Consider the following 286,743-nt stretch of genomic DNA (forward strand, 5'->3'; position numbering starts at 1 on the left):
GCTTCCAGGTGTGCTCTTCTAATCTCCCTGGTGTCTGGCTGCGCATAATCAGCGGCCAGATGATTTGCCTCAGCCTCCCACCCCGCCATAAAGGTCTCACCCTTACTCTCACAGAGATTGTGGAGAATACAGCAAGCTGCAATAACATAGGGGACATTGGTTTGGCTGAGGTCTGAGCGAGTCAGTAATGTGCGCCAGCGCGCCTTTAAATGGCCAAATGCATATTCCACCACCATTCTGCACTTGCTCAGCCTGTAATTTAACAGATCTTGACCACTGTCCAGGCTGCCTGTGTATGGCTTCATGAGCCATGGCATCAAGGGGTAGGCTGGGTCCCCCAGGATAACGACAGGCATTTCAACATCCCCAACTGTTAATTTCTGGTCTGGGAAGTAATTCCCTTGCTGCAGCCGTTTAAACAGAGTAGTGCTTCTGAAGACGTGAGTGTCATGAACCCTTCCCGGCCATCCCACATGGATGTTGGTGAAACGTCCCTTGTGATCCACCAGTGCTTGCAGCACCATTGAAAACTACCCCTTGTGGTTTATGTACTGGGTGCCCTGGTGCTCCGGTGCCAAGATAGGGATATGGGTTCCATCTATCGCCCCCCCCCCCAGTTAGGGAATCCCATTGCAGCAAAGCCATCCACTATGGCCTGCACGTTTCCCAGAGTCACAACCTTTTGTAGCAGCAGCTTAGTGATTGCTTTGGCTACTTGCATCACAGCAGCCCCCACAGTAGATTTTCCAACTCCAAATTGATTCCCAACTGACCGGTAGCTGTCTGGCATTGCAAGCTTCCAGAGGGCTATCGCCACTTGCTTCTCAACTGTGAGGGCTGCTCTCATCTTGGTATTATGGCATTTCAGGGCAGGGGCAAGCAAGTCACAAAGTTCCATGACAGTGCCCTTACGCATGCGAAAGTTTCGCAGCCACTGGGAATCGTCCCACACCTGCAACACAATGCGGTCCCACCAGTCAGTGCTTGTTTCCCAGGCCCAAAATCGGCGTTCAATGGATAGAATCTGCCCCATTACCATCAGGATCTCCAAAGCGCAGGGGCCCGCAGTTTGAGAGAATTCTGTGTCTACGTCCTCATCACTGTCATCGCCGCTGCCGTATCCGCCTCCTCCTCGCCTTGGTTTGAAGGTCCTGGTTCACCATATACTGCACGAGAGTGCGTGAGGTGTTTAAAACATCCACAATTGCGGTATTGAGCTGAGCAGGGTCCATGCTTGCTGTGTTATGGCGTCTGCACAGTTCACCAAGCAAAAAAGGCGCAAAACGGTTGTCTGCTGCTTTCAGGGAGGGAGGGGTGAGGCTGTACCCAGAACCACCCGCGACAATGATTTTTGCCCCATCAGGCACTGGGATCTCAACCCGGAAATTCCAAGGGGCGGGGGAGGCTGCGGGAACTATGGGATAGCTACCCACAGTGCAACGCTCCAGAAATCGACGCTAGCCTCGGACCGTGGACGCACACCACCGATTTAATGTGTTTAGTGTGGCCGCGCACACTCGATTTTATACAATCTGTTTTGCTAAACCGGTTTATGTAAAATCGGAATAATCCCGTAGTGTAGATGTACCCCCAGACACATATTTGGGAAATCAGTGGTTATTCCCAATTGCTTTATTGTTTCTGCTCCAATCAAATGTTCTCTCCCTTCAATGGCACACTTTTCCTGAACTGCATGTGCACAAAACTAGGGAGGTAATATTTTAACATTATCTTTCTGTTTATCCCCTGATATTCCCTGCATTTGCACTGACTGTAACTGGTATGCATTACACATCTTTTACTATTGGAATCCCTGCCCCCATAGCTAATAAAAAATTGACAAGCCCATCTCCGACTCCAGTGCTTATATGGGGCCATCTCCAAACATCTACAGTCATGGGTTGTTGGAAAATACACTCCAAGTCCTGGGGAGGGCTGTCCTATGGCATTTGTTTGTTGGTGCTGGGGTCATTTAATACCACCCTCTGAGGCTCTGTTTTCTTATCTTTATTTCCACTGTCCCTGCTAATCCTACATGCTTGCAGCTGTGCCTGTAAATTATCAATCTAGCCTTTCAGAGCTCTACTCTCCTGTATCAACTGCCCCATTGGCGTCCATTCACCATTTCTTCCTACTCCTCTGCCTCTACTCATTCCCCAACCTCTAACCCCAGCCTTGGGGAGAGGATCCATGTTTTCCACTGCTCTAGCTGTGTTCGCAGCTCATTTACTCGAGTTCCCCCTTGCTGCCTCCCACCTGCTTCTATTTTCCCCACACAGAGGCATGTCTGCCTTCATGCTCATACCTTGCTTTCATCCATTTCACTAAGAGCAATGTCTGTAATACAGCATCTTTTAAAGTTTCTTGTTCTAATTTCCCTTCCCTCAATGTATATTTGAATTCTCTCAGCTAATTGTGCGGAAGCCTCCCCAGGCCGCCTTGCAATTTTTGCAGCCATGCTTGAAGATAATGTAAAGTGCTGTTGTCACCCATCTAATCATCTAAGCAACATTATCACCAAATCTAACAGCGTAGGTGCTTCTGGATCCAATAATGTCCAAAGTAATGGCTTCTCTGCTATAGAAATACCTACTGCTTGCAGAATTGTGAACATTGATGTAGCCACACCAAAAACCTCATTAAAATTTCCTGGTGGGTGGGGGACCTACAGCTCCCACCAGAGCAGTTAGCCCATTAATTCGTAATGTATCAATTCTAGGTGTTAACGCACTGACTCTAGAGTTGTTAGTTTGAGGCTTCTCCCATGATTAAGGCTAAGATTTTGTTCCAGATATTTTTAGTAAACATCACAGACAGGTCACAGCTTCTGTGAATTTTATTTTTTTGCTCATGACCTGTCCGTGACATTAACTAAAAATATCCAGGACAAAATGGGATCTATGAGTCCCCACACCACCTGAAATGGTGAACAGCTGAGCAGAGGCTAGGAACTGCAAGGTATCCCTGCTGCCTGAAGCTCTGGGGGTCCCCCTGCTGCCTCTGGGGGCCAGGAGCTATCAGGTGCCCCCACCTCCAGTGTCAGCAGGAGCTGCCAGGTACCCCTGCTGCAAGCAGCTCTGGGGGCCCCCCACTGCCCATGGGGGCTGTGGGGTGCCCTCACCTGTGGTATCAGCTGGGAGCTGTGGGGTACCCCCACTGCCTGCAGCTCCAAGGGCCCACAGTGGCTAGGAGCTTGGTGGTTCCCCCACAGCCAGGAGCTGTGGGGTGCCCCTGCCACTTGTGGGGGCTAGGAGCCACAGGGTACCCCTGCTGCTCACAGCTCTGGGGGCCTGTGAGCTCAAGGGTTCCCTCACGGGGGCTGGGAGCTCTGGGGATTCTCCACAGCCTGCGGCAGCCAGGAGCTCAGGGCTACCCTAGCACCCACGGTGGCCAGAATCTGTGGGGTTCCTGCCACCTGCGGCAGCTTGGAGCTCCGGGGCCCACTAGAGGTGGCAGGGCTACAGCAGCTCCCTGCCCCCACAGGCAACAGGGGACCCTGCAGTTCCCAACCACAGACTGAAGTCAGAGGTCACTGGAAGTCACGGATTCCATCACTTAACCGTAGCCTTACCCGTGATCAGTTCACAGCCCATGTTGTCTAATGAAACCTGTTAACCATTGTGTTTCTTTACCTATTCAATCTCCACTCTTTGGAAAGACCCATCTGAGTGTTCTTCCGCCCCCTCTCCATTTGCTTCTCCCATTCTAAGAGGTACCACTGTCTCAGTTTACGTTTTGCCAAGACCTGGTTCTTATCATAAGGTGATGGTGCAGTAGCCCCTGCCCAGGATTGTTAGACAGGGGTTGGTCTAGGTCATTCCACATGTCCCCATTGCACCACCCACTCCATCAATCCCATGTTCCAATTTTTAATTTTGCTAAAGCCACCTTCTCCCATTTCTGTCCCTACATACCAGGTGCTATGAAAGTACCTGCAGTTTGTTCTTGCCCTCCTATATTTATGCTGGGAGATGGCACTTTTTTGCAGATTTTCTATTGCGGTTCCCAGATTCTTATGCTTGAGCAAATGAAACAGGAAAATATCATGCATCTGAATTGCCTGATGCCCTGGCGTTCCAGTCCCTGACAGCTTGGGTTACTTCTTCTCATTTTGGTTCTGTTACTTGTCGCATCAATTTTGTGGCATGTTCTCTTAGCCATCTCACACCCATGGCAATAGTTTTCAATATTCTACACTTTTTAGGCTACTGTCCCTACCATAGCCTTATGTATTCCAGTCCACCTTTCCCCACTTTCTTTTTTAAACTCCTAGGGCCTGTCTTCACTTGTTACCCAGCAGGTCTATTCCTCATCAAACGCTGTGGGGATTTGAAGGGACAGGTAAGCAGGTTCCCTAACTCAGAGTTTGTCATGTTAGATGGCAAGTCCTACAGTGGACAACTCACCCTGACCAAATCAGCAGTCAGGGTCAGCCAGTGCTCAGTTTGTGTGTGCATTGTCCCAGCTCTGCGCAGAGAGCTAGTACAGCAGACCTCCATAATATTACCCAGAAAGACCAGACTCCGATTGGTGGCAAAGGCCCTCGGCCAGGTTTATTTCCCTTAAGACACAGCATTAGCACCCTGGCTCTATGGTTACATGTATGCTATGAGTGCCCAGTGACATGGGCTCAGCTCAGTCAGCAGCAGGATTTTCTATTGCCCCCCCCTATAATTTCTCCTTTTATACACTGATACAATCAAATTACGTATTACAATCCCGTCATGGTTAGTTACCAACCCTACACCTTGTTCGTGCTGGTTTGAACAAGACATCTCCATCCATCATTTTAGCCTCCTCTTTGTCCTACTTGGGGTTAGTGTTTCTCTGTACAATCTCCTAGGATTGTGTTTATTCCATAACTATGTTGTGGTGTACCTGTACTAGCCTTCTGGAATGTGTTTACATTAATACCCTGTACCTAAAACTTCTTCGGAATGCCTGTGTTTTAGCAATACTAGCTCTGCTTTGCCTCGTTCATTTACCAGACAGTGAACGTGTAAGCAAGCATCTGCTTTTTAAGAGAATGAATTTCGCTCATAGCTTTTTTTTGTTGACTTTGGTTTAGGCCTCACACCAGGCCCTGTGCTCCAGGCTCTCTCTCCGATACAAAGGCTAGCAGCATTGGGGGAGGGAGCCCTTAACTAAATCCATCTACCCTCATTTTTGTTCTCCATCTTCCTTTCCTTTGGCCCAGAAAGCAAATGCCCTCATAGGTAGCAACTAAATGAGAAGCAGGAAATGTGGAAGGCACATTTAATCCTCTGGGAGCAGGCACTTAAGGAGCGACTGAGCAGCTGTGGTGTCTTGAAGAGGGTACATAGGGAAATCCCAACTCCTTATCAATAAGGCAAAACGATGAGATGAGAACTCAAGACTGAGGGAAGAATTAAAAAGGAAAGACAAGAAAGGAGGTGGGGGTGAGTATCACAAAAGTATTTGGTACAAGTGTGATTGCACATTCCCCCTCCTGGCCCACTGATCACAAGGAGGGCATGTCCCTGCGGTCCTGATTACAGACATTTATCAAGACACTGAAGTAATCAAACCCTAAAGGAAATCACAGCTCTTCTGGCAGCAGTTAGGGCAACAGATGTGGGAGGTATCCTCTTCATATCACATAGGGAGTATCCAGTACAGCCACCCCAGCTGCCACCCCGCCATCTGCATGCTCAATTGCCTTGGTTCGCAAGAGGTGACCAACGTGCTTATTCACCACAATGTCCTTCCCCTGCCTGCAATGAAAGGCTAAAGTGAGCAGCTGCAAAATTTAAAGCTTTATGCAATGTGTGGCATTTCTACTGATCCTAGATCTGGAGAATTCTAACCTGGTCCCCCTCTGCCACAGCCCTGGGCAATAGGACATGTGTAAAACACTTTGGGCTTCTCTTCTGTTGACAGATTTGTATTACTGTAGCACCTAGGAGCTGTAGTCCTGGGCCAGAATTCCACAGTGGTAGGAAATGCACAAACAAAAAAGATAGACCCTGCCCCCAAAAGATTAGACGTGCGCCTGTTTCAGGAGGAGTACATCTACCTAGGGAACAATGTAATAATAGCACTGTCATATCCATTATCCCTGGTCACAGCCCAAGAAAGAGCTATACTGGCAAATTAAATTCAGGAAATTCATTAGACTTTGTGCCTTCAACGCATGGCAGGGAAATAAGAGGCAACCAGGCCTGCCTACCTGCCTGAGATTAGGGCAGGCTGGCTGCGAGAGGGGAAAGAAAAACATTGTTAAGTTAAAATAGTTTTAAAACTAAGAAGTTTCCTATGGCACTAGCTCCATTTTTCAATTTTAAAAGAAGTTTCTCTTGCCCCAGGTATGTTGACTACTGTTTGCATTGGGCTTGTACAAAGGCTAGTCAATTTCTCATCAATTGCACTTTAGTTCTTCCTGACTAGCATATGCTGCAGTATTTGGCTATAAGTATTGCTGGGGAGAATATATATATATATATATATATATATATATATATATATATACATATATATTATATGTATATAATGGGTTTCTATTTTGAAATCATGGCAACATTTCTAGGGACCCTGGAGGGGTTGTTTTTGTCTATACACAAAAAGAAGAGGAAAGTCAAAGCATCAGCTGATGTAGTATCAAAATACATAGTACAGGGAAAACTGTACTGTAAGCAGTATTGCTCAGTATCATAGTCCATTCAGTGAAAACCTCTGGCCTGGAATGTATTTGAGGCTGCTGCACAACTCAGCACCACAGGGCACACAGAGACCTTGCAATATTAATCTTTTTCTCTGTGGCCCCAGGCTCATGAAATTCCTGCAGGGCCTAAGATCCTGAAGATGACACCCTTGGAAATCAAGTTTCTAATCTTTTTTTTTTTTTTTTTTTTTACTTCAGGCTGTTTATGTTCCAGTCTGCTGGCATGAATTCTAGTTGTATTCTGGTATGGTCTGGCACTAGCTGGGAGTGCAAGTGTGCCAACGGTTGGTGTCTGTGTGACATGCACAGAAAGCTACTGACAGAGGTGATGTTGGAAGACTTGTATTTCTGTTATGAACTCACGTTCACCCACTTGTCTGGCTGGTGCGGCTCCATTGTAATGCCTGCTGCTCAGAACTGTTTTAATTTACCAAAGCTGAGGGGATGGCAGAGACGGGACACGGCAATATTGCAAAGAAAGCCAACTTCTCACCTGACGTAGACGCCAAAGACCCCCAACTCAGAGACACATTCTGATATTTTCAGGGGACTGTGAGCCCTGAGCAAGTAATTCATCGATGTCTGAGGTGTGATCTTATCCATTAGGATATAGGAGGCCCTCTCAGGGCTGTCTTTAATCTTCTCCAGAAGTTGCTTGAGCTCTTCCCCATAGAGATTGTTCCCTGGTAACATACAATCATACATTTCAACAATTCCCCACAGCAGAAGCCATTAGATCCAGTTGCATTAGGTGGCCCTGAAGAAACCCCAAATGGTGCAAATGTGAACACCCACCCATTAAGCAACATGGATGGATGCAATCACCACCCCCTGGAGACTGCACTGGCTCTCCATGGAATTCTAGATTCAATTCTATGAGCCTGGTTTCCACTAGTCTAGGTCCTGAGATTCCTCAGTGATCGCCCACCCCAACAACTGCAATCAGCAGCACTAGCAATAAGGGGATTGCACAGGGGCTGGCCCATGGCTGCATAACAGCCTGCAGGTTTGAAAGACAGGTTAAAAAGACATCTCTCCATGTTCAAGGGACAGGAAAGAGAAGGAAAACCAAAGCTGACCAGTCAACATAGGATGTTGGATGCTTGTACTACGTGGGCAAGAATAGAAGGGAGAGGGCGTAAGATAAAGTAAACTTGCTGGGTGAGATTTTGTGCTATGCCTCCAAGAGGTGCAACACAACTCACAGCCAACAGAAGGGGGCTAAAATGGCTTTAAGCCACTTTTGTGTCCTAATGCCACAGTTGGTAAGAGGAAAGCCGAAGTATTACATACACCAAATATGGCGTTATAAGGCACCTTGCCTGTTCCATGTATCTTACAAGCACTGCAATGAAAATACAAAACAAATATCCTAGAGAAGTGCAAAGGCCTGATCCTCCAGACAGGCTGCTGGGCTCTGTAGCTTACAAATCACATAGCAAGGAAGTTGAATACCTCCGCCTTCCCGCTGAGGCTTTAGGACATATCGTTCTGGATCAGCAATGGCCATTGCAACCACCTTAGCACCTTCTTCGTCCTAGTGGGAGACAGAAATAGCAATAACAAAATCCCTGCAATATTCCTGTCCTTGTTTCTATCTCCAAAAAGCAGCCAGTTCATTCTGTACTCCAAAATTGAGCAGAAATACCACACTCCACCAAATTCACTGGAGAGGCCAGAAAAAAAAAAAAAAAGACTTGAAGTCTTAAATTTGGCACTGTGTTTAAGAGAGGGTTTGTTAAATGCTTTTTTTGACTACTCTCCTAGTGTACTGTAGTTTTTAACTGAAAGGTCACACAATCAAATGAAAGCAGGTGTGAACTAAGTAGGAGACAGAAGTGTTGACTTATGCACCACACAGATGAGACTACTTACCATATCCAGGGAATAGAGGCCAGTAAATGTCGCTCTTATCCGAGCAACTGCCTCAGCCTGGCTGGGCAGTAATCTCTCCACGACTCCTGGCTGGCTCAGCTCCTGCTGAACTTTTTTGGTCCCAACAAGTTGGGTAGCAATGTCAGGACACTTGACTGCTTTGGACCTTTCAATCAACAACCGTGCCTCCCAGTTCTAAGAGGGAGATATAGCAAAAGTCACTTGAATTAATCTAGGTTCCCTGATCCCCCACATGTATTCCACTTCCTATAGTTAAACATTCTCATGCAGCCCCAGCGGGGAGGAAAGGGGCACACGGAAGGCATGCAGACCCGAATCCGTGGGGGTCCCTTGCTACTGCTGGAAGAAGCACTAGCAAATGAGCCATAGGTCAGCCTGGATATTCTCCACTGGATTGGCACAGACAGACAGCTCAGCACTGGTGGTGATGATTAAGTTCTACGCTCTGGTGCTAGTCTGAAAGTACCTTATTGCCTAAAGCCTCTTAAATAAGGATAAAAATCCATTTCAGACCATGTACTTTTCCAACATGGTCCTAATGCAATACTCCAGGTCAGACATTATCTCTAGTCAGAGGGTTAGCCCTATTCATTACTAGTGAATGTTTCCCCTTCAGCTTTGTAAAAGCACTGAACTGCTTCTATAAAACATGACAACAATGTGCAGTAGAAAATTCTTTTGAGAAGAAATCTGTTCACACGCCCCAGATATTCTCCAACTCAGCACTATCTGAATGCCAGGGGTACACTGAAGAAGCTCAGATAATTAAGGGATTTAATTTACAGACCTGAGGGACGAATGACCCCGTTCAGAGTAACTGCACTTGGTGTTTGCTTTTTAAATAAAAGCAGTCAGTACCCACCTGTTTGTTATAGTTCTCTGGCATGTAACCTTCTCTGTAATACACCACTGCAACCTCTTGGCCTTCCCTAGAATAAAAACCATCATATCAATCCATCCTCCTCTAGCCCTCAGGCTGTAACAGGGATGGCTTTCCCCCCATGTCTCAAAGCTAACATCTAGGAAGAACAATACACATATAAACAGCTCTGCGGGTAATGATTAGCTAGTGGGACAAGCAACAGATTATGGAGCCAGCTGTGTACAGCACGCATGCAAGGCTTTTCACAGAAGAGTAGCTAGAAGCCTCTGGTTATGCATCAGAAATGGAGCATTCAGAACATACAATCAGACAATCTCCTTCTAGAGCAACAGTTATTCAGCTTTTTAAAAGCACCTCCTGTCCCAGTGCACAGATCATCTCCCCTCCTATTTGTTGTTGCATAACATCCCTGTGGCAACTAAAAAAAACTGCTTCTATGGAGAAGTGATGGTAGGAAAGTTCTGATGTATTTTTAACTGCATTTAATACCACCAGCCTTCTACTCTTGATCACAGTAAAAGCTAATTGCACTTTGGGTGAAATCTTGGCTCTGTTGAAATTAATGGCAAGCTCCCATTGAAGTCAATGGGGCCAAGATTTCATCCACTGTCTCCTTGACATCCCCTCACACCCTTGCCAGTGCTCTTCTGCTACTAGTTCCCCTTCTCAGCTCTCCTGCACATACTTCTCTGCTGGCTGCTTCCCTTCTCTAGTGAAAATTCATATATTTTAAAACCAGAAGTGACCATTATACTGACCTCCTGTGTAATTCAGGCCAAAGAACCTCACCCCGCAAACTTTGCATCAAGCCCAAACGCCACACCAACTGCCTTGTCCTCCTCTCCCTCCACTACCCCTGGATATACGGTTTGGTTTTCTTCTCTCCAGGACAATCCTCTCCCACCAGTGGCTCTGGTTGATAGCTCTGGCTCCATCTGCTGCTCTGCAGAAGTGGTCCAGGGTAGATGCATCAAGACTGTCCTCTTTGTTTCTATGGACACCCAGATTTTTCTTTGCAATGAAGAGCCTGGATGCGACACCACCAGCTGGAAGAATGAGGCAGCACTATGTGACCTGCCTTCTCTCTGCAGAGGACTAGCTAACACTCCATAGACCACAGTTTGAGAACTACTGTCTTAAAATACTGGGAGTTGTTCTTCACAAATCACTGGAAGAGCAGTTTGCCCTAGATTTGCATGAAGTCTCAGATATGAACAACTTTGATATCCTGATAATGAAGGTGATCTTGGTATATCCACTCTCCAGTTCAGCAGCTACCACAAGACCAAGCTCTGGCTTCACCAATTCTGTACGTGATCAGTGAGTAACAGCCGGAGAAACTAGTTATTACCAGGAATGATTTAAAGGGATTCAGTCAATAAGAAAGGAGGAATTCCTGGAGGAAGTGTACACATCGTTTGATATACCTCTGATTAAAAAGTCGGGGTGGGGAGAACATAACCATAGAAACATCAAACTGACCTGTGTCAGGACTCCAGGAGACTGAAGAGCAGAAATAGTGAGACTTTCTCCAACTAATGAACAAGTTGGAGGTTATAAAAACTGAGTACAGTAAGGAAACAGTGCTTCCTATGGTGGCACAAATAACTATGAAATAAAGTTCTCCCAGTAAACATATGTTCCCATGAGAAACGTGTCTCACTGCCGGTCAGCAGAAGAGTCTTCTTTGAGGCACCCTCTAGAACAGTGTTTCTCAATGACTGGTCTGTGGACCGGCGCCAGTCCCTAAGATCTCTCTGACACACTTTAAGAAGGCAGTAAGCCAGTCCCTGGTACCAAAAAGCTTGAGAAACACTGCTCTATAACAGCTACGCTGTTTTTGTACATACACACACACGAAACAGGCCATCCTGCTGGGTCCTCAGGGCTGTGGTTCAGAAGAGGGAATTTATGCCTCCATGTGATATTGGATTAATTTTATATACGCAAAAAAAAACGCAGAAACATTTCTAAAACTATTTCAGTTCCGGTGAATCCAGAAATAGCAAGCTCTGGATTTCTTATTGAAGAGGATAAAAATGTAAAACCTACTAACTCTCAAAAGAGAGGGATATGCCACCAATTTGGATTGAAAGTTGCCATTTACTGAGTGTGATGTAAAAAGAATGTCTCAGACCCACCTCTGCCACTCTGGGGTCACATCTGTGCCTAATGCCTGTTTAAGAACACAGCAGAATGTTGTGGCAGGGCCTTGGCAAGTACTTACATGTACAGTCTCCTGTCATTATCTAAAGATGCCTTTTCAAACACATCTTCAAACTGCCTCCGGATCACCCGGATATTCCTTTAAGAGAGGAGTGAGTCACTGAACTTGGCAAAGAGACAGATATCTGCAAGTGAAATCATGAGTGGAATTTTCCTCTAGGACTCTAAAGCCATTGGGGATGTAAAGGGTAAGGTTTGCTGGCTTCTCTTTCCTTCTTTCCAAGGTAATTTAACTCTTAACAGATTTTCCTCAGCACCCAGAGGTCTTAAATACTGGTGAGGAGGCAAGGTAAGACCGTGATGGGCAAACTTTTTGGCCCGAGGGCCGCATCTGGGTGGGGAAATTAAATGCAGGGACATGAATGTAGGCCTGGGGCAGGGGATTGGGTTGCGGGAGGGAATGCGGGGTGTGGGAGGGGGTGCAGTGTGCAGGAAGGGGCTCAGGGCATGGGGAGTGCAAGTGCAGCAAGGGGCTCAGTGCAGAGGAGGGGTGCAGGGTGTATGAGGAGGCTCAGGGCGGGGGGGGTGCAAGTGCAGCAAGGGGCTCAAGGCAGGGGGTTGGGGTGCAGGGTGCAGCAAGGGGTTGGGGTACGGGGTGCAGGAGGGTTTGGGGTGCAGGCTCCAGCCCGGCACCGCTTACCTGGAGCAGCTCTGGGGTGGCAGCAGCACGCACTGTGGCCAGTGCAGGCACCCTACCTACCTGCCCTGTCCCCGCTCCGGGAAGCGGCCGGCACCACATCCCTGCAGCCCCTGGGGGGTGGGGGCACGGGGGAGAGTAGAGGGCTCTATGCATTGCCCTCGCTTGTGGGTACCTCCCCCAAAGCTCCCATTGGCCACGGTTCCCCGTTCCCGGCCAATGGGAGCTTCAGGGAGGTACCCACAGGCAAGGGCAGTGTGTGGAGTCCTTTGCACCCCCCTTCCCCAGGGGTCACAGGGATGTGGTGCCAGCTGCTTCTGGGAGCGGCGCAGGGCCCATGAAGCCACAGGAGAGGAAATCCCGTGGGCTAGATCCAAAGCCCACCCCTGGTCTAAGAGCATGTCTACTGTCCAAACTGAAATGCTAAGTAACCCTAACACAAGTGATTAAAAGCATACTGGATTTTTAAATGCTCAGTTTTAATAATCTAAGGTAATACTAGGAAGACATGAAAGGTTTTTTTTTTTTTTTTTTAAATGAGTTGTGATCTGGGTCCTTGTAAAGTGGAATTAAACAAATTATTTCATCCTAAAACAATAAACAGTTACCTGGTCCACAGCTCATTTTCTACGCAGCGTTGGTCAAAAATATTCCTTTGGGTGTCTGCAACCAGGACCATCACCACAGCCCTGAAACATACACCCCAAAAACTGCATCAGAGCCTGAAACACACCCCACATAGAACTATGGACCGCTAGCTAAAGATTTCATCTTTTACATTCACTTTGGTGGTGTGTTGCTTGCAAGGCTTTCCAACTGATGTTCTTTGCTAGTTCCTAGTCCACTTCCAAAGGGCAGTGCCAGGTGCCATGTTACTAAAAAGCAGCTCTGGGCAGGAGCACAAGGGGAAGAAGTAGGAGGATTCAAGAATGGTTACAAAAAGTCTTCTAGCAGTACAAGCCTTCCATGCCTTTTAGGGAGCACCTGTGGGCAGCTGGATACACTGAAAGCTCATGCTCCAAAACGTCTGTTAGTCTATAAAGTGCCACAGGATTCTTTGCTGTAATTTTACAGAAAACAGTGTTTGGCCAATCCAGTAACTTTGTGCTCTGAAGAACAGAGATCCTCCTTCCCTGGGATGGTAGGGGAATGTGAGCTCTACAGAGTTAAACGAAGTGCTGTATGCATTAAATAGACCCCTTTTAAAAGGTGCCGTTTGAGAAATAAACACGTACTCATCCTGACATCTTCCCACAGGCTACTCCTCCCTTACCTGGCTGAACCATAGAGTTCCCAAGCTTTCGCAATGCCCAAGGCAATCCCTTTGCATGGATTATTGTCCAGTAACTTCAAGGCTTCCTTGGACTTCCCCAAAACATTCAATATGTGCCTGTGACATAAGAGAAATCACAAAATCACATGGTAATCCCAGCTGACCTAGGATTTGTAAAAAAAAAAAAAAAAAAGATGATCAGAGAGTTTGTTGATATTAAGAGGTTACGACAGGGTGTATACAGTACAAGAGAGACAGAGCATGCAGACTGATGGTTTGCTGAAACCTCCTCACTAGCTAAGCAATGAAGTATCCTGGTCTGGCCTTTGTTTCAAAGGGGTTCCCTTACCGATGCACAGCGGTGGTTCTTGAAGTAAGGCCTCCGAAGCTGGCAGCAATGGTGTTTATTTCGATTTGCTTCAGTGCTGGAGTGCCATCTGCGCCATGGTCAATCATATAATCAGAGCGATTTATTCCTAAGAATACTGACTGAATGAGAGGGAAAATAAAATGCAAAATATAGCACACTGTCATTCCTCCACACCTCTGACCAGCATAGTGAGGCCCTTCACTTACCACAGGCCACTTTGACAAGTTCACTTAAAAACCCTCCTTTTTTAGGGCTGGATCCTGCAATCTTCACTCTGGTAAAATAACCACCGGTGTCAAGTGGAGTTTTGGCAGAGTAAAGACTGTATGTTGGGTCCTTAGCCTATTTCCTACATTTATTTGGACAGACATCATCAGAAGCCCATATTTCCCTCTTCCATATACATCTCAGGGCAAGAAAAGGTAACTGATATAACTGTGTTACAAAAACGAGTCCGGTGGCACCTTAAAGACTAACAGATTTATTTGGGCATAAAAACCCCACTTCTTCAGATGCATGGAGTGAACATTACAGATGCAGGCATTATTATACTGACCCATGAAGAGAAGGGAGTTACCTCACAAGTGGAGAGCCAGTGCTGACAGGGCCAATTCAATCAGGGTGAATGTAGTCCGCTCCCAACAATTGAGGAGGAGGTGTCAATTCCAGGAGGGAAAGTTGCTTTTGTAGTGAGCCAGCCACTCCCAGTCCCTATTCAAGCCCAAATTAATGGTGTTAAATTTGCAAATGAATTTTAGTTCTGCAGTTTCTCTTTGAAATCTATTTCTGAAGTTTTTTTTGTTCAAGTATGGAGACTTTTAAATCTGTTATAGAATGTCCAGGAAGACTGAAGTGTTCTCCTTCTGGCTTTTGTATGTTACCATTCCTGATGTCCGATTTGTGTCCATTTATTTTTTTACGTAGAGACTGTTTGGTTTGGCCAATGTACATGGCAGAGGGGCATTGCTGGCACATGATGGCATATATCACACTAGTAGATGTGCAGGTGAATGAGTTCCTGATGGTGCAGTTGATATGGTTGGGTCCTCTGATGGTGTTGGATATGGGGACAGAGTAGGCAACATGGTTTGTTACAGGCAGTGATGAGCTGCTAAAATCTTAACAACCGATTCCCTATAAAAAGTTCTGATTTAAGGGATGTGCCACAGCATGTATTTTTTGTACCAATAGGGTTACCATACGTCAGTATTTTCCTGGGAGGAATTTTTAATAACTGAAAAGCGATTTAAGAACTAGAAAGCCTGACATGTCCAGGAAAATACAGATGTATGTTAACCCTACCTAAAGTTCTTTTTTAAAAAGATGGGGCTGAACTAGAAATGAGCTCCTTTTCACATGTGTGGGTCCCCGCCACTCCCTTGGGGTGTGCTAGGGTGACCAGATGTCCCAATTTTATAGGGACAGTCTCAATTTTTGGGTCTTTTTCTTATATAGGCTCCTATTACCCCTCACCCCCGTCCCGATTTTTCACACTTGCTGTCTGGTCACCCTAGGGTGTGCACGTGTGGGTCCCAGCTGCTCCCTGCCCCCCCTCATTGAAACAGGTGTGCAGGGTTACTGCCCTGAGAACTGCAGGGCACTAGTGGACATGGGGCTGGCTGCAGACAGGGGCGTGGGGCAGGGCAAGCTGGAGGCAGGGAGTGTGACACGGGATGACTGCAACAGGGGCTGGCTGTGGGCAGGTGGTGAAGACAGGGGCTGGCTGCGGGTGACTGCGGGCAGGGGGTGGCTGCGGGCAGGGAAGGCGGAGTGGTGGTGTAATCACACGGGGAGAGCGGCTGGAAGCAGCCCGAGCAGCAGGACGCAGGTAGGGACTCACCAGGCAGCAGCAGGAGCCCCAGGACTAGAGGTCCAAGGAGCAGCAGCAACAGGCCCAGGAGGCAGCCCACATGGCTCCCGCAGCACAGCGCAGCGCTCCCCAGTGGCCGGGAGGAGAAATTACAGGCTTCCCAGCCAGAGCCCATCAAAGCTTCCCTTGCAGGGAAGCCAGTTAACAAGCGGTTCTAAAACCGCTACTAAATTTAACAACCGGTTCATGCGAACCGGCTCCAGCTCACCCCTGGTTACAGGGATTGGTTCCTGGGTTAAGAACATAAGAAAGGCCGTACCGGGTCAGACCAAAGGTCCATCTAGCCCAGTATCTGTCTACCGACAGTGGCCAATGCCAGGTGCCCCTGAGGGAGTGAACCTAACAGGCAATGATCAAATGATCTCTCTCCTGCCATCCATCTCCATCCTCTGACGAACAGAGGCTAGGGACACCATTCTTACCCATCCTGGCTAATAGCCATTTATGGACTTAGCCACCATGAATTTATCCAGTCCCCTTTTAAACATTGTTATAGTCCTAGCCTTCACAACCTCCTCAGGTAAGGAGTTCCACAAGTTGACTGTGCGCTGCGTGAAGAAGAACTTCCTTTTATTTGTTTTAAACCTGCTGCCTATTAATTTCATTTGGTGACCCCTAGTTCTTGTATTATGGGAATAAGTAAATAACTTTTCCTTATCCACTTTCTCAACATCACTCATGATTTTATATACCTCTATCATGTCCCCTTAGTCTTCTCTTTTCCAAACTGAAGAGTCCTAGCCTCTTTAATCTTTCCTCATATGGGACCCTCTCTAAACCCCTAATCATTTTAGTTGCTCTTTCTGAACCTTTTCTAGTGCTAGAATATCTTTTTTGAGGTGAGGAGACCACATCTGTACACAGTATTCGAGATGTGGGCGTACCATGGATTTATATAAGGGCAATAATATATTCTCAGTCTTATTCTCTATCCCCTTTTAATGATTCCTAACATCCTGTTTGCTTTTTGACCGCTTCTGCACACTGCGTGGACATCTTCAGAGAACTATCCATGATAACTCCAAGATCTTTTTTCCTGACTCATTGTAGCTAAATTAGCCCCCATCATGTTGTATGTATAGTTGGGGTTATTTTTTCCAATGTGCATTACTTTACATTTATCCACATTAAATTTCATTTGCCATTTTGTTGCCCAATCACTTAGTTTTGTGAGATCTTTTTGTAGTTCTTCACAATCTGCTTTGGTCTTAACTATCTTGAGTAGTTTAGTATCATCTGCAAACTTTGCCACCTCACTGTTTACCCTTTCTCCAGATCATTTATGAATAAATTGAATAGGATTGGTCCTAGGACTGACCCTTGGGGAACACCACTAGTTACCCCTCTCCATTCTGAGAATTTACCATTAATTCCTACCCTTTGTTCCCTGTCCTTTAACCAGTTCTCAATCCATGAAAGGACCTTTCCTTTTATCCCATGACAGCTTAATTTACGTAAGAGCCTTTGGTGAGGGACCTTGTCAAAGGCTTTCTGGAAATCTAAGTACACTATGTCCACCGGATCCCCCTTGTCCACATGTTTGTTGACCCCTTCAAAGAACTCTAATAGATTAGTAAGACACGATTTCCCTTTACAGAAACCATGTTGACTATTGCTCAAGAGTTTATGTTTTTCTATGTGTCTGACAATTTTATTCTTTACTATTGTTTCAACTAATTTGCCCGGTACCGACGTTAGACTTACCGGTCTGTAATTGCCGGGATCACCCCTAGAGCCCTTTTTAAATATTGGCATTACATTAGCTAACTTCCAGTCATTGGGTACCGAAGCCGATTTAAAGGACAGGTTACAAACCTTAGTTAATAGTTCCGCACTTAGTGTTTCTGTGGTGTGGTGTGTAGTTGCTGGTGAGTATTTGCTTCAGTTTGGGGGGCTGTCTGTATGCGAGGACTGGCCTGCCTCCCAAGGTCTGTGAGAGTGAGGGATTGTTTTCGAGGATAAGTTGTAGATCACTGATGATATTCTGGAGAGGTTTTAGCTGGGGGCTGTATGTGATGGCCAGTGGTGTTCTGTTGTTTTCCTTGTTGGGCCTGTCCTGTAGTAGGTGACTTCTGGGTACCCGTCTCACTCTGTCAATCTGTTTCCTCACTTCCCCAGGTGAGTATTGTAGTTTTAATAATGCTTGATAAAGATCTTGTAGATGTTTGTGTCGGTCTGAAGGATTGGAGCAAATCTGGTTGCATCTTAGAGCTTGGCTGTGGACAATGGATCGTGTGACGTGTCCTGGATGGAAGCTGGAGACATGTAGGTAAGTATAGCGGTCAGTAGGTTTCCAGTATAGGGTGGTGTTTATGTGACTATCACTTATTTGCACTGTAGTGTCCAGGAAGTGGATCTCTTGTGTGGACTGGTCTAGGCTGAGGTTGATGGTGGGGTGGAAATTGTTGAAATCCAGGTGGAATTCTTCAGGGGCCTCCTTCCCATAGGTCCATATGATGAAGATGTCATCAATGTAGTGCAAGTAGAGGAGGGGCGCTATGAGATGAAAGCTGAGGAAGGGTTGTTCTAAGTCAGCCATAAAAATGTTGGCATACTGTGGGGCCATGCGGGTACCCATAGCAGTGCCACTGACTTGAAGGTATAAGTTGTCCCCAAATCTGAAATGGTTGTGGGTGAGGACAAAGTCACAAAGCTCAGCCACCAGGTGTGCCGTGGCCTCATCAGGGATACAGTTCTTGACAGCTTGTAGTCCATCCTCATGTGGAATATTGGTGTAAAGAGCTTTTACAGCCATGGTGGCCAGGATGGTGTTTTCAGGAAGATCACCAACGCATTGGCGTTTCCTCAGGAAGTTGGTGGTTTCTCAAAGATAGCTAGGAGTGCTGGTAGCGTAGGGTCTAAGGAGAGAGTCCAAATAGCCAGATAATCCTGCTGTAAGTGTGCCAATGCTTGAGATAATCGAGCATCCAGGGTTTCCAGGTTTATGGATCTTGGGTAGCAGACAGAATACCCCTGGTCGGGGCTCTGGGGGTGTGTCCATGTAGATTTGTTCCTGTGCTATAGCAGGGAGTTTCTTGAGCAGATGGTGTAGTTTCTTTTGGTACTCCTCTGTGGGATAGGAAGACAGTGCCCTGTAGAATGTGGTGTTGAAGAGTTGCCTGGCAGCCTGCTGTTCATAATCCGACCTGTTTGTTATGACTACAGCACCTCCTTCGTCAACCCCCTTGATTACAATGAACAGGTCAGATTATGAACAGGAGGCTGCCAGGCAACTCTCCAACACCACATTCTACCCAGAAATCACCTACTACAGGACAGGCCCAACAGGGATCCAAAGCCCACCCCTGGTTGGATCCAAAGGGAGTGGGAGTGGCTGGCTCACTACAAAAGCAACTTTCCTTCTGGAATCGACACCTCCTCAATTATTGGGAGTGGACTATATTCACCCTGATTGAATTGGCCCTGTCAATACTGGTTCTCCACTTGTGAGGTAACTCCCTTCTCTTCATGGGTCAGTATAATAATGCCTGCATCTGTAATGTTCACTCCATGCATCTGAAGAAGTGGTTTTTTTACCCACGAAAGCTTATGCCCAAATAAATAGTCTGCAGAAGAGAAGAATGAGGGGGGATTTGATAGCTGCTTTCAACTACCTGAAAGGGGGTTCCAAAGAGGATGGATCTAGACTGTTCTCAGTGGTAGAAGATGACAGAACAAGGAGTAACGGTCTCAAGTTGCAGAGGGGGAGGTTTAGGTTGGATATTAGGAAAAACTTTTTCACTAGTAGGGTGGTGAAGCACTGGAATGGGTTACCTAGGGAGGTGGTGGAATCTCCTTCCTTAGAGGTTTTTAAGGTCAGGCTTGACAAAGCCCTGGCTGGGATGATTTAGTTGGGTTTGGTCCTGCTTTGAGCAGGGGGTTGGACTAGATGACCTCCTGAGGTCCCTTCCAACCCTGAGATTCTATGATTCTATGAAATCTGTTAGTCTTTAAGGTGCCACCGGACTCCTTGTTGTTTTTGTGGATACCGACTAACACAACTATCCCTGATATATGGTATAAAAGAAACTTAACATCACAGGAAAGCCCTTAAGTGCTACTTCTGACACAGCTACACTGAACTGGAACCCACCAAAATGCTCTTTTCAGACTTTCAGAAAACAACATTACAAGTGTGTATAATCATGGTCCTCTTTCACACAAGTTTAGACAGTTTCCAGCAATACCCACCAAGAATACTTAGCGGCATGATTGCTGAATGGTCTCATAAAATGGGACAAGTTACTCTTTATGATATCTTGGCCAGTTACACCATAATCTAGAGAGTAATCCTATATATCCTCCTCCTGACTGAACAATTCGAAACCAACCTGTGGGAGAGATCTTTCAAATAACCAAAAAAACCCCAAACTTCCATTATGAAAGAAAGGAGGGTGGCAGCTAATGGGGGGAGAGGACTTCCTGTGGAATACCTGAGCAAACCCTTCTTTCAGAACTTGCTTGTAGATTTTAAAGAGATGAGCTGTGAAATCATCCACTTTGATGGTGCTAGAGAAAAAGAAAGAGTATACCAATCAATTTACATGGTGGAAGCTACAGGATACACTCCCCAGCACAATGCACAGGGGTGTGGTCAGACCATGCTCTTGAGCATTAGTAAGAGCTGCACAAGCTAAAGCCTCACCTAGGGCATTTACAATGTACCCTTGAGCATAAGGCAAGAGTTTCAAGTGGTCAGATAACCCTTAACCCGCCACACACAGCAGTAGGGACCCTAGTAAAAAGCTTCTCTGTGAAGAAGGTTCAGAGACTCAAAGTTAAAGGTCAGAAGGGACCATCATGATCATCTAGTTGGACCTCCTGCACATCGCAAGCCACAGAACCTCATCCACCCACTCTAGTAATAGACCCCTAACCTCTGGCTGAGTTACTGAAGTCCTCAAATCATGATTTAAAGATGTCTAGTAACAGAGAATCCATCATTTACACTACTTTAAACCTGCAAGTGACCCAGACCCCATGCTGCAGAGGCTCGCTCTCCCTCTGCAGCTGCCTTTGTGAATCTCTGTGAAGGAAGAGAGAAGACAAACAGAAGATAGAGAAAAGCAGCAAAGATATAGACCAAAAGTCTCCCCACTCCCATGGGGGTCTGGTATAATAATTCACAGTGCAAATTACAGGGGCCACCACCAAATTCACCTTTCGGTAGTTTACTGGCTGGACATGCTGCACATCACTGTACTCACTGCTGTATAACCCTTCTAGAAAGGGCCCATATATGTTCTACTCCAAACAACAGGATTATTTACTAGCAATAAAAAGAATGAGGAGTACTTGTGGCACCTTAGAGACTAACAAATTTTATTTGGGCATAAGCTTTCATGGGCTAAAACCCACTTCATCGATACTTGCAGTGGAAAATACAGTCGGAAGGTATATATACACAGAGAACATGAAAAAATGGGTGTTGCCTTGCCAACTATAAACACGACTCATCAATTAAGGAGGGCTATTTTCAGCAGGAGAAAAAAACCTCCTCCTTTTTGCTGATACAGACTAACATGGCTACCACTCTGAAACCTGTTACTAGCAATAAGTTGTTTACATGACACAGGCACAGTGAGGCAAGAGAAGCCCTTCCCATACCCCATTTTCCCATATAGATCGGTCTTTTTTGGAAGGCCCACAGAGACCCCAAAACCTTAATGAAAACAGCTAAAAAACCCATTAAATTTGAAGAAGAATGTAGAATCTAATGCACCTAACTACTTATGGACTACTGGCAACCATTTTATGAAAACTAATGTGGTGAGGAAAATGAGAGATTAGTTCTGTGATCAGTCTGGCAGACAGAGAGAGTAACCTGTAGCAGAAGTGGTGTATTTATACCCTTTGTCTGTAACCTGAAGAACTTGAGGGTCATCCATAAACTATCAGGAGAGAGACTGAGGGCCGCAACTCAAGAAGTAACAGCAAAAATGGACTAAGAGTAAGAGCAATAGAAGCTTTACATTTAAAATATGTGTTTAGTTAACATATACAGTACAATAAATACCTAGCAAGAGCGCGTTCCAGGAATTCCGCGTTCTGGCTAATAGTATCCACAAGTAGGTTAAAATCTTGCTGAACAGCATAGGCTTGTTCAAAGATGGTGCTTGGTACTACAGATGGGAGCAATGTAAAGGGAGCATAATTCACCACCTGCAGATAAGGGTCCAACAATGGAAAAGTCAGTCATTTCCCTCACACTTCCTTTCCCTAATGGACTGGGCTGAAGCCCTCTGAAAGCGTGGCCCAGACAGTCCCAATTTAAATTAAGTTAGTCCCAATTTAAAACAGACATAGTCTAGACTAGATCCTTACTTCATTTGTCCTTGACCAGACTTTCCCTCACAGGTTGCATGGCCTGAACTCTAGCATGTCTAGTTTTGAGCGTTTCACTTTACAAAATTTAATATAATGGAATTTGGGTTGGGAGACCTCAGGAGCAACTCCATAGTTACAATTGTGTTGAACTTTTCATTTAAAGGAGTATAATCTCGGTTTCCACTTTAATGATAGAATGTAGTCTCCAGATTTACAAGTACTGTTCAGAGAACGAATTAATTTTATAGTATATCCAGTTCTGAAATTTATCCCTGAGGGTATCATTATTTTTGACTCACTTTAGCTACTCAACTCCGGTCACTGCAAATTCCAAACTCCGTACACCTCTTCACTAGGACCACATCTCAGGCATAAGCCACTTTGGGCACAAGCCACTTTGAAAACAGCAATTTTATACAAAAGTTATTCTCCTTGTTTTTCATAACCTTTTGTGCACGCCAAGAGAAGCCAAGGCCTCTCTCAGAAGCCAATGTGTATGTCTGCTCTGCAACACTGCCTCCCTACTCCTCAGCATCAAATCCCTAGGCCAGGGGTGAGCAAATTACAGCCCACAGACTGCATCCGGCCCTCAAGCTCCTGCTGAGGAGCAGGGTCTGGGGCCTGCCCCGCTCCGGTGCTTCAGCCGAGGAGCAGGGTCGGGGGCTGCTCCATGCAGCTCCCAGAAGCAGCAGCATGGCCCCCCTCTGGCTCCAATGTGTAGGGGAAGCCAGGGGGCTCTGCTCCACATGCTGCCACCACCCCAAGCGCTGTCCCCACAGCTCCCACTGGCCGGGAACCACAGCCAAAGGGAGCTTCCAGGGTGGTGCCTGCAGATGGGGCAGCACACAGCAGAGCCGCCCAGCTGCATAGGAGCCAGAGTGGGGGCATGTCGATGCTTCCAGGAGCCACTTGAGGTAAGCGCCAACCAGAGCCTGCACGCTAAGCCCCAACCCCAATTTCGTGAGCACTCATAGCCTGCCATACAATTTTTATACCCAGATGCGGCCCTCACTCCAGAAAGTTTGCCCACTTCTGCCCTAGGCGGATGCTGATCTTAGAGATACTGACTGGACAGCAGAGCCAGCATCAGAACACAAAGATACATGGCAGAGACATACTCCACAGCATCACTGTCAGTCATCTCTTCCGTCTTCCTGCAGCCTGCCCATGGAGATGCCAGACAACTAGCCAGTCTTCAGCCAATACACAGTCCCTCTCTCTCTCTCGCATGCTGCTGGTGGACCTGATTAGGTCCACCAGCAGCAACCTGGTCTGATAGACCTTGCTTATAACACAAGAGTTCCCCTCTGGCAAGTTACAGGAGGTTCACCAAAGGGAGAAGTTTCCTCTCAAGCAGAGCTGGTATCCCTGCGAAGTCCAGGCCATTTCAGGTGACACCATCCTCGTCTCCTTGTTCAGGTATGGTGGTAGCTGAAGGTTCTTCAAAAGCAGAACCTCCCACTGACAAACTTCCTGGGATTCACCAGAGATGAACTCTGCTCAGATATTGGGAGCATGTCCATCACACCAGGACTGTCCCTGGGGAGAGTGAACACACAGCATGGACATCCAGTGCTCAGCCACCATATCCAAACTTCATGTTTTCTCATGTACAAATAAAACAGATTTTCATAATGCAGGTAGATCTCCCAGTAGAATATCTTAGTCTGACCACAGTTGGTATTATGGAGTGTGGTGGAAGCTTACTCTGCTATTGTCTCAACTCTGCTTAGTCTCCTGTGGAGCTGTGCAGTTATTGCAAAATATTGCATGTTTCATGACGACTCAACAAACAAGCCACATCACCTGCAACCATCTCCTTCCCAAGACCTTGTCCTATGGGGCAGAAATCTTGCTGAGTCATTTGATCCTTTTCCAAGAATGCATTATTTCTATGTGAGAACATGGAGTAGTTAAATAAGCTGAGCTTACATTCGATGAACTGGGTTCCTCTTTGGTCCTCATCAGAACTCCTTCAAGCAATGCTGCATCCACAGCGATTGCAGCTACCTCTGGAATGAGCTGCTCATTGTGCAAAACATCTTCCCATATGGTCAGGTGGGCAGTCATTTCAAATGCTAAAGACAGAAAAAAAGTCACTCACAAGACAGGGCAAGGGACCAGAGTCCAGTGCTCTTTACTTGTACATGGCCTAATCTTTCTTGCTTAGTAGGTGACGGTGGTGGGGTGCGAAGGTGGTTGTTTCATTTTAAATTAGACCAGATGGAACTGTAGTTTTCTTCTAGCTTTAGCAAGTTACCTTCTGTACTGAATTCTGGTCTGGAAATCAGAGGTGATATACACAGGGTTGCTGCACAGGCTCTTAGCATGATATGGGCCTTACTCAGCATTTCTCACACTAACTTCCCTGGGAGATTAGTCGAAATGCCAAACAGGTCCTCAGACCAGGCACTGTAACTATATTCCTGGGGCTTTTGACCCAACTAATTGCCCTATCATCACCTATTAAACATAATAGATGCATATTTTGATGGAAAGGTATTGCCAGAAATATAAAAACTGTCCTTGACCAGACTTTGTGGGGAGAAGTAGTAAAGCAGATACTCGTGTTTTCATGACCCTTAGAAAACAGATGCAGCAGAGAGGTCAAGGACTGACCCAACTCTCCTATCTGCACTATTGATTAGTACCTTGTTTGTGACCATCCAGAACATGGTTAGGACAAAGTTACTAACCACATGGCTATCCCCTTTTTACCCTGCTTATGAACAGGGCTGTAACACAAGTATCAGACATAACAAATTGGTGAGAGCCTATCATAACTGCCAAGCTACATCAGTGTAACTTGCTCTCAGCAGCAACAGTCTGGGAGAGGTACGAGAATGCACCAAGAACCACATTTTTGCACCACAGAGGTATGGTTGAGCAAGGAAATATCATGCAGTGTTGATGCACTGAAATATGTTAGTGCTGTAACTATGTCAAATGAGTGACACACCATTTCTAATTATGTGAAATGGTCCTACACACTGTACAGAAGTGGTCCCTCCAGGGCAGGGTTGAGGCCTACTGATGAGGCAGCATGTATGTAGGAAACTTGCATCATCACCGCTCAGGTTGTACTCTCTCTTCAGATAAACAGACTTCCCCATGGCACAGATCGTGACTTCTTTATGTGCCTTACAAAGCATTGTTCACATTTATTACAGCACTCTATACATGTAACAGAAGTGTCAATGGAGCCTTTCAAGGCACAATGTCACCTGGAGACATGTCATGTTAGAGCTTGTCTACACTGGCACTTTACAGCACTGCAACTTTCTCACTCAGGGCTGTGAAAAAACACCCCCCTGAGCGCAGCAAGTTTCAGCGCTGTAAAGCACCAGTGTAGACAGTGCACCAGTGCTGGGAGCAATGCCTCTCATGGAGGTGGTGGGTTTTTTTGTTGAAAGAGTGCTGGGCGAGAGCTCTCCCGGAGTTCTGCCACGACTACACAAGCCACAGCGCTTTAACGTTGCCAGTGTAGACTAGCCCTTAGGACTGCACAAGGCTACAATAGCTATACAGACACCTGCTTTAGAAAGGAGTCAGTCACTTAACCGGGCAAGTTGAAACAGAGGTCAGGATTTATGGTATGAGTTTCTCAGCAAGGCACACGAAGCCCAATGAAGTGCTTCTCCTTGGCCAAAGGACACCACACCCTGGACGTGTGCCATTTTGTTTATAAAGTAGTTGATAAACAATAAGCCATTTAAAATATACCAGTTAAGTTCATGACCTATTAAGCCAAGCAAGCCAGTCCTCCTGGGACAAAGGAAAAGCCCCCCAGGGCAGCTGCATGGACGTAGCAGCCCAACCGGAGCCCACCTTACCCACAAAGCTCAAAGCCAGCACCAGCGCCAGGCTTCCTCAGCTCTCCCGCCCTAAGCGGGTCGCAGCCGTTCCGGCCTCCAGGCCCGCACGGCCACGCCTGGCGCTGAGCGGGGCCCGGGGAGCTCCACGGCCAAGGGAGCGTGGGACCCGCTTTCGCTCCTGCCGGCCCCGGGCGTGCTGGGGCCACCCGCCCGGTCCGCAGCATGGCCGCGGCAGCGAGGCTCTGGGCCGGGCTGTGATTACCCCGGGTCACGCTGCGCGCTCCCCCGCCTGCCAGACCCCCGAGCCCGGCCGCTGTGAGGGCCCGAGGAGCGAACGGACCGGGGGGGGGGGGCAGAGTTCGGGACGCGGCCCAGCCGTGCGGGAACCCTCACCTGGGGCGGGCACCCGGGAGCGGGGGAAGGAGAACTGCCCCCCCCGAGAAGCGACAAGCCCCAGTACCTGGCTCGCGGCACCTGCCAGCTGCGCGTGCGAAGGGAAACGCGCTCCGCTCCGCTCAACCTTTGATAGGCCACGCCTGTCTCAGCGCCCAGAACGGCCCCGAGCGCCAGCCTTCTCCCATGATTGGCAGGAGAGTGAGTCTATCACCGTGAGGTAACGAGGAGGGGCGAGCTCCCCAGTGAGGGCTGGACTCTGGAACAGCTACAGAAGGAATCAATCGTAAGCGGAATGTCCCGCCTCCCTCCCCTGCGTACTCAGCCGCTCAGTGCGCCTGCGCCGGGCTCCCAACACATCGGCCGAGTAGCAGGGCGCGGAGCCGGGGTGGCTTCGTGCGCTGATCCGCTCGCGCCAGGCTGCAGCCCCCAGCCGGTGGGCGCCGGCCTCGCCCGGGGGCCTCGGGCCCTGGCGAGGCACATCGTTAAACACCCTGCCCGGTGCCTGCTGAGGCAGCGTCGCCCCCAATGCCCGGCCCTATGCGAGTTGCTGGAGGGCACCTTGGGAGCAGAGCCACTCCAAGCCTGTTTACTTGTACAAAGTGAGCAATGGTGGTAGTGGTGGGAATTTTAACTCTACAGGGAAGTTACAATATGTGAAGATATGCAGTACACAAACCCCTTAAAGCTTACATCAAAGAGAAAAAGATTCTCCACAAACTTTGTTGTTTGTCAAGGAAATCAAAACAATATAAAATTCCCAAAAGCCACAAATGCTGGACAGAATTCTGTGATGCTGGCAGCAAAAGCCAGGAGATATTAATTGTTTTGGCACCTATTGGATGCCTTTTCTAGTTTAGATGATGTGCCACCAATACTCTGACAGGGCCTGCTTTCAGAAATACACAAGAAAGTCGACTTTGACACGTCAGAGTTGTGAACCCGGGAAAGAAAACAGAAAATCTGATTAGACAGCATCATATTCACCTGCTTCCAGAGTACGCATGTCCTCCAGTAATTGGTCCTGTTGCATTGTTTGCTTGATAAAACACACAACACAAGAACCTTAATAAAATAGAAACACTGGAGAGAGCAACCAATCTCGGGGAGGCAGCACTTCAAAGAGGAGATGATGATATGTTGTGCAGAATACCTGTGGAAGACTTGATTGCTAAGGATGCAATTTATCTCTCAACATGCCTTTCTTCCTACTTGATTAAAACGAATCTTAAAGCAAAACCATCTAGTTACACTTCAACAATACAGTCATCTTATGACACTGCATTTCAATCAATTGATTGAATAAATGTATATAAGATCATTAACCAGCAAGAAGGCTCTTCTCCTAGCCAAGCTGCTACAAAGTTTATTAGAGAATATTTAAAAATAAACAATATAAAGTGTTTGAAGCGTCAGTTATTGTGTCATTGGGGGTAACATACAGGTTGTAGGGGGATGTTAGCGTTTTGGTATTGGACGGCATATACATATACACAGTCTGTCATGTCCCCAATGCGGGGTATACGGTGGGTGAGTTCAAGGTACAGCCAACAAGCAGTGAGGGTACATCACTCATACAAACAGGTTATGGGTAGTCGTGGGCATGAATAAATGAGTGGACTGGGTAATGATGATAGGATGACCCTCACAGGGCAGAGTTCAGTTTGGTTGGTTCAGGGCTCAGGGGATAAAGTCCAACAGGGGAAGTTTACAGGTCTCTTCCCCCTTGTGGGTGCGCGAAGTCACGCCGGCTTACTCTTGGTATTGACGGTGGCCGGTGACGTGCTCTGTGTAAATGTCTCTGGACCACCGAATAGCGTCCGAGACCATTAGGCATCTCATGAGCCGCGCGTAGCGACGGCCCACCCCACAGGTCCGCAGCACGCGTTCATTAAGGGGGTCCCATGCGCCCAAGGCCCCAACGATCAGAGCGTCGGTGTAGACCTCGTAGCCCTTTGCTCGCAGGGTGTCAGCCAGGGGAGCGTACTTTTCGAGTTTGCGGGCTCGGGCTTGGCGGAAGGCCATGGTCCTGTTCTCGAACGGGATCGTCACGTCGACGAGGATGATCTTTTTCCGGTCCTCATCCATGATGACAATGTCTGGGCGCAGCAGGCTGTCGGTTCCGGGGATGGCGCGATTGACAGCGATCTCTCCCAGGTACGGGGCGATGGCCTTCACCAGGCGGTCCTGGACGGCGTTGTGGCGCAGCTGCCAGGCTCTGCCGTGGGGCCTGCAGCTGCACAGGACGTGGGGCAAGGTCTCCATGGCGTACCCACGCATGGCATACCCACACAAGCTCTACTTATCCCTCAGATGTAGAAACTGCAAGCAATTCCAACAGCAAGATTAGAAAAAAACATTCTGGTTCTGCAATTTCATTCCATGCACAGCACAAACTAGGCAAATCTACCTTTGTTCCATAAAGTGCAATAACATTACCGGTAGCTGATGCTATCCAAGCTATTAGTAATCTGAAGCAGGAACTTAAGTCATCTAAATGTTTGATCAATGTTCTTCTGGTGAGCAAGCCTGATGAACAGCTTTGTGGTTTTGTATAATGCCACTTCAATCCTTTAGTTTGAAATAGTCAAAATGAAAGCCCCAGAATATTATCAAAAGCCTGGTGATTGTAGTTCAGAGAAGTCATCTACTTTTGTGTCCCAGTTGGTGCACGAGTTTCTTTGTCCATTTGCTAATGGATAAAAATGCATATAATTCAGCCAGAAATCTTTCAGAAGACATTCAAATAAGATGCTCTCAATTCCTGAGAACATAGGGTTTAACAGTTCCAAAATTAACACACCACTGCACATAAACCTTGCTGCACAGCTACACCATGAGACTGGGGCTACACCTTCACTGATTTTATCAATTATGTTGAACTGAGGCAATTCATCACTAGTGCTTCAAAAACTGAAGTAGAAAGACTCCAGGGAGATGTGTTCATTCCGAATGGAATTATACCACTACATGCAGATGGAAATCTCAACCATGAAGGAGATAATATAATCAACATAGAGACCTTGATTGAAATAATATATTTCATGCAATGGATAGAGTGGTATTTCAAGAACAGTTTCCAGATACACCTCTACCTCGATATAACACTGTCCTCGGGAGCCACGTTATAGGTGAAACCGCGTTATATTGAACTTGCTTTGATCCACCGGAGTGCGCAGCCCCGCCCCCCCCAGGGCACTGCTTTACCGCGTTATATCCGAATTTGTGTTATATCGGATTGCGTTATATCACGGTAGAGGTGTAGTCCAGCATCACAAGAAATATCACTAAAGTGTGGGGAAAAAATGTCACTCTACCCAGGCAGATTCTCTTTTGCAGTGTTTGAAAAAACAAAGAAAGTCCAGTGCCAATTCACCATGAAAAATACTTGAGAAAATCAACTGTAGTCAGAACAATCTTCCCTGCACAGAACTGTGTATATACCAAGAGAATAAAGAATGTGGCAACCCATGATGATGATGACTTGAAATGTCACCAGTGCTATTACATTTCAGTGATGTCTGTATGCATTTTTTATTAGATTTTATTTGTACCCTTTAGATCAGGGGTCGGCAGCCTTTCAGAAGTGGTGTGCCAAGTCTTCATTTATTCACTCTAATTTAAGGTTTCATGTGCCAGTAATACATTTTAACATTTTTAGAAGGTGTCTTTCTATAAATCTATAATATATAACTAAACTATTGTTGTATGTAACATAAATAAGGTTTTTAAAATGTTTAAGAAGCTTCACTTAAATTTAAATTAAAATGCAGAGCCCCCCGGATCTGTGGCCAGAACCCAGGCAGTGTTAGTGCCACTGAAAATCAGCTCACATGCCACCTTCAGCATGCACGCCATAGGTTGCCTACCCCTGCTTTAGATTGTTGTTGTGATGCTTTGAGGTCAAAAGAAATCCAAATTTATGTCTTGAAATAATACATAGTCATTAAACTAACAGAAACTAATGCAAATATTTCAAAGTGGTCATTTTAATGTGTTGATAGTGTCATTATTTATCCCTGTTTTTTATGGTAAGAGCACCACTTGACAGCTCCACATCATACCTCATCTTCAAGTATACACAATAAGCTCTAGAATTATGTATGATGAGTGTGTATGTAGAGAGGTTACATTAAGCTGACTAAATCAGCAATGTCTGTTGCTCCTTTACATCACATGAGAAAGCTGGAGTCTATTTTGCCTCAGACATCAACAGAATTAAGTTCTGCTTGCAGCATTTTAGTGGTTGGTGGCGTAGGACCAGAAGTGTTCCAGGGGGAACTTGTGTCATTGGCATGAGCGGTAGATCAGTTTTTAATTTGCAGATTCAGCACTTTGGAAATGGAATCAGCGAGTCAAACCTGGAGCACTAAGATGCCTATTGTGAAGTCACTAGCCATATTCTGCATCAAATTCAGGTTTGGTGCATGTGTTCACAACTCCCAGTGAAGTCCAGTAGCAGTCAGTGAAGTTAATGGGAGGTATACCCATTTACTTCAGGCCCAAAAACCAGAAAAAGGCTCTCTTACTCCACAATAAGCATGTCCACACAAGGAGTTATTTCAGAATAGCTGGAGTGCTTTAAATTCACACCCTACCTCACTCTGGCTAGAATAATTTCCCAGGTAGACAAGTCCTGCACCTTGCTAGTCCCTAAGTGCCAGTAGGGGCGGGAAGGCACTCCGCAGGGCTTCACACTCCCCTTCCTTCACCTTCCCGGGCAGTTAAACTGCAGACACCCCCACGGAGGAGGAGGGAAGCTCCGTCTGATGCTATCAGCTCTCTCTTCTGAGTTGCTCATTCGGCCCTTTGCTACCTGCCCACCTCAGGCGGTTTTGCCCTGTCTGAGAGCTGGCGCGGTCCCTGGGCACATCGCACATGGGGATGGGGGTGCCGCTTGCGGGGAGGTCTCTTGGGCAAGGCGCTGACTTGGGAGGCTGGTACCCGTGGAGGGGCCCCGCTGGGGGATGAGCACCCAAGGGAGAGGAGAGGTCCCAGGCGGAGGGGCTGGAACCGGGGGGCGCGGTACCACTACCTGATACGGAGAGTCCCCGGGCGCTGCACGGGCAGAGTCAGTACCGGGGGGTGGGGGGCTGACGTCGGAACTCCATCACAGTGCCGTGTGACGTCACCCCGCTGCGCTATGAGGCATGCTTACGTCACGCAAATCCCCTCGGAGACCCGGAAGCGGCGGGCGCATGGGCAGCAGAGGCCATGAGCCGCAGGAGGGGCGGAGCCTGCGGGTGAGAGGGGTGGAGACCGACCCCGGGGGGCAGGCAGGGGTTGGAGGCAGCGCTCCCCTTAGGGCTGGTGGGGGTTGGGGTGCACAGGGGGCAGCTCTCCCCATGGGGCTGGCAGGGCTTGGGGTACACAGGGGGCAGCTCTCCCTATGGGGCTGGCAGGGCTTGGGGTGCACAGGGGCAGCTCTCCCCATGGGGCTGGCAGGGTTTGGGGTACACAGGGGGCAGCTCTCTCTATGGGGCTGGCAGGGTTTGGGGTACACAGGGGGCAGCTCTCCCTATGGGGCTGGCAGGGTTTGGGGTACACAGGGGGCAGCTCTCCCTATGGGGCTGGCAGGGTTTGGGGTACACAGGGGGCAGCTCTCCCCATGGGGCTGGCAGGGTTTGGGGTGCACAGGGGGCAGCTCTCCCCATGGGGCTGGCAGGGTTTGGGGTGCACAGGGGGCAGCTCTTCCTATGGAGCTGGCAGGATTTGGGGGGCACAGGGGGCAGCTCTGCCTATGGAGCTGGCAGGATTTGGGGGGCACAGGGGGCAGCTCTCCCAGTGGGGCTGGTGGGGTTGGGGATGCATAGGGGGCAGCTTTCCCCATGGGGCAGGAGGAGCCCTGGGTGATGTTCCCTCTCCTACATGAGATGGGCAGGGTATGGCAGGGGTGAGAGTGGGCAGCTCCTCTCCCACAGGGAAGGCAAGTACATGGGGTCAGCCTCCTTCCCATGGGCTGGGTGGAGCCAGAGAGCAACGGGAGCAGCAGCTTGCTGCCATGGTGTTCGATTGGGGTGAGGGTGCAATGCCTGAGACAAGCGGGGGTGTGGGGGACAGCATTTGTATTTTTGATTACTCTGTTCTTAACGGTTTAGTTTAGGTTGGGAGTCCCTAAGCAGTGGAGAGAGCTCCTGCGTGAAATCAAAGGAGTTATGCCAGCCCTGAATTTGGACCATTTGGTTTCCTTCTAGAAAACTGCTCCTAATTACAGGTCACGCTGGGAATCTCTCTCCTGTCCCTGCCTGCTTGTTCAAAATGCTGCAGAGGTGTAAATATCAGAGTGGGAGGAAACTGCTCCCGCTTCCTTAGGGGGCAGTGAGGAGCCTTTTATAGTTATTTGAGTTGTCACCAGTGATACAGAGCCTGTTCCTGCAAGGTGCTGACTGCCCTCGATTTCCATTGACCTCAGCAGGATTTGACCTCAGAGGGCTGGGCTAATGGTTATGTGCCCATGGCCAAATAGGGCAGCTGCAATCGCGCTTTGTTGTGTCACCAGTTCAGAACTTGCTCCTTGTTTTTCAGTAAAATTCACATAACAGACCTTACAAACCCCTTGTCCTCAAGAGTCTACCCTGTTGCCTAGGAACTTGCAGACATCCCCACAGTGTTGTGAGAGGGACCACGTATCTCATTTGTTCTTTTCAACTTCTCAGGTCCCGGCCCACCTCTTTCTCTGGAAGAGTGAAGTTAAGGCTATTCAAACCCCCTTTTGGCTATCGCGATAGATTCACTGAAACAGGCATCATACTCTGACATATTTCCATTTATGTGAAATTGTTGATCTGTTTATACCATATACACAAGAAAATGCATCCTAGGCAAACCTCTCCATGGTTCCTGGGAAGTCTAAAGACCAAAGGCCAAATTCTCTGCTGATGGAGCTCCACTTTGACCACAGCTGACCTTTGTCAGTGATGGGTGCAGCTGAATGGGAGCTGAAGACTCTTCAGCTTAAACAAAGACCAACCATGTTCAGCACCACTTTAGAAAGGCTAACCTGGCTTTAGCCTCAGTTACTGAAATGGTGCTGAATGCAATTTGTTCATGGCTACGTGCACAGTTAAGCTGTGTTTCGTATCCATAAACTTGTTACAGTGTAGACAAGACTCAAGAGGGCCCAGACATTAAGGGAATTTTCTTTCTTATCTGCAGGTTGCAAGTTCAATGCTTTCTCTCTTGGGTCGGTCATTCATGGCACTTGGCTTCCACTGACTTTGTTTCTTTTTATGCCACTGCTAACATCATTTTAACTGTGGCAGCAATGTCAGGAGCTTTAGTGCAGATGGGCCACCAGCATTTTTAACACCCGTCAGCTGGATCTACTGTAAGCAGGGTTATGTGTAATGGTGTTAATATGCCACTGGTGCTGTCTACATGAGGACTTCCAACGTTGCTACCACTGGTGGAACAGAACACATAGCACTGGAGGGATATTTTTGGAAAATTTCTCTAGTTTAGATAGGGCCTCTGTGAAACTCATTTCTGTACGAAATAATAAAAAACCCACCCTTTTTATTTCCAAGAGCTAATTCATTTCAATCTGCTTAGTTCTTAGAGGGGAAAAAATTATAGTTAAAAAGTTGGAAGAAAATGTCAGTAGCAGAAAGAAAGAAACAAATAAATGAGCCCTCCTGAAAGTTTTCATTGCCACTACTTGAAAGTGGGGGATGGGATCCCCTTGACAAACACAAATGACATTAAGCAGTTGAATGAGGATAGAGACAATGCTTAAAATGTGTGTGTGGGGGATAACCCACAAGGGGTTGCAGGCAGGGTGGCCTCTCGCATATTCCCCAAATGCCAGACATTCTGGTACTTCCAGTGGGCCTGTTCCCACCTGTGTGACCCACCTTGCTGGCATAACCTTGCATGCATGGTGCATGGGAGGTCATGCCATGTTGGGGGTGGGGAGGGGGGGCATTTTGAAGAGCATGCTGCCCTGCCTCCGCATGTGTGTGTGCAAGGTCCTGTTGTTTGGGGCAGAGTGGCACACTGTCAACTATGGTGTTGCCTGTCTGATATGGACAAAACCACATCTGGATTTGCCTCAGTATTGGATGGGGGACAGGCAGTACAAAAGCAGGACTGTCTGGTTTAAAAGTGGATGAGTGGCCTGCCTAGTTGCAGGCCAGGCAAAAAAATTACTTTTTAATTGTGCCAGGTTGCCGAGGCACACATTTTAAGCACTGGTTTACCAAAGCTGCTGCTCCCAGATTAGAATAGACCCCTCCAGTTTTTCAGAATGAATATAGATTAATTCTCTCATTTGAGTCTTATTCTTTCACTTAGCTTGAAATGGGAACTGCTGGTGCTTCACTAGATGGCAGAAAAACTAGATGACCAGATCTTTTATGTTTCCATCTCTATGTAAAACTATATAGTTATGTAGTAGCCTGTGAATCCTCTGCCAGATTTCTGCATTTCTTGCAACCTGGTGGTGATAGTGGTGTTATTTTTCTTCTTTTGCCAACAATAAAAGGACCCTGGCTCTTTAGGGCAGACATCTTGGGTTGTGTTTGTACAGCGCAGTGGGGTCCTGGTCCACTACCACTACCAAAATACAAATTAACAATCACAATAATATCACTAGGGCTCTGAAAACCTACTATAAAAAGACACAGAGCCATACTCTTTATGAAAGAGGTGCCCTGAGGGTTCCATCTCTCTTTATCTTTCCAAATAATCGTAGAAACCCTATTGAATACATTGTGAGGAGTGGATGAATTAGTCAGGAATCTTATATAATTATTTTTTAAATCTCTACAAAGGGCAGATTTTTTTTTATCAGTGGCATCGACTTCCCTGTTCCAAGGAGTTATTTTTTCAAAGCCTCTTCTTATATGTTTATATTTTAGGTGCTATGTCCAACGAGAACTCAGCGTGGTGTGATGTTGCAAATGAATCTGATTTTTATTCTTGTTCCTGGGAAGCAAGCTTTTCACACAGCCATTGTAGCTGCAAAGGTAAAATGAAAGTCAGGCTACAAAACCTTGTCTAACCTTTCAGCAGTGTTTTGGGTTGAAGAATAAATAGTGAATTATTAAAGAAATTAATATGAAATTAATTCTCTCTGGTGAGTTTGTTGCTGATACTTTATAGCAAGGATTCTCAAACTTCATTGCACCACGACCCCCTTCTGACAACAAAAATGACTGTGTGACCCCTAGAGGGGGGACTGAAGCCTGAGCCCTGCCGCCCCAGGAGAAGGGGCCAAAAAGTGTGCCCCGGTGGAGGGAGGAGGGGGTCGGCAAAGCCGAAGCCCAAGGGCTTCAGCCCCAGGCAGGGGTAACCTGAGCCCCGCCACCCAGGGCTGAAGTCCTTGGGCTTTGGCCCGAGCACTGAGGCTTGGGCTTCGGTCCTGGACCCCAGCAAGTCTAATCCAGCTCTCGTGACCCCATTAAAACGGGGTCATGACCCACTTTGGGGTCCCGACCCACAGTTTGAGAACTGTTGCTTTATAGTAATATATCTTCTCATTCGTTAATATTGTGAGTGATAATGATTCCTTGTGATATATTTTGTAAGTGTTCTATTGTAAAGAATTATTTTTAGTTGAAAATAACTTCTAAGTGTTTCCGCTCTAGATTTAACTGGCTCTGACAGTGAAAGTGATCTTCATCTTTACACTGATACAAAGGATCAGTACCATTCACTGGGAGAAGAGAGGGAAAGAAGCAAAACAACCAATGACTTGACAGAAGGTCTTCTGGTCTCAGGAAACAATCAAACCAACAGAAAAAATAACGGCAGAGACTATCTTTTACTACAAGGAAAAAAATCACAACATTCTAGGAGTAGCCAAAAAGAAAAGGCACCAAAATCCATACCACCTTCTACATTTAACAGAAGTCAAACAATTGATCACCCATCTGCAAGTTGTTCAGCGCGAGTGCTTCAATCAAGGTCTGCCTTATCATCTCGAAAGGATTTATTTTCCAAAAGTGAACCCCCCCAGCTCTTCAGTACTGAGCAACCAATACAGGAGCCAGCTGTTTTCACAATTAAGAAAGCCTACATAGTTAATAAGCTACATCAAAAGCACCCGTCAGCTGATTCTCCTCCAATCTCAAAGTGCAATAAAGCTGTGCAGGCTTCTTTTGCTTGTAGAGGGGAAGACCCTGGTGAATGTATTGTTTGTGAATGTTCAAAACGATCACTGTTAAAGGAACAGAGAAACAGAAAACTGGACAAGAAGAAAGTTGCTGTGTTTCATAACACTGAAAGTATTGCCAATCAAGATTTATCTTCTGGTGAACTGGTGAATGGACATTTACATTGTCCTTTGGAAGCAGTGACTGATATACCTGTCAAACCACAGACCTCCAAGCATTGGTGTTTGCCCATTAGTTCATCAACTCTTGTTATATCTCTAGCATTGGAAGCAGCTTACTCAGTTCCAACTGTTTCATTAGCAGGAGCCGAAACAAAATATAGTAGTTCTTCAAAGGTTAGGAAAGTTAGAGGCGATGCAAGTAAACCTGTCTTAGCTTTCAAACTTAGAGAACCTGAGCTTAACCAATATTTTAATAAGTTGCGTATTTCTATAGTTCCAAATCCTGCGCACTTAGATACTGACACTCGAAAGCAAGCTATTCCGTTTACTGGGCAGGTAGGACTCCAACAAGTCTCAGATCCTGAAGCCAATCAGCCTCTGGAAACACAGACTGATTCTTCTGATTCTGACATTCCTGGAGCTCAGATAGAACAAACATCTTCTATATTTAACCCCCCCTCTGCCAAGCAGTTCTTTGTGTCCTCTGAAGATACACAGGATACAGTTTGGCCTTCTACCTCTTACAGGGTTCAAAAATTTCCCTACAGAAAAGGGATATCCATTAAAGAACCCGTTGAAGAGCAGAAACATCAATTAAAAGTCTGCAGATCCATAAGACATCCTATTGTGTCTACCAAACCCAAAGAAGCTCAAAGAGATCTAAGATTTATAAACAAACCCTACATCTCTTCCAACCTTGACAACACAAAGACTTTGGATATTGAGCCTTTTAAGCAAAAATCTGGTCACTACAAAACTGTGAAAGAAACAGAAACAAGTAAATTGAATAGCGTGCCTTTTTCAGAAGCTCTTAAGTGTCACTGCGGTCCTCTGTCTAACTTGAGTGTCAACCTACATCCAAAGCGGAGATATTCTGGCACTGAGAAATCCCTAAGCATTAACAGAAAACCATCCAAAAAAGGTGGGGTAACACGTAGACTTTCTGCACAGTCTCTGCTAAGTGATAGAGACAGTACTGAGGAGACCCAGTACATCTCTCCTGCCAAAAGAAAAAAGGATTTGAAGATGCAGAGCATTCTGAACTTTTGTTTTGGGTGGCCAGGGGCACAAAAGAGGTCACCATGTAAAGGGGAGATCTTGTCCACTGCAGATGATCCAGAAACAAAAGAGGAAGGTCTTTTGAGCCCACCTTTACCAGCTGAGAGGAGAAGTCTGACTGCCCCATTTCTCCAAGATGAAAGAGAGAGTCAGAGTCTCGCAGATGGGACATTTCATCCTGAAGACAATTTGAACACCTTGGATTCTCCTTATACTGGGAATATCAGTAATTTAGTACAGCCACCAGAGCAGAGGAGTATGTTTCAGGTCAATAATAATATACCATTGGAGAAATTGGACTCTGAGTCTGCCCCAGTTCCTTCTGGAGACTCCATTCTGAAGAAGCTCATGTTTTGCAGATGTGGACAGATGCCACAACATGGACTCTTCCCTACTGGAGATATTTTCCAGTCAGTTACTAAGGAAAGCATAAGCAGCTCTGCTATTGGTATGGGACCCTGCAAACTGGAGCCAGCAAGGGAGTACTGCCATAGAGAAATACCAGATAACATGAATGAAACATACTGGTACAGTAACCAATCTGTATTTCCAACTCATTCATCTTTGGAAAACATACGCAAGCAAGAAGCCACAAGAGGGCAGTTCACTAACACACAGTCTTACTTTGAGAACAGTGTTCCAGCAAAGACGGTGACAAATGAACTCCTAAAAGAAGGGAAGCGAATGGAAATGGGTGAAAGCGGGAATATCAGAAGCGATATGGAAGCTGCCGCCATGCAGCAAATTTGTGCACATGGCATCTATGCTGCAACACCTTCTGAGGATGGTGGGAGAGAGAAAACACTACCGGAGTATTCCATATATCACCCCAACTATTGCCCATCCTGCCAGCCTGCTGCTACCCAAAAACTTGGCAGATCAAGTGACTATTATAACTGCTTCAAGTCAAAGCAGAAAGAACCCGAGAGTTACTTGAGCATACAGAGAGGGTTTACAGTTGATCCTTGCCTGGGGAATAGGAGCCAATGCAAATGTTCTCAAGAAATCCCTCTTCCCTACATGGAACAAAGTATCATGTATGAGGAAAATAGAGCTACACTTCCAAAGAGAAATGACCCAGACCTAATTCAGGTTTGTAACAACTCAAAATAGTTATGTTAACACATGCAAACGTTCAGTGGGATTACATTAAAGATTTTGTTCAGTGCCCCCAAAAGTCATAGCATTCCCGCAATACATGCATCCTGCAGTATGTCTGAAGAACTATAGATGTTAGAAATGGAAAAGCCTTATTCTGCTCCAGCCCCAGCAGGGTAGTGTTATTCTTATAATGCATTTTCAAGTGCATTGTCCAAGCTGATTTTAAAGGTCCCAGCCAGTGAGGCTTCCATCAAAACTGCATTCGCCGGTATAAAAGGTCTCATTTCTCTTGCTCGTCAGATTCAATTTATCTTTGCAGTCTGTCTCTTTGGTGTTTATATCCTTCAGATACTTGTCATGTTCCTTCCTTCATTGCTATTTAGCCTACACTCTTTGTAAGTCAATCCTTGAGACCCCAGCTCCTTTTGCTTGGTGTTCTTCAAATTCCCTGCATTGTTTCTGGGCCTGAGGTGAACTGAATGCAGTGGGAAGTGTCTGTCACCTCCTGTCTGCTGGGGCAGGCGGCTGCATCAGGTAGCACAGCTCAAAGAGTGGGCAGCTCTGGCAAGGCGGGGAAGGGGGTACAATGATTCAGCTTCCCTCCTCCCCCCGATGCGCCCTGCCCCCCTGACAGCCCCCCAGCAGCCTCCATTGCCAGGGAGCCTGTAGAGTTCCTATTGGAGACTAAAGCTCTGTGTGAACTCTGCCTTCCTGTGGGGTGAATGCCCTCTAGCATATAGTGAGCTCCCTTGGGCAGGGAGGTGCAGTTTACACTTCTGTGTGCTAGCAGGAGTGAATCCTGATTAATGCAGCCATAGCTTGCATTTCCTAGCTTTGAGCAGGGAATGTCTCTCACTGTGGGTCTGGACGGTGTCCATCCCCATCCCCATGGCATCTTGGTTGGAGTGTTTAAGCTCCACCATAACATAAATAATAATAAGTACTCTTAAACTCTCTCCCATTATGCGCATGCATTTATAATACATTCTTTGATTACATGCAGGTTCTCAAGTAATACAAGGTAACACTTGTTTGTACAACCTTAGACATAACATTTATCTATCCATTTCATTAAAATGTTCCTTTGCTCTGTCACATGGTATTTCAGTAAAAGATGGAAATCTGGAAATGATTCAATTTCAGTTCAGTCAATAATTCTCAAAATGACATACTGTTAAATGCAGTGTTGTAGCCATATTGATCCCAGTATATGAGAGAGACAAGTAGGTGAGGGAGTATCTTTTATTGGACCAACCTTGTCTCTCTCATAATGTTAAACATTTGCAGCAAAGAACGTTTGCTGCAGTGTGAAAATAATGTTTGAACTGCATTAATACAATTTTGTAACAATCTGTATTGAGAATGGAACATAACTAAAAAGTTGCCTCAAAAAGAACTTCTTCTAAAAGGGAATATTGGGAAGTGAAAACTAAATAACAAGCTGTAGGCATACTTTTGTAGAAAGCAGTTTCTGAGCTAATGCAGCGTTAACCTCGTGATTGTGTGTAAAGAAAAAATTGCTTCTTCCTCTTTTATTTGTTCAGATTTATATTTACACCACACAAAAAAGCCTGCGTGCCAAGATCTGAACACCCTGGGCAAATCCTTAGAAATACCTTGAATAAAATAACTAGACTCCAGAAATCACCTGCAGATAACCTCAGCCCAGCAGCAACAGAAATAGAGCAAAGATTTCATCATCACTAGGGCTTCCCTCTGAGCATTTATTTCCCAACCTCACCCACCTCCATACACTGTGATAGGTGCTAAATGGAACCAACACGTTACAGTACTTACGATGCACTTCTCATAGGGCATTTCTGAGATGAAAAAGTGAGACTCACTGAACCCATCGCAACATCTGACTGAAATGAATGTAACTGTTAGAACACTTGAACACGACTGTGGTTAACAACCTGCAATGTATGTGTAATATTCGGGAAAAACTTGAGAAGGGGATTGTAAATAAAGATGGGTTTGTAAAGCACATGCTCATGGGGCAGAGCTACTGTGCATTTCTTCTGTCCCCTTAATGTAGTTCTTTGAATGGAACTTATAAAGCTTACTTGGGCCTCAGATCCCATGGAAACAGTACAAATATAAATTATTATTGCATTAAATACAGTAAACTATCAACCTGATATTAAGTTTTTCTGTAGCATCTACCCCAGGAGGTAACTCCTGGAATTTCCTGATCTGAGTGCTTGATTTTGCAATCTTAACCTTGAATTAACAATACATATTTTTGCACTGAATATATGTATAATATATGCAATGTGTGTACAGAGATACCATCAATTAAACTATATTCCATTCAAAAAGCTATGTTAAAAGAATTGTGAGGCTGCAAAATGCAGCACTCAAGAAAGAATCAGGGAGAGTTAGTCTTGCATGCATACCCTTAACTCTGCCCCCTCGTGCTTATGCTTCACAGCACAGACTCAGATTATCCGGTGTGCCAAGTTCTGATGTGGAGGGAAGGTGCAGTCAGCTATGGCACTCTGATTCTCAGGGCAGTTCTGGGGCTGCTCTGATCTTACCAGCTGGCAATAGTTCCCAAGAGACTGTATGCTAGCTGGGATAGCAGGAGCACAGCAAGCTCTAACCATTCCCTGATATGACTCCTAGGCTATGGCCAAATGACTTTCAGTAGAACTTTGGTACTTTTGATAATGTTACGCTACATTGCCAGTCTCATCCACTGTACATGCTGCCCACTGTGTCCACTAAGGGCTCAGATGTTCTTTCAGTTACAGTGGTGCAATTTTGCACGTAGGCCATATTTACATCATGGGAATTGCAAATTGCAAAAATTGGCCTGCAAACTAATTCGGGTAAACCCAAAATTCTTCTGGTCACTGATGTGGAACACTCTGGGTTGTGGGCCTCTAGCATCTTAGTGGGCAACCACCCAGTTGATATTGCCAGTGATTTCACCTACCTCAACTCTGTTGTCGATAACATGAGGGGCATCGAGAAAGAACATGAAGTCCGCATTGCACAAGCGAAATCAGTAATGGGGGAGTCTCGTAAAAAATGTCTTTCTCAAACCGAACACCTAGATTGGTAGAGAGATGAAGCTGAGTATATATACTGCTCAGTGGTCAGTGTTCTGCGCTAGGAGACTGAAACCTGGCCTATCGCTGTCAAGATTGAAAAGAAGTTGGATACCATTGAGATGAAACATCTCAGCATGATCAAAACCATCAAATGGTACAAATTCAAGTCAAACAAAGAGCTCTGCTTCCTAACTAAATAGGTCCCTTTCCCTGAAATGGGCACCCAGTGCTCTCTAAGGTGGTATGATCATCTGCTCCAGTGCCTACCTACTTTCCTGGGAGAATCATCTTTGACTTTGAGCCAGTGAAAAGACCCCCTAAGAGATTTAAAACACAACGACTGGACGGCATCAAGACTCCTATCCCTTGCAGGCATTCTACCTGTAACGCGCCAGATTTGGCTCTGGACAGAGCACCATGGAGGCTCATAACGCGTTCGGTGACTTCTACTCTGTCTAACCAAGAACTAGCCAATTACAAACAGAATTTGGGCCTCGTTCTCCATTGCCCTGTGCCCGTGGAGTCACCTACACCAGCATAAAGTGGGTGTAAAATACTTCATTCTGATCTGGGAGTACTTTACACCCACTTTGCACTGGAGTTAGTAGCTACACATGGCACAAGGCAGGATAAGAGAGAATCTGCCCTCCCCACTTCACCCCACCTCCACCCAGACTCACTACATATCCCAGCGTCATCCTCTGCACAATATCCAACTTGTGCACTGAATGAAGCCAGAGTCCTGTGGACAAACTAGCCAGGGTCATGTAATTAAAGATTTTTTTCATAACACATACGCACAAGGGGAAGAGTTAAGGTGGTGCTACGGCCACGGTGTAGATTTATATTTTCAGTGGCAATCTGATCCAAAATGCTACATTGATACTTGTGAGATACTCGTCTCTAGCACATTCCTGCATCTCACCTAGTGTTGTCTGGCTCTGTGGCTTTTATGCTGATTCTGAGGCCGGGTCTACACTACAGACCTATATCAGTATAACTGTGTCGCTCAGGGATGTGAAATCCATGCCCCGAGTGACATAGTTATACTGACCTAATCCCCCTATGTAAACAGCACTATGCCAACAGCAGAGCTTCTCCCATCAACGTAGCTACCACCTCTCAGGGAGATGGATTGACTGTGCTGATGGGAGAAGCTCTCCCATTGGCATAATAGCGTCTTCACTGAAAGTGCTACAGGTGCAGCTGCACTGGTGCTGTAGTGCTGTACGTGAAGACAAACCCGGAGTAAAAGGCAGCAGTTCTACCCACCAACTGCAACGAGGTTTCACCCAACCTCAACAACAGTGTCTTCTTCCATTTAGCAGCGTTTGGGAGCTGGACACTTATCTGCTGAAAGATTTTCCCTCCTGGCCCTTTCCCTGCCCTCTCTGTTCACTAGTGATACTCAGCAAACAAGCAAAAGGACTGTTCAAAATGTAAAGCTTAAAGTGTAATTCACTGACAAACCAGACCCGAGTATGAACAGCACAGCAATCCTCTGCCTTCCCCTGACAGGGCAGGCCCCTTGCCGAGAGTAGCGAGGCAGAGTTTTTCTATTCCCGCTAACTCTGTTTCTTTGCTTTAGGATTTTTTTCAAAACCATTGTGGCTGGAAAAGACCAGAGGAACGAGCAGGCTGCCTGGGAAGGCAAAGCTCAGTGTGGCCTGCCGGTGGGAGGGGCGCTGAGTGAAAACAAGAAGCAAGAGCTCAAAATGGCGGAAGTGATCATTTATGCCTAAGAACCTGGGCCTGTTAAATAGAGACTCTCCAATAAAGTGCACAGCAAAGCTGATTATTCTGAGGTGAGGCAGCGAAGTGTGATGGACCGAACATGAGAGGATGAAGCCCATCGATACTGATACATGAAAAACAACGGTTCCCAGCCTCCAAATCAGATGTGCATTATTAACCTATGTAAAATCCTATCCCACTACGGGTCCCCTCGTTCTCCCTTCCCTTTGCTATGCTCACTCATCGGGGCTTGTTTTAATTAGATTGTAAACTCCCTGGGGCAGTGACTGTGGTTGAACAGCAGCTCACACAGTGGGGCGTGGGGTGCTACAGCTGTACACAGAGCAAAGGGGCTGGGAACTGCAGGGTTCTGATCTGATCTGATCTGAGCTCAGGCTCCCTGTGTGCCTCAGGAATGACGCTAGGGGCCAGGTCTAGCCCCTGTGTGGATGTGCAGAGAGGGAAAGGCCCACCTCAGCCCCCTTTGTACTGCCTGTACAAGGGCCAAGCACGATAGCACTCTCCTTCCTGTAATGTGGGGAGGGGACAAGGCCACGGTGCATTGGCCAGCAAGGGCAGCAGGGCACCTCAGGTATCTTTCTGTGCCTCAGTTTCCTTACCCATAAAATTGAGCTAGGCCCTCACTGGCCTGGGAAATAAGATATTCCCAGCCCAGGAGAAGCTGAGCGTGCAGCTTCTGCAGTGCTCGTACTGCTGCCTGAGGAGTGAGGGGCTCCTGCCTCCCAGGCTGTGGACACCAGGCTGCACCATCTGGGGAGCAAGGGGCTCTCAGCCCACGCATGGCTCAGCTGCTGCAGCACTCCCAGCTCCTGCTGGCCAGGAAGTGGCACACCATTTTTCACATCTGCATAGTCAAGTGAGCACCCATTCAGATGTAGTCCCACTCCCTGGGTAATGGCTGGTTAGCTAAGTGCCCACCTCTGACAGCAGGATGGAGGGGAAGCCCCTCAGTCAGCCCCTCACTCCCCCTAGGCACAGGGGCCCAGGCCAATGCAGTGGCAGGGCATTTGGTATGGCAAGGAGGTCCTTGCTCAGCTCCATGGCCAGCAGGATTGGGAGTGCGCAGCGGCAGCAGGCTCAGCGCCTGGCATGGTGGGGAGCACCTTGCCAGCTCCATCACTCTCTGAGCGGGCACTGGGGAGATGTGGCTTTTGGCGACAAGACTGTTTGATTTTCGTCGAGGCCCCCAGGGACCTGGGGGCAGGAAGAATTCAATGTTAAAGTTAGGGATGTAAAGTGTTAACCAGTAAGCATTAGTCTTACTGGTTAACCCACCTTAACCGTTAACCCCCAGGCCGGCCAGCTGGCCGGCCCCAGCAGCCCCATGCCGGCCAGCCCACCGACCCCAGCGGCCGCGCTCCAGCTGGAGTGGCCCCAGCCATGCTGACTGGAGCAGCCACTGCCGCAGCCATGCTGGCCAATTAACCGTTTAAATGAAATATTTTAAATCGTTCAAACAGTTAACTTTTTAAACGGTATTTACATCCCTAGTTAAAGTCACTGTTATTAACACACAAGGGTGTCCAGTCCTGTTGTAGGCACCGACTGGTATCTGGGGCATGCAGAGGGAGGAATGTTTTGAAATCTGATGATCATTTCTGTTAGCTTCTGGCCTGTATGTTCCGATCATCAGGTGAAGCATCTGTTAGCCCAGGGGTAGGCAACCTATGGCACGCGTGATTTTCAGTGGTACTCACACTGCCTGGGTCCTGGCCACCAGTGCGGGGGGCTCTGCATTTTAATTTAATTTTAAATGAAGCTTCTTAAACATTTTAAAAACCTTATTTACTTTACATACAACAGTAGTTTAGTTATATATTATAGACTTATAGAAAGAGGTCTTCTAAAAATGTTAAAATGTATTACCGGCACGCCAAACCTTAAATTAGAGCGAATAAATGAAGACTTGGCACACCACTTCTGAAAGGTTGCCGACCCCTGTGTTAGCCTGTCAACCCCAGAGAAGTGGTAGGGTAAGCTCATTATGTGGCCATGAACTCTGCTCCCACTAGATGGCAGCGCACGATGCCAGTATTTCATTAGCAATACACTAGTCCAGGGGAACCGGCTGACTGGACTGGAAATGTGACCTGGAGACTTCATTGCTGAATTACTGGTTCAATGCTGCCCATGTCAGCAGTAACCACAGTTTGTTAAGATGAGAGGGAAGGCCCTTTCATGGATTGGTAACTGGTTAAAAGATAGGAAACAAAAGGTAGGAATAAATGGTCAGTTTTCAGAATAGAGAGAGGTAAATAGTGGTGTCCCCCAGGGGTCTGTACTGGGACCAGTCCTATTCAACATATTCATAAATGATCTAGGGAAAGGGGTAAACAGTGAGGTGGCAAAATTTGCAGATGATACAAAACTACTCAGGATAGTTAAGTCCCAAGCAGACTGTGAAGAGCTACAAAAGGCTCTCACAAAACTGCGTGACTTGGCAACAAAATGGCAGATGAAATTCAGTGTTGATAAATGCAAAGTAATGTACATTGGAAAACATAATCCCAACTATACATATAAAATGATGGGGTCTAAATTAGCTGTTACCACTCAAGAAAGAGATCTTGGCATCATTGTGGATAGTTCTCTGAAAACATCCATTCAATGTGCAGTGGCAGTCAAAAAAGTGAACAGAATGTTGGGAATCATTAAGAAAGGGATAGATAATAAGACAGAAAATATCATATTGCCTCTATATAAATCCATGGTATGCCCACATCTTGAATACTGCATGCAGATGTGGTCGCCCCATCTCAAAAAAAGATATATTGGAATTGGAAAAGTTCAGAAAAGGACAAACAAAACTTATTAGGGGTATGGAATGGCTTCCATATGAGGAGAGATTAATAAGACTGGGACTTTTCAGCTTGGAAAAGAGACTGGCGGGGACCTGACAGAGGTCTATAAAATCATGACTGGTGTGGAGAAAGTAAATAAGGACGTGTTATTTACTCCTTCTCATAACACAAGAACTAGGGGTCACCAAATGAAATTAATAGGTAGCAGGTTTAAAACAAACAAAAGTATGTTTTTCTTCACACACCACATAGTCAACCTGTGGAACTCCTTGCCAGAGGATGTTGTGAAGGCCAAGACTATAACAGGGTTCAAAAAAGAACTAGATAAATTCATGGAGGATAGGTCCATCAGTGGCTAATAGCCAGGATGGGCAGGGATGGTATCCCTAGCCTCTGTTTGCCAGAAGCTGGGAATGGGCGACAGGGGATGGATCACTTGATAATTTCCTGTTCTGTTCATTCCCTCTGGGACACCTGGGATTGGCCACTGTCGGAAGACAGGATACTGGGCTAAACGGACTTCTGGTCTGACCCAATATGACCGCTCTTATGTTACTAGCATGAGTGTATGGTGGGCCACTGTCCCACTGGTCTTCCTGCAGCTCGGTGCAAAGTATTCAGTACCAGGTCTGTGATTTAATTACGAGTGAGGCTCCTATCTGGACTTATGTTTTGGAGAGCTGGGGTCTGGGTCTGGCATCGCTGTCTCCAGCTCTTAGGTCTGGTGTGAACATGTGCTTTTTATGTCTGTCCTTGGGACAAGCAGTGCCCATCCCCAACACACAATTCACGTGTGCATGTCCCCTGGGTGTGTGTCTGGGGACAGGGTGAGTTAGGCATCATACTGCTGTACAGGCCGATTCCCTGGCCCCAGGCCCCTGTCTGAGTTGAGTACTAATCTGGGCTGCTCTGGAACTCCCTGGGCTCATAATCCTGGGCACCGTCGCCATCCATGCTGAAAATGGCTCCGGTGAGTCAGCCTGGGATAGTCCGCCTGTCCTTGTGGGGCACTCATCAGGATGTTATTTCCAGGCTGAGGCTGGAAGCAGTGGAGGTGATGATCACATGCTGATCACTGCCTCCTGCAGCCTGAAGTCAGGGCTTGCCCTTTCCAAGAGGGCAGGCCTTTTTCACTGACCCACCCTCAGAGGCTGACATGCCATCACGCCTCAGAGCTCTCAGCAGGAGAACGCTCTGCTGATGGCTCACGCAGCCCCTGTCATTACGTTTGTCTGTCTGGGAGCACGTGTGTCTCCCCTCACCCTATCCTCACCTTAGTGCCCTGGTGACCTGCAAACAAAGCGGTTAGCAAGGGAAGGAAGCGCAGGTGGCAGCCGTTCCACTAGCAGGCAGACACGGGGCTTGATGGCCACGGCCCGCTGTGGTGGTCATGCTGGAGCCTGAGAGATGTTTATATTCTCTGCCAAAACCTAGAGCAGTGATGGTGTTTCCCACGGTGGGCAGCCTGGCAAATCCCCGGTCTCCGGCTCAGATACAGAGTCCAGTATAACTCACCAGGGGAAATCCTCTGCTAGATTTGGTTTGTATACTGTAATCCAGTAGTTCTCAACCAGGGGTACGTGCACTCCTGGGGGTACGCAGAGATGTTCCAGGGGATACATCCATTCATCCAGATATTTGCCTAGTTTTACAACAGAACAGGCTACAGAAAAAACACCAGCAAAGTCAGTACAAACTAAAATTTCATACAGACAATGACTTGTTTATATTGTTCTATGTACTATACACTGAAATGTAAGTGCAATATTTATATATGATGTAAATGAGGAAGTGAGCGATGTTTCAGTAATAGTGCGCTGGGACATTTTTGTATTTTTAGGTCTGATTTTGTAAGCAAGTTGTTTCTAAGTGAGGTGAAACTTGGGGGTACACAAGACAAATCAGACTCCAGAAAGGGGTACGGTAGTCTGGAAAGGTTGAGAGCCACTGCTGTAATCTTGTTCAGAGCGGTTTGGCTGGCTGTGCTGAAGCAAGTGCTCCTTGAGAGGGACTAAACACACTCTCCTCTCTGGCTGGTTCAGCCACGTGCTGGCATTTCTGAGGAACTTGTGGTTTACAGCTATTGGATGCATCACTTCCCCTTGGGGCTGGTGATAACTGGCTGGGGAGCAGGGCAGGGCCCAGCAGGGAAGTCAGGGATGACAAAAACACCCGAGTTGTTACCTCCTTTAGGAAAGGGAGGAGAGCCTGGCGGGGGTAGAACAACACATGGGTGTACTGGCCTTCGGTGATGTGCGCTGTATGGGCACTGGGACCTAACATAGCATCTGGCGCATGCTCTAGGCATGGGATCCTTCAACAAGCGCAGAGAAGGGAGGATCAGGGTGCTAGAAATGGAAGATGGGGCACCTTGGAGAAAGGCTAGCAGGGACTGATGGAGAGATCCAGCTGAGGGTCCAGGGCTGTGTTTTCGTCCTCACCATCATACTGGGTCTTAGTGCAAAGGAAGGGCCAGAGGAGTCCCATCATTTTGAATGTCATTTGTGCTTTACTAGTAATGCCATGGTTGCAAGGAGGAGCTTGGAGGGTGGGGCAGGAGGGCTGAGGGGAGACGCAGCAACGTGCAAAGACAGCAAGCAGAGGTGCTGCTTCTCATGAGTTCGTGAGGGCAGAGAGAGCGGCTGTCTGAGCTGATCCGTGTGAACGGTATGCTTAGTGCAGTGCACGGGCCTCTCACCACCTGGTGTGGGAAGGGGAGGTGCTGCCAGGGGTGGCTTTAAGCTCCCTTGACTGCCAGCAGCTGAGCTGGCACCTCTGCTGAGCAACCAGTGTAGCCCCTGGCACAAGCGGAGGCAGCTACCACCCAGGAAGCAGCCTTGCCTGATGAAACGAGCCTCTCTGCTTTCCACCTCCTGTGATGGGGAATGACAGCATTCATGCCCGTGCTCTGGCAGGGCGCTGGGCCACTCAGAGCCGGGATCTGCCACGCACCCTCAGTGCAAGCGACCATTCCCCTGAGAGGAGCGCTGCAGAGCAAGGGCCACAGACCCCCTTCCACTTCCCCACGTGGGCCCGGCCTCCCCCATCACGTTTGCTTCTTTCTCTGTAACCAGTGCGCCCTGCAGCCTCAATCCAGCATCCTGCCTGCTGCTGGCTTCCTGATGGGCCTTGTCGGCCAGCATGAATGCTGTGTAGCGCAGCGAGGGGTTCCACAGGACTCAGCCTGCCCTCTCTCATGCTAAACGTGGAGTCCGGCTGTGAGGCCCTCTCGGTATCTTTGTTCTTGACTTTCAGTGGGCTTGTAACTCATGCCGTACTAGTGCTGGGGGAGGCAGGAGAGGTTGAGCAGGGGAAGCAGCCAAGTGCTGTCACTCCAGCCAGACGTGTCCGTTCCAGCGGGCAGGTAAGACCCACACCGGAGTCCATCGAGGCAGTTCCAGTGGCTCTCTCCAGGGGCTGCAGAAATGCTGCTCAGAGCTAGGCAATGATAAATCTGAGCACAAGGTTGGCTGTCGGCAACACCAAGCCTTTCCTCCCCAAGTGGGGGCCTTTCCACCTGCCCTCAGAGCCCGGAGCCTCGCTGGCTGTTTGGAAGACAGTTCACTAAAGGGGGATATTGGCCCCAAACAGCTCCTCTCTGTGGAGAAAGCGCCTAATCTGTGTAATCTCCATGGAGGCTGGCTAGACGGAGAGGCTCTATATAGTTATGGCTCTATCGTCACTACAGTGATATGGTGACCCCGGCCATGTCAAAGGCCCCAGGAGTGAGCAGAGCAGACAGAGATCCCACGTGGTATAGAAAGCTAACAAGCAGCTTAACCCCCCAGGTTTGGTGCCCAGCATTGCCTGGCGTGTTTCCCTGAGTTTGGGCAGGGACAGGCCTTGCATAGAGCAGGGGACACTTACTGGAGTGGACAGAACCGTCCAGCTTGCTTAGGTGTTTTCTTAAATAAGAAAAATGCTCCCTGATTGGGGGCCCTTGTCCAGGGTGAAGAGAATCCTGGCCAGACACACCAAGCCTACAGCAATGGCACGTCCTTGTCCTGGCTTTGCAACTCTGGTGCTGTGTCCCGGGAAGTGGAGGGACTTATAAACCCAGGCACAGTCCCTGCCCTTGTACTCCTCATGGAAAGCAGCGAGGATCCAATCCACCCTTGATGTGCGGGGGGAGGAGAGCAGCAGTGGTTAGCTCTCCCGCTGTCTCTCTGCCCTCCAGACTCCACGCAGGGGTCCGGGCCCCTTCCAGACGGACAAAGCTGACAAAGGATCAAAAACCTCCATGGTGTGGAAGATCCCAACCACTGCACAGAGGTCACTAGTAGGGAGCAGCATGAGGTGCGGGGCTACTCTGGGGGCCTAGCCGGTCTCTTGGAGGAAGGTCAGTGTGTGGCCCCAGGGAGGATTTTAGTGGGCACCGTCATGTGATACAAATGATTCTTTGTACCCACCAATCCTGGGCAACCAATACCCAAACATTTCCAATGCAGGAGGCTGCTCTTGGGCAAAGGCCATTGTAACAACAGGGCAATTCCCTGCAGGACCCTTGACAAACCTGACTGACTGATGTGTAAGGATGTCTGGAATCCATTGTATTAAATGCAAAGTTCACATACTATTGTGGGATTGGCTGTAACTTCCCTAGAGAGGACTTGGCCACTGTAAACCCAGGGAATGTGTGAGCTTCAAAGAACTATTTTAAATGATGTGCCAGACAAGAGGGAACTTTTGGGATAAACAAAGTTAGGTAAGTTTCCTAGGAAATAGCTGGGGAAGGTGAATGCATAACTCCACCTTGGGACCCTTTGGGAGTTGCGCCCTGAGCAGAGAGCCATTGTCTGCTGATTGCCTGTTCCTGGAACCTGTCCATGAGGACAAGATGAAAGGCCCAAGCTATGTAGAGGGGAAAAATGAACCCCCGTTCCTGATTGTTCTTGTTCTGAGCTAAAGCTGTGATTGACTAGTAACCACCGACAACCACCTGTGTGGGGTGTGCAGGACTGATCACCAGCCAGAACCCAAGGTTGCAGTCGGGGGGTGACCGCTGGAAAGCTTTCTAGCATGCATGTAGGTTCTTGTATTGTTTTAATGTGGTTTCTCTGTGATGCTGTCACCTTAAGAATAACTGTGCTAGCTTAGGAAGGCCTATGTGATGACTTGTAACTGGGCAGTTTCTCTGTTCACAGCCTCTGAAGAGTGAGCAAAGTGCAGATGCTGGCTTTTAAGCCATCTGGCTTGCTGAGGATATCACAGTGCAGGCAGGGAACTGCGCAGCCTGGGACCATCCCGCTCAGGAGGGAGAGAGACGTGGCTCTCCACCCAGGAGAGGTGACAGCTGTGAGCCGGGAACCTAGAAGTGGGGGCCCTCATGTACCACAGAGGGGGAATATAGGTACAGTTGTCTGAGCTGTGACTGGTGTGACGCTTCCCGGGGTACCCAGGGCTGAGAGGCACCTCGCTACCTCCCACCCTAGCATGAGGAAGTCTTGTCTGTGCCTGCCAGGGGTCAGCTCCCCAACTCCATCAGCCACAGCAACACAAGGGCTGCCCCCAAGACCCTGCAGGTCTCGCTGTCACTCTGTGGCTCAGTAACTGGCACACCCCAACCCTCGACCCCTCCAAACTTCTCCCTGCAGTGCCCAGCTCCTAGGTCACTGGACACACAGCATTCACAGATTCGCTGCTTCCAAAGAAGCAGATCCACCCCAGCTTGCCAGTTCCACCTCAGGTCACCGCTCCACTTAACTCACAGCACTGAGATACGTTTATAGTCAGACAAAATAGAAGTGTGTTCAACAAAGGCCAGAGAGTCAAGTGAGAGCAAGTTGAAATATTGGAAACGAATGGCTACATATGAAATAAAGCCATACCAGGCATTCTAGAGCCTAGACTTGATTAACAAGATACTCTCATGTCTTCTAGAGTATTGCTCACCTAAAGTCCTTGCAGTGCTTTTGAGCCAGGCTGGCTGTGACCCACCTTTCATGAGACAAGCCCACTGTCAGTTTGCCTCCTGGGTGAGGAATCAGTGTATCTCTGTACTTCAAGATATACCGGACCAATCCTTTGCCTTTATTCAGACACAGGCCATCCCCATGCTGCTTGTTTAGTTCTGTAACTTTCCTCGCTTGTAGATTAAGCAGTCTCTCAGTGTGCAAACAGGCACACAGTGTGAGGCAGACAGTATCCAATACACAAGTGGCCAGCCAAGAAGATAGGTGTCTGTTACTGCCTACCCGAAAGTACAGCTCCGAGGTGTGTCACCTCCTGGTGACCTGCCTTGACTCCAAGGCTTTAAGAACATAATTTTCAGTGTAGATCCATAACTCCTGCAATATGATCCATACAGACACCCCATAGTGATGATGCCAAGCGGGGGACACTGGCTCTCGGTAGAGACCTCATATGCCATCCTTTGGTGAACCGTTATGCATCTACCCAACCCAGGCGATCCCTGTAAAACCCTATGCTCCACCTGTGCCCTATGCCACTCCATTCCATCTCCTCCATCGCTCTCCTTGACCCAGATATCCCATTTCCCTCCACTCCACACTTCTGTGATCCCCCTCTGCAGTAGCCCTCCCCCAGTAGCCCTCTGCAGTAGCCCTCCTCTCACACTGACTATGGTCACTGCCTTCCTATGGCCTCCCCTAATCCCAGCTCACCAGGCTCCATGGCGTGCAGAATGCTGCTCCCCCTCTGCACACGGGCTGGTCTGAAAGCGGGACCCTTCCCCTCACTGCTATACTCAGACAGGCCCTTGGTTCCCCATTCGTTTTATGCCCTCCATGTGCACCGGACCGGACAGGAAAGGTCCTTTATCCTGTAACCATTCTCCTGAGCCGCTCAGGTCACCTCTTATCTTTGCTTTTACCATTCCACTAATGAGCCTTTATCTAAGAGACTCGTGTGGGCTGCACCAGTGCTGAGTCTGAATGAAACTGCTAGTGACTTACCAGTCACATTTCTCAATGGCGCAATATGACCTGCACACTTCTCCCAGCAGGGAGGAGTCGGACACCACTTGGCTGGTGTCTAAAGCAACTCCAACAACCTGAGCCAGTGCACAGCAAAGCCACCGCAGGAGCCTGGCTTAGGGAGGGTTTACTCCTGCGAGGAGCTGTGACTTTCTTTTATTTACACAGTTATGCTGCATATTACTCCACAAGGGCAGAGAAGTGGCTGAAGCTAAAATTCCTGTGTGCATGGTGCTGAGCAGCCTCTACTCCCACTGGTATCAGTGGGAATGAAGGACACTGAGCACCTGGCAGGATTGGGCCCCCAGGCTCATAAAGTGGGATTTCCAAAGCATTTGTCATTGGCCTGTGAGGTCAGCAAGTCTGTTACCAGTAGCTGGGTTTTGAGTAACAGTTATAGTAGGCAGGACACAGCCCACGGGTTACCAGCAGTGCTGGATGCCAGATGCCCACCCATCTAACCGGGTAACCATTAACTGAGCCCTGGGTCCCCTTCTCTGCACCCTGTGGCTCCGTGTTCAGTTGTACAGCCTGGCCCAGCGGTAGGCTCGGAGGGAAGGAGTCAGTCTCTATTTGAAGGGGGGTTGATAATGCTGATCTTGTTTCCCTTCTTTCCCCTGAAGTTTGCTCCAACAGGAGCTCTAAAACCCAGCCACACTCCCCACGGATTGGTTCCAGCCCAGCTTCCAAAGGCCGCTGCAGGCGAGATTCCAAATGGAGTTAGAAATAAAATCATCCCACAATCAGCTTTGTGATGGCCAGCTGGAATGGGCAGCACACAGGGCCCTGCTGCCTGCCAGGGCAAATGTCCCATGTGCTAACGAGTCAACTTCAACCCCCTCTCCTGCTGAAAACGCTTTCCCTGCTCTGGTTACAAGTGACCCCTAGATCCTCGTAACATGATTACAGGCACAACCCACACTCTTTCTTCCCCTTTGCTTCCTCTGCCCTCTGGGATCAGTTCATGATTCCCCTTGTGCCAGCAGCGCCCTGCGCTTCTAGCCGGCTCTGCACCCACTGATTCCCTGCATGAGCCCTTGCACGGCGGCATTGCTGGGTAAGGCAGGGGCGTTCTGCCATGGGGCGGGGGGTGGCCACTGCTGGTGCTAGGCCTTTCTGGCCAGGGTGGAAAAAATCCCCCCAGCCTTCTCCCTCCCCTGGTGGCCGAGCAAAAAGAAAAAAAAATCCCAAACCAACAAACCAAAAAGCCAGCTGGCCAGTCAGCAGTATGGCACCCCTGGGAGTTTGCATCCAGGGCAACCATCCTGTTCCCTCCAAGGCCCTACCCCTGCTCACTCCTCTCCCCTGCCCTCCGTCACTCACTGCCCCCTCTCCCGTGACTCACCTGCTACCTGCAGAGCCGGGCTGGGAGGAGCTGACATGGAGCCTGCCCAATCAGGGCCCAGCAGGGTGAGTCGATCCGCATAGTGATGGGCCAGGGCCGAGGCAATTGGGGCACGGTGGGGGTCGGTCCTTGTAGTGAGGGGCTGGGGCAATCGGGGCACAGCATGGGCACCTACTCTTGGAGCTGGTCCGGAAGCCAGGCACTGCTCTCTGTCAAGCATCAGCCGCTCAGCAGAGAGAAGCTCCATCCTGCGACTCCAGCCGCAGCTGCTCAGTGGTGGAAGCCGGTTACTTTAGTGTCCGGTCAGTTGTGCTGACTGGATGCTACCAGGCTCCCTTTTTGACTGGATGTTCTGGTTGAAAACCGGACACCTGGTAACCCTAGGTGCACAGTCAGTCTCCCTGTCCCCCTGTAGAATCAGCCAGGGCCTGAGGCTCCTCATGTGCATACACGTGAGGGGGCTGGGCTCAGTCAGTCCCTTCCGCTGTGTACGGTCAATGTGCACACAGCAACAGAGGACACCCAATGAGCTTTAACAGACAGGAACACGCGGCTGGGAAAGCACAAATTGTCAGGGGGCTCTGGGGAGGGTGGAGCACCTGAAACAACTCAGCTCGTAGTTGGACATTGCCTAGATTTCACACCCCTCTGCCCCCCACAGGCTGTGGCACAGCCCGATTGGTCCCAACGTGTAGCAGCTTATGATCTTCCACGTTTATCACTCACACCACATCGGTGCATTATTGTTATTAGTGATCTGCATGCCAGTGACACCTAGCGACCCGTAGTGAGATCAGGGCCCCATTGAGCTAAGCTCCGTACAGACGAGTAGGAAGAGCCAATCCACTTAATAATCTTTCCAAATGATGTTTGTACCATTAGCTAACTATTGTAAAGTGCTTTGGATAAAAGCACAATATAAAAATAACCTTAATAATAATAATAAACGTTTTTTTGTTCTACAAATAAAAGCACAATTCATATTTTAATATCAGGAGTCTTACCTTTCTAATGCGATGGATGTGCCCTCTCTCCCCCGACGCGGCAGCCCCTGAGCTGGGGCTGGGAAGGAGGGAGGTCTCTCCCTTTGTCCCCTGCCATGGCAGGCCCCGAGCTAGGGCTGGGGAGCAAGGCCGTCTCTCCCCAGCAGCTGCAGCCCTGGAGCTGGGGAAAGTCGCCTCTTTCTCTGGCCACCGCAGCCCTGCACGTCTCAAATTCCCTCCACGCCCTCTTCTCACCCCACTGCCCTCTCCCACCTACCCGCTACTCCCCCCAAAGCCACCACCTCATCTTACATGTGCGTCTCCTCCAGGGTCCAGGCACCTAATTAGGCCCTTCATTCTCTCGTGTGCGGCCACCCTGTCGTGTACCTTAGAGGGAACTATCCGTGGACCACCTGAATGAAGCTCGTGGACCACAGTTTGAGAATCTCTGGCATTGAACCCAGCTGGCCTCATCCCTAGTCTGGTGTTGTAGCCACAGGACCTATAGCTGCCTCTCCTTGCCCCCCGAAAAACAGCATCTAGCCTGCACACTTAGCGCAGTCTCCTTCCTAGGGCCAGGCTCCAGCTCCCTCCAGCTTCTCTGTGTGTGCAGTGCCCAATGCCCCTGCTACCCACCTGCAGTTTGCCTTGCGTGTGTGCAGTTTGTCAGTTCTTGGTCTCTGGGCCTGAATTTTTACCCAGTCCCAGAGCTGCTGAGTGTGTGAATGAAAAAGAACCAGTGGTCCCCACATCACGCCTTGTCTTAATGAACGTCGCTAAGGCTTGGGCTGAGTGCCAGAGCTAGAGTATATCGATGGGGACAGATATATAAATATAGGGCAGCACCCTGCATGGAGGTGTGTGTAAAGATTCACCCATGGGTGCAACATCTCTATTGGCTCCCGGATGGGCAGGGCGTGAGCTGGGGGCTGCGGGAATCTCTGAAGGTCCCATGGGAGCCAAGTAATTGTACAGTCACAGCTCGGCAGCCTCCCCAAGGAGGAATGAGTGATTTACACTCTGTCCCCAGGGGCGACCCATTGTTTCCTGATGACAGTAGCCACCATTGGGGCAATTCACCTAGCAGGGAGGTGCGATGCTCCCTGGCAATCAGGGGCAGCTCCAGACCCCAGCACCCAAGCGGGTGCTTGGGGTGGCATGCCGCAGGGGGCGCTTTGCCGGTCGCCGGGAGGGCGGCAGGTGGCTCCAATGGACCTCCTGCAGGCGTGCCTGCGGAGGGTCTGCTGGTCCCGCGCTGCTTCGGTGGAGCCACGGGACCAGTGGACCCTCCGCAGGCACGCCTGCGGGAGGTCCACCGAAGCCGTGGGACAGGCGACTGGCAGAGCGCCCCCTGCGGCATGCCGCCATGCTTGGGGTGGCGAAATGGCTAGAGCCACCCCTGCTGGCAATAAGGTCTTCTTGAATCTGTGAGCTGCTGCAACTTCCCTGAAGGAAAGTGAGAGCGGGCAGCAGCTGCTGCATGAGGGGAGCTGGTGCAGCATTGCTCATGGGGGGAGCCAGCTCTTGCTGGGCCTCCAGCCTGACCCCTGGTTCAATGATGCAGAGAGGCAGTAATGGAGGTTGTGGGCTCATGGGAAGTGAACCTCCTGGGTTTGCCTGTTAGATTGTCTGCGATGAGCTGCTCCCAGTCCCATCACGCCCTCGCCCAGACAGATATGCCCCTGTCTCAGCCACAGGGACAGTTGCAGTGGCGGTGTAGCCATTCTGGTCCCAGAATATTGGAGAGACAAGATGGGGAGATCATATCTTTTATTGGACCAGCTTCTTCAGACCTGCAGAAAAGCTGTATGTGGCTCGAGAGCTAGTCTCTCTCCTCAACAGAAGTTGGTCCAGCAAAAGACACCACCTTCCCCACTTTGTCTCTCTGGAGAGATTGTCAGACAGAAAAATAATTCTTTGCAAAACTGGCTCTCTGGCTTGACCTGCCAGCTAGGACTCTGGAGCCAGAGAGGCTTTGTTGGCTGGAGCGCTGCCTACGCCGGCAACCTCTGGATGGGGTAACGGCCTCTTGGGGGTTGGCAGAAGTCCCAGGTTCAAGGAGTTATTTGCTCCCCCTTTGGGTTCTCAGCTGGGCCCTTCCATGTCTCCCTCCTTATTTCCTTAGTTCTGTGCCCCATGCTCCTCCTTGGGTTCACCTCTGGAACCGGTAACCTGCCCCAGGCACTCGCCCAGCAGAGACGCACTGAGCACTCTCCCTCTCTCCCCACCCCCTGAACGAGTGCAGCTTTTCACTAAACTCCAGGGGCTTGCTGACAACTTGCTGGGCTGAGGAGGCCAGAACTGCCAGCAATATCCCACCCTGGTTCCTACCGAGGGGCTCTGAGATGTGATGCCTTTTTGTGGCTGCAGCCCCTCCAGCGTGCTGGCCTCGCACATCAGGCTCCTTGCTAGGACACTTATTACGCCTAGGTTTGCTAGCAGGAGCGTAAAGCTGCTCGTGGAGAGCCCCCGCCTCCACTTTCACCACTAACATCCTCTGCTCGCAGTACTGCTAAAGATCCCAGAATCGGGCCTCTTTGCACCCCTTTGGCAGGGCAAGTGCCCTCTGTGCCCTCTCGACATCCCCTTTCCACTCCCGGAATGATGTAAAGGGCCCTCAGCATCAGTGAGAATCAGGCCTCCAATGTAATGGTGACCTGCAAAGGGTACAAAGCACTGGCGCAGGGCCCTGGTTTGCTGTGGCTTGGCAGAGAAGGGGGGTGGTGGTTAAGGGATCTGTTCCTGTTATTTTTTATTTTAGAACTATCAGGACTATCCTGACACCCTCCCATAGCTTTGCTGGAGGAGTCTTTGGAAGGAGCTTTCCTAGCCCTCCATTGAAGGGGGCGGGGGGTATGACTGAGTCTTTCACAAAGCGCTTTTCTCCCCGGCGTTTGTCAGGAATTAGAATTAAGGAACAAGTAGCAAGTTTTAAACTGTGTAACCCAGGCCATCACTTATGTCTCCTCCCAATTCATCACTTTCACCTCCTTGCTGCTTGTGATGTCACAGTTCCATCAGATTTCCATTCCCCCGAGAGTCTGCCAGAAAAACAGGGGTGCTCAGCCCTGAATGTATTGTAAGGACGAGGCAGAGCCCTCCACCCAACTTTGTATCTTAAAACCCCTCCCTTCCAGCCTTCTCTCTCCACCCAGTGTAGTAAGAGAGGGCCCCATCCGTTCTCCCCCGCGGTAAGCACCTTTAACACATGCAAAGCCTATCTGAACTGCCCCCGGCCTATGTTTTATCGAAATGGAAAGGCAGCTTTTGTACCGAAAACTCCTGCTTTCCCTTTTTGTCCCCCTACCCCGGGGACTGAAACTATTTGCACTGTAATCCTGGGCTGCTGGGAGGGATCTGCTAATGAACCCAGCCCCTAATCTCCATTACACCCGCAGCGGGCTGCAGAATAGCTCAGGGAAGGTTAAATGATAAACAAATATGGCAGACATGGTAAGTATTTGGCATGTATCTGCAACAAAAGATGAACAACAGCAACTGTGACATTATCTTTATTCACTAAAAATAGCGTCCGGCAAAGTGTTAAAAAAAGCACATTGTGCTGGTTAACCTCTCCCCTGTCTGTTAAAGAGCCTTCAAAGCCAGGCTGTGTGGCACTAGGATGCAGCGTCCCCTTTCAAGGGCCGCCAAGTGCTCAAACAATGGAAGTTCAATACAGTGTCCGCAACAATAGGGAAGGAATGAGTAGCTGTCACATGACCCTGCTTGTCTTAAACACCGCAGCCTGATGTGTTCCTGTGAGCTTTGCCGCGTTCACCTGCCGCACACAAACGGCTACCCCGCAGCACATATAGATAACCCCACCGACAACACACACACCCCAGAAATGCCCCCGACACTGATCACACACACACAGCACAACAATATGAGCAAATAATTCCCCAAAGACACTGCCAAGCTCTGCAAAGGCATCTGACGCAGGAGCTGACAGGTGTCTCTTGCTGGGCTATGCTCCTGATTCCTTCTTTCAAACAGTGACACGCACACGGCAGAGGATGCATTCCCCAGCCAAAACACCCAATAAAGGAAAATGCGTATACGGGCAAAAAGAATCAACCCCTGCTTATTCACCCTGCTGCAGGGGATAGATCCTGGCAACAGCCATTTCTCTGAGGGTTCAGCTAACACTGTTATATTATTGTATATTAAAGCAGAAGATATTTGGGCCTCTATGGATTTGGTAATAAATTCATTAGACTGATCCCATAACTGATGACATCATGTTTGACTCCAGCTAAATAAAGCCAAAACAATTGTGCTATTTTTGCAGGAGAGGTTTCATATCAATCCACAGGGAGCCGGATCTTTGAGTGGCCAGTAATGCAAAAGACAAACAAAAGCTCCTGCCATTCTGAACTCTCCTTTGTGTAAATACCAGCTTGATCGAGGGCATGAAAAGAAACCTATTGTCTCTAAGCTGCATTTCAATGTGAAATGTTCTTGTAAGGCCAGCAATCTTAAACCCCCAATGCATGTGCCTATTGTTTGAAGTGCAGGACAACAATTGGAGGGTGCTCTAATGAGCTAAAGATAGAACGGCAGCTGGTGCTGTCCATTTCCCAGTAACTGAGAATAAAACAATGCCCAAGTATTGTCTGCATTACTGGAGCAATGACATTGGAAACTCTGCCAATGGAGCAGCTAAAAGATCAATGAAACCTGAGTTATTTATAAACGGGTCAGGTCATTTCTTCCCCAAAGTAATTTTATTTCCTTAGCCTTTTCCATCAGGCCTCTTCTGTGATATTAAGAGGCAGTGAGCACTGTGGCAAAGTATAAATAGAATGGAGAGGGAGAGAGAGAAAATGGGATTCTGACCAAACACAGAAAGCGTCTTTGCAAACCACACTCTTGTTCACTGCCTTGTCACTTCCTGATACAGTCCAAGGAAGCTCCTGGCTACCTGCATTCCCACTGCAGGATGTAGCTGGCCATCGGAAATGTGGGCTTTCAGGAGTCTCCCCTAGTCTCTCCCATGCAGCATGATCATGAGCACGGGGGTGCGGTCACACAGTGGTCAAGTGAGGTTCTAATCAAAGGTCAGAAAGAGAACAAATAAACTGCCAGACTCCCAAAGGAGTGTGGCCCCTAAGGAGTGACAATGCAGAGTGTGCTGTGCTGTCAATGGAGCGTGGCTGCCCACAGTCCTGGGCACCGATTCTCCTCTCATTTACACCAGTGAAACTTCAGAGAGTTACTCCTGACTGACACCAGCTCTCCTGGCTGTAATGATGTAGTCAAGGAAGAGCAATGAAACCCTCATCCCAGCTGTTCACCTCCGTGATTCCGACCTGCAGGTTTCACCCAGCAGCTGAGGGCCGGGGGCGTTATCTCTGAGTCACAGTGACTGCTGCAGTCTTGACCCACAGAACAGTGGCTTCAGGTGTTCTCATTAACAACGGCATCTGGATAGCGGGGACCACGGCCCCCTGTCCCACAAGCCAGGGGACTGGTGAAACCCAGTGCCATGCCAAGACCTGATCCCATCTGAGCAGAAGGGAAAGGGCAAGCAAAAGGCCAGGCCACCATTGCCTAAATGCAATCCTGCGTGCGTCACTATTTCATGTACACCGATCCCAAGCGCTCAGCGAAGCCTGGCATGAGCGGGGGGGGAGGGCAGCAGCTGTGTCATTTGTGCCCATATGAGACTATGCATGCAAAGCGGCCCAGAGAGGCCATACTATGCAAACGTGTCCAGTGCGGGGGCATGTCCTAGAATGGGTGATCTCCCACAAGGGGCAGGACCACTATGCTCGAGCAGGCGGGAGTCAGGCATTACCTGCAGGCTATCTGCAGTGTGGGAAATGCCAAGGAGTCTTCTCAGCCTTCACTGCTGGAGACATTCCCCAGAGTGAGAACAGGAACAATGAAATAACTCAGGGTTCGCAAAGGTGCCCCAGACACCAAATGGAGCTGTGAGATACCAGACAGACGTGCCTGGGCACCACGACATATTGACTGCAGCGCCTGTGTCAGGGCCGGCTTTCCTCCCTCTCAGCCAGGACTGGGCTTGTGCCTAGCATGGCCCCAGTGCGGGAAGAGCTAACGCTAGACCTTTGCTCCCTGTCTCTGGCTGGCTATGCTGACGTGAGTTAGGGATCCCTAGGAACTAGCCAGCACCCCCTTCAATGCAGCAGGTTCTGCTCCCTTGCCTGGTGTGAGCTATTGCCATTTTCTGAGTGTCACAGAATGGCAGAGAAGCAGGGCTGGATGGGACCTTGACAAGTCATCAAGGCCAGCCCCTGCACTGAGGCAGGACCAAATAGACCCAGACCATCCCTGGCAGGTATTTGTCAATGTTCTTAAAGACCTCAGGTGTGGGTATTCCACAGCCCCCCTTGGGAGCCTGTTCCAGAGCTTAACTACCCCGAGAGTTAGAAAGTTTTTCCTAATATCTCACCTCAATCTCCCTTGCTGCAGATTACGCCCATTACTTCCTGTCCCGCTGTCAGTGGATGCAGGAGCACAGTTCTCTTTCTCACAGGCCCTACCAGAGCGCTGGGGCATGCAGGTTGGGAGTGGAGACTCAGGGCCAAGAAATGTAAATCCCTGCGCTGGGCAGAGGAAATAAAGCACAAAGCTAAGCAGCTGTGCCCAGCCCAGCCCAGCCTTGACCTGGATTGTGTCTCTTTCTGACTTCTCCATGGAGCTAAGTCCAAGAACCGCCGCAGGGGAGTTCAAGTTGGGAGGGCACCAGGGTGGATCTCCCTGAAGGAACGGTCTCCAGTGGGGAAGTGTGTGAGAACCAGTGAGCGCCATCTGTATTTTGGGGAGCTGCAGGGTGCTGGGTCACTGGGGCTGGTGTGTTTGAGTGGCTCGAGCAGAGAAGAAGATGAGATACGAGAAAGAACAGAAAAGGAATGCTGCCCACATGGTTGTGTGCAGTCAGAGAGGGAAGGCCTGGCCGTGAGGAGGGGAGCGCCAGTTCCCTCACAGGTCCCCACAGTGCAGAGGAGACAATGCAATCTCTTTGGAACACAACTGATGCAAGAGCAGAAAAAGGCAGCAAGCCACAGCTGTGATGAAGTCCTAACTACGGACTGGAGGCAGCCGTGGTCTAGGCCTCAGGCATGTGTGGAGACCTGGGTGCTAATCTGAGCTCTGCCACTGCCTCTGTGTGTGACATGCTTCAGCGTCTCCATCTCTATTATGGGGATAGCACTGTTTAAGAAGCTATTACTAGGTGAGATTAATTTGCCCCAAGATCCTGAAGCAGCAACACCAGGTCATATTATCAAGTCCACGTAGCAGCCCCCAGGCCCACTCCTGGGGGAACCGACTGTGTCTCCCACAGACAGGCAAACTGGATCCAAGGGCTTGGGCTCAGCCTGATCGCATATGCTGCATGGGAGCATCTCTGAGCCCTTATCCCAGAGCTGGCTTGAGACTGCTGACACTCTGGAATGGCCAGATGCAGCTGGGAGGACTCCCTGCTCTGGAGCCCGTGTCTTGCCCGGACACTCATCGAATAACACACATGACATGGCCTAGGCCAGGCGGCTGCAGCTCTAGGCATGGCCCTTGGATGCACCCCACCTCCTGCCTCCTCATTCAGCACAAGCCCCCATCTCTTTGTATTCTTACCTGCCCACTCCCACCCAGGTCTGGGCACTTCCTGGGGCACTGGTGCTGCAGGCAAACACAAAGGCAGGATACTGAGTCAGGAAACCAAGGGCCAATAAGCAGGATCAACCGTGGGGGTAGGGTCAGCCGATCCCAAGAGCCCCATTGAAGTAGCTTTTTGGGGGTGATGTCACAACTGGCTCAACCAGGGGGCTGTTTAACCAGAGCAGGGGCTGTGGCTGAACAAAGACTACCTCTGTGCCCTGCTCGGCAGCCCCGCATTGGCATTGCATGCATGATAATCTACAACAACTGTATGTTTTACATGGATGACACCCGGCTGCACTCCTGGAATCTGACACGGGCTGCTATTCAAAATAACTCTGGAGAATGGAGACCTTAGAATAACTGCGGGTCTTCAGAACAACAGTAGCCCCAGCCGCAAGTGTCTGCAGCACAGGCCTTAATTATACTGTCCAGACAGGAGTTTAAGGTGCTTAGCTGCCGTTCCCCAATGAGCGAGTGAGGCGCGTTAGCAGCTCGCTTTCATTCTGTATCAGGTTCCTAAAATAAAGTTGATTGACCCCTAGCCTGAACTTCCCAATCTCCCCCGATCCCTGGTGTCTAGCCCAGATGCAAGGCTTTTCTCCCCATCTAGTCTACTTGAATTAAACACTGTGTGGAAAGGAGAATTCCTTTAGCTCAGTTTAGAGTCCACTGAGAAAATCACACGGGCTAGAGCTGGACTATGACCTGAGCATCACTGGTTCTGGCCAAAGACTGAGATTAGACCTGCTGCACTGTGGGTAGCTGTCCTAGAAGCAGGACAAGAGTCTCTTCAAACAAGAGACTTGTTTGCATGGCCCAGAATCTCTTTAGTAAATAGACACCATCAGCTTGGAATATCATCAGTTATTTAGAAACTGACTCGCACCTGCCTTCGAGTCCCCTGCTGAGCTTTGGGGTTTCACAAGCACAGTCCTGTATTTTTAAAATGTTTCCTGCCCCCTGCGCTGTGTGACTGCCCCGCCCAAAACTCACCCCAGGAGAGTCTGCCTGGGTGTAGGGGAAGCAGTGACACTGACCATACACCCAGTGCTGACCAAAGCACAGAGTAGCTGGAAAAAACAGAGTAATATAGTGTCTTCCCTCATCTCTCTGAGCTATAGCGCCAGATCCTCCGCAGGTGTGATTCAAAGCAGCTCCATTTCAGTCATCTTGTAACAAACATTTCAGACAAATGTGATTTTTAAATTCAGTTTAACTTCACAATTTCATTACCTTGGGAAAATGTCTCATGAAACCAACATTTGGCAAACTCCCCCTCCCCCCAAAGATTTCACAAACCCCAAACATGCCTGGCTTCCCCTGCCCAATAGTCACTTTCTGGGATGCGTAGTTTAGCTGTGTTTAATGTCTCACAGAATTTCTCTTCCATGTGTCCTAGGACATTTTCAAGGGCCTCGGTTTTACAGTGGAGGCTCATTTGTGCACCTACATTTATATGTGCAATTAGCATGTTGATGTGTGCAAACTTTGTGCATGTGCAATCACAAGGACTGCATGTGTAAATGAAGGCATGCACGTGAGTACACAAAAAATGCACACGGACCTTGGGCTTCTCTTCTTTTAAAAACCCAGCCCTTACTGCGAGGCCCTCTGGGCCTATGGGGACTAGCGCCGGGCATGTTTCTGGACTTCATGCTTGAACTGCTTCGTGCCTGACAGTAAAATTAACTATTTAATGAAACAACCCCTCATTCTATTTAGCCAGGGTCTGGAGGTGAGGGTGCTGCTCATGCACTCAGTGCTGTTGTCATGGGAACACCAAGGGCAAGAACAACTTGGGTTTATTCCGCACTCTTCGTAGCACCTAGGGGCCCCACTTAGGATCTGGGCCCCATTGTCCTGGCTCTTATTCAAGCATGATACCCAAGCTATACAGCAAGACAGTTCCTGTCCTCAAGAGCTTACACTTGAATTGATGTAGCACTTCTCCCATCCCTGCACCCCACCCAGCCATCATGAAGCTTTAGAAAGTTAACCCATGAATATACATACAATATATGGATCTCTTCTCTCGTGACCGAAATGCAGCCACCTCTGGGGTGAGAAGTGGCAGCTGATTAACAGCACACACCACCACCACCTCACACCAGCCAGGATAAGAAAGAAAGGCAATTGCATTCTGCCAGAGTTTGACCTGGGCAGGACTCCAAGGGTAGCACCCCCACAACACTTCTCTGGGAAGTGCCATAAGATTTGTAATGACCACAGGTGATCTTCAATTTTACATTTCACCTCTGACAGCATATGTCCCTTTGGCCTCATGCTGGGGCATTGAACGCCACATCTCAGAGGGCCAGGACCTCATTCCAAGTTCTCAGCACTGTTTCCTACAGCACCAGCTGGCTGGCATCAAAGGACTGTCCCTACCTAACCTTGCTTGGTTTGGGAACACTGATGGTCTCAGAGTCCATGCTGGTGGGCCTGACCGTCCTGCACACAAATCCACTTTTCATTCTCTTATAATCAAGAGCTTGGGGCCGATTCTTCTCTCACTCTGTCGTAAATCAGGCGTAACTCTGTTGATGTCAATGGAGTGACACCAGCTGAGAAGATCCAAGCCCCTTATCTCTTACTTTCCCTCTGCCCCAGTTCCCATGGTCAGAAGGGGCAGGGACTATGCAAGGTGTATGAACGGAGCAGCCCCTGGAACTGGCTGCATTCCAGGCACTGGCACCTGTCATGCTGCGTTCCTGGAAGGCGGGATTGTGTTTAGGTGCGCATGGGTTTCCTAGAAACCACTGGCCAAGGTTTTGGGGGGCATTTGGGTTTTTTTTTTTTGCAAGAATCCCACCTCCATTAGCTGTGTCATGATTCAGCTGGCTTGTTGTCAGCCTGGCGCAGCGTTGGGGAGGTAGTGCAGGAATATGTCACCCCAGCCTTGTCTCCCTTGAAGTAGGCACTCTTACTAAATGGAAATATGCCTGAAATAGCCCCGCTGCAGATTGGGTCTATCTAATCAGCAGCCTTAGCACTTGCTCGCAGCACATTTCATGGCAGCTGATAGCAGCAACATGTTAAGTGTGGCGCTCTTCAGAGAACTGCCGGATGCTTACAGTCATTCTCCTTCCTGCCGCTAATCAGAGATGTCTAATAGGAACTATTTCTCCAGCAGGGATTCGGGGAGCTAGCACTGGCTCAAGGATGCCCTGGGGATTTCACAGGAGAGGTCATTCTTATTCCCATCAAATGTCAAAGTCCCTCAGACACTAACTCTCCCAGAGGGATCGAAACCTATTTCGGGGCATGTGGCAACTGAGCTGATGGGAAAACATCTTGTTGAGCAGGGGCCTGTCTGGTCTCCTGGCCACTGCCCAGTGAAGCGCTAACTGAGGCTGGCCTCTTGTGGGAGGAGAGGATTGTGGGCCTGGTCATGTTCTGGAAGGAGAGGCCTGTTTGCTCCTCGGGGAGAGGGGCGGGGGGAAATAGCCCTGTACCATCCCAGTCACTCTACTTCCATCATCATGTACCACAGGCTTAAGCCAGGTGCCAAGCAGCTCCTGGGGGAGGGAAGGCCTGTCAGCCAAGATGTAGGGACACCAGACCCTCTGAGGAGAGCCAGGAGAGGTGAGTGACAAGCAACTATTGTCTCTGGACAGGCTGCTCATCCCAGGGACAAGCCACAATATCACAAGTTCCTCTCCCTCCAGACCTGGAAGCAACGGGCCGGATTCCCCTCTGCATTGCCCCAGTGTCACTCCACTGCTTTCAGTGACATCGCACCAGCATGAAATGAGAATGCTGCAACGTCAGCTGCTTCTGTCCCTTCTGACAGGTGGATAGAAAACTGGCTAGATGGTCGGGCTCAACGGGTAGTGATCAATGGTTCCATGTCTAGTTGGCAGCCGGTATCAAGTGGAGTGCTCCAAGGGTCGGTTTTATTCAATATCTTCATTAACGATCTGGAGGATGGTGTGGACTGCACCCTTAGCAAATTTGCAGATGACACTAAACTGGGAGGAGTGGTTGATACGCTGGAGGGTAGGGATAGGATACAGAGGGACCTAGACAAATTAGAGGATTGGGCCAAAAGGAATATGATGAGGTTCAACAAGGACAAGTGCAGAGTCCTGCACTTAGGACGGAAGAATCCCATGCACTGTTACAGACTAGGGACCGAATGGCTGGGCAGCAGTTCTGCAGAAAAGGATCTAGGGGTTACGGTGGACGAAAAGCTGAATATGAGTCAACAGTGTGCCCTTGTTGCCAAGAAGGCTAATGGCATTTTGGGTTGTATAAGTAGGGGCATTTCCAGCAGATCGAGGGATGTGATCATTCCCCTCTACTCAGCACTGGTGAGGCCTCATTTGGAGTACTGTGTCCAGTTTTGGGCCCCACACTACAAGAAGGATGTGGATAAATTGGAGAGAGTCCAGCGGAGGGCAACAAAAATGATTAGGGGGCTGGAGCACATGACTTATGAGGAGAGGCTGAAGGAACTGGGATTGTTTAGTCTGCAGAAGAGAAGAATGAGGGGGGATTTGATAGCTGCTTTCAACTACCTGAAAGGGGGTTCCAAAGAGGATGGATCTAGACTGTTCTCAGTGGTAGAAGATGACAGAACAAGGAGTAATGGTCTCAAGTTGCAGAGGGGGAGGTTTAGGTTGGACATTAAGAAAAACTTTTTCACTAGTAGGGTGGTGAAGAACTGGAATGGGTTACCTAGGGAGGTGGTGGAATCTCCTTCCTTAGAGGTTTTTAAGGTCAGGCTTGACAAAGCCCTGGCTGGGATGATTTAGTTGGGTTTGGTCCTGCTTTGAGCAGAGGGTTGGACTAGATGACCTCCTGAGGTCCCTTCCAACCCTGAGATTCTATGATTCTATGACTCCTGCTTCAGCTCTCCCCCCACACAGCCTCGGTGGCAGACCCCTACAAGCCCTCACCCTCCGTGAGCTGCAGGTCAGGCCCTTGATTTTTTAACAAATTGATTTTCACCCTGGAGAGGGAAGAACATTAACTGATGATTGGCTAAAGCAAAGCTTCTGTGCTTCAGACCATGCAAAGTGACTAATAATTAATCTCTCGCTCTTTTCATAGACTTCAAGCAGGGGAAACTGAGGCACGGAAAAACAAAGTAACTTGCCAAGGTCACTCAACACAAGAGTGGCAGGTCTCCTGACGCCTAGCGCCAAACACTAGCCAGTTGGTCACACTGCCTACCTAGAAAGAGGGCTGGACACTCTCCCAGCCAAACCCAGAACGCTGAAGCCACTCTTGGCTAGGGAAGGTAGATTCTTCTTGGTGTGAGCAAACTCTCAAGTGAACAGATTATTTTAGGTTCCATCGCAGACACCTGGAAGGTAAAAATACCCAGGAAACTAAGGCCATGACTTTTTTTCCACCCCCACTGGGTATATTCTGGTACCAGCAGAGGCCATATATGTATTAGAAAAGCCACTAGTGGTAAAGTCCAGCAAGTGGAAATGGTTATCGTTACTAGACCTGCCCATGCCCCCAGTCTGTCCTGCTTTCCAGCGGGGCTGAGATCCCAGGGTGCAGAACCTGAAGGCTTGGCAATACTCGACTCAAAGCCCCAGTCATAACAGAAGGTGTAAACGAGGAAGCAAATATTTCCCAAAGGTTCAGCGGTAATGCTGCCTATGCCACGGGGACATTGGGAGTACAACCAAAGCCAGCACAGGAGGAAAATAGCATGGAAGAGCTGCAGGATATGTGTGTGAGAGAGAGACAGAAAGACAGGGGCTGGAGGCACTATGTGGGGAACGAGAGCGACAGCATAAGAAAAAGTGATAAGAAAAGAATCTCACACTGAAGGGTCTGAGTTGCATTTTCTTTGTGTCCGATTATTAGAGTGCCTTCTGGAGTCTTAGACAGGAGTGTTCGGAGAAGGGGGAGAGAGCTGATAAATGTGTGGTCTATAGATTAATTTAAAAAAAAGTCAGTTTCAGTGTGCCCCTTAGCAAAGACTACAATGGAGGGAAACCAAGAGGAACAGGTCACCTCTGGGATCAAACACCCCATCATATCCAGGCAAGTTATGGGCCTGCTGCCACCAGATGTACTCCCCTGAGTAGCTCTCTGAGGGGGGTCCACTGGGTGGCCGCAGTGAGTTCTGCAGTGCATTCAGTGGCAATTCAGCCTTACTCCAGTGAGTCCTGGCCTTGGGTTGGGCAAAGTCTGGGCACGGCCTCTGCCACACACACTCGTAGCCATAAACTCTGGGTTAAAAGAGGTCTGAGTGGGCAGCTGTGCTGGCATTTGCTGCTTTGGAGGCTGCTGCTGTTTGTTGTGCATGTATCTGGGTCAGGACCCATGTGCTCATGGACACACGTGGGTAAAAATATCTTGGTATCAGGCATGAAGTGAAGCTGCTTTGCAAACAATGCCCATCCTCTGACTTGCCAGAAGATGTGTCTGAGTGACAGATGGTGAACAGCAGCCACTGCAGCAGCTGGATTCGCACCCCTGAGTTTTTGTGACTGGAGCTGGATTACAAAGGGTGCTGCTCTTCAGGGCTGGCTTTAGGAAGTGCAGGGCCTAATTTGAATACCCGGCGGCGGTCTGGGTCTTCGGCGGCACTTCAGCGGTGGGGGGTCCTTCACTTGCTCCGCGGCACTGAAGGACTCCTCGCCGCCGAAATGCCACAAAGATCCAGACCGCCGCCGGGTGAGTAAAAAAAAATTTAAACATTAAAAAGGCGCCTAAGGCACGGGTCCCGATTCCGGGGAATCGGGAGAATCAGCCTAAAGCCAGCCCTGCTGCTCTTTGGCACATGACAGTGTCCATGGGCCACCATGGCTATTGCAGAAGGGCCTGGCTTTCGAGGAGCAGGTACGTTTCTCATGTGCTAGTATACACTGGTGGAAACACACCTGTTTTGGCTTCCTTCTTAACCCGCCCAGCCCCCTGAAATGCTAAAGGCTGCCCTGCTGCCAGCCCAGCAGTGTCTGTGTGCCCCCCCCCCCCCGGCAGTGCAGTGTCGGGGAAGCCTGTGGGCCAGCCTGCCAGCAGATATCCAAATGTGTGGGCAGCCCAGCAGGGGCCATGTTTCACTGCCAAGGTCCAGAAACAGACTCTGGCCTGTTCTGAGATTGGGATCAAATCTAGCAGACAGATGTAGCTCCAGCACTGTGGGTCAAGAATCCCCATGGTGCAGGGAGAAGCAGACCTAACGGACTGTATCCCTATGCCCCATGGCTCAGGGGATGCCAGACCTGGGGAGCTGGATCATAAGAAAGGCCATATGGGTCAGACCAATGGTCCGTCTAGTCCAGTATCTTGTCTCTGACAGTGGTCAGTGCCAGATGCTGTTGGAGGTTTAGAGATGTTCGGAGCATGGGATTGCATCCATGACCTTCTTGGCTTATAGCCACTGATGGACCTGTCCTCCATGAATTTATCTAATTCTTTTTTTAACTCATTATACCTTTGGCTTTCACAGCATCCCATGGCAATGAGTTCCACAGGTTGACTGTGTGTTGTGTGAAGAAATACTTCCTTATGTTTGATTTAAACCTGCTGCCTATTAATTACATCAGGTGACCCCTGGTTCTTGTGTTGTGTGAAGGGCTAAATAACACTTCCTTGTTCACCTTCTCCACACCATTCATGATTTTATAGACCTCTATCATATCCCTCTTTAGTCCTCTCTTTTCTAAGCTGAACAGCCCCAGTCTTTTTTATCTCTCCTAGTATGGAAGTTGTTCTATACCCCTAATCATTTTTATTGCCCTTCTTTGCACCTTTTCCAATTCTAATATATCTTTTTTGAGATGGGGTGACTAGAACTGCATGAATTTATACAGAGGTATTATGATATTTTCTGTCTTATCTATCCCTTTCCTAACATTCTGTTTGCTTTTTTGGCTGCCAATGCACATTGAATGGATGCTTTCAAAGAACTATCCAAAATGACTCAAAAATCTCTTTCTTGAGTGGTAACAGCTAATTTAGACCCCATCATTTTGTATGTATTGGTAGGATTATTTTTTCCAATATGCATTACTTTGAACTTAACAACATTGAATTTCACCTGCCATTTTGTCACCCAGTTTTGTGACATCACTTTGTAACTTTTCAATCAGCTTTGGACTCAACTATTTTGAGTAATTTTGTGTGGTCTGCAAATTGTGCCACCCTACGGTTCACCTCCTTTTCTAGATCATTTATGAATATGTTGATCATTACAGGTCTCTGTACACTATTATGTATCCCACTATGTACCTCTCTCCACTCTGAAAAATGGACCATGTATTTCTACCCTTTGTTTCCTGTTTTTTAACCAGTTATTGATCCATGAGAGGACCTTCCCTCTTATTCCATGACTGCTTAGTGAGGGACCTTGTCAAAAGCCTTCTGAAAATCCAAGTACACTATATCCACAGGATCACCCTTGTTCAGATGCTTAACTCCCTGAAAGAATCCTAATAGATTGGTGAGGCATGATTTCCCTTTACAAAAGGCATGTCGACTCTTCTCCAACATATCATGTTTACCTATGTGTCTGATGATTTTGTTCTTTTGCTATAGTTCAGATTATGCTTACCGGCCTGTAATTGCCAGGACCACCTCTGGAGCTGGTACAGAGGCTGATTTAAGATATAGGTTACATACTAAACTTAGTAGTTCTGCAATTTCATATTTGGGCTCCTTCAAGAACTCTTGGGTGATGCCATCTGGTCCTGGTGCCTTATTATGGTCTAATTTGATCTGTTTGTTCCAAAACCTCTTCTAACTGATACCTCAGTCGGGGACAGTTCCTCAGATTTGTTATCTAACAAGAATGGCCCAGGTGTGGGGATCTCCCTCCACATCTGCAGTGAAGACTGATGCAAAGAATTCATGCATCTTCTCTGCAATGGCCTCGGCTTCCTTTTTTTTAGCACCTTGCTCATTCAGTGATCCCACTGAATTGTTTGGGCGGCTTCCTGCTTCTGATGTACTTACTTTTTTTTCTGTTAATTTGTGTGCCCTTAGCTAGCTGCTCTTCAAATTCTTTCTCAGCCTGCTTGATTATACTTTTACACTTGATTTACCAGCGTTCATGCTCCTTTCTATTTTCCTTACTAGGATTTGACTTCTAATTATTAAAGGATTCCTTTTTGCCTCTGCTGTTTAGCCAAGGTGGCATTTTTTTGATCCCCTTACTGTCTTTCTTTTTATTTAGGGTACACATTTAGTTTGAGCCTCTGTTATGGTGTTTTTAAATAGTTCCCATGCAGCTTGCAGGCATTTCACTCTTGTGACTGTTCCTTTTAATTTCCATTTAAGTAGCTTCCTCATTTTTGTGTAGTTCCCCTTTTTGAAGTTAAACACTACCATGGTGGGTTTCTTTAGTATTTTTCCCCCTAAAAGGATGTTAAATTTAATTACATTATGGTTACTATTGCCAAGCAGTTCAGCTCTAGTATCCTCTTGGACCTCCTGTGTGCCACTTAGAACTAAATCCAGAATTGCCTCTCCCCTGGTGGGTTCCAGGACTAGCTGCTCCAAGAAGCAGTTGTTTATGGTGTCTAGAAATTTTACCTCTGCATCACACCCTGAGCTGACATGTACCCAGTCAATATGAGGATAGTTAAAGTCACCCATTATTACTGAGGTTCTGCTTTTGTAGCTGTCAGGATCCTAACAAGGACAGTTCTTGGAACCAAGCATCAGAGCAGGATCAGACCTGAGGCTAGAAGTAGCAGTGAAGTTTGTAGTCAGGTTCCAGGCCAGGGTCAATACCAAGGGTCTGAGTCAGGGTCTGGAGGCAAAGTCCAACTCAAGCCAAGGTCAAAGCCAGGGGCAGGAATGGTCATAGCAGCTACACGAGAGCCACACTGGACACTTCCTGGAATGCCCCTTGGGTTTATATAGGGCAGGGGGCCAATCAGGGGCCATGAGGCTGCTGCCTGTCAGACCCCTTGAGGCGGGGCTTCCGATGGTCTGTATCCACTGTGGGCTGTGGGCTGTAAAATACAAGTTGGTTACAGTGACAGCATATGGCTATTAGCTGCCTAGTAGCTTTACAAGTCTGGGGCTCTAGACCTGTAGGGGCCTCGCTATAGCTGCTCTAATCTCCTTTAGTATGTCACTGTTACCAGCGTAGGAGTGGTTGGTGATATATTCCTACTGCTGTCCTCTTATTATTCAAGCACGGAATTTCTATCCCTAGAGATTCTACGGTATGGTTTGTTCTATCTAAGATTTTTGCCTTATTTGACTCTGTGCCATTTTAGCACATGGTGCCACTCCTCCACTAGTAGAAACTACTCTGTCCTTCCTGTATATTTCGTACCCTGGTTTTAAGTGTGTCTGAATGATTATCCTCATTACACCAAGTTTCCGTGATGCCTGTTATATCAATATCCTCATTTCATACCAGGCACTCTAGTTCACCCATCTTAGTATTTCGATTTCTAGCATTTGTATATAAGCACTTGTACATTTTGTCAATATTCAGTTGCTTCCTTCATGTGTTATATTTAAATGGGACGCTTTTATGTTTGACTGTTCCTCACTGGCTCCTACCTGTACTTTACCAGTTTCTTTCCTATCCTCTTTACTAGGATATAGTCTTCTTCTTTTAATAAATTCATCCCTAAGGGACATCTGCACGCAGACCATGTGCTCTCCATACCTGTTGGCTTTCCCCCAGCCCTTAGTTTAAAAAATCCTCTACAACCATGAGCGGAAGGTGAACCCTGAGCTCGGGGAGGCTAGCCCCTGGCCCACCCCTTCTGCCCGAGGCCCCACTTCCCTTCCGCCGCTGGAGCCCAAAGCCCCCACCATCCCTGTCCGCTCTAGCGCCCCTGGCCCCGGAGCACCCGCTCCCAAGCCCTGGAGCTCCAGGCAGGCGGGTGGCGCTGCCCCCTCACAAGTCCTGGAGTGCTGGGCAGGCAGGTGGTGTGGCCCCCCGCTCCAGCTGTGGAGCGCCGGGTTGGTGGCACGGCCCCAGGCCCAGAGTGCCGGGCAGGCGGGTGGCATGGTCCCCCCTCCCCAACCCCAGAGTGCTGGGCAGGCAGTGTGGCCTCTGGCCGCGGAGCGCTGGGCGGGTGGGCAGCGCGAGCACTGAGTCCAGCTGCCTGGAGTCCCTGGCCACAGGCCGGCCCCGACCCCAGCCCAGGACTCTGACCATGGGGGAAGAGGCGCAGAGTGCTGGGAAGCAGGAGGAGGCCTGGGAGCAGAGCATTGGCGGGACCATATAGGGCTGTTTGGGGAGGCACAGCCCTCCTGCACCCTGGCCTTTGATACCTGCTGCCCATGTCTACAAACTTTTTAATTTTACATGCCAGCAATCTGGTTCCATTTTGGTTTAGATGGAGACCATCGTTCCTGTATAGGCTGTCCCTTTCCCAAAAGGTTTCCCAGTTCTTAATAAATCTAAACTCCTCCTCCCTATACCATTGTCTCATCCACAGAGTGACACCCTGCAGTTCTGCCTGTCTAACTGGCCCTGAGTGTGGAACTGGAAGCATTTCAGAGACTGCTACCAGGGAGATCCTGGACTTCAGTCTCTTACCTAGCAGCCTAAATTTCACCTCCAGGATCTCTCTCCTTCATTTCCCTGTGTCACTGGTACCTACACATACCACAACCGCTGGCTCCTCCCGAGCACTCCACATAAGTCTGTCTAGATGTCTTGTGAGATCTGCAAACTTCTCACCGGGCAGGCCGTTCTCCCGGTCATCACAACTCCCAATTCTCTTTATTTCTAATAACCAAATTCCCCATTACTATTACCCAGCTCTTCCTCGTAACAGGGGATCCCCAAACTGGGATAGTGGATCCCAATGCCCCATAGCCCAGGGGGATCCCAGACCTCAGCTACTGGTCAGGACCAGCCCTTTTAGCTCCGTTTGATATGTTTTTCAGGAAGTGCAGTGACTGAGCTGCACTCATTTATGCAGCTACCCTGTTGCATGTTAAATGTCAAATCTTTGTTTGTTATATGACCACCCAGGCAGCGTCAGGGTTGGGAGAGCTTCAGTGTTATCAGCTAGACCTGGCCACACAGGACAATCCCAGATCCCAAGATCCCTCTGAAATCTGGGGCAGTTTGGCTCCAGAAGTCCAGTTGGATTTCACAGCTGGCCGGCGTATCTCCAAAGGGCTGAGCCAACTCACTGGAGCCCATCACTATCGACGGTTCATATCTGAGTGCAGATTTCAAGGCTACAGCCCATCTGTACTGCAGACAGTATCTGGGCGCATGGTGCTTTCATTCAACTGGCCTCACTGAATTCAGTGGGGTCGCCATGGTGCGATGGGAGATTTGGTCCCTTTTTCTTTAAAATATCACTGAAGGCCATTCTGCTCCAGTAGGAGAAAAGGCTCTCGGGTGTCTAACACTGGGTGTCAAACGTTCCAGAGTCAATTACCTTCCCAGGAACCAACCTGAGCCCTGTGAGAAGAAGGAAGGAGCTAAACCTACTGCTCCAAAAGTGTACTCCTTCCTCAGTTCTATGCCCATTGAAATCAGTGGGAGCTGGGCCCAGGGAAAGGCAGAGGAAAAGCCAAGGCAAAAGCTCGGGGCGAGTGTGGCTTCGAGATCAATGTGGGAGCGGTTGTGCCCATCCAGGCAGTGCTTCTCCTGGCACTGAGGGGTGTGGCGAGACACAGACAATGTCAGGTGAAGGCAGAGGAGAGAGATAGAGCCCTTGTACCTCTGCTCCATGCTGCTCCCCTGCAGATCAGCAAGGCACAGGCTGGCTTGGAGAGCGGTGCTGACTCCCAAGCCTGGAGCCTCCCTCTGCCTTTGTACTCGCCTGACAATACAGGAGTAAAAATAACCAGCCCACATTCGCAGTGAGATAAAAGCGAGGTTTGCCTTTTGTGTCTCTCTGGGCAGGAGGACAGCAGCACCAATGGAGCTGCGTGGATGTGACACATGGGAATTTCTGACATATCTCTTCCCACTCTGACCTTGACAGACACAATAAAAAGGGGCTTCACTGCACACCCACAGCCATTCAGTCCTATATCCAAGGTTGGTAATAAAGAGCATGTCTGTGTGCATGCTTCTCTGTGCTGCTAACCCGCTTCCCCACCAGCAGGACAGGCGCTCCAGAGGGACAGGACCGGGTACTAACTGGGGGGTGCAGGGAGGATGGGTTGGAGCAGCCTGACTCTGAGACAGATGGGGAGTAGGAAAGAGTGTATTTAATGAAGTCTGGGAAATCTGGGAAGTTCCTGGTACCAGCGCTTGTTACAACGTTTGTATCGATGCGGCGTTTCTCAGTTCTGTTGCATGGTATTGTATTGTATAGAGGACAGGAAATAATGCCACAATATCGCTTGTCAGCGCAGCTGCTATGGCAGCCATCGAGAAGGCACTCGAGAGCTTTCAGGGGTTAATGCTCTCACCCTTCTTTTTCCAGTTCTCCACTCCAATATTTACTTTGGAGCAGGGACCCTTGTATTCTTATGGGGTTTGCAAAAGTGGCACCTGCCTCAGTGGGGCTACAGAACAGGAACTGCACTGCCAGAGGTGATCGTGAAAAGTGGGCTTCTCTCTGCCGCCTTGGCTGCTGGTGGAAATCCAAATGTGCAGTGGGTAGATTTCAGCAGACTCAGGATCAAAGCTCAGTTTCCACCCACTAAGAGAGACAGCCGAGATGTGCATTGCAATATAGATGGCAGGAGTACAGTGTGGTTAGTAATTACATTGGCAGATCTGGGGCTGTTTATTACTGCTCTTATTCTCCTGGGCCCTCTTAAGTTCATGGCGTGTTTGAAAATTGTATCTGCCCTTTGTAAGCAGCCTGTGGACTGGCATCGTCTCTCTGGACTGACTCCTTTTCTCTACTTTCCCTCCTTTTAAGGGCTCACAAGTCTTTGGCTTCTTCTTTCTTTGCGGCTGCCCAGTCTTCTCCCTCCCGGCAGGCAAGATGGCTATGCTGGACATGAGCGAGTTCGGGGAGGCTGCTGACTTTCTCCGGAAGAGCTACACAGAGCAACTCAAGCTTCAAACAATCCCCTTCGATGGTAAGATCAGCAGCACCTTTGAGCCTGGCACATGCTGGTCACACGGGCTCTCATGTCCATGGCCTGGTTTGCAGAGTATTCCCAGCTCCCTTCCCAGTGTTGTGGCCCCTGGTAGGGTTTTGTAGCATCATTTTTTCCCATGTGTCTCATACACTCCTGCAGCAGTGGAATCCCCCCACCTGCAGCCCTGCTCTGGTGCTCACTGGTAAGAAGTCAGAGGACCAGAATAACTCAGCGTTAGTGAAAGGTGGCAGCTGCTTTTGGCAGTCACTGTGGCTCTCAGTGTGGAGGGTAACAAGGTGGCTGTTTATGTGCACCTAGGTAAAGTGCCCAGGACTGAGGGAGCCAGCAGTGCTTGTTCCACAGAAACAGTTCTCATCAAAGCCCTCCTCCCGTTTCACTTTGGTGATGAACAGGGATCATTGTAGATTTGGGTGACAGATTCTTCACATTATCCTTCCACTCGTTCCATTATCATATTCCATCGCCATTGCTGCACAGCTAGAGTGTGCCTGGGATAAAAAGCCCTGGGTTTGTGCCAGGATACATTTTGGAGGGCTAATAAATAAATCGGGGGGAGGGGCAAATTTTGTATTCCCTAAACTGTGTTTTCCACGTCTCCCCAAAAATGCAGCAAACAACAGACCAAAATCAATCTTAGCATTAATTGGGGAAAATTAAACAAGTATCCAGCATGAAAACTCCCAGGAAATCCCTGTCAAATGACCACAAACACTGGAAGGAAAAAACAAATGTCCCTTAATATTGCTAGATTATGTTCTTACTGCTCTCTGAAGCTATTGACAAGAACAAACAGTTCCCTTTGCTTCAGACTGAGTTTTCTTCTCTTTTCTTTTGGACCTGAAGGAAAAAAACGAACTTGGATCCCAGATGACAAGGAAGCCTATGTCGAGGTTGAAATTAAAGAAATCTCTGGTGGCAAAGTCATCGTGGAAACCAAAAATAAAGAAGTAAGCAAAACAATCCTGATTTTTAAAGTTTGCTTTTTGAAGGATGGCCATAGGAATGGGGGAAAGAAGCACAGAGGAAAGGAATGCATGGGGGAGGGGGGGCACGTATTTGTGAACAGCTTATCTCTGAAACTAGACAAGTTCTCACTTATAGCACTTAAGTGCTCAACCTGCGATCAGTCAGCTCAGTAGTGTAAATGGCTTTTGTTACCCCGTAATGTACAATGTGCTATCTGACTTGCCAAACATGCCAGGGCTTCAATAAACCAGCATCAAATGGTCAGTTTCAAAAAAGTCCTCTCTAAACAACAGACTGCAAGAATGACAGTAGGGCTTTCCCAGCCCGAGTGATCAGCTGGCATCTTAACAGCTGTAACAATAGCCAGCAGGAGAAGTCTGCTCAGTTTGCAAACAGCCAGTTGCTCCCTTGGACGAAATTATTCAGCTAATCTTGAGAGAAAACCATTCAAAGCAGGAAATAAGGGAAACTGGTGTAAATCTGGAGTTATTCTGAATTTACACCAGCACTCCCTTGTGGGGAGGGATAGCTCAGTGGCTTGAGCATTGGCCTGCTAAACCGAGGGTTGTAAGTTCAATCCTTGAGGGGGCCATTTAGGGAACTGGGGTAAAAATCTGAGGATTGGTCCTGCTTTGAGCAGGGGGTTGGACTAGATGAGGTCCCTTCCAACCCTGATATTCTATAGAGAGCAGACTTTGTCCAAAGATCAACATTTTAATGAACTAACTACATTGCTTAGAGCAGTGGTTCCCAAACTTTAACAGCCTGCAAACGCCTTTCACTAAATTGTGAAATCTCGTGAACCCCCTCCTAAAAATCAGTATTTCCAGGGATTGAAGTTGAAATTTCCTCAGTGTGATGGATGCGCTTGCTTTGCTCTGCATAGGTCTTGGAAGTCTGGAACCACTGCCGGCTCCTCCACTGACAGGGGCAGGGCTCAGGCTGCCCACCCCAACTGCCCAGCCCCGATCTTCCTGGGGCTCGGGCTGCCAGCCCTGCATGGGGCACTGGGGTTCAGGCTGCTGGCTCCCCCATTGATGGGGCCAGGCCTTGGACTGCCAGCCCCAACCACCCAACCCCGCTTTTCCTGGGGCTCGGGCTGCCAGCCCCACATGGAGCGCTGGGGTTCAGGCTGCCGGCTCCCCCGCTGATGGGAGAAGGACTCAGGCTGCTTGCCCCAACTGCCTGGCCCTGCTCTTCCTGGGGCTCGGGGTGTCTGCCCTGCAACCGGGTCCCACCTGCTGCCTCCAGTGCCCAGGGTCCTCTGGCCGCCATTAGTGAAATTTTTCTGGCAACCCCCCTGTAATGTTCTGCGAACCCCCAGGGGTTCACGAACCCCACTTTGGGAACCACTGGCTTAGAGGGATCACCATAGCACTCAGTGTCACAGTATCTGGGTACCTCGGTTTCATTATAGAGTTTAGATACATATGACTAAGAGGTTGTTAAATTGTTATACACATAGAGCCAGATTCTGAACTTTGCTCCACCCACATCAATCCATTGGGCCTGATCTCATTTACACCAGGAGTGAGTCCTCAGAAATCAATTCCATTACACCCGAATAGGGTAGCTGGGAGATCAGAATGAGACCCATGGAACTCCTTCAGTTCTACACTGGTGTAAGATCACAATCTGCTTCAGTCAATTTCTATTTACCAAAATAATATATGGTAAAAATAATTTCTGGGCTGGATTCTCCACTCCATTAGAACAGTTTTAGGCCAGTGTAACACCTCTTCTCAACAGAGTAACACCAGTGTACAACTGGAGTAACTGAATAGAGAGTCACGTCCTATGTACACAGTGAACTATGTATTTCTTTGTTTGCGTTGCTATGGTGCTAGTCAATGTAATGAGCAATAGCTTACATCTGTCAAAATCTTGAACTGGTTGGAAAACAGATTTTCAGTCCCAGGAAAAATTTCGAGATTTCAAACCAACTTTCATTCTGAATTGGAACAAAAAGTCAAAACTCCAAAGTATTTCACAAAATGAAATGCCCTCAAAAACCTCAGGTCAACTGAAACATTTTGTTTCAATAAGTTTCATTCAATTTCAACTCTTTTTAATTTAAAAAAATGTATAAAATAAAGTAAATTTCAGAACAAAAAGTCATTTCAAAATGAAAAATCGAAATGGGATGTTTTGGTGTTTTCAAAACTTTTGTTTCCATTTTTTTTTCTAACAGAAACTTAATCAAAATTGATACAATTTAAACAAACAAACAAACAAACAAAAATCCATTTAATTGCAATGGCATTTTCCAACAGAAAACTGTTGTGACAAAATTTCTCCAAGCAGGTCTAGCTAAATCATATCTAGTCTAAGCCTGCCTAAATTCTGCTTCCAGTTAAACCAGGGTTAGACCATTGAATACAGTGGGGTTGCACCAGTATATGCAAGAGTAGGACTATGAAGGGTCCGATTCTGATCTTGAGTACACTGGGTTTACATTAGGGTCATTACACTGACTCTGATGGAATTAATCCTGATTTACACCAGACTAAATCAGAGGTGAATTAGCCCCATGGTCTTCTTACAAACTAAACTGTGTCACACTACCAGGCTGTGAAATCAGAAGATATTATTATCTCCATTTTATAGCTAGTGAGACTTAGGCTGTGGCTACGTTAGAGGCACAGCTGTAAGCTCTCCTGTGTAGCCGCTCTCCCATCAGCATAATTAACCCCCACCCCAATGAGTGACGGTAGCTATGTCGGCGGAAGAGCGTCTCCCAAAGGCATAGCACCATCTACACCCCTGAGCGACAAACATTTTGCCAACAAAAGTGCTGGTGCAGACAAAGACTGAGGCACAGGGAGGGTAAAAATTACTGACAAAGGGCCACAGAATCTAGGGCAGAGCCTTGATTAGAACACAGGAGTCTTGAGACCCGGTCCTCTGCTTTAACTACTAGACTCGCCCCAATTCACCTAAGAGTGGCAATGAAACTCTCTTTTCTTCAAGCCTGAATAACAGTGGCCTGTGTTAAATTCACCTTCTCCCAATCAGGCACAGAGGTGGAATGTGAGAGTACTGTAATTCCAGTACTTAGATGTATAGGCTTAAATCAAGACAGTGACAAGGGATGGTCTGTACATGTCGGCTGTTTAAGGCTCCCTGCACCATATTCTTTGAGATGACACATAACCGGACTGCCCCATGGCCCTACTGCCCATGAAAGGAGTAAGGAGGGTGACCAGAGGTCCAGATTTTATAGGGACAGTCTCGATTTTTGTGGCCTTTTCTTATATAGGCACCTCTTATCCCCCACCCCCGTCCCGATTTTTCACACTTGCTGTCTGGTCACCCTAGGAGTGAGCACTCAGCACTGACCTGTAGCACTGGATGGAGCAGCAGGCCCATGCCCTAGAGCACGCCTTCTCTTCTCCTATTTCTGATCTCTCACAGTGGGTTGCTCAGACAGTGCGATAAGCTTCCTGGAGAGGCAAGAAGGTGTCTGTACCTGGGGGGAGGAATAAGGCAATTTTGGCAGGTAGTAGGGGGGTCTGGCCAGATGCTCATCACCAGAGTGGCATGGTTGGCAGCTGGGAGGTCTGGCCAGAGGCAGATGGCACAGGGGAAGGGGTTGGCAGCTAGGGTGTGGACTGCAAGGCTGCTTTTCACGGGGGAAGCGGAATGGCATGAGAGCTGGCAATGGCTGGTGGGGGAGGATGAAATGCTGATCACTCCATGGCCCTCCTCTGTCCTGTGCCCAGTGTCCCTCCTCCACCCTCACATTGCTCTGCCCCAGCAGGAGCTGCACATAGTGCCCCGGCTTGTCCTCCATTAGCTGCGTGCTCCTCTAGAAGAACCCTGGGGGGGAACGACGCGAAAAGGTGGGGCGGCATGTTTTACTGCTCAGTGTAACAACAAACAAGCCTCGTCTCAGCACTGCAGGCTGGGAACCTGATGCTTTATTTAACTGCAGAGCGGGGGAAACTCCCATTGGCTAAATAGGAGGTACAGCAAGGGTGGGGTATGGCTAACCCACTGGGTACCCATGGGTACCCACTGACACTATCATGGCCACTTTCTTACAGTTGGGCTGCTGGAGACGAGATGAGGGAATGGGCCCTGGCAGCTAGGGGGACTGGGAAGGGAGTCCTGCTCTGAAACATAGCCCTGTGAAAGGACAGTACAGGGCAGCCCCTGTCTGTGCTCTGGGGGAGTGTGTGTCATGGGAGCTAGTTACACGGCTCCAGGTGGGACTGGGGCTTGGTCTCCTGAGGCGCTAGGTGCTGCTGAAAATCCCTCCCCTGTTTTTTCGATGTGCCAGCCCTGTAAAATCATCCTTTCTTTCCCACCCATCATCCCCAAAGACGGAGGCCAAGTCCACCCCAGTGACACTGTTAGCTTTGCTGGCTTTGCACGGCCGTCCCTGACCCGCATGGTGCAAGCAGCTCTGTGGCTGCTGCCCAGTAGGAACAGCCTGCAGCTGAGCAGGGCTGGCTGTGCAGGACGAAGGGAGCAGACAGCAGCGACAACCCTGTTTTGTCATGTAGGATCCCCTGTGCTTTGGCTCTGATGCAGGAGGAGAAGGTCTGCAGAGCCAGATGGGGCCACAGTCACATGGCGCATTCTCAGTGCAGTGCTGGGGACTCCTCTGGAGTGGAATGAGCTCGCCCCTCAGAGCAGGTCTCCACTACCACTTACGTCGCTGAGGGGTGTGGAAAAGACACACACACACCCCACGAGGGACGCATGTTCCAGTGACCTAAGTGCTGTCCACCCCGGCACTACATCGATGGGAGATGCTCTCCCTCCAACAAAGCATCTGCGTCTCGCGGAGGTGCAGTAATTACATCGACGGGAGAGCGCTCTCCTGTCAGCATAGAGTGTCTTCACCAGATGCGCTGCAGTGACCCAGCCACGCCAATGTAGCACTTCTAGCGCAGACCTGCCCTCGGTCTCCAGCACAATTGTCTCCTGCTGGTGCCCTCTTGTAGCATGAGCTCAGGTGCCCAGCAAATACTCCTCACCTTCTTGCGTTCCATATCCAGATTAGGTCATTTGTGTCATTCTCCCCTTGGCAAAGGCCAAGCCCTGCTTTTCCAAACAGTCACCACCTATGTATTCAGGCACTGCACCTCCTCTCCAGCTTGGGGGCACCTGTGCCCAGCTGAGTAAAGGTATCTCACTGCCTGCCCTCGGGAGAAAAGCAGGGATGGAGACCGGCCCGGGGGTGAGGGGATGGCATCAGAGATCTGCATTCTCCTTAGACACTGCCGGGGCAGCTAGAATCTGGTCTTGGAGAGTCACAGGAGTGTTGCCGGCTCAAAGGGCCCGAGGCGGAGCAACAGCAGGGTTCGTTGCCCGGTGTGCGTCGCACTAATTAACACACCAGGGTGGAGAAGCAAAACCACGTTTATTTGAGCCCAAATAAGGTGCCAGGGAGAAAAAGCATTCTCAAATCCTGCACACTCGCTCGCAGGCGGGGTCCCAGTATTTATACCCCCCTTGTTTGTGTAAGCCTTTTGTTTGGTTTTCCCCCTCACCCCTCCCTTCCCAACAGCAGTTACTTTAAACATTACATCTCAGCGTGTTAGAAAAGTTCCCATTCGCAAGCTTATCTATGGCCTTCACAGCACAAACGCATACAGATTTTCCTCCCCCCTCACCCCATCCTCCCCGCCGCTTTTGCTGTTTCAAACTCCTGCATCTGCAAGCTGAGACAGCTGACAGTTACACATTTTGCTTGCAGTCTGTTAGCATCTTAGGCTGGTTAAAGTTCACAGCATGGAAGACCTCTGGTTCACTCAGGCCTGCAGTCACAACTTTGGTTTACTTAGGCCTAGTGACACCAACAGGAGGGTATGAGGCACAGACATGAAACTGGGCCAGATGCTGCGTCCCTTTACACTGGAGTGAATCTGGAGTGCTTCCACCAGCAGGATTTACCCTAGTGTAAATGAGATCAGAATCAAGCCCTTTGCACGACAGATGGGAGCAAACAGCGCGGTGCCCTGTCAGTGCTAATGGCGACTGCGGGGCCTGGTCCCGGCTGGAAGGAACCAAGGACAAACTCAGGCTCCCCTAATTTGCTTCCTCCCTGCAGACCCGGGTTGTCAAGGAGGACGACATCCAGCAGATGAACCCTCCCAAGTTCGATATGATTGAGGACATGGCCATGCTAACGCATCTCAACGAGGCCTCGGTGCTGCACAACCTGAAGCGCCGCTACGCTCACTGGATGATCTATGTAAGTGACGCTGGTACAGGGTGTGAGGGTGACACAGAGCCCTGACCAGCACAGTCAGAGGTCAATGCTGATTCAAATGGCACCAACTCAAAACTACCACAGATTTCTCCCCTTGATTGTCCCAGATTACTGGCTATCCCAGCCAGGGTCATGTTGAATCAGGACAGCTACGCCCTGGATTTCTCATGCCTCAGGAACCCCTCCCATTCAGTATTCCTCGTGACATGGGAATCATATGGATGCATTAGAAATCCCCAGGCAGACTTAGATAGATAGAGGGGTAGATTTATGTGTACTGATTAGACTCACTTGGAAAACATATTAAAGAGAAATAAGCTGATCTTGGGATGCCAGGTGAAGAGACTCACTCACCAGGGAGTCTGCAAAATAAAACACAATTCAAGATGCTTCCCGAAATTCCCAGCCCTGGAAGGATTTCTAGGTAAGGCTAAAGCTGGCTGCCCTGAGGACGTCCAGAGGAGACGCTAATGGTGGCTTTCCAGGAGGGATATGGAGAAAGGCCAGCTGCCTGGGTGGAGGGAGTAGCAAGGGGTGGGGGAGGAATATCACCATTAAGGTGAGGTAGGTTGGCAGCACAAGGGGATGTCCCTGTTAAGGCCAGTTGCATCCCTGTTCTGTAATAGGCTAAGGAAGCAGCATGGTGCAGACAGGCCAGATCCATTGCGGCATCTCTAGCTCTGAGCCCAGTGGCTTTGAAGAGTCTTTGTTCTGCTACGTTGAGGCAGCTGTGTCCCTCTGCACTCACTTGCCTCCTCTCTGCTCTCAGACCTATTCAGGTTTGTTCTGTGTCACCATAAACCCCTACAAGTGGCTGCCAGTCTACACCTCCCCCGTGGTGGCAGTCTATAAGGGCAAGCGGAGGTCAGAGGTCCCGCCCCACATCTACTCCATTGCAGACAACGCCTACAACGACATGTTGCGCAGTAAGCTTCTCTCTTTCCTCTCTCTCCTCCCTGTGCTCACCCCGAAGCGGAGGCCGGACCTTGTTCAGTGGGAGGGGGAATGCAGGGAGAGCATTGTGGCATCACCTCACAAGAAGAAACTGATGCACAGTAGCAGAGATGGGCCTGGAGAAACCCGACTATCTGTGTCTGGTCTGGGCTCAGAGCGGGAGTTCTGGACCACTGTTAAAAACACTGATTACAAGCAATACTGACCAGTAACCAATAGCACCTTTCCTCCAGCAAAACAGACTCTGGGTGGGCATCAGAGCCTGTATCTTGAGGGATCACCACACGCAGCCCTGGCATTTAGCTGGCCTGAACCAGGCTACCTAGCCCCCATAGTGCCATGTAACAATCCCCTAAAAGGGGATATGACCCATAAATTACCTTGGCTGGACGGTCAAGGTGATGAGGAGAAAGGGCACCTACCTGCATGGACCCTGGGCTGCTCTAGCAGTACTGCAGCCAGGGCCTTGGCAGCACGGTGGGCTGGCTCAGGCTTGTACTGTGGGGCCAGGTGTAGAGAAGGAGAGGAAGATGCGGAAGGATAAAAAGAAACACTCTAGAAATGTCAAGACACCAGGATTCTTCTTCCCAGGGGTGCCAGTCCCCTGGCGCCTGAGGGAACGCCCACACCCACAGCCTCATTTTGGACCTTTCGGACTGGGAAAGCTCGGTGTTAATAAGTCAGGTGAACATAGTCACTGGCCCAGCCAGGTGGGGCTGTGGATTAACAGGGAAAACCCAGACCCATGGCAGCCCTGGAGCATTCTCAGAGCTCCATGCAATCTCAGTACATTTCAGTCTTAACGCTGGCTCTTTCTTTTCCAGATCGTGAGAACCAGTCCATGCTCATCACGTAAGTGACCCCTGCTTCCCTTCACGGGCCATTGTTCCCTGCCTGCCTTGTACGTGTCTCTGGGTTAGGCTCCTGGGCCCCATTCTCCTGCCCCCCCTGCAGGATACAAGTTGTCTTTAGGGTCCCGGCAGTGGTTTACTCTCCCCTGTCATTTGGACTGACTCGCTGACTGGCAGCCTTCCTCCTGTGAGATCTGATGCCCCAGCTGCACCTCCTCACCTGCCATCAGACCACCTGCCCCTCATGAGGCCCCCAGTCAGGCCTCGCTGGCTGCCACCCCCTCCCCAAACAAGTTTCCTTCACACCCCCACCCATTGGCTGCCAGAGCCCCTCCAGGGCAGCCTGTCTGGTGACAGTGGCAAGGGCTGCTGTTCACAGAATATAAGAGTTGGAAGGGACCTCAGGAGGTCATCTAGTCCAACCCCCTGCTCAAAGCAGGACCAATCCCCAGACAGATTTTTGCCCCAGATCCCTAAATGGCCCCCTCAAGGATTGAGCTCACAACCCTGGGTTTAGGAGGCTAATGCTCAAACCACTGAGCTATCCCTCCCCCCGAGTTTACCCTGCACTTGTTGGTGCTGGCATCACGGGGTATAACTCTCCCAAGCAGGTCCCCTGGAGCAATGTGTTTCCCAGTCCTGTGGCTGGCCACATGCACCGTGGTGCTAGCCCACAGCTGGGGGAGCTGAGGCCTTGTGTCCGGGAGGAACATTCTTGATGCTCCTGAGCAGGACTGGTGGGCAGAGGAGGCAGCCAGGCCCAGGAGGGTGATGGGGGAGGGGGCAGGCAAGGTTAAGTTCAAGTGACATATAGATGAGGGCTATATAAAGTTCTCTGAAGGGACCTACCCTGCTGCCAGGAGCCACTGACATTTTTAGCCTCAGCCATGGCCTAATTAGGTAACACAGGGGCTGAGGCGGGAGATGCTTGGCTCATGTCCTGTGGCAGCTCCCCCCTACACCCATCCCTGCTCTTTGTGATCTGGGATTACAATAGAAGAGCAGCTAACTCTAGGCATGAAATCATTGCAAGGCCTCGTGAGCCAGTGCCAGCGGGCAGCTCAGACCAGGGCAGCAGGAATTGCCCAGCCTCCAGGTCTCACCTGGACTCCTGGCCCTTCTCTGTAAACCGGAGTGGGCTCCCTCTGGGGGGGTGGGGGAGGGCAGAGTATGTTCCATAGACCGTAGGAGCCCCTCACTCCCCAGGGAAGTGCAAGTGAAAGTGTCTAGCCTGAGCTGGAGCAGGAGGGGGCTGGCTCCTTGCTGAAGGAGCACTGAAGTTCATACCAAGCGTGCAACAGACCAGGAGGAGCCTGGGGAGGAGGAGACTTCCCCACCTGGCACTGTGTGGAGTCACTGGCCATGTCTGCAGTGGTGATTTGCCCCAGTGTCAGCCTCCGTGGGGCTGCCCCTGGTGGAGCTGCCCTATTACAGCCCCCTGATGCAGCCGAGCAAAGCCCAGATGGGCTCACACCAGGGGAGGTCACTCACTCCGCTGCAAAGTCCAGCAGCTTTGCCCATCTGTTCTAGGGGATTGTGCCAGTGCAGCACCACAGGGGCTGAGCCTGGTGACTGAAACCCCCACATTGCCCCCGTGCAGAGCATTAGCCAATGGGAAGGGATCACAGGCTGCCCAGGGCCAGACAGGGCTGAACTCCTCCCTTGGTGTTTGACTTCTTTTACATGACACTGTTGGGGGGGCTGGGCTGTGGCCTTGGTTTTCTGAGTCTCTTGGTTTTGCCTGACTCTGCCTCGTTTTCTTGATCTGTGTATTTCTGTTACCCTAAGCGGAGAATCTGGTGCTGGTAAGACTGTAAACACCAAGCGAGTCATTCAGTACTTTGCCATTGTCGCAGCCCTGGGCGACACGCCGGGCAAGAAAGGAGTAAGACCCTCATTTGAAACACACTTTGGCTGTTTTCTTTTTCTTTTCTTTTTTTTTTTCCTTATTTTTTTTTTTTTGGTAACTTTTTGCATTTGGAAGTGTGTTTGGATCTGGCCCCTCACGGGCTTTGCTTTTCCTTTGACTTTTGAACAAGCAAGGCTTGAAACAACTGATCTTGGGGAAATGGAGTTTTTAAGTGGCTCACCAAACTGATCAGCCACACCGGGGTCTTTTGGGCCCACCTCTTCCTTCACCCCAACATATTTTCTTTTTCAGACACTGTAAAGGGGACAGACCCCCCCACTCCCCATTTCCACCCCTGTCTCTTTTAAGCCTTGCTTTTTGCCTTTTTCCCCCTTTTCTCTTTTTTGTTCATTTTGGTCCTTTTCCATCTTCTGCTTTTTCTTGCTCTTGTTTTGATTCTTTCTCGCATTTCTTTGGTGTTGGTTATTTTTGAGATTCCCTTGCAATTGCTTATTTCTTCTGGGTACTTGATGCTCCAGCCTGCTTTCCCTAGCAGAAGCAGACTGGTTGTTTCAGGTAGTGAGTAAGCAATTCTCCAGCATTGTTTTCCTTCCCTCTTCCCTGGGTTTGGATTTAACTGTTCCTGCTTTTTGGTGCTTTTCTTCTTTTTCTTGAGCTAATCTATTTAACACATTTTTGGTGTATTTTTTGAAATTTAATCCTTCGATTTTTTTGAACCGTTTTAGTAACTAAATTTTAACGCCCTGCTATTTTGATTGATGCTTTCTATGATTCTGACCTTTCCCTTCTGGAATTCTAAAGACAGTTTTCTTTCCTTTTTTCTAGCAAGCTCCTGCCACTAAAACTGGGGTAAGTGCTACAGGGAATAGGGGTCACTCCTCAAGTGAGAGGCCAGGCTTACTAAGCAGCACCTTGTTAACGCCCACTGGTGGTGGGCCCCTTTCTGAGCGCCCTTGTGCCAGTGCAAGTTAGGAGTAACTGCGATGATGTCAATGGAATGGTATCATTGTGAAACTGACACGAGATCAGAATCAGGCCCCTGTGTACAGCACTGCATTTTGCTGAGGTGACAAGGCAGTAATGCCGTTGGGAAATGCTCTTGTGGTTGCTGAGAGGATCCAGGGAGGCTGCATGTCTCTTCATAGAGCAGCTTCTCTCTCAGTGGAGGGATCACTATTACCAGATGTGGACATGCAGACTCACCCCTGTGGCACCTCCTGCTGGTCTCAGGGAATTAGCTCATTTTCCAGCCCAGAGCACCCTCTGCAGGCAGGTGATCCACCTGTCCTCTGGCCCCATGTCCCTCCCAGGACCCCAGTGCTCTGTTAACTGGGGTGCTTCCCCTTAGCAGTAACCCCTTTCTCTCAGGGTCTCCCCTCCCCAGGAAACCCCCACCCACTATCCCCACCTCACCTCAGTATCAGGCTACCACCAGTCATCATCTAGCCCCATGCCCTGGGGCAGACTGCAGTATCAGCCTACTCGTCACTGGCAAGGTTGGGTTTGGACCTGCTGCCTTGGCCTACCCCTGGGCTGCCCTCTGCAACCCCCAGTACCTGTTGCTTTGTGCTAGGCCACAGCCTGGGTCTTTCCAGGCTGGAGCTCCCCAGCTCCTCTGCCTTTCCCCAGCCCTGCTTCACTCAGGTACCCTGTCTCTAGCTCCCTGCAGCCAGGCCCTTCTCTCTCTACAGGCAAGAAGAGTGTATCTGGCTTCCCTGGCCTTTTTATACAGGCCAGCTGTGGCCTGATTAGGGTGTGGCCCAGCTGCAGCCACTTCCCCAGTCAGCCCAGCTTTTAGAGCTGCAGCTTTCAAGCCCTCCCAGGCAGGAGCGGGGGCGGGGGGTCCACCCTGCTACACTAGGATTGGGATCTGCACATTGCAGGGCATTGAATCATGCTGGGATTTTCTATCCACTGCCCTGGGGATGGAGTTTCTTTAGCTCCCAGTTCACTGCAAGCCTGTCCCACTGCCTCAGCGGAAGGGGGGCTGGAAGTTATTGCCAGGCTGTGGCTCTGTGAGAGGCTGCATTGCAAACCAGAAATGTCTAAAAAGGGCCAGTCCTGAAGCAGTTACTCAGTGTCTGGTCAGGCCGAGCTCTCGCTGACTTCCTCAGGCATTGACCTGAGTATGGCCTTCAGTACCAGCCCTTGGGGGCCAGATGGCAGTGGCTGCTTGCTTTGGGGGGGTACCTCATTTAAATGAGAGTGACTGTTAAACGTTAGGGCCAGAGCACTGAGCGGATTCACCCCAACCCCGGGAGCCTCGTTTCACTCTGTTATGCACTCTGTTATTCACCCTGCTTTACATCTGGATAGTTTGGAGTTTTAGCAGCAACATGTCCCTAAACCCAGGGGGTAACAGTTTGTCGGTGGTGTTGGGAAGGAGAGTGAGGACCTAGGGTGCTGCACAAAGGGTTACATTTACAATGGTAGCAGTAGCATCGTCCAAAGCCCAGTGGCTCCGTTATGCAGTGTCTAACTCCTGCTCCCATGTTACACCTGCCCAACAGACCTGTGTGCTGAGCTCCAGGGTCCCCCAGTCCAGCTCTGCATCAGAGGGTAAAGTGCTTCTGAATAACAGCATTATGTAAAGAGCCATGTAATCAGAGGCCTCAAGCCCATGGTGGACTGCAGGCCGTACAGTCAGTAAGGCTGGATGAATCCGTCCAGTAGGAGCTGCCTGGAGCCCGTGCCCACATCTGTCCCTCCCCTCTCAAGGTTATATGTGAACTAGACAGCTGTTTTCTCTAACCTATCCCTTCAAAGACAATCTTTGTTGCATCTGCTCCAATATTATCAGCCAGCTTTTTGGATTCAATGTGATCTCAGAGCAACAGAGAGAGGATGGGAGGGGGTTAGATTATATTCCCAGGTAAGAAACTGTGCTAGCTGGAGTTAAGCAAGCTAATCTGGATCAGTGACCTCAGGAAAATAACCTTCAGAGCACACTGCAGTGACGAGAACCTTCAGAGTTAAGGTTCCATTCCAACCCCAAACGACCGTGAGAGCACATGCCGTGCACCCTGTATGTTAGGCAGAGGCGTGTCTATGGCCAGGATCGCTGCTAGTTGACACTCAACCCTGGAAATCACAATGATTTGCCTAGGGACCCTAATAGCTGAGATACTTTAAACCCTGTACCTTGGTGTTTCATCTGTGGATGCAAACACCTGAAACCATGGCCAGTGCGGCTGAGACATCAGAGGATACGTAGCCCAGTTGCAGTGAGATAAGGCTTCAGCACTTCTGCTTGCTCAGGGAGCTGAGCCCTGTGGCTAGTAAAAGGTGCAAATGTCTGTCCAAAGTCCAGTGTGTGGTGTGAGGGGAGTGTGCTGGGCTGGCCAAGCAGGAGCTGGTCAGTCTTGGGCATGTGTATAAAGGGAAAGGGAAGGGATATTGCAGAGGGTGCCAGGCAGGGAGGTGTCCCATGTGTAGTGGGTCAATGGGAGCCACAGCTGTGTGCCTAGAATTGCAGTGCATTGGAAGCATGCAGAACTGGCATACCATTGTCTCAGGAGTGGGGGCAAAGGATAGCTGGGGGGACATGTGCAGAGTTTAGGGTATTTGGGGTATTTTACAAGAGTGGGGTGGAGTTTAAGCAAATTTCCCAGTTTGCTGACTTTAAATTATTGATAGAGATTTAAAACTTGAATTTCACCTTCTAGTTAGCAAAGCGTTTCTCTGGGTGTTTCCTATGGGGGCCGTTTTTAACCCATGATGTACATTATCATTGGCTTGGAAGCGACAGGCTGGCTGGTCCTGGGATGACAAGCGAAATCAGCTCACTGCTAGCCTCCCTTCCCCTAAGCCCCCCATCAAACAAAGCCATCCAGGGCGTGTGCGCTGCAGCCTCTCCGCTCAGGGGCAGGTGGCATAGCGAGGATGCAGGGGGAGAGGTTAGCACCCCCTGAGCAGTGCTGCTCTCTCCTCCTGCAGGGGTCGCCACCGACCATTTCCAGAGCTCCTGGCAAAGCAGGAACTAAGCCATGAGCCAGTCTGTTACCCTGGACCAGTGGGTCCTGACTAGTGCAGTGTCCTAATAAGTCCCCCATGTTCTATAAGCGAGTGTTGCAGTACTTAGCTACCACACGTGAGGATTGGGAGACCCAATTCACAGATGTTCTTTGAGAGCAGAGGTACTAATTAATAAGAATTAACAAGGGATACACAGCCTCACGTGCAATATAAGGCCACATAGTGTGGGAGAGCTGGGAACAGGATACCCAAGTGCCTAGCTCCCAGCCCTCTCATCAGTCTACTAGAGCAGGCCACATGCTTGGGCTCTGCCCCCAGTGTTTATGGCTTGGTGCAAGTTGATTTCAGGGTCAGACAAGCCAGAGAGACTTACTCTAATGAGAGCCTTTGAAAAAAGAGTCTTTGGTGCAACCCCAAATACAAAACCCAGCGCCGAGCTTTGGAGTTTCCAGGCGATAGGGTCAGACGAACATTCAAACACTGAGATGCACTTGTTTGAAAGGTCGGAGCAGGTGCTGCCATGACCTCTGTCAGGTGGATCTGCTGAGGCTGGAGGATATTAAAGAATGAACTGAAAGCTAGGGACAGCTTTGACTCTGGTGAACCAGCTGCCTCTGTGACATGCTCTTATGGACAAAACTCAGCACTGTAGTTCTCGACCCACGCCGCCACCTGGGGAAACTGCAGTAGTAGCTTAACGTAGTTAGGACTCAGACGTTTAAAGACACAGTGATGAAAAACGCCAGCACTCTGTCTCCACTGTGGCTTCCATTGCCAGTGGCTCTGGTGGAGCGGCACCCGTGGAGAATTACATGTCTTGGTTTCCTGGTGTAGGCAAGGCCCTGCATCCCTTTGGCATGACTAGGGTATCGGGACAGCCTGAGCGTTTGGGGGGTTCTGCCTAGGTACACCTGCGATAGTCAGTGTTCTGCTTGGCTGTATCTGGAGCAGTTGGCAGCAGTCAGATGATGACTAGTGTAAATGGACTGTAGCTTTATGGAACCATTTGGAAAGCACACCGTACCCTATAGAGACAGTGACTAAGGCACGATGGTGTGGTGTGGTACAAAGTTATAATGCCATGGTCTAATTGCTAGGGCACTGGGCTCTGAGTCAGGAAACATGAGTGCTAGTCCCAGCTCTGCTTTTTCAATGACATCGCTGCTCTGTGCCTCAGTTTCCCCTCACACCCCTCTGTCTGTCTTGCCTAGTTTGGCTTTAAGCTCTTAGGGCAGGCACAGTCTCTTCTGTGTGTTTGTACAGTGTCCGGCACACTGGGCTCCTAGATGCTACTGTCATACAAATGTAATAACAAGAACATAAGTCTGGAGGCTAAGGCATTGCTGTGAAGAGGCCATCCGGGAGTTCTGAAGCTCCCCCCAGCCAGTGTCTATAACACTGCACACTGCACCACAGCTCTGGGGAAAATGGCTCTGACACATGTTTAAAGGAAAACTCACCTAGGAATATTACAGAGGGTTGTTACTGTCTCTTCCTGGGCTATTTCCTGGACCCCTTCGCTTCCAAAGGCAGGTTTTCTCAGTGCCATGAGCCCTCCTTTCCAGGCCTTGATGGCTATGGCCCCGTCCCAGAGGACTCCCATGTACAGTTGAGCTATTAGCCCGGACCTTTATAGGCACCACTCACAGCAGACTAGATGGTCACAGAATTCATGGCCTCAAAGCCCAGCTCTGCTCCCCAACGTTAATTAAAAAAATAAGACGTGCCAGATAGGAAGGCACCACCCTAGAGACTAAGGCCTTAAGGGAAGCTAGTGAGAGTAGCAGAGGGTGGAGGTGCACAGCACTTTCCCCTGCCCTGTGTCCTGCTGCCCCTTAGCTGCAGCTGTAGCAACAGAGCCACTGTTACTAATGCCACAGGCACAAGCTGACCCATCCTTTGGCTGCATTTTCTAGGGTACCCTCGAGGATCAAATCATTGAGGCCAACCCTGCTATGGAAGCCTTTGGCAACGCCAAAACCTTGCGAAACGATAACTCCTCGCGCTTTGTAAGTATGCTAGCAGGATTTATATTTACAGAGCTCACAACACTCAAGTTATCCATAACCATGCCTGAGTGAGGTGGCCACAGATAGCCAGAGCTAGCTTTTACATAGGGAGCAAATCCTTGTCAGAACTAGCAACTCTCTCTTTAGGTGGGTTGGCTGTAGGGCCAAACCCTTTGCTGCTGTAAAGCGATGCCACTCCCTGATGTTACCTGACCAGGCTAGCTCACTGACTTGTGCCATTTAATTTACACCAGCTGAGGATCTGGCCCTAAAAGGTGAGGCTGGAGTTAGGGGCCGCCCAAGGTCCATCTCGGCTTGGATCAGGCTGTGGGTGATGACTGGCAGTGCCAGGAAGGAGCCTAGCACAAAGGGAGAGCAGGGAGAGCTGGAAGTGCCAATGCTGGGAGGTGCCTCAGTGCACCGGTGGTGCAGTTTCCCCTTCATTGAACCCTGGCCCTGTGTTTGGCTCAACCAAACCCCTGGTTCCCATTTATCTCCATAACAATGCGCTGGAGGTAGTGGAGGCCACAGTGGCATTCTTGGGCCTCTCTGGATTCCCCAGTGCACCAGGGGCCTGGGAGTGTCATGGGGTCTCCTGAGCTTGATCAGCAGTCGCAGGCCATGACTCTGCAGGTAGTTGTGCTGCAGACCCAGCATCACGCAGCTCTGCCCAGGGGCTGTCAGGGGCCATCTGCAACCATCCTCTGAGTGCTGCACGAGAGCACAGCCACAGGGAGCAAAGCGCAGGGGGATGATCCCTCCGCTGAGCCAAAAGGGACCGTCACAGGCCCGAGAATTTCACCCAGACACCATGTATTGAGCCCCAAAGTTGTGTGACATTAACATAGGGCAGAGAAGAGACAGACCCTTAGCCTTCCCCAGCCATCTGATTTGTAAGAGCTGCCCACCCGGGACAGCAGCTGTACCTGCCTCAGTTCCTCTGTCCAGCCTAAGTATTTACCTCCTTCCCTTAGGGCAAGTTCATCCGAATCCATTTTGGCCCCTCAGGGAAACTGGCCTCTGCTGACATTGATATCTGTGAGTAAACAGCCTTGCACACCTGCCAATTCAACATGCTCTTTTTCTGCCCTGACATTGGATCAGCTCCAGAAAAAACCCAATCTGGTTTTTTTCCTGTTTGTTTCTAGACTTGCTGGAAAAATCCAGAGTGATTTTCCAGCAACCTGGTGAGAGAAGCTACCACATCTACTACCAGATCCTGTCTGGGAAGAAACCCGAGCTCCAAGGTAAGCAGCTTCAAAGCAATCGGACTAAGGGAAACGACAGTGTAAGCACCTCTGACCTGGGCAACCATAGCCCCCAGTGAAGTCACTGCCCCCCAGGGGGAGGGAGCCCAACTAGATCCCTTGGAGGGAGGGTGCTGGGGGCAGAGGAGTCATTACTCAGCACTGCCCTCCGGGATCTCGTGGAGGGCCCAGAAATGATCCAAACTGACTTGCCAGGCTCTGCCGTTTAGCCACCTCTCAGGCACTGAGTGGGGTTGGGATCCAGGTGCCGGGTGACAGGAGACCTTTCTGCACTGGAGAGATGCTTGGCAGAGGCCCGGCATGATAAGCTTCTTGGCTGCTGCCTGTTGAGCCTGCTGCTGGATCGTGAGCAGCACCTTATTAGGCAGGCCTGGAGAGCCATGGAGCAGTAATCTTATCTGGGGGTCATGAGGGCAGGCACCAGCGCTTCTAAATCAGTCTCCAGCCCAGCAGTGTTGCAAAGATAGCAGAAGGGAGCTGGAGCTGCAGAAGAGATGGGCCTTGCGAGAGGTTACCAGGCCTTCTGGAGTCAGACCCACAAGCCAGTCCCATCAAAGGAGCTAGAGCTGAGGCAACAGACTAGAATGGGCTGGGAGTCACACCCTGCCATGCTTCCCTCTTCTACCCTGGGCAGTTCCCGTCAGAGGCTTTCACCTCAGCCTCCCCCTGCCCTGCCCACAGAGACACAGCGAGTGCACTGCTTAGCAGTGGGAACTGGGCAGTCCAGCAATACATGCCACAGCGCCAGGGGCCATTGCTGCAGCGAGGGGGCTGTATCCACAGCCATGCGATGGGCACACTGTGGTGGTAACGAGGGCCTGCGCAATGAGACCAGGGTAGGGGGAGTGGCAGAGCACTGGGGCATTACCAGGATACATGGAGCAAAGGCAGAGCAGGGTAGCTTTCCATTGCTCTTTGGCAGCTGCTGCTCAACAAGCTGCCTGAGATGGCAGCGCACGGCCCAGCTGAGCCTCCCCAGGAGCAGTGGGTTTTGTGGCATGCGCCAGGGCCAGCTTCATGGCGCATGTCGCACTGTGGGCGAGGATCAAGGGAGCCTGGGAGATACCAAACATCCCACTGCACTTAGCCTGTGCCCAGAGCACTGCTCTCTGCCTTCCCTGCTGATTTTCACGGCACGCTCCAAGGGGCAGGGCTCCAGCCCGCCTCCAGCTACCTCCTGATGCCTGGGGTGTCCACCTGGGAGCCCAGCCCTCTGCCAGGTTTGCAGGCCAGAGCTCAGACAAGGGAGGGCATGTCCCACGGCAGAGCCCTGGCTACACTGGGCCCTAGGGCTCAGTCCTGGAGCTGTGCAGAGCATTAGGCCCCTCCGGTCCTGCGCCAGCCTTTCCAGTGGAGTCTGCTCTGGAACGTAGGTCAGCATGCGGGGGCAGCCGAGTGTACCTCATGTCTTTGCTCTCCCTCCTGCTCCCAGATATGCTGCTACTCTCTCTCAACCCCTACGACTACCACTTCTGCTCGCAAGGCGTAACAACGGTGGACAACCTGGACGATGGCGAGGAGCTCATGGCTACAGACGTACGTACGGGACCTGCGAGACAGAGCACAGGGGAGGCCTGGGCAGAGGGGAGAATGGCTTTACACGCTCCTGGAGAGAAATGGGGCTATGGCCCAGCTTTGCTCAGATATCGCTGAGCTCCGCTGATGTTTTATTAATAATCACCCTGTGCACATCTCCAGCCCCTGTCCCGCAAGGGCCCCTGACGTTCGCAGACATTCACTCCCCGGCACTCCCCTGCAGTGAGGGAGGGCTCATTCTCAGCCCCACGTATAGACTGGAAAGCAAGGCACAGCATGGGTAAGGGCCATGCACAGCAGTGTGTGTCGTTCCTATCGCTGTGCACCCAGAGGGGGTCAGTCCCATGCAAATGGCCAGTGAAATGCATGGCCACCACTGATGCATGCAGCCCTAGACACGTAGGTGTGAGCGTCTCATTCTGAAAACCACAGAGCGACTCAGTGACAGAACCAGGAATAGAACCTGGAGTCCTGGCTCCTGATAGGGGGGCTGCCGGTGGGTGCTCAGCACCCACGATTTTCCCCCTGTAGGTGCTCTAGCCCCGGAGCACCCACGGAGTCGGAACCTATGGCTGAGGATACCGGAAGGAACCCCAGTTTTAGGATGAGACAGGTACTAGTAATGGTGGATTCAGTTATTAGAAATATAGATAGTTGGGTTTGTGATGACCAGGAAAAATGCCTAGTGAATTGCCTGCCTGGTGCGAAGGTAATGAATCTCCCGAGACAGCTAGACAGACTTATAGGTAGTGCTGGGGAGGAGCCAGTGGTCATGGTACATGTAGGTACCACTGACTTAGGGAAATATAGGAGAGAGATCCTGGAGGCCAAATGTAGGCTGCTAAGTAAGAGATTAAAGACAAGGACTTCATGGTAGCATTCTCTAAAATGTTTCCATTCTACGCACAAGGCCCGTAAGGCACACAGGGTCTCAATGCGTGGATGAGACAGTGGCGTGGGGAGGAGGGATTTAAGTTAATTAGGAACCAGGGAACCTTTTGGGGAAGGACTAGTTTATACAGGAGGGACGGGGCTCCACCTAAACCAAAACTGAACCAGACTCTTAGCATGTAAAATTAAAACGGTTGTAGAGGATGTTTTGAACTAAGGGCTGGGGGAAAGCTGGCAGGTGTGGAGAGCACACGGTTTGGGTGGGGACGTCTCTTAGGAATGAAATGGGGAACGCTGCGTCCTAGTAAAGCTGATAGGAAAGAAGTTGGTAAAGTACAGGTAGGAGCCAGTGACGAACAGTCAAGTGTAAAAGAGTCACATTTATATTTAGCTCCTGAAGGCAAGCAACTGAATATTGACAAAATGCACTAGTGCTTATCTACAGCTGCTAGGAGTCTAAATTCTAAGCTGGGTGAACTAGAGCGCCTGGTATGGAGTGAGCATATTGATATAACAGACCTCACGGAGATTTGGTGGAAGGACACAGTAATACCACGGTTTAAAAAACAGTAACTCCACTTAACGTTGTAGTTCTGTTCCTGAAAAATGCAACTTTAAGTGAAACGATGTTAAACTAATCCAATTTTCCCATAAGATTTAATGTAAATGCGGGGGGTTAGGTTCCAAGGAAATTTTTGGGGGGCAGACAAAAGGCATTATATACTGTACAGTACTGTACTTTACTGTGGAGGGGAAGTGCCCTGGTTTACCCCTGGGGCTCAGGGTGGGGGTGCAGGGTCTGGGAGGGAGTTAGGGTGCAGGAGGGCGCTCAGGGTGGGGATGCGGGGTCTGGGAGGGAGTTAGGGTGCGGGAGGGTGCTCAGGGTGGGGTTGCGGGGTCGGGGAGGGAGTTTGGGTGCCGGCGGGCGCACTGGGTGGGGTTGCGGGGTCTGGGTGGGAGTTAGGGTGCGGGAAGGTGCTCGGGGTGGGGGTGCAGAGTCTGGGAGGGAGTTAGGGTGTGGGAAGGTGCTTGGGGTGGGGATGCGGGGTCGGGGAGGGAGTTAGGGTGCGGGAGGGCGCTCAGGGTCAGGGTGAGGGGTCTGGGCGGGTGTTTGGGTGTGGGACGGTGCGCGGGGTGGGGGTGTGGGGTCTAGGAGGGAGTTAGGGTGCGGGAAGGCGCTCGGGGTGGGGGTGCCGGGTCTGGGAGGGAGTTAGGGTGCGGGAGGGCGCGCCGGGTGGGGGTGGGGGGTGTGGGAGGGAGTTAGGGTGCGGGAGGGCGCTCGGGGTGGGGTGGGGGGTCTGGGAGGGAGTGAGGGTGCGGGCGGGCGCTCGGGGTGGGGGTGTGGGGTCTGGGAGGGAGTTAGGGTGCGGGAGGGCGCTCGGGGTGGGGGTGCGGGGTCTGGGAGGGAGTTGGGGTGCGGGAGGCGCACCGGGTGGGGTGCGGGGTCTGGGAGGGAGTTAGGGTGCAGGAGGGCACTCAGGGTGGGGTGCAGGGTCTGGGAGAGAGTTAGGGTGCGGGAGGGGGCTCGGGGAGGGGTGCGGGGTCTGGGAGGGAGTTAGGGTGCGGGAGGGTGCTCAGGGTGGGGGTGCAGGGTCTGGGAGGGAGTTAGGGTGCGGGAGGGCGCTCAGGGTGGGGTGCAGGGTCTGGGAGGGAGTTAGGGTGCGGGAGGGCGCTCAGGGTGGGGTGCGGGGTCTGGGCGGGAGTTAGGGTGCAGGAGGGCGCTCAGGGTGGGGGTGCAGGGTCTGGGAGGGAGTTAGGGTGCAGGAGGGTGCTCAGGGGGGGGGTGAGGGGTCTGGGAGGGAGTTAGGGTGCGGGAGGGCGCTCAGGGTGGGGGTGCGGGGTCTGGGGGGGAGTTTGGGTGCGGGAGGCGCTCAGGGTGGGGGTGCGGGGACTGGGAGGGAGTTAGGGTGCAGGAGGGCGCTCAGGGTGGGGGTGCGGGGTCTGGGAGGGAGTTAGGGTGCGGGAGGGCGCTCAGGGTGGGGTGCGGGGTCTGGGAGGGAGTTAGGGTGCGGGAGGGCGCTCAGGGTGGGGGTGCGGGGTCTGGGAGGGAGTTAGGGTGCAGGAAGGCGCTCGGGGTGGGGGTGCAGGGTCTGGGAGGGAGTTAGGGTGCGGGAAGGCGCTCGGGGTGGGGGTGCGGGGTCTGGGAGGGAGTTAGGGTGCGGGAGGGCGCTCGGGGTGGGGGTGCGGGGTCTGGGAGGGAGTTAGGGTGCAGGAGGGCGCTCAGGGTGGGGGTGCGGGGTCTGGGAGGGAGTTAGGGTGCGGGAAGGCCCTCAGGGTGGGGGTGTGGGAGGAGGCTCAGAGCTGGGGCAGGCAGGATGTGCAGAGCACTTACCTGGGGCAGCTCAGGTATGCAGGGGGTGTGCAGGTGGATCTGCGCAGCGCGGCACCACCCCCATGGCTGCGATTCTGGGACCCGCGATTCTGGGAGCTCCCCTCCCGCCCCACAGGCAGGGCCACCCAGAACGCAGGGGATTTAGGGGCTGCAGGGCTCTGGGCTAAGGGGGCCCCGGGGCCCTGGCCTGCAGCTCTAAAGCCCCTTTAGAAATGCGGCCCTGCGAGCACGGGCCGGAGGACTCAGGAGGAGCAGGGGCAGCCGCACAGCCAGCGGCTGGAAAGAAACAGCGCTTTCCCCTTCAAAGCGCCGCTTCTCTCCGCCGTCTCCGGCTGTTTGTTTGGACTTTCTGGGAGGGAGGGACAGAGGGAGGGGGAGCAGGGCCGCCCAGAGGATTCAGGGGGCCTGGGGTCTTCGGCGGTGGGGGGCCCCCGCTTCGGCGGTAATTCGGAGGCGGGAGGTCCTTCCGCTCCTGGACCCGCCGCTGAATTACCGCTGAAGACCCGGCACTTCAGCGGCGGGTCCTGCTTGGGCGGTAATTCGGCAGCGTGGGGGCCTTCTGCCCTGGGGCGGAAGGACCCCCCCCCCACTGCCGAAGACCCAGAGGGGAAGGCGCTCCGGGGGCCCGGGCCCCGCAAGACTTTTCCGGGGCCCCTGGATCGAGTGAAGGACCCCGCTCCAGGGGCCCGAAAAACTCTCGTGGGGGCCCCTGTGGGGCCCGGGGCCTGGGACAAATTGCCCCACTTGCCCCCCCTCTGGGTGGCCCTGAGGGGGAGGAGGCAGAGAAGAGGAACTTGTGCAATGCTCCTTTGTAAAGTCAGCCAAACGACGTTATAAGGGAGCATTGCACAACTTTAAACAAGCATGTTCCCGAATGGAGCAGTGATGTAACTTCGAAACAACATTAAGCGGGAGGACGTTAAGTGAGGAGTTACTGTATATAGGAATGACAGAGCCATCCACTCCCAGTCTTTATTCAAGCCTAATTTAATGGTGTCCAGTCTGCAGAACTGGAATTAATTTGCAAACTGGACAGCATTAAATTAGGCTTGAATGAAGACTGGGAGTGGATGGGTCATTACACAAAGTAAAAACTATTTCCCCATGCTAACTTCCCCCCTTCTGTTACTCACACCTTGTCAACTGTTTGAAATAGGCCATCCTGATTATCACTACAATTTTGGTTTCCTCCTGCTGATAACAGCCCACCTTAATTGATGAGTCTCATTAGAGTTGGTATGGCAACACCCATTTTTTCATGTTCTCTGTGTATATATATCTTCCGACTGTATTTTCCACTGCATGCATCCGATGAAGTGGGCTGTAGCCCACAAACGCTTATGCCCAAATAAATGTGTTAGTCTCTAAGGTGCCACAAGAACTCCTGTTCTTTTTGCTGATACAGACTAACATGGCTACCACTCTGAAACCTAACAATGTTAGGAACTATTAGGAAAGGTATAGAAAATAAGACAGAAAATATCATGATGGCATTATATAAACCCATGGTATGCTCACACCTTGAATGCTGTGTCCAGTTCTTGTCGTCCCATCTCAAAAAAGATACAGTGGAACTGGAAAAGATTCAGAGAAGGCCAACTAAGATGGTCAAGCCTATGGAACGGCTTCCGTACAAGGAGATACTAAAAGGATTATGGCTGTTTAGCTTAAGAAAGAGATGACTAAGGGGGGATGTGATAGAGGTCTATAAAATTGTGAATGGTGTGGAAAAAGTGAATAGAGAAGTATTATTTACCCTTTTACACAATACAAAAACCAGGGGTCACCCAATGAAATTAACAGGAAGCAGGTTTAATACAAACGAGGAAATACTTTTTCACACAACGCACAATTAACTGGTGGAACTCATTGCCACAGAATATTGTGATGGCAAAAGTATAAGTGGGTTCAAAAAAGAACTAAATAAGTTCAGGGAGGTAGATCCATCAATGGCTATTAGCCAAGATGCTCAGGGATGCAGCCCTATGCTCGGGGCAACCCTCAACTTCTGACTGCCAGAAGCCAGGAAGGGGAGACAGGGGCAGATCACTCCAACTGCCCTGTTCTGTACACTCACCTGAATCTCTGGTACTGGCCACTATTGGAGACAAGATACTGAGCTAGATGGACCACTGGTCTGATGTTCTAAATTAAATTGCTGTGGCTCAGGTTTGCTGAGTAACATAGATGGACAATGAGATAACTGGTAAAAGGCAATTTGTGCCATTGTACCCTAGAAGTTCAAAACAATGGCATGTGCATAGTGCACACTGCTCCAGTTCTGGAAAATGTTTTATTTTCTTCTGAAATTTTTGAATTTTTAATCAGAATAACTGAAAATCTTTGGATGGGGGGAGTGGCTGAAAATGCAACATTTTCAACTGAAAGCAGACATTTTTTGGTGTGAAAAAGTTCATTTAAAAATAATTTTGACAGAACTTTTTGGACCTGCCCTACTCCAAGTGTTCATGTTGCCAACACTCACAATGATGTCATGAGTCTTGTAGTACTTAGTTTTTCTCTTAAAGCCCCAGCTCCTGGAGTCATGTGATTATGTGACAGTCTGAGCTTTCTTTCTTTCTTTCTTTCTTTCTTTCTTTCTTTCTTTCTTTCTTTCTTTCTTTCTTTCTTTCTTTCTTTCTTTCTAAGAAGTGAGTTTCTAGCCCTCAAGGTTGCACAGAAAAGACTGAAGATTTGTCCCAAGTAAAGGCTCCAAAACCAGACACCAAATGAAAATAGCCCCCAGTTTATGGTGTCTAAGCCAATCTCATGATTTCTCAGGGCCTGTCTCATGATTTTTGATCACTTGGGGTAGGCCACGCTGCACAGGGGATGCGTTATGATGGGGCATGTGAACATGCTGAGCCTGCAGCACCTGGGACCACTGGGGAGTTTGGAGGGCCTCTCTGTTCGCTGGTGGGGGTGGGTTTGCTGTGACAATGGCTAGGCTTACCCTCGCTGCCTGTCACCCCTCAGCATGCCATGGACATCCTGGGCTTCAGCAATGAAGAAAAGTATGGCTGCTATAAAATAGTGGGCGCCATCATGCACTTCGGCAACATGAAGTTCAAGCAGAAGCAGCGGGAGGAGCAGGCGGAGGCAGAAAACACTGAAAGTGAGTTTGCCACACAGCCGAGTAGGGCTGGGAAAAGCTTTGCTGAGCCCAGCACGGTGCATGAACTCCTTCCACTGCTGGGCAGAAAATCACAGGGCTGGAGCATTGAAACAATCCCCGTCAAGTTTCCCATTCATCCACCCGCCATCCCTTCCCTTTCCCACATTCCTCTCATGTGGTGATGCCTATTGACTAGGGGCCATGCCTCCACAGTGCTCAGAACTCCCCGCAGTAGCCCTGCCTCTCTGAGCATCTGTTTGGTGCAGGACACTGGGTCTGCTTCTGTCAAATCAGCTGCACTGTGCAAAGGTTTATTGTTCTCCTTTATTGCATTGTCCTCTCTCTGCACAAGGCTGTGCAGGGAACCTTAGCTCAGGCAGTTCCCAATATTTGAGCACAGCACTCAGTGAGTGCTACACAGTTCAGGATACATGCTGGTGCTGCTGCACTGGCAAAGAGAATGTTGATCTAACAGGAAATGATTCCCCTGCATCGTTAAGATGGAGCAAATCTTCCTAGACAGAGGTTCTCTGGGTTGGTAATACCTCAGAGAAGCACAGGTGCAAAAATCTCCAGATGCCAAAAGCCCCCTACAACTCCACCTTACACACCACACCCTGAAGAACACAATACAGACACTGCCCACCGGGGAGGTGGGCAGACTACAGAGCATTTTCGGGTTAGTGAAAGCCAGCAGAATTAGGACAGCATCATCTCAGCCCGAGAAGCCTATATTTTTGTCTTGAGTATGCCCATCACCTGGCTGCTTCCTCATGGTTTGATGATGTGTTGCAGGTGCTGACAAGGCCTCCTACCTCATGGGAATCAGCTCAGCTGACCTCATCAAAGGGCTGCTCCACCCCAGAGTGAAAGTAGGAAATGAGTATATGACAAAAGGTCAGAACGTGGAACAGGTGAGTGTGCTGGGACTGTAGTCTCCTGCCTGCATTCTTACCTGGAATCCCTTGGCTTTGTGCCCTATAGCAGAGCGATGGCTTTGGGTGGCATTCCCAGTGCAGGGCCCTTAGCTCTGGAGTTCACCCTCTGGTGGCCCCACAAAGTCTGAGTTTGGGTGCCCCAAGGGCATGGTGTAAGCTGAGCCTGCTATTGCTGTCTTTTAGCAGCTGTCTCGGTTATTCATTGCCAGTGTGACGTGGAAGCAGGGAGTGCGCTGGGTTGATGGCTGGATATTTTTGGCCGTTGCATTTTACAGTGATGGGCCAAGGCTGGAATTTCAATTCAAACCCCTTTGATTTGTGGAGGGTTTGGGTTCAAATCCCTGGACACTGTGGTTTGGCCTGGGTTGGATCCAAACTCAAGAGGGGCCTAATTTCTGTGGTTCTTGCTTCAGCTGTAGCCCCAATCTCATGAGATGTTGGCTCCAGATGGTGGAAACCTCCCCAGGACAGCAGCTCTTGTGAGATTCCCACTGTTGAGGGTGGGAAGATTGCAAGCGCAGCTCATGGGGTTTCAGCACCCTCTGCCGCACACCCAAAACTCGGCCTGGATTGCGCACCCACCTTGCACACCATCCTGGGAGTCACATTTCTGATCATTCCTAGCTGAGTCGTGAGCCTATGTTCCATCTTCAGAACTGACTTAGGCACTTGGGAGGCTGGGGTCAGAAAGTCCATGGGATACAGGCTCCTAAGTCACTGGGGCACTTTTGAAAATGTGACTCCAGCACATCCCTGACAGGCTGCCCCAGCCTGGAGCTGCAGGCACACTTAGTCAGGAGAGGAGGGCACAAGGTAAATGGCTGCATGAACACAAACACACGGACTAATTGAGTGGCTGAAATGTGAACACCCCTTGGTGGGAGCAGCAATTCCCTTGGCTCTGGCTGGCTATTCCCCTTCCTGCTCTGAGAATAACGGGTCTTCACCGCCTCAGGCTGGGTGTAGACAGAACGAAACCAATAGGGAGCAAGTCTCGATGTGACGAGCCCTCTCCGGATTGCATTGGCAGGTGGTGTATGCAGTCGGGGCCTTGGCCAAAGCCACCTACGATCGCATGTTCAAGTGGTTGGTGACTCGTATCAACAAAACCCTGGACACCAGGCTGGCCAGGCAGTTCTTCATCGGAGTACTGGACATCGCAGGCTTTGAGATCTTTGAGGTGGGTTGCAGGGGTGGTGTGTATTAAACAGACTCAGTGCCATAGAAACACACGCAGCTTTCCCTTGGCTTCTGGCAGTTCTGCCATGAAGATATAGGTGTCTATGGAGAATGGAGCTCATGTGTCAATTCATTAACCCAGAATACACCCACCACAGCCCCTGGGAATGGCTCGGCTGTTGCTGAGGACCAGAGTGCCAATTCAGTCCCAGCTGAGTTCCTTTCCACCTGTTCTGGAATGGGATCCCAGCTGGGCCTGTCCACATGGGCTGGGCGGAATCAGTGAGGGACTGGGACCAGTGGATGCTCCCCTTTGCTGACACAGAGGTTTGGTTTGTGCCTGCAGTATAACAGCTTCGAGCAGCTGTGCATCAACTTCACCAATGAGAAACTGCAACAGTTTTTCAACCACCACATGTTCGTCCTGGAGCAAGAAGAATACAAGAAAGAAGGCATCGAATGGGTCTTCATCGACTTTGGCCTGGACCTGCAGGCCTGCATTGACCTGATTGAGAAGGTAAAGCATGAAGCATGGAGATGGGGGTCAGTGACTCTGCCAGCCCGCTTGGGTAGCTGTGTGAGACTGGAGTGGGCTGAGCATACGGTGTGGCTGCACAGGGCTCTGATAATCCCTGTTTGTAACCAAGCATCCAGCTGAGCAATACCATTTGGTGGATGCTTTTATTACAGGGGTAGGATAGATGGCTGCCACCAGGCTGAGCTGTAGGGTGAGCGTTCTAAACGACTTGCTGAGCCCTCAGCGAGTTCTGGATTTCACCCTGGCCCTGACTGCTCGAGAGGGAAATGAAAAACAAGTCTGGGGGAGCAGGAGAAAATCCAGCTTGTGCCTTGGAAAATCCCCCTCAACTTTTACTGATTAGGGGAACTGCAGAAGGCAGTGGGCTGGAGGTAACGCTGGGGGGGCTTTCCACAATAGAGTTTACCCTGCCAGTTGAGACATAGGGAGGGAATGATGGGGAAATGCCATCACAAGGTGGTGACAGTTTGCCCCGTGGCACATTCTCCCAGCATCTCTCTGCAGAGGCCTGAATGATGACTCTCCCTCAGCACGTCCCCAGTCAGTAGCGCAGAGCAAGTCCCCCGTGCAATTCAGGTGCTAGGATGGCTGCATTTGTGCCAGGGATTGGTCGGGGGCTGGAATAGGGTGGGGGCCTGCCCTGTCCTTTCCCCACTGTGCCAAACTCTGAGCGACTCACGGGTATCCTTTCCTGCAGCCGATGGGAATTCTCTCCATCCTGGAGGAGGAGTGCATGTTCCCGAAAGCCTCCGACATGTCCTTCAAGGCCAAGCTGTACGACAACCACATAGGGAAGTCGCCTAACTTCCAGAAGCCACGGCCAGACAAGAAGCGCAAATACGAGGCCCACTTTGAGCTGGTGCACTACGCAGGAGTGGTATGTCTCCCGCCGAGCCCCTCTCATTCCCAGGCCTCTTGGGGTCTCTGTGCTGGGCTGCTGACCTGACCTGCTTCTCTTTGTCCTGTGGTGACAGGTGCCCTACAACATCGTTGGCTGGCTGGATAAGAATAAAGACCCCCTGAATGAAACAGTGGTGGGCGTCTTCCAGAAATCACAGAACAAGCTCTTGGGCAGCTTATATGAGAATTACGTGAGCTCCTCCTCAGGTGAGCCGTGGTCCTGCCCCACTTCCCCCCTCACACACACCGTGACCTCACCTGGGAACACACCTCCTGAGCTGCCCAGAACTGCTCTCTGCTGGCACCAGCAGGCCTGCAGCGTGCGGCAGCTCTGACAGAAGGCCATCACCAAAGGTGGAGTATGGTTTTGTGGGGCCCTGGGCCAGAGCAAGTGGGGCCCCCTCCCCTCCTCTTCTACCTGCAGTCTCCCCACCCCATGCTCCTGCCAGGGAAATAGGATTGGGGCACGGGGGCACCCATTTTTCTGGGGCCCCCAATTGGTCAGAGCCCCTGGGCACAGGCCTCGTTGGCCCAGTGACTAATCTGCCACTGGCCACCCCCTGCTCACCAAGAGACCTGGGGTGCCACGCTGCATGGATTCCTGGGAGGCCTGGATTCAACTGCCATGCACAGTCTCTCGCTCCCTGGGCAATGGGGTGCTGCAGCTTAGTCCTGGGGAGCCCAGCGGGGGATGGTGTCATGGGAGTGAAGGGGAATCCCAACAGGGAAAGCTGGACAAAGCCAGAGGAGAGCAGCGGTTTACCCTGGTCTGCAGGTGTGGTCCAGGGTAGGTGTTGCCATTTCCCCCTTTACAGAGACCTGGTGCTCCGTGCTCGTGGGGTTGCTAAGATCGGCATGATGGGGAATTCTGCCCATGCCAGGACTCACTCAACTTCCACTCCCCAATGAGGAGAGAGACGGGGGGACACACACACAGCCCTGCCGCTCTGTTAATGTGCTCACCGATCCTACACACACTTCCACTCTCCCTCCAACGTCCCTGCTCACATGCTCGTAGGCCTTCTGCCACCGTGTCTCAGCCAACACAGACCCCCTTTGCCTCCCACCTCACACACCCATTCTTCCTCCTTGCAAACCCCTTCCTCCCACACATCAAGTCCTTCCTCCTTGCACACCCCTTCTTCCCCCCTTGCACACGTCTTCCTCCCGCCTCACACACCCACCTCCCACCTCACACACCCATTCCTCCTGCCTCACACACTCATTCTTCCTCCTTGCATACCCCTTCCTCTCACCCAAGTCCTTCCTCCTTGCACACCCATTCTGTCCCCCTTGGATACCCACCTCACACACCCATTCTGCCCTCCTCACACACCCATTCTTACCCCTTGCACACCCCTTCCTCACCCCCCCCACCTTACACACTCCCAAGCCCAGAGCTGGCCTGTGGGTCATCTAGCAGCACCAACATGGGACCCAGAGTCTTCCAAGTGCAGCCGACACAACAGACCACAAAGCAATACTTCGCTGGCGTCATGAATTTACCCTGTTTCCCTCCAACAGATGAGCCACCGAAGGCAGGGGTCAAGGAGAAGCGTAAGAAGGCGGCTTCCTTCCAAACGGTGTCCCAGGTGCATAAGGTAAGAGCGAGACTCACACACAGGACTGGAGGGTGAAGACTTCCCTCCAAGAATCCATCCCAGCCCCTCACACAGCCCAGGGGCATCTCCCTCACAAGCCTCTGATGCTGTAAGAGACACAAGGACCCTACAGGATTGGTGTTCCTTGCTGCATGGGCGCGACAGGTCCTCAGCCCTAGTCAGGTGCTAGCTATGCTGGGTGGGGAACAGTCTCAGCCCCTGGCTGCTAGCTCCTCTCCGTGCTGCACTCGCTCAGCTAAGGACCCGTGGTCCCAGACGGAGAGAAAATACCCCCCTCTGAGGTGGGGCTTGTGCCACTGCTGAGCCCACGATGGCTGTGCTGCCTGGCGCCCGGCAGCGTCTCCGCCTTTGGGAGAGCGGCAGTTAAGACTTGCAGTGATGTTTAGATAATGTATTACATGAACATCACTTTAAGTCTGTGCTACCTCTCTCCTCACTCTGGACTGCGGGAAGGACAGCCCTTGGCAGAAGACAATGAAGGTGGATCTTATGGGGCTCTGAACAGGGGCAGATTATGGAGCTGCCCTGCAGCTCTCCTGCCTTGGGAGCTGGCTAGAGCCGATTGCTAGCTCAGTGCACCACAGGGCTCTGAACCCCGTTCACAGCACTCACTCCCAGGGTGTCTCTGTCCAGGCGGGGGCTGAGGCAGCCAGGGGGACAGCTGAGAACCAGACCAGACTGGGGTTCATAAGCCAAAAGCTAGATCCTGCAGGAAGAGTCTTGTCCTGCAATGACAGGGGAGCAGCAGCTGTGCCAGTGTCCACTGGCTCCAGCGTCAGATGGGGTGGGGGCTTTCAAAGCTGAGGGCCCGGGTTCAACCCACTGGCCTCTTTCCTTGTGCACTGGGAAGGCCTCTCTGCCTTAGAGTCATGCTGCTGTGAGTGGGTCAGTCTAGCTGCTGCAGGGGGTCTGCTACCGAGAGCAGGGGGCTGCCTGAGCCCGTGGCCTAGGAGAGGGGGTAGCTTGGTATGGCACAAGGAAGGACAGGGCTTCAGGGTGGCTTGGGCCATTGCTCAGAGGGAAAGGAAGTCCCAGAAACAAACATCATGCATCACCCATGCCCTGAGCGAGACAGGGGCTGGGGGAATGCCTTCCCCACAAGGCTGTGCCCTGTCCTAGCACTTTTTACAAGGCGTGTGGCTGGTGTGGGGGACACCTGTGTGGCTGGCTCTCGTCTTCAGACTCCCGGGGTCAAATCCATCCCCAAGCTGCAAATGAAGATGTGCTTGGGAGCCCCTACCATGCATGGCAAACCCCTGTGGAGAATGGGACCACCCAGTGCTGAGCCCCCCTGCAGGCTGCAGGCCCCCAGTGCCCAGAGACCTCTCTATAGAAGCTGGGCTTAGGGTGTTGTTCCCACAGCCTTGGGAAGGTACAAAGACTCCTGAGGAGACATTCCCAGGAAATGAGGCAGGCCAGGGCGAAGGGGCATTGGCAGAAGAGGGCTACGGGAGCCCAGGGCTGGGCTAGCAGGGCACTGTTGGTGGCATTGAGGGGCATGAGCGGGAGCTTGCCCAGCCTCTGCGCACACTGGGCCTGGCTCAGCTCCTCACTGTCACCAACCCTAAATTCACTCCTAAGAACAAGAGCATCTGGTTCCTTGCCCCACTCTACTGCGCTGGCACTTGACACCCAGCACCACTGCCGGCCCTGGCCCCTGTCTGAGCGGGGGGCAGGCCCTGCTCTGGGCTCAGACTGGTGCTGGCATCTAGCCGGGGGCTTGGCCCAAGCAGTGGGACAGCAGGGTGGGGACTTTTCTACTGGGAACTGATGAGGGGGCAGAGGGACGCGAGGCGAGTGGCAACACCCGGCAGGGCAGAGGCAGCGTGTCCTGCCTCACCATCGTATCTGCCCTACAGGAGAACCTCAACAAGCTAATGACCAACCTGCGTGCCACCCAGCCTCACTTCGTCCGCTGCATCATCCCCAATGAGACCAAGACCCCAGGTATGCAGCTGCAGGGCTGGGGCTGGGCTGGCTGGGGAACAGGGCTGATAGGACAGCACTCGGATTAATGGCAGCCCATCATTATCTCCTCTGGGCTGCGTGTGCAGGGATCCCCCCTGTTCCCACCAGAACTCTGAGGATCCCATCCCCTCACCTCTAGTCACTGATTCCCAGCTAAGGAGGCCTGACAGGTCTCTCCGAGGCCTATGAATTCCAGTTCCTGTCAGGAAGGGTCAGGGGAAGCACTCCCCTCCAGCTGCACCAAGTGCCCTAGGGCTGCCCAGAGGGGCCACAGGAGAGCTCCCTGTCCAAATGGGCCCCTTGGATGCAAAAGTGACAAGGACCTTTACAAGGGTCTAAACCCAGAAGCAAGCGGGTTGCTCCTCAGGAGCTGTGGGTAAAACACCTATGCATTGTGGATGCTGCTCTGACACCTCCTAGAGTCTCCTGGCAGGAGCAGCAGAGATGGAAGGCAAATCCTTCCCTAGCTACGCTGCGAGCCTGTGTTCTGCCATCACACAGGAGACACACATAGCACGGGCCACCCTCAGAGAGCAGAGGGGGCCCAGGCCACAGCACTGGGTTTCAGTCCAGGCCAGTGAGTAGGGTAAACCTGTTATTAAAACAGGGGCCATGTGCAAAATCCAGGTGCAGCTGGAGGCTCCACTTTCAGCTCCCCAGCCCTGCTGGCCATGTGGTTTGGTTCAGGCCCCAGCCTGGCTGACGTGGGCCCTGCTGGCCATGGGGTTTGGTTCAGGCCCCAGCCTGGCCGACGTGGGCCCCGCTGGCCATGAGGTTTGGTTCAGGCCCCAGCCTGGCCGACGTGGGCCCCGCTGGCCATGGGTTTTGGTTCAGGCCCCAGCCTGGCCGACGTGGGCCCCGCTGGCCATGGGTTTTGGTTCAGGCCCCAGCCTGGCCGACGTGGGCCCCGCTGGCCATGGGGTTTGGTTCAGGCCCCAGCCTGGCCGACGTGGGCCCCGCTGGCCATGGGGTTTGGTTCAGGCCCCAGCCTGGCCGACGTGGGCCCCGCTGGCCATGGGGTTTGGTTCAGGCCCCAGCCTGGCCGACGTGGGCCCCGCTGGCCATGGGGTTTGGTTCAGGTCCCAGCCTGGCTGATGTGGGCCCCGCTGGCCATGGGGTTTGGTTCAGGCCCCAGCCTGGCTGACGTGGGCCCTGCTGACACAACCCCGTCTGTTTTCTCTCCTCTGCAGGAGCCATGGACGCCTTCCTGGTGCTGCACCAGCTGCGCTGCAATGGCGTGCTGGAGGGCATTCGCATCTGCCGCAAAGGCTTCCCCAACAGGATCCTCTATGCTGATTTCAAGCAGCGGTAATGCCTCCCCTCTCTCTCCCCTGGCTGCTAGGGACTAGCTCAGACAGGGGGCAGATTGCCCCAGGCTCCGCTCCACTCCCCAGCATGTGGGGGTTCATCTGAACCCAGCACATACATCGCTCGCCCTCTGCCACTACGCCCTGCTGCGCATGGTGCCTTCATCCTGCGTCCCAGGGCAAAGCCGTCCGAGATTCCTTGATGCACCTGGGCTAATGTGGATACAGCAGGGTCTTGTGCAGCCGTCCCCCAAATGATGGTGATTGGAGTGAGAGGCCGGAGCCCAAGGCAGAGGCTCAGTGTCAGTCAGGGGTGAACGAGGCTCGCCCCATCAGATGCACAAAGCCCAGTCAATTCCTTCCCTGCCTCTGTGAGCCCAGCTCGGAGCTGGGTGGAAGTGTTGCCCCAGGCACAATCGTCCATCTGCTGGCCTAGCTCTGATCCTGGCAGTTCAGCCCCATGGTGCTTGTATCATGCAGATCCCAGCACAGAGGAGGCAGCTCTGAGCTGGCCAGGCATGCTGGGTACAGTGCACAAGCCAGCACACAACCTGTGCCATGGTGCTGCCGGTGTCCAGCGTGGCCACAGCACGTGTCGCACAGACGTGTTCCTGGCTGGGTCCCTCCATGCGTGGAGTAAGAGGGAGCTACTGGCTCGGTGCTATGGCCCCTCTGCTGTGTCTCTGCAGCTATCGGATCCTGAATCCTGCTGCCATTCCTGACGACAAGTTTGTGGACAGCAGAAAGGCCACGGAGAAGCTGCTGAATTCCCTGGAGCTTGACCACTCTCAGTACAAGTTTGGTCACACCAAGGTGAGAGGGGAGGGCAGCTGGGCTTGGGCAGGCAGGGAGGGAGTTGGGGCTGGGTGGTCTGCCCTGAGGCTGGGACTCCTCCTTAGAGACCTGCAGGGAGGGGAGGTGTGAGAGCTCCCAGTGCTCGCCTCCAGCTCCAGCTCACTCTGCTCTCCCCAGGGCTCATCGTCTCCAGAGCTCTTGCTCCAAAGCACCCCCAGCGCTGTCTGGACTAGGCCCTCCTGCTGCAGGCCCCTGCCCCACCTGCCTGCTCTTCCACGCCAGGGAGGAGGCAGAGGCAGGGGTGGGTTAGCTCAGTGTGGCAGCTGGAGATGGGTAGCTAGGGAAGGGCAGAGGCGCAGGTGGGGAGGAGGGTCCAGCAAGGACTCCCTTTCCCAGGCTCCCATCACTCCAGCGCATGTTGTGTATTTGAGTCGCTGGCTCAGAGCTCCCCTAGACCCTGCCCTAGCAATCGGGGCACACGTCACGAGCGGGCTGTGGTGCACTAGCGCTGTGAGTCCACACCAGACAGCGCTAATGACACACACTCAGGCGCTGAAGAAATGGCGTCTAGGGGTCTGCCCTCCAAATCGCTGCAGCACCTGAGCATGTACCGTGGCCACAGAGAAACATGGTGCCCTCCGCAGGGCAAAGAGAATGCAGTGGCTGCTTCAGGTATCTCTCCTGAGCAGGCAACAGCTGCCCTGAGCCCCTCTGTGGTGGCTCTGAATCACATGCAGCTGATGGCTGCTCAGAGAGTTCGGGTGCCCGTTAGTCCCATAAGCTCCACTCCTATTCCCCTGCTTGCAGGTGTTTTTCAAAGCTGGTTTGCTGGGCCATTTGGAGGAGATGCGAGACGAGCGCCTGGCCAAGATCCTGACAATGCTGCAGGCCAGAATCCGTGGGCGGCTGATGCGCATTGAGTATCAGAAGATCATCAGCCGGAGGTAGAGCAGCTAGAGGGGCGGCCCGCCCTGCTAGCACCGCTCACCCTTTGCCATCCAATCAGAGCAGGCAGGGATGTACCTCCCACCATGTCCGCTTGGTCAGACAAGCCCAGGGGCAGAGCTGGACGGAATTCCAATGAAACCTTTGCCAATCAATCAAAATGGAACCGTTTTGTGGTGATGGTTTGATGTTGCTGAAGTTCCAGCAGAGTCCTGCTTGGTTTCGGTGCAGCTCGCCCGCCCAGCTCCTGGGCAGCCTGCCTGGAGGGCGGATGGGGAGCCGAGAGCCTAGAAGTCCTGGCTCCCAAGCTCATGGCTCTGGGGCAGCTCTGCCCATCAGCCTGCCTGAAGCTCCATTCCCTTTTAAGGAGAATTTCATTCCAAATCGGAATGAAACCAAATTCTGAAATATCACATTCTTCCATGGGATGGAATGCCCTTTTCCCTCTGCCCCGCTCCTCCCAGGGGATTGCTTCTCCCATTGCTGTACAGGCAGCAGTGCCATCCATGGGCGTTATTACTCCTGGCGAGGGAATGGAGACTGTACAAGACAGATCAGTTTCCTCTCCGGGCCGCTCAGGCTGAGCAGGGGTGGATTCTCCAGGCGGCAGGCAAGGAAAGCATCCCAGCAACTCAGAAGAAGCGCATTCATGTCAGCTGTATTGCCAAAGGAGTGTTTTTCCATGGCTTGCAAAGTGGGGCTGAGAGGGGCCTGGCAGCAGGAGACAAAAAGCCATGTTCCCATATTTGGGAAGTCTCCTACAGTCAGTGTGGAGGGCTCACAAGGGATGCACTGGGATAGAAACCCCTGGGAGGGTCAATGCATTCCAGGCCATGGACCAGACATGAGGCCATTGTGGACCCTTCTGGTGCTGTACATAAGCACCATGGAATGGCTGGGCAGTCACGGCAATTGCTGCCGCCAGGGCCAGATTCCCCAAGGAGCTCAACCCCTGACATGCTGAGCTGTTGTGAAAACCTATCTCCGCACGTGCCAGCTAAGAGGAAGGGGTTTGTGGGGTGAGAGCCAGCAGGGAGTCCCTGAGCATCATAGTTTGACTGAACCTTCCCTTCTCGTGCCTCAGGGAAGCACTCTACACCATCCAGTGGAACATCCGCGCTTTCAATGCTGTCAAGAACTGGTCCTGGATGAAGCTTTTCTTCAAGATCAAGCCTCTGCTCCGGTCGGCGCAGACTGAGAAGGAGATGGCCACCTTGAAGGAGGAGTTCCAGAAGCTGAAGGAAGCTCTGGAGAAGTCAGAGGCTAAGAGGAAGGAGTTAGAAGAGAAACAAATTACCATGATCCAGGAGAAGAATGACCTGTCTCTCCACCTTCAAGCTGTAAGCCCCGTGTACAGCTCCTTGGCAGGGGAGATGTAGGTGCGGGTGGTGAGAGTGGGGTAGGCATGGGCATACCCCGCCAGACAGGTCAAATGTAATACCACAAGCCAGAACTGTCCTTTAGATGGGGACCACTAGCCTTCTGGCCCCTTGCATCCCAGAGGGCTCAGAAAAGGGCCTGACACTGTGGACAGGATGGTTCAAAGGAGTGAAGCTCAGGAATGGAGAATTTCTAGGTCGTTGCTCAGTCTGGTCTAGGCAGCGATGGTCCAGTGTCATCTGCTGACCATTCAGTGGCCAGCATGAAATGAGATGGAAGGCCTTAGTCCAGTGCTGAGCAAATGCCTGTCTCACAAAAAGTCCTTTCATAAGGGGAACCCTTGTGTCAGGGCAGAGACAGGAATGAATGGGCTGCTCTGCGAAGGTGACCCCACCAGAACAGGCTGCAGCACATGGGTGGGAAGCGTGAGTGTCTGCTGGCCAAGCTGTACCTGCTCCCTGGAGTGCGGTCTCCAGGCACTGTCAGTCCAGCACCTCCCACCATCTGAAACACCTGAAGCAGAAGGACCAGCATCAGCTTCAGCAGCTCTCCCATTCCCCTTTGGCCCTAAGGGATGGGAAGAGAAAGGATGGGAATGTGCCAGAAAGAAACAAAAGCTTCCTTCCATCTGCCTGAATGGCTTGTGCTTGCTCTCTACATTAAGTGAAGAGCATCAGCAGCTAATGTCCAGGAGAATGAGGGTGTAGTGGTCTCTTCCAGGGGCTAGGACCCCTGCCTGGCTGGTAATATTTCCTGGGGGAAGTGGATGAGCATGTGTTTCCTTGTGCACTTTCCCAGGAACAAGACAACCTAGCTGATGCAGAAGAGCGCTGTGACCTGCTGATCAAGGCCAAGATCCAGCTGGAGGCCAAAGTGAAAGAGCTGACGGAGCGTCTGGAGGACGAGGAGGAGATGAACGCGGACTTGACCTCCAAGAAACGCAAGCTGGAGGACGAATGTGCTGAGCTGAAGAAGGACATTGATGACTTAGAGATCACACTGGCCAAGGTGGAGAAGGAGAAGCATGCCACAGAGAACAAGGTAACCAGCACTGCATGTGAGAGGGGTCACTGTGCACAGTTACTGGGGGCTCCACAGAGCTCTGTGGCCACACTCCCAATAGCTTCCTTGAGCGTCGTGACTGCTGTAGGAGCCCAGGGATCTGCTCAGGGAGAGGAGGTTGCTGTTAGGATGTGAGAGGAAGGGCTGAGTCTCTTCAGCTTACAAGAAGTGGAAGATTGGACAAATAATGAGGGAGGAGTATAAAAGTATTGCTCAGGCATGCAGGAATGAAATTAGGAAGGCCAAATCACACTTGGAGTTGCAGCTAGCCGGAGATGTTAGGAGTAACAAGAAGGGTTTCTTCAGGTATGTTAGCAACAAGAAGAAAGTCAAGGAAAGTGTGGGCCCCTTGCTGAATGAGGGAGGGAACCTAGTGACAGAGGATGTGGAGAAAGCTAGTGTACTCAATGCTTTTTTTGCCTCTGTCTTCACAGACAAGGTCAGCTCCCAGACAGCTGCACTCTGCAGAACGGTATGGGGAGGAGGTGACCAGCTCTCTGTGGAGAAAGAAGTAGTTCGGGACTATTTAGATTAGCTGGACGAGCACAAGTCCATGGGGCCGGATGCACTGCATCCGAGGGTGCTAAAGGAGTTGGCCGATGAGATTGCAGAGCCATTGGCCATTATCTTTGAAAAATCATGGCAATTGGGGGAGGTCCTGGATGACTGGAAAAAAGCTAATGTAGTGCCCATCTTTAAAAAAGGGAAGAAGGAAGATCCAGGGAACTACAGGCCAGTCAGTCTCACCTCAGTCCCTGGAAAAATCATGGAACAGGTCCTCAAGGAATCAATTCTGAACCACTTAAAGGAGGGGAAAGTGATCAGGAACAGTCAGCCTGGATTCACCAAGGGCAAGTCATGCCTGACTAACCTAATTGCCTTCTATGATGAGATAACTGGCTCTGTGGATGAGGGGAAAGCAGTGGATGTGCTATTTCTGGACTTTAGCAAAGCTTTTGATACAGTCTCCCACAGTATTCTTGCCAGCAAGTTAAAGAAGTCTGGGCTGGATGAATGGACGGTAAGGTGGATAGAAAACTGGCTAGATGGTCGGGCTCAACGGGTAGTGATCAATGGTTCCATGTCTAGTTGGCATCCGGTATCAAGTGGAGTGCCCCAAGGGTCGGTGCTGGGGCCGGTTTTGTTCAATATCTTCATTAACGATCTGGAGGATGGTGTGGACTGCACCCTTAGTAAGTTTGCAGATGACACTAAACTGGGAGGAGTGGTTGATACGCTGGAGGGTAGGGATAGGATACAGAGGGACCTAGACAAATTAGAGGATTGGGCCAAAAGAAATATGATGAGGTTCAACAAGGACAAGTGCAGAGTCCTGCATTTAGGACGGAAGAATCCCATGCACTGCTACAGACTAGGGACCGAATGGCTGGGCAGCAGTTCTGCAGAAAGGGACCTAGGGGTTACGGTGGATGAAAAGCTGAATATGAGTCAGTGTGCCCTTGTTGCCAAGAAGGCTAATGGCGTTTTGGGTTGTATAAATAGGGGCATTTCCAGCAGATCGAGGGATGTGATCATTCCCCTCTATTCGGCACTGGTGAGGCCTCATTTGGAGTACTGTGTCCAGTTTTGGGCCCCACACTACAAGAAGGATGTGGATAAATTAGAGAGAGTCCAGCGGAGGGCAACAAAAATGATTAGGGGGCTGGAGCACATGACTTATGAGGAGAGGCTGAGGGAACTGGGATTGTTTAGCCTGCAGAAGAGAAGAATGAGGGGGGATTTGATAGCTGCTTTCAACTACCTGAAAGGGGGTTCCAAAGAGGATGGATCTAGACTGTTCTCAGTGGTAGAAGATGACAGAACAAGGAGTAATGGTCTCAAGTTGCAGAGGGGGAGGTTTAGGTTGGATATTAGGAAAAACTTTTTCACTAGTAGGGTGGTGAAGCACTGGAATGGGTTACCTAGGGAGGTGGTGGAATCTCCTTCCTTAGAGGTTTTTAAGGTCAGGCTTGACAAAGCCCTGGCTGGGATGATTTAGTTGGGTTTGATCCTGCTTTGAGCAGGGGGTTGGACTAGATGACCTCCTGAGGTCCCTTCCAACCCTGAGATTCTATGATTCTATGATAGGACTGGGCAAAATGCAGCCGGGATCTGTAGAAGGTAGTATCTGAAAGAACAAAAACCTCTCTGGCTCCAGAGCATTGCACAGTTTGTGCAGCAATAAGCAAAGCTGGAGGTAATGCCACGATTTTCCACCTGCAAAAACTGCCTTCAGTTTTGCCTGGTGTAGCTGGTGAAAGCCTTGGAATAAGAAGCAAGCCCATGACAGACCTGCAAGAGCAATGGGGCTAAAGGCAGTAATGGTGACAGTGACGGTGAGGATGCTGACGGTGATAGAGGTGATGAGGACAGTGGTGGGGATGGTGGGGATGGCAGTGGTTGTGATGGTGGTGGAGATGTTGGTGGTGCCTAGGGCAGCCCTCACTGGAAATGCCAAGGTCAGGGCAGGCTGCAAAAGGGAGAGCAGATACTACCAAAGACTGGTGGGTAACACTGAAGTACATTCACCAGTCACAAACTGTGCTTCTGATTCCCCACACTGGTTATCAAGAAGCTAAAAAAAGGGAAATCACCCAGCCCCCTGTATTGCATTCCAGTTCTCTGGCTCCCAATCGGCACCTAGGTCCAGTACAGTGAGAAGTTATTTAAAAACTCTGCTCACTATACAAAATGTTCTTCTGAACCCCAAAGGGCCAGCCACATTGCCAAGTCAATATTAGTTTAACTCTTACCCAAAATACCATGTTGCCTGCCAATCCTTTAGTATCTAAAACTAAGGGTTTATTATAAGGAAAAAAGAAAGAAAAAGAAGAGATTTATTAAATGTAAAGCAGTGACATACATACAGAGACTTCAGAGTCCATATATCAGGTTCTTAGCAGTATTGGTAAGTTTGCTGACTTAAAAGTCCGCCTGGAACATCCACAGCTTGGATAGGTCATTCAGGCTTCAGTTTGTAGAAAAGTTTCCCCAGTAGGAAGCAGGTCTGACGACAAAATGGAGATGTTGCAGTTTGCCTTTTATATTCTTTTGACATGAGGCTTGTATTTTCTGTGGCCCATACACAAGCTTCACAGCACATGGAAAAGCCTTAGAGTTCTTGTCCATAAGCCTGCCCTTACATGGCTTGCTGACTCATCAGGTTATTCCCTGGCATTTTCAATTGGTTTATTGTACAGCTGATGTCCCTTGATGGGCCATCAAGCTGGCTTAGTGCTGATGCCAATCTGTCTGGGGGTGTCTGCCAGAAACACAGCACAAGATTGGAAATACAGATATAACCTACATATCTATAACTCACAATACAAAGGTGCTACAAACATATAAACAAGATGATCATGTTTGGCAAATTGTAACATTTTTGTAGTTACCTTACATGGCATATCTAGCATGATTCGTTGCAATTTTACGATACTGGTATCCATAATATCATTAAGTGCCTCCCATATTCCATACGGCATCACACAAAGTAGTGGAGGTCATGGTGATGGTGGTGGGGCTGGTGGTGATGAGGGCAGTGATGGTGAGGATGGTGAGGATGGTGAAGATGGCAGTGATGGTGATAGAGATGAAGGCAGTGGTGGTGACGTGGTGGTTTAGCTCTCCTCTCTGCCTCCACCCCCTAACTCCTGAGGAGTTAAGCTTTCTTCTTACTCTGCCGGCCTAGGTTAAAAACCTGATTGAAGAAATGGCAGCTCTGGATGAGATCATCGCCAAGCTAACTAAGGAGAAGAAAGCGCTGCAGGAGGCACATCAGCAGGCCCTAGATGACCTGCAGGCTGAAGAGGACAAAGTCAACACACTGACCAAGGCCAAAGTCAAACTGGAACAGCAAGTGGATGATGTGAGTAAAATATGAATGCAAAGACCAGTGACAGCAATCCCATTGTATGGATGGGCTGTGTGCCCACAGGGGAACCGCCCTGACCCAGGGATGGGCTGTGTGCCCCCAGCGCCCCGACGCTGGGATGGGCAATGTGCCCCCAGGGGAACTGCCCTGACACAGAGATGGTCCGTGTGCTCCCAGGGGAACTGTCCCGACCCAGGGATGGGCTGTGTGCCCCCAGTGGAACCACCCCGATGCAGAGGAGATATGTTAGATGCCATGCTAAGTTTCTGCCAGCAATGGAGAAGGGACCTTTCATCAGAGGCAGGAGGAAGTGGAGAAGCAGGAGATGTCAGGGACACTGGAGGGAGTATTTCCCTTCTGAATTTACATTTCTTCCTTCTCTCCAGTTGGAAAGTTCCCTGGAGCAGGAGAAGAAGATCCGAATGGACCTGGAGCGAGCGAAGCGCAAGCTGGAAGGGGATCTGAAGCTGACCCAGGAGTCTGTGATGGATCTGGAGAACGACAAGCAGCAACTGGAGGAGAAACTCAAAAAGTGAGTGCCAACAGCGCCAGGGGAAATACCCTGCAGCCAACCCCAGCAGGCGCCACTCCCTCCACCTGCTTCCTCCTGCACTGAGCAGGCCTGTGGGTGCATTGGGCTGGAGTTCTCACTTCTTGGGGCTGTTTCCCGACTGGAAATTGCTGTTATCCTATGTAGCATCTAGTATCCCCAGCCATGCTCAGAATCCACTGCCCTGGGCACTGCCCAGAGACCCAGGGAGAGGGTCTAACCAGCCCAGCGCAGGAGGGGTTCTCATCCCCATGTTGCCGTGGGGCCTGAGGCTCAGAGGATGCAGTAACTTTCCCAGAGGAGCCTGTGGCAGAGGCAGGAACAGAGGCAGATCTCCCGTCTTGTGGTCCAGAACTCTACCTGCCTGATCAAACTGCCTCCCTGCACGTCAGGCTTTGGGGGGAAAAGCACCCAAAGCTTTAAGAGAAACTGCTGTGCTGAGCTGTGACCTGCAGCCCCCAGGGGCTGCAAATGTAACCGGCAAGTCGGCAGGGTTGATATCACCTGCCGCATCCCAATTCATGGATGGGCCGTGTGCCCCCAGGGGAACCGCCCTGAGGCAAAGATGGGCCGTGTGCCCCCAGGGGAACCGCCCCGAGGCAGGGATGGGCCATGTGCCCCCAGGGGAACCGCCCCGAGGCAGGGATGGGCCATGTGCCCCCAGGGGAACCGCCCCGAGGCAAAGATGGGCCGTGTGCCCCCAGGGGAACCGCCCCGAGGCAAAGATGGGCCGTGTGCCCCCAGGGGAACCGCCCCGAGGCAGGGATGGGCCATGTGCCCCCAGGGGACCCGCCCCGAGGCAGGGATGGGCCATGTGCCCCCAGGGGAACCGCCCCGAGGCAGGGATGGGCCATGTGCCCCCAGGGGAACCGCCCCGAGGCATGGATGGGCCATGTGCCCCCAGCGGAACTGCCCTGACCCCAGGGATGGGCTGTGTGACTCCAGGGGAACCCGATATAGAGGGGTTGGCTTAGGTGCTCTGCTGGAGTTTCCGAACAGTATAGGTTGCAAGTACAGGACATTCCTCCTTTGGTACAGGACAAAGCACGAGTCACTAGCTTGCAGGGAAGTCTCCTGCACTGGCCCCTGGGGGATAGGCTAGGAGGGGCCCGGCAGCTGTTCTCTGCCTAAGCTCAGGCCTGTGTCCTGGTTCTGTGCAGGAAAGAGTTTGAGACAAGCCAGCTGAATTCAAGGATTGAAGATGAGCAAGTGCTTGGGGCCCAGCTGCAGAAGAAGATCAAAGAGCTGCAGGTACAGGAGTGTTGTGCAGACTGCACAGGACTACAGTGAACAGCCACGGGGTTGGGGAGGAGAGTGCCCCAGGGCTGACAGAGAATCTTGTCCCTGAGTGGGCAGAGCACTGCCTGCCTCTCTGGGCCTGCCACCTCCTCTGGGGAGCTGTGAAGAGAGGGCTCTGCTTTCCACCATCCCTTCCTGCCGGGCCGTCCATGCTAGTGTGTCTCCCCCACCCCTCTCTCCAGCCTTGGGGGCTCGATCCCAGTTCAGCTGGGCACGTTTCAGATCGAATGGAGCCAGCTGGTTTCCCCAGAAGCTCCTTACGTGCCGACCCTGTGGGGGGCCTTGTTACCCCCGACATGAGAGAGGTATTCTTGTTAGCAGTGCTCTGAGCACTGACCTCACTGAGCTGCCTGGGAAAGCCAAGCCAGCGCAGTGGGGCTGGTGCGCTCTGGACCAATCCCAGGCAGGATCTGTAGGGGAGGCAGGTTAAATGGTGTTGGGTTTGCGGGTTTTTTAATTAAAAACTCAAAGACAAGCTCCTGGCCTTTCAGCCGGGAGGGAGCTAGCCCTTTGCCTGCACACCAGAACCTCAAATCCAGCCCCCCAAGCCATGATATCACAGTTTGGGCCCCTCTCATGAAGGGCCAAACCAGAACCCTAGGGCCGGATCGCCCTACTGTGGGGGTGGGGCTGGGCTTGGAATCCTGGTTCACAGCTGGACACAGATTGGGTGGCCCAGACCCAACTCTCCAAAGGCTTTAGGGGTGATTGTGTTAGCTGAGTCAGTGTTCGGACTGTAATGGGGACGTTAGCCCAGCCTGGAAGCCTGGGGCGCTGGCCGCCTGTCCCAGTGGGGAGGCTTGGTGCTGCAGTGAGGCTGTCGCTCCAGCTGGGACGGCGAGGACGCTGGTGCTGCCAGCGTTTTGCCTGGCCTCATAGCACCTGCCACGCTTTGCCCCCCCGCCAGGCCCGCATTGAGGAGCTGGAGGAGGAGCTGGAGGCAGAGCGAGCGGCGAGGGCCAAGGTGGAGAAGCAGCGCGCGGAAGTGGCGCGAGAGCTGGAGGAGCTGAGCGAGCGGCTGGAGGAGGCGGGCGGCGTGACGGCTGTCCAGCTGGAGATGAACAAGAAACGGGAGGCAGAGTTCCTGAAGCTGCGCAGGGACCTGGAGGAGGCGACGCTGCAACACGAATCGACGGCTGCGGCCCTGCGCAAGAAGCACGCCGACACCGTGGCTGAGCTGGGCGAGCAGATCGACAACCTGCAGAGGGTCAAGCAGAAGCTGGAGAAGGAGAAGAGCGAGATGAAGATGGAGGTGGACGACCTGTCATCCAACATTGAGTATCTCACCAAGAACAAGGTGAGGGGTTGGGGAGCTGTGAGCAGGGCTGCCCCCCGCTAGGTGGAACCAGACCTGCTTAGGGGTGGGGGATTAGGGTGCCCGAGAGCGGCTGGAGCCTGAGGCAGGCTCTAAGTTCTAACACTGCAAGTGCAGGTGGTTTGCTCAGCTCTGATGTTCGCTTGGCCAAGTCACTAACCTCCCTGCCTCCAGCTACAAGTGGGGATAACGACGCATACCTGCTCCGTGCTGGGGTGGAGGGGGGCGCTCTGAACCTGCTAAGATCAGAGCAAAGGCTGGAGCCGTTGGCGTTGAAAGCCCAAGATGCTGCATGTCTGCAGAACAACAGCTGAGCTGTCTGTATTGAAGGCAGCTGCAGGTCCTGTTCCTACTGAGGGGGACATGCGAGGGTCCCCTACTGGCAGAGCTCTGTGTGAGAGGCTAATGGGAATCCTGTTAGCATCACTCAGCTGGGTCAGAGAAGGGGGGATTCCCCAGTCTCAAACAATAGCCTAGGAGACAGGACAGTTCCTGGGGTGGTGTGTTCAGCAGCTGAGCCTGTTTGGAAGAACAAAGTTGTCTAGTCAGGGCTGCCGATCTGACGCTGCCCTGGCTGCTCGCTGCAGGCAAATGCAGAGAAGCTGTGCCGAACGTATGAGGACCAGCTGAGCGAGGCCAAGTCCAAAGTGGATGAGCTGCAGCGCCAGCTGGCCGAAGTGAGCACCCAGCGCGGCCGGCTGCAGACTGAGAACGGTAGGTTCGGGACTGGCTGAGAGGGGCCCCGAGGCTGGGCTTGCTAAAGCGGGGGACTGTGGTCAGCCACTTGCAGTTTGTCCTGCCTCTCGGAGAAGTCAATGTGCTCTTCTGGCAAAGCAGTGCCCCTGAGGAGCTGAGCAGCTGCAGAATGTACCTGCCGGCCCCACTCAGGGCGGGAAGCATGGCAGAACCGCGGAGGCAGTGACAGGAGAGGAGTAGTGTCAGCATCAGTGTGGCTATGGAATGTGCCATGCCCTCAAGTGTTAACAGCAGGAAGCTACCTGCTGGCAGAGTTCCCCCTCTGCCCCAGCAGTGCAGCTGCTGCCTTTAGGTCCAGGCTGGAGACCCGGCAAGGCTGGGTTCTGCCCAGATTCTCCTGGGATCTGTGCTGAAAGGGCTGAGTGCATCAGGGAGCTGATACATTAAGCTGAGGTCCCTGCTGCCCAGGTGAGAGGTAAAGAGCCCCTGGCACAAGGGATAATAGGCCCATTGCCCAGGCCAACACCCCCCACACCAGCAAGCCAGGTTCTGCTACCCTAGACCCTGTGGGGACCATGCAGGGCCCAGACTAGCTGCTGGCTCCTCTCAGCCTGGCTGAGATCCAACTCATTGCTCGGGGGATGGGAACAGGGGCGGCTCCAGGCACCAGCACGCCAAGCCCGTGCCTGGGGCAGCAAGCCACGGGGGGCGCTCTGCTGGTCGCTGCGAGGGCCGCAGGCAGGTTGCCTTCTGCGGCATGCCTGCGGAGGGTCCGCTGGTCCCATGGTTTCGGAGGACCTCCCGCAGGCTGCCGCCGAATCCGCGGAACCGGGGACCTCCCGCAGGCAAGCCACCGAAGGCAGCCTGCCTGCCGTGCTTGGGGTGGCAAAATACCTAAAGCCGCCCCTGGATGGGAAGTGCTATTTTGACTGACTCCAAGCTAGTGCTGGGCCATAACTGCAAGGCCGGCTCCAGACTCCTCTAGCTCTGTGGGAGCTTGGAGATGGGCCCAGGCCTATTGCTATGAGCAAGCGCATCACCTTGGGCCCCCTGGAACCGTAGGCAGTTGGGCGTCAGTTCTGCGCCACATTGGTCAGGGGCCCCAGGGAGCTGAAGGACACGAGCACATGGCCTTGCACGGCTTCCATTTGCCCAGCTCCATTCTGGTTGTTTGGCTTTGTCTGCACTAGGGGAGCTAAGCCGGCTGCTGGAGGAAAAGGAGTCTTTTATAAACCAGCTGAGCCGTGGCAAGACTTCGTTTACCCAGACTATTGAGGAACTCAAGAGGCAGCTGGAAGAAGAGACCAAGGTAAGGCTGTGTGAGGGAAATGACTGGCTCTCTGGGGCCTCTCTCCTGCGGGAGGGAGGTTCGCTGGCCAGCCAGGAAGGGAGCTGGGGAGCCCAGCAATGTGGATTTGCACCTGAGTCCCTAGAAAGGGATGGAAAATCACAGAATCGTAGCAGATTAGGGTTGGAAGAGACCTCAGGAGGTCATCTAGTCCAGCCCCCTGCTCAAAGCAGGACCAACCCCAATTAAATCATCCCAGCCAGGGCTTTGTCAAGCCTGACCTTAAAAACCTCTAAGGATGGAGATTCCACCACCTCCTGAGGTAACCCATTCCAGTGCTTCACCACCCTCCTAGTGAAAAAGTTTTTCGTAATAGCCAACCTAGACCTCCCGCACTGCAACTTGAGACCATTGCTCTTTGTTCTGTCATCTGCCACCACTGAGAACAGCCGAGCTCCATCCTCTTTGGAACCCCCTTCTGGTAGTTGAAGGATGCTATCAAATCCCCCCTCACTCTTCTCTTCTGCAGACTAAATAAACCCAGTTTCCTCAGCCTCTCCTCATAAGTCATGTGCCCCAGCCCCCTAATCATTTTCATAGCTCTCCACTGGACTCTCTCCAGTTTGTCCACATCCTTTCTGTAGTGTGTGTGTGTGTGGTGGTGGGGGTGGGGGGGGGATGATTACCCAAACTGGATGCAATACTCCAGAGGTGGCCTCACCAGTGCTGAATAGAGGGGAATAATCACTTCTCTCGATCTGCTGGCAATGCTCCTACTAATGCAGCCCAATATGCCGTTAACCTTCTTGGCAACAAGGGCACACTGCTGACTCATATCCAGCTTCTCGTCCACTGTAATCCCCAGGTCCTTTTCTGCAGAACTGCCGCTTAGCCAGTCAGTCTCCAGCCTGTAGCAGTGCCTGGGATTCTTCCGTCCTAAGTGCAGGACTCTGCACTTGTCCTTGTTGAACCTCATCAGATTTCTTTTGGCCCAATCCTCTAATTTGTCTAGGTCACTCTGGACCCTATCCCTACCCTCCAACATATCTACCTCTCTCTGCATCTTAGTGTCATCCATGAACTTGCTGAGGGTGCAATCCATCCCATCATCCAGATCATTAATGAACATGTTGAACAAAACTGTCCCCAAGACCGACCCCTAGGGCACTCCGCTTGATACCGGCTGCCAACTAGACATCGAGCTGTTGATCACTACCCATTGAGCCCAATGATCTAGCCAGCTTTCTATCCACCAAACTGCCAGTCATTGGCCAGACCGACACTGGGCCTGGCTATGCTCAGGTGCACCCAGCCCAGCCAAGCCCAGCAAGGGGCTGAAGCCACTGCTCTGAGCAGGAAAAACATGCCTTGGAGGGTAGCTGTGTGGGGGGGCCTTGGCCAGCACAGACCCTGGGAATAGGACCCTGCACCTGGTGCTGGGATTGGATCGAAGGTGACCAGACCGCACATGTGAAAAATCGGGATGGGGGTGGGGGGTAATAGGAGCCTATATAAGAAAAAGACCCAAAAATCAGGACTGTCCCTATAAAATCGGGACATCTGGTCACCCCAGTTGGATCCAGCCCCGATCAGTCATGAGCAGTAGCTCAGCCCAGGCAGTGGCTTTCTGGGGCCCTGTGTGAAGAGAGCTGGTGGGTGTTGGTCTGCTGCCCAGCAGGCTGCTCTCTGCACACCCCCACATGCACCCCTGCCACTGCACAACTTGAGGTCAGTCTCAGCAAAGTGGCCAGGGAGGCTGAATTCCCTTCTGCTAGGCTGCCCCTGAGGGCCAGTTTGTGGCACACAGGCGGGAGACCAGCACTGCTGCCGCCGGTGCGGGACGTGCCCTGCACAGGAAGCACCAGTTCCCAGGCCAGCAATCCAGCATCCTTCACCACAGCTAGACTCCTCCCGCTAAAGGAGGCACTGCCCCAGCCGGGTCCTGGCCTTGGGCAGCACTAAGTGTGAAGGCTGACTCCCACCCCAGGCCTGGGGGAGCCCACTGCCCATCTTGGCTCTCCTGCCTTCCCCTTTGCAGTCCAAAAACGCCTTGGCTCATGCTCTGCAAGCCTCGCGCCATGACTGCGACCTGCTGCGGGAGCAGTACGAGGAGGAGGTGGAGGCCAAGGGGGAGCTCCAGAGGACCCTGTCAAAGGCCAATGCTGAGGTGGCCCAGTGGAGAACCAAGTACGAGACAGATGCCATTCAGAGGACAGAGGAGCTGGAGGAAGCCAAGTAAGTTTGAGCAAGGTTCATGCACTGGGCACTGGCTGCTCCATCTTCTTGCTGGGGCCGGTTGGTGGCAGATCTCCAGGGTGGCAGCAGGTCTCTGCAAAGGGATAGGGCACCTCCTGAGCTGACATGTCCACGTATAGCTGCAGAGACATCTCTGCATTCACACAGAGACGCAGCCTGGCTCAGCGAACGCCCGCATGCTAGACCCGGCCAAGGGATACGTTGCCTGTTTGCACTGAGCGTGAGAGCAGGGTTCTCTCTGCCCCAAGCTGCCAACCACCAGTGCTGCCCAGGGACTGCCCTGAACGTCCAGCATGTTGCTCAGTGGGGGCTTGCATGGAGATCTATGCTTCAGCCAACATGTCTATGGGTGCACACAAAGCCATGTGCCAAATGGATTTGCATGGGGGCCGGCAGCTGTCCAAGGGATGGAGTGACATTTATGGAAGAACATAAGAGTGGCCATATGGGGTCAGACCAAAGGTCCATCTTGTCTTCTGACAATGCCAAGTGCCCCAGAGGGAATGAACAGAACAGGTAATCATCAAGTGATCCACCCCCTGGTGCCCATTCACAGCTCTGGCAAACAGAGGCTAGGGACACCATCCCTGTCCATCCTGCTAATAGCCATTGATGGACCTATCCTTCATGAATTTATCTAGTTCTTTTTTGAACCCTGTTATAGTCTTGGCCTTCACAACATCCTCTGGTGGCAAGCAGTTCCACAGGTTGACTGCGCGTTATGTGAAGAAATACTTCCTTTTTGTTTGTTTTAAACCTCCTATCTATTAAATTCATTGGGTGACCCCTAGTTCTTGTGTGTAAGTGGGGGAATGGTCCCACTAGTGTGGGGAACTTTCCTGGCTTATACGCTACCCTGGTGGAATTGGCTAGTGAAAGGATCTGAGTCCTTGCTCCCGCTCCCTTTACCCAGAGAGGGAGGGCTCCACTTCCCCTCTCCTGTGTGGCAGAGTCCTCGCTCTGGAGCATAGGGACATCACAAACAGCCATCTCTGGAAAGGAAGGGAAGTTCACAGTCTCTCCCTCGCATGTCCCAGGCCCTGGCTGTGCTGCAGGGATGCCGCAGGTCAGACACTTGCTCTGGTGGTGGCCACATGCCCTCAGGCTGTAGGTGGCAGGACCCTTCTTCCCAGTTTCGCACCCTCCCTCCTCCCCGTGTTGGGGTTATGATCCCCCTCCCAGTGCATCCTGCAAGGCCTCCTGGCTGGGGGTGTGTCTCCCTGCGCTGGGCCCGCTGCCCAGGCTCCTCCTCTCTCTCCCCAGCCACTCACTGCACTTGGCTCTGGACGGCTCCAGCTCCACTCTGCCTCAGCGCTGCTGCTGCAGCTGCTCTGCCTCCAGCTGCCTGGGCTGCTCCTCCGGCCCCTCCGCTCTGGCTGGTGTGTCCCTGCTCCCCAGCTCAGCTTGGGCTCCTGCTCTCTCCTTAGCTCTACCCCAGGCAACTCCAGCCCCCCCCCCCAGCCTCCTGACTCCCTCATTGGCCTGCCTGCCCTGTCAATCAGGCTGACCTGGAGCATTGGCCTCTCCCCATTGGCCCTGGGGACTGACAGTCTCAGGGTCCTGATTTCTCATCAGCCCTTCTCCCTTCTTTTGGTACTGGGAGAGGGCCAACCCAACCCCTACTGAGTTTAATGAGAGGCCAGCAGCCCCCTTACGTCTGGGCCCAGAACTCCTTCCTTCCTCCCTCTCTGGGTCAGGACAGGAGAATCCACAGGATGGGCTTGAGCCCAAGTCCATTGAGGTCAACGGCAAGATTCCCTGGGCTTGGAATCAGGCCCCTGTTGATTGAATTGGCTTGAGGCGCACGCCTGCTGGGCTCTGTGTCCACACGTGGGAGCTGCTGTGCCCAGCCTCTAGCTCACCCTCGAACGCTGGTTGGCAGGAAGAAGCTGGCCATCCGGCTGCAGGAGGCGGAGGAGGCCATGGAGGCAGCGCATGCCAAGTGCTCCTCCCTGGAGAAGACCAAGCACCGGCTGCAGACGGAGATCGAGGACCTGTCCATTGACCTGGAGAGAGCCAACTCTGCGGCTGCCGCGCTGGACAAGAAGCAGCGCAACTTCGACCGGATCCTGGCCGAATGGAAGCAGAAGTATGAGGAGACCCAGGCAGAGCTGGAGGCCTCACAGAAAGAGTCGCGCAGCCTGAGCACGGAGCTCTTCAAACTCAAGAATGCCTACGAGGAGTCCCTGGACAACCTGGAAACCCTCAAACGCGAGAACAAGAATCTCCAAGGTACAGCTGGTCTGTCCCCCAGCTCCACGTCCCTGGGGCCGGGCGCAGCCGGGCTGCATCCCCCAGCTCCGTGTCCCTGGGGCCGGGCGCAGCCGGGCTGCGTCCCCCAGCTCCGTGTCCTTGGGGCCGGGCGCAGCCGGGCTGCATCCCCCAGCTCCGCGTCCCTGGGGCCGGGCGTAGCCGGGCTGTGTCCCCCAGCTCCGCGTCCCTGGGGCCGGGCGCAGCCGGGCTGCATCCCCAGCTCCGCCCCTGGGGCCGGCCGCAGCCGGGCTGCGCCCCCAGCTCCGTCCCTGGGGCCGGCCGCAGCCGGGCTGCGCCCCAGCTCCGCGTCCTGGGGCCGGCCGCAGCCAGGCTGTGTCCCCAGCTCCTGCCCCTGGGGCCGGGGGCAGCCGGGCTGCATCCCCCAGCTCCGCGTCCCTGGGGCCGGGCGCAGCCGGGCTGCGTACCCCAGCTCCGCGTCCCTGGGGCCGGGCGCAGCCGGGCTGCGTCCCCCAGCTCCACGTCCCTGGGGCCGAGCGCAGCTGGGCTGTGTCCCCCAGCTCTCCCACTCTGCCTGTCCCTGGGGCCGGACACAGCCAGGCTCTGGCCCTCAGCTTCACATCCCTGGGGCCGGGCGCAGCCGGGCTGCGTCCCCCAGCTCCGCGTCCCTGGGGCCGGGCACAGCCGGGCTCCAGCCCTCAGCTCTGCGTCCCTGGGGCTGGGCGCAGCCGGGCTCCAGCCCTCAGCTCTACCACTCTGCCTGTCCCTGGGGCTGGGCAATGTTTGTGGCTCAGCGTAGAGCACTGCACTAGCAGCACTGCAAGGCAGGAAGCTTGTGCTATGAACCCCTGGGATAGTCACTTGTGTTGCGGGCTAGATTTGCCTTCCGGGCAGGGATTTGACCCCGTGAGGCCCTCAGCAGGGGTGCGAGTTTGGCCCCGCCTGACCCTCGGACGGGGTGTGTGTTTGGCCCTGTGTGGCAGTTTGCACCACCCCAGGCTGGGCTGCTGGACTTGGGGGGCCCCAGACCCTGTCCCGCCGGCTGCTAGTCTGAAGTTGGCAGTTGTTCTGCGAAGCTGCATTGTGTCCAAGGCAGCATGAGGGCACCCCCAGGCCAGCACTGTGCCCCTGCCTGCGGAGCACAGCCCTGTCTCTGGGCCTAGCCAGTGTGGGGCTTGGGGGGGCAGGGGGTGCTGGCAGAGCCCCTGCCCAGCTGCAAGTGCCCAAACAGCCCACTTGAGGGCCTGGAGCTGCAGGTAGGGGCCCGAATCCACATCCCACAGCTGCGAGTCTGGGCGGTTGCCATTTGCCAGGCAGGCCCAGGATGGAGGGAGCGGGGTTGAAGCCAGGGGCTTTGCTTGACAAAGCCGGAGGTTAGGGGAACGTGGGCCCTGCACGCTCACGCTCTGTCCTCCTGCCCAGAGGAGATCGCCGACCTGACGGACCAGATCAGCCTGAGCGGCAAGACCATCCACGAGCTGGAGAAGGTGAAGAAGGCCCTGGAGAGCGAGAAGAGCGACATCCAGGCAGCGCTGGAGGAGGCTGAGGTGGGTCTGGGCCGCCCTGAGGGAAGGGGTGAGGCTCACGCTAACGAATGCCCCATTCCATGGCCTTGCGCATTGCAATGCCCTGTGCAGCCCCCTCCCTGTGGTGCCCCAGGGCCGGGGCTCTGAACATACTGCTCTCTTCTGGGTGCCGTCAGCCTGTCAGAAACGCTCTCCGAGCCACTGCCGGCCCGGCACCCCTTCACCCACGTTGCTTTTGGGTAGTCATCAGACACTCCCCAAACCACCACCCCTGTCCAGGGCGATGGCTGCCACCTGCCCAGAGGTCTCTAAGGTCTATGGGGCTATGGGGCAGGACTCCTGGGCTCTGTCCCTGTTCCGGCACTAACGTGTTCTGTGACCTTGGGCAAGTCACCGCATTTGTCCCTTGGGTTCCCCATTTGCCAGTGGTGGGTTGTGAGGATCCCAGTGAGCCCGTCACTCGCAGCGCAGCCGGTGTTCTCTGGGGCCGAGTGTGCGGCCGGCCAGCTCAGCCAGCCAGTGCCAGGGCTGGGCGAGGGTTACCACCTCTGACCCAGCAACTCTGCCCCTCGGTCTCTTCACCCCGCTGTGCCCAGCACAGGCCGGCTCTAGCGCCCGGCCTCTCGGTACAGCCACGTTTTCAAAGGGGAGGCAGGGCCAACGCCAGCCAGGACACTAATGCCCATCTGCTGCTGCCTGTAGGGGGCACTGGAGCATGAGGAGAGCAAGACCCTGCGCATCCAGCTCGAGCTGTCCCAGATCAAGGCTGATGTGGAGAGGAAACTGGCCGAGAAGGACGAGGAATTTGAGAACCTCAGGTAGGGGGGCCCCGGGGCTAGGGGCAGGAGCCCTGGCAGCGCCTGCCTGTGCCCACCTACCATTGCTATCTCACCCATGGGCGTGGCTTGGCAGAGCTCTCTGCAGAGCTGGCATAACCCCAGGGTAAAGGCAAAGGGCAGGGGGCCCAGGCCGCCTCTGGGGTGACCCCCAACAGTAAGCTGTCAGCACTGGTGGTGGATTAACCCCTCTCCTTGCGCAGGCGTAACCACCAGCGAGCCATGGACTCCATGCAGGCCACACTGGACGCAGAGGCCAAGGCCAGGAACGAGGCCATCCGGCTGAGGAAGAAGATGGAGGGCGACCTGAACGAGATGGAGATCCAGCTGAGCCATGCCAACCGGCAGGCTGCCGAGTCCCAGAAACTCGTCCGGCAGCTCCAGGCCCAAATCAAGGTGAGTGCAGCCCCACACGGGGGGCAGGGCTCCAGCTGCTGTGCTGGGCGGGGGTGATTACGCGCTCTGGAGCTGTCCTAGCCCCCAGCTGAAGGCAGGGGCAGGGCCAGCTGGTGCACCAGCTGGCCCTGCCCTGCCCGCTGCCAGCCAGAAGCTGATGGCCCCGGACCTGCATCCAGCCACCCTCTGGGTGGATTAGGCCCCATCCATCTCCCTCCCCCCTTGACTCTGTGTGTGGCTGCCGCGGGCAGGACTTGCAGATCGAGCTGGACGACACCCTGCGCCACAACGATGACCTGAAGGAGCAGGCGGCAGCCCTGGAAAGGCGCAACAACCTGCTGCTGGCCGAGGTGGAGGAGCTGCGGGCAGCGCTGGAGCAGGCTGAGCGGGGCAGGAAGCTGGCTGAGCAGGAACTGCTGGAGGCCACCGAGAGAGTCAACCTGCTGCACTCCCAGGTGAGCGGGAGCCTACGCAGGCCCAGCCCATGGGGCGGGGGGGCATACATGGGGCGCTTTGCTGGGCCCCTTCACCCCACACAGCATGGCACTCTGGGCCACTGAGCTGCGAGCGCCAAGCTCCAGGCCCTTCACACTGCGAGGACAGAGACTTCAGAGATGACTGGAACCAGCCAGGGCCCTGCCACTGCCTGGCCCCATCTGGGCCTGCCCTGTGGGAACAGCCCTGTGCCACCCACCCCCACATGAACAGCCCACCCTGCCTCTGTGCAAACAGCCCTGGCCCCGGCCTGGTCCCATCCCACGTGAATAACCCGGCCCTGTTGCTGCTCCAGAACACAGGCCTGATTAACCACAAGAAGAAGATGGAGGCGGACCTCGCCCAGCTGAGCTCGGAGGTGGAGGAGGCCGTGCAGGAGTGTCGCAACGCTGAGGAGAAGGCCAAGAAAGCCATCACCGACGTAAGGGAGCAGGGGGGTGCTAGCCACAGGCTCAGCAAGCAGGCGGGGCCCTCAGGGGCTGGGCCTGGGCCTGCATGGTCATGCACGCTGGTGCTGCCACTCCAGGGGAAGCAGGCCAGTATTCATAGAGTCCATGGCCAGAAGGGACTACTGTGATCCCCTGATCTGAGCTCCTGTAGAACAGGCCAGGGACTGGCCCCACAACACTCCGTAGAGCAGAACATGTAGAAAAACACCCAGTACTGATTCAAAAGCTTCCTGTGCTGGAGCCTCCCCCAGGGCCCTTGGTTAGTTGTTCCAGTGGGTAATTCCCCTCCCTGGTAAACACTTACACCATATTTCCAGTCTGAATGGGTCTCGCTTCAACTCCCAGCCCCTGGAGCCTGTTAGACCTTCCTCTGCTAGACTGAAGAGCCCACTATTAAATACTAGTTCCCTATTCAGGTACTTGCAGACTGTGATCAAGTCACCCCTGAACCGTCTCTTTGTTAAGCTAAGTTGATTGAGCCCCACGTGGCTGTCACAATAAGACAGCAGCTCACGGTGTTCGGGGCTCACCGTTGCCCTCTGTGTAGAACCTGGCGGGAGGGGTGTCATGGGTCAGCAGCCGGTGTGGGATGGACAACGAACCTGCATCCCTCTCCCGTGCTCCTGCCAGCAGCACTGACTGATTGCACGAGGCCTGGCCTAGGCACTGACAGACCCCCCTTCCCTTTGGTCCCCTCAGGCAGCCATGATGGCGGAGGAGCTGAAGAAAGAGCAGGACACCAGCGCGCACCTGGAGCGGATGAAGAAGAACATGGAGCAGACCATCAAGGACCTGCAGATGCGCCTGGATGAGGCTGAGCAGATCGCCCTGAAAGGGGGCAAGAAGCAGATCCAGAAGCTGGAGGCCAGGGTAAGTGCTGGCAGGGGCCCCAAGTGCAGACTGGGCTCAGGTGGGGTCTCATCCCCCAGCTGCCAGGCCAGGGCCTGGCCCTCCCAGCTCAGCCTGCTCTGGGCAGCTAGGAGCCCAGAGCCGACCGCCCTGCTTCTGCCCACAGGTGCGCGAGCTGGAGGGGGAGCTGGACATCGAGCAGAAGAAGACCGCCGAGACCCAGAAAGGCATTCGCAAGTACGAGAGGAGGGTCAAAGAGCTGACATACCAGGTACAGCCCTGCAGGGCTCCCCCCAACCCCCAAAGCCAGTTCCCTGCCTACCCCTGTTCCCACACCAGGCTCCTGATGTCCCCCCGCCCCTGGTCCAGGCTCCCAGCCCCAGCTGCCCGCCCCCACCAGGTGCCAAGCCTCAGCCCCTGCCTGCAGGAAGCCCCAGTCCCTGGGCACAGCACACGTCACCTGCAGGAAAACCCCTAGCCTCTCCCAGCCCTCCCTGAGCAACACGGGGCTCCTGGCCCAGTCCCCTCCCCCCAGTCTCTCCTGACTTCTGCTGCCCTGAGGTGGCCTCCTCACTGCCCCAGGGTAAGAAGCAGTGGCTGAGCAGCCATGACTGAGCCTGGGCTATGTGGGGAGGGGGTGGGGTCTGTAGCAGTGGATCTTCACTGTGGGTCCATGGGGAGGGGAGATCAGCCAGTAAGGGAAAGTGGGGGAGGGGAAGCTGTGGCCGGGCCAGGGGAAGGGCCAGGAGGCCGGGTGGCAGAGGCTGATGACTCACTAGTGGGCCTGGCTGGGCTCTTTCAGACTGAGGAGGACAGGAAGAACCTGGCACGGATGCAGGACCTGATTGACAAACTGCAGAGCAAGGTCAAGAGCTACAAGCGCCAGTTCGAGGAGGCGGTAAGTGCCAGGCTGAGATCCCACATGCCTGCCCTCCTAGGCAGGATACACCTGGCCCCCTCTCCTGCCAGGGCTCAGCCTGCTCCTGAATAGCCTGGGCTTCCCCATAGCCCAGCACTGGGACCAGAGCGAGCCCAGGCCCAAGCCAGCCGGGGTCCTTGCCACTCCGCCGGGGAGCCCTCCTTGCAGCAGAGGTGTGAACATGCTGGCAGGGCAGGAGGGGACAGTTGTACCAGCCCTGTCCAGCCTGTGGCTGGGGCCTGGGCTCCAGGGCTGGGATCTCAGCACCGCTCCTTGCTGGGGGAGGAGATGTACAAAGCTGCCCAGGAATTGAGGGGCTGTGAATTCAGGCCAGGACCCCCCCTCAAAGCAGAGGGCGCTGCTGGCACCTCAGTCCAGGCCACGGCTCATCCTTGAAGAGCCCTGACCCCCTTTGCACTGCTGTGCGCAGGAGCAGCAGGCCAACTCCAACCTGGTGAAGTACCGCAAGGTGCAGCACGAGCTGGATGACGCCGAGGAGCGGGCTGACATCGCCGAGACGCAGGCGAACAAGCTGCGCTCCCGCACCAGGGACGTCATCACCTCCAAGGTAAGGTGCCAGCAGCAGGGCCTGGCTCTGCTGGGGAATGGGGGGCTCAGCAAGGCCTGAACTAACCTGAACGTGGATTCTGAGGGGGCCGGGGAGAGAGCACAGAGAAGCTGCCCGGGGCTACAGCCAGCTCCATGTTTGCACCAGCCCCATGGGCAGCGAGTCCCATGGCTGCAGGCTTATCAAATGGGCCCACAGACCCCCGCTCCCCTCAATTGCAAGACCAGCCAGGAGGAGCAGCTGCATCAGACCAGGTCCATGCATGGGAACAGCAGCCACTCCAGGGAGTGAGCCATGTACTGTGACTCAGCCAGGTGCCTGGCACAGGCCCCTGCAGAGGGTGCTGCCGCTGGCAGGACAGTTGCGCCCTGCGCCACCCCAGTAAAACATCCCTGAGTCCGTGTTTCTTTTCTATTGCCAGCACGAGGAGTAGGAGCCGCAGCACCTGCCCTGCTGCCATCACACCCAACTGTTGTGTGTTAGGTGCAACTGGCTGCAACAGTCATTGCATCTCTGTGCTGAATGAATAAACAGCTTCCAAAGAACACAGGCTCCTTGCCGTCTGTGGGGTGGGAGGGCAGCCCCAGTGCAGCTCCATGCACAGGGGCTTGCATCACCCCAAGAACAGTTGGCACCAGGCCTGCAAGAGGAATGTGCCAAGAGCCAAGCAGCGAGGCGAACTGAGGCAGGGAGTTTGCTACCAGCTAGGACCTAGTTACCCCTGGGATCAGCCCCAGAGGGGGCGGTTGGAGGCTGCCTGAGAGCACACATGGCTGTGCAGGGAGCAGCCCGATGGAGGATGTGGGAGCAAAGGGACGGGACCACAGAGAGTTTGGTATTAACCATTAACTCTGGTTTAGAATCGTACAGGCCAGGCCAGCTCTAGTACCCAGGTGGCCAACAAGCCCCAGCTGTCATTTAGCCCCTATGAGCAGCACTGGCTGGGAAGTCCCAACCCTCAGCAGAACAGGCCCAGCTTTGGCAGCAGCTCAGCAAACTACGCTGGCTCCCCAGCACGGTGCTTCAGCCCTGCTCCTGCTCAAGGGGGACACGAGCCAGGGAGGGGAGAGATCAGTTATTGGAGCAGGGCCCAGGAGGAGCCAAAGAAGCGGCTATTTCAGTGCAGAGCCAGGTCCATTGTTGGAAGAGCTCCCGTTACCCCAAGGCTGCCTTCATCAGGACACAGCAAGGCAGCGACTGGGGCAACGTTCTAATATCTTAAATGTGACCCAGGTTCACGTCCCAAGACTGCTTTTTGCAGCAAGCATGGCCTGACTCACAGTCCTCAGGCCGAGGGAACAATCCCGAGTGGCACTGGAGCGAGAGGGGAACGCAGGGCTGCTGAGGTCCCCAGGGTGCAATTCCAGAGTCAGATCAGATATTGAAGGGGAAGCTACTGCAGACCGTGCTCCCGTTCTCCAGCTGCAAGGACTTGGGGAGACGCTACTGAACAGGCCCTTTTCCTGGGGCTGCATGGACAAATCCACACAGAGTAAGGGTGCGGCTACGCTGCAATAAAACACCCATAACTGGCCTGCGGCAGCTGATGCAGCCTCACGTTGCTATTAAACTGCAGTGGAGACATTCGGGCTCAGGGATCCTGCTGCCGCTCGAACTGAGCCTGGGTTCTAGCCTGAGCCAGAAGATCTGATACAGGCCAGCCATGGGCATGATGTTGCAGTGTAGAAAGGCCCTAAGAGGGCAGGGCTTTGGTCTCCCTTTCTCTGCTCAAGGAGGCTGCACTCAAGGGCATTTAAAACCCTGGCGAAACAGAGGGTGACAGAAGAGCGCTGCTAGGCTCAGCCAGTTTTCATGTTCCCCTGTGCCTGGAACAGCCTTCCCCTCCTCAGGGCTCACCTAACAGCTGGTCTCACTCCCCTCCCCCATCTTTGCTCAGCCTCTCCCCGCAGGCACCTGTCCGCTGCAGCAGACGACTTTCCAAGACAGCCGTGGCTCAGAAACGCTTTCTCCTGTCCACAGCCGTTGGCAGTTGTTTAAACAGTGAGCTTTTTGGGGGCACCAGCCTGGGCCTTGCAGGTGTGCAAGGCAGTGGGCAGGCTTATGGTGCTGTATACAAGTGAGGTCACTGCATAAGGCTCTACCCCCCAGTGGTTCAAAAATGGGGTACATTGAACTGCCTGCAGACTGCCTGGACCTGGTCTGGGTAACTTGTGCACAGCCAAACTGTGCAGGGGACGAGCCAAAGTAAGGTTAGGATCCAGTCAAAAAAAAGTGTTCAAATCTCAAGCACTCACCCACCATCCAGCAGGGAGTTTAGACTTCAGCCGAGAGAGCACCCAAGGCAGGGACGAACACCAGAGCGAGTAGAATGCCAGCGAGCCCATAGGCATTTGGAGAGGACCCCAACCTACGAGGGAGTGCGGCACTCAAGCAGGGATGGGGCACTGATCCTGTCACCACAGTGGGCAAGGAAGACATCTCTCCACCCATTTCTTTTAAAATAGAGTTCTTTAATAGTTTCCATTTAATACGCTTGTTTGCAGTTAGTAAATTGGCAATAATCCAGGCAGCAAAAACCTCAGCAATGCATTTGGGATAGTGCAGAATTCCAGGAACATTAACCAGCTGGGATCCCACCGCCACCCCCAATGGTCCCAACGGAGCTGCTGAAAACCACACTAATGACAGCAGCAACATCAGCGAGCTCTCTGGTCCATCACGTTAACACTCCTGCCCTCGCACCATTCCCCCGAGACATTTTCATTGAGTAACAGGTTGCTACCACAGTAGGAATGAAGGACTGAGCCACCTCTGGCCACTTGCAGGGTAGATTTATACGAGCGGCTAATGTGAATGTAAAGTTCCATGGAAGCCAAGAGAGCGTGAGTGCGAGCTTTAACCCCAGCCTATTTAGTGCCTTAAAACAAAGCTAAAAAATTGTTAGAAATGCTCAGTTTACGAAGGATCCTCTGTCCTTTCACATAAATCAGACAGAGCCTTCCCTTCAGGGAGACCAGACCAGCTCAGCTCAGCTCCTTCATGGGAGGAGAGACTGCTTCCTGCGCACCTGTCCGAACCAAGCCAGTTCAATCAGAACCAGGTGATGAAAGAGCCCTGGCTCCAAGATCAGTCCCTGGAGCTGCTAAAATACATGAAGACGGGGATGTCTAAAACAAAGGCAAACAGCTTGGCCCCTACCTGCAAGTTCCAGAAATACACAGATTAAGTTAAGAGCAAAATATATTCTCTGCAGATTTATAGCATCAATCTTTGGATGCAACAATTAGCTGGATTAGGGAAAAGGCATTCTTGTAACTTAAAAAGCCTTTTCATCTGAAGCATTTATTTTTAAGTGTACATCTGTTACAGTTAAGAATAAGCAAAGATTCACCAAACCCACAAATATCCCAAGAAAAAAAACCAAACAAACAAAAGGACAGATGGAAAAGACATTTGCTCCCGAGGGAAAGCTGGTGAAGGGAGTTGCAGCTGCCATGGCAAAAGGTTCTCCCACTGTGTCTACTCGTTTTGGAGGAATGGCATCTGCTGGAGCGGTGTGTTTAAGTACCATCTTCCTAGGGGAAGGAAATCCCTCAGAGGTAAGACATTAATAGCTCCTTATAAACTCGGTTAAAGCTCCAGTTGGATGCACTGGCTCGGCAGTTCTGGAACTTGTTGGCCCCTTGCTCCTGACTCTGTTTTATCAGTCAGTCTGAATGTGACCTGCACGGGGCGGACACCAAAGTGTGGATTAAGACTAGCCTGGGCACTGCAGCATTCACTCAGGTCTAACAGTGTAGCCATTTCAAAGACGACTCCAATTACAAACAGGTCATTCTTCAAAATCAAGTTTTTCAGACGGGTCAATCCAATGTCAGAGGCTGACCATCTGCCCTGCACGTTCAAACCCTGCTTCAGGGATCCAAAGATTTGTATTCCCTTTGCTGGCAAAGGTCCTACACATTAAAACAACCACTGTGTGTCTGTCCCCAGACTGGCTACGCTGTAGTTGCTCTCCTTTCCTTCTGGCTGCAGATCAAGGCTTGGGGAAGGAGGTACTGGTCACAGAAAGGGAGGACACTGCAAGTCAGAGATACCCTCCCTCGCACTCACTGCAATATGTTTGAAGGATGTTTCCTAGTAGCTGTCTGAGCTACCAAATATTAGTGTAAACTTAACATCTAAATAATTAAAATTCACATGTACAGTTTGGGGGAAGAATAGGAAAATGGGTCTCAACGTAAGCCACAGAGGCATGAGATCTGCTTTAAATGCAGTGGCTCAGCACCACTTCAGCACTGCACTGACTTATTTCATTCCAAGAAATCTTGGGCCACATCCCGCACCTGGCCTTTGAACGACCTGGTCTGATGCTGTTGATTAGGAATCGCAAGCTCAGGCAAAGCAGTCAGATTTTTGCCAAACCTGTTTTTTTAAAACGTACTTTACAAAGTTATTTTGACCAAAGGTCTTTTATTCCCAACATCTAGCAGTGTTACTGTGATTAAAACAACAACTCTAGGAAAAACCTGACATCTCCAAGTAAATATTGCACTTCAAAATTAATGTTGGTAGGTGGATTCAAGGTACTGAAGACTGCAAGCTTAGACTCCGGTGTTAGGTTTCCAGGCACAGCTGGTTAGCACTAGCCGTGTTCAAGAATAGAGAACCTTGCAGCAAAAGCAGTGCTCCTGAAGGCAATTTTAAAACCAGATTAGTAACCCAAGAAGGGACAAGCCACAAGTTTAAAAATCAGTAAATTTTAATTTGTTAATGCCTGGTCAAAGCTAGTCCCCAGACTGCAATTTCCCATCACTGAAACGTTGCTGCTTTCTGCAGCACTGTATAACCCCTTCCGACAGGAAGGAGCTGCTGGAGGAGAGCAAGAGCAGAGGTTACCTCCTAATGGAGCAGCACAGACAGAGATGTGGGCTAAACAGATTTATCACCAAACAATCCAAAAGTGGATGGTGAAAAGGTGAACGGAGCATCAGCATCCAGGAATTCAAAACCACACACAATCTAACCCACCCTGATCTCCACACCCCGACACACCCAACCCTGAAAAGACTGCTCCTAGTAGATGCGGTGGGGGGGGGGAGAGGGGGATAGGCATCTGCATGCGTTTGGCCTGTCAGGCCTTGGGTTGGACGGCCTGGGGCCTTTCCTGTGCTTTTTAACCTGCTAATTCGGGTGGCCACAAGGAGAAGCTACAACTAATGTGGAGTATCCTTGTCTAGCCACGCTACACTGCGGGTGCCAGAAAAAAGATTAGTTTTTGCAGGTGATTATTTTTATCCCAAAACAACTGGAAGCTCCGTCCCTGAATGTGTCGCCCAGATAGCTTACGAAGTCCCATCCGTCAGAGATCAGAGGTGGGGGGGAAGAGTCTTTAACAAAGCAGTAACATCCATGGTTCCAAGCCTGCACACGCACACACGCACACACTACGCAGCGTATCCCTGAAAATCCACCATCTGCCAGATACCCTCCAAGCGCTGTCCATTTGAAGCCAGTCTGAAGAATCACTCCTCAGTAAAATCTCTGTCAATGTCCATATACGCCTCATCAATATAGCTAACTATGGCACAGGGTGATGTCCGGTCGGGACTAAGCAGTATAGATACAGTCTCTTTCCAGTAGGTAAAACTAATACATGAACTCTGTGGAGAGAGAGAGAGAGAGAGAAAGTCTAATTAGGTGACAGGCTGCAAATAACCGTGAAGTTCATTAGCGTGAACCTGAGTTGCCCCCAAAATATGAGCTAGGAACATGAATCAGATCTCCCTCCTCCTGTGCACCAAGCAGAGAGAAACCTGAAAAAGTCATCTTACATTCAGGTCTGATTTTCTCATCAGGCCAACATCATAACCGTCAGTTTACCATTACTCCTACTCGGCTTTAGGAAAGCTATCCCACACAATGGAAACGTATCCAGCACAAACCAGATGATGCTTGTCTGTACAGGTTTCAGAGTAGCAGCCGTGTTAGTCTGTATCCGCAAAAAGAACAGGAGTACTTGTGGCACCTTAGAGACTCAAATACATTTGTTTATTTGAGTCTCTAAAGTGCCACAAGTACTCCTGTTCTTGTCTGTACAGAAGACAGTCTGCACCAATAAATATCTGGATAAAAGATTAATATTGGAAACAGTAGAACCCCAAACCACAAGGCTCTTCCTTTCTTGTTCCATAGCGGAGACAATATTTATAAACAGAACTAACTCCTCCTCTTCTTCCAACCAGACAATGGTAGAGGGGATCCAGCCAAGGAAAGCGGAGAAGCTGCAACAGTCCCTCTACATCTGCCTTGTGAGATGGATGGCAAGGGGAGCCAACTCCACTGCCACAGACCTACTGCAGGAGGAGGCGCTAAGGTGCAGAGTAGGGATCCCTGCAGAGCGTGCTGTCAATGGAGACACGCATTAAGATGAACCTACCCTCCTAGGCTTTAGCAGGCCAGCAGTGCACCTTCTAGTCCAGGTGTAGGCGGGAAGGGGAAAACCACAAGGCCAGAGTGAGATGAACAAGCCCGAGCATGGCAGCTAGCTCAGGGTGTGATGCATGACTGGCAGTGAGCTTCACGGGGCGAAGATTAATTTGACAGGACAGAGGGGTTACCGCATAAGGAAGAGGTCTCCATGCGACAGGCCGTAGAGCTGCATGCAATGCACAGAACAAGGCAACAGGACTCTCCCAGGCTGCAGGAGCAGCCAACATGCGGCCCCAGTACTCTCAGGTCCGAAGCTCGGTCTCGTCTCCTAGGGCCTGTTTGCTCACGAGGTAGCAGGCACCTACCCCTGCTGGGGCACAGCTCCACTCCCTGGCAGGTCTGCAGCAGGGTAGGTGGGCATGAGGCAGAGGTGTCAGAGGGTACTCAACAGCCACTCAGGAAAGCCACGTAGGACTGAGGTGATGGCACAGTCCCCTTATGCAGAGAGCAAGCCAGGGGGCGGGGGAAGCACAGGGTGGGGCTTCTGCCAAGGACGTGACAGCTGTGAGGAAAGGCAAGTTATGCTGCCATGCACACAGTGGAGCACATGGCTTCCCTTACACAGTGAACGGGACCAATCTGGAGAACTTGGTTTCAGTTCACATGCCAGATTTTTGCCTGGTCTACCGCAATGAGCACGCTCTCCTGTGGTATCCGAGTCAGGCAGCTTGAGGCGGTCTGCACTGGTGATAACCAGTTATATGGTTCAACCCCAGGCCCAACTGGAGCTGAGACACCGTCTTCCTCTACCTGAACAGCTGCGTATGCACAACACAGGCACTGGATTAAGTGCACATTTTCATTAATTCATGGAACTGTCAGTTCCTTCATATAGCAGACAGGGCACCGAGAGAGCAACACAATGGTTATGGCAGACAATACTGTACTCTCACTTAGACCTCTCTCAGCTGGTGCCTACATGAGAAGGACCAGGCATGGCAGTATGTCAGTGTCAAGAGACAGGATGGATGGACAGCCATGTGCCAACCTGAAGTGGAACACAACAATGGCAGAGTGATGTGCTGTGGCAGTTTCAGAGATGTGTCTTGCTAGAGATGCTGGCACTAAAGCACACAATGAGAAGCAGTCATTGTGTATTAACTGCACAAGCAGATAAGACAATGCAATGCCTGTGTATTGCAAGGAGCTTGTAGCCCTAAGGATTAATCTGCTTGTTTGTATAAAGTATCTTTTCTTATAAATTTGAGTATTTGATGTAATACGCTTATAGATTTATATTAAAAATAAGTTTGGCTGTAATGCAAGAGACCTACAGGCCCAAACCCTGTATGTTAAGCTAAGGCAAAGTTAGTACATTTTGGGACCCTTACCCAGAAAAGTAAAAATAGATAAAAACACCCACACAGGTGTCTAGAGACCTTTTGCCTAAACCAATAGACAATGAAAGATGGCAAAGGGGATTTTTCAAAGTGGTACCCACAGACCTAACAAGTACACAGTGCGTACATGCTTGTCATCCATATGCACATACATATTAGCCTATGAGGTAAGTGTACCCTAACATTTCTGGGGGGGGGGAATGAAATTTGGGTACAAGAGGAAGGATTTCCGACCAATGCCCTATAAAAAGGCGATTGCCTCCCAAATGGCGAGATTAATCTACCCACCCATCGACTCTTCATTGTCTCCTCCTTCAACAACGTATCAATGCTACCCATCTACGACAGCTATTAACAGGCCGTACTTTGTTTCTTTTAAAACTTAAGTTTTAAGGGAACTAGGCTAAGCTTGGTTTCCCTAAGCTTTATTTCAGTTTAAGGCTCATTGAGTTAAGTTAAAGAGTAAACAGCTTTAACAGCTCTGCATTAGCTTCCTCTGCTAAGAGGTGTGAAAACGGAACTGCCAGAGGCGTGGTCCCTTATCTTCCAACACAGGGTTATTAAAACAAAGTGTGAGTATTAACCAAAGTTTGGAGCACATAATATTGTATCATCATATATATCTCATATATAACTCTGTAATTCTAACTGTTTTACCATTTGTTTACTATTTCATAGATTTTAATAAAAGGTCTTTATGACTATATCTGTCTCAGTGTAAGCTTCCTGTCATACCCTCGAAGGTCCTTTTATAAACTCTGTGAAGCCTGATTCAGGATAAACTATCTTCTGATCAAATTGACGATTAATACCCATATTAATAAATTAATTAAAATTAAACAAACATTAAATTAAGTGGATAAATTAAATCAACATTAACATACCCTGAATCAGGCTACAAGCTCCATTGTGCACGGAGTGATCTATAGGCTAGAAGACTGGTTTTAGCCTGTAATTAACTCCAACGAGGAATGCCAAGCAGAAGTAAAGATCAGAAACTTCTCAAAGAAATCACAAGTCTGCACCTTGCTTGCAGGAGAAACTCAGCTCCTGCCCATAACTGCATCCTTCCACTGTCTCTCCCTCTTCCACTTTGTGGAGTCCAAGTGCCTCACCATACCGTCCCAGGCCCTTCTAGCTATGTCCCCTCCCAGCCCAGGCACATGGCTTTAGTTGTCTCACCTAAGGAACACAGGCTATTATGCAAGCTTGCTAGCCTGCTCCTAGGATAACAGCTGTTTGAGAGGGGACTTGGGAGTGGGGCTCTGCTTACCCGGGTTAATGTACAGAAACCTACACTCATGGATTCTGTAGGGAAACCAACACAGTAGCATGTTGCAGGCTGCTGACTCAGATTCTTTCTGGCGCCTCACACCCATACCAGGCACTTCAGTGGCTAGATGCAACAGCCAACTTACTACTATATAAATAATTGCATAGGTAAGGACACTTATTTCTTAAACATCCATTAAGATGGATTATATGTAAATATTATACCATCAATACTGGAAGTGAATTAGTATTATATATTTTACACAAACCAGGGGAAAAGAACATAAAGGCTGCTAGGTCAAACACTCAGGTTAGGAAAGGTTCCCTGGGTAACCCTAATTCAGCCCTCTCCTGCATGTGTGTTAAGTTACCCCTCCCCCACCCATCTGTATCCTATTGGACCAGGTTCTGGTGATGAGAGAGACAAGCCTTCAAGCTATGCAGAGCTCTTCCTCAGGGCTGGGGAAAGCACTCAGGGTACATCTACACTAGAAGTGCTGCACTTCTGGTGCAGACACTAAGTCGTCAGCTTCACGACTCCACCTCCGGCGAGTGGCGGTAGCCATGTTGGCGAGAGAAGCTCTCCTGCCCACACAGCACCTACACTGGCACTTAGGTCGGTGTAACTTATGTTGCTCAGGGTGTGGATTATTCACACCCCTGTGTGATGCAACTCATACTGAAGGAAGTTCTAGTGTAGACAAGGTCACAGCTAAATACAAGATTAAATGGATTGTTTAGAAGAAGTCATTTAGCATATATTCTAAGGGACCATTCAAGGTGATACAGATTAATTGCAGTTTGACTCACAGGATCCCATTCAGTGCACAGGAGGGACGGTGCACGCTGAATGAAGTGATTCCATCTTTTGATTTCTCATTGTTCAAGGTGGGGCCCAGGCCTTACTGGGCACTATTCAAGCCCAGCTTTGAAGACAGAATTATTAATTTCCTCATGGGCTTTCTTATGGCACTCATCACTATAGAACTGAGTGTCTCGAACAATTTATTTTCATAAAACAGTCATCTGAGAGGGTGCTATTGTAATACAGATGATAAATATCCCATTTTACAGATGGGGAAGAGACACACAGATTAAGGTCAAAATTCTCCACTAATTGTGGATGCCCAATTTGAGACATGGAGACCTGATTTTTCAGAGTGCTCAGCACTGTATAGCACTTAACATAGTCAAACAGCTCCCAGCGACTGCAGCTGCAAGTGCCCAGCACTTCTGCAAATCAGGCACCAGCATTTCAAGTTGGGCACCCAGAAAATGAGGATCACAGTTAGTGACACCCCTGTGACAGGTTTGATTTAAGTGACTTGCCCAGCACCACACAGGAACTCAATGGCAGAGGCAGAGAGAATACAATTCCCACCACTTTTACCATGAGATTGGCCTTGCTCTTTCTGCAATGCCCAGCCTCATTCACTACACACCTTCTGTGACTCAAGGGCCTCTCGGTGCCAAGTGGCATGGGGCACAGCAGTGCACAAGGCTTACAGGGATCCTCTGGGGTCCGGTATTTACATACAAGTTTAACAAAAAGGGCCATGTATGGTTTGTGCTGAAAGCCTGTCACAGCGATCATCTTAAATCATTGCAAAGTGTGTGCGTGCGTATGTATTATATAGAAAATTATGCTCTTAAAACTGGGCAGTTAATGGCAGCTCACCCAGAGGTAACACGCCTTAAGACAAGTTCCACCACACAGGAGATGGGAGACACTTATCTCCCTGGCTGACCATTGCACGTCTTCTAATGGGAGTCTATTTGCATGTGAGGAGAAGAAATTAACAGGGTTGGGAATGACGATGCTGTTTACAGGTGGCCCAGTGTACCTAGAGGTGCAGGAAGATGCCCTGGCACCCTTTCTCAGGGGAGGCAAGCTGCCAGCAGGTTGGATTTATGAAAGGAGGGTCTCAGCCTTCCAGGCTGAAAAAGCTGTGAGAAGGACTTTAGCTAAGCAGGACCTTGTTAGACAAGAGGGCATCTTTTCGGTCAGTTTTAGGCTCTAGAAGGTGTGTTATTTTACTGTATATGTAACTCTGATCCCAGTGTTTCTGTTTGCTGTACTTTGACTCACTGTTTATTAAACAAACAGATTTGTTTATAAAGAAAGCATCAGTGCTGCATGTGAAGTGGTGTGGTGTCCTAAGGTGCAACTAGTAAGCCGGGCTGTACTGTTCCTTTGGGAACAGCGGGTCTGGTAATTCTGTGAGCGTCCAGCGGAGCAGGGGCTGGACATCGCGTGGGGATGCTTGGAATACTCAGGAGGGGGAGTGCGCCTGTTGCTTACCTGCACAAGGACAGCAGAGCCTGCTTAGGCTGAGAGGGGAGTGCTTGTGTTGCCTGTTGCTGGTGGAGACGGGGGCTGACTGTTGGCAGGCACAGATAACACTTCCTCAGGCTAAAGGCAAGTGGCAGCAAGGTGCCTTGCAGCCCTGGGCACCCCCAGGATGCATCACACCTTCCCACATCTGCCACAAATGAAGCAGGATCCCACAGACAACAGCCTCTTTCACTACACAACCCTGACTCATCCCCAGAGGAGGTCCTGCCTCTGTGCTGAATGAGGCAGGGGTCCAGTGGGGAAAAAAATAGTATGTGATCATGTACTGAAAGAGTATCAATGCATATGCACAAGAGGACCATGTAAAGGTTGGACCAACAACCTTCACCCTGGCTTCTCCTATCTTTTGAGTGCTTGACTTCGCAACTTCATTTTTAGGCTTTTATGTGGATAATTTCCTATATTTCTTTTTAAAAAGAAAACCAAACACCAAATTTCTTCATGTGTCATCATACTGACATCCCCAGAGTTCATCAGCAGGGCTGGAGCCTTTAGATCCCGCCCAGAGCTCTGCTGCTGGAGGACAGAGTAACTGGGAGCAGTAGTTTGTGGACCAGCACTTGGTGGATGGGACACTTGGCCAGTGGGTTCATAGACATTTGCTGACAGCAGAGGGATGGAGAGACTCGGGAACCTTGGGTTCCAATCTAGGCAGTGGAAGGGAGTGTGCTCTAGAACAGGGGTTCTCAGACTTTTGTACTGGAGACCCCTTTCACATTCCAAGCCTCTGAGCATGACACCACCCCCCCCCGACCCCATAGATTAAAAACACCTTTTTATATATTTAACACCATTATAAATGTTGGAGGCAAAGTGGGGTTTGGGGTAGAGGCTGACAGCTCGCAACCATCCCATGTAATAACCTTGCAACCCCCTGAGGGGTCCTGACCCCCAGTTTGAGAACCCGTTCTAGAATATCCCTTCTTGCCCAGGCCTCTTCAAGCTGTCCTAGTCCCGTCTCTTCCTCCACCCAAGCCAGTTCCAGTCTCAACTCCTGAGGCTTCTCAGACCTGTTCCCAGTCTCCTTGCTGAGCCAGTCCTAGCTTCAACCCTCTGTTCTCCTCCATCCCAGTGTCCTCACCGCCTTGTCCCCAGCCAGTCCCAGTTTCCTCTGTCCCCTGGCTCCCCATCCAATCTGTCTCCCTCCCCCCACACACCCTGGCTTCCAGTTGTGCCCCCAACCCACATTTCCCCATCCCCACTTCCCTCATCCAATTTCATTCTTCTCTCACACACCTTCCTTGTTCCAGTCTCTGCCCATCTCGTCTGGGTCTCTTTCCCCCATTCATACACGTGGCTTCGCATCTGATCAGTCTCCGCCCCCAGGCTCAGTGACCCAGACTCTCTCCGAGCTCCCCTCCCAGCTCCCCCCATCCCAACCAGCTGCCAATCGCAATTTCCCAGTTGGGGTTGGTCCTGCTTTGAGTAGGGGGTTGGACTAAATGACCTCCTGAGGTCCCTTCCAACCCAGATATTCTATGATTCCCCCCTCACCACTAGACTCCTTGCCATCATCTATTTCCACCCACTCCCACCCTGTCCAGCTAGGTCCTCTGCATTCTCATCAGGCAGCCTCCTCCCCCTAATTGCCTGGGCACAGGAGTGGGGTCACTTAGAGAACCAGAGAGGAAAGGTTTCCTCCCTGCTTTCAGTTCAGATGCCTGGCACAGCAGCCAGGAACTGCAAATGCAGGGGAAGTCTTGCTGCTATAATCTACAGTCTCTATTGAGCAAGTGTGAACTGATTTTTTTCTTCCAAAAATATATAACCAGATTTTGGTGCATTTTCACAGAAATGGCAAAAGGCACATCCCTGACACAAAGACCAGCCTACTGCCAAACTTCAAGTCCCTGCTCTAAAGCATGGGTGCCCTAAGCTTTTGAGAGGAAAAGGGTCACTGGGACTTTTAACACGAGTAAAAAAAATTCCACTAGGCTTATTCTCAGAAATGGCTAAAGTTCTTCCAAAGAAATCAGCCTGAGACAGACACCTGGCATGGAAAATTTCAGCCCAAACAGTTAAAAGTCTGGCAAAAAAGTTACGAGTCACCAGAAATAAGGGTCTTATAATAGGCAGTGTTGAGCAACTTGCCACCATGCTGCCAATAACACTAATTTACCTCCATGATATATGCTGTTTACATTTGTATCTCATCCGAGCAAGTAACCCAGATGGTTAGGGCTTGTATCTATTTATAGCCTGCCATTCCTAATCTCTCTCTCATTAACCTGAAGGAAGCGTGGCCGCTGGGTTAGATACTACAGAGAATGTTTGCTTGTTAAGTTTCCCATTGGATATTTTACTTCCTTTTCATGGAGATTAGTGCTGTTGATTAATTGCAGTTAACTCACGTGATTAACAAAAAAACCAAAAACACGATTTAAAAAATTAATCGCTATTAATCAGTTTTAATTGCACTGTTAAACAATAGAATACCAATTGAAATTTATTAAATATTTTGGATGTTTGTCTACATTTTCATATATAATGTATTCTGTGTTGTAATTTAAATCAAAATGTGTATTTATATTACAAATATTTGCACTGTAAAAATGATAAACAAAATAGTATTTTTCAGTTTACTTCATACAAGTACTGTAGTGCAATCTCTGTCATGAAAGTGCAACTTACAAATGTGGATTTTTTTGTTACATAACTGCACTGAAAAACAAAACTTCAGAGCCTACAAGTCCACTCAGTCCTACTTCTGGTTCAGCCAATCACCAAGACAAACAAGTTTGTTTATATTTACAGGAGATAATGCTCCCGCTTCTTATTTACAATGTCACCAGAAAGTGAGGAACAGGCGTTTGCATGGCACTTTTGTAGCTGGCATTGCAAGGTATTTACATGCCAGATATGCTAAACATTCACATGCCCCTTCATGCTTCGGCCACCATTCCAGAGGATGTGCTTCCATGCTGATGATGCTCGTTAAAAAAAAATAAATGTGTTAATTAAATTTATGACTGAATTACTTGAGGGAGAACTGTATGTCCCCTGCTCTGTTTTACCTGCCATATATTTCATGTTAATAGCAGTCTTGGATGATGACCCAGCACATGTTGTTCATTTTAAGAACACTTTCACAGCAGATTTGACAAAACACAAAGAAGATACAAACGTGAGATTTCTAAAGATAGCTAAAGTGCCTTCCAAAATCTAAGAGGGACGAGGTGTGGAGCATGCTTTCAGAAATCTTAAAAAAGCAACACTCCAATGCGGAAACTACAGAACCTGAACCACCAAAAAATGAAAAAATCAACCTTCTGCTGGTGGCATCTGACTCAGATAATGAAAAAGAACATACATCAGTCTGCATTGCTTTGGACTGTTATCGAGCGGAACCCATCATCAGCATGGACGCATATCCCGTGGAATGGTGGTTGAAGCATGAAAAGACATATGAATCTTTAGCACATCTGTCACATGAATATCTTGTGAGGCCGGCTACAACAGTACCACGAGAACGCCTGTTCTCACTTTCAGGTGATATTGTGAACAAGAAGCGGACAGCATTATCTCCTGCAAATGTAAACAAACTTGTTTTTCTGAGTGATTGGCTGAACAAGAAGTAGGTCTGAGTGGACTTGTTAGGCTCTAAAAATTTTAGAGAGTTTTATTTTTGAATGCCTTTTTTGTACATAGTTCTACATTTGTAAGTTCAACTTTCATGATAAAGAGATGGCAATACATTACTTGTATTAGGTGAATTGAAAAATTCTATTTCTTTTTTTACAGAGCAAATACTTGTAATCAAAAATAAATATAAAGTGAGCACTGTACACTTTGTATTCTGTGTTGTAATTGAAATCAATATACTGGAAAATGTAGAAAACATCCACAAATATTAATAACAGAATACCATTTATTTTAACAGTGCAATTATTTTTTTTAATAGTTTGAGAGCCCTAATGGAGATATCTGTGGGTCTTGGGTTGGGTCAAAGTTGATAGACAAATGCTGAATTTTAGACTTGTTTTGAACACTCCTCCAACCTCTCTATTATAGAGGAGTTTAGCTTGTGTACATGCTTTAAAAGAATCATTTACACATAGTGCTTAGGAAGAATATAAATGACATCGATGGCATGGAGGTTGAGAAGTGAGCTGTCATACAAAGGGGCAGGGAAGCTAACAGACTACGAAAAGGAATTGTGCACAAGGAAAACTAAGGCTAATTTAATATTAGACTAAATATCAGGAAGACTTTGGACACCTAAAGTGGTTGAACCTGCCCGGCATTTGATCCAATTAAGACAGGATATTCTGTAAGTAAAGCTACTGAGATGGGACTAATCCTTTCAGGACTGTCCAAGCTACCAATGACTACTGCCACCAAGGTGCACAGGACAATTCAGCTGTTTCTCCAGCCAGGGCACATTAGCTGGTACAGATACAAAGGGGCAAGGAAGAGTTCCATTTAGACTATTAACAGATCAGGACTTACAAGCCACCAAAAAGGAGCATCAATTACTTTTAGTGTTAGAATGGTTAACCATATAATCCTAACACTGAGATATTGACAAGTTAGAGGGAGTTAAGAGAAGAGCACCACCAACAGATTAATGAGCAGGAAGGGCTGTGTTAGAGTGAAAGCTTAAGAGAGCTGTATTTGAATCACTTGGCTATCCGTGGGGCAAGCATGACCATGTGGGACAGAGAGGTGCATTAGCATAAGTTAGGGAAAAGCTGGGCTGAATAGTATGAAAAGCTTCCTGATACTGAAAACTATGAAAACTGCATAATGGCTCCTCACATACACACACCCCTTCCTGCCCTCCCCACCCCAGGGAAAGTGGCAGAAGCCCATTGCTTGCGACATTTATGGCAGAGCTCTAGAACAGTACACTTTCTAGGGACTGATTCTGCACTGACTCCTCAGGAACCTGGCCAGAGTGCCTAAGAGGTCTTTGCCATCTCTGATCTGATCAGAGGCTAGAACAGATCCAAGCCCTACAGTACTCTTCTGATCATGTGCACCCTGGCACTGAATTGCTAAGACACTATAAAAGCACTTTAGGAAGTTTCATTTCCTTACTTCCCTCAAAACTTCTCATTTCTCCATTTGTGCAAGCTGGCCCACTAAGACTACCATGGTTCTCCCCTAGGGCAGCAGGAGATCAAACACATACATTTTCTAAGCAGGTGCTGTCTTTGTCCTTGTTGAGGTAATGCTGTTGCCAGAATCGCAGGAGACTATGAAAATTGTTCAGGATGAACCCTGGGTATTTTTCCATATATTCCATCTCTTGCAGCGTGTGCAGGTAGAAGGGTAGCTTGTCTTTCCTTCGGGCCAGCATTAAGATAACTAAGCTTGTGTTCAAACAACTGACATTTTCCTAAAATAAAGGAGACATGGGAAATCAAGTTACAGAAAAATGCAGAGATCAAGTATTCCATGAAATTCCACACAGAATTCGTTTAGGGTCCAAATCTATCCAAGATAAATGCTTCTAACTCCTAGTGCACAGTGAAGACAAGCACGTCTTGAAAAGAAGTCAGACCCCCCAAACCCATTAATACACATCACGAATGATTACAGTGATCATATTTTAATGTCAGCTCTTTACCTGTGTGAGTGTCTGTACATGAATAATATTAATGAGGCGGAAAAGGAAGGACATTCTCATGGACATCTGAGACATGTATGATAACAGGCGGCACTCGGACAAGACTTCTGCAACTATAGGGAAGACAACCAGATTATTAGATTTGCAGAGTTTAGACAAAGAATGAAACCGTCATTCTTAAAATCTGGATGTAAGGGGAAGACAGTAATTCCTGAACCTAATGCAAGACTAGGCATTGTATCCAGAGCTGCCGACAGGTTGTGCTTCTCTCTGAACAGAGACAAGGGAGACTTCTGGTTGAAAAAGATGGGGTTGTCCCAAGGGCAGATTGTCTTCGGCCACAGAGTTCTTTTACTGCTGGCTGATCTGCAGTTGAAGGCAATCCCAGCTGACAATGTGGGCAGCACAGCAATAAGAACTGGTGCTCACACCCAGTAAACACATGTGCTAAGTCATGCATCTGAGACACACATTGCAATCTCTCAAAGAGCTGCCAATCTTCCTTTACCTTTAATATCAGACTGGTTCTCAAATCGGTCCAGAGACAATGTAATGCAGCGAACCAACATGTTTGAGTCAACCAGTGAACTGTTGATCTGATTCAAAAAGATCTGAAACTAAAGACAGACATTTTAGTGCTATGTTTGCAAAAGCGATATACTCTATAGTGGTAGGCACTTGTGGAGCAGAGTTTCGTACACTGAGAGCATTGTATGTGGCTAACAAGCTGGATATTACCCATGGCGTGAACAGTAATTAGAATTAGCTGCCCATTGCAGGTAGGTCTGCAGACAAGGCCCTGTGGTGAGTACAATTATGTGACCACACAAATGGTCTTTGGAAACGTTACTGCATAACTGTGCTCATGAATTTGAGCTTTTTGTTTGTTTTAAAGGACTAAGTCTCTACCCACATTGCTTGCAGTGATGCCATGTCACGTTCTGAACAAATGTGCATCCAAGTCTGTACACTACCTCAAACAGTACCTCAGAAGTACAAATGCCCCGTTCATTTCAGAGATAACCATGAGCCCCCAATCCCCAAATCATAAATTGCTTCTGCCCAGAAAAAGGAATGGGCAAATTAACCCATGTACATCACAGGACTGCACCTAGTATTTGGCACAGAGAAGGGTGGGTTTTTTTTTTTTTTTCTTTCTTTCTCCAAAAGAGATTTACCTTCTCATCTGTGTTGATATATTTGTTGAACCTCTTGAAAGCATCAATGTTGAATTTCATCAGTTCTCCCAGCAGATCAAAGTAACTCTGAAGCACATCCCGTGATTTGCACTCACTGTCAACAATGCAGTAGAGAATATGCTGGCAAGAAAGGAAAGTGTGTTACCACCACATTTTAGCCTAAATCACCAATAAACTCAGATTCAAATGCTTGTGATCCAATTACTGCTTAAAAAAGTTTAAAAAGAATGAAATGTGGATAGGTAAATCAGGTGATTTTTTTCCATAGCACTCAAAAATGGAGTATCTAAGATCTGAATCTAAGGTAGATATAAATCACTTAGAATCTGGATACTGTAAGTACCTGTACCAGTTCCCAGAGTTAGATTTAAACCAAACCTAATAACTATGATCACATACAACATTTCAGGTTCCTATAAATCATAGATTTACCAAATGTGATCACTCCCTTAAAAGTTTTTGTTGAAACCAGAGCTAAACCTCTCAAAGGTGTTGCATTAGGTATAAGATCTGCCTATTGCTGCAGTGAATTCTAGCACTCATTTTTTAAGCTTCCTGGATTTTCTTAAAAATTAAACCCACCAATTCCCATGGAGATACATGCTAAGTTTGTTACAGTGTATGTGTGCCAGAGCAGATATCTAGGTTGTTACCTCTAAGAGTCCTCTCTTTAGCAGGAACATCTGGTCTGCATAGGAAGTGGCACCTCGTAGAAAACTCTCAACTGCCCTTGCTTGCCAGAACCTGAGACAAATATATGAAGTTTTACTAATTCAACAAGGCTGTAACTCATTGGGGAAAGTTACTTTATCACTTATATGTCTCAGGCTAAACTAAGTTTCCCTGTCCATTTAGTTTCAACATGAAAGCGAAGCTGTGTAAAGCAATTCCATAGAATAGTCACTATTCCATTCACACTACCAGAGAAACCAAATCAGAACATTTTAAGTCTTCTCACAATGGATAATAAAATACTTCAGCTGTCATGAACTCTGAAGACTAGCAAGTCTTCCCACCCCACCAAAAAACCACATACATCAATGTAAATGGAACCCACCTGAAAGAGGACTCAGCTGGTTCCTTCTTCATGACCTGTAGTAGCCTGGTTAACAAACCTCTTTTTCCATCACAGACTAGACTTCTAAAGAATATGGGGGGAATATTACAAATATGAGTGGAAGGATGGCAAAAGCAGGTCACTATAGAACGTACTTCTGGAGATTAAGCTAGATTCTACTCACAAAGCTTAATATGAAGAGTCCAGTATTACACAGCATTGTCATCCATGGGCATTTCACATTGCCCACAAGAACTGATGACAGCAGCTCCCACATAGCTCTGATGCTGCAATCTGCAAGAGCTGCAGCATAACTGGCTTTCAAGGAAGTTTCAAACAAAGCATTTTTGTTGGAACCTTACCAAATGCAAAAGAAATATGAGCACTGTGATCAGAAGGAGCAGCAGGCCTGATAGTTTTGAGTGAGAACAGAGGGGGCTGGGTCTCACTACACATTTACAGAAAGGAGAGTTTGGTTCAGCAAGCACAACATTTTTGTATCAGAATTCAGACCGAGGCAGTGGCCTAAATAAGTTAATAGTCTCCACAGGAAAAACCCATCAAACTGAAGCCCACAAACATTAACAGCACCTTGACACAACTGGGAAATGTATTTACGCAGGAGGTATATGCAGACATGCTGCCAGAAAAATGGTGTTTATTCAGAAAAGGCGTGGCACCTGAAAACAATAAGGGCGGGAAATGGAATGGTTCTGTCCACGTGCTTAGACCATGAGCCAACCTGCAGGTGTAGGGCGGGGATTCACTTTTCTACTGTTCAGAAAGATAGGCAGCATGGCTGCTCAGTTGATCCATGCTGGTCACTGCCTGTGTACCGGCCAGCTGAGGTGCTGGATGCAGCCTGAAACCTGCAGAACAGAGCTTTTCACAAAGGAGGGCACTGGCTGCGGGATAGCTGGCTCCCCTTACTAATGCTATCAGAAAATAGGGAAGGTTGCTCTGCAAATTACACAGGATGGAAGAGGTTCTCTGTGGCCTTGCCCCTCCTCCTTCTAGCACACGTACAACACAGGGCAGCATTTCCCTCTGAATGGTTGAAGCAGGGCCAGAACAGCAGCAGTGCTCAGGAAGAGAGGGTTTGGTCAACACCGGTGGTGGTTTCTCACCAACAAGGCAGATAACGAGGAAGTTGGCAATACTTAAGAACTGGGAAATCCCATTGTGTGCCAGAGATTCCTTTTCAAAGCCAATGGCACCTTTCCACTCACACTGGCAACCTGGTATGACCCAAGTACGTTTGTTGGCTTTGTCTTCCAAGCCCTGCAGAGGGAGTGAGCTGGATTCTTTTGTCTAGCACACAAAGAGAACTGTTTATCAAGAGCTTGTCTTCAGAAGTCATACTGATTTAACTAGATCAGTACCACAGAACACCTTAGTGGGGCCACTCAAATGGGTTTACATATGTTATGTCAATTTAGCTTAATTTGGTTATTAGCCACTTCTAAATCAAACCTCTTTGGCAGGTACTCATATCTTCTAAATCAGTTTAGTGAAATTGGCGTAATGTGTGCATAGGCCAGGCCTAAATCCCAGTTGCAAATTACCACCGGTGGCTATTCATGAGCTAGAAAGATTCCAGCTTGCTTCACAACACCCAGTTTGTGAGGCTGGCAGTTAGAAAAGCACATAACATGGAGATCATGGACACAAACGTCAAACTCCATAATGCCATTGTCACAGCCTCTTTATAGAGTACAAAGCGCATTTTAAGATGTCAGCTAGTCATTACTATGAAAATAGGGGTAGCTATTTCTTCCTTTGAAGGATCTGGTTCTCCACCTGGCAATGCAATGGCCTTATAGAGCAACGCTATTTGATACTGATGTGGCAATTTCACCTAGCTTCTTTCACATGTGATATATGGAAAATGCATTTCTTGACATTTCCATAATTTCCTAGTGGTTCTGCTAGTGCAACTTATTGCTGAAGTTACGGGAACGAGATTTCACGGAGGATTTCAAACAGAGCGGATAAAATAAAACCTCTAGCGTAAGTACTTACTGAATGTTCAGAGTTTAAGAGAGCTTGAAATAACAGGCTACAAAACCTATAGCTTCCTCCCTACCTGTCTGTGTTGACAACTGCGTCTACTTCAGGGATGTTGGCTTTGAGGGAGATTGCACTCAGTTCATTAAGTTCTTGGCTGTTTAACAGAAGATATTTGTTCCTGAAAAAAAAATCATTGAGAGAAAAAAGGAAAAATGAGGCTGAGCACATCCATTTGTTTCCTTCATTCATGATTTATATAATGTTGCCAGTTATACGTACTGCATCTGCAATCCACGACTCCAAGCCAAACAAGACAGTGTGGCTAAGTTATTTGTGAAACCGAAAAGATGGGAACAGACATTTATTGATGCAGCCCACTAACAGGATGTTGCCCTGCCTAAGAGTGCATGCTACCACATTGCCAGTCCTCCCGAAATTCAATCCCTGTCACTAATCATTAAAAAAGCAGTGCCAGGCTTCTTACGCTTGTCTTTTTTATTATACCATAACCATCCAAAAGCAGATTAGAGAAAGATACAACACAACAAGGATAGCCTTTCAGCACTTACAAAATATAGGTATTTCACCTACAATAATTGCTGTTTAATCTGTTGGAAGCTATGACATTAACTTTCAAAAATACAAAATGGCAGCTGAACAGATTTCAGCAAATTCAGATAGCACAGCCTTCCAAGAATCCCTCAAAAAAAGAGTCTCTATGCTACCTATCAATAGTTGCCCAATAATATGAAGATTAACTAGTAACATTAAATCATATAAGGCACTCAAATTTTCCAGTACTTGGTTACAATTTACTTGACTATGCTATTATTCTATTCCTGGAAAGTGCCAAAAGACATCAGGAAACAAACTAGGAAACAGGGATGGGTATAGCAAAGTAAAGAACTCACATAATAAAATATTTAGCCAAGTAACTACATAAAAGAGAAAGTGTTTTCCAGTGTCATTCAAATAAACCTGAATTGCCCATTAACCATTTTCGAGACAGCAAAAATCATATATACTTTACTCTACAATATTCATTATGAAAGAAAATTTTGTTTTTGGTTTAACAGAAATGCACTACAAGAACTATTCTTTCAAACACACATTTTTTCTGTAAATCATAACTTTGATCTGGTTTAGTTGCAAGTGGCCAAATTAAAAAAAAAAAAAATCAATAAACCATTTTGTTTAACTACAAACATAGCCTCCTGACCTTCATCATCAGGAATGTCTAGCTATTTTCTAGGCCACACCAATTCCAGTCACCAGTCAGTCAAGGTGACTTCAAAAGACTAAAAAGCTTTTCTTTTCCTGGCTATAGTAGTAGTAACAGATTCAGAGACTCTAGAGAGGGGGGACGAGGAGAGGAGAGAGGTCATTGAGTCCTCCCCTCATGGCATGGGACCACCAATACCTACCATCATCTGATAGACATTTATCTAACCTACTCTTAAATATCTCCAGAGATGGAGATTCCACAACCTCCCTAGGCAGTTTATTCCAGTGTTTAACCACCCTGACAGTTAGGAACGTTTTCCTAATGTCCAACCTAAACCTCCTTTGCTGCAGTTTAAGCCCATTGCTTCTTGTTCTATCCTTAGAGGCAAGATGAACAAGTTTTCTCCCTCCTCCTTATGACACCCTTTCAGATACCTGAAAACTGCTATCATGTCCCCTCTCAGTCTTCTCTTTTCCAAACTAAAACCCAATTCTTTCAGCCTCCTTCATAGGTCATGTTCTCTAGACCTTTAATCATTTTTGTTGCTCTTCTCTGGACCCTCTCCAATTTCTCCACATCTTTCTTGAAATGCGGCGCCCAGAACTGGACACAATACTCCAGCTGAGGCCTGACCAGCGCAGAGTTGAGCGGAAGAACGACTTCTCGTGTCTTGCTCACAACACACCTGTTAATGCATCCCAGAATCATGTTTGCTTTTTTTGCAACAGCATCACACTGTTGACTCATATTTAGCTTGTGGTCCACTATAACCCCTAGATCCCTTTCTGCCGTATCCTTCCTAGACAGTCTCTTCCCATTCTGTATAGGAAGGAACAATCAGTTTCACATAAGTGGAGCACTTTGCATTTGTCTTTATTAAACTTCATTCTGTTTACCTCAGACCATTTCTCCAATTTGTCCAGATCATTTTGAATTTTGACTCTATCTTCCAAAGCAGTTGCAATCCCTCCCAGTTTGGTATCATCTGCAAACTTAATAAGCATACTTTCTATACCAATATCTAAGTCGCTGATATTGTTTAGCATCTGCCAGCACTTCTCCCCTACTTTAAGATGCTGGAGCAAGACAAAATACAAATTGTTCCTCAGATGCCTTATTACTTTTAACACCTTACCCTGCTGATTAGCATCAGCTGGAGTTGCCACATGGTATCCGTTTCCTTCCAGGTCAATAGATTTCTGCAATGGAATTCTAACACCTCTCGCTATTAAAAGGGGAATTCTCTGAATCCTTAGCCAGTAACTCAGGGGTTTAGCTGAATCCTCTCTCCCTGTACCAGCTGAGTTCAAGCACTCTTTACTCTCTTGTGTTCATTGCGTTTTCAGGTAACTCAAGTTTACCAAAAAAACCAGGAGTACTTGTGGCACCTTAAAGACTAAAATTTATTTTATCATGAGCTTTCGTGAGCTGCAGCTCACTTCTTCGGATGCACAGAATGGAACACACAGACAGGGGATATTTATACATACAGAGAACATGAAAAGGTGGAAGTATGCATACCAACAGGCAGAGTCTAATTAATTGAGATGAGCTATCGTTAGCAGGAGGAAAAAAACTTTTTGAAGTGATAATTAAGATGGCCCATAGAAGGTGTGAGGAGAACTTAACATAGGGAAATAGATTCAATTGGTGTAATGACCCAACCATTCCCAGTCTTTGTTTAGGCCACAATTAATAGTATCTAGTTTGCATATTAATTCAAGTTCAGCAGTTTCTCTTTGGAGTCTGTTTTTGAAGTGTTTTTGTTGCAAAATTGCCACCTTCAAGTCTGTCACTGAGTGGTTAGAGAGGTTGAAGTGTTCTCCCACTGGTTTTTGAAAGTTATGATTCCTGATGTCAGATTTGTGTCCATTTATTCTTTTGTGTAGAGACTGTCCGGTTTGGCCAATGTACATGGCAGAGGGGCATTGCTGGCACATGATGGCATATATCACGTTGGTAGATGTGCAGGTGTACGAGCCCCTGATGGCGTGTCTGATGTGATTAGGTCCTATGATGGTGTCACTTGAATGGATATGTGGACAGAGCTGGCATCGGGCTTTGTTGCAAGGATAGGTTCCTGGGTTAGTGTTTATGTTGTATGGTGTGTGGTTGCTGGTGAGTATTTGCTTCAGGTTGGGCAGCTCACGAAAGCTCATGCTAAAATAAATTTGTTAGTCTTTAAGGTGCCACAAGTACTTCTGTTTTTTTTGCGGATACAGACTAACACGGCTGCTACTCTGAGGCTATGGCTACACTGGCGATTTGCAGCGCTGGAAAGCCTCCACCAGCGCTGCAATTAGTAAATGGCCACACCTGCAGGGCACTTCCAGCGCTGCAACTCCCTGGCTGCAGCGCTGGCACACCAGCGCTGTGATTGGCCTCCAGGGTATAAGGATGTATCCCAGAATGCTTTTATAAATTACTCTCTTTGTTTTGTTATGCAGCCTCTCTTTGTTTTAAACAATCAAATGAGAGGCAGGCAGGCAGAGTGTGAACTGCTTATCTATAAAAACAAACACTGATCACAGCAAACAGGAGCTATCTATACCTGGCTGTGAACGATCAAATGAGAGGCAAACATTTTGTGATTTTTCCAATCTCTCTCTTCCCGGGCAGTCCGTGTTGGAGGCAGGCTGTTTGCAATTAGAGTTAAGACTAAGGGCTCATGAACATTTTGTGATTTTTCCAATCCAGGAAGCTAACACACAGTGTTGGCTCCAAAATCCACTCTCTATCTTCCTGTCACAGTACACCACCCTCCACCCCCTTTTGAAAAGCACGTTGGTGCACTTGAATGCTGGGATAGCTGCCCATAATGCAGCACTCTGCTCCTACACAGCTGGATGACCAGCGCTGCAAACTACCAGCGCTGCAAACCGTAAGTGTAGCCATACCCTGAAACCTATCAAGTTTCCCAGTCATTTTACATGCCTTAACACAGATTTTACTTTACTATTACTTAATTTTAATAATCCATTTTCTTAAGCATTTCTGTTTTAGATTCCACACTTTCCATTCAGTTTCAGTGGATTCCAATTTTCATGATATAAAGATGTTCAACTTCTAGATGTTTAACTTTATTATTTTTGTTTCAACCACACTTCAGGTTTTTATAGTGATCGCTTTAATACGGACAGCATCTGAGGAGACTTACTGTACCATCTGGGAGTTGCTGCTGGGCTAATAGTGGCTGCAGAGGGAAAGTTTTTGATGGATTGAGATACAGATCTAAGTCCCAGTTTTCACGGCATGAGATCTCTCAGTTTTGACCTGGCCATAGCAGAACAAGGTAAATGTGACACTTATAGAATAAGAACTGGTATAAAAGGTATAAGGTTCAGAGACGGGCTATTAGGATGATTCGAGGAATGGAAAACCTGTCTTATGAAAGGAGACTCAAAGAGCTTGACTTGTTTAGCCTAAACAAAAGAAGGTTGAGGGGGGATATGATTGCTCTTTATAAATATATCAGAGGGATTAATATTGAGGGAGAGGAATTATTTAAGCTTAGTACCAATGTGGACACAAGAACAAATGGATATAAACTGGACACTAGGAAGTTTAGACTTGAAATTAGACGAAGGTTTCTAACCATTAGAGGAGTGACGTTCTGGAACAGCCTTCCAAGGGGAGTAGTGGGGGCAAAAGATCTATCTGGCTTTAAGACTAAGCTTGATAAGTTTATGGAGGGGATGGTATGATGGGATAGCCTAATTTTGGCAACTGACCTTTGATTATCAGCAGGTAAGTATGCCCAGTGGTCTGTGATGGGATGTTAGATGGGATGGGATCTGAGTTACTACAGAGAATTCTTTCCTGGGTGCTGGCTGGTGAGTCTTGCTCACATGCTCAGGGTTTAGCTGATTGCCATATTTGGGGTTGGGAAGGAATTTTCCTCCAGGGCAGATTGGCAGAGGCCCTGGAGCTTTTTCGCCTTCTTCTGCAGCATGGGGCACGGATCACTTGCTGGAGGATTCTCTGCAGCTTGAGGTCTTCAAACCACAATTTGAGGACTTCAATAACTCAGACGTAGGTTAGGGGTTTGTTATAGAAGTGGATGGGTGAGATTGTGTGGCCTGCATTGTGCAGGAGGTCTGAATAGATGATCATAATGGTCCCTTCTGACCTTAAAGTGTATGAGTCTAAGAGCATTATTTACTGTCTAGACCAGAAGACTCAGAGTACAAGAGAACAGAATCCGGGTTCCCTCCACCTACCCCATTTTTACTTTGAGATGAGAAGTGTTCCTCCTCATTCTGAGCAACGTGTGCATGCTCTTTGGATAGTTTTGGTATTTTTTTAATCCTTGCATTTTTTTCCCTGAAACATTACAAACAAGTCAGAACCTAGTGCTATAGGTGTAATTTAGATTGCTCTTTGAAATAGAAATTACCTGCACTGTGTCTAGAAGTGACCATTTTATTTATCATTGTCAGAAAGCACTTCCGCATTAGTTCTTATTAGAGCTCTACACCAGGCAGCACTTCCTTTCCCAGTCCCTATTGTCAGGAGATTATGAAGTTGCCCACAGAAAATTACATTACAAATTACAGATTGACATTTTTCATGCAGTGGGATGTTTGTTGAAAAAGGTGTCAGAATGTAATTAGGGAATTATCAGATAAAGGCATGTGTGACAGAACACTTCTTAAATTAGTTTTCTCCATGTAGGTGTAGTTTGGCCTTTCCTGTACATTCTAATAATCTATATTTGTTGGGTTTGGTAATTTCATGTAGCTATGCCATTTGTCCCATAATTACATGGGTTGGAGCCCTTAAGCATCCAATCTAAAATCTTATGCATTTTATAAAGTGCAGCTAAAAGGTACATAGTAAATGACATTTGATGGGTCTGACACAATCCAGAGAAAATATCCTACTTAGCTAGTCAGATAGGATGGTTACGTTAATACCTCATGGCTGGAACTGACGTGCTGGCATCAAAGATAATGCCTACAGTTAGATACAAATAAATGTCACGACACCAAAAGTGAAAAGAGAACATGGGGAAAAGTGATCTGGCCCTATCAAACAAGAATACAAAAAAATCTTCAAAGAACGGAACGCCTGGATTCTGCACGTTATAACCCAGAGCAAAATACACACTAGCAAAACGTGTGCAGTTTCCTCAAGCTGTACCACTAAGAAATATTTGCATCATCCCATAGCTCTCGCAGAAAGCAAAGCCATGAAATGTATCTGTTCACAGGCGAGTTACCACCTTACATTTCTATTAGTACTTTGTGTGGAAAGGCTTTAATAGTCCTAAATTCATACATTTCAAGGCCAAAGGGACCATTATGATAATTTATTCTAGTATGACCTTCTTCATAACAGAGACTACACAATCTCACCCAGTGAATTTCTGCATTGAGCCCACAACTCCTGGTTACGCTATAGCAGATCTTTTAGCATATATCTACACTGCAATTAATAACCCACGGCTGGCCTGTGCCAGCTGACTTGGGTTCATGGGCTGGTTTAATTGCAGTGTAGATGTTCAGGTTCTGGCTGCAGCCTGGGCTATAGTACCCTTTGAGGGGGGAGGGTCCAGGAGCTCGGGGTCCAACCCGAGCCTGAATGTCCACACAGCAATTAAATAGCCACTTAGCCCAAGGTCCACGAGCCTGAGTCAGCTGACACGGGCCAACCGTGTGTGTCTAACTGCAGTGTAGACATACTCTTAGAAAGACACCCAATTTTTGACATCCAATCAGCAAGTACATCGCTACCTTGATATAACACCACCCAATACAACATGAATTTGGATATAACGCAGTAAAGCAGCGCTCGGGGGGGGGGGGGGGGTGCGCATTCCAGTGGATCAAAGCAAGTTCAATATAACATGGTTTCACCTATAACACGGTACGATTTTTTGGTTCCCAAGGACAGTGTTATATTGAGGTAGAGGTGTACTAGAATATTGAGACCACCTTCCTACCTTTTGGAAGGAAAAACTGCATACACAGTACCTGAGATAGCGTTTACAGGATGGTACATAATGAATAGTTTTATCAATTTAAGCTACTGGAAGAAATTTAGTATGATTAAATACAATTCCTCAAGCCTGAGTTTTATCAGAACTGTCACTTGTGATCATTAAGGATCCCATGGAACCTTTCACAAGTTGCCTAGACCTTGATTTTGCTATTTAAAAAGATCTGCAGCAAAACCCCTGTACTACAGTACTACACTGGCTCAGTACTCACTCTGAGGGAGGAGAGCCACCTACTGACTCATGAAACCTACTTTCACACTGTTTCTCATTTACCAAAAAAAAGTCTTTTTATATCAGTAGTGGGACATTTAAATATAATAGATCAGGGCAAGGCATCTAAATACATTTGAGGGTGCTCAATAATTTAGTTAAAAGGGAACAGACGCCACTAAATACAATTTACCGTAAGCTTATTTTTCCCATACTTACTCGTGATGATCACTAAAACTCTGAAGAAGCCTCAAAAACTGTATCTTTAAAGTAATGTCCTACAAAAAAAAAAAAGGATGAAAAAAACTTTAAAATATGTATTGTACATATTACAGCATCATCACTAACGATAAGCAGAGAAGAAATAGGTATCTCATACTAGGCTGGAGTTGGAAATCTCAAGACTGAAAAAGTATTTAGAACATCTTGAGTGTGACAAGCAGTTGGAATAAGGAAGGAACGAACTTCATCATTAGTTTCCCAAAACGGAAGAGACTGGAAAGGGTGATGGGATGTGTGCAATTTAATAAAGCTACGCTTATTTAAAATAAATAAATACATACATACATGCTAAGTTTACCTCCAAGTTTCCAAGTATAAAGCAATGCTTCGTACCTGGTATCAAGGCTCTCAAAATCAATGCACTACAGCAACTCCAAGGGAAAAAAGTTTACTACAACTGTAGTATCTAAATTACCATGCCAAAATGTGAAATTAGGGTACTCACTGGACTACAGTCACAGTTTTGGTTATGCCCATGCAGAACAAGGGCTGATGCCGAATGTTTTCTCCAGATCAGTTTGTCAAACAGGTTATTAAGGCCAGGAATCAATTTGAATTCTGCTATCATTTTGTGAACCTGGACAAGAAAAGAAAAGGAAAATATTAAACTTGTCTGGTTGTTTCTGGTGCCTTCATAAAGGGGAAAAGGGCAATTTAGAACACAGATGGGTATAGCTACATCATCTCGTGTTAGCAGAGACACTGAAATGCTTTACTGAACAACGCGGGTTTTACTCCACACAAAAGAAGTGGTGAATCCCAAGGGGAAGACTTCAGTCTCTCCAAGAATTAGTTGTCCACTTCCACTGAACAGAAACATTTGATCCAGTTTCTTTGGAGACAGCCTAAACTGATGCTTGAATTTATGGAGGTTCCTCTGAAGAAGAATGAACATGGGGAAACAGCACACTCTGGAAGAGGAAATTTAGCACACTGAAGGTAAAGGGACACCCAACTATATCTCTATTCTAAAAAGTTCTTCCTGTAACATGTTAGTGCCAGTTCCCTAGTGTCTTTTTCTGCTGATCCTAGATCAGGCCACTGATTCTAGGGTGGCTCTTTGCAGGCAGGAATGGAAAATGCCACAGGCACTATTTTCAAGTGTCCTAGCATGTGATACTAGGTGCAGTGGAAAATGCTGTCCTGCAGCACTAGCAGGGAACTGACCAGTAATGCACAAGCAGCACACGCTTTAGTCAGCAAACCAGTATGTTTTTCCTAATGCTTTCCACACTCCACCCTCCTTTTTAAAGAAAAAAAAATGCAGATCATCTCTCAAGCACACCTCTCTGCCTGCCAAGGCCCAGATGTGAGACACCATGTGACAAACCCAGACTGAGGGAGTCAGTCAGTCATGCAGGAAACTTATGCTGTGGGATTTCTTCCTTCTGAGTAAAGGACTTCAATTAACAGCTCAGATTCAGGATTCTCCATTTCTGATGTAAGTGACTTGGGGGGGGGGGGGGGGGGGGAGTTAAGGCCAAGTGTGCATGGAATGTTGGGAGCTTTGGGACTAAAATGAGCAATGCCCCCGGAGATGAGATGAAAGTCAGAGTTCTACTCACAAGCCTGACTAGGACAGTCTTGTTCCTGTGTGCCCTCCCCTACCAATGCCAGGCTCCCTCTGGACTCTCATCACCAACTCTAGTAGACTGTTCAGTATTTTAGTTACCAGTTTTATTAAAGATTGTGGATGATGCAAATTATAACCTTTCAAAAGTATTAAAAGAGGTTGACAGGTATACAGGGCAAGGGCTGTATTATAAATACAGCAGAGTTGAGACAGCATAGGTTATGAGTTACAGGAAGTAGAAATATTTTATTTTTGTTTCTTAAAGTCAGTCCATCTCATTTGCCCCATCTTTTCTCAAATAGTTCAGCTGTTTAGATTAACCCAAGCAGCAGGCCATTCCATGTTTCTTAATTTTATTTGGATCAATCATTTTCATAGCTGGCATTCTGTTTATGAGTCATAGTACTGAAATCCACGGACTGCTGCAGTCACATTTTGACACAATCTCAGTAAATTGGGACATTTCCCTAACAGGGAATGAGGGATCCTGTTTTTGCATCAGTTTTCTAGCACCACACATGAAGTCTACCTCAGCAGTCCCAGAAAGTGGAATCCTGCCAACATTTTATTTGCACTCTGTCCAACATTTCAGTCAGTCTTTTACCTACCCCCACCTCCGCTTTGAGATGCTCCCACACACCAAGAGCCTCCTGCACAGAGCAAGGGACTCTCCCAATCATTTCCAGAGACACTCATGTAAGTTGACAATACCTGCCAGCAGAAAGTACTTTGGATGCACTAGCCCCTCACAGTGGCCAGTATGGCACCACTGCAGCAGGGTGAACTATAAAATGCAGACCATGCATGTGAAAGGAGCAGCTCCCTTTTGTCTCCACCAGTGTTCATTGTTTAAACAGGAATCAGATTCTGTCATACTCAGTGCCTTTGTGTCCTGTGCCAACCAACACACCCCTAGACACTTTCCTGCCTTCTTAATGTTAGCCTGCTGAACTGTAAGACCTAGCGGAGCTAATCTTTGCATGCTATAACACCCATAAACCATAAGGGTTGACTTCTAATTTCACTGTCCCTTCTAGAGGCCCCACATAGCTTTATAGTTCAGTTTAATGCCAGAACAAATCCTATTTTACACTACATGCTTCAAATCCTCTTTGGCATCTTCCCACTGCTGCTCAGATTGTGAAGACAGTTTAATGCCCATTTCCAGTTCTCGAGCTCATTATGCTAAACCCCATCACACTTCCTCTTAACATGTACAGCTTGGCTCCCCAAGAAAGGAGCAGGTAGAAAAGCAGAGTATCTTTCACCACTTAAGTAGAACCTTGTAATACAACCTAAAGAAATATGCAAAGTGACTACATGAGGGTGTGGTTATAATTACAGGGCATTTAAAGCCAAGAAATGCAGTAAAGAGCCACTTCTCTACTAGGGTGTGATCATCCCAAGGTAGCAGTGAAATGTGGTGACTGTCACTGCTAGCACTACAGAGAAGAATTGAACAGTGTACAACATAACCAGGAAGAGAATTTAGAGAGAAGCTTCAGTACCAGAGAATTTAGTTTATTAGAATGTTCCCTTACTGAAAAATTAAATGCCTGTTTACATTTTCTCATAAGCGATCCAAAAAGAGTTTTGTAACCTCCTGACAACAGCGTAATTCTGCACGGAATTTCTGAAGCAAGATCTTTGGTTGCCCAAATTGGAAGACTGAGGTCACAAACCTATGACCTTTAATCCCTGCAGCCTGGCAACTGCTGATCTACATGGTGAAACAGCAGAGGGAGAACACATTGTTTTCCTGCTGGTATTTCTTAGCATAGAGGAATTATAAAGTAGTATTTCCTTACAATGTGTCTTGATTTCAGGGGAATGCTTGCTTCTCAGACAACCATGCTCAACAAAAATAGTATTCAAATGGACACCTGTATGCAGCAAAGTTTGCACCTTATGATAGCGAAAGGGGTTGGGGTGGGATAGAAATTGGAGGCAGCTTTTTGCAGCACATTCATGTATACTATTATCCTTGCAATGGAAAAAGGCAGAAATGATGTCTTTGAACTACACAATACCCCTTCAAAAATTGAAGAGCCTTTCACAGAGTCCATGATTTTCTTGATGCCATAGCCCCAGCCTGGATGATGGATGGATAGATAGATAAAGTTTCACCCTCTCTGTATATCCTTGAACTATGAACTCCATGCAATAGGGACTGTGCTTTGCCCAGAAAGCAGCTAAGCGTACAACGGGTATTACCATGAACAATTCTTCTGTTCATTTTCATGTTCTTTTGTATCCATATGTAGGTTTATAAAGTACTGGTTATTTGTGATTATAGGATTGTGCTTAAAAATGTGTATTTGTTTGTAGAACTCTCTCTAAATAAAAGAAGTGTTTACAAACCTCACCATGAGGACTAGAAGTAAAGGAACTCTATATGGGAAAGTACCGAGTAGTTTCTAACCACTGACTCCAATAGAGCTTCACTAAACAAAAACTCGAAGCACACGGTGGTGGGTTCAGGTAGGCTAAACTGAATGCTTGGATTTAAAGAGACAATGGCTATTCCATGCACACATGACCATTTAGGTAGACACTCACCTGATTCCTCTGTCTCCCCATCAGCAATACACAGAGAACATACAACACCTCCAGCTTGTACATGATCTCATGCATGATCTTCATGGACTGTGGAAGCTGAGTTCTTGTTGAGGTGTTGGCTAATCCACTTTCATCTGAAGATTCTAAATGAGAGATCAGAGACATGAGCCTGAGGTGGAAAGGATTGGTTACTGCTTTATGTAACAGCAAATACTGCAGTACTGCAAACGTATGACCAGCACATTTGCTTGAAGATCTTCCTAGCAAAACTGAAAATGTGTCATGAGACTGAAATAAGCAATTCCAAGTTATTTGAGAGATGTTTTTCTCACTATGGGAGATGCACCATTGAGGTTTATATTAGGACAGTGTTAGGATCCTTACCTCAAATATTTTTTTTTAAATAGCTCACCTTCTGATAATGAGCCAAACAGCATTTCATACACGAAACTAATGGATTACAAATGTGAAACTCCTAATGACTATGTCACTTCTTTTTCCCTTGCTCTCTTCTTTGTACACAGGAAATCATGAATTAGGGGTGTGATTTTCAAAAATGCTCAGCTTTGGCCTAACTCTCCTCTAACTATCTCCAGTGAGGGTTACAGGTAGGTCAGTGCTGAATGCTTCTGAAAATACTGAATGCTTCTGAAAACCTATTCTGTAAGTATAATGTTGAAGGACAGCGCTAAGAACGCAACATGTTTGGGATGCAATGGAAGCCACGATTTGGAATTATTTAGATCACAAAATTGACACACTTTAAATAAAACAGGCTAGGATTTAAAGTTAGACCCATCATGGTGACTTAAGGAGGTGCAAGTCATGCTGTCCCCATACTTCATTTTTGTGAACCGGTTAAACATGCATGAATGCTGGGAGGCATGCAGCCAGAGTCAGAGAGACGCTCACATTGCCCAGAAGAGGAAGTTGCAGCCCTTATTCTGATGATCACAGAGGATCCAAGATCAAGAGCTCTGCGAACTGTGTGTACTCTTTTTCTGAGAGTTCTCTTTTATGGGGGGGGACGGATAGCTCAGTGGTTTGAGCATTGGCCTGCTAAACCCAGGGTTGTGAGTTCAATCCTTGAGGAGGCCACTTAGGGATCAGGGGCAAAAATTGGTCCTGCTAGTGAAGGCAGTGGGCTGGACTCAATGACCCTTCAAGGTCCCTTCCAGTTCTAGGAGATTGGTAGATCTCCAAAAGAAAAAAAAAATAGTAGCAAGCTTTCTCCACTTTACACTAAACCAAAATTGTGCACACATACCGAGATAGCACACTGCTCAGAGACAGCTACTTAATTTTGTTTTAGTATATTTGCAGGATTTTTAAATAAGAGTTTTTGCCACAATTCTGATCAAGTAGGATCAAGAAGACAGTTGCTTCTATGTATCTTCAGAAGCTACGTAAAATTTGGGGATCTAGAAAACAAACTTATAAAGGTCTACTACACTAAGGAGAGTACGTTTTGGGGAGAGTATTTCACCTCTTGTGTTATACAAGTGGTCAAACTAAGAAGATCAGAATGGTTTCTTCTGACTTTATAATCTACGTATTCCCACAGTGAAGGGAGTGTATGCCATTTTGATGGCAATACTTCAGGGCTTACATAACATCTTTAAACAAACATAAAAAGGGGGAAGGAATGCAAGCAAAAATAGAGAAAGAATGGGTTAAAGAATATTTCAATAAATTAGATGTATTCAAGTCAGCAGGGCCTGATGAAACTCACCCTAAGATACTTAAGGAACTGGCTGAAGCAATCATGACACCATTAGCCATTATCTTTGAGAGAACACATGGAGGACAGGTGAGGTTCCAGAGGGCTGCAGAAGGACAAACATAGTACCTATCTTTAAAAAGGGGGGAATGGAGGGCCTAGGGAACTACAGACCACTCAGCCTAAGTTTGATACCTGGAAAGACAATGGAACAGCTTATTGAACAATTTATAACTATTATCCTGTGCTTAAAAGGAAAAGCCATCATGGATTTGTCAAAAACAAACCATGCCGGACCACTCTAATTTCCTCTTTGACAGAGTTACTGGCCTAATAAACGGTGGGAAGCAGGAGTCATGATATATCTTGAGTTTAGAAAGGCTTTTGATACAGTACCCCATGACACTCATAAGCAAACTAGTGAAACGTTGGTCTAGATGAAATTACTGTACACAGGGCCGGCTCCAGGGGTTTTGCCGCCCCAAGCAGTCAAAAAAAAGCCGTGATCGCGATCTGCGGCAATTCAGCGGGAGGTCCTTTGCTCCGAGCGGGAGTGAGGGACCTGCCACCGAATACCTGAAAGTGCCGCCCCGCTCCGGAGTGGCCGCCCCAAGCACCTGCTTGATAAGCTGGTGCCTGGAGCCGGCCCTGACTGTACATTGGGTGCACAAATGGTTGAAAGACTGTACTCAGAGTAATTATAAATGGTTTGCTGTAAAACTGGGATGGTTTATCTAGTGGAGTTCCATGGGGGTTAGTCCTTGGTCTGGTACAGTCACTATTTTCACTAACGACTTGGATAAGGGAGTGGAGAGTATGCTTAGAAAATTTTCAGATTACACCAAACTGGGAGAGGTTACAAGCACTTTGGAGCACAGGATTACAATTCAAAACAACCTTGATAAATTGGAGGATTGGTCTGAAATCAACAAGATGAAATTCTATAGTAAATGCAAAGTACTACATTTAGGAAGTGGGGGGGAAATCAAATGCACATGTACAGAATAGGGAGTAACAAGCTGGGTGGTAGCACTGCTGGATCACAAATTGAATGAGAGTCAACAAAGTGATGCAGTTGCAAAATGAGACTATCATACTGAGGTGTATTAACAGGAGCGTTGTAAGAAAGACATGGGAGGTAACTGTCCTGTCTACATGGCACTGGTAAGGCTTCAGCTGGAGTACTGTGCCAAGTTCTGGGTGCCACACTGTAGGAAAGATGCAGACAAATTGGAGAGCGAGTCCAGAAGAAAGCAATAAAACTGATAAAAGGTCTAGAAAACCTGACCTGTAAAAAAAGGTTACAAAACCCGGGCATGTTTAGTCTTCAGAAAAGACACTAGATGACAGTCTTCAAATATGTTAAGGGCTGTTACAAAGAGAATGGGGACCAATTATTTTCTGTGTCCACTGAATGTAGGCCAAGTATTAATGGCCTTAATCTGCAGCAAGGGTGATTGAGGCGAGATATTAGGAAAAGCTTTCTAACTACAAGGGTAGTTAAGCTCTGGAACAGGCTTCCAAGGAAAGAATGACGGAATCTCCGTCATTGGAGATCTGGTTGGACAAACTTGTCAGGGATGGTTGAGGTTTACTTGGCCCTGTCTCAGCACAGGGGGCTGAACTTGATGACCTCTCCAGGTCCCTTCCAGCCCAACATTTGTATGGTTCTAAGTCATCTTAATTCATCTAAGTCATCTGGAGATAGCAGCTAAGTAATTTGTTGGAACAATTAACAGTTTATCAAAATTACTTACCATTGTGTGAAGAGGAATCACTGAGTTGCCTGAGCATGGAGATGGATGCAAGAATGCTTGGATTCTAATCCCAATGCTACAGCCAATTTGCTGTGGATTTGAGCAAATGGCTTAACTTGTGCCTCAGTTTCCCCCCTCCCCCTCTATAAAATGGAAATAAAACTCTCCTACCTCTTGTGAGAGGGATTATGAGGGCTGTAAGCATAACACTATATAAGGAGCTCTTTGGACAGCTGAAATGTTATCTCTGCAACAGGATATATTGATTAGTACAAAAATCCACTCACCACCTTGCAGTAAAATAGGAGACAGATCTAAGCATACTGTGCTCAACATGGTTTTTGGGTTTTTTTGGAAGGGGGAATAGGGAGGAGAGAGAAGCGAAACCCACCTATTCTACAAGCCATAAAGCAAAACTATAGATTAGTAAACAACAGATACCTGTGCTGCTCTGCTCTGCCTCCTCATTTGCTACCCGCATCAGGGCATCAAGAACAAGTGCATTGTCCAGCCATGTGTACCACTCCTCTAACTCCTGGAGGAAATTTGAAGTACCCGTTGTTTCTGATACTTTCCTCGTTGCCAGTTTGCATAATCGCTCAACAAAGCCTGGAATATTCAGGAGTGTAGCTACAACAGAAAAACAAAACAAGTCAACAACCAACAAAAGACTCCATGCCAGATGGCAAATTCACTTTTCAAAATGCTCCTATCAAAGTATACAACAGTGTACTCAAAAGGTATTCTATATAGCTGACAGGATCCAAATATTGGATTTCTTGATCAGCACTCAACAGCAGCAAGAGGGAAGATCCTTTTGACAGTCACGAAACATGAAAACCTAACATCACCTGCCAGGAGATTCCACTGCTGCTGTCTGGAGCCCAACAGCTCTGCCTTTTTTTTTTAGTTGTTTCCAAATCCCAAAGGTCATCATTCAGTTGTGTGTTATGAGGTGTGGTTCAGAGGAGGAGGAGAGAGGAAAATGTGGGTCCTGTGACATTGGATGTTCAGGGAGAGAGGTTCATCCTCTTCTCCTCCTGATGACTGAAGAGTGAGATTCTGGTGCATCAGGATCAGAACCTCAGTCCCCCTCCTGGGGGGGTACTAGCTGATGGAATGTTGGGATGATGCACAGTCCACTTTTTCTTTTTTTTTCTTTTTTTTTTTTTTCCACCATAGGCACCCATGCAGAGTAACAAATTTGGCTCTCTGGTATGATCTGTCTCTCTCAAAAGCACTGCAAAAGTTTTGGCATCAATTCCTGTTCCTTTTCCTGTTGCACATTGTGTTGCAGCATGTGTGCAGTTGGTGTATCTTGTCCTGATCTCCAATTTTTCTCCCAATTCATTTGAATAAAGGTGATAGGCTTTAACCATAGATACCATTTATACTAAGTTTTTTAAGTGCAAAAGTCACTTCACCACAAACACTAACACACACATCACACACTGCACTGACTCACTTCTGCTCTGCTGCTCAAAACATTTTGCAATGACAAAAAAAAAAAACAAAAAAACAAAAAAAATGAACACACTACAGCTGATACTGTATAGGATTTGCAGCATTATGTAGGCATGATATATGACTTGATGTTCTGACATCATCATTATCATTGCATATGACATTCAATGATTCATATCATGTCATTATCATTTTGCATATTCATTCATATTTTTTCAATGCATATTCATTGTTTTGCCTAAAAGCAAAATTCATAGATTCAGTCATAGATTTATTCATTTTATATTTTAAAGATTTATTATTTTTTATATTTTTCTTAATTCCCACTCCTCCCTTATATATATCTTTATCACTTCTCCTATTCCCATAAACAATAAGGGTATCTATACTGACCCATAGCAATAATTTGAAAACTTAAGCCAAATTCTAAGTTTAACAGTATTTTTTTTATTTTCATTTTAGAATTATTTTGGCTGTAATTAGACATGACAGGTTGGTAAAAAAAATCATTTTTAAAAAACTGATTTTTTTAAGCCTAGAATGTCTGCTAAATCAGCATGAAGCGATGGAAACAGCTACGAGCATGGTTGAGAGCTCTTCTTGTTCAGATCATCATCAAGTTGCTTCATCACTGAGGTTCAGCCTGTTACTGTCCCATTTAAGTTCTCAGCCATTTTGACTATGAATTACACCCATGCGACAGCAAGGGCTTTCAGCTACTAGTTTCAAAATTACCAGAGGCTCTTATAATTTGAGTTTAAGGCCTAAACTTACTATAAACTACTTGCTTAAATGATTTTAATAAGTAAATAAAGTCTGCCATGTCAAGAGTCCTAGTCCACTCCGATATCAGAAGTAACTCAACCAAACACCACCCTTACTCAACAGCTAATTAGCAGGCAACAATTTCACCGGTTGTATGAGGAAGACTGCATAGATGATGAATTACCTGGCCCACTGCTACAGTTCTTCAAAACCATCCACAGGACTACAACCAGTACATACAATAGCCTCAAACACCCTTTGCCTCACTGGAGCACCCAGTCCTCATTTGACACCTGCACAAAATCTACACAAAAAACTCTCCCAGGACAACACAAATACAACCACCCACACACCACCACAATCAGCATGTAGAATAACCCAACCATAACTCTGAACATCTGCTAAGTCAGTGTGATGTGATGGAAACAGCTACCTGTATGCTTGAGAACTCTGTTTAAAATATCACCAGATTCCATCATCACTGGGATTTGCAGTGTTACTGTCCAATTTTTAAGTTCTCCACCTTTTTTTAAAACAACAAAAACACACCCACACACCCCTTTACAAATTACATCTGTGCAACAGCACAGGTTTTCTTCTACTAGTTTAAAATTAAACTCAAATTACGACAGCCTATGTTATGGCCTAAACTTACTATAACCTATTAAAATAATTTAAACAAAACAAAAACATCCACGTCAATACATTCGCTACTGAAGTTTTAAAGAGAGGCAGACCACTGAACTGGTGGAAGTAATTGGATAAGGACCTGGAACCAGAGTTTGTTAAAGTGTTAAATTGGCTTTAACAGTAGTTGCCTCTTCTGCAGATGCAAAGTTAATTTTATTTTCATTTCACTTTATTCAACTAATTCAGTTCAACGACCAGCTCATTCAAAATTAAGAAACTGATTGGGAGTTGAAAAAGCAGGAAAGCTTGTTTTCTTTCTCCAATATATTAAAAGAAACTGAAAGAGAGCATGGTATCTACTAGTTCAAAAATCATGAAGGACATGGTGATCAAACAATCAGTACAATTCACAACTACAGATAATACTTCCTTTGTTTAATAAATCAATTAGTTTTAAATGCACGTTTTAACAACTTTTTTCCCCTATATGTATAGGCCATTTAAGTAGCTTTATTTAATCAATAAAACATGTTGCATATTTTTAATTGAATTCCAATTTCCATCCAAATAGAGCTTGAAACAAGTAAAAAAAAAACATAATAAGAAATGCATCATTCAACATTTTCTAACATAACAAGGAAATGTAAAAATTAAGAATCTATATAACTGCCTAAATAAATCTACAGATATAATGTATCCTTCTGGTTGGCAAAAAAGTACCAAATTTAGCACAGAGACTATATTTAGTTGAAAATCAACGTGTTTTAATGATTACCAACCAGTGGAGAATCAACTAAAGGAAAGTAACTAAAAAGCAGGAAAAAAAAAGATCAAAATCAATTATTTAAATCAAGGTTTCCTGCTTGCTGGTTTAAATCATGATTAAAATCGGTAATTTACATCCTTTCCCATCCAGGGTGGATTGATGTTGCTGAATTACACATTGGATTTGTTTTTGTTGATTCATATGTCAACTTTGAATAAAAGCTGCACTTTGCCCTCAGTGTAGGATACATAATATCAGGTCTTCATTATCAAATAAAATAGAGCTGTTAGATATAATCCTACACTAAATCTTCATCCTTGTACACTCAAAAGCCAAGGCCCTTAGTTCAAGTACCACCATTTTGAGTGGCTGCAATTCCATCATCAGCTCATGTCAGCCATGGAATTCTGAACTTAGAAAAAGAAAACCTAAGTTAAAATTTTATTTGAAAAACAATATTTTAGGTTTATACATTTAGATCCTGACCCTGCAAACATGCAAATGGCTCACTTCAAGCATGTGTGGAGAGACAACTGAAATACTCAGATTTAAGCATTTGCAGGATCAGGAACATATTCAGTTAGTTTGCTTAAACAGCCTGAAGATTTGCACATTCGCTTTAATGTATTAGAGGTCCTTGGATCTTCAACCATAAGGGCTTATTTGCCGTAGAATAGCCATTTGTCACCATCCAGTGGCCACCACTCTCATGCATACATACATTTACAAAGAGCTTCTGAAAAGGTCACTCTGCTGCCCACAGCCAGTGCAGAATGCAGCAGCATGATTGTTGAGAGGTGTGAGGAGAATCTTTTTGGCCAGCCCATTGCTTCATACTCTGAATTTGCTACTTGTAGATGTGGGCTAAGTTGAACATTTAGATATTGACACTGAAACCCCTAAATGGACTGGATCCTAATTACAAGAGCTTCCAGGAGTCTCTATATACCAAAGCCCCAGGTTGCTCATATTTCAAAGTGTTTCAGCACAGCAAAAAGTGAAACCAGTTCACTTCCCTTTGCTGGCATTTTAACTGATTACATTGCATGATAAAGCCTAGAAGGCTTACAACAAAGTAGCAGCTTAAGATAACATTCAAGATACAAGTCAGAAGTACTCAAGGCAATAAGAAAGCTCACTAAGGGCTTGGCTACACTTACGGTTTGCAGCGCTGGTAGTTTGCAGCGCTGGTCATCCAGCTGTGTAGGAGCAGCGCTGGTGTGTGGCCACATTTGCAGTATTAGCAGCGCTGTTGGGAGTGCTGCATTATGGGCAGCTATCCCAGCATTCAAGTGCAACAACGTGCTTTTCAAAAGAGGGGGGTGGAGGGTGGTGTACTGTGACAGGGAGCGGGGAAGATAGAGAGAGTGGATTTTTGGAGCCAACACTGTGTGTTAGCTTCCTGGATTGGAAAAATCACAAAATGTTCATGAGCCCTTAGTCTTAACTCTAATTGCAAACAGCCTGCCTCCAACACGGACTCCCCACTGTTTCACTCACTCCCTGTGGTGTACTGTGACAGGGAGCGGGGAAGAGAGAGATTGGAAAAATCACAAAATGTTTGCGAACCCTGCATCCAACGCTGTTTCCCCTGCCTCTCATTTGATCGTTCACAGCCAGGTACAGATAGCTCCTGTTTGCTGTGATCAGTGTTTGTTTTTTTAGATAAGCAGTTCAACGGAGCTCCGATCGGCTCCGTTCTGTTTCATTCACTCTCCCTGCCTGCCTCTCATTTGATTGTTTACAGCCAGGTACAGATGATCACAGCAAACAGGAGCTCTGTTTGTTCGGAGCTCGTTCACAACAAAACAAAGAGGCTGCATAACAAAACAAAGAGTAATTTATAAAAGCATTCTGGGATACACCTTATACCCTGGAGGCCAATCACAGCGCTGGTGTGTGGCCACACTTGATGACCAGCGCTGCAGCACCAGCGCTGGAATCCTTATTCCCCATGCCGAGTGAGGTGTACGGCCAGCGCTGCAGCCAGGGAGTTGCAGCGCTGGAAGTGCCCTGCAGGTGTGGCCACTTACTAATTGCAGCGCTGGTGGAGGCTTTCCAGCGCTGCAAATCGCCAGTGTAGCCATACCCATAGTGGCCTGAAGTTCAAAAATGCTGAGCACCTGCAGCTACCAATGCCTCCCAACAGGGCATGATCAGGTGTTCAAGCACCTCTGGAAAAAAAAAAAAATTACAAGCCATCAGGGACTTTAAATGTAAGCAAGTTCTATATACAAATCTCAGCTATTTGTTTCATTGAGTATACTTAATAAACGAGTCATCATTATACCAAAAAATTGCGGTCAAAACGTGACCCAAGATTTAGCTTATTATGATTTGAAACTCCTTAAAATATTTAATCCTCAACATTCAGTTTTATTCCGAAAATGCCAACTCAATCTGAAAAGCGGCACACGTGTTGCTTCAGGATTTCCAGCAAGAATTTAAGATTAGACAGATTTTGAAGTTTTGCCCAATACAATTTCTAGTTCAGACTTTGGTCTGGACTGTTCTCTTACAATGGTTCTCACCTTCTGATATCTAATGTAAAAGGGTACTTCACATAACATGGAAAATTAACCCCTGAAACTAAGGAAAAAGAGGCATTCTATTTAGATCACACCAGTGTCTTCATAAACATGACTACATGCAGCTAGAAATCCTAAGTCCACAAATAGTGATAAATCCACATGCAGCTCTTACATAGCCCTTCATAAGCACAGCTCACTTGGAAACTGTGACAGAGGTCAATGAGTTGGCTCACAGTCACAAACCAAGTTAGTTCAGGGACAGACACAGAACTTCAGTCTGCTTCCAAGCCTAATGCTCTAATGCACCATGCTACCTCATCAGTACGTATGAAATAGATCGAGAGTCTCCCTCCCCAGGGAAGTTGCATTTCCCCCCACACACACTGGCATAGCAAATGGTAGGTGACTGTGGCCAGACTGGTATTAAACATTTTTTTCCTTAGTGAGAGAGAAAAAGACTGACATATTGATCTACAGCAAGATACTAGATAAAGCACCTGATACCACTGTAAATGCTTCCCTGGATAATAGATAAGCACTGGCTACACTTATGGTACTGAGACATTATAGTCTGTCACAGCATCAAAACATCTTCCTTCCACCGCAACCATCAATACCTACTCAACTAAACTTCTTGGGTGCATGTGAATCTATGAAGATTATAATTAAACTAAACTGTTCTTTTTTGTTGATGATGGTTTTGGTAAGAACCTCCATGGAATGCAGAATTAAAGGAATAAGCACCATAAATGCAGAAGGTTTACAACATCACAATACAGAAGCCTCAGACTCTTGACAAGACGAAGACAAGGTTTATTACTTCCTTTCTGATTCCTCTGGACTTGTGCTTAGAATGCAACACTCTAGTAACTGGGACACTTTACCTTGATTAACTTCAGCTCGAGAAGGACCCAAATTTTTTTTCTGCTGTGCATTTTTAGCAAGAAGCGTATGTTTGTCATCACTCCCTGTGTCAAGCTCTGAAATTGTGACTGCAAGGATCCTACAGAAATTGGCAAGTTGCTGTTGATCAAAACTGGATACTAGACTTGCAAGATTGGGAATATCTTCTAATTGTATCATTTCCTATAGAAGACAAAACAACGCATTGATTGTTTGATGTAATAAATCAACAGTCTTTTCACCAAAATCAACGTTAACAGAGGGAACATATAAAAATTAAAGAGCCTTCCCCATCAGCATTAAATTGTTTTAAATTTAGTCAGAGACAAGGGTAGATGGGTAGCAGAAGTTCCTCAGAGTTTGAAAGGGGCTGTGAATCCCAACCTAAGGCTAAGATCCCACGTTTACTAATTTATGAGAGAACATCATTCTCAAATCTTTAAAAAAAAAAAAAAAAAAAGTAAAAACAGAATTGTGAAAAAATAAGTATTAAGCCAATTTTAGCTATTCTGAAGTTTCGATATTTTGTTGGTTTGTATCCCCAAATTTATTGAAGTTAAATGCATCTATAGATGGACTGCACTGTCAGATATTTTTAAATTATAGTCTCATCTGTGAAAAGGGAAGATTCTGAAAAGTAACCAGAAGGAAGGATCAGACAAGTGTCTAAGCATCCTTCAGAAAAGGTAAACATCAAAATATACATCTTAATAATTAGTCAGGAAAAAACTAACCCTATAACCCCAAAACCCTATCTAGAAGGCAGAAATTAGCTGGACGCTGAAGTCCAATTACTGTATTTCACCACTGCAGAAATATTAGCAGAGGAAAGGGAATAATTAGTATGCAGCAGTGACACCCTCTAAGAAGGGATACTGCCATATTATTCAGGGCTACCATTTAGAATGTATTAAAAAAGTACTACAGACATTTTTAAAAACTGAGCGGTTTTGGAATTAGCAGGACTCACTGCATGAGAACCAGGGAGTAAAATTGACAAAACTGTATTTTCATTGTTCAACATATCATCTTGCTGTTTCAACTTTAATACAACTTTTTCTTAACACAAGGAAGCTTGGCTACCAATATTTTAAATATTACATCCCTTTAAGGCAGAACTGTTATCCTAATACCCAGTGACATTGCACAAAGTCCAGAACATTAAATTAGAACAGACTAAAAGCCACCATGACTGACAACTTCTAGCAAAAAGATGCCTTTTAGGTCAATTTGGAAAACAGTTTAGTCTGACATATGCATTCTTCAGTACTTAGTGATGAGAATGAAATTCCCAAGGTTAAGACAGAAGTACATCTACTTTACAAATGCAACAGTGTCAAGAGATCAATTTACATTGGTCCCGGACCTGATTATAGCACATAGTGTAGATGAGACCTTAAATGTATCCTGCCCAAGGTTTTACAATGGTTATATGTCTCCAACAACATTTTATTTGTAATACTAAATAACATGGTAACAAATGGCAAATTTTCTTCACTGCATGTTCACAAAAAAAACCCCACACACTATTAACATGACTGACTTTTCCCCTCTAGCACACAACCCTGAACAGTTACCTGAACAGTTACGCAACCACAATTATAGGAAACATCCACAGACCTTTTTAACTCCTAGGATATCTTCAATAAGTGTTGCTGTTTGCAGAAATGTTTTTTTGTTTGTCATCAACGTAAACAGGAACAACACAAAATCATTTCTTTCTGCCAATCGTTTAGTGACTCCTTCAGTCTAGAAGAAAGCGAGGAATGGTAAAATACACCCAACAATGGCAGGTGGCTGCACTGGCAAATCAGATGTGATAATCATACATAGCAAGCCAGTTTCACAAACACTCTCTTGGGTACCTATTAAGCAAGTCCTAGAAGTTGGTGACATGCTGTCCAGGGAGATGAACAATTCAGCTAATCCTCATGAGGCCTGCTGAAACTACAGGTCCCAGCATGAAAAACTCCATTTTGACTTGAATTGTTTGCCTGCTTGGAACAAGAATAAATGTTGCACAGCTGGACCCTGTGTTGCCTGTGGGCTTTAGCTCTCTATTGGACCTGATAACAGTTGCGTTAATCTCTATTTTAGGGAAATTAGATGTGGCCCTCAGTCTCTTGCCTAACTGCTAACATACTTCTCAGTTGAACAGAGTTTGCTCAAAGTTTCCACTGACTTCAATGGGGCCAGGATTTCACCCTGATCACTGGTTGGAGTAAGGTTGCTCTTTGGTTTAATTCAGTATTTTTTATTCCAGAAAACCTTACCCCAAATGCTCAAAAAGCCGTCTGTTCAGAGTTCAGCAAAACTGACCATGTACTAGTGGCCGTAGCATAGAAACAAGACCTCAAGAGGTCATCAAGTCCAGGCCCTTATATTGAGGCAAGACCAAGTAAACCTTGACCATCGCTGTCAGGTATTTGTACAAACTATTCTTAAAAAAACCTCTATTAATATGGTATTGATCAAATGGATTAGATATCAGCATAGATATCATACCTAGATATAAAGAGAATTAATCCAGAACTGCACCAAGACATTAGACAGTCTTACAATCCTGAAGCAACCCTCCATTCAAATCCATCCCAAAAATCCAGAGAGGGCACTACAATTGAAATGAGTTAAGTCAGCCAGCAGCTATTCTATGGATTGCAAATGTGATAGCTGCATTTGATCTAAAAACGATCACAAACTACCTCTATTTCCCCCCCCTTAGTAGATCAAATAACGAATACTCAAACACCAGCCCTTGCCACTTCTACAGGGTCTCTGTATTGTTTAAAGAACACTGTGTACTAATACTTTTGTAATGTTAAGAGAAAGTCAGTTTCCCTAAAATGGTTCCAACCCAGTGATTACATGCAGCATTTCATTAAAATGACTGTATTTTAAACATGCTCATTTATCCACTAAAGGGTTATGACTGAAAATACGTTACTTACTGACAGTGTTTTAGTCATTAGATATGCACTTTAGGCCTCAATTTTTGAGCCAAGTTCTCTATAGATTTCTAACCTGCAGCCCTTCCTCGGCACTCAGGCTCCAGTGATTGACAAAGGATGTTCTGCATATGAATTGTCTGCAGAATCAGGCCCCTAACACCCTTGGTTGACTAGGCCATTGAATGGCGCACAGGCAGAGATGCTCAAATTAAGAGGTGGGCATACATTTTTCTATTTTTGCTGTTTCTGTTTCTAAGTACAAGAGCTGAAAATAGCTCTCAGATGGGAACATGAATATGTAGACAAATGCCCACAATAGTGTGTCAGAATTACTGGGCACTCAGCTACTGCAGTGGTGCATTATAGAAAGCCCTATAAATAAAACACTACTTAGACAAACGCTCAAACACAGAGAGTGGCTGAATATAGTAGGTCCAGATACGTAACCAGACTTTGGAAAATGTTAGAGTTGCATTATGTCTTTAAATTATGTTTTAAAGCAAATATGCTTTCATTCCTGGGGTATGTGCAGCCAATGCCGAAGCATGGAACATGTTTGTTTGCCAAGAAGAGGAACATACATATTTTAAAAAAGGTAATACTTACACATATGCAAGTGTTGTACAATATGCTTAAGCAGTCCTTGATCAGGTCATCACTTACTACAAAACAAAAATAATACACCAATTCATTACACAGTTTCAAGAACACTTAATTTCTATGCTATTATCACTGAACATTGTGTATGACATTTTATATATTCAATTAAACAGCCTGAAACGGATATGCAAAAAAATTAAGCTGCAATTAGCAAGCAGTTAGAAATGATTAATGAGATACCCGACCAGTATAGTCCAAGAGATTTAATGGCCTGAGGACATGCTAATTCTAAGCTACGTCCAACAAACATCAATCTTCTAGTCTTTCCCTCCTTGAATTAACCACCACCAACTAACATGGTTTCAAAGAGAACGCATTTTCCCAGCGTAAACAAAACCTTTGACAGATTTTATCTTGATATTTCACCTGTGAATCTCAGTTTCTTCACTTGAGAAGTGAGGAGGATATCACAATAATACTCCTTCTCAGAGATATTGCAAGGGCCACATAGTGTCTGGTAGACATGGAAGATGAAAAATACAAACATTGAGCCTACTGAGCTGCTTCAGCAGACAAACTGCTATTCTGAAGCAACTAGTTAGTTCACTTTGGCACACTTCCTTTATTATATAGTTAGGAAATTACTATTCATTACATGTCTGGAAAAATATGATTCTCTTTACTGACTCACTCAACAGCTCTGTACTCTAGGGACAACATTCTGGAGTGATTGAATAGGAGCTATATAGCCACCAGTAACTTCAGTGGAAGTTTCTAACATTTGTTGATCTGCCAATGCCTGGAAACCAAATTTATGCATTGGAAAAAATATAGACACCAACAAACTATGCCTTAAACACATACTGACTATAATTCACCCCCTCAAATTAGCACCACAGAGAATGACTGACAGTTTTCCTATTTCAGGAAAAGTGAATCATTTGTTTAGTAAAGAAAGGGTGAAAGATATAAATAAATGGAGGAGGAAACCAGGAAAGATACTGAAAAATGGCTATTTAATCTTAAACCTTGTCTACTTACTTTTCTGTTTCTTTTTCTGTGTAATAAGAGTTGGTCTCATAAGAATTTCCACTAGAAGCTGTGAAAATAAGAGAATGAACTGAAGTGTAGAGTCATTTTAACAGACTCAATCAAAAAGCCACCCAAGACCCATGGTTTTTATCATCTCTAAATAGCAAGCCCCAAATCAGTCCGATTTCCTAAAGAGCTATAAATAACAGCGAGAGTGAACCACTACAAACATGGCCGCCTCAATGTACCGTATTTTTCCGTGTATAAGACGCCCATGTATAAGACGACCCCCACTTTTCTAACCCAAAATTCAGAAATCAGTATTTTAAACATAAAACAGAACACATTTTTATTTAGTAATTAGGCAACATTTACATACCAGTACTATGATATTATGCATCACACTTAGCTTGATTGGAAGAAGCCTGTTTGCAGAGACAAGGTATGGGCAGTTTCGCAACCGCGCGCAGGGCCGGCTCCAGGCACCAGCCGAGCAAGTTGGTGCTTGGGGCGGCAGATTCCAAGGGGCGGCATTCCGCCCAATCCTTTTATTTTATTTATTTTAATTTTTTTGCACTTCGCCGCTTCTGCCGCCAGGTTTTTTTCTTTTTGGTTTGCTGCTCCTGCTGCCCTGTAGGGGGCAGCAGCGCGGAGGAGGGGAGCTGCTGGGAGTGGTGCCAGGTCTGCAGCAAGCCCAGCATGGCAGCCCGCATCCCTCCCTGCCCGCCCACCCGAGCTGCACGGAGCCCTCCTAGCAGGCGGCGCGGCGGGAGGGGCCGCAGGGCGAGCGCCCCCTTAAGGAAGCCCTGGCCGCCCCCCTTCTGACTCCCCCCCTCCTCCCGGTAGCCGGGGCGCGCACTCCGCTGCCCGGGGTCTACAGGGCTGGGAGTCCCCCTGCACCCGCCACCCTGCAGGTATTTTTTTTTGTTTGTTTTTTCTTCCCTTCGCTGCTCCGGCCGGCCGGGCGGTTTGTTTCACACCCCCCTCCCTCCCCCTGGTCGCTCCAACCGACCAGCAGGTTTCACGACCCCTCCGTCACTGCTCCAGCTGGCAGGTTTGTTTCACGCCCTCTTCTCCTTCGCTGCTCCAGCCAGCAGGTTTGTTCCCCCTCGCCCCTTCCCTGCTCCGGCCAAGCAGCAGGTTTGTCCCCCCCCCCCTTTGCTGCTCTGGCCCCCACGCAGGTTTTTTGGTTTTTTTTTTGTTTTTTTTGCTTGGGGTGGCAAAAAAGCCAGAGCCGGCCCTGACCGCGCGGTTCTCTCCTCTGCTTACTTCCGTGTATAAAACGACCCTCAATTTTTAGTCTAACGATTTTAGGAAAAAGTAGTGTCTTATACACTGAAAAATACAGTACCTCCTTTCTGGTTGCATGAAATATCACGTGGCCTGCTGTTAAGCTATTGATCTTGTTTTGGAGAAAGTCAGGCACTGCAAATGCACTTGTAGTGCTGCACACATTCATACACATTGAATTTTCCCCAAGAATAAAATAGCAGAGATATCACATGGCACTATGAGATCCCATTACTGGTTGGCCCTTCGGAACTGAAGTTATAAACATATTAAATGAAGTATTTCAAACTTACCAAAGTGTTTTTTGAACCAAGTGCCCTTTTCCACCCCCAAACAAGATCCCTTTAACAGCTATTCAAGGTAACAGATTGCAGTAATGCCTAGCCCACCAGATTTTAGCATCATTTCAATTCTACAGGCAATCACCCACAGCCATTGCCCTTACAACTGGAAGCAAAAAGAATTTTAGATTAAAAACAAAAGTTTTCCCTGAATGATTATGATAGTTAGAGCAAGCTGATTCTCCTCCTCAACAGTGAACAAAGGTAACTAACAGGAGAGATTTGGAGGGAGTTTAAAGAAGGAGCATGAAAGGCTTTCCTTCCAGGTTCAGCACTTGAGATTTCAAACTGCTTAGTGATGCAACAGTGGTGGTGACCTGCTACACATGTGCCATGTTCTCTATCCTGCCTGAAGAGGGATTTTCTGTGCATGATCCTGTTCAAGATGGTGGCTGTGCTGGAGGAGAAAATTGTTGGATTGGAGTGGGAAGTAGAGATGTTACTGAGAATCAGAAAAGCTGAGTAGTTCCCTAGTCAACCAGCTTCACAAAACATCAGTACTCCAGGTCCTGAAAGAATACTGTTTGGGAGGACGGGGGGGTGTGGGGGGGGGAGAAGAGAAATGTGCCATCAGAGCCACTATTTCCCTTATACTCCTAGCTGAGGTGACCACCACCAGCAAGGCCGTTTTCACTGACGGGTACGTAAGCAAACAGTAGCCATGGGTTCGAAGGGAGGTCTAGTCAGGCTTTTCAATATTAGGTTTAGGTCCCATGTTGGGGTGGGATGTCAGAGTTGGGAGAAAAGATTTATTATACCCCTGAGGAATTGTTTTGTGGTTGGGTGTGATAGCAATGAGTATCTCTCTACTTGTTGGTAAAAGGCTACTATAGCCGCTAGGTGGACCCTGAGTAAACAGAGAGAGTCCTCATTTTTTTTTTTTTTTTTTAAGTCAGTACATAGCCTAGGAACTTCGGAAGAGTAGCAGATGTCAAAGAAATTTGTTGGGAATTACACCACGTCTGAAACCTGGACCACTTTTGCAGGTAGAATACGGAGTGTTGTGGATTTTTTACTGCATAGTAATACCTCTTGTACCTCATCTGAGCAGGAGCTTTCTATGCGTTGGAAGAGTCAAGCCTTGAGGCAGAGAATCCTCAAGTTGGAACGTAGAGTGCATTCTTTGTTTGGCGAGAGGAGGTATGGAGTGGACTGAAGTGAGGAACGGCATACAGAAGATCCCTGTCCCACAGAAGAAGTGTTGCGCAGGGAGTGTGGTCCCATCCCTGCTTTGAGAAATGTCATGGACATTTCTTCTACAGGTAAGTGGTGAACAGGTTTGTGGTCTGTCTCTCTCCCACCTCCTGGATAGGTCATGGCTTTATCTCCCATTCATGGTTGTGTGGGAACTTGCGATTGAGACTGTCCGCTATAGAGTTCTCCATTCCTGGAAGGCAGGCTGCTGATAGTGTGATGTGGGAAATGCACCAGTTCCATAACCTTAGTGCTTTTGCGCAAAGGGAGAGTGACCTGGCTCCTCCTTGTCAATATATGTAATACATACATACTATGTTGTCTGTTAAGACTCGTGTGTTCCCTTGATCAGTGGGAGGAATTCCTGACCGCCCTGAGCTCGAGGAAGTTGATGTAGCAGGATATCTCCATAGACGACCATTTGCCTTGTGTTGTAAGGTTGTTTAGATGCAGCAGGCTGAGGGTATGCCTGAGAAGCCCCTTGATAATGGGCATCATAGAGAGCATGGGAGGAGTGGTGGGAGATGACCTCCTCTGGCTGTCTGATTTGCCACTATACAGTGGCAGGTGCATGGCAGGGTGCCAGACAGGATTCCTGCACTTGGAGAAGACTCGGTACCAAAGTCCCAGTGCTGACAAGAGGAGACTCTGGTATATCAGATACCCTGACGTCTCCTGAGTGCTGGAATTCCAATGGAATTGAGCGTGGACTGATCCGGTGCTGTTGGTGGAGCACGGACTGATCTGGTGCTGTTGGTGGTATGGAGGGAGTCTGGCATCTTGCCTGCACCAAACGCTCCAGTGCTTGCTTGCTCACCGATGACGGTGCTGAAGGTACAGTGCATACCGGCAGTGTCTTCTTACTGGTGTGCCCCCTGCTCCTGTCTTTGTCAACTGGTACTGTTGGCCTGGTGCCTGTGTCCATCAGGTCTCTGAGTGCGTCTGTGGCACCTCCCACTCCAGACCCTCATGACCTATGGGTACCAGGCTTGGATTATCTTGGTGCCAACAGTACCAAGCTTGCTGGAGATCTTTTGCAGCTAGCTCACTCTGGAGACTCACTGCTCTCTTTTTTAGATGTCTTACAAGAGGGGATTTCTTCGACCCACAGTCCCTGGATATTGAGGCCTACAGGGAAGACTCATGCCTTCTGGGTGACTCCTGGCATGGACCCAGGGAAGGTTGGAGGGCTGCCTCCACCATGATGATCTTCTGTCTCAACTCCTTATCCTTTTGAGACCTGGGTTTATTAAGCTGTTGACAGAGGCCACACTTGTGCAGAATGTGGTCTTCCCACGAGGCAGCATATGCAGCGAGAGTGTTACATATAGATATATGAGAGCGAGAGAGAGATACCTATCTCATAGAACTGGAAGGGACCCTGAAGGGTCATTGAGTCCAGCCCTCTGCCTTCACTAGCAGGACCAAGTACTGATTTTGCCCCAGATCACTAAGTGGCCCCCTCAAGGATTGAATTCACAACCCTGGGTTTAGCAGGCCAATGCTCAAATCACTGAGCTATCCCTCCCCTCACAGGGATGGCCTCCTTGCAAGAAAGGCACTTCTTGAAGCCTGGTGAGCTGGGCAAACCCTGTTAGAAAAAGGGGTCCCCAAAAAAACAGGGGGGGAATAAAGGGTTTTTCTGGTTTTTAAAGAGAAAATTAAGAGAAAAAAACAACAAAGACTGAAGGAGATTAACTACTAAAAATGCTAAAGTTAACGATCATGAGCAAACTGCTAATGGTTCTGTCTCTAGCCAGGGGCAACTGAGAAGGAACTGAAGGGATTGGCTCCCATGTGCTGGTTAGCCTTGTGGAGGGGCGCAAGGAGGACAGTGCACATGCAGGTCTAAGGGAGAACTTTAGTAATAGTGTCCGATCAGTTGCACAGGACACAAGCACACCTACAGTGGAGCATCCATAGAGACACTGTTCAAAGAACTTCTGGCCTCAATCCCCAATTCTGCGCCCACTTCCCTATCACATAGCACTGAGATCCTTGGACAGAAAACACTCAAGGAGTGCCCAATATCATTTGATTAGTTTGGAAAAAAAAGTTTTGCAGAACTTTAAGCATACAGAGTATTGTTAGCATTTTCTTTTTTAAATGCTTCTTTTCATGTTACATAAGTTATGTATGTAATCAAAAATTGATTTCTTTAACAATAGCAGGTCTTAAGGTGGCCATCCTGCAGCAAAAAAACTTTAGGACCAGACTTCAAAGAGAAACTGCTGAGCTCCAGTTCATCTGCAAATTTGACACCATCAGCTCAGGATTAAATAAAGACTGTGAATGGCTTGCCAACTACAGAACCAGTTTCTCCTCCCTTGGTTTTCACACCTCAGCTGCTAGAACAGGGCCTCATCCTCCCTGATTGATCTAACCTCATTATCTCTAGCTTGCTTCTTGCCTGCTTATATATACACCTGTCCCTGGAAATTTCCACTACTTGCATCCGAAGAAGTGGGTATTCACCCACGAAAGCTCATGCTGCAAAACGTCTGTTAGTCTATAAGGTGCCACAGGATTCTTTGCTGCTTTCTTTAACTTAGTCTGATATCTGTTTATCATTTCCAAGAATTTAGTTATTTTCTTAAACCCCACGGAAATATCAGGCAGCAATGTAAAAGAATAGCATCTTTGTTATGTGCCCAAGAGACTGAACAGAAACTCACCAAGTCTTTTTATACCACATGGAAAAGAAAGTCCCTTGCTTTTGAACATGTAGTATCTTGGAAAGTACTTGCAAACCAAACTGAAAGCAGATGTACTCTTGTGGTGATTCTCTTACGAAATCTCTTATGACAGTACAACCAAAGCATCTAACCATACATGATTTGCATTATAGTCCCTCTAAACTGTTTGATTTAAAGACACTTCTCCCGTTTACTCTCGCTAAAAGCCTCAGAGGTTTCTTGACTATAGCCATGTTTAACAAAAATCCTGAACACTTACATCTACTCCTCCAAACAAATCAAACGTGTACGTGTTTGGGAAAGTGGATTCTTGAGCAGCTTTTCTATCTTCTGTGACAAATGCCATGGCCTCCATTGAGAGAAGTGGAGAAATTTCCTGAAAAGAGAGGAAAAAAACAAACAAAACAAAACAAAAATACATCATCGCATTCAGTCAACACGTTAGCAATGTACAATTTCTGTAACTGCCCTAGAAATAACTGGATGATCAACTGATCCCTAATCGTGATGACATGTATTTTTACTTACTCCACTTCACAGATGGGCATTACTCCATATGCTCAATTTCAAGGACTGAAGCTATGACTGCATGAAGTCAAGTTTCTTAACATGCAACAGTCAAAGAGATTGGCTTCCAAGAAACAGGGTGGTATTTCAATAGCGTCAGTGAGTATATATTACCTTGAGGATGCTTTGGCACTGAGAGAAGTCGCTGTTCGGATGGCTGTTCTCATACAGTTTCTGCAACAGCAGGGGAATTCCATTCCATTTTGCTTGTTTATCCCTTTCCTTTAACAAGGCCTCTGTGATCTACGACAAGGGAGAACACCATTGCCTTTCGGATAACATTTGCTTACCCTTTCCCCATACTACATGCCACCATCAGGTGACCTTATGACTCACCATTGCTATGCTCCCAAATTTGGTGAGCTCTCGCTTATTTTACTCCATGTTAAACCACTGAACGTTTCCATACAACACAAAGGAATAATTGAAGGGGTTCTCCAATTTTAACATAAGTGAACCATAAAAAGGAGAAAAAAAGAATCTGTATTTGGGTACCAAATAAGATTAGTCCAGCACAAACAAAGTGAGAGAACATCCGTATCAGAATACCCAATAGCAGAGAATAGCATTTTGTCTCAAACCACTGGTCCAGGACCAGCATCTGAATAATCTTACTGGTCCTGAAAGGGTTAGTACTGGTTTGCCAAGGTGTTGTAGGCATTACAGGATGAGAGATCTTTGAGCATGGGTGTCCCTTAGTATATTAAATATTTCTTTCCACACTTATGATATTGTCTATAAAATATCTCAGTAGTTCCATTAAATTCAGTAAGTTCATATTTCTCCCTGTGACATTAGTAAAGCTTTGAGTCATATGTTGTTGCTGCCAGCATCATGAGCAGCTCCTGTTTTCTCTTTCAGGAATTACACTGGCCCAGTGCAGTGGAGAGAAGGTTGGAGTTAAAATAAAATTAGACAGAAAGGCTCTACCAACAGCAAGTATACCTACACTCCCCAAAAGTCCTCACCACTTCTTTGGCTGAAGTGATCCACACTCCCTCAAACTTTGGAAGTTCCCTCCAAAATGATGCATCAACACTGCTTTGAGTATTGTACTTGATAGACTTGGCTCAATAGGTGGGAGGATTGACAGCCAGGGAGATCAATAGGAAAGAAGGTTAGTGACTTGGGAGGCTGCCTGAAACAGTGAAGCTAAATTCTTGCTGCTGGAAGGTCCTGTTTGTCTAAGTTTTCTTTGGTCTTGTCTGAAATCTGGTATCATACGGCTCTCCTTGATTGTGGATACAAACTACTGTTTCTAATGTCAGAAGCAACACAGGACAGATAGCTTTGCAGATATCTGCAAAGCTAAGATTCATAGTGAAGATGTAAAAACTACTGAAGTTTTGTGGAACTACGAGCCATTTTCTAGTAATCAGGTAACAAAAGTGACAAAAACAACCCAATGCAAAAATTAAATTAAATGCCATCTATGCTTAAAAGATTATCAGTTACCATACAGCCTTTTTTTCACCCTCTCCCCAGAAGACTTCAAGAGAACATGAGCTACTCAATGCTAGAGTCATTAACACTTAGAGCTGAAATTTCAAGCTGCTTTCACAAAATAAAGAAAAGGCAGCTAAATTTATGCTAAAATTCAAAGAGGGGGAGAGGGAGGATTCACATAAACAGAGTCCTGCGCGGATACAGAAATGTGGATCCGCAACAGTCTTTTACCTGTATCCACATCTGCGCCCACAGCAGCATGCTGTCTCAAGGGTTAGTGACAGAGGGGGGTGGGGGAGCGGGGTTTGAAGAGAAGAGGCATCACGAGGGTGGGGACTGGGAATAAGTGGCCGCGCAGAGGCGGGGTCTCGAGGAGACGGACCGCGTGGAGGGGCGCTGGAGGGAAAGGGCATCGCATCACATGCTGTTCCTGGGAGCTTGGGAGTGACGGCACATGGCAGCAGCAGCGCAGTGTTGCATCACAGTGGGGCAGAGGGGTGGGACATTGGGGCCCTGCCCTCTCCAATATCTGTGGCTGGGGGCGGGCCCTGCTGCTCAGGAGCTGGTGGGCCGGGCCTGGGAGCATGGCCAGTGCTGCTGGGCCAGGCCATGGTGGGGATGCTGGCGCTGCCAGAAAGTAGAGCCCTGCGTGGTTGTATCCGCATTCGATCCACTATCCGCAAAAATGGTCCGCTGAGATAGAACTGTCATTGTTTTCTATCTAGTTTAAATTTCTCTCATGGCCTCTATCCCAGGTGATGCTCAAAATGCCTTAAAACCATTGTTACAGTAAGTTCCTGGCATTAGTTTATGACTCAAGGCACTTCTACCTCGATATAACACTGTCCTTGGGAGCCAAAAAAAAATCTTACCACGTTATAGGTGAAACCGCATTATATCAAACTTGCTTTGATCCACCTGAGTGCGCAGCCCGCCCCCAGAGCACCGCTTTACATTATATCCAAATTCACGTTATATCGGGTTGCGTTATATCAGGGTAGAGGTGTATTTAGACTGATACATTTAAAGACATCAAAAGCTCTAGGCACCTTTGGCCTATGTTTAACATACATGCTCCAACTAATACCCAAAACAGTAAACCCAGCATTCTTTCCAAAACCAGTGAGCCAAGATACCCACAACCACCCTATGGCCAAAAGATGGCCCTCAGCACACCCCTGCCTCTCCAAAAATGAGGAAGAAAGATTGACTTTGCAGCGAGCCCAGGTTAATACATCCGAAGAAGTGGGTATTCACCCATGAAAGCTCATGCTGCAAAACGTCTGTTAGTCTATAAGGTGCCACAGGATTCTTTGCTGCTTTTACAGAACCAGACTAACACGGCTACCCCTCTGATACAGGTTAATACAGTTTGGCTGTTATGGACTGGTTTACTGACAGAAGGGCCATTGGAAAATGAATTTCAAAGCCAGAGGCCCCTCTGGCAGCAGTCCTTCAAAGTCACCAGTCCACACAGCATAAAGTGGTAGGCCAATCAAAGCAATGCCCTACGTTCAACTCAATGGCATTTCTGTTTGTATGCAATACAATTACTTTGGGATTAATCAGATGTACTTTTCAAAAGTTTCAGGCATGAAAGGGCAGAACTGTTGATTTTGATGAAAAAAAGGCAAAACCAGAAAAGCCTATTGCCATGAAAACGAGGGGTTCTGGTTTTCACTAACACCAATAACAATAGGGTTATTGGTGTTAATACCAGAGAGGGAGGGGCCTGGCTATAGTGGGGGAGAGAGCCCAGCTGGCTGTACAACTTGGCCTATATAAAGAACAGGAGTACTTGTGGCACCTTAAAGACTAAGGGTATGGCTACACTGGCGAGTTGCAGCGCTGGAAAGCCTCCACCAGCGCTGCAATTAGTAAGTGGCCACACCTGCAGGGCACTTCCAGCACTGCAACTCCCTGGCTGCAGCGCTGGCCGTACACCTCACTCAGCATGGGGAATAAGGATTCCAGCACTGGTGCTGCAGCGCTGGTCATCAAGTGTGGCCACACACCAGCGCTGTGATTGGCCTCCAGGGTATAAGGATGTATCCCAGAATGCCTTTATAAATTACTCTCTTTGTTTTGTTATGCAGCCTCTCTTTGTTTTGTTATGAACGAGCTCCCCGCGGAGCTCCGTTGCCGCTGCTGCTTATCTAAAAAACAAACAGAGCTCCTGTTTGCTGTGATCATCTGCACCTGTCTGTAAACAATCAAATGAGAGGCAGGCAGGCAGTGAATGAAACAGCAGGGAGTCGTGTTGGCTGGAGGCTGTTTGCAATTAAGAGTTAAGACTAAGGGGTCGGAAACATGTTCTGATTTTTCAAGGCAGGAAGCTAAACACACAGTGTTGGCTCCAAAAATCCCCTCTCTCTCTCCCCCTGCTCCCTGTCACACTAGACCCCACTCCATCCCCCTCTTTTGAAAAGCATGTTGCGGCCACTTGAACGCTGGGATAGCTGCCCATAATGCATCACTCCCAACAGCGCTGCAAATGCTGCAAATGTGGCCACACACCAGCGCTGCAAACCGTAAGTGTAGCCATACCCTAACAAATTTATTGTAGCATGAGCTTTCGTGAGCTACAGATGCATCCGAAGAAGTGAGCTGTAGCTCACAAAAGCTCATGCTACAATAAATTTGTTAGTCTTTAAGGTGCCACAAGTACTCCTGTTCTTTTTGCGGATACAGACTAACACGGCTGCTACTCTGAAACTTGGCCTATATAAGCAATTATGTATTCAATCCTCTAGTAAGTTACAGTGCTTTTCAGGACCCATTTAAACACTGTGGTGGAGTCCCAGATTCTAAGCTGCTGTTTTAATGAACATAATATCCTATACCCTGACCCACATGCAGCTTTGTTTAGTGAACCAACATGCTCCTGTCCACATTCTGCAAGACTGAGCATTAACTGCACATCAAGGAGTAGAAAAAGGGCCTGTTTATGAAATCAAATTCATTCAGGGATATAAGCGTCTTTTCTTAGTAGTTCCTTTCTGCTGGTTATGGCAGGAGGGACCACACTCAATAACAAAAGGCTGGATAGTGTTGATTGGTACCAACCTTGTCAACTATCCATTGTAGGAAAGCCTAAAGAGCGTTGTAACCTGCTGCACTTGAGTCAATTTACACTATTGTCTAACAGTTAGTCCAAAATAGAAAAGTGCTGTCAAAAATTGAGGTTTATTTAAAGATCTTAATCCCAGCGAACCAGAAATGGAAGGGGTTGGGGGGAGAATTGAAGATAGACTTTTGAGATTAAGGAGATATTAAAAGAAATGGTTATGAAGATTGTGAATGCAGTTTGATGCAGATTCCAGAAGGGATGCATAGCAGCAGAGAAAATACAAGTCTTCCCCAGGGTGGACAACTTCCTGAGTGGATGGAGTGGGGAGGGGAAGTTCTTGGCAGGCTGAGAGGGTTTTTTAACAGGGGCAGTGCCCCAAAATTAGACATACCAGGGAAAAAACCAAAGATCTCCCGATTTAAATTACAGAGATGGAGGAATTTCAAGTGTTTAGGTATCTCACAAACTAGGACCTGAAGAGTGGGGGAAAAATGGATGCTGAAAAGCATCTATAAACTGCACCAAATACTCCTGCAGCAAAGGTACAGATTTACACTCACTGTGCGAAACCTTCTACAGATTCTCATTTCTAAGTCTCTCAATTCCAGGAGGAGTACACGCCACAACAGAGAGCACTTGCTGGAGAGTCTGGGATGGAAAGAATCTTTATTCAACTCGATACTCACCAGCTGTTTGTTTTTAAGAGAGTTTCCTGAGTCCTCTTGCCATTACCAAAAAAGAACTAGTCACAAGAACCTAGAACCTGGAAGTGGAGGACTCAGTATCATTCACCGCAATGGGGGCTGCAGGAAGCGGCACGGGCCGAGGGATGTGCTGGCCGCCTTTTCCGCAGCCCCCATTGGCCTGGAGCGGCAAACCGCAGCCAGTGGGAGCCGTGATCGGCCAAACCTGCAGATGCGGCAGGTAAATAAACCGGCCCGGACCACCAGGGGCTTTCCCTGAACAAGCAGTGGACCAGCTTTGAGAAGCACTGCCCTAAACAGCCCCATCCTTGACACTACAGGAATATTCCTACCGATACCCTTGCCAAATTTCAAGTCTCTGTTACAAAGCTAGAGCTTCTCAACAAAATGGTTAAGATGTTTTTCCCTAACCTCATTATGAGAAAAAAGCTTAACTGTTTTTGCTGAAGTTTTCCAACAAAATTCACCTGAAGCAGACATCTGGCATAGAAAATTTCAGCCCAAACATTAAGTTTGGTTAAGTTTAAGCAACTGAAAACATGGTCTTACAATGGAAAATGCTGGGCAACCTTAACTAGAGGTGTCGCTACTAGCATGACCCATAATACATTAGATAGGAAGAACAGTACAAAACTAAGCAGCTAATTCCTGAGACTTCCTGAAACTTTGAGGGTTGGAAGCTACACGCCAGCAAGTTTGTTAGTAAAAAGGTTTCAGCTCAAAAGGTATGCTGATCTCACAACATTGTTGTGGGGCATAGGCTTAGCCTGTGTAAGGTAATTACAACCAGGTAATTGTCACTCAAATACTTCCTGAACCTCCCTTCCTGGCTCTCTACAATCTAAGGCCAAGTCTATGCTAAGGAATTACGTCAACCCAGCCACATCCCTGAGCAATGTAATTACGCCAACCTAACTCCTGGCACAGACAGTGCTGTGTTGACAGAAGAACTTTTCCATCAACCTAGCTACCACCTCTCAGGGAAGCGGATTAGCTATGGTGACAGGAGAACCTCTCCCATCGTTGTAATGCATGTCTACAGTGCAACACTGCTGCTGTGCCACCGCATATGGGTATAAGGCCTGATCTACACTACACAGTTGACATAAGGAAGCTTATGTTGGCCTATGTCGGTGTACACGCTACAACCTTGCTCCCGCCGATGTAAGTGCCCTAGTACACTGGCAGGCATAGGGCTTACGTTGGTGTAGTTAGGGTGAAACAGTGTCAACGTAAACACTGCATTACTTACATTGGCTGTTGGCAAGAAAGCCAAAATTGACAAAAAAGCCCTGCTGCCCAGCTTGGCTGATGCCAGGTCTTCGCTCCCATGCCACCCAGGCTCCCAGCTTGGGCTGCACCTCCCTCCCACCTGGGTCCCGGCTTGGAGCCCTGCTCTCCCCTCCAGGTTCCTGGCTTGGAACCCTACTTTCCTCCCCGGACTGCATCAAGACTCCAGTCAGTTCCCTGTTGGGAGTACGGCAGCTGATTGGACGCAGGGTGCCTGGGCCAGCCCCCACAGGGGGAGGGGAGGGAGCGCCACCCAGATCCACTCTGCCCTCAGCTCCATGTGCCTAGCCCCAGCTCCAGCCCCGACAGCGGCCCCCGGCTCCCAGCCAAGGCCGCCAGCTCCTGGCCCCCGGCAGGCTGGGGGTGGGGGTGGGGGGGGCAGACCAGGTAATGGGGGGGCATGACCAAAAAAGTTGGGGAACCAGTGCCCTGGACGGGGAAGCAAACTTTTTGGCCTGAGGGCCGCATCAGGTTTCTGAAGTTGTATGGAGGGCCAGTTAGGGGAGGCTGTGCCTCCCCAAACAGCCACGCATGGCCTGGCTCCGGACCCCTATCCGATCCCCCCCTTCTCACCTCCTGATGGCCCCCCCGGACACCTGCCCCATCCAACCCCCCCTTTCCTGACTGCCCCCCCCAGGACACCTGCCCCATCCAACCCCCCCTTCTCCCGGACCACCCCCGGACCCCCTGCCCCTAACTGCCCCCTGCCTCCCCATCCAACCCCCGTCTCCATCCAGACAGCCCCCCTGGGGACCCCTGCCCCATCCAACCATCCCTTCTCCCTGATTCCACCACCTCCCTAGGTAACCCATTCCAGTGCTTCATCACCTTTCAAGGGAAAAAGTTTTTCCTAATATCTAACCTAAACCTCCCCCACTGCAACGTGAAACCATTACTCTCATCTAGTACCACTGAGAAAAGTCTAGATCCATCCTCTTTGGAACCCCCTTTCAGGTAGTTGAAAGCAGCTATCAAATCCCCCCTCATTCTTCTCTTCTGCAGACTAAACAATCCCAGTTCCCTCAGCCTCTCCTCATAAGTCATGTGCTCCAGCACCCTAATCATTTTTGTTGCCCTCCGCTGGACTCTCTCCAATTTTTCCATATCCTTCTTGTAGTTTGGGGCCCAAAACTGGACACAGTACTCCAGATGAGGCCTCACCAATGTTGAATAGAGGGGAATGATCAAATCCCTCGATCTGCTGGCAATGCCCCTACTTATACAGCCCAAAACGCCGTTAGCCTTCTTGGCAACAAGGGCACACTGTTGACTCATATCCAGCTTCTCGTCCACTGTAACCCCTAGGTCCTTTTCTGCAGAACTGCGGCCATTCGGTTCCTAGTCTGTAGCAGTGCATGGGATTCTTCCGTCCTCAGTGCAGGACTCTGCACTTGTCCTTATTGAACCTCATCAGGTTTCTTTTGGCCCAATCCTCTAATATGTCTAGGTCCCTCTGTATCCTATCCCTACCCTCCAGTGTATCTACCACTCCTCCAAGTTTAGTGTAATCTGCAAACTTGCTGAGAGTGCAGTCCACACCATCCTCCAGATCATTAATGAGAATACTGAACAAAACAGGCCCCAGGACAGACCCTTGAGGCACTCCGCTTGATATTGGCTGCCAACTAGACATGGAGCCATTGCTCACTACCCACTGAGCCCAACGATCTAGCCAGCTTTCTATCCACCTTACAGTCCAGCCCAGACTTCTTTAACTTGCCGTCAAGAATACTGTGGGAGACCATATCAAAAGCTTTGCTAAAGTCAAGGAACAACACATCCACTGCTTTCCCCTCATCCACATCCACAGACCCAGTTATCTTCTCATAGAAGGCAATTAGGGTATTCAGGCATGACTTGCCCTTGGTGAATCCATGCTGACTGTTCCTGATCACTTTCCTCTCCTCTAAGTGCTTCAGAATTGATTCCTTGAGGACCTCCTCCTTCTTTTCCATCAGAAAATGCTGATTTGCCAAAAGTGAAATACCTGTTTCTTTGCTCCAAGATGGAATTTTGGTCACCGTCTGAGACACCCACCCCAGAATAGCCACTAGTCCTGTGGTTAAGGCATTCACCTAAGATGTGGGAGACCCAGATACAAGACCAGTCTCTCAATCAGGCAAAACAGGGACCTGAACCTGGGTCTCCCACATCCCAGGTTAGGGACTTAACCACTGGCCTATGGCTATTCAAGGGCGGGAGTCCCTTGTTTTTCCACAAAAATTCCAAGAGGTGTTGGTTTCATTCTGATGCACAATACCAAGGTTCCAGCATTTCACTTTGTTTCACAAATCAGAACTTTTGCTTTCCACCTTGCTCTGTTGTCAGCAACTGATTTAGGCTTGAGCTCCTTTGAGCAGAGACCTTGTCTCCATCTGTATGCACAGTACAGTGCCAAGCACACTGACAGCACTTCCATAGCATGCTCTTCAGACAAAACTAAATCTTATCAAGCTGAACTGAAGCTCCTGAGATAGAAAAAATTTCCATCTCTAATTAGAAATCCAATAGGCATTCACTCCTGTAGTGTCCTCCCCTCCCCCCCACATACACAAAGTAGGGCTCCTTTCTCATTGAAGTTCTTAACCCAAGGTAAGAAGCCTGTTCAAGAGGCTTACATTTCATGGCTTTCAAGCTTTAGTTAACTAGCATTTCAGAGCTTTGTAAGAGCAACTTCCAAGAAGCCTTACATGAGTGGATACTAGCACAGAAGTAAGCTAAGAAGAAAAGAGTTTCAACATGTCTGAGGGAGAAATTTGAAAACAGTAACCTAAAAGGGAACATTACACATTGAACAATGACAAGAGCTCACTTTCCTTTGAAGGGACAAACTTTATCTTAAAAAATACATTAGGCCTGTACACTGTGATTGCTTGGCAGAAGTCCAATGGACCTCATGGTAACCTATTTTTAAAAGCAGCAAAGAGTCCTGTGGCACCTTATAGACTAACAGACATATTGGAGCATGAGCTTTCGTGGGTGAATACCCACTTCGTCGGATGCATGCATGCATTCGTCTATAAGGTGCCATGAGGTCCATTGGACTTCTGCCAAGCAATCACAGTGTACAGGCCTAATGTTAGTCTATAAGGTGCCACAGGATTCTTTGCTGCTTTTACAGATCCAGACTAACAAGGCTACCCCTCTGAGAATAAGGAGCTATCCCAGAATTCCTGTTCAGCCACGTCTACAGTGACCTTGACTGGACTGCCCAGATGTTCAACATCAGCAAACATTACTGTTGCTTTTCAGCCTCAAATTTTCCCTGATACTATTTTTAAAAGTTATAATCTGATTGTGAATTTGTTGCTGAAAGGAGGAACTGAAGCAGACAGTTCAGTTTACATCCGAGAATCACATACTCGGTCAAGCTCAGCACAGCAGCGTGAAAGAGGAATATTTTCACCATGAATGAAGAACACTTCCAAGTGTAACTGGCATGTCTGAGCTAACTGCTAGGGCAGCTATGCCAGGAATCAAGAGTTTGTGACAGTGGTTGGATACTCCATGACATCAATGAAACAAGCTATTTGCTTTAATAAAATGGTGACAGACACTGGCAATAAACTCTGTTAGTGCCAATTATAATTAAATATTTGTAATTACAATTCAGTTTACATACGGTATGACAGAGTATACTTCTCAGTATGGCTAATGATGTTAGGCCCCAAACTACTTATGTCTGAGAATATTTGGTGTTACTGTAAAGTGTGGAAGATACTGTAAAGCCCTCTCTATGACAACAGTCTATAGTAGTCAACAACTAGCAGGTGTTAGGAACACAAGCGAGAACACTACCTTCTCCAAACTCTTATCTCCCTTCACAGTTACTGTCAGAAGGTCCAATCCACCACTGATCTCTGTTAAGGAATGGGTTTTTGTTTTGGTTGTTAACCTATACGGGGTTGGACCTGTGAACCCCGAAAAGCTTATGCCACAAAAGCTTATGCCCAAATAAATGTTAGTTTTTAAGGCAGGGGTGGGCAAACTTTTTGGGCCGAGGACCACATTTGGGTGGGGAAATTGCAGGGCCAGGGCAGTGGGTTGGGGTGTGGGAGGGAGTGCGGGAGGGGGTGTGGTGTGCAGGAAGGAGCTCAGGGCAAGGGACTGGGGCAGAGGAGGGGTGTGGGGTGTATGAGGCGGCTCAGGTTGGCACATACTAGGCTGAAAAATTCAAAATGGTCAGCTTTTATTGCCAGCTAGCTGTATATTGTTCTATATACCATGCCTAATCAAATATTAGCTCTGTGTTTCCAGACCATGTAAAACTGAAAGCATGAATTACAGCTTCATTTGAAAGCTAACAAGCAGAATATATTTAGAGAAGATTGTAGTTAAAACACAGAGCTATAAAATAGCTCAGTCATCCAGCCCATCCAGGATTGTTCATCATCATTTCCCTTGAGATCATTCCAAAAATCTGATAACTCAGTCACGAAGCTTTTCCCCACTACTCCGTCTAAATAAATCTATTCCTATGTTTTAATTTCTAAATTATGTTCAGCACCCTGTGTGCTTTGAAAACTGGCATTTTAAGAACAAAGTTATATATTTCCTTTTAATTTCATCCCATTCTTCCTATTTATAAAAATATTTACTTAAAATCAAGTCCTTGATCAGCTCTGTTCCTCTTCTCAGCACTCACTCTAATTTGCTAATGCATTGTTAAAGTGCCCAGAAATGGATGCTGTATTCCAGGTGCAATCTGTCATATGAAGGGATTATCCTGTCCTCTGCTCTGTGACAGGGGCCACTGTGTTAGCACTCAAAACTGTACTTTCTTTGCTAATACATTTATCTGATTGGCTGCCTGATATCACGCTGAAGTCTCTTTCAGCCATTCCTGCTTCTCATGTTCTTCCCTTTCAGCTAATCTTTTCAGATTATCCCCCAGCGTCCCATGTGCATTAACTTGCATTCCCTCTATACGGAATCTCATTGTTATTTCCTATCCCTGCTTTATCATCGCTAGTTCCCAAAAGACGGGCACCTAACCAGTGGTGAGCTGGGGCTGGTTCGCACCGGTTCGCAGGAACCGGTTGTTAAATTTAGAAGCCTCTTTAGAACCGGTTGTTCCAGGACAAATGGTTCTAAAAAAGCTTTTAAATTTAACAAAAGGCTCGGGCAGCTGCCCACCCAGCCCCAGCTCACACCCCCTCCTCCCCTGAACGTTCTGCCCTCCTTCTCCTCCCCATCCCCTGCTTCCCGCGAATCAAATGTTCGCAGGAAGCCTGAAACAAGGAGCAGGCAGGTAAGCTGGGCGGAGTGGACAGACGTGAGGAGGGCTCCAGAGAGGCACGGCACCCGGGGTCCCGGCCGAGCACCCCGACCTGGCCCAGCTGAGGCCCCACAGCACTGAGCGGCGCCGGCCCGGTGCCGGGCAGGGGAGTGTCGGGCCCCGCGGTGCCGGCCCGGTGCCGGGCGGGAGCGTCGGGCCCAGCGGCGCCGGCCCGGTGCCGGGCAGGGGAGCGTCGGGCCCGGCCCCAGGCAGTGTGGTAAGGGGGCAGGGAGAAGGGAGGGGGTGTTGGAAGAGGGCAGGGGAGTTCGGTGGGTTGTGGGGGGGTGTCTAGGGGTCGGGGCGGTCAGAGGGCAGGGAACAGGGGGATTGAATGGAGGCAAGGGTCCTGGAGGGGCAGTCAGGAAGGAGCAGGGGTTGGATGAGGTGGTGGGAGGCAGTCAGGGACAGAGAGAAGGGGTGGTTGGATGGGGTAGGGGTTCTGGGGTGGGTGTCAAGGAACATGGGGGGTTGGATGGGGCATGACCCCCTGGGGGGGCATGACCCCCTCATGAGGTGAGGAGGAGGGAACCTGTTAATATTTTGGCAGCTCATCACTGCACCTAAGCATCCTTTAACCACTGCAACTTGCATTGGAGAGAGAATCCTTAGGCCATGATCCTGAAACTATAGCACTTGTGTGTGTGTGTATAAAAAAAACAAAAAAAAGTTAGTGTGGTGATGACGCATCAAACAGTCGAAGCCCTTTAGAAATGCCAAGTCTCCCACTTTTTCAGTATTTCACCTATCAGCTTTTCAAACAGCGTCTTCTCTTAAATTTGTAGAAGAATGTAGAGCTGATGGTACTAATCAACAAAATTAAGGTTGTTTGATTATCTCAGATATGCTTTTCAATTCTTTAAAAATTCCACATTTAAAAATAAGGAAAAACTTTTTGAATTTTTTTTTTTTTTAAACTTGATACGTTCTAAGCATTTTATTTGGGGGAAAAAGGGAATGTTGATGTCTGTGCAACTAACCGTTTAAATCTTTTACTGAGACCAACAGATTTATTTGGGCATAAGCTTTCATGGGTAAAAAACCCTCACTTCTTCCCCACAAAAGCTTATGCCCAAATAAATCTGTTAGTCTTTAAGGTGCCACCAGACTCCTTGTTGTTTTTGCAGATACAGACTAACACAGCTATCCCCTGACTGGGTAGACTAGTGTTCCTTAGCAAGCACTCACTGGAAAACTGCCAGAGGAGTGCTATTCATTATTTTAGGGAGTGCCCAGTCAACTGAGATGACTAATTTACTTGTACTTTTCCAATCACTAACGACAATGTCAACTTGGCTGTTTTTTCTCAATACAATGTTCTCTGCGGAAAGAACTATAATTCGACTGAAAGGATGAACAAGACCGCCCACTTCAATTTACCACCAGAGATGGTAAATACTATCATAGAATCATAGAATCTCAGGGTTGGAAGGGACCTCAGGAGGTCATCTAGTCCAACCCCCTGCTCAAAGCAGGACCAAACCCAACTAAATCATCCCAGCCAGGGTTTTGTCAAGCCTGACCTTAAAAACCTCTAAGGAAGGAGATTCCACTACCTCCCTAGGTAACCCATTCCAGTTCTTCACCACCCTACTAGTGAAAAAGTTTTTCCTAATATCCAACCTAAACCTCCCCCTCTGCAACTTGAGACCATTACTCCTTGTTCTGTCATCTTCTACCACTGAGAACAGTCTAGATCCATCCTCTTTGGAACCCCCTTTCAGGTAGTTGAAAGCAGCTATCAAATCCCCCCTCATTCTTCTCTTCTGCAGACTAAACAATCCCAGTTCCCTCAGCCTCTCCTCATAAGTCATGTGCTCCAGCCCCCTAATCATTTTTGTTGCCCTCCGCTGGACTCTCTCCAATTTATCCACATCCTTCTTGTAGTGTGGGGCCCAAAACTGGACACAGTACTCCAAATGAGGCCTCACCAGTGCTGAATAGAGGGGAATGATCACATCCCTTGATCTGCTGGAAATGCCCCTACTTATACAACCCAAAATGCCATTAGCCGTCTTGGCAACAAGGGCACACTGTTGACTCATATTCAGCTTTTCGTCCACCATAACCCCTAGGTCCTTTTCTGCAGAACTGCTACCCAGCCATTCGGTCCCTAGTCTGTAGCAGTGCATGGGATTCTTCCGTCCTAAGTGCAGGACTCTGCACTTGTCCTTGTTGAACCTCATCATATTTCTTTTGGCCCAATCCTCTAATTTGTCTAGGTCCCTCTGTATCCTATCCCTACCCTCCAGCGTATCAACCACTCCTCCCAGTTTAGTGTCATCTGCAAACTTGCTAAGGGTGCAGTCCACACCATCCTCCAGATCGTTAATGAAGATATTGAACAAAACCGGCCCCAGCACCGACCCTTGGGGCACTCCACTTGATACCGGATGCCAACTAGACATGGAACCATTGATCACTACCCGTTGAGCCCGACCATCTAGCCAGTTTTCTATCCACCTTACCGTCCATTCATCCAGCCCAGACTTCTTTAACTTGCTGGCAAGAATACTGTGGGAGACTGTATCAAAAGCTTTGCTAAAGTCCAGAAATAGTACATCCACTGCTTTCCCCTCATCCACAGAGCCGGTTATCTCGTCATAGAAGGCAATTAGGTTAGTCAGGCATGACTTGCCCTTGGTGAATCCATGCTGACTGTTCCTGATCACTTTCCCCTCCTTTAAGTGGTTCAGGATTGATTCCTTGAGGACCTATTCCATGATTTTTCCAGGGACTGAGGTGAGACTGACTGGCCTGTAGTTCCCTGGATCTAAATCAGGATTACGCAGTAATTTTCAGAGGAGTTTTAAGTGAACAGGGATGAACTGCTGGTCCATAAATAATGGTGAAATGTCTCAATTACAGCAGAGATTGTTTTATTGACAATAATATAACTGGGACTCCAGCAGGGCAGCTCAACGTATGAGAGCATTAAACCCGCAAGAAACTTTCCAAATTCTGTTAAGATTACATGTAATACATCTTTCCGTCTTTTAAATATCTGAGGGGTAGCCGTGTTAGTCAGATCCACAAAAACAGCGAGGAGTCTGGTGGCACCTTAGTTTTTAAGCTGCCACCGGACTCATCGGTCTTTTAAAGAGTTACATGTTTATAGCAGTCTTAATTTTTACTATTACTTGAGAGCAAGCATAATCTAGTGGCTAGGGCACTGGACTAGGATTCAGGAGACCAGGGCTCTATTCCCAGCTCTGATACTAACCTACTGAATGATTGTTGGCAAGTGACTTCACCTCTCTGGGCCTTTTTCCCCATCCACCCTTTGTCTGACATGTCGATTTAAACTAATCTCTTCAAGGAAGGGACTGCCTTTTACTATGTGTTTGTACAGGCACTATCATAACACAATGCTATTTTTTCTTTCAAAAGTTACTTTACTTTAGAAAAGACTGAAAAACACCTGCCTCTCATGCTCTTGTATGCAGAATTGCCTGCGTGCCTTATACTATTGCATGTCAGATTCAAGATGGTGGCTTCTTACTTTTAATTATACAAAAGATTCTTTTAAAATGTTAGCAATGTACTTTTTACATTTACCTATACCAAAAGTGTCATATTGTGCTGCAGTTTTCATTATTACAAGCAGCTCAGTGCCTGAACATTTTAGGAGATTTCTCTTCTGCTGAATTGCCAATCCCAGCTGTCCCTGAGCTGATGCTAACCGACTATCACTGAAAAGTCTGAGTCTGCCTTTCAAGATGAATAATGGATCCAATATTCCAGCTGCTCCTCACGTGGAAAACCCACTAAAGACAATGGGGTTTTTGTGTGCACAGCAGCTACAGAATATTGCCCTTAATTACAGTAGCTTTCAGTGTTGAGCCAACTGTGATAGTTTTCTCTAAACATCAGTGGCCTTTTCTGCAAACATACTAGCCTTGGTCTGAGCATTAGAATGTCTAAAGAAAACAACCCCACCCACTGGTTAATTTACCTTTCAGTCCCTGACTGTTCTTTCACAGACAGTGAAATTGGAAAGTTTACTGCCTTGAAACTTCTTCTTGTGCCTTTGTCACAAACTAGATGTTTGACCAGAACTGTGCACAAGCGATGGCTCTTTCCGTCGCTGCAGCGAGGTCCTCCTTCATACGAGCTCCCCAAAGAGTCAACAAACAAGCAGGTACTCCATAGTCTGCATCTCACTGCACTCATATATATTCGTGCCATTAGAGTAGCCCCATTTGATCATATTAGTCTTTGATCTGCCTGCCTGCATGCACAGGCAGTTCAGGCATCGCCACGTTGACAAGCCTGTATCGGCCCCTCCGGGAATGTCCTCCTAGGGTTCCAGATCTATTTCAGCGCATCCAACTGCGCGTAGGCTTTCATTCCATAACCACAGTCATGCCTTGCCAGCTGGCATATCCAAAGGCACTACACTGGCTATAAAACTCTTTTGTGATTTAAAGCATTTGATTGCTCCCGGGTGATTATATAATCGATGCCTTGGATCTTCCATTTGCCGTGATCTTTTCCTTTGGCTTGCTATCCTCCTCCTGATATCAGGTAGTGCAATGCCAGCCTGTACCAGTTATCCTTTGGTGTTGGCTTTTGACATCCTGTTATTCCATGACAACTGTCATTCAGAACAGGGTCTAATTCCTTAGCATAGATGGATCATTCCCACACTGGACATGCATACTCTTCTATGGATTAGCACAAGGCAACAGCAGTGGTTCACAAAGTAACTGGATTTGTGCCTCACTTTGAGGTGACCAACTTTTGGAGGAGGTTGTTACCGGCACCTTGAAACTGACTAAAGTTTTCCCTTTTTACTCACTTTTATGCATACTAAATAAAGTAGTAGTATAAGAGTACTAACATCCAGCACTTATTTCATAGCACTTCTAGAGCATGGTATAGCCATCAGGCATGCTCTCCCTTCTGCCATACATAAGCACATCCCCTGGCTTCCTATGCCCACAATCCTGAAGAGGCAGCAATCTACCAACAGCAACTGCACTGGGGCCCAGCCAGGTCCCTTAACCACCAGGAAGAGCAGCCTGAAGAAGAAGCTGTCAGAGGCCTCAGGCTACAGCCAAGACAGACTACAAGGGAGTCGCTGCTGCTCCTCTGTCTGTAGCCTGATCCCTCCCTTTTGCATGAACTTGCGTGAGGCTGTTGATTTGCAACAGTAATTGTGCTTTTTGAGTGAGTGATGTGGATGTGAAGAAACTTCCCTTTTTTAAAGGGCCAATACTTGAATGGGATTGAAAAGACTGTTTAGAAGAAAAAAAATCTTAGGTGATGCTGGGGCAGAGGGGAGAAGAGATTTGTACAGAGTGTTGATAATATGTAGTGGCGAGATCCATATGTATATTTTTAAGGAATTAAACATTTTCTTTCGGAGTGAGGGATTTGATAAGTGGATAAGAATGGCACTGTCAGTTTGGAGACTTTATTCCCAGTAGCAGCTGATCATATGGCATGGATAGAGGATAGACTCCTTTTGAACCTCATTCCAACTGTTTCAGCTAGATCTTGGCAGTCCTGTAGGGTTTGAGACCAATTTGATAGCCTGCTCTCAGAGATTGCTGAGGGGACATAAATGTATTGCCAACAGACCACTGTGAATGACCTGGCTGGACTTTACGATGACATTGTTTCCATCATTATTGAGAGAGGCCCCTAGGCAACCTCTCTCCTGGTTTCACTCACACATTACACCACTGTTTACAGATTATTTGCACCAGATGAAGGAAGAGGAGAGCCTGTTAGAACACTGATAGGGGAGTCATGTTTTAAGTTTGATGAATTACAACAAAATGTTCCCAGTGTTATGCCACGACTGTACAGAAGGCAAATAAAGGTCTATTGGCAGATGCTAGTGTGGAGGAAAAGATGCACACAGTGGAACTGTTCTGATGGGTTGATAATTTATCTGGGTTCCTTTACTTTATTAGCACTCACTTTTTCTTCAAGTAAAAAATTCCTCACAGCAAGAAAATCTGTTTCAAACTGAGGCAAGACTTGAGAAGACAAACACAGGGTCTATTCTGTTTGAGTTTCTGGCACTACTTTGCTCTATGTCTCTATTCTAGGACCTTACTAATGCAGCACAGCAGATTGACCTAGACTCTTACTGGTGATTGGTGCCTGCCCGCATGAGGGCTAACTGGCTGAACCTCAATCCAGATAAGATAGAGACAATGTCAGTAGATTTGAGAAGTAGCCAGGAAGAACTGGCAGCAATTAGATCAGCACTCTTGCTGAGAAAATGTGACAACCATTTGTTATAGGATGTCCATAGTTCAGGGGCCTTGCCAGACCCCCAACTGCTGCTAAATATTCAGGTGCCAGCTGCAGCCGGACAAGCTTTTCCATCTGTTCCCGGTAAGACTAGAACGACTGTACCTTCCGCATGCAGATCTTGCAACATTTATCTGTGCCTTTGTTACTTTTAGACTAGGCCTCTATATTGTTTCTTATGCAGGGCTGGATCTTGCCCAGAAACTGAAGCTAGTGCTGAATACAGGACTCCATTTACTAATTAGAGCTTCATGTTGAGAGCAAATACGAGATGCTCAAGGAAGGTTACTGGCTGCCTCTCAGTGTCTAGATGGAATCAGAGGTGTTGGTTTTGGCCTATATAGCTCTAAATGGTTTAGGTAACCAGGTCCTGTCCCCTTGCTGTACTGCCTGTCAGTGGAGGCAGCTGACATGGAGCTTCTCTGCTATGAACAGGAAAGAATGTCCCCTGAGCCATTATCCTTGACTTTAAAATTCATCTCCGCCCTCAAGTTGCCAGAGCCCAGCTCAGTTAGCCTTCCATATACCTGCAAAGCCAACCATCTCTCTCAGGCATCTAGGAGTGGATGAGTTGAGGCTCTGGGGAGGGGAGGGAAGGATAATTGAGAAGCCTGCTCAGATGAGGGTTTAAGAACTAAATGAATTAGTCTATTGGGAAATATTTGTAATACTTTGATAAAGTAGAATTTTAACTGATTAAAAGGCACCTAAAGATTGTTTTTATAAGCAGTAAATAAGTGTCCAAACAAACAGAACAGGAGTCGCACCCAACAGGGGCGGCTCTAGGAATTTGGCCGCCCCAAGCACAGTGGCACGCCACGGGGGGCGCGCTGGCAGTCGCCGGTCCCGCGGCTCCGGGGGACCTCCTGCAGACGTGCCTGCGGGAGGTCCACCGGAGCCGCGGGACCAGCGGACCCTCCACAGTCATGCCTGCGGAGGGTCCGCTGGTCCCGCGGCTCCGGGGGACCTCCCGCAGGCATGACTGCGGAAGGTCCACCAGAGCCGCCTGCCGCCCTCCCAGCAAAATGCCGCCCCAAGCGCACGCTTGGGTGTCAGGGCCGACTCCAGACCCCAGCGCGCCAAGTGCTTTACACATGGACTTCTCACAGAGACCGAGGAGAAACTCAGACAGTATATTAGAACAGTGATTCCCGCCTCTCTCCGCCCCTGTTTGGTGAACTCAACTGTTTTGGTGAAGTCTTTCACACAATAGAGTGAAAACCCATGAATATAAAAGAGCCTCAACAACATTTGCCATGACACAAAAGAAATACATGCCAGGTTATGAGATTATGACACTTGCTTGAATATCTCTCAGCTCCAAGCAAGTGTACACAGGCATTTAACACTGCACCACTAAAATTATTTTTAATGCCATAGTTAAGTTCTAATCCCGTGCCAGTTATACAGTTCATAACCTGTCAGGCAATTAAACTGCGCCCTCAATCCAAGTAATTTAATGAAGTGTTCTTGTGGCACTTAAGCAGTGGGAGCTCTCAGCCTTCAGCTTTAAGCCTCTCAATGCAGCCAAGTCATGCTGAAAGCATTTTAGAAAGTGAGTTTTATAAAAGGAGTGATGTAGCTTGCAGAAAGGTTCTGACCAAATATTGCGGGTAATTGCACAGGTCTAGTCACATACACACACAGACATTTAATCAAACATATACAAGCATTAACAACAAAAAATGCACTAATGTTGTCATCTGCACTTCTCAGCTATGTGCAGAGAGAGGGGCTAAAGTGAAGGTGTACAGATATCTAAAGTGACAGAACACCTTGCTGTGCATTATTTTATTACATGCACACCTGATCATTTATTTAGATCTGTATAACATGAGATTAGTTGTGGTGAACACAGCACAAGGCATGACTCAGACCGTGAATGTATTACAGATATGAAACGATCTGTGGAAATAGAAACTCACTTTAAAGAAGCCATGTCAAAGTTAAATTAATATGCTAACAAAATATAAAGAAAAGCAAAAGCTGGTGAAAAGTCATTTTACTCAGATTGGACAATATCCTGGGCAGGCCAAAAGTGCTTAAACACAAATACTTGTTTCCTCTGAAGTTATCTCTTGTCCCAATCCCCTCCCAACAGCAAAAAAGTTAAGTGTAGAGGCCATGTCTCATTAACCAGGGCTCAGTCAAAACAGTGAACCTTTTTTGCTGTTATGTCTACTTCAGGGGGCAGGGAGAAAAGGAGGAAGAGGAAGGGCTTGCCAGAATAGCAAAAATAAGTTATCAGTCTGCAAAGTCCATACAATTCTTCATATTTTCCTCCAAAATAAATGCTACTTTCTTTATATTAGCAGCTCACAGCCCAGCACCCATGCACTGCTTTCCAAAACAGAACACACAGAGTAAGCAAAGTCCCAGTCAAGAAACAGACTTTGCTCTCAATAGTCCATGAGACCAACAGTGAAGTGATTTCAAAGTGTCAAGATCAGTGTTATTTTAACAGAACACACAAACGGGCCTCCTACTAAATAGGTGCATAACCAGAGTTCTACTCAGAACTAAAGTCAACAGGTCATGTGTGCCAACTGAATCAATAATGTGCTTAACATATTAAATTATAATTCTATGCAGGGCTTCATTTCTCTTCAGAACAGAGAGCTACCCATACCCACTTCCAACCAAAATGCTACTGCAGAACAGCATTTCTATGTTGTGTAAAATAACTGGAGGAGAAGGGAAAATTTTCCCACAAATATCCTGGTGGCAGGGAAAGGGAAAGCAAGTCACAAAAAATAAGTTCATTCTCCTCACTTACAGGTGATGCTGAGGTTTGAAGTGCTGCTGGCTTGCAGTGCTAGATGGACCCAGAAATGGACAGGGGAGAAAACCTAGTCCCTGGAAGGCCAAAGAACTAATCAGAAAAGTGGTTGACAGTTTGGGGACACTGAGGGTTGCTTCTTCAGTTGCTGCCACCAAATAAGAACTCAGCTACAGTTTTCATGAAAACAATGAGGAGTCCGGTAGCACCTTAAAGACTAACAGATTTCATAGAATCATAGATCATAAGGATTGGAAAGGACCTCAAGAGATCATCTAGTCCAACCCCCTGCTCAAAGCAGGACCAATCCTCAAATCCCTAAATGGCCCCCTCAAGGACTGAATTTACAACCCTGGGTTTAGTAGGCCAATGCTCAAACCACTGAACTATCCCTCTCCCCCCCTCCACGCCTCTAAAGAAATGTGGTTTTTTTTACCCACAAAGGCTTATGCCCAAATAAAACTGTTAGTCTTTAAGGTGCCACTGGACTCGTGGTGTTTTTGTTGATAAAGACTAACACAGCTACCCCTCTGATACTAGTTACAGTTTTGCTGCTCAGCACTTTTGACTTTTCCTCTAGTTTCCACCATTAGAACAGCTGTGGTAAGGCCCTCAAGATAACCTACATGCTGAAGATATACACTGTTGTGGCAGCCATGCTGGTCCCAGCATATTAGAGAGAGAAGGTGGGGCAGGTAATATATCTTTTATTGGATAACTTCTGTTGGTGAGACACAAGCTTTCAAGCTGCCACAGAGCTCTTCTTTACCCACTTTGTCTCCCTATACGCTGAAGAGTCCAGCAAGGAGGGAACCAGAGGCCTCCCAACCAGGCAAGAGTCTTCCAAGTGGGCAGATGTAAAGTACCCAAGAGAGAATTTAAGAACCAGTCCTGGCAATGGTGAATTTGAATCCTGCATCCAGCAGGGGAATCAGAGACCTTCACTTCACCTGCACAGAAAACCGGGCGGCAAAGCCAAGCCCCCTCCCAGCCCGGGCTAGATTCTGCGATCTCCACCTTCACAGACGGTGCGAAGGCTCGAGGCCAAGCAGAGGAGCGAGCCAAGGCCAGAGCCACGACCCCGGGCTGGGAGCGGGAGAAGGAAGCGTCGGTGCCGTGCCGAGCCGAGCGGCTGCTCCGGAACAGGCCTCCAAGGCTGGCCCTTGCGCCAGGCCAGGGGCAGGCAACTGGGCAAGCTCGAGGCAGGAGGGCTCGGCTGGACCCCGCCCCGGACCCCACGAGCTGGGGGAGCCCAAGGCCCCTCTGACAGGCCTCCAGCGGCGAGCCTGCCCCTCCGCCCAAGGCGGGTCCCCCCGGCCTGCCCCTGGCGGTGACTCTCCGCCGCCACCCAGCCCGACAGGGCCCGCGGCCTCCTCTGCCCGCCAGCGAGGCCCCCGCCCGGCCCGCGGTACCTGCGCCCCCGGGTCAGGCCCCGGCCGCTCAGCTGCCCGTGCCGGAGCTGGGCCAGGATGTTGGCCGCCCCCCTGCGGGCTCCGCGCCGGCCGCCCCCGCCGGGCCCCGGACCCGCCGCCGCCGCCATGGCCGCTCCTGCCGCTCGGCCTCGGATCGGACGGAGACAAACAGGAAGAAGCGCCCCCCTCCTCCAGCGCTTTGTACGGAGCGGCGCAGGGGCCTCCCCACAGCGCCACCCGCCGGGCCCCGGCCGCACTGCAGGGCCGGGAGGAGCGAGGGGCAGCGCCTGCCCGCCCGGGGGCCGCTGGGAAACCTAGTCCCGACCCAGCCTGGGAGGGGACATGGGGCGCATGCGTACTAGCACCGTCTAGGACTCACGTGTGCACGGACGCGCCGGGGTCTCTTCCCAGATTCCAGCCTAGGGCTGTAGAGGGTACGGTGCAGGGCAACTCAGAATGCCACCCTCACTGCAACAGTAACACCCAACACTGAATACCACCCTCACTGGAACACACACCACCCTCACTGCAACACCCAACACTGCAACACAACCCTCACTGGAACACACACCACTCTCACTGCAACACTGCAACACAACCCTCACTGGAACACACACCACTCCCTCACTTCAACCGTGTCCTCACTGGAACACCACAACAGCACCCTCACTGCAACACCCAACAGCACAGCACATCCCTCACTGCAACTCCGCCCTCACTGTAACACCCAACAGCACAACACATCCCTCACTGCAACCCCGCCCTCACTGTAACACCACAACACCACCCTTGCTGCAACACAACCCTCGTTGCAACCCTGCCCTCACTGCGACACCACACACCACCCTCACTGCAACACCCAACACTGCAACTTAACCCTTCCTGCAACCCCGCCCTCACTGTAACACCCAACAGCACAACACATCCCTCACTGCAACACAACCCAAACCACACTGCAATACAGCACACAACACTGCAACTCGCTATAGAGCACTGCAGTACAATACCCCACAAACCATACTGCAATATAGTGCACAATACAACGGAATGCCACAAAACACACAACTCAGACTGCTGCACAGAACACTGCATAATTGCAAAACATAAACAGTAAAATACATTGCAACACAACACAGCCAGACATGCATAACCACACTGCAACACAGCACATAAAACTACAGTACAGCACAAAACTGCAACACAGGGCACAACGTGTCATAGCACATTCTTGCACACCACAAAACCACCACACAACACAGCAACCCACATCACGATCGTGGGCGGGGTGGGCCAGGGCTCTGAGGTGGCACCGAGCATTCTCTCTCTCTTAGGTGTTTGGCTGGTTCTTGTTCACACACTCAGGGTCAATCTGATCGCCATATGTGGGGTTAGGAATGAATTTTCCCCAGGGCAGATTGGCAGTGACCTTGCGGGGGGGTTGCCTTCCTTTGCAGCATGTGAGTGCGGGTCACTTGCCAGGATTATCTGGGTAGATCTCATTTAATCATCTGTGTCCCACTGTAGGGGCCTCGTGCACTGGTGAACTTCATCCCCTTCTGTTCTCAGCTTGGGGCACATGCCATCACAGTCTAGTCTCTTGTGGGTGCCATTTACTTTGGTCTCATTTCAGCCGTTGGGGTTAGTGTGTGGGCACTGGATGGTGCTGATGGTCAGTGACATACAGCAGGCCAGACTAGATTATCTAGTGGTCCCTTCTAGCCTTAAACCCTGGCTACCCTGGCCAGCAAATTAACTCAATTAATTAAACTGCTATTTCTGTTCAGCTTTATATTTAAATACGTGACTGTGTATTATAGGTGCAATGCCTCGAGTTGCCTGACTCTTCCCATTATAAGTACCTGTTTTCAGTTGCTTATAACTTTGCCACACTTCAACTATCCAGGTTGAAATTTTCCACACTGGGTGTCTGCCTCAGGCTGAACTTTTCTGGAAAGTTTCAGCTAAAATAGTTCAGCCATTTCTCAGAATGAGGTTTAAGGAAAAATACATTGTTTTGCCCACATAAAAAAATTCTTTCAACTATTTCATCGAAAAGCTCAAGAGTTTCCATGCTTTGAGGCAGAGACCTAAAATTTGGCAGGGTGGGGAGATCATCCTGGGGCGTTCACAGGAAAATTGCTCAGATTTGACCAAGTTATAAAGCTTTGAAAAAAAATCTTAGTTTGCACATGCTCAGTAAAGACTTGATAGAATTTGGCATTTAAATTCCCTGAAGAGTCCGTCAGCACTGAGCAGGCTTCAACCTGGGGTTGCAGAGGCAGGGGTCCTATGGAAAAAATAATTTGTGATCATGTAATTAACGACTATCATAATGCATACATACGCCCAAACAGCCAACTTAAGGTTGCCCAAGGAACCTTAATTCTGGCAACCTTGAGTGCTTGACTTTGCAACCTTAACTTTCTTTTAACATAGTGGTTTTGTATGTAATTTCTCATATGAAGCATCCATTATGTTTCTTTCTTGACTAGAACTGGGTCAACTGTTCCAAAAACAATGTTCACAAACATTTGTTCCAATTCTGAACGGCTATTTGGTGCCATCTTGCGTCATGCCTTTCATTAATTGCTATTTGCCCGCATTTGCACAACTGAGGTTTGTTCACATGAGCATTTAGGAAACAGCTGGTCCTTTGTGCATGTACATGATCCCAGAGATTCACTATTTGTTATTCTTTATTTTTCTGTTTTAAAAGTTTCGGCTCTTGAATAGGGGAGTAGAAACAAAACCACGTGACTTAGTTTACCAATTATCTGCCACACACACAGATACTAGTAGAATTGATCATTTTACAGCTATCCCACTGGCTGAAAATTGTTCAGCCCAACCTATTTGATGAATACTTGTGAATAACTCGATAGATTCACACAGAGCAGATTGGGCTTTCAGATGATCTGCTGACAAATCCACAAAGGTTAAATTCATCAGCTAATTAATTCCTAGTGAATAACAAGGCCGGCACTATTCCTGAAGTTTACTATGTTCTCCTTACACTGACACTTTCTGGAAACTGTTATAGGGACATTCACCACATCTTAAATAAACCAGAGCAGGTAGTGCAGGCTGTATTAGTGGCCTGTAAGTCATTAGAATTTTAGTTACGCTACTTCTCCGCTAGTCTTCTTAGCTTAATTAATATGCCTCTGTCCAATGGCATGTGCCTAATAGGATTTATTACACTGATTACACATGCAGCACATTGAAGCCAGAACAAATGTCATTTTGAAAAACAGAGCTGGTGTCTCTTCATTCAGTTTGGATTCTGTTCTTTTCAGGAGCTTTATACCAAGCAACCTTGAAAAAAAATGTTTGACTGCCTGGAGCAGCATATCCAGGCCGTCAGATTCACTGCATCCTTCAGGCTGCTGCCACGGGACAGGAGACAGAAAATATTGCAGAGTAATGTCATGGAACACTAGTCAGAGATAACCTTAATCAGCCAGCCACAGCTCTGGGGGTCTGATTTTAACAGAAGCTTCCCTGACTCAGTTTGTTTTCTGCATATCAAGCCTCCTTCCAAAACACTGCTAGGTATAATAGACACAGCAATCAGCATAAAGCGTGTCAGAGAGAAATCGAAGTCAGTTTCACTGCAATGGCGTAATACGTTGCAAACGGCAGTTTGCTCATTGTGGGATTCCAGCTGAGTTAATAATGCATAATGACCCTTATCCATATGCGGCTCATTTTGTCCATTCTCTTTAATATATCTGTTCAAGCCCTTACTACATACAGTCAATGGGTCAGCAGACCAGTCAATACAAATAGCAGAGAACTGGAATTTAGAAAGCTCTAGGTCAAGAGATGCATATTTAGCTGTGCTAGAATATCAAAGGGTTACTAGTTCAGAGGCTTATGGGAGAAGGACTAGGATCCAGAGTGCAGCATCTGAAAAGGATCTTGAGCCAATTAACATTAATTCTGAAGTAGTAACAAAAGAGGAATGAGAGGAAACTAGAGCAGGAGAAATAATATGGCAGGAGTGGTTACCACCCTCGCAAGCAGGAGCTAACGTTAGATTTCACTGGACATTTTAAAATCAAGATTGGATGTTTTTCTAAAAGATCTGCTACAGGGATTATTTGGGGAAAGTTCTCTCGCCTGTTTGTACAGGAGGTCAGTCTAGATTATCACAATGGTCCCCTCTGGCTTTCTAATCTATGAATGTATGAAAACAGACGGTGGATCGCAATCTGCTAAGATAACAGCTACAGACCACACATCATAGAAACCCCTGAAGGTTAGTGAAGATACTGAAACCATGTGAAAGCGGATGCTGGCTCTCTGTTTCTTGGGGCCAGGGCCAGCTCCAGGTTTTCTGCCGCCCCAAGTGGCAAAAAAAAAAAAAAAAAAGCCGCGGCAGCGCGATCACACCGCTCCACTCTTCGGTGGCAGTTCGGCGGCAGGTCCTTTACTTCGAGTGGGACTGAGGGACCCGCCACCAAATTGCCACTGAAGACCTGGATGTGCCACCACTATAGTGGCCGGAGTGCCGCCCCTTGGTATTGGCCGCCCCTTGGTATTGGCCGCCCCAAGCACTTGCTTCTTTAGCTGGTGCCTGGAGCTGGCCATGCTTGGGGCCATGCAGAATGCCTCTCACAGCTCTCCTGGGCTGACCAAGGTGACATGTCCATTGTCACACTGTCTGCGGTGGCTCACGACTGTGAGTGCCAACTTCAGGACAGGTTTCAGAGTGGTAGCCGTGTTAGTCTGTATCAGCAAAAACAATGAGAAATACTTGTGGCACCTTAGAGACTAACAAATTTATTTGGGCATAAGCTTTCGTGGGCTAAAACCCACTTCTGCCTACTGGTTTTTCCACGCCATGCATCTGATGAAATGGGTTTTAGCCCCCAAAGGCTTATGCCCAAATTAATTTGTTAGTCTCTAAGGTGCCACAAGTGCTCAGTGTTTTTCCTGAGGGCAGACTGTCAAAAACAGGGCACACGCCCCAAATTCATAACTATTTTACCATGGAGTCACAGACAGTCCCCTTAGATTCTCTAGTCTATCTAATGCATATGAAGAAGTGGGTTTTTTACCCACGAAAGCTTATGCCCAAATAAATCTGTTAGTCTTTAAGGTGCCACCGGACTCCTGGTTGTTTTTCTAGTCTATCTTGCCACCCAGACAAACTAGACTTAGTGATAAATGGTCACTGTCATAAACAGATAGTTAAGGGTTAAAGTCTCTTTTACCTGTAAAGGGTTAACAAGCTCAGTAACCTGAGGAACACCTGACCAGAGGACCAATCAAGGGACAGGATAATTTCAAATCTCTGTGGAGGGAAGGCTTTGTCTGTGTTCCTTGTTTGCTCTGTGTGCTCTCTTTGGATCTAAGAGAGGCCAGACATGTCTCCAAGTTCTCCTGGAGTATTTCCTACTATCCAGTATAGTGAGTATTAGAAAGGCGAATTAGTCTTATAATTTGATTTCTACATTTGCAATTGTGTGTTTGCTGAAGGAAATTCTTTATTTCTGTTGCTGTTACTGATTATTCTGAGGAGGAGGGAGGGGGAAGTCTCTCCAGTTTTTATAAGTTAGACCCTGTATTTTTGTATCCTGGTAATACAGAGAGAGTGTACTTTTTTTTCTTTCTTTAATAAAATCTTTTCTTTTTAAAACTTGATTGATTTCTTCCCTTGTTTGGATTTTCAGGGGAAAGGGAGGGGGATAGGGAATCCCTCTTTGTTTGATTCAAGGAGTTTGAATCAGGTATCTCTCCTAAGCACTAGGAGAGGGGAGGGGGGAAATGGGTTGTTTCCCTTTGTGTTGAGATTCAAGTTTGAATCTGTGTTCCCCAGGGGAAGTTTTTGGGGGAACAGGGAGTATGTCAGACACTTAAAACTGACTGGTGGCAGCGAGAACCAGATCTAAACTAGGATTTTAGTTTAGAGGAGTCCATGCAGGTCCCCATCTTGGAACCCAAAAGTTCAAAGTGGGGAATAAACCTATGACAGTCACTTACACCAAAAATCACTCTGCATTCAGGTTGCTTCCAGTCCCAAGAGACTAATCACTTACCCACAGATCAATTGGTACATCAAAGACAACATCTGTAATAAACTGTCTGAAGGTTTATTAACTAGGAAAAATGAATAAGAGTTATTTACAGGTGAAAGCAAGCAAACAAGTACACACAAATGAGTCACTACTATCGATGATTTCCAAAGATGCCAGAGATATGGGAATCTGTCAATCCAAAATGACTTTCAGGGCAGACCCAGGGGAAAGCCCTGGGGATCTCTGGCTTTGTTTAATGTCTCTGGCCTGGTGGGAGTTCAAACAGCAAAGAGATGAAAAATCTTCATGTCCACTATTTTTATTTCCCTCTTCCAGCCTTCTGCATATACTCCTCTGTGGGTGGATGGGGCAATTAACAAAACTTTTCTCTTATAATGGCCCACTTAATTTTTGATAGTCCTTCTGGATGGGTGGGAGACTGACGGACAATTCCCGTGCCTGGGTTCACAAATTCATAGCAAACATTTTCAGAGTTATAAAGCAAAATTTACATATTTCCTTATAGCATGGAATACAGACATTACAAGTGAGGTTAATGCAGGAGCAACTTCCAAGCATTTCACAGTCTAAACATTAAATACATTCTTATAAGACTACTACCTATTTTGAACAAAACTAACATACAGGTGAGCTGGTTTGGTTTCTAGCTATGAGTTTGTCAGTTCTTAGCTGACGCCTACGGAGCTGGCACTTGTTTTCCCAGCGTCACACCCATCACTACCAACAGTGAAAACCACCAGAAGCAGCAAATACTGGCTCCAGAAGGTGGATCCATGTCATTGGCTGAACAAGCCACTGCCAAAGAAACTGTTCTGAGACCAAAAGTGGCTTCTGTGATATGTACCCCATAAGTCTTCATTGGAATATGCTTATATATATATATAACTGGAATATGTTTTATGCTGCATATGCCATGTAACATATCTATGTAAAGGTTATGATCTACTGAATATATTCCTCCTATTTGTATGCATGCATCATTTTTGTACTTGAAGTTAGGAATATTGGATGGGTACTTGCTTGATTTCTATTGAGAAAAGAATGTTCAAATTAAATGCCCAATCAAGAACCACTTAAGCCAACAATGAACTCAAAGACGCCAATCCACATCGGAGCTTTCCCAAGAATGTGGCTTGGCTGGTAAGAAACTCAGTCATGCATGGACATGTGATTTGCTCATGTGACTCCAAAACTCCATCTTGGAGCTGGACTTTGCATAGGAGAGAGGAGGGGGTCTCCCCCTACAAGAGAAAGTCTATTTAAGCCTGTGGGAGACCCCTCCATCTTGTCTTCAGCTGGCTAAAGAGATAGCCTCGCCACCCCCAAGGATACCTGAAAGAAACTGGAACAAAGGACAGAAACTACAGGGGGTGTGAGTGATTGCTGGACTCAGACTAGAAGACTAGTCTGTAAAAGGAAACTTACTGGAACTGGTGAGATTTTATCTGTATTCAGTTTTCTTAGACATAGACTTGCGTGTTCTATTTTATTTTACTTGATAATTCACTTTGTTCTGTCTGTTACTACTTGGAACCACTTAAATCCTACTTTCTGTGTTTACTTATTAATTAACCCAGAATATGTATTAATAACGGGGGGGGGAGGGGGAGGGACGACGACAAACAGCTGTGCATATCTCTCTATCAGTGTTATAGAGGGGGAACAATTTATGAGTTTACCTTGTATAAGCTTTATACAGGGTAAAATGGATTTATTTGGGGGTTAGGCCCCATTGGGAGTTGGGCATCTGAGTGTTAAAGATAGGAACACTTCTGTAAATTGCTTTCAGTTAAGTCTGCAGCTTTGGGGCACGTGGTTCAGACCCTGGTTTGTGTTGGAGCAGATTGGCGTGTCTGGCTCAACAAGGCAAGGTGCTGGAGTCCTAAGCTGTCAGGTCAGGAAAGCAGGAGCAGTAGTAGTCTTGGCACATCAGTTGGTGGTTCCCAAGGGGGTTTCTGTGATTCAACCTGTCACAGCTTCATGATAAGCAGGCTCTTGAGGTAATACGTGCATTAACAGAGTGAACACGGCTCTCCTTTGTCAGAAGGGTCAGGTTATCTCCCCGACCTCCATGCCAGACATTAATTCATAGGCTCTGTTTGTTTGTGTCTGTGGGTTTTGGTTTATGTTGCTCTGGGTTAGGTTTAGGGTGACCAGATGTTATAGGGACAGTCCTGATTTTTGGAGCTTTTTCTTATATAGGCACCTATTAACCCCCACCCTCATCCTGATGTTTTACTCTTGCTATCTGGTCACCCTAGTTGGGTTAAACCTTGTTGTTATGGGTAAGGGGTAACTACTGCCTTATATTCAGGATAAACAAAAGAACCTGGCTGAAACCACAGCAGTAGCACCCAAAATGTGGGCACCTGGAAAAAGCCTGAGAAGAAGCTGAACCATGTGGCCAAAGGGTTTCAAATGCAAGGGCTAGTGTTTGGGTTTGTGAAACGATTTTTGTCTGTGTGTGTGAGGCACACAGCCCAAACTTGCACCCCTCAGAAGCAGAAGGAATGCCAAGCAGACACAGTCTGGCCGCCTGGTGCATGGCCCTAGGAGAATCCTGGAGACAGGCTTTGGGCCGAGGCAACATGTTGGGGGGAGCATGTGGGGTCACAGACCCCCACTTCCAGATTTGTGGCTTACCTTGTAGTGAGCATGCTGCTCATACGGATTAAGCATGCTCACTAACACTGCTGAAGCCTGCTGCCCTCCTTCTTTCCCCACCACCCCACTATCGGTAGGCGCAGGTCATCTATGGCTTTGGGTCAAAGTGCTGTGTGGAAAGATGCTTGAACCTGTGAGCAAGGAAACTGTCTTCCGTTGTTGAGTGTGATGTTGCACCCCGTAATGCTTTATGGAAATATGCTTATGAATGTAAATATGACATAACTGGAATATGTTTTATGCTACATATGCTATGTAACCTATCTCTGCAAAGTTTATGATCTACTGAATATATTCATCCTATTTATATGCATGTCTCATTTTTGTATTCAAAGTTATGAACATTGGCTGTGTACTTGTTTGATTTTGAGTAGCCTTAGTAAGGCATTTGGTTAGCTTCTTTAGAAAGGAATTTGCAAGTTAAGTGCCCAATCAAGAAACACTTAACAGACAATGGACCGTGGAAGACTCCAATCCACATAAGAAGTCTACCTGAGGATGTTCAAGGTAGCATGTGAACAATGGCTGCCACCTGTAAAGTTCTGACTCATGCATGGACATGTGACTTGCCCATGTGACTTCAAAACTCCATCTTGTAGCTGGGTTTCTACACAGGGGGAGGGAGGGTGAGAGGAACTATATAAAGTCCTGGGAGACCTCTCCATTTTGTCTTCAGCTGGCTCAAGAGGTAGCCTCTCCACCTCCAAAGGATACCTGAAAGAAACTGGAACAAAGGACAGTAACCACAGGAGTGTGAGAGATTGCTGGACCCAGATTGGAAGGAGGCTAGGCTGTAAAAGAAACTTATTGGAACATTTCTGAGGGTGAGATTTCATCTGTAATCACTTTCTTAATGTATTAGGTTTAGACTTGCATGTTTTATTTTATTTTGCTTGGTAATTCACGTTGTTCTGTCTGTTATTACTTGGAACCACTTAAATCTTACTTTTTGTATTTAATAAAATCACTTTTTACTTATTAATTAACCCTAAGTAATTAATACCTGGGGGTGGGGAAAACAGCTGAGCATATATCCCTATCAGTGTTATAGAGGGCGAACAATTTATGAATTTACCCTGTATAAGCTTTATACAGGGTAAAATGGATTTTTGGGTAATTTGGACCCCATTGAGAGCTGAGTACCTGAGTGTTGGAGACAGGAACACTTCTTAAGCTGTTTTCAGTTAAACCTGCAGTGTTTTGGGGATGTGGTTCAGACCTGGGTCTGTGTTTGTAGCGGGCTAGCATGTCTGGCTCAAACCAGGCAGGGCACTGAAGTCCCAAGCTGGCAGGGAAAGTGGTCTCAGAGGTAGTCTCAGCACTTCAGCTGGCAGTTCCCAAGGGGTTTCTGTGATCCAACCCGTCACATTGAGTTCCTCCCGTGTTCAGGGAAACAGGGTTTTGTACATTCTTTGTAAATAAACACACTTGCATCAAAGAAATACCTGCTGACTCTCATCTCCTAACTGGAACAACCTACAAGACCCTGAATTTTTGGCTCACCGCTTGGGGTAACAATATTTTGTTTTATTTTCATTTGACATGCAAAAGAAAAGAGGGAAGTTGAAAGAGCAGCCACTGGAGTCCATAGAGATGGATGTGGCAGGGCCGTCTAACCTTTTGTAACCCTGGCCCATGTCATGTGACTAGCCAGGAAACTAAAGATTGCTGTCTTACTGACACTGCGGCATGTCTCCGGTATATCTCCCATTAGATGCTGTTTGTGAACAATCCACAGGCTCCAACATGCTCATCAAATCTATTAACCAAACTGTTTCAAATTTGTAACAATCATGATCTGCTGATAGGCAATTTGCTCAGGAAACTGTTCACAGCAAATAGTTCAACCAGTTGTAAACCTGGGGCTGTGCAAACATGTCCCAGCAAGCTGCTCCTGAAATATTACAATAATGTCTTTGCTTTGGGTTTCCTGCTTGTGGGGAAGAAGAAAAGTAACGACATTACAGCGGGTGTAGCCCAGGCCCCTATATTTAGTTTGCCTGTCACTGTTCATGAAAACAGTTCCTGCAAACTTTCTGCGAAGTGCTCTGCTAACTCTGCAGTTTGCACCAGGACTCTGCGCATAGCCTGGGGGCAAGGTGGGGCCTCATGAAAATCAAGTGAGGTTTGGCTGAGTTGCAAACCACTGAAAATCACCATTGCCCACCTGTGTTTCACACAGCATAGCTTGGTTTTGGCTTGCGGCCACTACCCCTCAAGATTCTATTAACGCGGCACATACTCTGCCCCCTTGCCTCACTTCAGCAGTCTATGCACAGAGCCAAACCTCCAGGTGGGACACAGATAAAACAGATCCTCTTCTTGATGCTGCTGTCCCCCATTCCCATAGCCTCTGACCTAGGGGAAGATGCACTGCACTGGGAACCAGGAGATCTAGATTCATTTTTTTTCAACTAACTTGTGCTAATTACTCTGTACCCATCACAACCCTTGTTATGAAGAAGGCATCATGGGTTATATGACCTGGGAATGGAACCAGACTGCTAATACAGCAGAACCAAGCATCAGCCACTTAATCTAATTGTCCTGCTGAAAGAGCCTCCCAAATACTGGTCCTTGCCTAGGCTGTCTGTAAAATGGTGCTACTCATGCATAGGTAACCCTACAGTTCAAATGTGTTACATGTCTTCCTCTAGTAGCTAGTCCACAGAGGATATTAGCCTACCGCTAGTGCAGCTACCCTTTAACTCAAGTCTGTGCTGCTGTGCTGAAAGTTTACAGTTCACACAGTGATGCTGATGTATTGAAGGGGTGACTGTTAGAGTTGCACATAGTATCATTTGCTGTTTGTTTTTGTTCTTTTTAAAATAACCTAGGAAATTCCCTCCCTCTCCCCCCCTGCTAAAACAGTGTTATTAAGGCTGCAAAGTCAAGCACTCAAAAGTTAGGAAATACCAAAATTAAGTTGCCCCCAGGGGAGGCTCCAGGTCCCAGCAAGCCAAGTGCGTGCTTGGGGCGGCAAGCCGCAGGGGGCGCTCTGCCGCTAGGGCGGCAGGCAGACTGCCTCCTGCGGAGAGTCCGCTGGTCCCGCGGCTTCGGAGGACCTCCCACAGGCGCGCCTGCGGGAGGTCCGCTGAAACCGCGGGACCAGCGGACCCTCTGCAGGCAAACCGCCGGAGGCAGCCTGCCTGCCGTGCTTGGGGCAGCAAAATCCCTAGAGCTGCCCCTGGTTGCCCCCTTCCGTGTAGAGATTACACAATACAACTGTAGCCTGTAGGATGGCTTAGGTTAAGAAATAAGTTGAAGTCAGGTTTGGGACTTAAGTTAGCTGAAGTGTAGAGGAGTCTGGCAACTTCAGTTTCCAGTATGAGACATTGGAGTCAGAGAGTTATGGGAGAGTAAGAGTTAGCAAGGCCATGACTCAGGGTTATGTTACCCTTATGTTGTGGTTATAACTGGGTTAAGGATTTGCAGGAGAGCTCCAATTAACATCAGAAAAGTACCGTTAGGTTCCAGGATTATAAAGCAGAACTTCATTCTGTTGTTAGTGGACTGATCACACACTGATACACTATTTCATCTTCAAGTGTACAGGTAAATATAACTGTAGTACTGTGTAAGTAGTAACTGCATCACTGTTAGCTTAACTAATCAGTTTTCTTTTTAATAAAGTTTAATTGTATCATTCAAAGTGTCGCCTAGTGGTCCCCCACCAAATAAATTTTCTGTAACCGACCTAAAGGCTCAAATCAGAACACTACGTAGGGTTTTATTGCACCCTCATTTTAACAACTTAATATTCATTGGGAACGTTTCACAGAAAGGTTACAGAAGGCTTACACAGGCTATAATTGCAAGATCTTATACTATAGTTTCCACAATCCCTCTGTCATTCAGTGCACAGGATGGATGGTGCTCAGGGAATGAGTCAGGGACGTACAGGGAATGAAGTTCCTGTTTGTAAGATAGCCCTGCTTCGTGTGTTTCAAAAGTTAGCCAAGGTACAGCAAACAAGGCAAGGGGTGCAGGAAAAGAAAGGACGATCTCGGCGTTACAGCAAATGATTGCTACCTGGCAAAACTCAATTATCTCCCTGTCTTTGCCAAAGCTCTTGCAGGAGTGCTTCAGTTTCTGGATGCCCAACTTGAGCCACCTGTGGCCTGAATTTCAGAAATGCCGAGTGCTCAGATCTGCAACTGAAGTGAAGAGAAGCTGGGACTGCTCAGTATTTCTGGCAGTTGGGCCTGGTGGACTGAGCAGTGGTGGGAATTAAGAGATTATGAGTTCTAAAGCATGTTTTGCTACTGCTTCACTGTGCAACTTGCTGTTTTTCTCAGTTTCCCCATCTGTAAAATGGGAATACTCCTCTCCTACTTCCCAGCGTGGCTGAGGATCAGCTGGATCCCCTCAACACAGTGCTCAGGACATAAGTACTCTGAAAAATCAAGCTTGGCATGCTGCAATCATGCAAGCATCCAAGATTAGTGGAGATTTTTGCAAATTTTGGCCTTAATTTCTTTGTGCCACAGTTCCCCATCTGTAACCTGAAGAGAACACTCTGTCTCACAGGGGAGAAGTGAAGAGAAATGCAAACCAATCCTGGCTTAGTGGTTAGAGCATTAGGTCTTGGGAGATCCATGTTTAATTCCCTGCTCTGCTACAGACTTCCCATGTGACCTTTGGCATGTTACTTGGCCTCGCTGTGCCTCAGTTCCCCATCTGTTCAATGGGGATAATAGCACAGAGGGGCTGTGAGGAGAAATAAACTAAAGATTGTGACGTGCTTTGAAATCTACTGCCAAAAAACACTACATAAGAGCCAGGTATTAATACTTGTGAAGATGAGACATGGTGATGAGCGGGACGGAAAAGATCATGAGGCAATTAATATTCCCTAGTCAGTGCAGGGTTTGAACAGTGCACAGTAAATAAGACCTGGGGCCACAGCTTTAATTTCAAGGACAAGCAGAAATATTGAACAATAGCCTCATTCCCTGAGAATAGCCCACTGCATGAGGCAGGGGTCCCATGTTAAAAACTGTACATAATCATGCAGTCACAGACTGTATCATAAGGCCTATCCACAAAGGGCAGAACTGAAGTAAGGTTGCATAGAATGAGTGTTCCACTTTGGAGCTTGATGTTTTAAAATAGGGTTTTTTAGTATGTAACATATATTTAGAGGGGATATCAGAGCACCTGCATCTCCTCCACAGGCAGGCATCTGCCTAATTCCAGAAACCTGGCCTGTTTTTGCACTTACCAGTTTCTCTTACACTTCTGGGGAGCTAAAAGAAACCAGGAGAGGAGTGGAGGAGGGGTGTTTCTGGGTCAGGAATAACTGGTAGTGCCAACAGTTTTCTGACCCTGCAACACGGACGTCTATAGTAGGAATGGTAGGGTTTTTTGTAGGGCTCTGAACACAGTTGCAGGATGCTTTCCAACCCAGAAGCATGGATTCAAGCTGTGTTTGGGAAACAGCAGTCTTGCTGGGATGAAAATTAGCATGACAAAAGCCAATTTGGAGCCTCCCCCATTGATTACAGTCTTGTTTACACCTGTTCTATCTGGCTTGGTGTGAAGGCAGGTGACATGCAATTCCTTTGCTCTCTGTTCATAAGTCTCCTTTACCCTTTATCAGTGGTTCTGGTAAGAGCACTCTGTACAGTCACAAAAGAGAGCAGAGAATTGACTAAGCTACAAAACACCCATGAGTAGAGAAACTTTATAGGCATTCAGAGAAAAGAATGCCTTTGTGTTTGCAGAGTGAATAAACACGTGCAACCTCACACTCAAGGCATCAAAGCAAGCTCCTTAGGACACAGAATATATCTTCATATGCATTTGTACACCACCCTGGGGGCTGTGATATGGAGTTAGATGGAATATATGGGACAAAGGTGTTAACAGATCAGTTCCCAAACTGGGTTGTTATCCCAAATGGATGTGCCCACCACCAGCAGATGGTGGTGGAGGAACATATGCTCATGGGTCCAATGGGCCAGATTTGGCCTGCAAGACACTACCTGTCCCATCCGTCTTCTCTCCCCACCCCCCCAAATGTCCAGATCTGCTCCACAAATGCCGCACCAGGAGGCTGCCAGTTTGACCTACAAAATGGTAGCCCCAACCCAGTGTGACCTGGCCACCAGACTGTAGCTCAAAACAGCAATCTTCTTGCGGTGTGACCTCACACATACAGTGCAACTTCACACATATGGTGCAGTTCTCGAAGACATTCTATTCAAAGAGACACGGTCTCTTTGCAAAACTGTGTGAAGACCTAGGGTCCAATCATGCCGTGTTGTTCCACAGTGAAGCTTGTTAGCTCTCAAAACAAAAAGTGCTGGGCCGATTTTCTGGACGAGAGATGAGCTGTGTGCCTATGCAATGGATTGTGAAGAGAGCGAATGTGTTGATTTTCTGTGTGCCCAGAAGAAGAGGTGCCTTCTTGCCTATGTCACAGATGTATTTGGGAATCTGAATGAACTGAATACAGCTCTGCAAGGAAAGAACCCCCCCATCCTTCAGCCGAATCAATCAAAATCACACTGTTTTCTAGAAGTATAATCTATTGAAGACAAACTATGAATCCATTCTTCAGCTTTGCAAGTTCCTGGCTGACAATGAAATTATTAGCCTCCTACACAGGTGATAGCTGAGCATCTTAGCCAGCCAGAGGAACAGTTTATATCCTTTCCCCCCAACCTGGATGTGACAAAGTACAACTGGGTGCAAAACTCTTTTCCGTTCAAGCCTGATGCCATGGAGTTGCCAGCAGCTGAAACTGAACAGCTCACTGAAATTTCCTGTGATGGGTTCTTGCAAGGAAGAGATGCTCAACTTTCTCTCCGGGAGTTTGGCTCACTGTCACAAGAATGAATATCCTGCACCTTCAAACTCATGGTGCCATTCGCAAGACTGTATTTGTGTGAAGCTGGATTCAGCGCTTGTGTCCATCAACTCTTAGGGTTGATCTACTGTGGATGTCACAACAGGAGATTAGATGTGCAATTTCTACCATGCCACCAGACTTCGGGAAGCTGTATTGCAACGCGCAAGCCCATGTGTCACATTAGAGAGCATTAAATAATATAGCTGCTGCAAAACGTCTGTTAGTCTATAAGGTGCCACAGGATTCTTTGTTGCTTTTACAGATCCAGACTAACACGGCTACCCCTCTGATACTTAAATAATATACTTCATGTGTAAATTCCTTGGTTGCTATGATGCCATCTGGGGGCACTGGAGACAGTCTCAAAACAGGGTTTTGCTGGCAAAAAGTTTGGGAACCCCCGTGTTAACATAATCTAGTTACTGTTTGGGGTTTTGTGTACAGAGAGCTTAGCCTGCAAAGTATCATGGTAAACCTGCCAGTAAAAATCATTTGAACCTTTTATTAAAGATAAAGGACAAACAGTTACAGTATTTGGAATGTAAAGCATTAAGTAAGTCTTTCATTTTAACATCCTTTCCCCCTTAAGATGGAGAGTTTTTAAGAAGGAAAACATCCTTGTCTCTTAAATGGTATCAGATGGTAACTGTCCTTTTGGGGAAAAGAAGTTAGTTGTGATAAGCTAGAGCTGTTGATGTTGTTAAAGTCCAATCCCATTTCATCCCAGCTCGTGTCTGCGATTCAGTGGAGCCGGTACAGGTGACGATGTCATTGGGGTCCCTCTCTCTGGTCTAGTCTGGTAAGAACATCCCTCAGGATCAGGATGCTGAAGGCCCAGGGTCCCAGGAGATGGTGGGAGTGGCAGCCATGCTGGTGAAGGTCCTCCAGTAGCTTATGAGAGTTCTCCCTGTATCTCCCCCAGGCCAAAGTGTCTTTCTTCAAAGATAAAAAAAAAGGGAGTGGTGGGTGGAATATCCTGTCCTCTCATGGTTTAATTCACCAATTCGGCCTAATATGCAACACGCCAATTTCAGTTAACTTCTGGCTCCACATCATTTGTTTTTAAATGATCATAATTTCAACAGTCCTTGGACTATATCAATCATGGCCTTTTTGGTGTAGACTAATCTCAGTTGTCTGGTTCTATTGCATATGTTTACAATGTTATTTATTGAAAATAACTGGACCGACTTTCCATGGTCAATTCCTAAAACAGGCAAAAGTTATAGACCAACTGCCACACCAAGGCCCCCATTCTACTTAACACCTTGGGGCACTATTGGCACAAAAATGAGCGTAGAGAGCCCCTGCTTGGTCAGCGCTCTGCTACCCCAAGCAAGAACAGACGTATTGCACATGCAAGGAAAGGCAGAAGAGAAGCTAGGAATGGCTATATGGAATCAAACCATCAGGCTATGCTATCGCCAGCCTTGGGCAGTTTGGGTCCTGCTACATCAAAATGAAACTCTTGCAATGCACCAGGCCACCATGACAGAGGTGGGGACAGGTTCCCCAGGGGGCCCTGTAAGATCATCTCCCCTGTTGAAGCAGAAGGGTCTGGGTTCTTTATAACTTGTGACTCTCACAGAGTGGCAGGTGTTGTCAGATCCGCCAAGGGCCTGTTCATTCAGGAGCAAGGCTTTTCACTATTAATAAGGGAACCATCGTGGTTCGACTTCACTTCAAAAGAATGGGGCCATTAGAAACCCATCCTCCCCGCACTTTTAGAGGAGTTACATGTCCATTCAGCCTCTCCCCTGTATTGAGGGGCTGGAGTATTGTATACCTCACTCTAAACAAAACTGGTGTCTTTGCCTGGCTTTGGTCCTATCTCCCCACCCCACATTACCCCTGCCCTATCAATGGGCTGGCTGCCTCATGCTGCGTGGATTCCTGCTAACTGCCCCATTATCTCCTAACAAGAAGGTTCATGCAACGGTTAGAAAGAGATGTATCATAGTAGGCATTGAAGGCAGGGAAGGAGGAAGGGTTTTTCAGAGCAGAGGCAGGCACAACGCTTGGGGAGTCAGTCAAGTGTCGCCCCTTGGGGTTAGAAGGGTTTCTAATCCCCAGCACAAAGTCCCTCCTTCCCCATATCACAGGCCCCAGAAAACCACAGAAATTTAATCATCTTCCAGGTGACATCCACCCAGCAATCAGTCAGCCAGCCTCCTAAGGAGCAGCATCACTCACAGGGTTCTAACCAGCACAAGCGCTAGATGTAAGGGGATGTGTGATGAGAAATTTTTTATGACACAAATGAACTCATTTCCTGACACTTAACAGACCCTTCCATGGTGGTTTCCCCCCCATTGCCAGATGTACAGTTCATTTGTCAACAGCCAAGCATGGAACTGAAAACCCGTTATCTGGAATAGAGGCTGCCCATGAACTATTCCCCATTTGCAAGCTCTGGGTGTTCAAGCCTGTGTCCAAGTGATTGCCTGGGACCAGCAGTAAAATTTAAGGCTAATCAGAGAGCAAATCTGCAATTTATGGAGTAAGAAGTCGCTGCTAGTAATTAGCTTCTGTTCTCATGTTGCTACAGCCAGGTAGTTCAATTTCCTTCTTTTCTTAAGCAGGAAGCACTGTAAACTCTGCATATGGTCGAGACTTTAAACGGCCTCAGAACATTTAACACAGCCGCAAATGAAACAGCAAAAGTCACAGGCTGCAGGCTCTTCCTTCTCAGAGATTTCTGCTTTCCAAACTGGCGACTCATTCTGGTATAACACTTTGAGCTGGGTTAACAAATGTAACAGTAACCCTGATTCACACAAGACAGAAGGCAAGAGTGCAAGGGGATCTAACAGAAGAATATTTTACATAACAGTGGAAATTCTGTTGTGCACGTTTCCACCCCCACTTAAAAATATTTCCCACAGAAATCCAAAGTGCAAATCCAAGTGGATCTTTTAACTTCAACAACTCAGACTTGTAGTGAAGTGGAGTCACGTGTGGTCTAGAAAGACCTGTCCCAGAACTGAAAGTTTGGAAGTAAAGGGCTGATTAGGGCAGCTAAGGAGAGGGATTCTCCTTTTGGTGTTCTTCTCTGGGTTCATTCCCCCCCTGCTGCTCTCTGAGGAAGCATCTGCAGAGGCTGTCTGGCTTTCCCTCCCACTATGGCCTGCAGTTCTTTTGAACGTGGACTTTTTGCTTTTCTTCAGAAAGTAAAACTCTCTCATTAAGTCTTCCACTTCCCACTGCTCTTCCTTCTGTTTCCTACAGCAGTGCAGGGCAGCAGGGTCTATGGGGTGAGCTTCGGTATTGAAGACGTATCCTCCAGCACCAAGGATGCATTCCCCATAAGGCATGGGCACCACATCAAAGGCTGACCCATCGTTGTGAATGAAGTTATCTGGGTCAAACAGCAGATACAAGTATTTCACTGTTTCAGCCAAGAAGAAGGATTCCATGCGATTATCCAGGCGGTGATCCCTCAGGTCTTTGATCTGTAAGAGAGCAGATCAAGTGGATTACATCTATCCTGAACCCAGAACCTCACAGAGTGCTCCTAGATGTCATAAACTTGGGAAAACAGTCAGCTTGGAATTCATCCCTACAGCTAAGCGATACATGCACTCACCAGTCCACTGCCGATCCTTACCCAGAGGAGTTGCCATTGGGCTTGATGGTGCACGACATTTAAGATTAATTACTTCTAACAGTTTATTTTTGGCTGTTTTATCCAGCTAAACTGTCTAGCAGTTAGAGCAAGTGACTGGGAATCAGGAGAGAGGAGTTCTATGCTAAGGATTTCCTATGTCACCTAGTGACATGAAGCGACTTACCCACCATTTCCCAAACTATAAAATGGGGACTTATCTACGTCAGAGTTGTGAGGTTGAATTCTCGGTGTTTGTGCATTAACGATTCATTGCAACAGTGTGAGATCCTTGAATGGCAGGTGTTAGAGAAGTGGAAAGAAGTCACTCGTACAGGCTCAGTTGTATCTGATCAGCACAGGCCCATGTTGGGGCAATGCAGACCTGCACCATTCCAGCAGATCGCTGAGACGTGCCGTGCCCTATAGGTCCATCGCATGCAGCGGGAACATGCCCTGGCCCTGCCTTCTCCCCAACCCCTTGCACCCACAGAGGCACTAAGAGGAAGCAGTCCCTGTGCTGAGGCTTTTTGTGCCATCCCCAGCTCTGGGTACACACCCAGTAGCAGGGCACAATATGGGCCTAACTCCCTTACTGCTCCGGCAGTGAAGTTACTCCCTGAAGTTACAAAATTGAGTTTTACAAGAAACTGTTTGATTTGTCTTCAAAAAACAAGAAAACCTCCCCTCCCGTCAAGCGATCAGCCAGCCTACAAACATCACCCTCTTTGGCAAACGATCAAGAGACCAACACTTGCTGGTTGAAAGCTGGTTTTCAGCAGACACTTACTGTTGCAAATCCACACTCCACCTTACTGATTTTCTCTATGGACTCCACAGCATCTCTCCCCAGTTCTAAGAGGGTGGGATCTCGTGTGGCACGGTACAGATACATGGCACTCTCGATCAGCTCTGCAAAATCCAGCAACAAAGACCTTGTTACAGTGCACAGAAGACACCACTGCAATTTGCATAGATTCACCAATACAATTTAAGAGGATCAGATCAGTTAGCCCTATATATTGCCTCGGGCTCACACCATAGGCACCCATCTTCCCAGAGGACAAGCCAAATCTGAAATTAAATAGTCTGAACTGAGTTGACAGGTTAACTATGCATTCCCTGCCTCACATTTGGGGGTTTAAAATTAAACCTGCCCTAAAAAAAATCTAAATTTAGAAAATTGCTTTTAGACTGCAATTCCGCCTCAGAAATTTCAGCCCCATAAAAAAGGTTGTACATTATTTTATGAGCTACTGAAAGATTGGGTTTCCTGATGTTTAGATACAGTGATGGGCAATATGGAAACACCCACAGCAGGCATCAGGTGCACCTTCTCTTTTCCTTACTCTAGAAACATTGCTACTGTGATGCTATACTACATGCCAAGAAAATGAGCATTGCTGAGCAAAAAAGTCCAGTTTATATGCCACGTGAAGAATGTTGTTATGCTGCTGTAACAGCTGTTCAGGGAACTCAAATTAAACCCATTTGCAGACCTACATGATGCAGGTGCACAAGTAAACAAAAGTAGAACCAGGTGTATTGTAAGAAACAGGGAAAGGGAAATCAATGGTTGTGGAAAAGAAAAGGACAAAGGAATGAGGGAGAAATGTTATTTTCCAGTTTCAGAGAGGATCTTACGTCACAGGATTATTTATTTGTGTTACTCAACTGCAATAAGGTTAATAAAAATGGAGGAATAGCAAAAGTCTGTTTTACTCTATGCACTTCATTCAGCAAAACTAGACTGGTCTGTTTATAGTCAATTTCACTTTTTAGTTACACTAATACAGAATTCATGTGTGCAAGTGAACATTCACATTAAAAAGCCTTTTACTGACAGACTTTGAGAACACTTAATACTACACCTGATTTATCTTTTTCAACAGGACAAATCCTACATTTTGGACCTAATCCATTTGACAGGGCCCTTTTAAGAAGTGGCACAATGGTTAGGCTCCTTTAAAATGTAATCCTACCTAGAGTGAAAGTCAGACTCTACAACGTATGTCTTGCCGGAAATGGAAAATGGGAGTGCCCTGGGAATGAAGTTACTATTGCACTAGCGTAGAGCTTGCAGGTTAGAAGTTAGGTAACAATTACTACACCAGAGTAAAAGCAGGACTCAGTATCAACATGTTTGTTATTTGTTGCTTCTGTTTACCAGGTCTAAGGGGGTATCCTTCTCTCTTCTCCACAGTATAGCCCTGGGGAATGTTGTAAAACTCAGGCAGCCCACCAAACTGTTTCCAAACAGTGTAATAATTGAGGAATGTTCGCATGGCATTATTGATGTCCCCTATCAGACTCTGGGGAAAGAAAAAACACCCAGTGAAGCAACATTCAGTTGGGAAAGAACAAACTACACAGGACTTAGCTACCAAAAAAAAAAACAAAACACAAAACTCTCTCCTACAGTCATTAAATGAGACGCCAATGGACTGCTCCCAGAGTCTGAATAATATAACTAGTCATATTCAGACAGGGTATCTTAAGAATAGCTGGAGCTAAAGAGGAAGCAGGCGCCACTTTTCTGTTGGATCCTATTCCACGTGATCTCTGAAGTCATACCAAGTTTTCTAATCCCTTCTGACTGATGTGGTATTCATCAGAGTATTCATTCTAGAGCTTCCCTGACTCAGTTACAGGACACTGTTCCTTTCATTTCAGCAACAAAGGGGCTGCTACTGTGTAGTTAACTACAGGACACTAGGGAGTGGGAACTACTCAATAAGCAATTCTCATAGCAAAAAATAAACTCAAACATGAAACATGTTTAGGAAGAGATGGGGAAGGGATTTGGTCTCTTTTCATAGCCCCCTCCTCCCCCCAACATAAGAACAACTGCATTAAGAAAGCAGGTTATAATATGGCTGTCCCCATTCACACTTAATATATGGCTCTGTATGTAGCACTGCTGGAGTCTAATTCTGCTCTGCCAAAGACTGCAGGAGGTGAAGTCCATCTACACTACGGAGCAGAGCCAGGCTTTAACCAGGACAGAAGATAAAGTTATTATCATATGCCCTGGCACAGTATTTGTGGTGCAGATGGATTCAAGACAGAGAGGAACAAGATTAATGTATGTTATTTCACTTCCTACCTGTAAGCCTGGCCAGTAGGCCTCCAGGGACTGAAAGACAGGCATGGACACTGTCCCTTTGTACATCTGAACCCACAGGTACCAGTCATCAAATTTTGTGTAGTTCCTAATGGCTTTGTTATATTCTAAAAAGAAGCAGAGAAGAATAATTTAACACAACTCAATTTTTAAATAGCAGAAGAGAAGCCCCCTTTCCACTGTGGTTTAGTCAAATTAACACTAAGAACATTCATTCCTCCCAGGGCACTAACTGTCATACAGAACACTCACAAATCCGACAAGGTCTTATTGGTAACAAAAACCATCACTACAGGAAACAGTCTAGAAAAGAGTTTTGTCCTCTTGCTAAAAGAAGGAGTCTAACAGACCAAATGCTAGAAAAAGAAATTTAGCTCCAAAAAGACACGGGTAATAGCCTGGCTCAACTGAGATCAATAGGAGGCCAGAATTTCACTCACAGAGCTGAAGATGTCTCAGAAGTGAGTCTCACTATGGAGATACTTAAGGTCACATTTCCAGGGGCCTCTTTGTGCTCATACAAATATCTGCAGGTGCACTTAAGGAGACACTCTTGGGACAATCTGGTGAAAAAAGGCCCAGTTATCCAGGGGGAAAAAAAAGCTCTCACCTAGGAACATGGACATCAGCTCTTCATCATGCAGCAGAATGGCTCCTTTAACAAGGTATTCAAAGTAGGAATCTACCCCTGCCCCGATGCCAGCATCTTGGGCTACCCATTTGGCAGTTACCACATCAATGTGGTTACCCACCTGTGGGAAAAGGAAGATTTTTAAAGACAAGCCAAAGCTTGCCTGTCGATACTAGATTCCGAGGACTATCTTCTCTTTCTATAGTGGTTTTCAAAGAAACAGATTCCAAAACACTTGGCAAACTATGAAATAGACATACAGCAATACAACATTAGCATTGCTGTCCTGATTTTATTATGAATTTGCAACCTTAAAGTTGAATTAACTGTTTTCTGCATTTCACAACTACACCTGGTTTGTCAATAGGCAGACATGAACAATGCTATGGGAACCATTACTTTGCATTTTTAATTTGCAACATTGATGCCTCATTAGTATAAAGTTTTACCTAGGATTTTATTAATTACAATGCCATAAAGTGCAGCTTTGTTAGGTATTATCTGACCGGAACTCTAGGACTACAGAATAGAGTAACTGCATTTTTCTGAAATTCCAAAGGGTTTTAAGCTAGAAAACTCTTTAGATATAAGGAAAAAAAAACAACTTATTTATGGCACTTGAGTTCTACAGCATGGCACTGTGGAGCTGGGCAAGACCATAACTATATGCTTAAAGATTTTTCTGTGTTACAGTGCATGTGTGGAAACATTTGTAGTTGTTCATAACTTTTTCCATTAAATTTGCCAAGTTCTTTATTGCGGTCTAGCCACATGTGGAGACCGACATTTTTAAACTTCAGAAATGTCCAAGTTGTGTGTACAAAATGTAAGTGTCAAGAGAAAATATTTATATTTTAAGTATGGGAAAATTGTGTTCCAACCCTCCTCTCCAAAGCCTAAACCATAAACATCTGAATTGATTGGTCTCATTTAAAAAAATAAAAATCACCCTTCAACAGAGACTAAGCTTGGAGTTGCGGGCTAAAGCAGCATTTTAAAGAGGCTGTGAGTCAGTAATGACAGGGGATCAAAAAGAAAGCTGAGTTATAAAAACTATAAAACTGTGAAAACCACAACATATTTGCCCGCCAGCCTCTTCTGGGTGGAATACAAGAACTGTGTAATGTATCTGAGGTGGATATGGTCTTTAACTGAAGTTACCCGTGTTCTGGGACAGTACCAGAACATGTGCCACCTACTGCATGATTACTGGTATTGCAGTTATACTCATGTAGTACACCTCTACCTCGATAACATGCAGTCCTCAGGAGTCAAAAAAATCTTATTGTGTTATATTGAACTTGCTTTGATCCACCAGAGTGCGCAGCCCGCCCCTCCGGAGCACTGCTTTACCGCGTTATATCGGGTGGTGTTATATCAAGGTAGAAGTGTACTATAAAGGGATCACTAATTTAAAGCTAACATGTCCTCTATCTATCCTGGCTTACCTAGTACCGTACACTGTTTACAAAAAGGATGTAAGCATAACATGAAGGGCATTTTCCCTCACTCACCAATCCAATATCTGAGCGATTTTTCCACAAGGCCTTAAGGGCTTTTCTGGCCACATCCTCAAACACCTGGTCACCCGTAAGATGGCTTAACGTGGCAAATTCCACTATGAATGTACCGATACCAGCAGTACAGGTAACAGGGGTCTCTCCAGGGTTTACTCCATGCAGCAAGTTCACTGTCCCATATGGCATCCCAGTTGGGGTCTGAAAAGCTGAAACGCATCACAATCGTGATTCACAGGAGAATGTTCGGCATCCATCACCAGACAACATTTAAACAGGCCGACTACTACTGCCTGTACCTCTCATTCAAGCATTGATGCCAGCAAGAGACCAGGGTTTGGAGTAGTCCCAACAAGTGCACTGAAATAAATGGGAGATGGCACCATAGCCCAATATGGGGGAGAGAGGGAGAACCCAGAGGGCTAGACAAGAAATGCTGGACATCAATTGTGGAGACCTATCACTTTGCATTCAATGTTTGAGGGTACGCGTGCCTCACTGCACAAGTGGGATGATCTCTGTGAGGATGCAAACATTGAACAGTTGCCTCATTAACTGAGTGCAGTCCAACCTGTGCCCTGGATGAGGCACATAAAAACAACACAACAACTCACGTACTCGGACTGTGTATCTTAATGGAAGCCCACAATCGGGCAGAGTTGAATTTGCACATTTTCTGCCTCTAGAGACTATCACTTGACCACCTTAATGTTCTTTTAACTTTTTTTGCTTGGAGTAACTAATATACATAATGGTGTACGCTCATGTGACTGATAACGCCACGTTTTGGGTGTTTCCCACAGGCATTACATATACCTAATGCTGTCATTTCAGAAGAACAGACACCTCCTACAATATTTTGTCTCAAGTGACCCAGAGTCCTGCATTCTGCTTCCAACAACCATCCCACAGCTGCTTTGGAAAGATGTATTTGGATATATTTGAGCCTAGGCTCAGTCCCCAGACTTCAACACCACTGACAAAAATATGGCTGTTTAATACAGCTAGTTAGGCTTCCCCTATGATTCCAGTGATCTGGGGATTATTTTAGGTGCTGAAGTGATGCCACTTGTATTACTATTGGCCAGTTAACGCAGCATCTACTACGCAGAAGAGTGCAGAGAGAAGTTAGATATGCAGCTCTGGAAAGGTTCTCACCTGGTAGGAGTTTACGAGCAGCTTCTTCCGCCATCCTCAGAAGAGGTCCTGAGCAGGGCCATCCTGCTTCCACTTCAACACCAGCCTTCTTAGACAGCAAGTGAGCAGACAGGAGACCACCAACCACTGGAACAGTGCAAAGCGAGGGGCTCAATAGGAAGTACAGGGAGGAATGAATTGATAAATGCTGCTGATTTGGGGGTTTTGTTTGCAAAACTGATTGCGTAACTAGGAAGTTGTAGGTGGGAAGGGGAAGACAGATGGCTCATCTGTAGTGTCTAAAAAGGTGCTAATCAAAGATGCTTTGCAAGGAAAAAAATATTGTAGTCTTGCTTCTTGGTAAACTGTCAAAAAGAACTGGAAGCACTTCTACTTCATTGCATTAGAAACAGCAGATCTTACCTATGCCCATTTATCTGTACTACTCTATAGACAACTGAAGAACTACTGGGATTATGACATCAGGAGAATAAAGTTTGAGCAACTGAAAAGGAAAAGTGTGGGTGGGGTTGTTTTGTATTTTAAATGAGTTTAGAAATGTGTACCACAGCAAGCATAGGTAAAAAACTATTAACGTGTAAAATACCGTATTGTCCCGAGTATAGGCCGCACTTTTTTCCCCTAATGTGAGTGTTTAAACTAGGGGTGCGGCCTACAATCGGGACAATAGCCGCGGCGGGAGCCCAGAGCCCTTTAAATCCCAGCCGCGGCCGGGACTCAGAGGGCTCTGGGCTGCCCCAGCCATGTCCCCGCCTCCCACGCTGCCCAGCTCCGGCTCCGGCCCCGGCCGCGTCCCCGCCCCCAGCCACGCATACCTGCCTCCGCCGGCAGCGTCCCCGCCTCCCGGCCCCAGCCCCAGCCCCGCGTACCTGCCTCCGCTGGCCGCGTCCCGCCTCCCCCGCCGCCCGGCCCCAGCCCCGACCGCATCCCCGCCTCCCCCACCGCCCGGCCCCAGCCCCGTGTACCCGCCTCCGCCGGCCTCAGGGCCACCTGGGGGGGGGGTGAGGGGGCAAGGGGGGCAATTTGCCCCCGGGCCCAGCAGGGCCCCCACGAGAGTTTTTCGGGGCCCCCGGAGCGGGGTCCTTCACTCACTCCGGGGGGCCCGGAAAACTCTTGCGGGGCCGGGCGCAGGAGCTGCTTCTGCTCCTGGTCTTCGCCTGCAGGGGAGGGGGGGGCCTTCCGCTCTGGGGCGGAAGGACCCCCCCACTGGCGAGTTACCGCCCAAGCGGGACCCGCTGCCGAAGTGCAGCCCGGTCTTCGGCGGTAAGGAGCCCTTCCGTTCCAGGACCCGCCGCCGAAGTGCCCCGAAGACCCGTGGCGGGGCCTCCCGCCGCCGAATTAGCACCGAAGACCGGGCTGCACTTCAGCGGCGGGTCCCACTTCGGCGGTAATTCGGCAGCGGGGGTGCCCCGCGGCGGGTCTTCGGGACACTTCGGCGGCAGGTCCCGGAACGGAAGGGCCCCCCCCCCGCCAAAGACCCCGGGCCCCCGGAATTCTCTGGGCGGCCCTGCCTGGCCGCGTGTCCCCCGCCGCCTGGCGCCGCATCGCCCGTCCCCGCGTCCCTTCCCGGCCGCCCTGCTCTGGCCGGCCAGCCACCTGGCTCTGGCCGTCCGGCTCCCGCCACATCCTCCAGCTCTAGGCTCCGGCCGCGTGACTCCTGCCCCAGCCCAGCATCCCGGGGCTCCTGGCTCCAGGCGCGGCCGGACTGTAGTGCCGCCAGCCACATCCAGGCTGTGCAGTAAGGGGGCAGGGAGGGGGTGTTGGAGAGAGGGCAGGGGTTCGGGTGGGGGGCGGATAGGGGTTGGGGGGTCAGAGGGCAGGGAACAGGGGGATTGAATAGGGGCAAGGGTCCTGGTGGGGCAGTTAGAAAGGATCAGGAGATGGATGGGGCGGTGGGAGGCAGTCAGGGGCAAGGGTTCCAGGGGCTGTCAGGGGACAGAGAGAAGGGGTGGTTGGATGGGGCAGGGGTCCCTGGGGTGGGGGTAGGTGTCAAGGAACGCGGGGGGTTGGATGGGGCAGGAGTTCGGGGGGGGCCATGATCCCTAACCCTAAGAACATTTGCTAATGTTGTTGATTGTTGTGCAGGGGAGAGGGTGAGAACTGTTCCCATCAGTTTCCTTGTTGTCCATTCCTTTTCCCTTCTTTGTTTACAGTATAACTACAAAATAGTTTTCAATATTTCTGAGTATATAACATATGCCGTCAAAAGCAGGACTACCAAAAGTGTTAAAAGTGTTAAAAATACTGGTACATGTCTTCTTATTCATTAAATAAAATACTGTTTTACTGTTCTACTAATGTGTATATTTTCTTTAAGTTAAGTTAAAAATTTAATTTTTTTTAAATAGCACCAAACTTTAAGGGTGCGGCTTATAATCAGGAGCAGCCTATACTCGGGACAATACGGTATTTTAGCAGAAACTGTCCCAGGGTGCAGAAACTAGCAGAGCAGTGCTGGGCAGGAGAATGAGAATAAGCATAGTACAGTTTTCTTCCCTGAAAGCGTCATTTAGGTGGAGGGAATTGTGAAGGGGTAAAACACGCAAGTAGCACTGAAGGCAGAGGTCCTCATGATATTTTTCAAGAGAAAGAGGACTTTAATCATCGTTTCTTAAATAGACTAATTCCAGAACATCGTCTGCCTCAAGGGACACAAACTTATTCTAGAAGCAAGAGCAGATTTGACGTGTAACATTATGACTTCAGCATGAAATCTCTCATTCTGAAACTCAAACCTAACCTTGAACAAGAACACAGACTGTAGTAGGTATAGGTGAGGTGAGCAAAGCCCACAGGTAAGTGGAGAACATGATGACCTGGGAGATGGGTTGGGAGGAAGCGGAGGCTATAATGGCAGAGAGAAAGGAGGGTCAGGGCAAAACTGGGAGGCAAGATCAAATCAGTATCTTAGATGTCTATATACAAATGCGAGAAGTATGAGTAATAAGCAGGAAGAACTGGAAGTGCTAATAAATAAATACAACTATGACATTGTTGGCATCACCAAAACTTGATGGGATAATACACGATTGGAATGTTGGTATGGATGGGTACAGCTTGCTCAGGAAGGATAGACAGGGGAAAAAAAGGAGGAGGTGTTGCCTTATATATTAAAAATGTATACACTTGGACTGAGGTGAAGATGGACATAGGAGACAGAAGTGTTGAGAGTTAGGCTAAAAGGGGTAAAAAACAAGGTGATGTCATGCTAGGAGTCTACTACAGGCCACCTAACGAGGTGGAAGAGGCTTTTTTAATCAACTAACAAAATCATTCAAAGCCCAAGATTTGGTGGTGATGGGAGACAATCTATCCAGATATATGTTGGGAAAATAACACAGCGGGATACAGACTATCCAATAAGTTCTTGGACTGCATTGCAGACAACTTTTTATTTCAGAAGGTTGAAAAAGCTACTGGGGGAAGCTGCTCCAGATTTGACTTTAACAAATAGGGAGGAGCTCATTGAGAATTTGAAAGTGGAAGGCAGCTTGGGTGAAAGTGATCATGAAATCAGAGTTCACAATTCTAAGGAAGGGTAGAAGGGAGTACAGCAAAATAGAGACAATGGATTTCGGGAAGGTGGATTTTGGTAAGCTCAGAGAGCTGATTGGTAAGGTCCCATGGGAATCAAGACTGAGGGGAAAAAGAACTGAGGAGAGTTGGAAGTATTTCAAAGGGATACTATTAAAGGCCCAAAAGCAAGCTATTCCGCTGGGTAGGAAAGATAGAAAATGTGGCAAAAGACCACCTTGGCTTACCCATGAGATCTTGCATGATCTAAAAAAATAAAAAGGAGTCATATAAAAAATGGAAACTAGGACAAATTACAAAGGATGAATATAGGCGAACAACACAGGAATGCAGGGGCAAGATTAGAAAGGCAAAGGCACAAAATTAGCTCAAACTAGCTACCGGAATAAAGGGAAACAAGATGACTTTTTATCAATACATTAGAAGCAAGAGGAAGACCAAGGACAGGGTAGGCCCACTGCTCAGTGAGGAGGGAGAAACAGTAACAGGAAACTTGGAAATGGCAGAGATGCTTAATGACTTCTTTGTTTCGGTCTTCAGTCTGAAGGAATGCCTAACATAGTGAATGCTAATGGGAAGGGGGTAGGTTTAGATTAGAAGATAAAATAAAAAAAGAACAAGTTAAAAATCATTTACAAAAGTTAGATGCCTGCAAGTCACCAGGGCCTGATGAAATGCATCCTAGAATACTCAAGGAGCTAATAGAGGAGGTATCTGAGCCACTAGCTATTATCTTTGGAAAATCATGGGAAACAGAAGAGATTTCAGAAGACTGGAAAAGGGAAAATATAGTGCCCATCTATAAAGAGAGAAATAAAAACAACCCAGGAAACTACAGACCAGTTAGTTTAACTTCTGTGCCAGGGAAGATAATGGAGCAAGTACTTAAGAAAATCATCTGCAAACACTTGGAGGTGGTAAGGTGATAGGGAATAGCCAGCATGGATTTGTAAAGAACAAATCATGTCAAACCAATCTGATAGCTTTCTTTGATAGTATAACAAGTCTTGTGGATAAGGGAGAAGCGATGGATGTGGTATACCTAGACTTTAGTAAGGCATCTGATACCGTCTTGCATGATATTCTTATCAATAAACTAGCCAAATACAACTTAGATGGAGCTACTATAAGGTGGGTGCATAACTGGCTGGATAACCATACTCAGAGAGTAGTTATTCATGGTTCCCAATCCTCTTGGAAAGATATAACAAGTGGGGTTCCGCAGGGCTCTGTTTTGGGACCGGCTCTGTTCAATATCTTCATCGACTTAGATATTGGCATAGAAAGTACGCTTATTAAGTTTGCAGATGATACCAAACTCAGAGGAATTGCAACTGCTTTGGAGGATAGGGTCATAATTCAAAATGATCTGGACAAATTGGAGAAATGGTCTGAGGTAAACAGGATGACATTTAATAAAGACAAATGCCAAGTGCTCCACTTAGGAAGGAACAATCAGTTTCACACATACAGAATGGAAAGAGACTGTCTAGGAAGGAGTACAGCTGAAAGGGATCTACGGGTTATAGTGGACCACAAGCTAAATATGAGTCAACAGTGTGATGCTGTTGCAGAAAAAGCAAACATGATTCTGGGATGCATTAACAGGTGTGTTGTGAGCAAGACACGAGAAGTCGTTCTTCCGCTCAACTCTGCGCTGGTCAGGCCTCAACTGGAGTATTGTGTCCAGTTCTGGGCACCGCATTTCAAGAAAGATGTGGAGAAATTGGAGAGGGTCCAGAGAAGAGCAACAAAAATGAGTAAAGGTCTAGAGAACATGACCTATGAAGGAGGCTGAAAGAATTGGGTTTGTTTAGTTTAGAAAAGAGACGACTGAGAGGGGACATGATAGCATTTTTCCGGTATCTAAAAGGGTGTCATAAGGAGGAGGGAGAAAACTTGTTCATCTTAGCCTCTAAGGATAGAACAAGAAGCAATGGGCTTAAATTGCACGAAGGGAGGTTTAGGTTGGACATTAGGAAAAAGTTCTTAACTGTCAGGGTGGTTAAACACTGGAATAAACTGCCTAGGGAGGTTGTGGAATCTCCATCTCTGGAGATATTTAAGAGTAGGTTAGATAAATGTCTATCCGGGATGGTCTAGACAGTATTTGGTCCTGCCATGAGGGCAGGGGACTGGACTTGATGACCTCTCGAGGTCCCTTCCAGACCTAGAATCTGTGAATCTATAGTTTACATCTGGAACCATTCAAAAGGGGGCTGGGAGGTAATGCACAATGAAGGAAGGGAGGTGTATTTTTCCTTGTTTAGTTTGTATGCAGCAGAATTCAATTCCCACTGTTGTTCTGCATTGCCCCTCTGCACTATATATAAATTATGAATTCAGAGACTGATGACACACAAACGACTTCCAAGTTAAGCCCTACTCCAGCACCCAGCTCACCTCGGATATTGGTTTCAAAGACGGACGCATTTACATCGATATCAAAATCCACCCCCTCCTGCAGCACATTGACAACCCTCTGGAACTCTGAAACATTTCCCAAAATCTGGAAAAGAAATCAGAACAAATGAGAGGGAGGCTCATGAGGCAGCAAATGACTACGCTCAGGAAAACAAAGGATCAATGATAAAGAACACATGACATAACAGACTCTTCAGCAGCTTCACTGTAGGTTTAGATGCTGTTTTAAACCTTTTTCACTTGGCCCTAGCTGCAGGTTTGTATAATTTTTGGTGGTGCCAAACAGGTCCAAGTCCCGCCCCCGCCACTCTGGGAGGAAGTTTGGGTGCAGGAGGGGTGCAGGCTCTCGGCTGGGGTAGGGGTTTGGGGTGCAGGCTTTGAGAGGGAGTTGGGGTGCAGGAGGGGGTGCAGGCTCTGGGCTGGGACAGGGAGTTTGGGTGCAGCAGGAGGGTGTTTGAGGTGCTGGGCTGGGGATGAGGAGTTTGGGCTGCATCAGGCAGGCTTCTCCAGGGCTGGGGACCAGAGCAGCAGGGAGCTCCAGGGGAGGCGGGGGCCTTCCCAGCCCGACATTCACCCAAGCCCCCCCAGGTTGCTGCTCAGGAGGTCCAGCTAGACTAGCCTTCCCACCCCCCCTTGGAGATTACTTGGAGTTGCCTGCTGGGAGGTGAGTGGGGAGAGAAGAACAGCCATGTGCCTCCTCTCCTCCTCGGGCACAGCTCTCTTGTAGCTGGCAATGGCCAGCGAGGGAGCACAGCGCGGAGCTGCAGGGGGCAGCCCAGGGCAAGCAGGGACGCTCAAGGGAGGTGCGCGGGGGCAGCAGGCGGGGCCGGGGGACAGACCTGGCCCCGAACATTAGCAGAGCCAGGTTCCCCGGGCCCTGAATTTGCTGGAGTCCAGGAACCACAGGTCCATACAACTCACTGCCTGTGGCTAGCTGGAAGCACAAGCTGCTGACTCATGAAATGGAGGTTATGGAAGACACTAAGACTTCAAAACTTTTCCCCCTCATTCTGGGTCCTTATGTCATACAGGAACTCCTCACTTAAAGTCGTCCTAGTTAACGTTTCAATGTTAAGTTGCTGATCAATTAGGGAACATGTTCATTTAAAGTCGTGAAATGCTCCCTTCTAATGTCATTTGGCAGCCGCCTGTTTTGTTCGCTGCTTGCAGGAAGAGCAGCCCATTGTAGCTAGTTGGTGGGTGGTTGGAACCAGGGTGGACCAGCAGCCCCCTATCAGCTCCCCACTCCCCTAAGTTCCCTGTGCAGAAGCTGTCCCTCCCCCCACTGCCTTGGAGCTGCTCCCAGAGACTCCTGCTTGCAGTACGGGGTGAGCGGGGGGGGGGAAGAAGGGGGCTAATGTCAGGGTGTCTCCCCTTCCCCCCCGTTCCTACACCCTGCTTACCCCATCTTCCACAGAGCAGGTGGGGGGACACAACAGAGGGAGGGAGCTTCAAGGCAGTAGCTGCCATCTCAGGTCTCAGCAAGCTGATTTAAATAACAAAGCAGTGTTCTTAAGCCTGGGGTCAGCTACTTAAAGGGGAAATGCACATTTTTTCTCTCACACACAGGGTGTGCATCTCTGTTTGCCCTTCCACCTTTCCTGCTGCCTTGTAGAGTGTTGTGATAGTTAACACTTGAGGGCTCAGTCAACTGCTAGTTCACTTAGCAGTAAGGTATTCCCTGGGAAATATCCCACCCTCTGACTCCTCCACTTCAACCAAGCTTCACAATCATTATCACCGTGTACCAGTATTAAATTGTTTGTTTAAAACTTATACTGCCTGTGTGCGTGTATGTGTGTGTGTATATATATAGTCTTTTGTCTGGTGAAAAAAGTTTCCCTGGAACCTAACCCTCTTATTTACATTAATTCTTATGGGGCAATTGGATTAGCTTAACATCGTTTCGCTTAAAGTCACATTTTTCAGGAGCATAACTACAACATTAAGTGAGGAGTTGCTGTATTTAGAAGGTGTTTGAGGCTGGGAACTCCAAGCACCTGCATCTCAGTGAAGTCAATGCAGGCTCTCCCTCACTCAGTTAATAAGTTACTCTCACACGTAGGTGAAGAGCACCTGAGAGGAGCAGAGGTAAATCTAGGCCTCTAATGCAGGATGTTTAAGAAGTGCAGAAAGTAACATTGTATAAAATAAAACAGAGGGAAATTAACAAGAAAAGGCTGTAATTGAGTGAGGTACTTACTAGTAGAGTGTCCAAAGCATCAATCAATGTGAGAGAAAAACTGAAAGAGAACAGAAGGCAGTGTGAGGAAATGCCAATGAGATAAGTAGCAGCCAAGGTGACAGACAGGAAAAAATAACACTTGGATATTGAACAGCAAAAACAAACAAAAAGTCTAACTACAACTTCAGAGGCAACTGAGAGGCAACAGCGTGAGCCAACCTGAGACCCCCTAAGCTGTGCATAAAGAAGATTGGGAATTCTACCCACATGGCATCTGTTTGAGATAGGCATGAAATCATCCTACTGAATCTGTCAGAGCACAACCATTGCCATTAATACCATCAACACAAAATTATGACTCTACTGCAGGGCCAGGCAACAGGTGGAGCTAAGAACAAAAATATACTTTATTCCAACAGCAATACCTGCAGCCTTAGCAGGAAAATACCTCCCAATAAGATTTCATGACATAATCATGTTATTATTTTAACTTACAGAGTCGTTTTAGCCACGTTGGTCCCAGGATATTAGATAAACAATAAAATATATTACCTTACCCCCCTCCTCTCATCTTTTCTTATACAGTTCTCTTTTACTGGCAGGTGCCTGGCTTGCGTGATCCAATTGATTTTCTCCTTCTCCAACTTATATGATTCAAGTTAATGCAGTTTGAGACTCCACCTTTACCAAATGGCTTGGCACAGTTACAGCAGAGACCATGACCGTGCCCCACAGAGTCATCAGAGCTAAAGATGAAGGTCTTTTACATTCTTAAGTCTAGTGAGAGGTTAGGAAACACCTACACCCCGGATACAGCAGACGAACATTAACCCTGTCTGGTACCTTCCCCAGGTGTCCTGTCCATCACACGTCAGAGGCCGCAGCTCATCATAGGGAAAAGCGTTTTCCAAGTAATTGTTGTAGGCGTGGTAAAACATGGCCTTGACGCGCTCCCTGCGGACAGAGGGGACATTGGAGCACTGACATCCCCACCGACCGATCGGCAGGCGAGGAGCTTGTTCCTGGCTCTGCCGAACGGGCCCTTGGGTCCCCCTGCTAACCGCCCCCCCCGGCTCGCTGCGCGCTGGCCGGGCCGGCAGCGGTGGGGCCGCACTGCCGGGACCGCTCGGCAGCAGCGCGTCGGGGCTGCGGTTAGCAACGGCTGGGAGAGGCGCGCGGGCGGAGCCGGGTCTCCGCTACGCGCCCAGCTGCGCGGCGCGGCCCCTGCCACAAGCCTGGGCGGGACGCGCCTTCCGCCCCCAGCCGCCGCGAGCCCGGCCCAGAGCGGGGGCCGGACTGAGCCCCGTACGGGGTGGGCCGGAACCGGCCGCGGTGAGTGAGGTGGGGGGAACCGAGCTGCCCCGAGCCTCACCGGTAGTGGGCGGCGTCTATCTCGCGCTCCGCCGCCGCCCCCTCCCCGGCGCCCGGCAGGTGCAGGGCCCAGAGGCAGCACAACAGGTACCAGGAGCGGAGCATCGGAGGGGGGCAGGGGAACCCAGCCGCCTCCGTCCCGGCCGCGCCGGCGCTTCCGCGTGCCGCCCCTCACGTGAGGGTAGACACGCCCCTCCTGCGCGCGCGTCTGTCCCACTAATCAGCCCCCCTTGCGCTAGGCCTTCTTGCGCCTGCGCACAAAAAGTACCTTCCACTTCCGGCTTCTCGCGCTACCGGGCCTAGTCCCTGCTCACCGGAATCTGTCGTGTCTCAGGACGAGGCTGCGGTTTCCCCTTCCGGGGCATAGGGCAGCACCTGGAGCTGTTGCCAGTCTAGGGATTAGCCACGTTTGGTTCCCCTAGAGGGGAAGTAGGTGTCACAGCCACCGGCCTAGCGGCTGGCCCGGCCCGTTGCAGCCAAGCTCAGAGCCGCAGTCCCACAACCAAACCCGCCCCGCGCTCTTCTCACCGCCTTCCCTGGCGCACCGAGGCACTGTCCTCGCGTCTCCCTGGGGAAGGAAGCGCATCCCAGGGCTGTGGATGAGAGGAAGGGTTTTAACCCCTGGCCTGTCAACTTCCAGTTGAACTAGTTGCTTAATTTCCCACCCATTCATGTCGCATTTCAGGAGTCTTTGTATGTAGTTTTTATTATTTGAGATAAGCCAACTGCAGTGCCCTATGATTTTGCTGCTTTCCATGATGCTTCTTCAAACTGAATCAAATGTGTTTGCAAAGTTGATGAAAAGATCAAATAACTTTTCAGGGGTGCCTTCCAGACCAGTGAGTGGTGGTGTCACTACTTGCCCTGTAACCCCGAGTGCCTCAAAATACCTGCCACTGGAGCTCCTTTGTCTGGAGGCTTCCATCCATCACACAAGCATGCACTGAGTGACTGTGTATTAAGCAACTCTGGTTCAGTCTTCTGATTCTAGGTACCTGCTTGTTGTACCACATCCCCACTCTGGCCTTCACCAGCCTTGTTTATACCTGGCAAGATGAACACAATGCCCTCCAGTCCTGAATTTTCCTAAACCATGTGCTCTGCAATGTCCAGCCCTTTCCTGGACAATTCAGAGAGAGACTAAGGTTTGTTTGTTCCTTTAAAGATATATTACACAACAGCTTGTCACATTAGCTGGAGTTAACATTCACTTTACATCAAGCACAGCACTGGGATGGTTTAGATTAAAAGTAAAACAAGTTTATTAACCAGAGGCGATAAGATTTTAAGTGAGTTCAAGTATAAAGGATAGAATTAGAAATGGTTACAAGCAAATTAAAGTGAAAAATGTTTTCTAGAGGCTAAGACCTAACAAAACAAGCTACAGCCTTTGTTCAAGGGAGTTTCCTTACCAACGTATGCTCCACAAAGATAGCTGACCAGGCCCTTTGGTCAGGATCTCTCATAAAGTCCAAATGGTTCCTTTGTTGTTTCAGGTGAAAGATAACTTGCAATTCTTTGCCCCTTTCTTTATAGTCCAGTGAGCTTTTGAAATGGCTTCTTCTGAAGATTACCCCTCAAAGTAAAGTTCATTTGAGCTGTGAGGAAGGAGACATAGAGTCTTGTGGTGAAGGAAGTTTCATACTGGTTTCTCCCCCTACTGCTGTTTGCTAAAATGCAAAGTGATCTGTTTCCTGCAATCTCCTCCCCTTGTTGACTTGATGGTCCTTTTTACTTTCTGTGTAAATGGTATTCCTATTGTCTCTAAGGCCTGGTTAACTCTAGAAAAGTAGGTTGTCTTAACTACATTGCCCACTCCTCTCTTCTAAATTCTCAAGAAACTTAATTGGGAGCCTAACAGCAGCTCCCAACACATGTCCTGGCACCAAACTTTGGGTAAAGAGCTGCTCAGCTGTTTTTTCAGAGCACCAGCTGGGCTTGTGGCAGAAGGAGGCAGGAAGTGTGAGCTTCCTTTTTTGAGTCCTTGTTTTAGTGCCCCTGTGCCTCAGAAACACACCTGTCTCTGCCTTCTTCCCACCCTATGAAACCACTCGCCTTGGTCCAATCCCTGAGGGAAATGTGTTTCCTTCTTCAGGTACCTTCAGCCTTGCCTCCTTCCAGCCGGCCCCCCAGGAACTCAGCCTACTTCCCTCTCCATGCTCCCATGTTCCCATGAAGACTCTTCATCTCCAAATATCTATCCTTCATTCCATGCCTCTCAGTAATACACCCTCCACCCAAAATCTCTCTTAGGCCTCTATTGCCCCTGAACTGCCCCCTCTGCAAAACCAATTCACTCCTCCCCATGTCAATTAAAGTCATTCACTGAGGCACTACAACCCTCCCAGAATCTACTACACTGGGGACACCTCCACCTCACCAGTCAATTGCTCCTTCCCCCTGGCCTTTCTTTGGGGGCCCTCTGCTGCCCTTCTTCCTAGTGAACCCTCTTATGGGAGCCCCAGCTTATCGTGCACAGGCTGCTATGCTGCTTTGCTCTCCTGGGAAGGCTCCAATGCAGCACCTTGTGCTCTCAATGGAGCAGCAACTCAGAGGCTGTTTGGCTCATCGCTCCCCGCTTCCCTCCTCTAACACTCGTTTGTTTTTCTTACAGCCCCAGCTCCCAGAGCCATGTGATTTCATGAGAATCTTAGCTCTGGTTTAAAACAAATTGTAAGTTTCTAATCCTTGTGGTTGCAGAGAAAAGCTTGGAAAATGTGAGCTACTCCAACTCCAAAGGGAAAGTAAGCGGAGCCACATGCTTATTTTTAAAATCTCATGATTTTAAAAGGGGGAAACACATTTTCAGTTCATAATCACATACAAATACACATTTTCTTATTAACACAGCCCTGACTGATGGTTAGTAGTGCTGCTGGGCAGTGACAAACCTAGCTGGATCATGAACCAATGTAGCTTTTGGAGGGCAAGCTCCCTCCAGACCAAGTGATGCTATGTAGCTAGCTTTTCACCACTGTTCACTCCATCTTGTTTGAGTTCATCTCCAGGCAGCTGCTTCTCACCCAAGAGTGGAGCCTAGATTGGAGCCAGGATAGCTGGGTGATGGCACTATGCATGTCAGAAGTGAATCTTTCTTTTCTTTTCTATTAATGGCCACAGCATGCAGCTCATGAACTCAGGAAGACACAGCCTCTGCCCTGCCCAGAAGAGCTCAATCTAAGAACAGGAGACAGAACAATTATTTGAGGTTGTACAGTCTCATGATTTCCTCCTGTAGATCTTGAATACGATAGGGGAAAGCATGGTGCCTCTGGAGGCTCACAGGTGAATGATCTGCTGGTAGAAGACCAGTGCTTCATCACTCTGAACGCAGCCTGCAAAGAAGGATTGGTAGCATCTCAGAGCATTCTCCTCCAGGCCTGTATTAGTGCGGTACACTGAAGCTGACAGTGCCACGGAGGGACTGAGTGTCATGCAAATGTGTGGGGATAGGAGGAGGTCACTGATGCCATTTCTGGTCCATGACCTGGCTGGGAGCTGGCCTGGGAAGATTCCAGTATATTGGGGATGGACAGGTATAGTTGGAGATGTCTCTTCCCTTCCCTGACCTTCCAGATTTCCTCCTTCCAAGTGCTTTGCCTCCCTTCACTCCAAACTGAGCCCTTGGAAGATGCCCAGTTCCCACAGGGATATGCTTCAACCAAGCTGGAGGCTGATGGCTGGCGCTGAGCTATGCTGATGTGCTGCTGCCAGCATCCCCCATTGGCAGCACATTTTAAATCCTGACCCACCCTGGTTTTGAATGATTGGCAGTTACCCAATGTTCCCACCGTCACTCTTGGTATGGTCCATTAATCTACCGGTATGTTCCCCCATGCTGACTGTGAGCTCTCCCTTTCAGTATGGGCATTTATTAACAGTCTCTCTTCACTGTGTCCCCGTGTCTCAGAGGGTTTGATTGGTCCATAATAGCTCACGTTCTCTCTCTAAAGCAGTTATTCCCGGAAGTGAGCGCGCACGCACATGGTGAAGGAGTGCAGGCGAGGCACATGCGCAGGAAGGGATGGGAGGAAGGTGAAGGCATTTGGCAATCTAGGTCTTGGCCTGCCAATGCTGTGCTCTGTAGAAACCAGATGAAAGCAGAGTCAGGATGGGCTCTACCCTGACATCTGGTGGTGAATGGTGGTGAGTGTGGAAAAGAACTTCAGGGGCTGGTCTTGTTTGCATAGGCACACCCACCCCACCTAGCATGAGCCCTCAGCTGCCCAAATGGTCACTTTGGCTGCTGTGGGATCCCCCGTTACTCTGTTATTGGGGCAGGAAGAATGAAGTGTTGTTACCCTGATTATGTGAATCAAGGTCAGTGGAACTGTTTTATGACAGAGGGACTCACCATCAACTAAATAACACTCGCTAGACAAGGGACATGGGTTCCAAAACACAGTGAATTGAGAGAGGTTGGGGATAGGTATGTGTGCTTGGTGACATAGGTGCCCTTTGAGGGTCTGAGATACCAATTATACCATTGCTGTTGAATAGCAGAGCTAATTTTGATTCCATAAAGGGTCTAGTTATAGGCTGCTGTGCTGAATTCACTTTGGGCTAATGGTGCACCAGCATTGGGGCTCCCCTACTACAAGCAGAAATCATGAAGAGCTGAAATCACTAAAGTGCTAAGATTGTGGGGTGCTGAGATCACTGAGTGCTGTGTGGATTAGTGGGGGAGCCTGAAGATATATTGCTGAGCAGTTTGTGGGCTGGTTGGAGTGTCCCATGGGATGGTGAGTAGAGTGGAGCGGAGCTGAGCAGTTTGTGGGCTAGTTAGAGCAGCCCGCGGGACAGCGAGCGGAGTGGAGTGGAGCAGTTTGTGGGACGGCGAGAGTGGCTCACAGGACGACTGGTGGAGTGGAGCAGCTCCTGGTGAAGGTTGCAGCAGAACTCCTTGGAGAGGTGGGGCAGTCGGCCTTGGACCACATAAGATGCCCCTTAACACTCTGTGTGCCCGTTTTCTCTCCCTCCCCCATTTCCACCCAGCTGGTGTGTGTGTGTAGAACTCTGCAGATAAACTTGAAATCTGGGGCTGCACTGACCAGGGACAGAGACTTTTGGGTTGTTGGACTTTTGGGGGGATTTTTGAGTTGCTGGACTCCAGGGACTCTTGGGGTGTTGGACTTTGGGATTTTGGGTTGGACTTAAGACCCTGAGGGTCTGCCAAACTAGCTTGGGGATGGGTCTTTTGCTCATGGTTTGTGTTATGAATCCTGTTTGTGGTGTTTCCACAACATAATGCTGCATTGTTTCCCTCCTTTATTAAAAGGATTTTGCTACACTCAGACTCTGTGCTTGCGAGAGGGGAAGTATTGCCTCCTAGAGGCGCCCAAGGGGTGGTATGTAATTGTCCCAGGTCACTTGGTGGGGGCTCGAGCCGGTTTTGCATTGTGTTATTGAAACAGAAGCCCTAGATACTGAACCCAGCCTTTGTTGCTGCCAACTCAGAGGGGCAGAAGGGTTACACAAACATATCAAGCAATTTACTCTCAGGAAAGGGAAGAATATGGTCAGCCTGAAAGCAGCTGTGTGTAGCTATGGTGCGTCACATTGCCAGCTGTCACTTGTTAGAATGAAAGGTGCTTTAACTCTCAGTCTTTAAGGGGACACATCTTTATTCAAAGGTCTCTGTGTGCAGTACCCACAGCAGTGGGCAGAGTGGGTGGGGGGGAGGGGACAGCAGTCATTTGTAAACTGGTGTTCTTTTAAAGAAAGCGGAAGTTTCATGGACTGATAGCTACAGTGCTGGTGGGTTTCTTGGCTGGGTGTGTGACCACTAGGTGTCACTGCAGGCTTGTGTACAAATAAAAAGCCACCGAATAATTTCCACATATTGTTCATTTGCTGCAGTTGTAATTTAGGCTTCTAGGGCCATTCATCATAAAGCCGTCTGCTCTCTTATTCCATGGCTGAAGGCTGCTAGAGTATGTCTCACTACGCTCCTGGGAGAATCAAAGTACTGGAGTTGATTTCACTAAAAGCTGTCACAGCACATTATTGGAGCACATTTTATTAAAGTTCATTTTCCAGACTTAAATTTAACAGTGTTCTAGACCACTCTCATTTACCATACACTGGAACAGTCATTTCTCTATCAAAGTCAGTTATTGAATTCTAAAAGTTGACAAACGTATTTTTGAAACAGATACAGTATGTGACTTGAAAGAAAACAGGACGACAAGATGCTAGAGCGGTAAAATGCTCCAGTGTCTTTCACACAGCTAGGTGCTGGAATCTGCGACACAGGACACCAACAATGAGAGTACAAATAACGGGATATGAAAAAAGGCAGATTCCACAGGTGAAATTACACAAATACCAATCGGACCACGTAAATTGCACATTGTATTCCAGTGGGCACCTGCGAAATATGGTGGAAAAACATCTCATTCCTCCTTCCTATAATGTGGCATGAAAATGTTCCGAACAAAAGTGCTTCCTGTCTTTTGACCTGCTAAGGCCAGAGTGTGTCCAAGACCAAGAACGAGACTAACAGTGGAGTTTGCAGTGGTGTTGTAGCTGTGTCGGTCCCAAGATATTAGAGACAAAGTGGGTGAGGTAATATCATTTATTGGACTAACCTCTGTTGGTGAGAGAGACGAGCTTTCAAACTCCAGAGAACTCTTACTCACTGCTAAAGATATTCCTCACTCACCTTGTCCCACTAACAGAGGAGGATGCTGTCAATGATGTTGAATCATTCCTTCAAGGTGTGATGTTGGGAGAGCAGAACTGTTTAGGTGGAAGGAATAGCTGGTTCTAAAATGGGTCTTGCTTGTAACAGGCTCCATCCTGTGTAATGCTAAGACCCTGGACTTCTATTATAATAGCGCATCACCATGCAGAAGGCGCTTACAGGATCAGGCCCACCATGTAGCATTTAAGAGGCAGATGGATCCTGTATTGTATGAGCTGAGGTGAAGTAGTGCTGGAACTTCACATGATTTCTGAACTCCTGGCAGTCCTCATCCCCTGACTGCAGTGTTTCCCAAACTTGGGATGCTGCTTGTGTAGGGAAAGTCCCTGGCGGGCTGGGCCGGTTTGTTTACCTGCCGTGTCCGCAGGACTGGCCGATCACAGCTCCCACTGGCTGCGGTCTGTTGCTCCAGACCAGTGGGAGCTGCTGGAAGCGATGCGGGCCAAGGGACATACTGGTCACTGCTTCTAGCAGCTCCCATTGGCCTGCAGCGGCGAACCGCGGTCAGTGGGAGCCGCGATTGGCCGGATCTGTGGACGCGGCAGGTAAACCGGCCCGGCCCGCCAGGTGCTTTCCCTACACAAGCGGCGACCCAAGTTTGGGAAACACTGCCTGACTGCTTTGCCTTTTAATCATGTTAGACACTTGGGAACCAAACGGCCAATTTACTCTAAGTCCCATTGAAACAAAATGAGTTTGTGGGGAGTGCCACGCCCTCCGCTGCATGGAGTTTGGCAGCATCGCTGTGAAGGCGTCTGGCTCTGAATCGCTCGTGCTTCTAGGGCATGTTAGAGAAACTGAAATTGCTGGAGCCTGCGTAGCACCTGCCTTTAGGATATAGAGTGAATGCCAGGTAGTAGCACAACCTGTGCCTTAATGTTAATAAGCACAAATGTGCCCTGTGCAAACAGAAATACTGTGGAGAAATGGAAACTATTGGTCTGACTGTGGTGGAATAGCTCATATATTCCCCTTGATCATGCTAGTTACATATGTCTGGCTCCAATGGATGCAAAAAGGACTGTTGAGAACAGTGCTTTCAAATGGACATCGTACATTACTAAAATATTTAGGCCACATAAGGCTTAAGTGCTTCTTCAGCTATCTCACTATACTGCTCAAGGATTCAATCTTTATCAAAAGACCACTGGTGAAGTCATAAAAAGTTTTGTTTGGCTGTGGGGGAGGGAACTCCCTAATTATTATGAGGGTGTTTAATGCTTTGGTTTATGAAATCCTTAAATTGATGACTTGTTTACTACATACTATTACCATAAGTAGTTTTGTTGCCCTGCCTGCAGATCGGATGCCCATTAAGATGGAAACTGTATGTAAATCAGGATCCCCCATTAATATCTATAATTCATGTCGGAATGCAGGAGCTTGCTTGTTACAAGAAGAAACCATAAACAGGAGTTTTATGAACACTAAAATTGTTGCAAAGGTGGTTCTCTTGGAATAATTTTCACTTGCAGGCTCACATCAATTCTTAATTTTAGTAGCACCCGTAGCAGGATGGAAATGATGATTGATTTTTCTCCAAGTATTGTGGGCTGCCGAGTTGAGATTTCACTATAAAAGACTAGACATTTTCAATTGCTTTTTATAGGTTCAGAACTGATTTTATTTGCTTAGCACGAGACTAAAATAATGAAAGAAAAAAACAAAGCACAGCCAAACACTAGGGCTGACTGTACAGAAAATACAGTGGGACCCTGTTTTCTTGTCTTCTTTTGGGTGCCATGAAATTGTCATCCTGTAGCTTAAAAAGAAAGAAGCATGCACACAGCTCTTCATTTATGAATGACAGGACATCCTATCTCTGCGTTACAAAATCAAGTAGTCCTTGGGGAGCAAGGGGGAAGGGTGAAAATCTTCAAAAAGGATCAGAAACTGACAGAAAGTATATGTGGGGAGAGGCAGCAGCTGACTCAGCAGCATTCCAGGGTGGCAGAAACAAATGCAACTCCATAGGCTTCAACTGTGCCTCCTTAAATCTCCTTTTGCTTTTTAATAAGCATTGACTTTCAGAGATTTCACCTTTGTCCGGCTTGTCCTCATCCACCCCTCCACGAACACAAGTCAACAGCACACCATTCTATTTTGTTGCGAGCACATTCTTTCCATTTCTGGCCAAAGAGTTTTGTCATGAGATCGGCCCAGCGTGTTTTCGGTCTGCCCAGCGTTCGCTTGTGGTCTCTGGGGATCCAGTCACTGATGCGGGTTGTCCACCTGTTGTCTTGCCTGTGGACTACATGACCCGCCGATCTTCGCTTTGCGTAGTACATTGTCTGCACTACATCGGTCACCTCTGTACGCCTTCTGATCTCATTCGGTATATGATCACGGAGCAATATCTTACACATTCGCCTTTCCATTGCTCTTTGGGTGACAGCAAATTTTTCTTCCTCTGGTTTCGTCGTTGACCAGCTTTCTGCTCTGTATATCATTGCTGGCAGAACAGTAGAGTAAAACAGTTCTTTCCTTTTCTTCATGCGCAGTTCAACATCCATCCATAGATAATACCCAGAAGAAAAAATAAAAGGATGTTCCCTACATTATAATAATGCAGTGAGGATTACAAAGAGCAGGTACTTTACAAATGGCAGGGTAAAGTGCAATAGGTCATGGCGAGACTGTTTTATGTGCATCACACAAAGAATTGTGTCAAGTATCAGAGGGGTAGCCATGTTACTCTGGATCTGTAAAAGCAGCAAAGAGTCCTGTGGCACCTTATAGACTAAAAGATGTATTGGAGCATGAGCTTTTGTGGGTGAATACCCATGCATCCGACGAAGTGGGTATTCACCCAAGAAAGCTCATGCTCCAATATGTCTGTTAGTCTATAAGGTGCCACAGGACTCTTTGACACAAAGAATTATGGATCTATATAGAATATGAATATTTTATGCAGGTCCAGTTTAGTGCTATGGTTTTGGCAGGTGAGCTAGAAATATAAACCAGAGTTAATTGTTAACATGTCTAGGTTTTTAGGATGGGCATTCCTGGTACTTGCATTGCATGACTTCAATGCCACGCTTCTGTGAATGGGGTTTTGTTTTCATTAGCCAAGTACTAGGATTTTCCCAAAGGGATTATGATTTTGGTCTTCTTTACCCAAGCAGACTTGGAGGCACTAGATGCTGTGGAGATGGGCACTATATGAGTATCAAGATAGATCGACAAAAGGCCAGGCTCCATGCCCATTGCAGGGTATTTCTACAATTGGCCAGGAGAGGTGCCAGACATACAAGCATCAGGCCCAATCCTGTGGGGCACTGAGTGCTTTCTGAGGGCCATTGAGCACCTTCAGCAGCGGCTCCAGCAGTGTGTCAGCATGTTCCAGGATTGGCCCTTCCATCTTTGGCTGGCTTGTGCATAGATGGGGTAGATGAGCTTTAGGATGGAAGGGCAAGTTCAGTCTCTCTGTCCTATCCACAGGGCCTGCACTAGGCACCAGCAAACCAAGCACGTGCTTGGGGCACCACATTTTCAGGGGCAGCATTCTGGCCATCTTCTTTTTTTTTTTTTCTTTCCCTTCCGGTGGCAAAAGCCTAGAGCCGGCCCTGGCAGCAGCAGCACACCATGCACAGGGGCGCCCTGGGGCTGCTGCAGTTCACGCCGTGGGGGAGCAGCGCCCGCACCTTGTGGCTGGGCCGGGCAGGCTCAGAGTGGGGGACACTGGGGCTGGGGGACGCCCCGTGGGGCACATGGAGTTGCCTGCAGGTGCCGCAGGGCGGCCGCCCCCCAGCGCTGCAGCGGGGGCTGAGCAAAGTGGCCCGAGCTGCCAGGGAGGGACTGCGGCTGAGTGGCCAGAAGCAATAGCAGCAGTGGGGCCATGGAGGGCGGGGCACTGCCGTGCAGGGCCCTCTGTCCCGCTCTCCGGGGCTCCACTCCCTCTGGGGCCTCCTGTCAGGGCGGTCCCCCGGCTCTGCCCTCCCGGGTCCTGGCTGGTCCTGGAGGCAGGAGCCCTGGCTGGAGGGATCCTGGGCTGAGGCATGGCCGAGGAGTCCCGCTGTTTACCCCAACCCTGCCAGCGCTGGATCGGCTGGAGGCGATGGGGGAGCCCAGGGCTGGGGCGGCAGGGGGTGTGGGTGGGATGGGGTGGGAGAGCCCAGCGCTGGGGCAGCAGGGGGTGCGGGTGGGATGGGGTTGGGGGGGGAAGAGAGATCCCGGGGTAGGAGGGAAGGGCACTGGTGGGGTGGGGGCTGAGAGCCCAGCGCTGGGGTAGGGGGCAGCCGAAATGTTTTTTGCTTGGAGCGGCAAAAAAACCTAGAGCTGGCCCTGCCTATCCGTGTGCTCCATCTTGTGCAAAACTTCAGACGAGATCCTAAACTGTCATCCATGAGCCTGTTGTGAGTTGGTAACAGGGCAGCTCAAGTTACTTCCCCTCCTAGGTGGCAGGTTTTGGGTTGTATTATATGATGCAGAAGTCAATTCTGAACAACAATTGTGAATTCAGTGTTGAGAACTGGAGGTTCCATCAGTGAAGAGTCCTCCCAGCTCTCCTCCCACAGTCCACTGGAGGGCTGGGAGTCCCTTTCACTATCGTGGGGGGGGGGGGGGGTTTGTTTTGTACTGGATTTGGGAAGTGGCCTGTAGAGTCGAGGTCCCAAGGTCACACAGTTGGCCTGAATGGATTATTCCAATTCTGCAGAAATTCATCTTTTTTTCCTTTTCCTTTTGCCTTTTTTAATGTACATTTTTAGCCTCTTGGGGTTGCAAACTTAATCCCAAATGTGACTGAGTGAAACCTGCCTAGTGATCTCTTTCTGAGTCTGCAGACAGCCTGAAACAATGGCCCATGTGTAGGATATTCATGTGGGAACAGAGGGACTTGAACTAGATTTTCCACATCCTTGTGTTTTTAATTAAAATGTTCAAAAGGTCTTGGTTTCATTCTGATACAGAATGGGAAAATTTTTTGAATCATGAAAACATTTCCCAGGACAGGAAAACTATCTCCTGCCTAGCTCTGCTTGTTTGCCTTTCTACATTTAACAACTGTGCCCCCTGTAGGCAGGGGGGCTGGAACAATTTGTATAATGTGGGGGCTGAGAGCCATTGAACCAAACTGTAAACCCAGTATATGATGGAAACCATTTCAAGCCAGGGGGTGCTGCTGCACCCCAGCACCCTAGTTGCAGCATCTATGTTTGCAGGGGAAACCCGGTTTCTCCTTCCCAGTGTCTTTGAACCAGGGACGTTTTGGGGAGCTCTTTCTAGTAGATGGAAGACTTTTCTAACCTCAATCAATGCTGTGCACAGGAGAGCTAGGGAAGAGGAGCTGCCATGAGTGGTGAAATCCTGGCCCTATTGAAATCAATGGGAATTTTGTCATTGGCTTCAATGGGGCCACGATTGCATCCTAGATGTTTAAAGGCTTTGCACCTGTTAGCATGTCCTTTCATGACCACATGGAAAGATGGTGAGATGGCCTGAGTTTAACATGGAAGTGGAGCAGAAGTGTTGAGTTATTTCTCCCTTGGCTGCCTTAACTCACACTTTGGATACAGAGACATTTGAGTTGGTGTGGGCTAGGAGGACCATGTGAAATGAACTCAGTGGCCCTTGGATTCCCTGCCAGCAGGATTTCCTGCTGTTAGTGAACGGTCAGAACAAAGGGGGGGTTGTTTTTTAGAGCAGGAGACAGTGATTGTGCAGAAATGTGCTGTTCCATTAACTCTAAGGCAGTGGTCCCCAAATTTTTAAAGTTGTTTCTCCCTTACCCCAGTGTAATTTGCCCCCGCTGGGAGCTACAGTCAGGAGCCAGGGCCGGGAGCAGAGCTGCGGCTGGGACAGCATCTGGGGCTGGAACTGGAGCTGGGAGCAGAGCTGCGGCTGGGGCCAAGAGTGCGGCCAGGAGCTGGACTGCAGTCGGGAGCTGGAGGCCGAGGCCATAGCTGGGCCAGGAGCCGGGACTGAGGCCGGGGCCACAGCTGGGAGCCAGGGGCTGAGGCTGGGACCGGGGGCTGAGGCAGGGGTCTGGGCCAGGAGCAGAGTTGGGGGAAGAGCAGGGCTGGGTGGCACTTCCTCCTTGCCCCCCATGGGGGCTGGCCCGGGCCCCTCTGTGTCCCCCTGAATGTTCCTCCATGCCCCTGGGGTGAGGTGCACCCCACAGTCTGGAGACTACTGCTCTAAGGCCTACACACACATTGGATTTCTGAGACCAGTGTGGTTATATTGATGTGGACACTCTCAAATCAGTCTGCGTGCCTTATGCTGATGTCGTCTCACTGGGTTTGTTACCAGATTAAACTAACTCATTGTAAATAATTCTCAAATCAGTGTACGTGTCTCTGCATGGAAGTGGCACCAGTTTAACTACATCTATGTCGACAAAAATAAGAACTGGTTGAAATTTTTCATCGCTATATTTTTTCAGTGAAAAATGTCTTTTTAGATGATACAAACATTTCTCATGAAAATGTTTTTATCGTTTCTGATTTTTTTTTGTCAAACCAATTTATGTTTAGTCAAATCAGAGCAGAGTTTTCAATTTCCATTTTTTGTTGTCCACTTGCCTTCACTCCATTTTATTTCCCTTGTCTAGTTGGCAAAAAAGTGAGAGAAAGTAGGGGGAAAAGACCCAAAAAATTAAAACCATTTTTTTTCATTGAGGTTCAGATCAAATAGAATTGAAATGAAATGGTTTGTTTCAAATCTTGAAATGAATTTTGAAAATAATTTTTAAAAATCTGTGAAATTTTTTTAACCAGATAACAGTTGCTTTGTTCCCTTAGAAATGTTTTACAAAAATGAATTGTCATTTCTAGGAAAGGCTCCCATTAACTCCCAGGAGCTTTGGATCAGCGCACTAGAGAGAGGCTAAAATCACCAGGCCAAATGCTTGCTCCTAACAGAACCATTAGAGAACAGCTGGATTGTAACTGATCTAGGCAGGGATTTCCAAAGGAGCCTATGGGAGTTAGGCACATGAAGCCCCCCGAACTGCCTTGTGGTCCTTTGAAAATCCCACGCTTAGAAAGCAGGGGAGAAATCCTGTCTACATTGAAGTCAATAGCAAAACTCCCATTGATTTCACTGGGGCCAGGATTTTGCATGTGTCACTCACTCAGTCTGTATTGTAATCTTCTGAATCAGCTGATGCCTGGCTGCCTGGCTTTTTTGGTATTAGTGAATAATTATTGTTAGCTATCCCCTGACATAATGGCTGGCTCCAGTGCATGATGTTACACTTAAAGGGTAAACTCCTGCCCCCAGTGAAATCAATGGGAGTTTTGCCATTGCCTTCAATGGAGACAGGATTTCAGCTCAAGTGTTGAGGTATGGGATTATGCTGTCAATGCAGAGCACTGGAGCCCGGTGGCAGGTTGTGCTTAATGAAGGTTCTTTGTGAAAGTATTGCTAGTAAATATGCATTTAAATAGATGTGGCTGGAACATGCATTGAATTACAGCATATGCCTTCAGAGACAGCATATGCCTTCTTTTTTCTTGTCTCAATATCTCTGCTTTCAAACCTAAAATTACTTCATTGCCTTCACATGAAGTGTGTCATATTAAAGCCAATCGGATAACATCCTCTTGGCTACATCGTGTCCTCAGACTTATTTTTTGACAAGAGTAAATAGCAAGTTCCTCCCTGATGCTGTTGTTTTAGTCTGCTTGGGATAATAATCTGACAGATGCTGAAACCTGTTATCCTCTGTGAAAATTACTTGGATGCTAAATAATTTCCAATTTTGTGACATCCAAATAACTGTGAAAGTAGCACAAGTGAATCTCTACAAGTAGTCATTGAGAGAATGATGGAGCCCTGATCTGTTGTTAACGGGGAATGGGTTGCTCTGTACAGTAGAGCCACATTCCTGCCCCTGTTGAAATCTATGGGAATTCTGATGTTGACTTCAGTGGAGCCAGTATTTCACCCCAGGAGGGATGTCTGGGCTGGCAGCGGTTGCTGAAAGAGCTGGCCTGGCTCTGTAGTGATGTACCTTCCAGCCAGCTGAAGAATGCAGGCTGTCTGGTTTCAGAGGGATCTACAGCCTTATCAAATGGTGTGTTTGAGATCCATGATAGAAACTGTGAGCCAGCTCCTCAGCTGGTGTAAATCAGCATAGACCCACTGTACCAGTTGACACCAGCTCAGAATCCAGCACAAGGACTTTTAGAGTTTTTTCACTAATATTAGCTTTTTCTTTGCCTGGCTTAGTAAGACTTTCCCATGGATGTCTGGCTCGTAGGAAGGAAGGATAGTTAAGATCTTGGACGAGGACTCGGGAGGTCTGTGTTCAAATCCTGGTTCTAGTCAAATACACCAGAATGGTCTGTTGTAATCACTGGGGCCCCACGGATCTACACCAGTTGTGAGCCCCACTGATGGAAAATGGGTTAAAGTTTATCAAATGTTCCCATCTCCTATAACATCAAATGTTAATAAAAGGGTGAAAAAGGGAGCCAGACAGACTGAATTAGCTGAACAAAATGGTCTCCTAATACAAGTCAAGGACTGCACTGAGATCATGTCTGGTAAACCAAAGGAGAATGGAGTTGGAGATTAATGGACCAACCTTGGTGTGGCAAACATAGGGGCTAATCGGTGAGCAAAATAATGAGGGGAAAAGCCATCCTGCCCATCACCCCCTTTTTGGAGTCCTTAGAAAGGAGACGAGGAGGGGTGTCAAATAGGGAAAGAACTCCTGGGTTTCTGACTTGCCTCCATTTCACTCCAGAGACCCGTCCTCCATTCATGAACCTCAAGGATCATCATGGCACCCAGACCTCAGTGCATCAGTAGGCATGTCTGGCCATCACTGCTGCACCTGCCAGGACCCAGCCTGATACACAAGGTCCTGCTTTCTTTGCCCTTCCCTCATGTGTTCTTTTCCACCTCCCACTATCTTCTTCCCTTCCTCCCTCTCTCTTGGCTTTTAACTGATCCTAAGACCAGCCACACCACACGTTACCGGCATGACGGGATGGCATGGCCCTTCCAATTCTGCCTAGCCCGAGAAGGACCAGCGAAGGAGAGGGACCTGACCAGACCAGCCAGATGGCCTCCCAGACTAGGAAAGTTATCCAGAGTCCAGAGCAACAGCTGTTGTGGGCAATCTGCCAACATATAACACCTGTGCGTGACAGGCCAGCCAGCTTGTATTCTGAGAACATCAACAAATAGCTGTCTTTCCCCCACCTTTATTAGCCTCTCTTCTTTGTGTCTGTCATCTTTGGCAAAGACACACAAAGTGGCTGTCATTCACAACTCAGAATTCAGCCACAGAACTAGCTCTCTTCATTCCCACCATGGAAGACTGCTTAAGATCATAAGAGAATCTAACTGATATCCTCTCTCCGAAAAAGGGGCTTTGCTGAGTTTCAATTGTTTGTTTTGCATGACCTTGGCTTAGGTTTTCTGTTTGGTGCTTATTCTCTTGTGTTTCCTAATCAATTCAGTTCCAAACTTTGGCATGAATTTTCTTGTGCGTTTACCATCAGATGAAGCCAGCTGTGGTCTCTGTACCTGGAACGAGTTAACACCTTTGAATCACTGGGCACATTCATTCCAGCAAAATTAACACAACAGGTCCCACTGACGCTCGCATCTGCCTCAGTCTGAGTTACTGAAAACGTGTAGCTGTTTAATACTATGACACAGTATTTGTTTAAAACCAGAGGACATCCCAATGACAGACCTATTGCCCAGACACCAGGACACAAACTGAGGGTAAGTGTACACTGCAACTAGAGGTGTAATTGCTAATGTGGGTAGAACACATGCACTAGCTTTGATCAGGCTAGCATGCTATAAATAGCAGTTTGGACAGAATTGTAGCTGGGAGGTTAGCCCATACCACCACCTGCGCCCCTATGACTATGCTGCTATTTTCAGCATGCTAGCTCCATCACAGCTAGTGTGTGTATGTCTACGCGAGCTGGAAAATACACCTCCAGCTGCAGTGAATGCATATCCTGAGAGAGACGCATAAGCACAAACAAAGCAAGGGTCGAATCTGAGGCTCCCATTTCACACACAGGTAAGAGCATGCACACTATGGTTGGCAAGGTGGGCCCGATAGTGGTCTGTGGAGCACAGGAACCGAGAGACACCTGATCGTCAGCTTCAGCTGACGTTATGAGGAGCTGCAGATGCTCAGTGCCTCTGCAAATCAGACCCACAGAAAGAGGGGAAGCCCAGCCAGCGTGAGTAGCACAGAAAACAGCCTTCCCATTGGAACATGGCACCCTGCCTGTTCTAGGATAATGACAATGGACTATGTTTTCCAAAGGGATTTGTAATAGTGGGTACCCAGCTGGAGACCCTTCAAAGGGGTGTGGGTTTTAGAATTAGCCAAGCACCTGCTTTCTGAAAACCAGGCCCTTGTAGATGTCGTTAATTAAGTGTCCTTTGGAAAATAGGAGCCCATCTGTTCCGGCCCTCTGGGGATTGATAAGGGAAGCTGAGAACTGAGTTGTCTGCATAATATTCATCAGTAGTTTCTGGGTAAATTAGTTGATGACCTTTTCTATTCCTTAATCTCCCCTTCTCACAGAGAGAACTTGGGGAAAGCACCACAGAAAATAAAAAGCAAGACTAATTTAATAAAGTAGAGGTGTTCGCCTCTCTGTGAGTAGGCGATGTAATGTAAATTTTGCGTAATATGATCTCAGGAGCTGTAAACAGCCCTGCTTTTCCAGGAGCTGTTTAGTGCTTTGCTTAATGGACATTAGCCATTTGTACAGTAAAGAAGAGTATTGTTAGCCCTGGATTTATTTTTCTTGAAAGACAGGGCCTGGCACGAACATGCAGCAAATTCCTGCTTCACAGTCACGAACAAGGGATCTGAACAACTGGTCTAGTCAGGTGTCCTTTGCGCTAAACAGGCCCTCAGCTGATGCTTCAGAGGAACCCCCAAATCCCAGTGTATGTAGGCAGTTGGCCAATGCTAAGGAAGGGGTGGAGTATTACCTCCTGACTCCGGCCCTCTGTTGCTTGTTCCTTTATCATGAGGGTAAGCAAATATATTTCACCTGGTTGAGTTATCACACTTCTGAGTAGTATTAAAATGATCCAACCTTACCCACTGCCCAAAGCCCACTAAAGTCAATGCTTGCAACTGATTTCATTGATCTTTGGATCAAGCTTTCAAATCTAGCCATGGAATCTGTCCTTTCTCCTGCTCATGCAGTGAAGGAAATGCTGCAGAACATTTGTCTTTTCATTTGTTGGAAAGATATTGCTCCTGAATTTTGAACTTGCAGTAGATCTTGTGCTATGGAACATTTCAGTTTCTCCCAGACAGTCCTGGTTTTTCATATGATGTGCTGGTGCCCTGAGAACTTTTGCCAGGATGCCTGAAATGTCCTGGTTTCTCATTTCATCAGCCAAAGTCTCTGGGGTTAACATAGCTATAAAATGTGTCTTCAGAATATTTTGCTCTGCCTGCACCCCGAGTCACCCCATCACTTAGTGACCAGGATTCTGTGCCAACCATTGTTCAGACTAAAGCTTCTCATAACATGTCAGGTGGCAGCATTGGATATGACCCAATGGAATTAATGCGAACCCTGTGCTGGGCCCTCGGGGAGGGGTGTTTGGGGTGGGTTGGACAGTGTCACAGATCTACAGGAGCAGTGCAATGCCCCAAGCTTTGGAACAGCCTCTTGGAGGAACCCCTTCAATGTGACAGACCCCCAAGGGGTCTCACTCTTCCTTCAGGGTTTCACCATCCCCTGAGCCTAAACCTGTAGGGCTTCAGCAGCTCACCAACCGAGACAGACTCCTGGGAGAGACTTGGCCCACGCTGCACCTCACCAAGTATTTACAGGGACACCCAGGCAGCATTTTCACCTGGCACACACCACTGGCTGTCCTTAGGGTAGCATGGAGAACTGAAGGTTAAAGCACAGTCCATTCGGGTCAGCCCAGAGCCCAGCCAAGCTGTAGCAAACTCCATTTCCAGGCTCTGTCTCTCTTAGTCTGACCTCCTCTGTCAATTTCCCAGGTAATAGGGAATAGGTCGTACCTTATTGCATTCTATGGCAATCTGTGCAGAAAAGCCTCCGTTTCTGGCAGCCTGGGTGCAGAGATCAGTGACTAAACGCAGGGTAGCTTACTCTGCAGCAGCAAAGCTAGTCCATGATGCCATGTGAAAAGGGGAGAGTGGCTGGCTTCAAGCCCTGCAGTTTGGTGCTGGGACGGCTGTCGCAGAGTGCGCCATGGAGGATTAAATCTGCTGAGGCTGAAACAGACACATGCAGGAATTGCAGCAACATGCCAGTTTGACAGCTGCTGCCAGATTTACCCCGATACCCAGGCTGCTTTGCCCCGTTCCAGCATGTGTAGCCAGAGCATCCAGGTAAATGCAGTATCGCCAGCCCAATGCTGCAGAAACCATGAGCTGGACACCACTCTGAGACTGGCCCCACAATCCTGATTTTTTGGAGTTGTCTGTGGTCTGGCTTTAGCTTCCCATCCTGCAGTGGGTGTTGTGGGTGTGGGGCAGTTAAAGCGTTGCTAACTCTCCCACTGATTCTTGCCCCCCTGCAGCAGCTGCCAACTTCTCCCCAAGCCCCAGGGTTCTCCTTAATTAAATGTGTCCTGTCCTACAGCCCAGCAATTAATTCTGCTCCTCCCAGCCCCACACCTGCCCCTTGTTCCTCATCACACAGCAGCAGAGCCCCTCCTGCAGCTCCACAAGTTCATCACTTCCTCTTGTCTTGGAGGGCAGCAGTGGGGTCCCCTTCTCCTGCTTCCCAAGACTTAGAGAGAGCAGTTTCCAGGGGTCTTCCCCCTCCTCTCTCCCCGCCCCCCAGTGGCATTGTAGAGATGGGGAGGACCAGGGAGCAGACTGACCCATTGTTCACAGCAGGAAAGGGGAGGAGAGGGAGCAGGGCCACCCTGAGCTGCTGGGCTTCCTCTCCTGCCTCCCATATCCCAAACCTCCTCTTGGTTGCTGAGGGGAGGAGGGAGAGTGTGGCCTGCCTCCTGCAGCATCTCTGATTGGTTGCTCTTCCCCAGGAGGAGGCAGGGTATTGGGGAAGGCAGCCAGTCAAAGTGGGTTTTCCCCAGGGCAGGGCTGGTAATTGCAATTGGGCTGGATGGTCTGGAGTTGTCCGCACTGGAGCTGTAGTGGCAGGGACCTGATGCAGGTGGGTATGTTGGCAGCACGTGACCATGCCTCTCTCAACCGGAGGCATTGCTCGAGATAATTTGGCATTACAGATGTGTGCCTGACATGTTTTCCTTCCTAAAGACTTTGCAGCTCATTTGAGTTGGCTTAGTTTTAAGTGGCTCAACTGAGCATTTAGTGTAGACTGAAGAGATTTGCTTTGTTGGTGATAAGGCAAATGAGCCCTTAGTGGTTTCAGAAGCCAAGTAAATCCAGTTCCCAATTAATGGATTGCCGCAGAGTGAAGCTGGCAGTACATTTGCCGTGACACAGTTAGTACAGTGCCTGTGCTGCTTTTCCCATGAGGCCCATAACTCCCTTTCCATTAACATTATATGGGGCTGTGTAGATAGGGCCTGATCCAATGCCCACTGAAATCAGTGGGAATCTTTCCAATGACTTCAGCAGACTTTGGATTGGGTCCAGCATGCCTGATCATGTGTGACGCTGATGGGAATAGAGGCCGCCTGTTGAGAGAGGCTTCACTGGTAATAGTTACCATTTCGGAAACTTACCAAGGGATTTTTAGGAGTCAAACTAATTTAAATTATTTAGTTTGCTAAGCTTAGATTTCAAGAACCTTACAGGATACTGGCTAGACACTGTGCTGCAATACAGCTGTGATTTATGAATGGCAGATTATTAGCTATCAGAGGGGTAGCCGTGTTATTCTGGTTCTGTAGAAGCAGCAAAGAATCCTGTGGCACCTTATAGACTAACAGACGTTTTGCAGCATGAGCTTTTGTGGGTGAATACCCACTTCTAGCTGTTCAGCATCAGCCACTGCCCTGTTCCACTGGAAGTCACCATGCTTAGGCACTTGCTTTCCCCCTGCCTACACTGTTAGCTACACCAAGTCCCTGACAGAGGACAGACTCTGCTCTCAGCGGCAGGGGCTCGAACTGGAAAAGAAGAGTACTGGTGCTCTCCCAAGCTCCATTTGCAAACCTGTATCCACCCACAACCTCAGCTCTGCCCACCTCAGAAGCCAAAAAGAGATGCCATGTGTAGCTTGTACAGATCTTCATAACCTGCTCATCCTGCTCCTTCCCTGCATGCTTCAGTGAGCAATGAAAGACTAGTGTTGACTGTTACATTATCATCAGCCTTTCCTACTGGGCTGAATGGGGCAGATACCTCTGAGTTATTGTTTCAGGCAGACTTCACTGCATCGATTACACCCCAGTCACCCTTTGAAGGGTTCTCCACAAGTAGGGTGACCAGATAGCAACTGTGAAAAATTGGGACGGGGTGGGGGGTAATAGGCACCTATATAAGAAAAAGCCCCAAATATCAGGACTGTCCCTATAAAATTGGGACATCTGGTCACCCTATCCACAACAGTCAGGGCTGGAGCCTTCATTACTTTGAAACAGGAAATAGGAATTGCCACAGTGGATCAGACCAGTCAGCCAAGTAGTCTAATATCAAGTCTCCAACAGTGACAAGCAACAGTTGTTTCAGAGGAAGGTACAAGAGACCCCTAGTGGACAGTGTTGGTATAACCACTTATCAAAGCAAAGGGCATGTGAAATCTAGCTTTATTTAAATGCATTCTCCAAATGGATCCCATCCAACTCAGCCACCCATCTCAGGCCAAGAGAGGAGCCTTGCACAGTGCTTAGAAGGTAACAGAGGCTCGCTGATCTGTCCCAATGGGGGAAGTGTGTTCCCACGTTACGGGCCTTCCCCGATCTCACTGAGTGTGTACTGAGGATGCCCAAGCTGGAGTCTGGGGAGGCAGCGGAAGCATCCTAGCTGAGAGAGCTCTCTAGAGGGATGAGGGGAAAGGGAGTCAGGATCCCAAGCCAGGTTTTACAGAGCAGTGACTACACCCTAAACTGAATACGGCAGCAAATGGGCAGACAGTGAAGCCAATAGAGTGTAGGTTGCTCAGCAGGGGCAGCACCACTAAGCAAGTAGGTAGTTGCTTTCTGTACCAGCGTAAGCTCTGAGGCCTAGATCCTCCACTTCAGGGGACTAACATACTGCTTGGGAATCCAGGAGTAACTAAGGATCCTAAAGAACATCTAGACCAGGATCTTTGCTAACAAATGTGGGACACGGCCACGCACATTACTGCCACCTTCCCTAACCCCCCCATCATCACGTCTAACCTGTCTGGATGGAGCTTCATCCAGCCTGATCTCATTGCTTCTGTCAGGCAATGGGAAAGGCCTTTTCTCTCCCTCCAATAGCTGAGCACCTCATCCTCATGAGTGGATTTCTCCTCTTACAGCACCTCTGGGATGCTGTCCTTGTTTTACTGACGAGAAACTGAGTCCCAGATTGGGAAGAGAATTGCCCAAGATAACCCAGGGAGTCTTTGGCAGAACCAGGACACGAAGCCAGGTCCCTGGAGTCCTCAGTCCTGTTCTCAGTCCCCTAGGCCAGCCTTTCTGGCCTCCAGCCACAAAGCTGAGTTTTTCTTCCGTAAGTAATGCTTCCTACCATCTCTGGTTGGCTAGGAGACTCCATCCCATCCTGGGAGAGGACGACCTGGCCTTGGTATCCACACCTTTGTTACCACCGGTCTGGACTAGAGCAGTGCTTGGCCTACACATACATCTGCTCCACTTGAACTAGAGGATTGATTTTAAACCAATGTAATTAAACTGTGGACACTCTTGAATTGACTTAACCCTATCATATCTGGAGTGAGACAGTCACGAGTCAAACTGGTATGAACCAGGTTTAGACTGACAGACACAAAGTCGCACCAATTTGACTAAACTGGCTTTTAACCAGCTTAATTTAAATAAAACCAGGACACCCTGTGTTGTGGAGAAGCTCTTAGTTAATTGGATGCACATGTGTGCATAAAGCAGCCCTCAGGTACAACCCTTGGAAGGGGCATTGCATGAGCTGCACTGTCCCAGAAATAACCCTGGGGGGCTGTATGGGCTAGTGAAAAGAGAGTGGTCTAGCACTTGGACTACTGGGGTTCTATTCCTGCTGCAACCACCCAGTGACCTTGGGCCAATCATGTCTCTGCTCTGTGCCTCAGTTTCCCCAATATGTATAGCAGGGGTAATGATACTGACCTCTACTGTAAAGTGCTTCAAGATCTAATGGTGAAAAACCCTGCAGAAGAGCTAGGGATTATTCTTATGATAGAAACACCTCAGGGGTACAATGTTCTCCCTGCATCCCCCTTGCTCTGAGAGGAGGGCTGCTCTAATTTGCAGATGACCCATTTCAGCAGCTTTTGTTTGGCTGCTGACCAGGGAGGGGGGTCGCATGCTGGGTCACTAGCATGGTAGTTTTGTCTGAGGATTGTAACAAACAGAGAGTTTCCCATGACTCCGCACAAGCCAGCCTGGGAGGGATTCTTCATTGGTCCCTGACGGGGCAGATAGATGGTACCACTATGCAGAGTCAGTCATTAGCATGAGTTGTTATTGGCTTGATGTTCAGAGTGGCTGGGAGCCTGCAGTGCCAATTGACTTTAGTGTTAGTGGTGGGAGCTCTGCACTTCTGCAAATCCAGCCTAGTAGGTTTTACATTTTTGAGCTATTTGTTACTCTGTTCCTCCTGGTTTCAGGTCATGGTCTGTGTTTTCTGTGCTTCAGAGTGAGTCACTGCGAGCACCGGTTTTGTGCTGGGGTGACAGGGTGGAGAAGCAGCACCTCAGTGGAGAACTCTGACAGCAGCAATAGACTCACTGTATTGAACAGAGCGGACAGATCTGCAGGCGGAGTGTGACAACCTGCCGTAGTAATGAAGGGAGGGCTGGCGCAGGGGTCACTGGCCACTTATGAGACATGAATGGCTTATGTTTGCGTCACATGCCCCAGCACAATTAAAAATAGCTAACGAACTGCCCATCAAGGCAACAGGTGTTAATTTGGGCATTTAAGCGGGGTTAGTTACTAGCTGACTATGCCCAGGTCTGACCTGGCATCCTATGCAGCATCTGAAGTGTCCTGTATGTGGAGCGTGAGCTGCCCCTGTAGTCATGGTGTGAACTGCTCTGTATCCATGGTGCACACTGCAGCCCTACGCAGGGTCTGACCTGCTCCTCTCTGGGCCTGCTGCTCAGTTCCTACAGTGCACGGGGGGCGTGAGCAAGGAGGCAAGCGCATGCTGGCTCAGAGCTAGACGAAGGTGCTGGGGTTCTAGGCTATGCTGCAGAACTGCTGACGTCTCACCCAATGACCCCGTCACATTGTTCTCATCGGGGGCGGGGGGGGGGTGTTGATGTGCCACACAGGCATTGTGTTGGCCCTCTGCACATGGTGGCAAGGGTCAGCAACACCCATCCCGGGAGGTTAGTCTCTGCTCCCCACAGGCGTGGCTCCTTCACAAAACCCAGCTGTGTATTTCCTGTATTCTCAGACACAGGAGGAAGGGGAGAGGCAGTGAAGCTACGGGAATGCACAGAAATGATATTACTTGTTGCCTAGCCACAAAACATTTAATCTCCTAATCAGGGAGGCATCAGTTCAACCACATGCGGGGCCTTCTGCAATCCAGCTAAGATCTTCACCCTTCCCCTTCCTGCTGAATGAGTGTAACTGAACTATCTTAGGCTGACAGCTGGATTTGAACCTGGGCCTCCTGACTTTATATAGGGTTGCCAACTTTCTACTCGCACAAAACTAAACACCCTCAGGCCACCCCTTGCCCCGCCTCTTCTCCAAGGCCCTGCCCCTTCTCACTCCATCCCCCTCCCTCTGTTGCTCGCTTTCACTACCCTCCCTCATTCATTAATTTCCCCCTGGCTGGTTCAGGGGGTTAGGGTGCAGGAGGGGGTGAGGGCTCCAGCCATGGGGGGCCAGAAATGAGGGGTTTGGGGTGCAGGAGTGGGCTCTGGGCTGGGGGGTGGAGCCAAGGAGTTTGGTGTATGGGAGGGGGCTCCGGGCTGAGGCAGGGGGTTGGGATGTGGGAGGGGATATAGGCTCTGGACTGGGGGTGTGGGTTCCAGGGTGGGGTCAGAAATGAGGGGTTCAGGGTACAGGAGGGGCCTCTGGGCTGGAGCAGGAGTGCAGGGGGTGAGGCTCGGGGTGCAGGCTCTGCTGTGGGACCAGGGATTTAGGGTGCAGGAGGGGGCTCCGGGCTGGAGCTGAGGGGTTTGGAGTGCAGGACAGGGATCTGGCTAGAGGTGCAGACTCAGGGGTGGGGCTGGGAAATGAGGTGTTTGGGGTGTAGGAGGATGCTCTGGGCTGGTACTGCGAGGTTCCTGGAGGGGGATCAGGGCTAGTCAGGGGAAGGGGTGAGGGCAAGGCATTTGGGGTGCAGGAGGGTGCTCAGGGCTGGGATTGAGGGGTTTGGAGGGCAGGATTGGGGGGGGGATCAGAACTGGGGCAGGGTGTTGGGGCACAGGAGCGGGGCTGACTGGAGCTGCCAGGGTCCCTTTTCAACTTCATAGCACAGCTCTTCTGTTAAAGGGCTAAGGCCCTAACTCAGGAAAATACATAAGCACATGGGCTGTCCCATCCCTCTTCAGCAACTGACTTCCATGAGACATAAACACATACTTATGAGCTTTGCTGAATAGGGATGGAATTACTCGCATGCTTAAAATGAAACACCTGCTTGGGTGCTTTGTTGTATTAGACCTCAAATCTGCTAGCTGGAAGCAGCTGCCAATTCATCAATCTTTTATTTAGACTGGCCCTTAGAGGGGATGTAATGAGGTGCATTCACCTCTCACGAGCACCCCCTTTCTCTGAGCATGTGCTTGCACTCTCTGTTTGTGGTGGGTCTTTGCTGACTCATTCCTCCAGCCGAGTCACACACATGAGATAAAAGCAAAGCAAACCCCTTCAGGGATAGGGGTCTAACAGGGGCCTTTCTCAGTTCCCTCTGTAACATCTCTCTTAAGTTGTCCCTGTATAGAGCGGTACCCCATGGCTCCCTCCTTGGAGGCAGTGTCTTCACCCTCTCAGGGCCTTTCCGGCCCCAGCTCTTCAGCTGGGCCACTCAAGAGTTCAGTTCCCCTGCTGAGGTGTATCAAAGTCCAGGCCACTTTCCCAGTGGCAAGTGTGAGGAACCCAGGCCAATCCTCTACTCCAGGTTCCAGCCCAGGGACCCTATAGATAGCAGCTGTGCAGTGTCCCTTTTTCTAAGTCGCACTGCTGCTCTAATTCCCTGGGCCACTTCCCCATGGCCCCAGCATATTCTTCACCCTTACCTCAAGGCCTTGTCCTGCTGGAGTTCCAGTAGCCAGCCCAGAGCACCTCGTGTTCCCCTCTCACTCTACCAGCACTGCTCTGTCCGAGGTCCTGTAGCTCCCGCAGCCAGCCAGACACACTCTTCTCCAGGTCTAGCAAGGAACTGATCTCATACTGGCCCTGCAGCTCTTCTTATACTAGCCTGCTGGACCCTGATTGGCTGCTTTTCCAGGGGGAGGGGGTTGTGGAAGGGTCACAAGGCCTCCAGTAGGGGGCCTCCGGACCTAGTCCATCCCATCACAAGGGGCAAAGAGCCATGCTCTGTCACCTTGGGAAACACGTTAGGTTTGGGTTCTTCAATGAAGACATCCAGCCATCCCAGACAGGGCATCTTCTGCACTATCAGGCTAGCCTGAGCTAGCCCCAGAGTGGCTCTAATACCTGTATGTAGCACAGACACAGAGACAAAGCTCTGAGCTCCTCTTCTCTGGCACTGCCTCTGCCCAGGGTCACAGATCACAGGCATCTTTCCTGCCCACTAACTGGGCTTGTGTCAGGCTGTTTCTCCAGCAGCATCAGCTGAGCTTTCCTGGGTGAAGCTCACATCGGGGTTTTCTGCCCACACATTCCTGACCTCTCTGTGGCAGGTCTGTGTCACGAGGAGTGGGGATCTCTGAAGCTGCTTGAGTTTGGTGAAGAGCTTTTTCTCCATTGTTCAAGACCGTTTCTCCCTCAGTGAGATGAAAGATGAGGCGAGGCAATGGCGGTGACTAAAAGGCTTGATCCTCTCCCCTTTTGCCAGCCCGAGGCAGTCAAAAATAAGGAGCCAGGCCCCCAAATCCTGAGCTTGCCAGAAATAATACATGCTGGGTTCTGTTTATATGCCATCTGGTTTCTGAGCTTTGCGGATGCACTGCGGCCATGGTCACACACTTTTGTCTGTAACCACAAGAGCTAGAAACTTTCATTACAAAAAAAAAAGCTGAGATTACATAACAGTCACCTGACTCCAGGAGCTGGGGCTTTGAAAACAACATCAAATATTGTGAGATTCACAATAAAATCACAAGAACAGGCAACATTGCAGTCCCCTCCCCCACATCCCCCTGCAGTCTAATTTGGTTTTGGATTCAGAACCCACTCATGCAGCATTTAAAAAGAAAACATATCTAGGCCTTCGAGCACTACCATGATTCCATATTTACTCCTATCTTCCAGGAGTGGACAGCAGGTGGCAGGCGACCCAGCTGTCAATGCCAGTCTAAAAAGCTCAGGCTCCTAGTTTATTTTCTCTCACCACATTGTGGTTCAATTGTGTTCTAAGAATCCCGCGCTGTGGGAGGTGAACGGGACTGTGGGGGAAATGAGCGGCTTTCTTGGCTTCCGTGCAGTTCGGTGCTAACCGCAGTATACCCCAAACTCTGAGGCCTGGTCTACACTTGGACTTTAAGTCGAATTTAGCAGCGTTATTTCGAACTAACCGCTCAACCGTCCACACCAGGAAGCCATTTAATTCGAACTAGAGGGCTCTTTAGTTCGAATTTGGTACTCCACCCCGACAGGTGGAGTAACGCTAAATTCGACATGGCTAGCTCGAATTAGGCTTGGTGTGGATGCTAATCGAACTTAGTAGCTCCGGGAGCTATCCCACACTGCACCACTCTGTTGACGCTCTGGACAGCAGTCCGAGCTTGGATTCTCTGGCCAGCCACACAGGAAATGACCCGGGAAAATTTGAATTCATTTTCCTGTCTGGGCACTTTGAATCTGACATCCTGGTTGGACATCGGGGCGAGCTCCGCAGCACCTGCAACGATGCAGAGCTCTCCAGCAGAGGAGTCCGGGCAATCCCAGAATAGAAAGAGGTCGCCAGCATGGACTGACCGGGAAGTCATGGATCTGATCGCTGTGTGGGGCGAGGAGTCTGTGCTCTCGGAGCTGCGCTCCAGCAAGCGGAATGCAAAGACCTTCGAGAAGGTCTCGAAAGCCATGAAAGACAAAGGATACAGCCGGGATGCGATGCAGTGCCGCGTGAAAGTCAAGGACCTAAGACAAGGGTATCAAAAAGTCAGAGCGGCAAATGGACGCTCCGGAGCCAAGCCCCAGACATGCCGCTTCTACGAGGCACTGCATGCCATTCTAGGTGGGTCTGCCACCACTGCCCCACCAGTGACGGTGGACTCCGAGGACGGAATAGTGTACCGGGACAGTTCCTCCTCGATGTTCGCCGATGGGGAAGATGAGGAATGGTCTTTGGAGGACGGCGCAGGCGACAGCGAACCCACTCCCGCTTTCCCTGACAGCCAGGATCTCTTCATCACCCTCACAGAGATCCCCTACCAACCGTCCCCTCCCGTTAACCCGGACTCAGAATCAGGGGAAGGATCAGGCGGTAAGTGCTACAAACAGGGAAACGTTTATTTTTTAAGAAACAGGTATATAACAAATAGAAATACTATATAAAAAATTTTAAATCTGAAACTATACAAAAAGTAGGTCCACACATATAGGAATAGAGCAATAATCCTCTTGGGACAGTTCAAAAAAGCTCTCAGAGAGCAGCTCGAAAAGCCTCAGCAGGAGGTTCCTGGGGAGAGGTGCCTTATTGGGTGCTCCGTGGAAGCACACTCTTCCACGCCAGGCCATCCTAATGTAAAGGGGAATCATCGCCTCCACAAGCATGGCAGCATATGGTCCTGGTCTGTGCAGGGCTTCTCTTAGCATCCGCTCTCTCTGACTCCGAGTGACACGCCTCAGGGTAATGTCGTTCTGGAAGTGCTGCATCTAATTAGGGCAATTAGTGTACTGTTACTATTGTGAATGGTAGACTTTTACTTTGCATAAGAATGACCCTCGCTTAACAGCCACGTGTTGGAGGCCACAGAGGAAAAGCATACAGTGATCTTTCCCGTGCACTGCCGGGAGGGGCTGGAAAAGGCTCAGACTTTATGCTTTCCAGATTGCCTTTAGCGGGAGGGCACAGCTAACCATTAACTGTTAAGCAGACTCTACTGTAAGGCTTACCAGGACTGGCTGCTAGACGGATTCAGCTGTCCCTCCCCGCTTGGCGTCTCTCCTGTGCAAGACCGCAACCACTGAAAGCGTATTCCGAAATCTCGAACTTGTCCTGAGATCTCGTGAGACTAGGTGCCCTGTATGGTCTTGTTCACAGAAACTGACTAGACTGTGTTCACTGTTCGCAAACATGTATCTGTTCAAGGAAATCACTTACTTTTTCCCATCACACAGCTTTGGCTCTTTCCCGGACTGCCCCGTCATCCACCTCGCAGAGGCTGGCTAACATTAGGCGGCGAAAGAAAAAGACTAGGGACGAGATGTTCCAGGAACTGATGGCCTGCTCCACAGCCGAGGCGGCAGAGCAGAGACAGTGGAGGGAGACCCTGTGTCAGCAGCATCGCACACAAATCGAACGGGAGGATAGGTGGCGGCAGGAAGACCAGCAGGCGACTCAAACGCTGCTTGGTCTAATGAGGGAGCAAACGGACACGCTCCGGCACCTTGTAGATGTTCTGCAGGACTGCAGGCAGGAGGAGAGAGCCCCCCTGCACTGCATCTGCAACCGCCCTCCAACGCCAAGAAGTCCTGTCCCCCCCTCACCCAAAGTTACAAGAAGGAGGGGCGGTAGGGGCCGTGAGAACTGTCACTGCACCGCAGCAGAGCGCTAATGTACAAGACACCTCTCGCGCTCTAAATTTGTAGAAGTTCTTCCCTTACAGGATCACCCAGTCCCAAATCCAAGTTTCAACCCCCCACTGTGTATAACATTATTAAAAGCGGTTTGCTGTTACTCTCTGTTTCCGTCACGTTTCTCGTGTCAGAAGACTTTGTGTGTGGGGGGGGGGATTTTTAATTGCAGTGCATAGCCCACATTACCAGGGTACAGACTTGGGGGCAGGGTCAACTGCAGGGCACACACAGACTGCAGTCACTAGGCACCAGGGTCAGTCTGTGTTGTGTATGCTGCCCCGGGTCATTCGTTGATGTATATGCTTGTCCAGGGTCCTGGCGCCTGCCATCCCCGAATGTAAAGGCAGGCTTCCCTTACCATGCACTTCGACCGTAGCCACGAGCCTCTCCGCTGCCCTGAGCCCCAAAAAGAGCCCTCATCCAGGGACAGATACTCACCCGTCCCCCACACCCCTCACCCCTTCCAACGCCCAAACCCACAGCCCACAGCCATCATGCAAACCCCTATCCAAAGACGGCACCCCTCACCCCTTCCTGCAAACCCACCCATTCCTGCAAACCCACCCCTACATGCACAATCACTGTAAACCGTTCCCCACCCCACAGACCTATGTAGGAGCAGGAGGCTGTCCGTCCTGTATTGGACAAGCGGTCTGTACATCAGTGTACACCGAACCCAGCACAGTATGCTTCCATGTTTCAACCCAGGAACAGAAATGCAAAGTCAACAAAAGATTTATTATTAATTACTGTTACATTTCATTAGTTTTAAAACGTGCTTTGGAAGTGGGGGAAACTTGGAGAACCGGGTTTGTGAGCTCAGATCTAATTCGACACATACAGACACAGGCCCATGATCAGGCTCTCTTAAAATCAAGTGGACAGTCACAGGTTACCCTGCTCTGCGAGGAAACTAGCTTTCAAAGCCTCCCGGATGCACAGCGCTTCCCGCTGGGATATTCTCTCGGCACGGGTGTCTGGCTGATCGTAAACAGCAGCCAGGCGATTTGCCTCAACCTCCCATCCGGCCAAAAAGGTCTCGCCCTTGCTCTCACAGAGATTGTGGAGCACACAGCAAGCAGCAATAACTACGGGGATATTCTTTTCGCTGATGTCCGAGCGAGTCAGTAAGCTCCGCCATCTCCCCTTGAGACGTCCGAAAGCACACTCCACCACCATTCTGCACTTGCTCAGCCGGTAGTTGAAGAGTTCCTTCTCACTGTCCAAGGCGCCTGTATAGGGCTTCATGAGCCAGGGCATTAGCGGGTAGGCCGGGTCCCCGAGGATCACTGTAGGCATCTGCACATCCCCAACCGTTATTTTGTGGTCCGGGAAGAAAGTACCTGCCTGGAGGCGTTTGAAGAGACCAGAGTTCCTGAACACACGCGCGTCATGAACCTTGCCTGCCCACCCGACGAAGATGTTGGTAAAACATCCCCTATGGTCCACCAGTGCTTGCAGCACCATTGAAAAGTAGCCCTTTCGGTTAATGTACTCGCTGGCCTGGTGGGCTGGTGCCAGGATAGGGATGTGAGTCCCATCTATAGCCCCACCGCAGTTTGGGAATCCCATCGCGGCGAAGCCATCTATGACGACCTGGACGTTTCCGAGAGTCACTACCTTTGAGAGCAGTTGCTCAACGATTGCGTGGGCTACTTGAATCACAGCAACCCCCACGGTAGATTTGCCCACGCTAAAGTGGTTCGCTACTGACCGGTAGCTGTCTGGCGTGGCAAGTTTCCAGAGGGCTATGGCCACTCGCTTCTGCACACTCAGGGCTGCTCGCATCCGGGTGTCCTGGCGCTTCAGGGCAGGGGCCAGCAAGTCACACAGTTCAAGGAAAGTGCCCTTACGCATCCTGAAGTTTCGCAGCCACTCTGTTTCATCCCAGACCTCCAGCACTATGCGGTCCCACCAGTCCGTGCTTGTTTCCCGGGCCCAGAATCGCCGTTCCACACCATGAACTTGACCCATTGCCACCATGATCTCCACGGCGCGGCGTACCCTGCTTTCTGAGAGGTCTGCGCCACTCTCCTCACCGCGCTGCCGGAGCCTCCTCGCCCGATTTCTCAGCATCTGACTGTGGAAGAGGTGGACGATAAGGTGCGAGGAGTTGACAACGGCCATAAGTGCAGAGATGATCGCAGCAGGCTCCATGCTCGCAGTGCTGTGGCGTCCGTGCTGTAACCGACCAGAGAAGGGCGCGATCAGATTTCCCGCCAGCGCTTTCAGGGAGGGAGGGCGTGATTGACGGTTCAATGACGACAGTATCCCAAAACCGCCCTCGACACATTTTTTCCCCCAGCAGGCATTGCGAGCTCTACCCAGCATTCCAATGGGCAGCGGGGACTGCGGGAACTGTGGGATAGCTTCCCACAGTGCACCGCTTTGAAAGTCGACGCCGGCCCCGTTAATGTGGACTCAGAAGTTCGAATTAGTGTATTTAGTGTGGATACACAAATTCGACTTCATAAGGTCGAATCCACAAATTCGACTTAAGTAGATTCGAAATAGTCCTGTAGTGTAGACAAGGCCTGAGAAGAGCAGGGGCAGGGAAAGCCAAGTTACACAGGGCGTAAAAGCCATGGGCCTGACTCTGCATTGCTAATGCTCAGTATTCAGAAGCCAGGAGTCAGGCCCCCAAACTCATGGGAAAGACTTAAAATCATTAGACTTAAAGAAAAAACCCGACAAACATTTTGGGCTTTTTTTCTTTCCCGTCTGGTCTCTGAGCCTTTCAGGGGCACTGGCTTCATATCACCCAGCTTTTCTCTGCAGCCACGAGGGCTAGCAACTGGCTTTTGAAAGGAAAGCTGAGATTCTCGTGCAATTTCTCGATTCCAGTGGGGCAGGGGGAAGCTTTAAGAAAAGCTTAAAGTACCATTTGACTCACAGTGAAACTATGAGCATTTGCAACAGCTCGAGACCCAGGATCCCTCCTTGGACGACAGGTAGACGGACTTACATTACCACTTTAAAAATAGCCATGTGGGCGTTGTGGCACTGGTGAAGTCTTGGTGAGCCACCTGAGCTCAGCTCCACCTTAGCCCTGGGTCCGAGCTCAGGTGGCTAGCTTGAGCGCCCGTCAGCGTCACAGCTTCCACACTGCTGTTTTTAGCATGCTACGCATCTGTCTCCCCAGGCTGGGAGGCTCACTCCCAGCTCCAGTGTAGACACACCCGCTGCTGACTCAAGTCACTGCTATTGCACACCAGCTAGGTGGGAGCACCTGAAACAGAAAGGAGGGCGTTGCTACGCACTGGGGCTGGAGGTGGAATTTCCAGCTCTAGAAGACAGACACACTCGCACTAGTTCTGATCCAGCTGGCATGCTAAAAATAGATGTGTTGCCGCGGTGGCCCAACTGGTGGCAAGGGCTAGCCAGACTGAGTACATATCCCATGTGAAACCACAGCCATGCGCTCGGGCAGCTAGTCCCTCCCGCCACTTGCACTGCCACAGCTACACTTCTGTTTTCAGTGCACTAGCTTGATCAGGGATTGCACGAGAAGTTCAACCCACGTTGTTTATTACACCTCCAGCTCCAGTGTAGACATACCCTCAGTGAACACTTCTTCCAAAGTTCCAGCCCATCTGGACTCCTCAGATTTGCATCTCTCTTGACTGGGGTGAAAAATAAATGGTGGACACTCTGTACCTCAAAGCAGCACCCTGGAACCCCCATACTCACCCGTCATATAGTTATGATATATTTCATACAAAGCATGTCATGTAAGGTATTGTATGAAAGGTCACGATCTGCTGAAACCCATTGTTATGTCAATATATGTATATAATTTGTGTGTATGAAGCTATGAGATTTTGGCTGTATGGTTGTCACTGAAATATGCTGTAAATTTGCTAGTGACATACAAAGGAGGTGATTCCCACCCAGGAGGGAGTGCAATGACCATTATTCAGGAGGGGAGTTGTAAACAAGGGATTTACGAGCACCACACAATGTGGACTGCTCAACTCAATGACTCATTTGCACAAGATCGCACCAGGGGATTGCTCAACCCTGTGACTCAGCAAAGCCCACCAGAACATGTCTGGGCTTGTGTTTTCCAGGCACATGGACTGAGGATATAAAATAGGGGACAATGGCATCATGCTTTTGCCTTTCTCCTCCCCCACCTATGCTGGAAGCAACAAGGATACTGAGAAGACAAATTACTTCAACAGAGGAGACTGGTCCCAGGTTTAAGAGAGAGAAACCTGTGTATTATGAACTGTAACATCCAGTGGGGGTAAGAAAATACTAAATACTTCCTAAATAAGGTTTAAGATTTAGACTGTGCGCTTACCTTTTATTTTCTTTGGTAACTATCTCTAACCTTTTATGCCTACCACTTATAATCACTTAAAATCTATCTTTCTGTAGTTAATAAATCTGTTTTATACTTTACCTAAAACAGTGTGTTTTGCTTGAAGTACTTGGGAAATCTCAGCTCAGTTTACAAAGGCTGGCGCATGTCCTGTCCACACTGAGGGAGGGGCAGACTGGGTAATGAACTACACTTGTCAGGCTTCTGACCAGGGTAGGATAGTACAACTCTGGGGTACAAGGCTAGAGAGCTGGAGAAATCAGCCGGTACCTTTCTCTGGGTAATTCATGAGTGGCTGTGGGGGAATTCATGCAATATAGCTGTGTGTGTGGCTCCACATGCTGTTGTGCTGAGTGATCAGAGTGCCTGGAGGGGTTTGCTGCTTGTCACTAGCAAAGCATTGTGAGATACAGCCCAGATTGGAGAGTTAAGGGGGCACAGAAGTACCCCAGTTCCAGGTTGACCCCCAGGATCTGTGTTCCCTCTAAGCTGCACGGCCGCCCAGGAGTGAATCAAGTACCGTGTACTTGATTAGCAGAGCCCGGCAGCATGTGTTCAGGTGGCCCTCCCCCGGCTGCTCTGCAGCCACATTGCTCCTGCCCTCTGCCTTGGAGCCCTTGGCCAGCTGCTCCCGGGACCCTCCTGCTTGCTGTGAAGAGTTGGGGGGGGGGGGGAAGAGGGGTTCTGATGTCGGGGTGTCCCCAGCCCCTGCTTCCCTCCTGCCTATGTACCCCATCTTCACAGAGCAGGGGACTGGGGACAGGGCTCAGGAACAGGAGAGCTCAGCTGCTGCATTCTGAACCTTCTGGTCTAGTGCCTTAAAAAGACAGCGCACAGTCTCTCATAGACTTCCCCAGCAGCCCCCCCCCACACAGTGCCTCTGTCTGTCTCTCTCTCTCTGACACACACACACACACACACACACACACACACACACACACACACACACACACACACACAGGCTCTTTCACACTCATCTCCCAACATATACTTGTGGTGTTGTTGTTACTTCTTGGTACTTCCTGCAATGCATATATATTCTCTGTAATTTTATTCTTTCAAAGTGTTGTTATTTTAGTTTTTTGACTGGTCTGTGCATTTCATAATTTTATTTCTCTCTTATGCTTAAATTTAATTCTTTGAGTAGTGAGTTCTAAAATTCCTAACCTGTTCTGGCTGGAGTAATTATCCCTATGGTAACTTTTAAAAATATATATATTATAGCTAGGATTTTGGTTTCTGCTGGTGGTGCCCACCCACACATTACCTCGATATTGGTGCACATAACAAAATTCATTCTGCACATAGGTGGAAAAAATTAGAGAGAACATTGCCTGGAATCCCGTCACAGAATCTCCCAAGTGCCACCCACTCAGGGTACCAAACCGAGCAGCCATTCGGAATCGATTGTGGAGAACTTTGTAATATAATCCTCACTCATCTTTCTTCAGTGCTTTGATCAGCAATGAAACAATATTGCCATTTCAATGATCATTAATGGGCATCTGAGTTAACAACCCATTGAGACAAATAGGGCAGGTCTGGCTTCCTTGGGCTAATGGTTCAGGCTGTCTCACACTCAGGCAGGCATTTTTGCAGCAGCTGCACTCAGTTCATGTTCTGGAGATTTTCTTTGCCACCACAACAGCTGGACACTTATTTTTCAATGAAAGCTGAGATTTTGGGGCCCAGGATGGTAGCTCAGGGAAGGGATGGATTGTCACGCCCACTCCCCCTGTCTCCCCACACCCCCCAGTTTTAACCTGGGTACTAATGTTGTTACTACTCCAAGTAGGGGCTGGAATGTTCTCACCCACTTTCACAGCAGAGCCCGTGTTTCCTCCAAGTCCCTGTATAGAAGGGTTTGGCTGGGTCCGTCCCTCTCCGGGGCACCGGGGAGCCAGACTGCCTCACTACACCCTGCCTTTCTCACCAGTGAGGTGCAGTTACACCTGGCGCAATGGCTGAAGGGAGCCATTACTAAGGCTGCGGGTGAAGGTGTCAGTGGATAACTTGGGCTAGCCATTGAGCAGGGTGCAGTGTGAGCAATGCACCATGTCTTTGCTCCCCTTACCCTATGGACTAAAGAGCATTGGTAGGGTTGTGCCGTAACAGTGGTGAGAGTCAGGAGTCGCTCCATTGGAGACCTAAGCTATCAAGGAGTCCTGCAGTGGGTTTCTACCTTTCCCATCCTGCAACCCCATGATGAAACAGGAAAATGTTCCAGGCCCCCTTTCCCATTGAGGTATCAAGAGAGAGTGGTGCTGAGCCCTGGCAGAGACTCCATTGCTAATGGAGTGCTGGCCCTCACCAAAAAACAAAGGAAATGCTGAGTGTGTTTTTAATGCTAAAGTTTGTCATTTTCCTGTAGGATCCCATATGGATGGTTCCAATAAAGATGTGCAAATTTCCCATGATGTAGGGAAGCGTTGTGCTACCCTGCCTTTATCTTCAATCGGTATTTTTTCTGATCAGACCTTTCACTTCCAGGCTTTGTTTCCCTTTTAATTTAACATGAGCTTGAGCTGCATGATGACAATTTCATAGAGCAGGAACCTTCCGCAGAGAGTCCATTAAAATGTAATGGCAAAATTTACGAACATTACATTACAGCCCTAAACACTAAGCATTCAATTTCCAGCATGAGCAAATTGCCACAAAAGCATGTCAGAACAATTCTCCAGTGACAGCCTTTGCCTCCAGCAAGAAGAGGCTTCGTGTCACCCGGATGAGCAGAATGACACACTCTTTTGTAGTGAGAATGTTTCTATCTGAAAGCAACAGGCCTGGGATTCGAAGTACACTTTCCTGGGCTTCTGCTACACAGCCTCTGCTTTGCAGAGATGCTGCGCTGCAGCTGCCATCCTTCTGCACACTGGCTACGTGGCAAATTCTTCAGCACCCGTAAGCTCTGGTCCTTAGCTGACCTGAAGCAACTGTTGTACATCACAGGGAATTCCCTCACCCATCTGGCCAGATCCCATGTGATGGGCACATTGTGGCAGTGTTCCGATAGAGTTTTGTACCTTCATGTGACAGGAAAGATAATGGGGGATGGGGAGGCCAGGTCCTCAACCCTACAGCTGGCTGTGGGGAGCTCAAGAGTGACGGAGGCAGTGTGGACTAGTGGATAACGCACTGCCATGATGCTCGGGAGAGCTGGGTTCTGATCCTGCGGTGACCCTAATAGCCCTTTGGTGCCAGCTGGCAAAGGGTTTACTACTGTGTCATCAACTCCTATCAGGCCTGGCAAACTTACTACACCCCATGGTATTTATCCAAATAGTGCCTTGTAAGGTATCAAATGAAAGCTGGTGACATATGCATCATTAATATTATTGTTACATATATGTACTGACACCTGCAAGGAGCTGCAGATACACACTGAAATGATGTTTCAAAGTCTGCAGCAAGGCAAAGCTGACAAACAGGTTTTTGGCCAGATGAAGCATAACTATGCCCCTCTCCCTGTCTCTGATGCCAATTATGCATTGGAAAGCCAACACAAGGAAAGCCCCATCTACATGTGAAGTCAGCAATAAAAATAGGTCAGTGGGCAGATATGAAACCAACAGTGGGAAGCACAGTGGGGAACAAGTAATTGGGGATGAGTTGTCATGGTGTCTGGAGTAGCTCACGCCCATGAGTGCTGACCTCAGGGCAGACTGTCAAAAGCAGGGCAGACAATTCAAACTGGTGGTGTGTTCTATAATTAAATTTCACCACCTCAGTACCCAATGTGAACTCTTAGATCACTATACCAGTCTTACCATGGAGTCACACACAGCCCTCTTAGACCCTCCAGTCTATCTTGCCACCCAGACAAGCTGGACTTAGTGATAAATGGTCACTTACACAAAAAACAAAACCAAACCACACCACATTCAGGTTGCTTCCAGTCCCAAGAGATCAGTAACTTACCGCAGATCAGTTACTACCCTAGATCTTACAGCAAAGGCAACACCTGTAGCCAGCCCTGTAATAAACTATCTAAAGGTTTATTAACTATAAACCAGAAATAAGAGTTATTGACAGGTTAAAGCAAGTGAACATATACACAAATGAGTTGCAATTTAAATCCTAAGAGTGACAGAGTTGTGGTGATCTGTCAATTCAAAGTGTCTTTCAGGATGGACCCAGGATCTCTGGCTTCAGTTTGGTGTCTCTGGGTTTGTGAGAATTCAAACATCAAAGAGATGGAAATTTTTCCTGGGTCTTTGTTTTATTTCCTTCATTCAGCCTCCAAATCCTTAGGAGGAGCCTTCCTTACATGTAGTATTTCCAAGGTGTGGATAGGTCATTAACCAATCCTTTGTGTTGCGATTTCTGATAGTTCTTCTGGACAGGTGGGAGGAAACTCATCTGAGTGACAAGTTTAGAGCAAACTGTTTCATAAGAACATAAGAATGGCCATATTGGGTCAGACCAAAGGTCCATCCAGCCCAGTATCCTGTCTACTGACAGTGACCAATGCCAGATGTCCCAGAGGGAGTGAACCTAACAGGGAATGATCAAATGCTCCCTCTCCTGCCATCCATCTCCACCCTCTGACAAACAGAGGCTAGAGACACCCTTCCTTACCCATCCTGGCTAATAGCCATTAATGGACTTAACCTCCATGAATTTATCTAGTTCTCTTTTAAACCCTGTTATAGTCCTAACCTTCACAACCTCTTCAGGCAAAGAGTTCCACGGGTTGACTGTGCGCTGTGTGAAGAAGAACTTCCTTTTATTTGTTTTAAACCCGCTGCCCACTAATTTCATTATGGGAACAAGTAAATAACTTTTCCTTATTCACTTTCTCCACACCACTCATGATTTTATATACCTCTATCATATCCCCCCTTAGTCTCCTCTTTTCCAAGCTGAAGAGTCCTAGCCTCTTTAATCTCTCCTCATATGGGACCCATTCCAAACCCCTAATCTTTTTAGTTGCCCTTCTCTGAACCATTTCTAATGCTAGAATATTTTTTTTGAGATGAGGAGACCACATCTGTACACAGTATTCAAGATGTAGGCGTACCATGGATTTATATAAGGGCAATAAGATATTCTCAGTCTTATTCTCTATCCCTTTTTGAATGATTCCTAACATCCTGTTTGCTTTTTTGACTGCCACTGCACACTGCGTGGACATCTTCAGAGAACTATCCACGATGAATCCAAGAGCTCTTTCCTGATTAGTTGTAGCTAAATTAGCCCCCATCATATTGTATGTATAGTTGGGGTTATTTTTTCCAATGTGCATTACTTTACATTTATCCACATTAACTTTCATTTGCCATTTTGTTGCCCGGTCACTTAATTTTGTGAGATCTTTTTGAAGTTCTTCACAGTCTGCTTTGGTCTTAACTATCTTGAGCAGTTTAGTATCATCTGCAAACTTTGCCACCTCACTGTTTACCCCTTTCTTCAGATCATTTATGAATAAGTTGAATAGGATTGGTCCTAGGACTGACCCTTGGGGAACACCACTAGTTACCGCTCTCCACTCTGAAAATTTACCATTTATTCCTAACCTTTGTTCCCCGTCTTTTAACCAGTTCTCAGTCCATGAAAGGATCTTCCCTCTTATCCCATGACAACTTAATTTACGTAAGAGCCTTTGGTGAGGGACCTTGTCAAAGGCTTTCTGGAAATCTAAGT

The 286,743-nt window shown here is 48.5% G+C and overlaps 5 protein-coding genes across 10 annotated transcripts; 2 read left to right on the plus strand and 3 right to left on the minus strand.

Moving 5' to 3' along the window:
• Nucleotides 1-4,527: 4,527 nt before the first annotated feature.
• Nucleotides 4,528-26,606, minus strand: GSS (glutathione synthetase). The gene is made up of 13 exons (XM_039498377.1): nt 26,440-26,606; nt 24,097-24,242; nt 21,854-21,999; nt 20,271-20,346; nt 13,947-14,086; nt 13,598-13,714; nt 12,933-13,013; nt 11,689-11,766; nt 9,441-9,507; nt 8,558-8,752; nt 8,138-8,219; nt 7,176-7,365; nt 4,528-5,735 (listed from the first exon to the last, which is right to left on the minus strand). The coding sequence occupies exons 2-13, from the start codon at nt 24,232-24,234 to the stop codon at nt 5,612-5,614; spliced, it is 1,434 nt and encodes a 477-aa protein (XP_039354311.1). The 5' UTR covers nt 24,235-24,242; nt 26,440-26,606; the 3' UTR covers nt 4,528-5,611.
• Nucleotides 26,607-31,494: 4,888 nt separating this feature from the next.
• On the plus strand, nt 31,495-43,803 carry LOC120380563. Its single transcript, XM_039498376.1, has 4 exons — nt 31,495-31,615; nt 35,231-35,338; nt 35,960-38,799; nt 43,456-43,803. Exons 2-4 carry the CDS (start codon nt 35,236-35,238, stop codon nt 43,558-43,560), a joined length of 3,048 nt encoding a protein of 1,015 aa, XP_039354310.1. The 5' UTR covers nt 31,495-31,615; nt 35,231-35,235; the 3' UTR covers nt 43,561-43,803.
• A 32,365-nt stretch (nt 43,804-76,168) lies between these two features.
• MYH7B (myosin heavy chain 7B) lies at nt 76,169-135,976 on the plus strand. Of its 2 annotated transcripts, XM_039498818.1 has the most exons (43): nt 76,169-76,267; nt 77,103-77,265; nt 78,133-78,236; nt 84,317-84,460; nt 85,248-85,404; nt 86,257-86,284; nt 88,072-88,168; nt 88,979-89,002; nt 94,045-94,137; nt 95,112-95,175; nt 95,286-95,384; nt 96,838-96,941; nt 103,141-103,279; nt 104,075-104,193; nt 105,248-105,397; nt 105,743-105,913; nt 106,632-106,811; nt 106,909-107,041; nt 108,359-108,435; nt 110,316-110,403; nt 111,615-111,732; nt 112,421-112,544; nt 113,334-113,470; nt 114,556-114,811; nt 115,650-115,892; nt 119,602-119,778; nt 120,171-120,316; nt 121,495-121,585; nt 122,541-122,930; nt 123,536-123,662; nt 124,835-124,953; nt 126,971-127,167; nt 129,071-129,420; nt 130,822-130,946; nt 131,628-131,743; nt 131,965-132,157; nt 132,409-132,612; nt 132,948-133,073; nt 133,801-133,971; nt 134,117-134,221; nt 134,753-134,848; nt 135,300-135,437; nt 135,859-135,976. In XM_039498818.1, exons 1-43 carry the CDS (start codon nt 76,169-76,171, stop codon nt 135,868-135,870), a joined length of 5,994 nt encoding a protein of 1,997 aa, XP_039354752.1. In that variant the 3' UTR covers nt 135,871-135,976. The 2 variants fall into 2 exon arrangements, with proteins under 2 accessions (XP_039354752.1, XP_039354753.1); XM_039498819.1 differs by lacking the exons at nt 76,169-76,267; nt 77,103-77,265; nt 78,133-78,236; ... (8 more) ...; nt 96,838-96,941; nt 103,141-103,279 and adding an exon at nt 103,911-103,958.
• Nucleotides 135,977-139,854: 3,878 nt separating this feature from the next.
• Nucleotides 139,855-212,170, minus strand: LOC120380913 (transient receptor potential cation channel subfamily C member 4 associated protein). Of its 2 annotated transcripts, none has more exons than XM_039498821.1 (19): nt 211,997-212,170; nt 189,865-189,993; nt 189,443-189,559; nt 183,672-183,729; nt 182,637-182,692; nt 180,703-180,831; nt 179,064-179,265; nt 172,465-172,653; nt 168,547-168,689; nt 164,860-164,991; nt 164,352-164,410; nt 156,773-156,874; nt 154,687-154,770; nt 154,283-154,373; nt 153,609-153,749; nt 152,939-153,047; nt 152,431-152,543; nt 151,993-152,199; nt 139,855-141,061 (listed from the first exon to the last, which is right to left on the minus strand). In XM_039498821.1, exons 3-19 carry the CDS (start codon nt 189,536-189,538, stop codon nt 140,924-140,926), a joined length of 2,049 nt encoding a protein of 682 aa, XP_039354755.1. In that variant the 5' UTR covers nt 189,539-189,559; nt 189,865-189,993; nt 211,997-212,170; the 3' UTR covers nt 139,855-140,923. The 2 variants fall into 2 exon arrangements, with proteins under 2 accessions (XP_039354755.1, XP_039354754.1); XM_039498820.1 differs by lacking the exon at nt 211,997-212,170 and adding an exon at nt 190,087-190,105.
• A 15,872-nt stretch (nt 212,171-228,042) lies between these two features.
• Nucleotides 228,043-247,438, minus strand: LOC120380959 (ER degradation-enhancing alpha-mannosidase-like protein 2). Of its 4 annotated transcripts, none has more exons than XM_039498905.1 (11): nt 247,423-247,438; nt 246,581-246,691; nt 245,756-245,795; nt 243,532-243,637; nt 237,595-237,720; nt 236,434-236,645; nt 234,899-235,040; nt 234,271-234,395; nt 233,332-233,476; nt 231,955-232,076; nt 228,043-231,012 (listed from the first exon to the last, which is right to left on the minus strand). In XM_039498905.1, the coding sequence occupies exons 2-11, from the start codon at nt 246,673-246,675 to the stop codon at nt 230,512-230,514; spliced, it is 1,614 nt and encodes a 537-aa protein (XP_039354839.1). In that variant the 5' UTR covers nt 246,676-246,691; nt 247,423-247,438; the 3' UTR covers nt 228,043-230,511. The 4 variants fall into 4 exon arrangements, with proteins under 4 accessions (XP_039354839.1, XP_039354837.1, XP_039354838.1 ...); XM_039498903.1 differs by lacking the exon at nt 247,423-247,438 and adding an exon at nt 247,110-247,305; XM_039498904.1 differs by lacking the exon at nt 247,423-247,438 and adding an exon at nt 247,200-247,292.
• Between the last annotated feature and the right edge of the window lie 39,305 nt (nt 247,439-286,743).

Source organism: Mauremys reevesii, linkage group 13, assembly GCF_016161935.1.
Source record: "Mauremys reevesii isolate NIE-2019 linkage group 13, ASM1616193v1, whole genome shotgun sequence".
NCBI classification, from domain to species: domain Eukaryota; kingdom Metazoa; phylum Chordata; order Testudines; family Geoemydidae; genus Mauremys; species Mauremys reevesii.

Coding starts and splice junctions, on each gene's coding strand:
- LOC120380563 (XM_039498376.1), top strand. CDS start 35,236: ATGTCCAACGAGAACTCAGCGTGGTGTGATGTTGCAAATGAATCTGAT. Junction 35,339..35,959: donor CAGCCATTGTAGCTGCAAAG/GTAAAATGAAAG, acceptor TTTCCGCTCTAG/ATTTAACTGGCTCTGACAGT. Junction 38,800..43,455: donor ATGACCCAGACCTAATTCAG/GTTTGTAACAAC, acceptor TCTTTGCTTTAG/GATTTTTTTCAAAACCATTG.
- MYH7B (XM_039498818.1), top strand. CDS start 76,169: ATGGGAATTTCTGACATATCTCTTCCCACTCTGACCTTGACAGACACA. Junction 108,436..110,315: donor CGGTGTCCCAGGTGCATAAG/GTAAGAGCGAGA, acceptor TCTGCCCTACAG/GAGAACCTCAACAAGCTAAT. Junction 130,947..131,627: donor CAGCGCTGGAGGAGGCTGAG/GTGGGTCTGGGC, acceptor TGCTGCCTGTAG/GGGGCACTGGAGCATGAGGA.
- LOC120380913 (XM_039498820.1), bottom strand. Junction 154,374..154,686: donor CCAGCTGAGTCCTCTTTCAG/GTGGGTTCCATT, acceptor TATTTGTCTCAG/GTTCTGGCAAGCAAGGGCAG. Junction 141,062..151,992: donor ACAGCACCTGCTTAGAAAAT/GTATGTGTTTGA, acceptor CTCTCTCCACAG/AGTTCATGTATTAGTTTTAC.
- GSS (XM_039498377.1), bottom strand. CDS start 24,234: ATGACTGCCCACCTGACCATATGGGAAGATGTTTTGCACAATGAGCAG. Junction 20,347..21,853: donor CTGGAACGCGCTCTTGCTAG/GTATTTATTGTA, acceptor CTTTTTCTCTAG/CACCATCAAAGTGGATGATT. Junction 5,736..7,175: donor GTCTTTGGCGTCTACGTCAG/GTGAGAAGTTGG, acceptor CTTTCATTGCAG/GCAGGGGAAGGACATTGTGG.
- LOC120380959 (XM_039498903.1), bottom strand. CDS start 247,213: ATGCTCCGCTCCTGGTACCTGTTGTGCTGCCTCTGGGCCCTGCACCTG. Junction 235,041..236,433: donor ATCGCTCAGATATTGGATTG/GTGAGTGAGGGA, acceptor CTTTTCCCACAG/GTGGGTAACCACATTGATGT. Junction 231,013..231,954: donor TGGAGTGTGGATTTGCAACA/GTAAGTGTCTGC, acceptor GCTCTCTTACAG/ATCAAAGACCTGAGGGATCA.